This window comes from Antechinus flavipes, chromosome 1 (assembly GCF_016432865.1).
Source record: "Antechinus flavipes isolate AdamAnt ecotype Samford, QLD, Australia chromosome 1, AdamAnt_v2, whole genome shotgun sequence".
Taxonomy (NCBI): Eukaryota; Metazoa; Chordata; class Mammalia; order Dasyuromorphia; family Dasyuridae; genus Antechinus; species Antechinus flavipes.
Window position 1 is genome coordinate 196,978,916 of NC_067398.1, and position 288,358 is coordinate 197,267,273.

A 288,358-nucleotide genomic window follows, 5' to 3' on the forward strand; every position below is an offset into this window, starting at 1 on the left:
AGATAAAGGAAGAAATTTGGAAGCTTCAACTTTATGAATTTTAAAATGTCAGGAGATTTCAAGTATCAGGGTCAATGATGGGTTTTATAACCAATTTACCATCTTTGGACAAAACTGAGGTGAGGACTCATCAGTCCTACAACATCTTAGAAATAAACTTGGAGAATCAATAATATAGAAATTGTGCTAAAAGTGAGTCTTCTAGGGTTTGCAGAATATCCAGGCCTTCTTCAAGATCTCTCTGAGATACTTATAGTATTGATTATCACAACTCTTCAAGAATCAGGCTCCCCAATCAATTTCCCATGAGGAGTTACATCAGTAGGTTTGTACTAATCCCTGCCCCAATCATGCACACATGTAGAAAATTTATATTAATATTTCAAATATCTTTTCTTATTTTGTTAGGTTAATTACTTGAGAATATGCCTTATACCAGGGTGCCTATTATAAATCGATTTGGAATTATTTCAACCTCTTACCATGAAGAACTTTTGAAACAGAGTGCAAAAAACATAACCAAAAACATAATTGAAAAGCCAAAGTAAGTATGAATTTTAAAAACCTTAGTAAATAGAGTCATTAACTTTCCATATGATTAGGTTTTACGAGTTATTGTCCTAATAGGAGTAGTTACACTATTCAAGAAGAGTGGACAAAATATTACTCATTTTCATTGAAAATTCAAAAACTAAAATGATTATAAAATTTTTGCTTGTATATGAAATACTTTATAAACTACATAGCTTTCTCAGTATTAAGGTTCTTCATTGGATACTTCACTTCATCACTGTTTCATGGTAAATAAAAGGTCATGTATGTATAACATTTGAATAAGTAGGCCAGGCTTGCCCATTCTAGACTACATGAGTCTGGAACTTCCCATGGCAGCACATACTTAGACAATTATTATAGGAGATAATTGTAAGATCATAGTTTTAGAAACTGAGATTGAGAGATTTAAACTTGACCAGGATTACATAATTAATAAATGTCTGAGGGAGAATTTTAATCCAGACCTTCCTTTTTCTAAGTCCAAAAACTTGCCTACAATTTATTCACTACTAGCCATGGTAATAAAGGAGTTGACCAGAAATAAAGTTGTTCTAAAAAGGGGGAGCTAGAAAATAGTGACAGTTTCCATATGAATGTGAGACTCAAACAGGAAGAAGTAACTAACTTTTCACTTTAACAAATCAGATGTACCTACTGTGCACTCTCTCTCTCTTACTAAATACAAATCAAGCAGGTGAGGTATAAGGAAGTTAAATAAATCAACAAGTAGTAACTATTGGATAGCATTTGAGCTACCCCTGTTTCCCCAATAATAAGACACTGTCTTATTATTTTTTTGGACAGAAAAACACCAGAGGGCTTATTTTCAGGGGAGGGCTTATTTTAATGAACATTGACAGCAATTTTAATAAACAGGTAAATGTGAACAAAAAAAAGTACCTTTATTCAATAATGATCATGTCATCTTCTTCAACAACATCGTCATAAGTGTCCATACCCTGAATTCTGTCCTGCATGTCTTGCGCCTCTATTTCCTTCAGAAGAAGTGGACCAATCTGTCATGTCCAGCAATATAGCTCTCTTTAAATGCACATGTCTTGTCCAGGTAACCTGCTCGTAGTGCCTTGGTGACACAGCTGTCAGTAATTTTATCCCATGGCTTTTTCACCCAAGTCACGATTTCTTGCAGACAGGGCTTCACAAAGTTTCCACGCTGATTTCTTTCCATTCTATTTTCAATGTAATCATTGACTTCCATGAGCAAATGGGCCTTGAATGGCTTGTTTATTGCAATATCAAGGGTCTGGAGATAGGCAGTCATTCCTGCAGGAATCATTACTTGATCTATTCTTCTCTCTGCAAGGAAGTTCTTCATTTCTTTAGCGCTATGAGTGCTGGCTGAGTTCTTCTTTTATCCTCCCTCATGCCCCCTGAGTTCTTCTTTTATCCTCCCTCATGCCCCCTGAGTTCTTCTTTTATCCTCCATCATGCCCCTTTTATCCTCCATCATGCCCCCTCACTCCCGCTTACATACTGGGTTTCTATGTTGTCCTGCCTCAGCTCTCCTCCGTGGCGCTGCTCTCAATGGCGCCAGCAAGCAAATCACTGGGGAAGAACAGGATGATGCACTCACTTCTGCAGCTCTGATTGGATGCAGCTCGGAGCCGGCATGTGTGTCACCTGGGTTGGGGGGGGGGAGGGGTAACGGTGCATACAGAGGGTACCGTAATGTAGCGTGGAGCACAGGGGATCACCTTCACAACAGTAGCAATCTCAATAGGGCTTATTTTGGGGGGAGGGCTTATTTTAGAGGAATCTTATACAATAAAGGGAGGGCTTATTTTCAGGATAGGTCTTATTATCGGGGAAACACGGTAAGATTTCCATTCTACCATGTTTCTTTTGATGCAGAAATACCACACACAACTAACTTATACCCCACAGAGGTAAAAGATACACCGACGAATATATACATATATCATTTGTGAAAGAGCTGGGAACAAACTAGATGTCTATCAACTGGAGAATGACTAAAAAGTTAGAGTAAATAAATGTAATTGAATATTACTATTTTGTAAGAATCATAAAGAATGCATCACCATAGGAAGATATATTAACTGATACAAAGTGAAGTATTCATACATAAGAAATTTAATAATCTAAATTGAAAGAGCAAGTATAAAAAACTGAAACTGACTGAGATATTCTTATGATTATGAAGAATAATCCCAAAGAGACATGAGATTTTCACTTCCCTCCTTTACAAAGGTGTTGGATTACAAAAGTGAAACACTGAATATATTTTGGTTCACTTTGTTTTAAGATTTATAACTCTGTGACAGAAAATTTGCTTATTATATTAAAGGATAAAGTTGTCACCTCTGGAAATTTTTACACCAATTATTGTTCAAGACCTTGAACATCCCTCCTCCAAATAGTCTTAAATTAGTGGTATTTAAAGAAAATATTTAGATAATTACATTTCCCCTCACAAATTCTCAGATATCTTTTATAATATGAGATTTTTCATCTTCAGTATATTAATATTACTCTATTTGAAGTTTTTCATTTTATAAGTATGCTATACATTTATGTGTTTAATAAGATATTATATACAAATATTTTCCTGTATTTATAAAATATTATATAGACATTTTACATATACTAAGTATACAATATACATACATATATATGTATATATGTATATACATATATGCAACTATATACCTAATATACATCTATTCTGATTATTTTCCAATCTATGTATCCTACCCTACTAACTTCTAATCTCACATTTCCAATTGTCTTTTAAACACCTTCAACTGGATGTTCAATAAATATCTTAAACTCAACATGTCCCAAATTTAACACATCACGTTTCTCCCTAAACCCTCCCAACTTCCTTATTACTCTCCAGAGAATTATCATCTTTCTACATCTTTACAGTCCCTCAGGCTTGCAACCTAGGAGTTATCCTTGATTCCACACCATCTCTGATTTCCACTTTCTGCCCATCTCTTACCCCATCCAATTTATTATCAAGACCAGGTGATTTCACCCTTGCATCTCTCAAATATGCCTCTTCTCTCCTCTGTGCAAGCCTTCATCATCTCATGCCTAAATTATTGCTATAATTTGCTAGCAAATCTGACTGCCTCAAATCTTTCCTCACTCTAATCCACCTTTCTTTTAGTCACTAAAGCTATTTTCATCACTTATATTCAAACTTTACCATTTCTCTATCACTTTATGCAGAAGGCAAAACTAGAACTGAGCTTTAAAGTAAGTTAAAAATTCTAAGATACACCATCAAGGGCTTCTGGAAGATGATAGCAAACTTTGGCTGCTTGAAGTTCATCAGTACCATGTTGGCACTAGTTCCATGATGGCATTCTTACTTGAGTTTTGGATAATGGAAGATATTCTTGCACTTTTCTCAGTCACCAGTAGAGTAAAATTGGTTTGTATGCTTGATCCCATGCTTTTTAGCATGTTTTTATGATGTTGGATGTCTTCAACAAGAATGAAAATGGCATCAAGATAAACTCATGCACTAATAAATTATTTAACTTGAAAAAACTGTAAGCTAACATTGAAATGGAGGGAAGGTTGGTACATTTTTTTTTGTTTGCAGATGATTGTACCCTCAATTCATCCTTTGAGGTTGAGATGCAGTAGAATATGAATCAATTCTCTGCCACTTATGCTAATTTTATGTATTTGAATTTATTTAAGGACTGAATTTATTTAGTCCTTTGTCATTTTTCTTAAATTAGGGGTGATTGAAAATGTTCATCTTTTTTTGCAGTCATTAAAACTACTTTTTTATGATTTTTTTAATCTAATTTTTATGATTTTCATATTTTTAGATTATTGATCTACTTGGGCTTATTTTGGTAATTGAAAAATATTTTTTTCCTAGGAATATGGTATATTTAACAGCTTGAACTTAATTATTTAAAAATCCAAAATGATAGCTATAATCATGTTTTTACTTGTTTAGAAAAGCTTTGTTAATCACAAAAGAATTCATCAAGAAATTCAATGACTCAGAAAATCCAGAAGATAAGAAGCACTTAGAGGACCAGGCTAGAAAAATGCTACTTAGATGCAAGGTAATTTCATGATGTTCATTTGGGTTTCTTCTTCCATTTAGTGAAAGCTTATCTATGACTAAAACCTGGCAGAAAATGATGTAATAGTAACTTGTTTTCATTAAAAATTGTCAGGAATAAAGATCAGAGTTAAATATTATAACAAAATTGTTCCATATCAAATGATTTAGACAAATTTCAAAGAAATGATGACAAGATATAATCAATTAGACACATCAACTCTAAATGTCCAAAGTTAAGCCCTTGATTTTTGTCAGTAGAAATTGGCAGTCAGCCTTTGTCTATAAAAAGCACAAAGGTTATGTACAAAATCTTGTTCAACAAATGAGGATATATTCTTTGGTAATAATAGCTGTTTAGTTCAAAGAAACAATTGGTAAAGAATTCCTTTGTATTTAGGGCATCATGTCTGTTTATCTGAGATTTATTGTTCAGCAGGAAGAGCTATGAATATGAAGGGTTTGAATTTGAATCTTGTCTCTGCCACTTACTACTTATCAAATCTTTCTTCTTTTCTTATCCATAGTTTCTTTAATTTTAAAATATGGACATTGAACTAAAACTTTGGGCTCCTCTCTGCCTCTAAAAACTATGGGCCCATGACATATAAAATGAAGGCAATATTTCATTAACACATCTCTGATAATATAGTGTAACACTTTTGGGAAGAAAATGTACAAAACAACTAGTTTTTATTAGGGGAAAGTAGATTTTCCTTAAACTATCAGGCTACATAAGTGGCAATTCAAAAATATTTCCATTAAGGCAAGGTGATTAATCAAGAACTCATGGGAGATTATGCTCATTAGAGTTCTAAGAGAACTTCCAAATTTTCTTGAAAATGTAGAGTTTTCTTTACACCTTCCTGATCTTAAGACAATAAAGATGTTAATCTAATACCAGGCTTTCTCCTGTCTGGCCATTCTGAAGAAACCTGAGTTACTTGATATAAACATAGCATTTATCGGGAAACTTTTGTTGGTATAGCTTGTACTCAATATGGTATTGGGAAAGGAGCACTGGAAATTTTCACAAATCTAGGTTTAAATCCTGACTTTGCTACTTCTTTTTAGCTATTTCGAATAAGTAAGATGACCTCTTTGGGCTTCAATTTCATTTCTGTAAAATGAAGAAATTTGATAAGATCATCTCATACAGTTCTAAATTTTCTGGTCCTAATTTTTTACACTCAGCCTATGATTTGCTACCCTATTAACTTGTTGGATTCCAACCTGTCTTTTTGACCATAGCATTATGTTTCCTGATGCAATCAGGGCTTATCTTAGGAGTTTTATACCTAAGACCAACTTGTTTTTGCTCTAATCTTCACTAAGATTCCCTGGCATCATCTTCTAATTCACATGAGCAAAAGCAGGTATGCTTTTGCTTCATTTAAATATTTTCATTTCTAATATATAGACTCTTCTGATTATAAAGACTGTATACCCCAGTCGGAAGGTCCTTAAACTTGCCCTGATTGAATTGGTTGAAAATGATGAACACAGAGCAACTAAGTAATGGGTAGGATATTGATGGGTGCTGCAACCACTTTAAGCAAGTTTTATCCCTCCAGTTTGCATTATTAGTTTTGTCCCTTAGACATTTATTGCATAATAATAATGAAAACAATATATTTGTTTTCCAGCTAACTTCATAATGAAAATAATTTTTTTTATTCTTATTTCCTTAGTTTCTGTTATAAAACAGATGCAATTTTTGTCCCTGGGTTATCCTAAAGTTATTCTTAAAATGAACACAAGGTTAATTTTTTTTTAAAGCAATTGCTATCACAAAATATTAGTTCTGGAAGGGATCTCAGAGATCATCCAAACCCTACAATACACAGAAGGGGAAATTATTCGCCCATGGTCACATAGTTGCTTAGTTTTGGCCACGCTGATGTTAGAGAATCAAATATAAAATTTCCACTTGTGTTGAAAATCAAGAAGAAAATGATAATAAGATTAGCAGAAACAGAATTATCAAGGTTGTTTTTCTATTTATCTTTAAGAGAGAACTTTTAGGTCATATCTTATGTTGGTAATTAATTCTCATTCAAAGTGTTCATCCAAAATATTGCATTATGAAAAAGATAAGTACTTTTCTAACATTTAATATAAATAAATGAAAGCAAATACATAATTTACCCTAATGAAATTTCAAAATAAAGCTTAATGACTTCAAAGCATACTTTGGTTACAGTTATTTAACTGATTTATAATCAACTTTGATTAATCATTTTCAACAACAATAACACTGATGTTTTTAAAATATGAAGAATAATTACTTAGATTTTAACACTAATAAAATTGATTGAAAATTCATAAAGATTATAAAGGTAAATATATAGCACATGATCTGCATCTATAATCTTTATATTATCAAAGATTTTCTTCAAAGAAGTAAACTTTTGTTTATATATATGTGATTTTTATTGATAATAAGCACTAACATATCTTTTTTTTTCCTTTTGGGATGAAAATCTCTGAAATTTTTTGTAAATATAACTGTTAGCTACTGTAACATTTTATGATGGACTGACTTTCACCTCAAATAAACTTTTCATATTTCATATTTTACCCTTTTCCCCATAACAGAGAAGATTAGGACTCAGCAGCCTGGGTATGGGTAATCATGTAGATCTTCCTGCTGCATGGATTGAGGCAATTTATTTAGCTCAGTGCAAAGGAGAAATCCAGGAAGGTACTGTACTGTAAGCTCTAATTACATAACCATTTCAAGTCAAAACAAAAATAGAATGGTTGTAGAATAGATTAAATATCCAATGTGCAGAAGTAAATGAACACAGTAAAGTAGTATTTGATAAGTATAAAGCTCAGAGTTTAGGGGAAATGAATTTCCTATTCAATAGAAACAGCTAGAAAAATGCAAAGCTTTCTAGCATAAGTTAGACATAGACCAACAATCCATACCACATAGCATGATAAAATCTAACCGAGTACTTGAGTTAGATAAAAGGTGACATCATAAGTAAATTAGGGGATCATGGAAAACAGTACCTGTCAGATCTATGGGTAATCAAAGAATTTATGACCAACAAGAGTTAGAGAGGAACACAGGAGGCAAAATAATTTATTTTAATTGCATTAAATTAGAAATTTTTTTTCACATGCAAAATAAAAATGCAGCCAAATTTAAAAGGAAAGCAGTAAACTGGGAAAAGTTATAACAGATTTCTCTGATAAAGGTCTTATTTCTTGAATACATAGGAAACTGAACCAAACTTAAAGTAAGAGCATTTCATAAAATAAATAGATTGATAGTCAAATGATATACAAAGTCAGTTTTCAGTAGAAAAGAGCAAATTTATCAATAGTCACATAAAATGCTATAAATCACTAGAAATTAGATATTATATATATTAAAACAACTGTGATGTACCAACTTACACGTATCAGATTAGCTAACATGACAGAAAAGAAAAATGATAAATGCTGAAGGGAACATGGAATAATAGGGACACTGATGAACTGCTAGTGGAGTTCTGAACTGGGCCAGCTATTCTAAGAAGCAATTTGGAACTATGCTAAAATGGGCTACAAACCTATATCATTTAACCCTGTAATGCCACTGTTATGTCTGTGTTCCAAGGAATTCTAATAAGAAGGAAAAGATCTACATGCACAAAAATATTTCTAGCAGCTATCTTTGTATTAGCAAAAAAAGAAAGAAAAAGAAAGAAAGGAAAAAAGAAAAACAGAAAAAGAGAGAAAAGAAAGGAAGGAAGGAAGGGGATGCTCATCAATTTGGGAATGACTATACAAGGTATATTATTATGATGGAATTCCATCATGTAAAAAAAGGTCAAAGGTGATGAATTTAGGGAAAAATTAGGGACTACTTATATGAACTATTACAAAATGAAGTGAACAGAGGCAGGGGATCCTTATATGCAATAGTAGCAGTATAATAATGATGATCAAATAGGAAAAAATTAACTACCATGATCAATACAATAATCTATGACAATTCCAAAGAACTCATGGGGGAAAATGCTTTTCACCTCCAGAAAAAGAACTAATGCACTCTTCAGATTGAAAATATATATATATATATATATATATATATATATATATATATATATATATATATATATATATTTTTTTTTTTTTTTTTTCAGGAGAGGACTCTGGTAAAATGTCAGAGTAGGTTAAAAAAAATTTCAAGCTCTTCAGATTCTTGCTCCACCCCCCAAAGACAAAATGTGCCTCAGGGCAAAAATCCAAGAGTAAAAATATACAAGAGTTGGTACAGAATAGTGGTCCTTTGGGACAATAGAAGAAGATTCAAAGAAAGCTATCAAGCTAGAGGTTTAGCCCTAATAAAGTGTAAACTTCTCTAGGCTACTTCCACTAAAACAGCAAGCGGTGAGCACTAAGGCTAGTTAAGTGGGGAGGCAGACATAGACCCAACCACAGGATTTTCACCTCTTGAACAGTATGAGGAGTTGGACTTCTGAGTTGGAAAAGATTGAAGGAACCTCTGCTAAAGACACCAGGCCAGATTGCCCTGGGTAAGAAGGAACCAGCAGGGACCTAGTGAGCATGGTGGCAGTGAGGTAGAGATGCTGCTGGTGAGCATTTATAGAAGGGCTGAATTATGGATTTCATTTCCAGGCCAGAGAGAAGAACTGAAGGAGGATTTCAGGGCAGAGGCACCATCTTTCATTCCTCAGGGATAGAGATGATTACACTAACAAATTTCTATAATTTAAAAAAAAAAAAGTAGGCAAAAGAGAAAGAACTCAACCAAAGAAAGATACTATGGGAATAAAAACGAACAGAGTTTGTTTTCAGAGAAGGATACTGAAGCAAAAAATGGTCTCTCTTATCCAAAAGAGTAATGTCAAATGGTTACCTGTTTAAAAATAATTCATAGAAGAATTCAAAAAAGTCTTTAAAAGTAAAATGAGACTGAGAAAAAGTTTAAAAATAGGAACAATTCAAGAAAAATAAGATTATAATAAGGAAGGCGTCCAACTAGAAAAGAAAATCCAGAATCTTAAGGAAGTAACTCCTTGAAATTGGAGGATGTCTCATTTTTAAAAAAAACTTTGGCTCAGTTCTCTATTTGAAGATGTTTATCAGAGAAAAAATTTCCTCATTGTTCTGATTTCTTTCTAATTTTGGCAACATTGGTTTTTGTTTGTAATCAAAATTAACCACTTTGTCTCTTGTGCTCTTTTTATCTTTTTCTTTGATCATCAACTCTTTATCTACAAATGTGGAAGGTAGGTAACACTTTCCATAGTTCCCTAATTAGACACTTTATGTGTCTAAATCAAATACACATTTAAATCTTATGTAGTGCAAAATGATGGTATTTGCCTAGATCCTTCCAGAAAGCTTTCTAGTTTTCCTAGCTCTTCTTATTGAATAGTGAGTTCCTGCCATAAAAGCTTGGATTATTTATGTAGATTTATTTTTATATACTTCAACTTTGCTAAAGTTGTTAATTTTTAAAGTAAATTTTGAATTGATTCTCTTGGGTTCTCTAAGAATACCATTATATTACCTATAAAGAATGATAGTTTTATTTCCATACTATGTACATTTATTTCCTCAATTTCTTTTTCTTGTCATTGTTGTAATTAGCATTTCTAGTATAATATTAAATAATAATGGTGATAATGGATATGTTTGCTGCATTTCTAATGGGAAGACTTGTAGTTTATTCTCATTTCAAATAAAGCTTGCTCTTGGTTCTAGTTAGATACTGCTTGTCAGTTTAAGGACAGCTTCATTTAATCCTGGGTTTTCTAGGACAGAAGATTGTATTTTCTCAAAAAAAAAGTTTCTGAATTTATTAATGTGATTATATGATTATGTGGGTTTTGTTATTGCTATGATTAATCATGCTTATAGTTTTTCTATTTTTGAACTAGCTATGTATTCCTGGTATAAATTCTATCTATTTATATCATCTCTGGGATATAGTGTTGTAGTGTTCTTGTGTTTTATTTAAATTTTATTAATGTTGATATTGGAATTTGGTCTCTAGTTTTTTCTCTGTTTTTGTTCTCCCTGGTTTAGGTATCAAAACCATCAAAACTAATCTCTTTTAATTGAGTTTAATTTTGCTCTTATTTTGTCTGAGGTCATGATTGCTACTCCTGTCATTTTATTATTCAGCTAAAACATGATAGTTTCTCTTAATTTTACTCTGTGTATCTTTTTATTTGTTTTTTTTAAATTTTTATTTAATAATTACTTTATATTGACAGAATCCATGCCAGGGTAATTTTTTTACAACATTATCCCTTGCACTCATTTCTGTTCCGATTTTTCCCCTCCCTCCCTCCACCCCCTCCCCTAGATGGCAAGCAGTCCTATATATGTTGGATATGTTGCAGTATATCCTAGATACAATATATGTTTGCAGAACCGAACAGTTCTCTTGTTGCACAGGGAGAATTGGATTCACAAGGTATAAATAACCTGGGAAGAAAAACAAAAATGCAGATAGTTCACATTCGTTTCCCAGTGTTCTTTCTTTGGGTGTAGCTGCTTCTGTCCGTCATTTATCAATTGAAACTCAGTTAAGTCTCTCTGTCAAAGAAATCCACTTCCATCAAAATATGTCCTCATACAATATCGTTGTTGAAGTGTATAATGATCTCCTAGTTCTGCTCATTTCACTTAGCATCAGTTCATGTAAGTCTCGCCAGTCCTCTCTGTATTCATCCTGCTGGTCATTTCTTACAGAACAATAATATTCCATAACATTCATATACCACAATTTACCCAGCCATTCTCCAATTGATGGGCTTCCATTCATTTTCCAGTTTCTAGCCACTACAAATAGGGCTGCTACAAACATTTTGGCACATACAGGTCCCTTTCCCTTCTTTAGTATTTCTTTGGGATATAAGCCCAATAGAAACACTGCTGGGTCAAAGGGTATGCACAATTTGATAACTTTTTGGGCATAATTCCAGATTGCTCTCCAGAATGGTTGGATTCGTTCACAACTCCACCAACAATGCATTAGTGTCCCAGTTTTCCCGCATCCCCTCTAACATTCATCATTTTTTTTCCTGTCATCTTAGACAATCTGACAGGTGTGTAGTGGTATCTCAGAGTTGTCTTAATTTGCATTTCTCTGATCAATAATGATTTGGAACACTCTTTCATATGAGTGGTAATAGTTTCAATTTCGTCCTCTGAAAATTGTCTGTTCATATCCTTTGACCATTTATCAATTGGAGAATGGCTTGATTTCTTATAAATTTGAGTCAGTTCTCTATATATTTTGGAAATGAGGCCTTTATCAGAACCTTTAACTCTGAAGATGTTTTCCCAGTTTGTTGCTTCCCTTCTAATCTTGTTTGCATTAGTTTTGTTTGTACAAAGGCTTTTTAATTTGAAGTAATCAAAATTTTCTATTTTGTGATCAGTAATGGTCTCTAGTTCATCTTTGGTCACAAATTTCTTTCTCCTCCACAAGTCTGAGAGATAAACTATCCTGTGTTTCTCTAATTTATTTATAATCTCGTTCTTTATGCCTAGGTCATGGACCCATTTTGATCTTATCTTGGTATATGGTGTTAAGTGTGGGTCCATGCCTAATTTCTGCCATACTAATTTCCAATTATCCCAGCAGTTTTTATCAAATAATGAATTCTTATCCCAGAAGTTAGGGTCTTTGGGTTTGTCAAACACTAGATTGCTATAGTTGACTATTCTATCTTGTGAACCTAACCTTTTCCACTGATCCACTAATCTATTTCTTAGCCAATACCAAATGGTTTTGGTGAGTGCTGCTTTATAATATAATTTTAGATCAGGTACAGCTAGGCCACCTTCATTTGATTTTTTTTTCATTAATTCCCTTGAGATTCTCGACTTTTTATTGTTCCATATGAATTTTGTTGTTATTTTTTCTAGATCATTAAAATATTTTCTTGGAAGTCTGATTGGTATAGCACTACATAAATAGATTAGTTTAGGGAGTATTGTCATCTTTATTATGTTCGCTCGGCCGATCCAAGAGCACTTAATATTTTTCCAATTATTTAAATCTGACTTTATTTGTGTGGAGACTTTTTTATAATTTTGCTCATATAATTCCTGACTTTCCTTTGGTAGATAGATTCCCAAATATTTTATGGTATCAACAGTTATTCTGAATGGAATTTCTCTTTGTATCTCTTGCTGTTGGGTTTTGTTGGTGATGTATAAAAATGCTGAGGATTTATGGGGATTTATTTTGTAGCCAGCTACTTTGCTAAAATTATGAATTATTTCTAATAGCTTTTGAGTAGAATCTCTGGGGTTCTCTAAATATACCATCATATCATCTGCAAAGAGTGATAGTTTGGTTTCCTCATTGCCTACTCTAATTCCTTTAATATCTTTCTCGACTCTTATTGCAGAGGCTAGTGTTTCTAATACGATATTAAATAATAATGGTGATAGTGGGCAACCTTGCTTCACTCCAGATCTTACTGGGAAAGGTTCCAGTTTTTCCCCATTGCATATGATGCTTACTGATGGTTTTAAATATATGTTCCTGACTATTTTAAGGAAAAGTCCATTTATTCCTATGCTCTCAAGTGTTTTTATTAGGAATGGATGTTGGATTTTATCAAATGCTTTTTCTGCATCTATTGAGATGATCATATGGTTTTTGTTTGGTTGGTTATTGATATAGTCAATTATGCTAATAGTTTTCCTAATATTGAACCAGCCCTGCATTCCTGGTATAAATCCTACTTGGTCATAATGTATTATCTTGGAGATGATTTTCTGTAATCTTTTTGCTAATATTTTATTTAAGATTTTAGCATCAATATTCATTAGGGAGATTGGTTTATAATTTTCTTTCTCTGTTTTCAGCCTATCTGGTTTAGGTATCAGTACCACATCTGTGTCATAAAAGGAGTTTGGTAGGACTCCTTCAATCCCTATTTTTTCAAATAGCTTATTTAGCATTGGAGTTAATTGTTCTTTAAATGTTTGGTAGAATTCAGATGTAAATCTGTCTGGTCCTGGGGATTTTTTCTTAGGGAGTTGATTGATAGTTTGTTCTATTTCTTTTTCTGAGATGGGACTGTTTAGGATATTTACTTCTTCCTCTGTTAGTTTGGGTAAGCTATATTTTTGGAGGCATTTTTCTATTTCATTTAAGTTGTCGAATTTATTGGCATAAAGTTGGGCAATAATCCTAATTATTGCTCTAATTTCCTCTTCGTTAGTGGCAAGTTCTCCCTTTTCATTTTTAAGACTAACAATTTGATTTTCCTCTTTCCTTTTTTAAATCAGATTTACTAAGGGTTTGTCTATTTTGTTGGTTTTTTCATAGAACCAACTCTTAGTTTTATTAATTAATTCAATAGTTTTTTTACTTTCAATTTTATTGATCTCTCCTTTTATTTTTAGAATTTCAAGTTTAGTGTTTGACTGGGGGTTTTTAATTTGTTCCTTTTCTAGCATTTTTAGTTGCAAGCCTAATTCATTGACCTTCTCTTTCTCTGTATCTTTTTATTTCAAGTGTGGTTCTTGTAAACAACTTATTTTTGGCTTTTGGTTATGCTAATCACTTCCATTTTATGGGTGAGTTCATCCCATTTATATTCACAATTAGGATTGCTATTTCCCTCCATTGTACTTTCTTCACCCTAATTTTCTTATCTCTTTGTTCAAATGTTTATCCCTCCTCCTTATTTACTCTTCCTTATATGTCTCTTTTATGTGAAGATTGTTTTTCCCATTTTTCTACTCCTTTCAGTCTTCAAATCTACTTTCATATTTTCTATTTGCTCTATTTCCTCAATCATTTGTTTTTCTAATGAGATATTTCACCATTTTTTCCATTCTTTCATACTTTTGACTTTTATGTTGCTATTGTTGTTTGTTTCTTGATGTCTCATGGAATCATTACCTTCTACTTCCTTATTTCTAATTTTTAAGTAATTATTTTCTTCAGTCAGGTTTTGTACCTCTTTAATCATTTAGCTAATTCTGTTTTTTAAGGCGTTATTGCCTGTAGTATTTTTGCACCCTCTTTACCAAGCTTTTAGTGTCTTTTCATAATTTTCTTAATTGCTGTCATTGTTTTTCCCAACTTTCCCTTTACCCCTGATTTTTTTTTTAAGGTTAAAAATCTCTACATTTAGCTTTCATATGAATTCTTTTAGGGCTTATATTCAATCTGCAGTTTTGTCTGTAGTTGTTTTTATATGATTATATTCTTCTAAGTTTGTGTTTTGAGTTTCTCTAAGTTCACAGTACTTTTTATGATTAGGGCATTACTTTGCTCATTTTCCCAACTCATTTCTTGACTTTGAACTTTATTTTATAGCTGGCTTTTGGTCACCTGGGGGATGGATAGGGTTTGTCACTTTCTCAACTTTCAAACTTTTTTTCCCTGATATTTCACAATTAATTTTGAAAATCTTTAAATTTTTGGCACCTCCAAGATAGTGTCATCTGAAGAAGGTAGTGGTGTTTTTGGTCTTTGCTTTTGGCTTGACCTGGGTTCTCAGATCACAACTTTTTTTTTCCCTAGAAATGCCACTTGGATCTAAAGCTATTACTTCTTTTTGACTGTGATTTTCTCTGCCCTGGAATTGGTAATATGCTATGGAGTTATCAAACAATGGCCAGCCCTGCTCCCAGTATTAGCACAGAGGTCCTTTGAAATCTTTTTTCTAAATAGGTCTTCAACTCCTTTTTTGTCTCTGGATAATCAGAGCTACCAATATTTATGCTGCTGCTGCTATCTGCAGCACAATCCCCAAGATCCACAACTGCCACTAAACTTTGTTCCTAGACAGCCACTTCTCCAGTACCACAGGTTTCTCCTTTTAGCCTCCTAGGTTCTCCTGAAGTAGACAAATATTTTTTTCAAACTTTTGTTGTCTATGCTGCCTTAAAATCCAATCAGATACATTATTTGTAAACTCTTTATAAAGTAGTATTAGGAAAGCTTGGCTAGTATGCTTCATTTACTTTGCCATTTTCAAATATTTTATTTCTTCCAATTGTTCCAAATAATGCAGGGATAACTAAAGTTCTACAAGATACATCACTGTATGGTAATAATCTTTGACTATCCATTGACTTAACTGACCGAAGACCAAATTAAAGTATAAAATAATAAATTTTAAAACAATGCCAAGATTTTATGTGTACTTATTCTTATATTTTTAATATTTCAGAAGCTTTAAATATGCTTTGTACTTCTTTGGATCATGCCTCCTTGCACTGCAGTCATCTGTCAACATTATTTTTCATTGCTGAATCGGTTTTGTATAGAATCTGTTGTGATGCATCCCAGAAATCATATTTATATTCAAGCGAAATAAAACTGATAAAGGTACTTTAAAATTGCCATTTTTCTTAATTTGTTACATATATTCTCATACCACTATTTTAGAACCTAAATAGATTATTATGTTTTATGATAAATTTTCCTTTTATTGTTTAGTTTTCTAATCTTTTTTTAAAATACACACTTTATTGTTTGATATAACATACCCAGAGGCATGAAAGGTAGCATGGTATAGTGGCCAGCTTTGAAGCCAAGAATTGCCCCAAAGAACAATTTATTTAATTTATTTAGCCTTTCAGTGTTCCAGGCACCTCTTTAAGATTATAATTTGCAGAGAGAGCAAATCTATTTTGAAAGAATATGTTTCCTCACCTAAGGGACTTCTTTTCTTTTTTCTTTTTCTTTTTCTTTCTTTTTTTTTTTTTTTTACCAAAGGAAATTCAGTCTCTATCTATATCATCCTACAAAAAGGCAGAATTTTGACTTGAGAGGTGACCTCTGAACAAGGTGACCTATCTCTGTCACATATTGGATGTGTGACCCTGAGAGTTATTTGACCTCTGGAAAACCTGACTGCAAAGAAATCAGTGACCTTTATTGACAGGGCTTCCCATCAACTAATAGAAAAGCTGATGAAATCATAAATCACAAGTCCACTAGTCCTCATTCCTATAATGTATAGTAATTTTTGTTTCATGATTAAAAAATGAATATTTGGATACCCTTAGTTTTTCTACAATTAGGTTTTTGTTACTTTGATATTTAAATCTTAAGTTGATATCTATTTTTATGCAATTAATTCCATTAGTATCAATCTTTTTTTGGGAGGGAGGGGAAAACTTTATAGCTTTGTGTGTTACTCTAATAATCAGGGTATTAGTCACTCATTCTCACAATAAATGAATTTTAAAAATTTGTTTAAAATTTTCTTTTAATTGGCAAAAATCTATTTTTTTCCTTCCCAAACACTTCCTTTCCCTGCATTGAAGATATTCAGTCAAGTCAAAAAAATCCTCTCATTGACCATGTCAAAAATGTGTCTTAATCTGTACTATAACTCCATCACTGATCTTTTGGAGGGATTTAATATATTTCATCATTAGTTCTCTGGAATCATAATTGATCATTGATCTCTTCACACTTCCTAGTTTGACCACCCAAGTTAAAATCTTTCCTTGTTTTAAAGCTTGTGGGAGTCTTTAAAACCAATGTTACTCCATTGTATTCAGTTACTTGTCCAAGTCTCAAGCTCCAAACTCTCCTTCTTTCAAAGACATGCACTCCAGACCGTCTGAGAACTCAGTGATCTGCTTCTGAGTTATCAACAAACCTTGCTCCTAACCTAACTAAACCTACTTCTTACTTCCCTCGGTAGGGAGGCTCATTTCTAAGTATTTGTCTCATTTTGGTTGAAAAACGAAAGTGACTAGACTAGTCCTTACTGATCCTTCCTGCTTGCCTATTTTTATACTTACCCTTCTGGTTCATGGGGACTTTCCCACTGAACTCATTCGATCCGAGCTGACTTGTATAAGACCTTACCTAGTCCCATATTTGGGCACCAAATGTTGTATCCTGCTTTCTAGAGCCCCAAAGTTGGGCGACAAAATGTACCATTGCTTTCTTGAGCCCACCCCTCACCTCCCCACACCGGGGTGATTAAAATATTGAGTCCTGCTTTCTAGAGCGCCTATGCTGGGGGGATTAAAATATACCTTCCTAGTGGAGAAGTGATGAGGCGGGACTCCCAAGGACGGTGGAAAAATGGAGTCCTTTTATTTTAAGGACTTTCCCCTTTATATAATGTAACAACACTATGCATTTGGGACGACAAAAATAACTTGCTATTGTATGTAGTTTGCCACCTGGTATCACTCTTCCACTTGCTATCACTCTCCTTTAATCTCAGCACAGGTTGTCATCACCCCCTGACTTCCCAAGAAAATCGAGAGCCCTTAGGGGAGATGGGGAGCCCAACCAGACATTGTCAGCAGGTTCCCTCTGAGTCTTATACCTTACCCAGAGTTTCCCCACTGACTGTGACCCTCTATAACACATTACATTCATAAATCATAATTTGTTAAAAAATTTCCCATTTGATGTATGTTCCTGGTGATGAGGAATGGTCAGGATTAGTCGGGGTCACTTGAGAAAATAATTTTATGGAGCAAGTCAATTGTCAATCAAGGCAGATTTTATTGTGAACAGTGAGATGGGTTTAGACCTTAAAGGACCACCAGCAAACTAGACAAAGGATCTCCTATTTTCACAAATTTCTGGGCTAGGTCACAGCCTGAGTTGGTTCTTAAACGGGCAGTCAACTACAAGAAACAGGAAAACAAGATGTAATTGCCAGGTGCAGGGCTCTTGGGTTATGCTATATGTTTCAAAGATTAAGGTAGACAAGATCAGTCACACTTACTCTAGTTCTGAAAAACAGCCTTTGTTACTGGACAAAGTCTCCATGTTGCTGAGCAAGTTTTCCAGAGTGTAGGACATAAGTCAATGCCTAAAGTCCATTCCAACATAAATTTCCAGTGCTTTATTGTCACAAAAAAAAGATCTTCTTTAACAGCTGGGGTTTTTTTTTTGTTTGTTTGTTTTGGGAGTTTTACATAGGGGTCCTTTGTGTCTTTTTCTGATCTCTTTAGGATATAGAACTGCTGGCAGTATGGCAGAATTTAGTACCTTTTAGTCATAGTTTCAAGTTGCTTTCCAAAATGGATAAATCAAGTTAAAGCTGTTTGAACCGTGTATCAAAGTCCTTTTTTATCCATAGTCTCTCCAACTTTTGTGATTTTCCTTTTCTCTCAAATTTAGAAACCTGATGAAAGTGAGGCGGAACCTCAGAGAAGGTTTTAATTTGCATTTTTTTTATTATTATTAGTGATCTGGATCCTGATTTTTTTTCTCATATGCTATTAATACCTTAGGTTTCTTTTTGAGAAAACTGCTTTTTCATATAGTTTGGCCATTTATAAGTTTGAGAAAATACCTTGTAATCTAGGAAATGACTTTCATCAGAAAAATTTGTTGAAAATATTTTTCTGGCTGTCAATTTCTCTTCTAATTTTAACTTAATTTTCATCTGTGTAAAATATTTAAATTTTACACAGTCAAAATTGTCTGTTTAATCTTCTGTGTTGATTGCTATGTGTGGTTATGAAGTCTTCCCTTAGCCATAAATGTTACATTTCTGATTTGTTTATGATGACATTCTTTATGTGTGAATAATGTATTCATTTAGACCTTAACTCAGCATATGATATGAGATATTTATTTATACCTCATTTCTGCCAGAAAGCTTCTAATTTTTCCCCCCCACAGGAGGTTTTGTTGAATAGTGCATTCCTATTACAGTAGCTGATATGTTTATTTTTTATCAGATGGCAGGTAACTGCATTTGTTTGCTTCTGTATATTTTGTACCAAATTTGTTCCACTGATCAATTTGTGTATTTTTTAAAAATCAATCTCAATCATTTTGTGAGTGCCATGGAATTCAGACTTGCACTCACTTTTACTAAAGTTGTACTCGATCCTCTACACTGAATATGATTTGGATCTCCTCTGTTTTTCTTTTCCATAGGCTGCTGGTCCAGTGGGAAACTCTTAGGTGTCAGGAAATTAACAGGGGAGCTATGGTGTGAACTATAACTTGAGGATGAAAAGCATATTGTTTTGAAAAAAATAATTTATGAGCAATTTAAAAAAACTAAGCTTAAATTTAAGATTAAGATGAAGGTTAGAGTTAAGGCGTAGAGTTATTGGTTTGCAATATAATTTGCAATCTGGTATTTAGTATCCCTTCCTTCCTACTTCTCACCCCATTGTTTCCTTTGACATCCTTTATCTTCTGTCAAGATGAATTTTCCACTTTTTTGTGCTCTATTTAATATTTTTGTTTTCTCTAGTTACATGTAAAACAGTTTTTTACATTTACATTTACATTTTTAAAACTTTGAGTTTCAGATTTTCTTTCTTCTTTTCCCTCCCTTCACCCTTAGAGAAAGCACATGTGAAATTAAGCAAAAAATTTCCATAAAAGTCATGTTGCAAAAGATTACATCCCTCAATAAAATGCTCAAGAAAAATAAAATTTAAAAAAGTATGCCTTAGTCTGTATTCAGACACATCAGTTCTTTTCAACCTGTACAGATCCATCAGTTCTTTCTCTAGGTATGGGTAGCATTTTTCATCATAAGTCATAAGTTCATCATAAGAGTAATCTTGGATCATTGTATTGCTAAGAATAGCGAAGCCATTTACAGCTGATCATCCCACAATATTGCTTTGTACGTAGTACATTTCACTTGCTTCAGTTCATGATTTACTTTTCAGGTTTTTCTTTTTGAACTGGGAATTTGGCTTTAATATACCTAGGAGTTTTCATCTTGGCGTCTCCTTCAGAAGATCATTAGTGTCTTCTTTCAATTTCTATTTCCCCCTTAGATCTAGAATATTAGGATAGTATTCTTTAATAATTTCTTGAAAGATGATGTCTAGACTCTCTCTCTCTCTCTCTTTTTTTTATCATGACTTTCAGATAGACCAATAAATTTTAAATTATCTTTCTTGGATCTATTTTCCAGGTGAATCATTTTTACAATGAAATATTTCACATTATTTTCTATCTTTTTTTATTCTTTTGGTTTTGTTTTATTGTTTCTTGATTTCTCATAAAGTCATTGGCTTCTATTTGTTCTATTCTAATTGTTCAGGAATTATTTTCTTTCCTGAACTTTTTTACCTTCTTTCCCATTTGGCCAATTTAGCTTTGTAAAGGCATTCTTCCCCTCGCTTTTTTTTCTATTTCCTTTTGCAAGCATTCTCAATTCTTTTTTCCAATTTTTGAGATTTTGACTTTTTTATCCTTTTGCGAGTGTATTTTAGTCTTCCTCATCACTATAGTAGCTTTCTATGGTCAGAATCTTTTTTATATTGTTTGCTTATTTCCCTAGTCTGTTATCTGGGCTCTGTTTCCAGGGTGGAGGGTGCGTTGTCCCAAGCTTCAAGGGTTTTGTTTATATATTGTTTTCAGTCCCTAGAAGAGACCTGATCACAAGCACTTTTTTCTGCCCTGTAACTGTGAGGGTGTCCTTCTCTATTGTAACTGTAAGATTTAGTGTACTAAATTATCAATGCTTTCTCAATTCTAATAAAAAGACCTCCTGTGAGCTGAGACCTCTGGAAGATGATGTCCACTTCCACTCCTGCATAACTGGTTTCCCAAGGCCCTCCTACCTTACTGATATACCTTTCCTGCTGTCCTGCATGTCCCCTCTCACACTTTACTTCTCTTGGTCGAATAGTTTCTTCAACTAATCTTCATGTGACATGATATACAGGCCTCTCATTATCCTGAATACTCTCCACTGAGTATTCTCCAGGTTGTTAATGTTCTTCCTACAATTTGGCTCACAGATTTAACAAAATACTAAAGATATGATTGAAAAAGGCAAATTACAAGACTATCATTTCTCGTCTTTTCTATCTTTTTTTATTTCAATTTAGCTTTGTATTTCATTAGCTTTTTTGCTTACTATTTCATACTTGATTCAGTTTGGATTTTTAATCTACTGAATCCTTACTTGAATTATTGTCTCCCTGATTCTAACAGGTGATATTTTGAATACAAATATATTTTACACTTATTCAATTTTATTTGATATCTTAAATGAAAGTCTTTTTTTAATAGACATCATCTTCTTGTGGATTCTCAGAAACTATGTTGAGAGTGCTCAAGCTTTGTCAAAATCCATCCCTAGACAACTTATTTAATCCTGTTAGCTTTAGTTTCCTCATCTGTAAAATAAGCTAGGAAAGGAAATGACAAATTTCTCTAGTATCTTTACCAAGAAAGCCCTAAATGGTGTCAGAAAAAGTTGTTCTTGACTTAAATGACTCAACAAGTCAAAAAAAAAAACCCATAAAAATATGATGTTTGTATACATGAACATGAATGTATATAGTATTCATTTACTAACATACAGATATATACATAGACAAACACTATATATATATATATATATATATATATATATATATATATAACATATATATATATGTGTGTGTGTGTGTGTACAGATATCTATATGTTTACACACACACACACACGCACACACACACACCCTACATGGAACTATGCACATTTGTGTGTATTTACACACAAATTCATGCATAAAATCTGGAAAAACAAGTATTCTTCACCCATTTTGTTTTTCCTGTTTTGGTAGATAGGGTTAAACTCTTGAGGTTTTGTTTGTTTGTTTTTTGTCCCTTTGGAGGCAATTGGGCTTTAGTGACTTGCCCAGGGCCATATAGCTGATCAGCATCTAAAGCTATATTTGAACTCAATCCTCCAGACTCTAGGGTTGGTTTTCTAACTACTGTGCCACATAGCTGTCTTTTTGAACTTTGAAGGCTTATTGCTATCAACCAGTGTTACCTGTAAATAGAATCATCTGAAAGGATGCTCTTTAAGGAATTTTGTCCTGGATCTTTTCCATGATACTAGCCAATATTTTTTGGCATAAATCTCAGTTTTACTTCTAGAAAGTTATCACATCTTTGAAGGAACATTGTATAATGTTGACATAACATAGGAGAAATCTTGCTTGAGAAGAGCCTTTAAGGTTACATTCTGCTCTGTCAAATAAAATACTTTTGAAAAATAGACAACAACCAGTAAGTTCAATAGGCTCTTTTATTCGCTGCAGCTTTCATATATGGTTTACATGCAATAGTTATTTTCCAAAAACCCTTGAAAAATTCCCTTTATGGGCATGTATATTAATCTTAAAATTTTTCTATTCCTGATAATGTTAATATGTTGATATTCTCTTGAGTTATCTTCTTCATATAGTTGGGAATATAATGGATTAAATAAAATATATTGGATTAAATCAAAATTTAAATAAATTACATTTTAATTAATTTAGTGTAACAGTAAATTCACTTTGTTTCTGTGTGTGTATATTTGTGTGTGCATGCATGTATACTAAAATAAAAACTAATTCATCAAAAATTTCCAGCTGAAGAATTATGAGATCATTTTTAAAATACAATATTATTTGTTGTTTATATATTAGTCAGTTGCAGCAATAATTTATATTGTGTATCCTATGAATCCTGACATTTTTTAAAAATATGCGGAAATGAAGGAGGATTGTATTTTGTATAAAATTTTCCATAATTCAACTTTGATAGTGCATAAAATTGAAAATATATATATATACACATATACGTGTATATTTACAAAGACACACACACTTCAACATAATCTTACTATTTAATTGAATTTACATCTCAAACTTTATGTCCTATTTAAGTCTAGTGTGAACTTAAAAATATTTTTGATTAAAAGTTCTCTCACATGGAACAAAAGAATCATATGGTACACACATTTTCCTTTTTAAAAATTCTTTAAATAATATGTTTACAGGACAGCTAGATGGTCCAGTGGATAGAGTACCAGCCTTGAAGTCAAGAGGACCTGAGTTCAAATCTGCCCTGTGACACTTAATACTTCCTAGCTGTGTGACCCTCAATTGCCTCAAGAACAAACAATAATAAGTTTACATTTTAGCTGATTTAGTGTAACAGTGGATTCACTTTCTCTCTCTCTCTCTCTCTCTCTCTCTCTCTCTCTCTCTCTCTCTCTCTCTCTCTCTCTCTGTTTTCTTTTCTTTGTTTTTTACAGATTGGATTTTTGACCTTTTTACGACTCTTTGTTTATCACCTGTATGGTAATCTGGAAGGCTTTGAACCACACTTACTTAGACTTCAACCATATTTATTTGGTAAAATATTTTCTTTAATTTACTACATTTAAAATGGTTTATATTACATAATGAAAATTCAAAGTTATCTTGATAAACCTCAATTATATTTCTTACATAAGGGAAAATTGTTTATCACAACAAGCATAAGGCATTTTATTGAACTGTTCTTAAATTAAAATCTATGTATAAATGGAACTTTTTGGAAAAAAAATGGAAATGAATGAAAATGAATATTGTATAATAATAATTATTCCTCCAAAGTTTTACCCTAGATAAGGAACAAAAAATAATAATCTCTTTCCCTTTGCAGAAATGGGGGAACTATGGAGAATACTGCATATATATCATACTTTGTTGATATATAAGTTAGCTTTGATGAGCTGCCTTTTTCCTCTCTTTAAAAAAAATTATTACAAGCTTTGCATTGTTCAGTAGGGAAAAAGAGGAGAATTTATTCAGCAATAAATAAGATATGAAAATATAAGATTGTTGGAATACATGGGAGAGTTATTGGAATACATGGGAGCTACCTGACAGTGGCTGTTGGAGGTCCAACCCAGAATGGATCTCCTCTTGTGAGAGAATGATACAAGGAGACTGAGAGGCAGTTGCTGTTCTCTGACCTCTCTGCCTGAGAGGCTGTTGCATTATCTGACCTCCCTCCTCTTCCCTCTGCCTCCAATTTATCTCATTCCCAGTCTGCAACACCTGTGTCAGCAAAGGCTGCCTTGCAACTCCTTCAGATGTCATGATCCACAATTGTGGAGGATCTTGGAGAATTGACCTGCCCCTTAATAAAAAATGTCACAATTTTTTAAAATAATGCATAGTTTATTTTCCAACAAATATCTGAAATACACGTATCCCTTCAAAGAGTCCTAAATATTCATTAAATATTAGTGAATATTAAGAATAGTAGGTCTCCTAAATGTACATAGTTTTGGATGTAAGCAATATTGTTTTGTCATATAATGATGTAGGCATATTTTATATATAATTAGGTAAAGTAATCATCTAGAAAAATTTTACTAGATGGATACTTGAATGAAGGTTATTATTGTAAAGAGAGATGATATAGAAGAATAGATAGAGAGATGCTCTAAGAGCTAGGAAGGCCTTATACAAACTTTGGCATTGTGATTCTGAGAAAATCATTTAATTTCTTAGTGCTCTAGGAAATCCTCTAATGCTCTAAATTGTAGAGAATGTCATAGATTACCTTATATTAGTGAAATCACAGTTCTAACCCCTATCCCTAATATTATAATATTCTTAGGGTTCTCTTTGGGCAACTCAGTTCCTCAAATGGACTCAATGCTAAATATTGAGATAATTCTTTTCTTTTGGTTTGGCTATTGCTGGCTATTTGAAATCAAAGAAAAAACTCTTCTATGTAAATTTTCAATATTTTCTCTGTAATCTCTTCTTTGCCTTATCTATTTTTGTTTATCCCATCACAGAGGTCAGATTTATATCAGTAGAGAGAAGTGGCTAATAAAAATATCTTTCCATTTCTAACTTGTGATCCTATACCCTTTTTATAAAACATGCTCCCTTTATATCTTTAAATTACTTAATCAATTAATAAATATTATTAAGCTCTTGCTACATGGAAGTCATTGTTCTAAGTTCTGGGAGTGCAAAAAGAAGTAAAAAAAAAAAAAATCAGTTCTTGCCTTAAAGAAGCTTACAATATAATGGAGAAGATAACATGTAAATATATATAGTAAGCCAAATACATGAGGGGAAGAAAAATAATTAAAGTTAAAATAATTAAAAGAAGGAAAGCACTGGAATTAAGGCTTCCTGTACAAAGCCAGGGAGTCAGTAGTCAGAGCAAAGGAGGGATAGTGTCCAAGCTTGAGAGATAGCTAAAGAACATTCCCACTGTTGAGAGATGGAGTATCTTGTTCTTGGAAAAGCCTGGATGCCAATGTTACTGGATTAAAAAGTACATGTTGAATTCTGAGGTACCACGACACACCTCTCAAATTGGCTAAAATGATAGGAAAAGATGGTGAATGTTGGAGGGAATGTGGGAAAACTGGGATACTAAAACATTGTTCATGGAGTTGTGAACTGATCCAACCATTCTGGAGAACAATATGGATCCATGCCCAAAGGGTTATCAAACTGTGCATACCCTTTGATCCAGCAGTCTCTCTTTTGGGTCTGTATCCCAAAGAGATCATAAAAAAGAGAAAAGGACCCATATGTACAAAAATATTTGTGGCAGCCCTTTTTGTAGTGCAAGGAACTGGAAACTGAATGGATGCCTATTGGTTGGATCCCAGCTGAATAAGTTACGGGATAGGAATGTTATAGAATATTATTTTTCTATAAGAAACCATCAGAAGGATGATTTCAGAGAGACTTGGAAAGACTTAGATGAACTGATGGTGAGTGAAGTGAATAGAAGCAAGAGAATATTGTACAGAGCAACCAAGATTATATGATGATTAATTCTGATGGACGTGGTTCTTTTCAACAGTGAGGTGATTCAGACCAGTTCCATTGTGATGGAGAGAGCCATTTACATCCAGGGAGAGAACTGTGGTGACTGAGTGTGGATCACAACATAGTGTTTTCACTTTTTATGTTGTTGTTTGCTTGCTTTTTGTTTTCTTTCTCATTTTTCCCTTTTTGATCTGATTTTTCTTATGCAGCATAATAATTGTGAAAATATGTATAGAAGAACTGCACATGTTTACCATACGTTGGATTACTGGCTGTCTAAGGGAGGGGTGGAGGAAAGGGAAAGAGAAAAAAATTGGAACACAAGGTTTTGCAAGGGTGAATGCTGAAAATTATCTATGCATATATTTTGAAAATAAAAAGCTTTTTAAAAAGTACAGGTTGAGTAGGAAGATATAAGAAGACTAGACATATAGAAGGGGGATATGTTATGCAGGGCTTTTAATGCCAAACATAAAATTTTGTATTTATTCCTGGAAAAATTAGCAACTATTGGAATTTATTAAAAAGTAAGGTGACATGTTAATACCTGCACTTTAAGAAAATCACTTTAGTGGCTGAAAATAGCATGGATTGAAGTGTGCAGAGATGTGACAGGCAGGTTCAACATCAGGTTATTGTAGTAATCAAGACATGCACTGTTGAGGTCCTGAACTAGACTGGTAGATGTCTCAAAAGAGAAAGGAAGTATTCGAGGGATGTTGCAAAGGTGAAATCAACAGCTCTTCGGAATAACTTGGAAATAGGGGGACATAGGAGCACAGAATGACTTCTAGGTTGTGAGTCTGAGGGACTGAGAGGATACTGTTTTCCTAAAAGGTAATGAAGAAATTAGGAGTGAATGGAGGGTTTAGAGGGAAAGATAATCAGTTCTCTTTTGGACTTAATGAGTTTAAGATGCCTTTAGATATCTGAACAGGAATTAGAGGTACAGGTTAAAGGTTGTGGGATCATGCAATTTCTCTTAGTAGTGAAAAAGTTAAAATTGCCCAAGAGAATCAAGGTCCTAAGACTGGAGTAAAAATTTCTCAAGCTATTTTTGCACATTGAGAAAGCTTTTCTGTGATATAAGCAGAACTTTGTATAATGTACACTAATTTAGTGGTGTCTATGTTAACAAGGTTATCTCAACCCATGCACACGTTTATTATATATGTAATTTGTAGTATATTTTACATATGTATATTATATATTCCTTTCCTTTCCTTTTCTAAATGTTTTATGTATTATCAATTGGCCACTTTTGTGTGATTGCAATAAAAAGATGTCAACAGCCTAAAGTGGGAAGACATAGGGCAGTGAGAAGAAGGCAGAGGTGAGAGTCAGTAGAGATGCCATAAGGCAGAAGTGGCAGATAGAAGTTAAGTGCAGGTAGAGAGAACTGCCATTGAGTATAGTTAGTGTCTCAAATTATAGACAATGAGTTATAATACAATAAGCTTGTCATCTTCTGCATAGAAGTGGGGAGGAAATGGGGCAGGAAAGGTAGATTTGAAAATCATTACCATAATAATGGTAATTAAACCTATGGGAGATGATGAGATTACCAAGTGAAATAATATAAATGGAGAAAAGAATAGAGCCCAGGACAGAACCTGAGGGCTACTGGGATTGGATGTTATCCAGAAGATGATCCAGCAAAAGAGTCAGAGAAGGAGTGGTTCCATGAGTAGGAAAAGACCAGAAGAGGATGAAAGTGGTGTTCTGAAAACCTAGAGAGGAAACAGTATGGAGGAAAGAGTGATCTATTGTGTCAAAAGCTGCAGAGAGATGAAGGTAAATGAGGTCTGAGAAAGTCAATGGTTTTGGCTACTAAGACATAATTAATAATTTTGGAGAGAGAAGTTTAATAGAATGATTGCACTGGATCATGGATTGTAAGAGTTAAGAAGTATGTTAGAGGAAAGTGAAAGTACCTTCTGTAAAATGATCTTTTTGAAGAATTTAGCTATACAAAAGGCAGAAGAGAAACAGGAAAATAGTTAGCAGAAATGGAAGAATCAAGTTGTTTTTTGTTTTTTGTTTTTTTTTTTCCAGCATAGAAGAGACATGTTCATGCTTGTAGGCAGTAAGAAACGAATCAATTAAGTATGTCTAAAATGTATGTTTCCATTGCTTTCCAAATCTTCTGCTAGCTTTCTCATCATTACTACTGACGATATTGTTTGGTTCATATAAATATATGAAGTTAGAAATTTTGACTCCTTTCTATTAGCTGGTGATGCAAGTATTCCCTTGGGCTTTATTTTCCTCATCTGTAAAAGGAGGGTGTTGGATTAGATGAATTCTAAGAGCTATATATATGACATTATGATCGAGTATTTATTTTTTCCTTACATTTTCCATCTCTATAGCATTTCCTGAATTTCCTTTTCCTTTCTATTCCTACTATCACAGGTTTAGGTCTTAATCAAATTTATTTCTCTTAGAAGGCCAAAGCTAATTATTATTATATTATTATTGAAAGAGAGGAGTATTTAGTGAGTATCTACAAATAAACATGACTTTCTCAAGAACATTTCTTTTAAATACAGGGTTAATTTTTAAACAAAATTTGACAAAATTTCTCATGGACAGTCTTTGTGGGCAAAAGCGAGAAATATGGGTTAACAAACAATTCAGGGGGTTGGATTTAGAACTGAGAGAATGACTAAAACAAAATAATATTCATTAATCAATGAAATCTTGAAAGGATGTTCTATGTGATCCTAGAGACCTTTCCTTGATCAGTGACTGAGATGAAGACATAAGTGACATACTTCTCAAATAGTCAAATGATACAAATTTGGAAAGATATGCTTATCAAATATGCAGATAACACAAATTAAGAAAGATAGCTTACATGTTGGATAACATTCAACAGACTAAAATGATAGAATAAAGGCAGTAAATCAGTCAACATTTATTTAATACCTACTATGTGCCAAGGGTAGTACTAAGTAATAGGTATGAAAGAATGTCAAAAGGCAATCACTGTTTTCAGGGAGCTCACAATCTAACGGGGAAAAGTATGCAAACTACTATGTGCAAGCAAGGTATACATACATACATATGTGTGTATATATTCAAATATATATATGAGAAGTTTAAAATAATAAGCAAAGGGAAGGTACTAGAATTAAATTGCACTAGGAGAGGCTTCTTATAGAAGATGGGATTTTAAGTGGTACCTAAAGGAAGCTAGGTTAAGTCAGCAGGCAAAAATGAAGAAAGAGAGCATTACAGATATTGATGGCATCCAGTAAAAATGCTTGGAGATAGGCTAGAATGTCTTGTTCAAGGAACAGTAAGGAGAACAGTATTTTATTCACTGGATCACACAGTATATAGTTTGGGGATTGGGAATGTAAGCCATAAGAAAACTGGAAAAGTGGGAAAGGGATGTGAATTATGAAAGGTTTTGAAAAGCGAGATGATTTTATATTGATCCTTAAAGTGATAAGGAAACGTAGAGTTTAAATTGGGTTCAGAAAGTCGGCTTCACAAGTACAAAACATGGAAGGCATGGCTAGAATGCAATTTGTCTTTAAAAAATTGTGGAGAGCTTAGTAGATTGCAATATCAATATGAGACAACATTGAAATGACAACCCCCCAAAGCTGTGATTTTAAGCTGTATTGAAGAGGCATAAATTGTTCTTGGAACTAAAAAAATGGTAGTTTTACTATGTTTTGCTCTTATCTGACAGCATTTGGTATTGCATATGCTTAATTGGAAGAGTAATTAAAATTGTTTTCTTTGCAAAACAAGGAACAACAAGTGAAAGTTGAAGAGAGGTAGATTTCAGCTTGATATAAGGAAAAACTTTTGACAATTAAGAGTTATCCAAAAATAGAATTAGCTTGCATTTGGAGGTATCCTCTCATGAAAAGCCTTCAAGCAAAAGCCAAATTATTTTTTGTTGGAGATATGAATTGAATTTTTTTCAGGAAGAGTTGGACAAGATGCCCTCTGAAACTTTTTGTACAGCTGAAATTCTCTTATTTTGTCATTCCATCTTGATGACATCTCTTTCTCTAATCTCTTTTCAATTTATCCTTTCAAAGCAACAAGAATCATTTTAAGTATGATTTTGATCATGTCATATGCCTTTTTGGAATCATATAATTCTATAGTCTTTTAAAAATATTTTTATTGTTTTCCAGTTATATGTAAAACAGCTTGTTTTTATATTTTTCCTAGTAATACATGTACATTAATTTTAATACACATTTATGAATCATGCTGGGAGAGAAAAATCATAACAAAAAGAAAAAAACATGAAGAAAAAAAAAACAGAAGAAAAAGAAAAAAGAAATGAACATAGCATTGTTCTCTCAGTTCTATAGTTCTCTCTGAAGATACAAAAGGCATTTTCTATCCAAAGTATATTGGGATTGGGATTGCCTTGGATCACTGAACTGTTGAAAAGTTTTTCATAGTTGATCACTACACAATCTTGCAATTATTGTGTACAACATATTCCTAGTTCTGCTTATTTCACTCAGCATCAGCATCTGCCTAAATTGGCTTACTTGTTCAGTGCCAAACCAATCAAACTGCCAAAAATTATTTTTAAGAGCTAGAAAAAATAACAAAAAACATCTGAAAGAACAAAAGTTCAAGAATATAAAGGGAATTAATGAAAAATAAAATAGAAAAGATGGTGGCCTAGCAATATCGGACTTAAAATTATATTATAAAACAGTAGTCATCAAAACCATTTGGTATTGCTAAAAAATAGAATGATGAATCAATGAAATAGGTTAGATATACATGACACCTTAATTCAGTGACAATAGGAATCTAATATTTGATAAACCCCCAAACTCCAGCTTTTGGAAGAAAAATTCATTCTTTCACAAAAATTGCCGAGAAAATTGGAAAATAGTATGTCAGAAATTTGGTATAGAATTATATCTTACATCCCATCCCAAAATAAGGTCAAAATGGTTACATGATTTGGGCATAAGCAAATTAGGAGAAAAAAGGATTGTTTCCCTATCAAATCTTTGAAGAAAGGAAAAATTTATGGCCAAAGAAAAACTAGAGAACATTATAAAATACAAAATGGGCAACTTTGATTACATTAAATTAAAAAAGGTTTTGGACAAAACAATACAAACGATTAAAAGGGAAGTACAAAGCTAGGAGATTTTTTTTACAGCCAGTGTAAAGGCCTCATTTCGAAAATATATAAAGAACTGTCAAATTTATAAATATAAGTCATTCCCTAATTGATGAATGGTCAAAGAATATGAACAGACAATTTTCACATGAAGAAATCAAAGCTGTCTATAATTATATGAAAAAAATGTTCTAACTCATTGATTAAAGAAATGCAAATTTAAAAAATTTTGAGGTACCACCCTCACATCTCTCAGATTAACAAAGATGACAGGAAAAAATTATGATAAATGTTGGAGGGGATATGGGAAAAACTAATACACCAATGCATTATTGGTGGAGTTGTGAAATAATCCAACCATTCTGGAGAACAATTTGGAATTATGCCAAAGTGCTAATAAGCTGTATATATGCTTTGAGCCAGCAGTACTATTATTAAGTCTGTATCCCAAGGAAATGAAAAAAGGAGGGGAAAGACCCATATGAAATGTTTGTAGCAGCTCTTTTTGTGGTGGCAAAGAATTGGAAAATGGATAGATGCCCATCAACTGAGGAATGGCTGAATAAGTTATAGTGTGTGTAAGTAATGAATATTGTTGTTCTATATGAAATGATGAACAAAATTAGAAAGGCCTGGAAAGATTTATATGAACTGATGGTAAGTGAAACAATTCTGTAGTCTTTTACATAAAATTAAGACTCATGATTTAGACTATGGCTGTTTCATCTTCCCTTAGGATTCTAGGGATTACCCAGTGCTATTGGATTTTCTAATAATATGGCTTATGATTTTCCCCATGATTATCAATTTATTTTTAATTTTCAGTTAGCTAGGCTTAATTATCCCTTATAAAGTTTGACACATCCTCCTATAAGTACACACACACACCACACACACACACACACACACACACACACACACACACAGCACAGGAGAAAGTAAATTAAAGTTTATAAAATACACATGGAAGATTTGGATTGCTAGAAGTGCTTTGTTTCCCTTCATGGGGACTTTGGTGGGAAGGGATTTCATGAAGTCACCTTTAGGCATGCTCATGGCAAAGAAGTATTTTGTTAAGGTAGATTTTAATCTTCTAAGAAATGTGTACTCTTAGAAAATTATCTGTGGGCATTGAAAAATTAAATGATTTGTCCAGGGTCACATGAATTCAAATTTTCCTAATTCCAAGGCCATTTCTATATTATTCTACACTGCAACTTCCTGAAAGTTAACAGTATTCTAATTGACTTGTTGGAGGCAGCAGGGCTTAAAAGTGTGATGAGTCTGAAGCTTCAATTAGAATGAAAATAATATGTTAAGAGTCTGCATTTAAATGACACCAATTAATGCCAGTATTTTAGAAAGAGTTGGGCCAAAAAACAAAAACAAAACAAAACTAGATTAGGGATGTTAATCATAAAGTAATTTTTCTGTATTGACTATGCAGCTATTATGTATTTATTGTGTTTTTTTGCTTAATTGGTAACCTCCATACATAATTGAGGAATAACTGTATTTAACTGGACACTTAGTCATAATGAACTAGCTGTATTCCTTTTGACTTGCTTACACTGCAATATTATATTGCCCTATAAAGATTCATAAATATTACTTCTAAATTTTAATTGAAAATATTACAGTACTTTCAGATTTTAAATACTTAGGTTAAATATAGTATAATGAGTAAAAGGCAGATATAATTAAATGTAAAATAATGTTTTGAAAATCTTTTTTTCCATACAATAGCACTTTATTTTTGTGAAGACACCTACAGCAAGTATCCCAACATCCTTTCAATTATCAGTTTTATGAAAAAGACCGGTGAAGTCATTTGCTTTCCAGAAATATTTGAAATGAATGAGGATGTAATTTTTCCTGGCATGGTAGGTAATCATCTGATACATCAGACAGCATTATCATTAAGGGACAAGTGTGGGCTGTGGTTTGGCAGGCAGCATAACCTGGTTGATAGCCCAGAATTCTGGTTGTCTGTTGTCATGTCTATTAATATTGGTGCACAGATACAGAGGGAATTCTCAAGAGAGAAATCTTAGGGACAATCAATGAATTCTGACCACAACCTTCCTTTTTGACTACAAGGATATTGTGCTCAAAAGAGCTTTGCACACACGTCATACTTTCCCTAAATAAATTTGGTTAAACCAGTTATTGATACATAGGACCTTCCATTTACTTGGTTGGAGTTATGGTCAAATATAAAGTAATTTCTGAACTCTAGGCCCTAGCAATAAGCCAGTCTATATACCTTTTATCTTACCCTCTGTAGTTAGTATACACACACACACACACACACCACACACACACACACACACAGATCTTGTTTTTACATAATTATTTGCATATTTTCTACTCCATTAAAATGAGTTCATTGAAAACAGGGACTTAATTTGTTGTTTTTTGTTTTGTTTTGTTTCATTTTGCCTTTTTTTTTTTTTTAATCTCTAGTGTACATGCCAGGTACTTAATACATATTTGTTGTAATATTTGTAACATCTTAATAATTTTTTGGGAGGAGGGAGGAGTAATTCATTTATGGCTTAGTCAATTTCTTTTTCTCAGATTAGGTTAAGTTCTCTATTTCTTAGCCTGTTGATATTTTAATTTTCTATTTTTGTAAATGTTCATCCATTTAATTTAGGTGATCAAAGTAATTTCTAATTTATTTTTCATTTTTTTCAGTTGGTATGAATTCAACTTTTTCAGTTTTGATGCTGATTTGATTTTATATTTTCTTTTTAAAATAAAATGAATGGTTTTTACATTTTATTGTTTAAAAAGCAAAATGGCTTCTAGTTTTATAATTCAATTTTTTCAATTTTGTTCATCTTTTTAATTTTTAGGATTTCTTTCTTTGACAAAGAGACTTAACTCAGTTTCAATTGATCAATGATGGACAGAAGCAGTTACACCCAAAGAAAGAACACTGGGAAATGAATGCAAACTGTTTGCATTTTTGTTTTTCTTCCTGGTTATTTCTACCTTCTGAATCCAATTCTCCCTGTGCAACAAGAAAACTGTTCGGTTCTGCACACATATATTGTATCTAGGATATACTGTGACATATTTAACATATATAGGACTGCTTGCCATTTAGGGGAGAGGGTGGAGGGAGAGAGGAGAAAAATCAGAACAGAAGTGAGTGCAAGGGATAATGTTGTAAAAAATTACCCTGGCATGGGTTCTGTCAATAAAATGTTATTATAGAAAAAATAAAAAATAAATTAAAAAAAATTTTTAGGATTTCTATTTTGATGATTGTTTTTTATAAATTTGTTAATTTTTTAGATCTATCTAGTGGCCTACTTAGATTACTTTGTTGATCTGCTTTTCTTTTCTATAATATAACTTTCCCCCAAAAAACTGCTTTGGCTGTATTTCAGAAATTTGATTTGTTGTCTCATTTTAATGGAATTTTAATTTTTAATATAATGGAATTTTAATGGAATTACCTATTGCTTCTTTGATCTGATCTTTGAATCAATGATTCTTTAAGCAATTTAATTTCCCACTTAAATAATTTGGCAGTCCTTTATTTATTGTTGCATTGTATTTGCTAAAAGATGTGCTTAATATTTCTATTTTCCTTCATTTGTTTGTAAGATTTTTTTTTTAAACAGAACAAGGGTTAGCAGATTGTGCCCTAAAGGCCAAATCTGGTCTGCTTTTTATTTGTTAACTTTTTAAATCTTTTGGGCTACACAAAAGCAGATAATGAGTCAATGTTGGCCTGTGGTCCATAGTTTGTGGATCCTTCTCTAGTACATCATTAATTTTTGTAAAATGCTATGCATAGCTAATATATTTAGTCCATTCTATTTATATTCATAATCTTCAGGTTTCCATCATTTCTAAAATTCTATTCACATCCTTAACCTAGTATTTATTTTTTGTTAGATTTGTCTAGGTCTGAAAGGATTGCAATGAGGTTCCCTACCCCCCCACTATTATGCTTTTATTATTCATTTCTCCTGCAACTTATAAACATTTCCTTAAAGTATTTAGATATTAAGCTATTTGATATATAAATGTTAAGTACTGATATTAATTCATTGTCATGGGTATCTTTTCAGTAAATGTAACTTCATTTTCATTTTTTTTTAATCTAGTCTATTGTTGCTGATACTTTGAAATCATTCTTGCTACCCTTGCATTTTTAAATTTCAGCTGAAGCATATTAGATTGTGTTCCAGCTCCTTGTTTTGATTTTGCGGGAATCATTATTTTTCGGGGTGTGATTCTTTTAAACAATGTCTTGTCAGAATCTACTTTCTAATCTATTCTATTATCCTCTTCAATTTTATGTGAATTTATCAAATTCAAATTCACAGTTACGGTTGATGTGTTTTTATCTCTACAGCATATTCTTTTATTCTTTTCCCCATCTTTTTTTTTTGCAAAAGTTCTCTAGATTGATACAGTTTGATTTTATGTTCTGCTTCTTTTTTCTTTTGCCTGGGCAAAACCCAATCTTTCTATCACTTTTAAACCCATTTGCAGTTCACTTCTTGCATTTAGAGTTTGTTCTGCTTATGATCATTTTATTCTACTCTTCTTTTCATTCTTTTTCTCCATTGAATGAAATACATATATATATATGCATATATTTACCTATTTATCTCTATTTTATATGTGTCTATGTATGTATGTATGTATACACACATATGTGTGTACATATATATATATATATATACACACACACACATATATGTGTTTGTTTCTGTCTCTAGTTCATGTGAAAGAGAGATTCAGATTTCACACATTCCCTTGAATGTGTTTTTGGGATACCACTGTCTCCTGGTTCATCTCCTATCTCTATGACTATACTATCTTCTTTGTTGGTTTCTCCTCTAGATCATACTCTCTAATTACAGGTGACTTTTAGGGTCTGTCCTGAGCCCACTTCTCCTATTTCTCTCTACTGTTTCACTTGGTGATCTCATTAGCTCCCATGGATTTAATTATCATCTCTATGCTGGTCGTTCTCACATTTACCTATTCTGTCAATTTATTTCTCCTCCAGTCTGTTGTCTTCAATTATCCTTTCAGATACCTCAAAATTTAAAGTAAGCTTAAGTAAAGTATCATAAACTAAGTATGAAATCTTTAACTAAATATATCAAAAACAGATTTCTTTACTTTTTACCTAAATCATTCTCCTTCTTTCTAACTTTCTTACTATTGTAGAAGGTTAATGCCTTCCTAACAGGCTCTCAGGATCATAACCTAGTTGTTATCCTGGATTCACCCATAATGTAGCCCTTATATTCTCCCCCATGCCCTTCCCCTAACATTGCCACAGCTCTGGTGCAGGCCTTCATTATCACACTTACATAGTTTCAATAGGCCAGTTACAAGTCTTTCCCTACTTTCTAATCCATTCTACTATCCTCTTCAATTTTATGTGAATTTATCAAATTCAAATTCACAGTTATGGTTGATGTGTTTTTACCTTTATGGCATATTCTTTTCCCCATCTTTGTTTCCTGCAGCAGTTCTCTAGATTTGATACAGTTTGATTTTATGTTCTGCTCCTTTTCTCTTTTGCCTGGGCAAAACCCAATCTTTCTATCACTTTTAAACCCATCTGCAATTCACCTCTTGCATTTAGAGTTTGTTCTGCTTATCATCTTATTATCATCAAACTCCAGGGCCTTCTTATTGCTTTTAGAATCAAAGGCAGAAAATTCTGTCTGGTATTCAAAATCCTTCATAAACTAATCATCTACTTTCTCATTCTTCTTATATTTCATACCCCATAATGTATGCTTTTATCTGATGATACAGAACTGACCACTCCATGAACTAAACACTCCATTTCTTGGCTCCAGACATTTTTTTAGGCTGTCTCCCAAACTTGGAATGTTCTCCTTCCTTTGCCTACTGAATTTTCTGGCTTCCCCTCTCCCCACCTTTCTTCCCCTCCCATGTTCTCTCCTTCCTTTTCCATTCCTTTCTGCTACTCTTCTCTTTTCCCCTCCTCTCTTCTCCCCCCTCTCCCTTCCCTTCCTCCTTTCTCTCCCTCTTCCTTTCCCTTTCCCTCTTTCTCTCTCCCTTTCCCTCTCCCTTTGCTCCTCTCTCCCCAATATGTTTACTTATTTATAATGGGCTTTGTTTTTCTTTCTTTCTCAGTAGAAGAGGGGAGAAAGTGGAAGAAAAATTGAAATTAAAAATGAGGTAAAATTGAATTTTAAAAATAAATTCAACTCTTTTTTTATTCCAACTTGAATTTTTTATAGTCCTAAAGTACATGGTTTCCATATCTATACTTGTTTATCACAAAGAAATTATTTTTCAGGTAAATATTTGTATTCACTATAGTCAGTCATTCAAACCCTTTCTTTATTAACACAAAATATTCAAATAAAATCTCATTTTTAATATCGAAAAATGTTAAGGTAGTGATCCATTTCATTTTTCTACTAAATTAATAATTCTAACAGAAAACTTTTGTGTTTAGATATTTTGATATATTAATAGAAACTTTTTTGAATCTATCATTTATGAACCAAACTTTCTGTTTTTTAAAATTGTATTTAATTGTTAACCATTATTTCTTTCATGCAATTATCCCTTAATACTGCTTAAGACACTTTTGAGAAATAAAATATATGTACTCATGGCAGTTTTTAATGATCAGTTTAAAAAATAATTTTTTTAAATCAAAGAAATTGTCAGAATACTTTATTCTTCAGAGAAGTTCAATGATGATTGTTAATATATTATTAAAGATTGTTGATGATTCAGTGGATAGATCACTGGGCCAGAGTCAGGAAGACCTAAAATCAATTTAGTCTCAGACACTCACTACTTATGGGACCCTGAACAAGCCACTCAAAACCTCTTTTTACATTGTTTCTTCAACTGTAAAATGAAGATGATAGAAACATCTACTGTTCAGGATTGTTGTAAGAGTCAAATGAGATAACATTTCCAAAAAGCACTAAGCACAGTGCTTGCAAATAATTATTCCTAAATAAATGTTTATTCATTCTCCTCCACTGTTAAACAATAAACAGAAAATGGTATATAGTCAATCAATCAAAAAGCATTTACTAACCACTTACTGTGTCCCAATCCCTGTGCTAAATGCTGGGATAAAAGAAAAATAGTCCTTGCCTTCAAAGTATTCACATTATAATGAGGGAAACAGCATCTAAATATTCTCAGGTACATACAAGATATATACAGTTCTCAAAGAAATAGTAATAATACATTGTTTTCTTGGTTGAATTACAATGTGCTTAAAATACATTATATAATAGAAACCAACACATTAAAAAAAAACGTGTTTTTTTTTTTTTTCTGTATGAAATAGAAAGTAAATTTGTCAGAGCTGCTGTGGGTGTTGTGTCCTAGTTGTTCCCTGTTTTTTTTTTTTTTTTTTTTCAGTTTGCTTACCTTTATATACTAAGCACAACAGATCCCTCAAAGCAAGCCATTTGTTACATCCTGTAGGTCCTTTTGAGAACATGAGGACTGGTATTTGAGTAGCAAGTTTATGAGATAATGTTGATAGACTACAGATTACTTGACAGTGAAAATTGAATAGAACTAGAAAATAAATGTTGATTTTAAATTTAAAGAATTCTTAAACATTTTCTCTTCGTATGTCTTTAAATCACAGAAAGTTAAATTTAAGCCTTATTCAAAAAGACAGGAAGTGAGTCACCTTCTTTGGCATTGCATTGTTGTTTGGTCTTGTGTACAGAACCAGACAACTCAGTTAAATGACGTACTTGAACATCTCCTCAAACATAAAAAACAGCTTCAGAAAAAATTCTGGTAAGAATTCTCTTTTAAATCTGATAGAACACAGTGCAACTCTTGTGCTAAATTGTCAAACAACCTTTGTATTTAAATATTAACCACACTTTGGCTGGCTATGAAAATAACTTCTAATTTCAATGTGAAAATCAGAGTCCATTTATATTCTTTTAAGATCATTTTCTTTATAAATTGTTTTTAGTTTTTTTTGTTGCAAGAATTGCATGCACATACATTGCAATTTGTCTTAACTAAAATTTGTTATTGATAAGATATTAATTTCCATCATTTTAAATCTTCTTAATTTTGCGTGTAGTAACTGTGAGCTATGAAGTGTCATTCTTTAGGAAAACATAGTTTTAAAAGTGTCTTGTGAAGTATAAAAAAAAAACAAACAAACAAATCTTGAATAGTGAACATTATTTCCTTTCTGGAATATGGTTTTGAAAGCTCACATCAATTTGCATACTCAATAGGAAAAGAAAGCTTTAAATCAAACACAGAAGACCCCCTAAGGTCAACTGAGGAAGAAAAATGAAAATGGAGCAATTGGCTGAAAAATGTCCATAGATGATCACTTGTAAAGCATTTGTGTATAAATGGTAAATAAAAAATAAATATTCTCTTCCTTAAAGAATTTTTTTTTTTTTTTTGGTGCCAGGATGAACAGCAATAATGTATTATTAAAGCAGAATGCAGGCTGCTTCTTAATTGATGTCGTTCCTCTCCACCCCTTCATTATCAGTTGATTCTAAGCCTCTACATCATATTTCACAAGATTTCACACCTCTGATTCCAGACTTTGATGTCACTCAGAAGTAATAGATTTAATGTGCAATTTGAACAGATTTAGATAACACTCCATACCCAACACCCCATTATCTAAGCCATCTCTTGGAATCTGGAGAAGTAACAACAGAACAGATGAATTTTAAATTCTGGGGATTATTTAATTCTACAACAATTCTGAAAGTTTTAAGACAAAATGAGGAATATGAGCAATCTGACAACACAAACTTTCATATTATATTTAAATAGTTTAAGTAATTTATTTATTGAAATGTACTCCTAAAGATACAATAGGAAAATATATAATTATAGTTTAAAAGGAAATGCGTATCCCTATATGTGAGCAGAAATTACATAAAATTACCACATTGAAACTATATTTTACCCATAAAATTTTTTTTCACATTTTAAAAATTTCAAAAAAAGGTTTGAATTTTCATTTTTTATCATCATTGTTTTCTTAGTCAAATCAGTTTGATTCATCAAACATTTATTTAACATTTATTAACTTATGTTAAAGAAAACCTGAATTATTAAATGGAAGAGACTGCAGGAGCCAAAAGGGAAACCTAGAATGATCTAGAGTGTGATTATAATTTCCACAGATTTTAAATGCATTTTAATGCCTAAGAAGGAAAAGTTTGCAAGCTAGAACAATGTCTATTCTGACATATTCAAACTCAAATTGAAAAGAATAGGTTATTTATACAATTTTTAAACAAAAAAAAAAGGGGGGAGAAAAGGCAGGAATTTGGACAGATTCTAGGAGAAAAACCCCAGGAAACAAGAGAATGAGGAATTCCAGGTGTCAGAGTTGAGGCCTGTTGATACACAAATCAGAAGGCATTCTTGGTAATAAGTAGTCCATAGTTCAAGGCCTAATAAGGAAATATCTCCAAAAACAGAAGACATGGAAAATAGTACAAAATAACAGTAAATTTTCAAGTTTATTTCTCAGTGCTGAAGAAATCTAACAGACATATAAAAGGTAAATATATAATTGTTAAAGAAACTATAGGCAAAAGATTTACAATGTTTTCTTGCTAAAGAAAATACATTTTTTCAGTGCAACATGGAATTAACCTTGTAATAGTATACAGAGCTAATGCAAATAAATGTTAAAATGAAGAAATAATAAACATATTTTTACAAACTCCAATAATAAAATATTAACCCAAGAATCATCAAAAAAGAGACAGACAAAATAATTTAATAATAAAATTCTAAATATTGAGTGGGACAAGGAACAAATCAGAAATATTTAATTATAGGAAGGCAAATAATGATGAAAAAAGAAACTAAAATGAGTGGGATGTAGGTAAGTCAGTCCTTATAGGAAAATTTTAGGCCTAAAACCATACATTAACAAATAGAAAATGAGAGAATTTATGAAATAAAAAATACATTTGAAAACTGAGCCATCAAACAAGCAAACCTTGAATAAGCATAAAAATGAAGATATAGAAAATTAGGGGAGAAATAAATAGGAAATCAAAAAGGTTATAGAAGTGATAACCAAAATGAAATGCTATTTCTTTCTACAAATGAATAAGCTGAAATCATAAAAAACACAAAATTATAAAAATCTATTTGACACAGTTATATGTTAACAAAATATAAAATATAGATTTTTTTTATTATTAACTGTTGAATGATTTATGAGTTTCTTATCGTGTCCTAACTGAAATCTCTTGTCCAGATGCTAGAACTCTTTTTTCCCCAAAAGCCCAATAGGCCTTCATCTATAAAAAAAAAAAAAAAAAAAAAAAAACCTTGCTTTTTTCTAAATGTTACTTTGCTACGTTTATCAATAGCTCCATTTGATATGAAATAGGTACCTAGGTTCCATCACCACTAATCTGGTAGCCGAAATACTCTAAGAAATGGGGTTCCTGGACAGTCCTCCCAGAGAGCTAAGCCTCAAGTTGCATGGCTGGTGTATTAGAGAGATCTGGGACATAATGAAGAAAATAACTTGATTTAGCTCGATTCCTACATGAATACCATGAGACTTACAAAGTGGTGTGTAACTTGTAAAGTGTAGAACTAAACAAACAAAAGCTCTTCTCCTTGGGATCAGGACTAATCAAGAAATGTTTTAGATAACTCTGAATGAATATAGCTGTTTTTTGGAGCATCTTAGCTTAAAAACATCATGTTCTCTCCAAACAAGAATAATACATTTTGAGCAGTGGATCCAGTGGGTGGTGCTAAGTCATGTTGGGTGCAAGATTATATGTCCCAGACTAACTTCATGCACCACAGTTCCAGTAACTAAAAAGGGAGGAAGAAAGAAAAAAATTCCCACAAGAAACAACTAGGAAATAACATGAAATTTATTTTTTGGAAATATTCCCACATAAAATAAATTAAACCATCCCATAGGAATCCATGTGGCTCTTGTTGCAGACATTTTTTTAAAAAAGATAATTATGTTTTGGAATGTCATCCTCCATATCTTCAATAAATTTCTAGCAAAATGAATTTTCCAGTACTAGTGTGTGGTCTAAATTTCAGTTTTCTTTTTTTCCTGGGTTCCATATGTTCTTGGGAGAGAGTATATCTCCAATATGGGAGATTGTTTCTATTACTCCTTAATATATCACTTTAGTAAATACTCATTTCTAAAAGCTAACTAAATCTGGCTGGCTAATTGGTCTCAGTATATAATCAATAAATTGTAGTGAGGAGGAATAATTATGAAAGGCTTTGATTATAAAACAAAAGATTTTTTTATTTGATCCTCAAGGCATTAGTGAGCCACCAATGTTTATTGAGAAAGGATGTGACTATTGATCAGAGAAATGAAAATTAAGACAACTCTGAGGTATCATTATACACCTCTCAGATTAGCAAAGATACCATTTCTGCATGCAGAAAGAAGACTATGGGGATTGAATGTGGATTACAACATAACATTTTCACCTTTTTTTGTTGTTGTTGTTTGCTTGCTTTTTTGTTTTCTATCTCATTTTCCCCCTTTTTGATTGATTTTTCTTGTGCAGCATGATAAATGTGGAAATATATACAGAAGAACTGCACATGTTTAATATATATTGGATTACTTGTTATCTAGGGGAGGGGTGGGGGAAAGAGAGGGAGAAACATTTGGAATACAAAGTTTTGCAAGGATGAATGTTGAAAACTATCTTTGCATATATATTGAAAAAGAAAAGCTATTTTAAAAACATTTTTACATATAATTAGAAAAATAAAATACTACTGAAATTAAAAAGAGAGAAAGGACATGACACAGTTGATTTTTCACTTAAGGAAAATAACTTTGATGGATTGACAAACTGATCAAGAGGCTATTGCAATAGTCTAAGTGTGAGTTGATGAGGGCCTGCACCAGAGTGGTGACAGCATTAGAAGAGAGAAAAATTGTGTATTTGAGAGATGTTGCACAGATGAAATCAATAGGCTTATTGGATTTGGAAGATGTGAGAAAGGAATAGAGAATGACACATAAGTTATGAGGCTGAAGGACTGGGAGGATAGTGGTTCCCCCACCAGCAATAGGAAAGTTATGATAATTTGTGGGGAATCACAAATGAGAACCATGAAACAGTAGTATTAGAGACTTCTCCCAATCCCAAATCATTAATGTTTACCCCAGGAACTTTATGGGTTACTGCCAAAATATATGGCAATTTGAAGAATAGCTCCATAGTCTGTTACATTTTGCTTTTACTCATACTATTTTAATTTTTACCTATTTATTTCCTTTAACCCTTGTCATTTTCCTTCCAATTAAGCATTGGATTCTAGCATTGGAGTCAAAATATTACCTCTATCCATCTCCTCCACTTCCATTTTGTGTAACATTGCTTTGCTACAGGTCTTTTTTGGGAAATTTTGTCTTGTTTTATGCTTGTAATTATTTTACTTTCTCCCCAGTCTGTTCAGAACATTTTTCTGATTTGGGGATATTGATTTTTTTTTTGAAAAATGAATATGACGCCCAAGACATTTAAACAAAACAGAAATGTCATACACATGTATCATGAGCATTTATTCAAAAAACAAGAACAAATGAATACTCTGTATAGCAAACATTGACTAACATGCTAAAAAATGGAATCTGTCAAACAGACAAGTAAAGTTTAATTTATTGTTTTTAGAATAAGTTTTCATGATGTCTTGTTTCTTACATAATTATAATCATTCTTTAGTCTTCCTTTATCCCTTCCATATAATCCCATATAACAGTGATCATATTTTTTTAATTAAAAAAAATCAGCAGAACTGATTGATACATTAAAAATTCCCAAAACGTGTAATATGTAATACCTGCTATTTTCACAAAGGGGTACTTTAGGGGTGTCCTCTCATGTCTTTTAGCTTTATTTTTCATAGTTCATGCTTTGTTTTTGTGCTTATCATGCTATTCACCCCTCCAACATTGCCATTTATTGACTTTATATGTATGCAAGTATGTACTTTATTTTCTTTGTGTTCCTTGTGAAGAAAACACTTCTGAAGAAACAGATTTTAATTTCCTTTTAAAAATCACATTTCTATGATCAAAAATTTATGGATTTCATCCCTTTCTTTCTATTTTAATCTGTGCCACACTCTTAGATGTACTGCTTCGTGAAGGAAATAATGTCAGTTGGAAGCAGTGTTGTTTAAAGAGAGTCAATGTGTATCTTATATCATCATTCCTAATACCATGCTACCAGTTGGTATTTTCCCTACCACACTGAGTATTTCCTGTCCTTCAAGATTCATATATCCCCTTTTTGGAAGTTGGATGCTATTTTATGTAACAGATCCTTCTTTATAAGGTAATCTTCTAAAGAGCAAATTCTTCCTTGGCTACCCCCAAAATACATTATTTGGTCCCTGACTTTTGCTGAAAACATACACCTCTTTTCCCACAGGAAAATTCTTTGGTACCATCTTTTCCCAATATATATTTCTCCCAATATAGATCTCCTCTCTAACTCCAGTTTCCCCTTCTTTGCTTCAGTCTTGCATTCCTACAGTCTCCCTCTCTTTTTGAAAGAATATCTTATACTCTTTTTTGAAAGAGTGTCTTATAGCTCTTGCTTTCCCTCTCCTAATTCACCTTTCCACTGTTTTCTCCTTCCACAAAAAATATTGATCCACTTATAGGGCATCAAAGTGCTTAGTCATTAGAGTATTAGTCCAACTTTCTCTTCATCTTGATTCTTGAATTTCCTATTAAATCATTAGTTCTATAGCGCTTCCCCAAGAGTTCTCTTTATAGTTTACTCCAGAGCTGTCTATTATTTTTTTTAAATAGCTTCATACTAAATAGAATTTTAAAAATCTTTTTTTCTATAATTGTGCAAATATATTTTTCATTTACTATTTTGGGATCTTTGCAATTGAATAATCTCCCCCTTTTTTAAATCAATGATATTTCAAGTGGATTTACGGATTTATTTCAAGTTTACAAGAAATGGTATTTGGCGTAAATGAAATAGGATTTAAAAAGCTGTCACATAAATTATTTTGTTTAACAACCAAAGGTTCATAGAAAGGGCTGAGGAGGCTGTGAATTGATAATATCTGGTCAGCACAGCAGACTCCAGAGGCAGCAATGGTTTTATTCACAAGTCTGGCCCCCACCAGTTTGGACCTACTCCAGTTATGGGTCAGTGTTAGGTAGCTCCTCTAATGACTAAATTCAATACTTTTTAAATCCTGCTTCATTTACGCCATCCAACACTTGAATTTGTTTTGCTAATGGTGATTCCTTTACTTTAATGTCTTTCAGTACTCTCAGTGGTAAGTGAGGGCTGTGGTGTGTGTGTATAATTGTTTTCATTGTCTGATTCAGATGAAAGTGAGGTTCATTAGATGCAGTCTCCTCACCTCTTGCTCTCTTACTAATGCTCTTACTCTTATTCTTACTCTTACTAGTCATCTTCTGAAACCCTATAACGCAGCAGTGAGTTTCCTCTTTTTCTTCCTCCCAATTTGTCTTCTCCTAAAACCATTAAAATACAACAAAAACACTCATAAGTCTTCTGCCATTTTAGCCTTTCCCTATAACCCTTAAAGGTATTAGCATTCTAAAAATGTATTTCTTATTCATGTGTTTCATATTCCCTTGTTAACATTTAACCAATTCATCCTTATATATTCTTTCTCAAAGTATAGACCTTTTTTGGATTTTCTTGGTTTCTGGGTTTTTCGTTTAAAATATGTGGTCACTTCTGGACTTATATTTAAGAAATGTTTGGATATCTTCTATTCCACTAAAGTTTAATTTAAAAAAATTCCTAGAGGATCATACTTAGGTTTTTTAAAAGTTTTTTATTTTATCAAATACATGCAAAGATAGTTTTCAACATTCACCTTTGCAAAAAGCTTGTGTTCAAACTTTTTCTCCCTTCCTTCTCCCACCCTCTCCTATAGACAACAAGCATTCCAATATGGATTAAAAGTGCAATTCTTCTAAACATATTTCCATATTCATAATGTTGTACAGGAAAAAATCAGATCAAAGAAAAAAATGAGAAAAAAAAGGCAAACCAACCATATCCCCCCCAAAAAAAGAAGAAAATATTATGCTTTGATCCATATTCAGTCTTTATAGTTCTCTCTCTGGATGCAGATGGCTCTTTCCATCACAAGTCTATTGGAACTGCCTTGAATCAATTTTTTGTCAAGTACATCACAGCTGATCATCACCTATTATTGTGGTGTACAATGTTCTCTTGGGTCTATTCACTTCAGTTAGTATCAGTTCATGTAAGTTTTTCCAGGCTTTTCTAAAATCAGGCTGTGCATCATTTCTTATATAACAATAATATTCTATTACATCCATAACTTATTCAGCCATTCTCCAACTGATAGACATCCATTCAGCTTTCAGTTCCTTGTCACTACAAAAAAGGCTGCCACAAACATTTTTGCACTTATGGGTCCTTTTCTCTTTTTAATGATCTCTTTGGAATACAGACCTAGTAGTTACTGTGTTGGATCAAAGGATATGCACAGCTTGATAGCTCTTTGAGCATAGTTCCAAATTTTTCTGCAGAATGGTTGGATCAGTTCACAATTCCTTCAAAAATTTATTAGTGTCCCAGTTTTCCTACATACCCTCCAATATTTATGATTATCTTTTCCTGTAATCTTAGTCAATCTGAGAGGTTGTCTTAATATGCATTTCTCTAATCTAATCAATAGTGATTTAGAGAATTTTTTCATATGACTAGAAATGCTTTTAATTTCATCATCAGAGAATTGTTCATATCCTTTAACATTTTGTAAATGTAATGTTAATTTGTAATTAGAGAATGACTTGTATTAATAATTTTTTCCCTTTTTTCTTCCTTTCTTTTTCTTTATTCCTTCCTTTCTTCTTTTCTTTCATCTTCCCCTATCCCTTCCCTCCTCCCATTCCTTCCATTTTAAGATCTGAATTTTGTTTTTGTTTTCACTTTTGCCTTACTCTAATTTGGATGTAAAGGTTAACTATTTTTTAGCCTATTTGCAAAGGCTCTTTTTTTTTTCATATAGAAATCTCACACAAACATTAATGGATTGAAAGGAGAATATTTCTTGTAAAAACACTGACGTCATAGGTGATATACAATGATTAATCTTTTTTGTTTCCTATTTTAGTAACATTGCTCTGGGATGGATAACATTTTCAACATTCTGGAACCAAAGGTTTTGATCAGAAGATAGATTCAGAAAATTATGAATTTTTTATATTTGTCTTTGTGACATTCTTAAGCTGTGAGGGAATAAGAGTATTGTAGCAAATAGCTAATGTCAGAGACATATCTTTTATATTTCATAAGGCAATCAAAAATTGTTATATTTCTTTTCTTTAACCTTTATTAAATAAAAGTTCCTATATGCATTTTGTATAATTTATCAAATATTATATATGTGCCAAATGTAGTATTTATAATTTTCTAGGCATGTGTATATCTGCACTTCAATATTCCTACAGGTACATTTTGTACATTAGCATTATATTCAAACTGAAACATATAAAAAAGTATGTGTGTATATTTACATATATTACATAAACATATCTATAGATTTAGATGGGAAAACTGAGGCAACCAGGGCTACTTGACTTGTTCAGGGTTACACAGTTTATATATATTTGAGGGTGGATTTGAATTTACATCTTCCTAACTCTAGGTCTAGTACTTACTCACTGTACCAGCTAGCTGGCTTTGTCACTCTTCAGATTTTATTTTAAACTAACAAAACAAAGAGATTGTTATATATAATTATTTGGATATTTTTAACTCTGTGTTCATTCTTCATTGTGGATACAATAATATGTGATCAATTTTTCATCTTATATAGTTTCTGTAAATTTGTACACTGTAGTTCATAAAATATAAACCCTTTATACTTTCAAGTAGACTTTTAGCTGCTATCAACAAATGCCAAAATGTATCTACTCTATAGGAAACTGGCAAGCAGGAATGTAGTTGCCTTTAGCTATTTATTTATTTTTTATTTTTTAATAGACTGACATTTTATTTTTCATTGAATTTTGTGTTTTCTCTCTTTAATTATTTAGTTTGGAGTCAATCCTTGGTTTCTTTATTCTTGGGGATGCTGCAAAATTAAACATGTCCTGCTTGAAGATTTTCATGAATCTTGGAAAAGAATTTATTTTGAGTTGTATGTCTCCTCAGAAGCAGGTAACAATAGCTAACTTAAATGTTAAAGGAAATTGTGTTTGATGAAATCAAACACACACATATAAAAAATTGGGTAGCTGGAAAGTTTACTTTTGTTATTCATTTAATATTAAATTTCCACTTGATCTCAGCATTTTGAATTAGGATGCAGTTTTTTTTTTTTTTTTTTTTTTATAGAAGACTAGACATTTAATGCATTTTAATCTTTTTAATTCCTCTTTCAACCCACTGGAAACTCTTGAGTCATTAAAGATGGTTTTTTACTACTATAGTGAATATCAGTTGGCTTCAATTAGCCACACGTATATAATTGGCTTTAAGAATTTAAGAATATTTGAGACAGGGATCAAGTTGGTGAATAACATCCCACACTCCCACACTCAGTCGGAGCCACATTCTTACCTGATTCACCCAAATCTTCTCCTATGACTCCAGAAAGCTATTTCATGAGCAGTAGCCATATCCTGTTAAATCATTTTGGCAAACAACCAATGGGCCTCAAATTTATCAGTGAAGACTTTCCCTGATGGAATGGGCAGATGAAAACAATTTGTTCCAACAGCTATGAAGATAACTGACTCATTTATTATGGAGCTCTTAAAGATTCATCAAAGTAGAAAAGTCTTTGGTAGTTGATCATCAATTTGTATACAATGATCTCGCAGTTATGTTCACTTCATTCTGCATAAGTTCATTTGTGTCTTTCCAAATTTTTCTAAAAAAAATCCTGTGGTCATCACAAAAAAAAATGTACAAAAATTTTTGCAAAGATTATTCAACTCATCATCATTTCATGGAATGTGTACACATTTATGGGCAAAACCAAATTCAGTAGATCATAAAGACTTAATGTTATGAGAGAATTCAGAAGGTATTGCATTCAAATAGTAGCCCTGAGTGAACCAAGAATACCAAATGAGAGCTAATTTACCAGCCAGAGCAAGATAAGCATTTTTTTCTGAAGTGGCCACAGTGAAGATGAACACTGAAGCTAGCATAAGTTTTGCAATCAAAACTAAACTAGCCAATAAATTTGTATGACTACCAAAAGGAGTAAAAGATAGGCTCTTGTCAATGTGACTGCCACTTTCAAGAAAGCTCCATTCTCCCTCCATGATGAACTCTGATGAGGTCAAAGAAAATTTTTATAAATACCTAGAGACATTCATCATCAATGCAATGAAAGAAGACAAGCTTGAAATTCTGAGTGATTTTAATGCAAGAGTAAGACTAACAAACATAGAAAAGAATAGAAACATAGAAAGAATGGAGTTGGAAAAAGCAGCATCAAATAGTCACTTACTTCTGAAGACTTATGTATCTCATGACCTTCTCTTTACCAGCACTATTTTCCATTTACCTACATGCAATAAAACTTTAAGGATGGATTCTCACAGCAAACATAGGTGCTATAAACTAGATATATGGTCTGTCACTGAAAGTTGAAGAGACAGCATGTGAGAGTGATGAAGCAGATGTGTGGTACACAGTGATGGATTGATCATAGACATCTATGCTAAATATTCACATACAAACAAAGCAGTAATCCCAAGGCAAGACAACTATCAGGAGATTTAATATCAACAGGTTAGAGTCCTTGTGCAAGTGGGAACAGTTCATTGCTAACTTGGAGGGAAAACTGAAACAATACATAGCTGGAAACAGTGAAGAAAAATGCAGTGGGCAGATTTCAGAGATTTGGTGAATAGAAGTTCATTTGCTTATGTGGGCTATAACAGTTGCAATAATCAAGATAAGTTTGACAAAAATTTTAAGTTTCTAACCAAAAAACAAGGACTCAACAGGTTTTGTCAGTAAGATTGTCATTTGTTTCTGAGAAGACAATGTTTAACTACATCAAAAGCAAAAAGATCTGAGCAAGACCTTGGATACTACCATTTGTAAGGGCTTATTGAAAATTATGCAAAATTTGGTTGCCTGGAAAAGTTCATCAGAATTGTATGTCACTTTATGATGGCATATTTATACAGTTCTGGATACTGGATGTTTTTACACTTTCCCAGTCACCAATACAATGAAGCAGGCCTGTAAACTTGCTCCCCACACTACATAATATTTTTAGCAATGATGTCAGACACCTTCAGTGAGAATGAAAAGAGCATCAAGGTCAGCAACTGCACTGAAGATAAATAATTCAACTTGAAAAAGAAACATCGGATTTCTTTATTCACAAATGTTTGTGCAACCAATGCAGCCTCTGAGAGCAACATGTAATAAAATATAAATTGATTCTTTGATGCTTGTTCTAATTTTGGTCTAAGTCATACCAAGAAAACATTGGGTTTCCATGAGCCAGAACCACATCATCTATATGTGGAACCATTGGTTACAGTAAATGAAAAAAAAAAAAATTAAATGCTGTGGCTAAGTTAATTTAACCATGGCAGTATACTTTCTAGGGACATAACATTGATAATGAGGTTGATACTTGCAGGGTTAGTTCATTGTTTGAGAGACTAAAGAAAAGCATGAGAGAGAAGGAATATTAGCCTGTCTACCAGACTGAAGGTCTACAGAGCCATTGTGCTGACTTCATTGTTGTATGTCTATGAGACCTGAGTAGTGAACCAAAGTCAGGGAGCTGGATCTTTTCAATTTAAATTGTCTTAGGAAGATATGAAGATCACCTGGTAAAATAAAGCCCTGAGGTCCTTTTTTTTTGAGCTAAATTGTCAAGCATTCAAACTCTGCAACAAAGAGTACAACTCCTATGAGCTTGTCTATGTTTGCTTAAAAGACTATTTAAAAGAGAACTCACACAAAACAAAATTCACATAAAGGCCAGAGGAAGTGATATAGGTTTACAATCTCAAGGTGTTACATTGATCCTCTTCAAAAATGGACAACCAACCAACTGTACAAAGTATTGCAGTTAATTTAAAGATAGAATTATAAAATGGTTTTTAATATATATAAATATGTATAAATAAAAGGAATTATTTGCTAAAATCTCAACTCAAATTACAAATAAGATGTCTTGGAATTTTTTGCATATTAGGAAGAAAACAAAGATGATGACCCTTCATGGGAATGGATTATAGCCTATATGTATATAACTGTTCTTGGAGACATCTGTCTGCATGCAAATACATCCAGCTTACGGAAAATTGCTTTCATAGGCTTTTATGAACATGAAAACGCCTCAAAATTTCTAGAACAGAAGAATACAAAGTCAATAGAACCTGTGGGATTGAAGGAAGCAAATTTTTTAGACCTTTTAGCATATTTCTCTTCACAGATATCAGATAACTGTAAGTACAAGCATTTAAATCTTATCAATTAATTCTTTAAAGTGCAAATTTATATGTATTTGTCTGAAAAATGTACATTGACATAGCTAGTTTAGTCTTTTGAAAATAATTGCAGTAGGGAAAGCTAGGTGGTGCAGTGGATAGAGCACCTGCCCTGAAGTCAGGAGGACCTGAGATCAAACACTCATTAGCTGTGTGACTCTGGGCAAGTCACTTAACACCAAATACCTCAGGGAAAAAAAAAAGAATTGCGATATCTGCATCATGTTTTATTATTCTAAAAAGAATTTGGTAGAATTTTCCAAAACTTTTAAAAATAAAAACTTTTTAACAATGAGACTCTTAAAGTTCTTGTAGTGCAAAAGCATCAAGATTTTTTATCATATGTTCTGCATTACTGCACATGCATAACTTATATCAAATTGCTTATCTTCCCAATGAGAGGGCTGGATAGGAAGTAGAGAGACAAAATTTGGAACTCGTTTTTTTAAAAAAAAACAAAAAACATTTTTACATCTAATTGGGAAGAAACTAAGATATTTCATGAATCTAATTCTAATTCCTGGAATCAGGATTGACTCTAGGCAAAATGTGAAGTAAAGAATGCTAATCACCTTTAAACTCCTCCCTTTAAGAGGAGCCTAGATAGCAGAGGCAGCAACATAACCATATTATCCCATCATTCCCTTTCAAGCAATTTTAATACAATGCACCAAATTGAATTTTGTAGTGGAATTGTAAACAAAAGCACAGAAAAAGATGAAGGACAGATAATTTAAGGATTAGTAGAGTGCTTGAAAGCCATGGTCAATAAAATAGCCTTGACACTGTATTTCAAGTAATTTTAAAGAATTACCCCAACACATTAAAACCAAAGGGAAAAAATAGATGTTAAAAAATCCACCAATCTCTTCCTGAAAGAGATCCCAGAACAAAGCTCCCAGGAATGTTATAGCCAAATGCCAAATCAAGGACAAAATATTGAAAGCAGGTAGAAAAAAAAAAAAATCAAATATTGTAGGAAAAAAAATTCAAATATTGTGGCACCCGAGTCAGGATCACACAACATTTAGCACCTTCTTCTTTAAAGGAATAGAAGTCTTAGAATCTTTGGGAAGGTAAAAAAGATAAGATTACAACCAAAAAATGATCTACTCTTTAAAATTGAGTATAATTGTTGGGGGGAGTTGAAGAGAGGAAATGGATATTTCAGGAAATATAAGATTAGAAACTGACATTTAAACACAAAACTCAAAAGAAGTATAAAAAGGCAATAATGAAAGAAAAATCATGAGGGACTGAATAAGATTAAACTATTTGCATTCTCATATGGGAAGATGATACATTAACTCCTAGGAACTTCATTGGTATTAGGATAGTTTGACATAGCCTACATTAATAGAGAGCATAGATGTGAATCAATTATGCTGATATGATCTAAAAATAAAAATAAAAGGGTGACCAAGAGGGATACATTGGTACAAGGTGGAAGGGCATGAAGAGCAAAATGGTGGGAGGTTGTTGGCAGTACTTGAACTTCACTCTTTTCAGCGGGATGGATAGATAGATAGATAGATAGATAGACAGATAGCTATAGCTAAATCTGTGTGAGTGTTTGTATGTGTATATATATATATATAATTCAGCTGAGTAGTGAACTCTTTATCTTACTAAATATGGAAGTAAAGGGGAAAGGGAGATTAACAGAAAAGAAGGAGAAGATGATAAGAGAGTGCTGGCTTAAAGAAGGGAGTGGTCAGAAGCAAAACAAACTTTAGATGAGGAACAAGATAAAAAAGACAGAAAACTATAAATAGAAAAAAATAGGATAAAGGGAAATATATAGGTTTTTTTTTATCGTAGCTGTGAATTTGAATGAGATGAATTATTACCCAAAAAAAGCTGATAACAGAATGAATCAGAAATCAGAATCCAACAATATGTTGTTTACAAGAAAAACACCTGAAACAGAAAGACACACAGAGAATTAAAATAAAGGGCTGAAGCAGAATCTATTTGCTTCAGCTGAAGTAAGAAAGAAGGGAATAGTAATCATGCTTTCAAACAAAGCAGAGCAAAATTAGACCTAATTAAAAAGCCAAAATCAGGGAAACTACATTTTTCTAAACATTATCTTAAACAATGATGTAATATAAATACTAACTATACATGCACCAGATACCTTAGCCTCAACATTCTTAAATGAAATGAGTTTCTAGAAAAAAAAGAAAAGAAAGAGTAAAACTATACTTAGAGAAGACTTTAAATTTCCCCTGTTAAAGTTAGATAAATCTAACCATGAAATAGATAAGAAAGAAGTTAAAGAGATGAATAGAATTTATGAAAAATTAGAAATGATAGAACTTTGGAGAAAACTGAATGAGAACAGAAAGGAGTTTCACTCCTTTCTCAGCTGTACATGACACTTTCACAAAAACTGATTGTCTGTTATGCCACAAAATTCACAAAGAAATGCCAAAAAACAAAAATATTAAATTCACCCTTTTCAGACTACAATGCAATAAAAATTGCAATCATTAAAGGGTCCTGGAAATATAGATACAAAATTAGTTAGAAACTATGTGGGATAAAAGTGATTACTAAAACAATCAGAAGTCCGAATTGAATGTAGGAAAAAGTTTATTTCTTTCTCATGAGAAAGGGTGCATAGCCTCTGATACACAAAGCATGGTTTTAAAGAGACACACACACAATGGCAAAGGGCATTTCCTTTTTTATTCCTTAACTAGTGAGCTCCCCCCAGTTCCCTGGTTCCTTTCCCCATTGGCTGGGGCTTCTAAAGCATAGTTTCTTAAAAAAAAAAAAAAAAAAAAGTTAAGAAAGACTAAGTCTATCAAATGCTTAACAGAGGAGGGTATTTCCCACTCATCCAGTCCCTGCCCCCAAGGAGCTTCCATTCTAGAAAGGGAAAAGCTAAGGGCAAAGAACAAAAGATTATTTTCAAATCGCAGTTCACCACCCCTGATTACAAAACCCAATCTCTACCCCAAGAAGCTTACATTCTTATATTCTTTTGAGCAAGATAACCTCTACTCCTGATAGCCTTTTGATGACCTTGTCACCATGGAGTTTAATTTTCTAATTTGTTTCATTTTTTTCAATTTAATTTTCATACTGTGGAAACAAAATAAATCTATTTCTCAAAAAACTAAATAATATAATCCTAAAAAATGAGAGGGTCAAAGAAAAAATTATTGAAGACAAATGAAACAACATTCCAAAAATTGTAAGAAGCAACCAAAGCATTACTTAGGAGTAATATTATGTCTCTATGTATGTACACCAGTTTAAAAAAAAAAAAAAAGTGCATTTCAATGAATTGGGCATGCAATTTTTAAAAAATAGAAAAAGAACAAATTAAAAACCCTCAAATATGAAAGTAAAAATCCTGGAAATGAAAGAAGAAATAAATTTGAAAGTGTAAAAAAAGTTGAGCTAAAAAAGTAAAACTAGTAGTTGGTTTTATGGAAAAAATAAACAATTAATTAATTCAATTTTTTAAAACAAAATTACCATATAAAAATTAAAAGGATGATTATACCAATGAAGATGAAATTACATCAATTAGTAAAAGCTATTTTACCCAATTATATGTTAATAAAACTGACAATCTAAGTGAAATAAATTCCTCAGATTAACAGAAGAGAAAATATTAATAACCTTGTTTTAGATACCCCCAAAATATTGAATAATCATCAATGAGCTTCTCCAGGACTAGATGTGATGGGGTACAGTTTCTAGGAGAAATGTAACAGTAATCCTGAGGTCCCCTGTCCTTAGAGTACTATTGTTCTAACAATCTGTCTGTCAATGATTCTAGTCTCCTAGCCTTAAGAATATAATAATATAGTTATTTATTTCTTCCCCTAGACTTTAGGGAAGATATAGTAGTAATCCTGAGGTTCTCTACTTTAGAATGCCATTGTACTAACAATCTGTCTGTCACTGATTATAAAGTTTCCTGGATTTAGTAATACTATAGTATAGTCCTACAAGCATTGCTGACTGTCAGATAGAAAATCTGTTGGTCAGTGATAACCAAATTCCCGAGACAATAGTGAATAGCCCATCCTTCAAACCTATCTTAGCAACATGAAGCTCCGTCTAACTTTGTCCTATAAATTTATCTTCTTACTCCTGGTTTTCTGCTAAATCCTTTTGAAACTTAGCCCGCTTCAATTGGCATTACAATTGCGGTGTCTTTCCCCTTCCCTTTCCCCCATGTCACATGGCATCTCCCCAAACTCTATTATGCTTCCCAACCCCCCTTCTATATATATACTATATATATAGTAGAAGAAATTATTTTATCAACTAGGTACCCTCTAAAAACTTTAAACATTTAAACTTTATAGTTTATCAAAAATCAAAAATTTTATGAGAAAACCTCTAAAAAGAAGAGGAAAGCCTTAAAGGAATCAGCCACAATGTAGATCAATTATCATAGGAAAAGAATATAAGCAAAGATCTGGAACATGGGGATGGTGAAGCCCTACATTTTAATTTGAGGTGAAGTCTATATGGAATATAGCAATGGAATAGCCTGTGTGGAAAAGCAATAGTGCACTGGTTATGGGGTAGTTGAGGGTGTGGAGTCAAAGATATCCTTGCTTGCAAGCCATTTCTCTCACTTTGAAATTAAACTTCTGTTTGATTACTGACTCTACTGTCTCCAGCCTGCTCTGGACACATAGAGGTTAGAGGTGGTCTAGTTGACAATATCTTCTTGCTATGTTTCACTTGTAATACTATAAATACTGATGGTTTTTGTAGGCTTATTTTATATACTGCGATTTTGCTAAAGTTACTAATTGTTTCAATTAAAATTTTAGTTTATTTTTTTAGGATTCTCTATGTATACTATCATATTCTCTTCAAAGATTGATAGCTTTGTTTCCTCATTGCCTATGATTATTCATTCAATTTCTTTTGCTATGGCTGGTACAACATTGTACAGTATAATTCTAGTACAGCATTGAATAATAGTATTGATAATAATCTTCTTGCTTCTCCCTGATCTTATAGGAAAAAGTTTTGCTTTACCCTAATTACAAATATTGTTTTCTCCAGTTTTTTTAAAAGATACTAATTATCATTTCAAGAAAACCTCTATTTATTCCTATGCTTTCAAGTGATTTATAGTAGGAATGAATGTTAGATTTTGTCAAAAGTTTTTTCTGCATCTTTTGAGATAATTATGTGACTTTTCACTTTTTTATTGATATGATCTGTTATACTTAAGAGTTTCTCATATTGCACTAATCCCATATATTATCCCACCTGAGAAAGTTTAAATTTACCTGAAATAAAAGTTTTTTTGAGTGATTATGTTTCTATTTTTTATTTTTATTTTTTTATTTTTTTTAAATTTTATTTTATTTAATAATAACTTTGTATTGACAGAATCCATGCCAGGATAATTTTTTTTTTACAACATTATCCCTTGCACTCGCTTATGTTTCATTTTTTCCCCTCCCTCCCTCCCCCCCCCCCCCCCCCCAAGATGGCAAGCAGTCCTATATATGTCAAATATGTTGCAGTATATCCTAGATACAATACATATTTGCAGAACCGAACAGTTCTCCCGCTGCACAGGGAGAATTGGATTCAGAAGGTATAAATAACCCGGGAAGAAAATCAAAAATGCAAATAGTTTGCATTCATTTCCCAGTGTTCCTTCTTTGGGTGTAGCTGTTTCTGTCTATCATTTATCCATTGAAACTCAGTTAAGTCTCTTTGTCATAGAAATCCACTTCCATCAGAATACATCCTCATACAATATCGTTGTCGAAGTGTATAATGATCTCCTGGTTCTGCTCATCTCACTTAGCATCAGTCCATGTAGGTCTCTCCAAGCCTCTCTGTATTCATCCTGCTGGTCATTCCTTACAGAGCAATAATATTCCATAACATTCATATACCACAATTTACCAGCCATTCTCCAATTGATGGGCATCCATTCATTTTCCAGTTTCTAGCCACTACAAACAGGGCTGCTACAAACATTTTGGCACATACAGGTCCCTTTCCCTTTTTTAGTATCTCTTTGGGGTATAAGCCCAATAGAATGTTTCTATTTTTTATAACTTGTTACTGATCAAAGGCATGTTAAATGAAGCTCTCTTTATAGTTACATAAAAAAATTAGTTATTTCATCACTAAACTATAATTACTTAAATCTTGCTACTTGATAAAAAAAAATCTATTGATACTATAATTTGATGTTGTTCTGAGTTTTGTTTTCAGTGCAGTTGTCTCAATTGTCATTAAATCATAAATAATTCACCACCCAAGGTAGTGGTGATCTAAAAACTACTACAGGAGGATTTCTCTACTTGGAAAAATTGAAAAGATCTTGCATTAGCAAAGTTAAAATTCTCTTGACTTAGTTTCCTCATTATGCTATTTTCTTTCTGAAGAGGAAAAATTCTCCATCTGGTTATTTCTGTGTTATAATCCCTTGTGAATAATATAGACTTTTGCTATGTAATTGGCTATTAACTATGGTTTTTAAGTGAATCAAACAGAGCTAAGGGAAAGTATGTCTTTTATGCTTTGTTTCATATTAGGTCATGCCCTTGAAAGGACAGTTTTGATAATGTCATAAACATATCTCTCATTTCTTTTTATGGAAAATTTCATAATCAGAAAAGGTGAACAATGGAAGTGGATACTTTTACAGCCCATTGATGGCATGTTCATATGATATACAGGAATTTGGTAAAGATAGAAAGAGCAAATACTATGTAAAAACTAAAAGTCTCTGAACTTTCAGGTGAATTTGAGGTTCTTAATTTGATTATCTTCTTATAGATCTGTTGTTAATAGGATTAGATCCATAAAGTATTTCACTACATGAACCAAAAAACCAATCTGACTAGATTTTGTCATGTTTTACAAAATTAGACTGTCTTATTAATAGCAAACTACTTAGTAGGATTCCTCAGAGGATGTCTACAAGTGACCTGGCACCTCAAGAAAATGCCTCCACAAAATTGCACAGATGATTGAGGGCTATAAGAAAGTACTTGCCATATATCTGAAGATCATGCATGCTACCAAAAGATTGACACTTCTACAGCTATAGTTAGATTAACTATAGTTAACCAATATAGTTATATTGGTTTTTTATTCACTATATGTAACTTTGCTTGTTTTATTAGTTCTCTCTGAGTTGTTACTTATTCTGTAAGCTGCTTGTCATTTCCTCTTGATTTGAGAGCTTTGTACTGCAAGTTCTCCAGTCATGTTTTGCTCATACTGTTTATGCAGAGGATCATTCTGTTGTCTCCAGCTGACTTTCTTGTCACCATTATAAATTCCCTTTATCCTTGGTGGAAGGGATGTTCCTGGTCACACCTACTCTGCCTTCTAGTATATACTTGTAGAGCAGGTGTGCAGTTTCTGCTACACTTCCCCTTAAGTGGGAGAACCTGAACACATTTTTCACCCATCATATTGTTCATATGTGAGTCTGGACACAGTTAAATAAAATAACAGAATTTTTCAACTATATAGCCATTTAATCATAGATATAGTAGAAGGTCCTTTCTCTTAGGACTGTGGCTTTGCAAAACAGGCTGGTTCCAGATTTTCCTCAGAGAGAAGGAAGGGTTATGTGCTCTTACAGGTCAGGGATACTGTACCTAAGATCTTGAAAACTTTGACTCATGAACTCAATTTGGAAAGCCTGGAACAAGTTCCAGGAAGATAGAAAGGAATTTTGGTCCCTATGGGAATGGTTAACTGCTTAGCTTTGTAGTGTTCTCACAAAGATTGTGTATTGCTTGCATTTACAATACCTCCCTTGGTACAAAGAACTGATTTTTAAATTAAAAGCAGCAAGGAAAAGGGTGATGCAGTTAAGGACAGAAAAACAATATCCTTCCAATTATGAGGCTATACCATGAATATGAGCACCAAATGGGCTGTGTAAAGTCAGCTACTTTTGCAGTCAGAAAAACTCTTTTTTAAACCTTGTTTAGACTGAGTACATTTGTATATAGCCTGTGGGAGATGGTAATCTGGAAATACTCCTCTGTGTGTGTGTGTGTGTGTGTGTGTGTGTGTGTGTGTGTGTGCATTAATCTCATCTCCTATGATAGTGTAATGAGAGAGAAGCTGAGGTAGCACTAATTTATAATTCCACAATCAAAATACATTTGTCTTTATATGGAATTTGTTTACTCCTTTCTATAAAAAGCAGCAATCACAGGCCACTTGCTACTTTGTTGTGCTAATAAACTCTTATGTCTTATTTTCTGAAGTTGCCTTATTGAATAGAACTAGTCCAAAACAGTATTTTCTCTAAATACTTTATTTTTGCCGATGTAAAATGCTAATTATTTGTTTTAATTTTTAAGCTTTCCTTAAAATACCATTATGCTTATATTCAATTTCAGTGTGTCTTTTTTTTTTCTTCTGTATTAGTGTCACCATTGTGTTTTTTTTTTTAATAATTTTTTATTGATAGAACGCATGCCAGGGTAATTTTTTACAGCATTATCCCTTGCATTCATTTCTGTTCCGATTTTTCCCCTCCCTCCCTCCACCACTTCCCCCAGATGGCAAGAGTCCTTTACATGTTGAATGGGTTGCAGTATATCCTAGATGCAATATATGTTGCACAGGGAGAATTGAATTCAGAAGGTATAAATAACCCGGGAGGAAAAACATAAATGCAAGCAGTTTATATTCATTTCCAGTGTTCTTTCTTTGGGTGTAGCTGCTTCTGTCCATCTTTGCTCAATTAAGGCTCTCTTTATCAAAGAGGTCCACTTCCATCAGAATACATCCTCAAACAGTATCATTGTTGAGGTATATAATGATCTTCTGGTTCTGCTCATTTCACTCAGCATCAGTTCATGTAAGTCTCGCCAGTCCTCTCTGTATTCATCCTGCTGGTCGTTCCTTACAGAACAATAATATTCTATAACGTTCATATACCACAATTTACTCAACCATTCTCCAATTGATGGACATCCTTTCATTTTCCAGCTTCTAGCCACTACAAACAGGGCTGCCACAAACATTTTGGCACATACAGGTCCCTTTCCTTTCTTTAGTATCTCTTTGGGGTATAAGCCCAGTAGAAATCAGTGTGTCTTGGTAAAAAAATATTGTATCTTTATTTTTGATACTGTTGATATTGTGGATAAATATTTATTTTTCTCCACATATTTTTACTTCTGCTTTTCTTAATATTTTCTGATTGTTAAAGATCTTATTTGATTTTCTTATTCTTTTCAATGATTTTAAATTGAATTTGAGAATTTTTAGCAGTTTTGATTCTTTTTGATATTTTCATCATTAGGGGAAGATTAAAGAAGTAGGTTCTCTCACAACCTTTCTCTCCTGTTTCAAACATATATTTCAATGTATAACAAAAGCAGAATTATATCGTTTTTAAATTAATTATTTATACTTTTAAAAACTACAGATAATTATTAAAGATTTTGCAAACTCTATAGAAGTTTTGTAGTAAACTTATTTGTTTATTTCCCCCCTCAATTAAATATTTTTTTAAATAGCTAAGATGATACTTACATAGAAATTTCTGGATTTTTAAAAATAGGTTGTCAATTGATCTGGACTGTTTACTATGGCTTAATATACAATCTGGTGAAAATGATCAGAGAACTCTATGGAGATGAGACGCAAGATGGGCTAAGAAATGTACTGTGGAGAACCTTACAAAGAATAAAAAATGATGAGAAGGATATGCGGATCTTGAATGCTTTGGATGTGGCTGAGGTAGGTTGAAAGTCGAATAGGTTAATTGAGCATTTATTTATTAATTTATTACTAACCTATTTGTAATAGGTATTTTTCACATTTGAAGATATGATTTAATATACAATTAATATGACTGTAGAATTAAACATTGAAATTATATCAGTTTTTTTTATAAAAACGAATAACAATTCATATTTATATACTGCTTTACAATCAATGAAATCCTTTCCTCATTGCAAACAATATTATTATCTCCATTTCAAACATAATAAAATGGGCTAATACAGTTTTTGTGATTTGTCTAAGGACATAATGTTAATAAGTTGTGGAACAAAAAGTTGAGTTTGCCTTAACACATTAACATGCCATGGAGACATATTTTATAATGAATTTATTTATTTGAAACTTAAATATGAAAGAGAAAAAGAAAAAAATAGGAAAAAAAAACCTGTCGTGTTCATAGAAGAACATAAGAGAGGATTCAAAATATGATACAATAATTTTCCATTTCAAAAGAGCATATATATTAAGTGCTATACATTATATTCAGAACTGTCCATATTTTCTTTGCCTTCTTGTAGCTTTTCTTTTGCTTTTGGCTGTTCACTTTGTACTTTTTTCCTTTTTTCCTCTTTGCCCCCTCTTTCTTCCTTCCCCCCACATTACCCAAGGCTACAGTTAAGTGCAGAGATAGATAGATAGATAGATAGACACATATACACATATATACAAGCGCTTTTACATATATGTGTATACATACAATATACATACATATGCATGTGCATATACACTCACATTATACCTACTTATATATAGATATCTATAATCATAAACTTATATACTGATATAGATTCATAGACATATGTGTAAGGTTGTACTCTATCCTCCATTTCTCTGAAGGTGGATAACATCCTTCTTGGGTTAAATTCTTTATTTTTCTAAATCCACTAATTCATCATTTTCTACACTACAGAAATATTCTATCCTTTTACTATCTAGTCATTTTAAATGATCTAAAACAAAATTGATTAACATGACTGACATGTATAAATATATTTTAACTTTAACTTTGTACTATCCCTGCTTTTTTTTGCTAATAAATTCTATTCCTGATCATGATTATGATTATGATTATGTTTGTGTATATCTATTATTTCCTGTCCCTGTTGACTTCTCTACTTTACTTCTACTCACTACCTTGCTTGCTATTATTTATCCTACCTCCCCTACAATGATCCCTCTCTTTTTTTTTCTCCCCATGCTTTCCCTCTATCTTTATCACATTCCTATTAAACTACATACCTTATCCAATTTCCATTAATCTACACACCCTTCTATACTTCTTCCTTCATTCCCTCACCTTGTTATTTTTTAATATATTTTAAAAACTTTTATACCCTTCTAGATGTGTGTGTATGTGTGTGTGTGTGTGTGTGTGTGTGTGTGTGTGTGTGTATGTGCATTGTTCTCTCTTTAATCCACTTCTGATATGAGTAGGATTGCAGAACTACCAGCCCTTTTTCACTTCTCCCCCATCTAATTCTTCTATGACAGTTCTTTCTCTTGCACCTCATTCATATAATCTAATTTTCCCTTTTTACCTTTTCCCATACAATTTTGCTTTTTCGAATCTCACCATATTCAGCTCTACCCCAACTTTTCTTTTGAGCTACTTACCTACTAATAAAAATCATATAATTTATATTTCCACATATAAAGCATAAACAGTTTGTTCTTATTAAGTCCCTTGAAATTAGTCTTTAATGTTTACCTGATATTTCTCCTAGACCTTGTATGTCAAGTTTTCTCTTAATTCAGGTCTTTTTGCAATAACATCCTGAGAGTCTGACAATTCATTGAATGTCCATTGTTTTTTTCATTCAGGATTATTCTTAAAGTTGCTGGGCATATTTTTGACCAAAACCCTAATTTTTTTTCTTTACCAAATATATTGTTCCAACATCTGTATTCTTTTAATGTAGACACTGATGGGGTATGTGTGTGATTTTGATGGTGGCTCCACTGTATTACAATACCTTTTTTTTGGTTGTCACTCATAATATTTTCTCATTGACCAGGGGTTTTTGTAATGGGCTGAGGCTTGAGTTGATGCACTGAGATCCCAAGCACATGAGGCCAAATAGTAATTGGACCATACTCTATTAATATATAAGCTTGGAGAAAGAATGGCCCCCGCCTACTCTTTGTGCAAGTCCTGATGTGTTGTATAGGAAATGACGATTCTGGTGGGTGGAGGCAGTGGAGTGAAAAAGGAAAGGGAGGAGAGCTCAGCCCTCACTTGCTCTGCTAGCTGGCTTCCTGTTGCAGCTGCCCATATTGCTATAGCAATCTTTCTTGCCCATATTGCTATCACAATCTTTTTTCACCTCTTCACTTGAATAAAGACTGAAGATTTTTCCCTTAACCTGAGTTCCTGACTCCAGCTGATTTTAAATATGCGATGAGAGATGAGGAAAGTCATGATGTGGAAGGGAAAATTGTATAAATTATATATCTAATTATTTGCCTCCTCAATGAGGAAAGAGAGAGAGAGAGAGAGAGAGAGAGAGAGAGAGAGAGAGAAGAGAGAGAGAGAGAAAGAGAAAGGAGAAGGGAGAGAGAGGGGGGGAGAGAGAGAGAGAGAGAGAGAGAGAGAGAGAGAGAGAGAGAGAGAGTGTATAACTCACAATTTTACAAAATAAATGTTAAAAATAGTTTTTACATGTAAATGGGGGGAAATGTTAAATCATTAAATATAAGGGGGGAGGAGAATTCTGGAAAGATGGTGAGTAGGTCAGAAAATTCTAAGCTCTCCAAATTTCCCCCACAGACAAGATTGTACCTCAAAGCAAATGTAGCAGTAGTAAAAACAAATAAGAATTGGAAAAAAACAGTGATCTTCCTGGGGCAACCAGAGAAGATCTGAAGAAAGATACCAAGTAAAGGTTTGACCCAACTGAAGTATAAACACATTTCAGGCTAGTTTTGCCAAAACAGCAAGCTGTGAGCCCAGGGGTTAGCAGAGCTGAAAAGTAGCCTTGACCCTAGCCACAGGAATTTTCACCTCCCAGATACTGTAGGGAGTCAGGAGTCTGAGTTGGGAAAAAGTGAGGAAACTTCGGCTAATAAGGAATACCAGGCCCAGTTGTATGGGCCTTTACAGACACAACTCTGTGTGAGAAGGAACCAGAACATACCAAGTGAGTATAGAACAAGTGGGGTAGGAATCCTTCTAGTTGCCAGACATTAGGAGAAGGCAGAGTTCTTGGTTTTGGGTCCCATGCCAAAGAGAAGAACTGAAGGAGGATCTGATGCCAGAGACACCATCCCCCCAAAACCCATGATTAGGAGTGACTATTAAATGAGCAGGCAAAGGAGAAAGAACCCAACCATAGAAAGTTACTTTGGGGATAGAGAAGACCAAATTTCATCTTCAGAAGAGGATATAGAAATTAAAAGTGCCTCCTCCCCCAAAGAGAAACATCAAATGGTCACCTGACTCCTCTAAATTTATAGAATTTAAAGACTTTAAAATCAAATGAGAGACATTGAAGAAAAAATTAATAATAAAAAAAAAGTCCATGAAAAATAAGAAGATTATGTAAAGAAAGTCAACTAACTAGATAAGGAGATACCGAATTTTAAGGGGGAAAAATGATTCCTTGATAAGTAGAATTGGGCAAAGGGAAGCCAGAAAAATTGTAAGAAACTAAGAAATAATAAAAGAATAAAGAATTAAAAAAAGAGTAGAATATGAAACATCTCATGAAAAAAGACAGATCTGGAGAACAGATCAAGAAGAGCAAACATAAGAATAAGGAAAACATAAGGACTACATGAAAAGTACGGCCAAAAAGAAAGACTCTTGATATAATAATACAAGAAATAATTAAAGAAAATTGTCCTAAAGTATTTGAACCAGAGGGAAGAGTAGAAATAGAAAAAATCTAGCAATAACCACCTGAAAGAGATCCTACCTAGAAAACCTACTGGAACATCATAGTTATAATCTGAAAACCTGTAATGGGCTGAAGCTTGAGTTGATGCACTGAGGTCCCAAGCACATGAGGCTAGATAGTAATTGGATCATACTCTATTAATATATAAGCTTGGAGAAAGAATAGCCCCCGCCTACTCTTTGTGCAAGTCCTGATGTGTTGTATAGGAAATGACGATTCTGGTGGGTGGAGGCAGTGGAGTGAAAAAGGAAAGGGAGGAGAGCTCAGGCCCCACTTTCTCTGCTAGCTGTTTGTTTCTCTTCTTCTTTTTGCCCCTTGCTCTACCCACTGCTTTTTGCTGAGGCAATTGGGGTTAAGTGACTTGCCCATGGTCATACAACCAGCAATTGTTAAGTGTCTGAGGCTGGATTTGAACTCAGGTCCTCTTGACTTCAAGGCTGGTGCTCTATCCACTGAGCCATCTCCTCCCTCTCCCCCTCCCCCTTCCTCTCCCCCTCCTCCTCCTCATACCCCTCCCCTCCCCCTCCCTTTCCCTCCTCCCCTCCCCTCCCCTCCCCCTTCCCCTTTCCCCCCTCCCCTCCCCCTTCCCCTTTCCCCCCTCCCTCTCCTCCTCCCCTCCCCTCCCCCTTCCCCTCCCCCTCTCCCTTCCCCTCCCCCTCTCCCTCTGTCTCTCCTTCTCCCTCTCTCCCTCTCTCTCTCTCTCTCCTCATTGAGAAGGCAAATAATTAGATATATAATTTATACAATTTTCCCTTCCACATCATGACTTTCCTCATCATGGCTGGGTCAGCATAGGAAATTAAAGGGAGCACTGAATTTGCACAGAGCCAGAGGAGAAAATTAGTTTCCAGGGTTTCTGGCTAAAATACTAGGATCAGACTTGTGGAAGCCAAGATGATGGAGTAATATAATGCTATAACTTTCCCAACCATAAACCATAAAACAACCATAAAATAGTGGCCCCAAATGACTCCTAGAATAGCAGAACCAGCAAAAAGATGGGGTGAAGCAGTTTTTTAGGCCAAGAAACTTAGATGATCTGCAAGAAAGGTCTATCTCACTTGGGCAAAAGAGGAGTACAATCCAGAAAGCATCCCAATAAGCCAGCAGTAATACCCTCTCAGAAAACTAATGGGAGATCCTGAGTCCATGCTGTGGGACATGCAAACACCAACAACAGGATACTCCACATGGCTTAGCATAGTCAAGGGAAATGGAAGATTCCAGCTCCAAGAACCAACAGTGTCAGTGTAGCCTGGGGCAAAGAAACATCCTCCAGGGGCCAGACCTCCACTGGTTTCAGCATAGTCCAGGGCAAACAGCATTTTTCAGAAGCCAGAGCACCACATGCTTCAGGACAGCCCCACTGACCTCAGCAATGCAAGATACCACCAGGACCTCAGCTCAGGACCAAGTAAACTGCCACACCCCTATGGCCTCCAGCAGCACTAATCACCCTATTCCCATCACTCTTAGTGCAGCCCCAGATGCAAAGGTCCTCTATGGGCTTCAGGGTAACATCAATGCAGCACCAAGTAAACAGGCAGGGCCTAAAGCCACTGGCACAAGAAGTTTAAAACAGCATTCCTTCTACCCTGCAAGCAGAGCTTAAATTTGAGAGAGAGCAGAGAGGCCCAAAAAATCTGACCATAGAAAGTTATTATGTGGCCAGGGAAGCTCAAGGCCCAAACTCAGAAGAGGACAACAATGTGAAAATATTTATAGGCAAAATCCCAAAGTAAAAAGGGAAGTGGTCTCAAACCCAGAAAGAACTCATGAAGATCTCAAAAAGGAGCCTAAAAATTATATAATAAAGGCAGAAGAAAAGTTGGGAACAGAATGATGCCAGAGAATTATGAAAAAAGAGTCAACAGCTTGGAAAAAGAAGAGAACTGCTTAAAAAATAAAATTGGCCTGATGGAAAAGGATGTACAAAAATCCCCTGAAGAAAATAACTTCCTAAAAGAAACAATTGCCCAGATGTCAAAGGAAATACAAAAGTTAACTGGGGAAAACCACATCTTAAAAGTTTGAATTGGATTTATAATAATCAAAAAGAGGAACTAGACAGCATCTTTCAAGAAATTATCAAAGAAAACTGACCTAATATTCTGGAATCAGAGAACAAAATAAGCATTGAAGGAAAGAGCTGCCAAAACAAGAACTCTAAGGAACATCAGAGCCAAAATAATAGAATTATAAAATCAAGGAAAAAGCACTGGAAATGGCCAGAAAACAAAAACAAAAACAATTCATATTTGGGAGAGACATCATCAGAATTACACAGGACTTAGCACCACATTAAAGGACTAAGGCCATGGAAAATGATATTCCACAAAGCACAAAATTAGGATTACACAGGATGTAGTAGCTGCAACATCAAAGGGTCAGACATCATGGAACATGATAATACCAGAAGGCAAAGGACCTAGGACTACAATCAAGACCGCTTACCTGGCTAAATTAAGTGTAATACTCCAAGGGAGGGAAAAGATCATTCAATGAAATAAAAGGATTTAAAGCTGTCATAAGGAGAAGATCAAAATTGAATAAAAACTTTGATATCCAATATCAAGATCCAAGAGAAACCTTAAAAAGTTAAAAAAAAAAAAAAAAGGAAAAGAAAAGCAAAAGAAAGCATAAGGGATTCAATGGAGCTGAACTATTTACATACCTATATGGGGAAATGATTTCTTATAATTCTGTATATTTTTTTCCTGAAGCAATTAAGTTTAAGTGACTTGCCTAAGGTCACACAGCTAGAAAGTGTTAAGTATCTGAGTCCAGATTTGAATTCAGGTCCTCCTGACTACAGGGCTGATGATCTATCCACTGCACCACCTAGCTGCCCCAGTATTTATAATTCTTAAAAAAAACGTACCACTACTAATACAGCTAGAAGGAATATACATAGAGAGTATAAGTGTAAGGTGAATTTGAGGAAATAATATTAAAAAACAACTAAAGAATGAGAAAGAGAAGTATACTGGGTGCAGAAGGAAGGGAGAAGTAAAATGGGCTAAATTATTTATATTGAAAGGTTGATAAAGATCTGTTACAATTGAGGGAAAGATGGGACTATAAGCCATGGGCAACATTTGAATCTTGCGCCCATCAGTATTGGCTCAAAGAGTTGAACAGAGACATCTATTTTACTAGTTAGATAAGTGGGAAGAAAGGAGATTAATAAAAAGAAGGGGTAGGGAAAACTGACAGAAGAAAAGGCAAACCAGAGGGAGAGGCAATAGACAGAAACAAAACACTGTTGTGGAAGGAATTGGTGAAAGGAGAGAAGACAAACAGAAGGAAAATAGGATGAAGGGGAAAATACATAGTGATTATAGCTGTGAATGTGAATGGAATGAAATCTCTCATAAAAATGAAATGGATGTGGAGTGGATCCTAAAATATGTTGTTTACAAAAAACACATTTGAAACACAAAGACACATATAAAGTAAAGATAGGGGACTGGAGCAGAACTTCTTATGATTCATCTGAAGTTTAAAAAAAAAAGCAATCCTGATCTCAGACAAAGAAAAAGCAAAAATACATCTAATTAAAAGATAAGAAAGGAAATTACATCTTACTAATAGGTATATAGACAATGAAGTAACATCTATACTAAACATATATGCACCAAATGTTGAAATATTCACATTTTTAAAAGAGAGATTGAGTGAAATACAGGTTTATCACCAAACAAGAGATAGAGGGAATTACAAAATGTAAAATAGATAAATTTTATTATATTAAATTAAAATTGTTTGCACAAACAAAACCAGTGAAATTTAGAGTAGGAGGAAAACAGAAATCTGGGAAACAATATTTATAGCAAGTCTCTAATATAGGCCTAATTTATCAAACATGCAGAGAATTAATTCCAAATTTAAAAGAAAATAAATCACTCCTCAATCGATATATTGTCAAAGGATATAAACAAGCAGTTTTCAGAGGAAGATATCAAAGCTATCTATAGGCATATGAAGAAATACTCTAAATCTCTTTTGATTAGAGAAATGCAAATCACCTCAAATTGGCTATCATCCCTTTCATACCTGTCAGATTGGATAATATGACAAAAAATAAATAAAAAGGAAAATGATAAATGTTGAAAATAAACTAATGCATCCATGTTAGAGCTATGAACAGATCCAATCATTTTAGAGAGCAATTTGGAACTATGCCCAAAAGGCAACCAAACTCTGAATATTCATTGATTCAGCAGTAACTCTTCTTTCTAGGTCTTATCCTAAAGTGTTTATTTAAAAAGGGAAAAGGAACTACATGTGCACGAATATTTTAAAAAGCCTTTTATGTGGCAGCAAAATATTAGAAATTAAGGAGACGCCCATCAATTGGGCAGTGACTGAAAAAACTGTGTTATATGAATGTGGTGGACTACCATTGTACAATGAGAAATGATGAACAAGCAGATTTCAGAAAAACTTGAATGAACTGATGCAAAGTGAAATGAACAGAATCAGCAACACTATGTGATGATTAACTATGAATGACTATGCTCCTCTCAGCAATGCAGTGATCAACATCTAGATAAAGAACTAATAGACCCTGCATACAGATTGTAGCATACTTATTTTACTTACTTTATTCTTTTTAATGTGGTTTTTTTTCCTCCTTTGGATCAGTTTCTTCTTTTACAACTGTGACTAATATGGAAATATGTTGATAGCATATGTATAATCTGTATCAAATTGTCTACCATTTTTAAGAAGAGGGAAAGGGAAGGAGGGAGAAAAATCTGAAATTCAAAATCTTGTAAAAAATGAATGCTAAAAATTGTCTTGACATTTAATTGGAGGAAAATAAGATACTACCAAAAAATTTTTTTAAAGAAATTAAATGAGAATTTTGGGGAAATTTTGCTGAAGCTACAGATAACGTATGAAGACCAGCACAGGACATTAAAAAAGTTTGGAAACTCAGAAATACTATATATATGTATATGATTGTTTAATATCACCCCAAAGTTTACAATACCATATAATCACCTCTAAAAGAAAAAGAAAGATTCAGGCTTGCTTTCTGGTATGAAGAGAGAGTCAAAACATTTTATACAAAGTTTTTTAGATTGTCGGGGCATTGTGCCCCTATCCCCCATGGCATGGAAAGAGTATGTTATACGTTCAGTCATGCAAAACTTATTTCCATATTAAGCATGATGTTTAAAAAAATAAAAGAAACCCCAAAAATATACAAACAAGAAAAGTAAAGTAAACAAAAAGTATACTTTGATCTTATATTCAGACTCCATTGGTTCTTTCTCCTGAGATGGTTAGCATTTTTAATCCTTTGGAATTGTACTGAATCATTGTATTGCTGAGAATAGCTAAGTCATTCACAGTAGATCATCATGCAATATTGTAAAGACAATATTGTCATTTTGCTGTATGCTAGTTTATGAAGTTTCTACAGGTTTTTTGAGAACATCTTGCTTATTGTTTTTATAGTGCAATACTATTCAATATATAAGTTAAGTCATTAATCTTATTATTATATTATTTATAATATTAAATTATCATTATATAATATATTTATATTATTATATAAGTAATATAAAACAACTTCCTTAACCATCCCTCAATTGATGGATATTTCCTCAATTTTAATACTTTACCACTATTAAAAGAGCTGCTATAAATAGTTTTGCACATACAGGATCTTATTATTTTTGTTTTTTACATTGAAATATTTCTAATAAAATAGTTGCATGATTCTCCTATTATTTGTAGTAGAACTCCTACAGGAACAAATGTGACTTTGTTTGCATACAACAAAAGGAAACAAAAATAAAAGCTTAGCCTTATTAATTTTTGTAAATGAAAATTTTGTTGAATGTGTAAGGGAATTCAGCATTTATAAATATGGAAAAGAAAGCATTTGTTTTCAAGAAAGAACAGAACTTTTTGTTGAAGTTTTTAAAAAGAAAGTATAGGTATAAAATTATCTGAGAAGTAAAACATGAGAAAAGAAATCCCAAGCTGAAAGATGAGTTATTTATTATTACATTATTTACTAATGTAAACTGTAACTATTCCTGAAAAAAAAAAAAAACTTCAAAATATTGTAGAATTTGTAGTTTCTTTCAGATTAGGATGAGAGAATGAAAATGATGTAACACCTTGTTATGGGCTGTAAGAACAAGATGGATTTTTTTTTCCATTCAATGCTCCCCTGGAATTTTTGAAACTTGAATAAAATGAGGAGAAAAGAGAGAAAGAAGTAGCTGTTTTCTCATGGCAGCAGCAGAAGAAAAGAGCACTTTTTTTCTTTAAGATTATAAGAGATGACATTCTTCTGAATGGAAACAAGAGGTATATGTAACTGTGTTTTATTAAGGGTTCTTGAGCAGGAGCTATGACAGACAGAATGGTTGGACTCTGACTTACCCTAGCCTTCCATTTGTATTTTTTCTTAAACTTATTCTGTTAAAGAATACATTTGCTAGATTCTATAGTATTTTTTCTGGGTTAAAACCTGTTCTATATTGCTGACATGACATAGAAAATCTATAGCAGAGGGACCTTTACTGGTGCAAGTTTAGTAACTCAACTTCTAGGCCATAAAAGTTTTGTTCTTTTAAGGCATAACAATGAACATTTAATAAGCATCCTTTTATTGCAAGGAGAGAACAGACATGATTGTTAAACAAGCATAGCTTGACAACAATTAAAAACTATAAGCAATATTGTTTACTGAGAACAAACATAATTTCTCTTGAGTAATTAGATCACCAATTATATTTCTTCATGTGGCTTTTTTGATAAGCAGAATATTTAAAGAAAAATTTGGCATTCTTATTTTTGAAAGCATATAGTTATATAAAATTTAGACAGTAAATTCAGTGTTAAGGCTGGCTTTTTCTTCAGGAATAAGAAATAAGTAGGAGACTCAGGGTGCATATCTGCATATCTGTGTGTGTATATATATGTGTGTGTGTGTGTATATATATGTATATGTGTATATATATATACACATATATACATACATACATATATATATATATATATATGTGTATATATATATATATATATATATATATATATATATATATCAGTAGCAAGGATAATTGCAAGTCTGATCAGAGAATATTCCTTCAGTACCAAAGAAACAACTGAGCTTAGCGCCTAGACAACAAGAACAAATAAAATAATTTCAGGATATGTCTCTAATGGTTATCCCACATGAATAAAAGGAATTACCTTTGTTAGGTAAGAGTATTTCAGTGTTTGAATCAATTAGTTAAAATTTATGTGGCTTGCACTTCTTTGGACTAATCAAAACCCTGGGAGAAGTGTTTATGTCCTAAGGAATAAACAGAAGGTGCTAACTCAGAACCAGAATCAGATTCTGATTGCCAGAAATAGAAAGGAAAGATTAGAGTCATAAAGGAAAAGCAATCCTGGCAGCTCTGTGGCAATCATCAACAGAAGAAATTGGATTGAGTTCCTATAACATCTGGTTGCAGAAGTTCTGATTTCACTAGGGCAACTACCTACTTAAAAACTTTCCTATAAAGGAAATCCTGAGGCAAGAACTCCTTTCCTAACTGTAGCCTTTTTATCCACAGTCTTAAATGTAATCATTTTTTTCATAACAAAGTGTTTTTGGTAAATTGGATTTTGTTTTAACCACAAAGAGGCCAGAAATTATCTAAAAAAAAGTAATAATGTAAAGTCAGGCAGAGAGAGATCAATCTGACTATTTATTTTTTAAAAAGTTATTTAAAATTGGAAGGTTTGAAGTGATGGTGATCGAATTCATCACTTTTTTCCCCTCTAAAATAAACTTCCCCAAACAACAGAAAAATAAACCACATGTAACTTAGGAGCCACATTTTCCTATATTCTAAATGAATATATTATAGAAATATGATGTTGCTATATAATAGATACAAAATTAATGCTTTATTCATCAAAATGCAATAAAATTATGTCCATCAAAGGGGATTTGAAGCAAAGATCAAAATGAGTTGAAGAGTAAATAACAATCTTAATGAATGGGTGAGTCAAAGATCAATACAAAAGAACTTTAATTTCATTAAGGATAATGGCAATTATGAGACAATACACCAAAATTTTGGGGATGCAGCTAAAGCAATATTTAATTTAAAAATATATCTGTTTACACTTTTATCAATAAAAGAAGGAACAAATCAATCAATTGGGTATGAAACTTAAAAGTTCAAATTAAAGATAATAATACAGAAAATTAAAGAAAATATTTACAAAATCAAAACAAAAAATTTGAATAAGTTGTTTTTGAAAATTAGAGAAGCCATTATTTAACTTGAATTTTAAAAAGAAGAAAACCAAGTTATCAGTAGGAAAAATGAAAAAAATTGATTTCATAATCAATAAAAATAATATTATTTTACCCAACTATATGCCAATAAATCTGACAATCTAAATAATATGATACATGATAATTATTTATAAAAATATAAGTTGCCCAGATGAACAGAACATGAAATAGAATACTTAAATAGCCCTCTCTTAGAAAAAGATATTTAACAAAATGTAAATGAATTCCCAAAGGGAAGAAAAAACTTTAAAACAGATGGAGCTACAAGTGAATCTCATTAAACATTTAAAGAAAAAGTAATTTTAATACTACATAACTGGTTTAAAAGTAGGGGAATTGGGTCCTTTTAATGTTTTCCTATGGTAGATATATAGTTTTGCTCCCTATATTAGGATGCGTCAAAACAAAAAAAAGAAAGCTATTGACTAATATCCTTAGTAATTCTCAGAGGAAAATTTAAGTAAAATTTTATCAAATAAACTATAGCAACTGCGCTGCACCCAGGATGGATTTATATTAAGATAATATACTAAGATGGCTTCATGTTAGGAAAAACTATTAAAAGAATTGACCCTATAACATTGACAGAACAACAAAAAATATATGATTTCATTAATAGCTGCAGAAAGCTTTTCATAATATCTAGTAATTTTATTAAAAAAACTAGAAAGAATTAATAGTATTTCTCTAAAACCAATAGCTAGCATCATATCTAATGAGTATATTATAGAAGCCTTTCCAATAATATCAAGTGATGCAAAGATGTACTTTATCACTATTATTTTTAATATAGTTCTAGAAATCTAACTATAGTAGTAAGAATAAAAAAGAAATTATGTAAATAAAATAAAAAAGAAAAATTATCACATTTTATAGATGATATAATAGCTTATTAAATATTAATTAATATTAAGATATTAATAGTTTATCATTAAAAAAACAAAAGCTATTTGAAACATCTTCTGCAAATGCACAAGACAAAATAAATCCACCTAAACTATCAGTGTTTTGATATTTTGTCAACAAAATCTAGCAGAAAAAAAATAAGAGAAATTTCATTTAAAATAAGTGTAAAAATTTAAAATATTTGAGAGTTTACCTGCACGGACATACATAGTAATTAAATGTAGATGCAATTAACAGAAAACTCTTTATACAAAGATGATCTAAATAGATAAATATTAATTGTTCATGGATACAATGAGGCAATATAATGAAAATGGCAACTGAGCTCACTTATTTATTATATAAATTATTTACATTTATATATTTATTTATATTTAAATATTAAATATTTAAATGAATATTAACATATATTTATTTGTATTAAATAAATTATTTATTTACCAAAAACAAAAAACCCTCCCAATGAACTACTTTAAATTAGGGAAAATGACAAAATTTATCTGGAAAAACAAAAGTCCAAGAATCTTCTGAGAATTAATGAAAAAAATAAAAATAAAAAAGCATAAAGGTCTAGTTGTAAGATCTCAAATTATACTACTCAGCCATAATCATCCAAAACTTTTTGGTACTGGTTAAAAGTAGATTGATCAGTGAAACAGAATAGGTACAAAATATAGAAAAACAAATGAGCAAATATCCTAGTATTTGCTGACCAAAGATCCCAATTATTAAGTCAAAAATTCATTATTAAAAAAAAATTTGTTGGGAAAACTGAAAAGCAGATCAACATTTCCAACTATATTCTAAAATAAGCTTTAAATTGGCACATGAAAGATGACAATTTAAAAGATCAAATTAAAAGACAATCAAAAAGATTTATGGGTAGGAGAAAAGTTTATGACTTAAACAAGAGATACAGACTATCACAAAAGGTAAAATGGCAATTTTCATTACATAATTTTTTTTATCAAAAAAACCGCTTGGCTAAAATTATAGCATTTTTTCATAATGGTCAAATTTTTAAATTACATAGAAAATCAATTCAAATATGTAAGAATAATAGCCTTTTCAATACAAAAATGGTTAAAGGATATGCAAAGGAAGTTTTCAGAGGAACAAATTCAATATGTCAGTAATCATATTTTACTAGTTTACAAAATGTGCTAAATCACTAATAATTAGAGATATGTACATTAAATCAAATTTGGTCATATTTAGCAAAGTTGAAAAAATAATATTGGTGGGGTTGTGTGAACACAAATATATCAATGCCCTTTTGGTTCAGTGATTTTGGAAAGTGGCTTGGAAATATGTTCCTATAGCTGTGAACTAACAGTACTACCACTAAAGTTATACCTCAAAGATATTAGAGGAAAAGGAAAAGGGAAAGGACTCATCTCTACACTAATATTTAATACCTTTTAGGTTTTTTTACCTTTTTAAATACCCTTTTAGAGACTGGCTGAAAAAGTTGTCATATATAAATGTGATAGAATATTACTGTATTGATATAAATAATGAAAAGAATGGTTTTAAGGAAACCATATGATTTCATAAAAAGTGAAAAGAGCTGAAGCAAGAGAATAGTTATATAATAAAATAACAATATTGTAAGGACTAATTTTAGAAGACTAGTTTGTCTATCTGAATATGATATGATATGTTATTGTTGTTGTTTTTTTGTATTTACAGATGTATTGACTAACATTTATTTTATTGAAAATAATCAAGTTTTATTAAAGCCAATAATTCTAATTATTGGACATCTTTCTTTGTGGCATTGTTTGTTTGATTTCATTGTATATCTTTGCCAGCTTGCTTGTTCTTTTTATTGATATTTTCTTATTTTAGCATGTGAGAATGTTAAGAACACATCTAACAATTGGCTTAATATTTCCATCGAGTCAATACTCATCCCTTTGCATAAAATTAATTATCTTTATACTACAACTTGATTTTTGTTGTTGTTGTTTTTCAGGGGTAGATAATCTCTTTCAGCCAGTGAGATGTTTTAAGTTAGTTCAAAAAATAAAGCAGGAAAAAAAAAAAAAAAAACTAAAATTGTAGCTATTGCAGATCTTCTTTGGGAGTACCCAGGGCTTCTACTTAGTATGAATATGTTTGATATTGTTAGCAGATCATTCTATCACAGAACATAGGGTTGAGTAAAAAGAAATTTAATATATTTCTCCTCTGGCTATATTTATATTTAAGTGACTAAAAAATAGACATTCCTAATATGAAAAGCATAAAGCACAATAACTAAAACTCTTAAGAATTTATAAATTATTAAGTATTTCAGAGATGTTAAGAGCTAAATTTTTCCTTTTAAGTATCTAAACCTTCCTGTATCTACTCTATTTTTCTACCCTAGCTCCATTTCTGAAATGTTCATTCTTTGTATTCATTTTTTAATTTATATGCTAAATATAATATTTTGATGTGCTTTGTGACTCACTTTAAAATATTAAACATATAACTGGATAGAGAAAGCTTTGGTACAGACAAAATAAACCATGGTGCAAACACTATAAGTCACTTCTCTGTGTTTAAAAAAATCAATTAAAATAAAATTTTCTACTTTTCCTTACATACCATGGTTCAAAGATTAAGCCAATTCTGGACTTTTCTCAATTGTATATGTTTGTATTATCATTCATTAATATTAATTTGCCTGTTTGGCAGAGTCTGGCAATGAAAATGATGTAATTACAAAAATTACCCATACACCAAAATTGAAAGCAAATTTACTGACATAGTATTTATTTTCATTCAGCACTGAGAATTGTTTTAGATTCAGAACAAGAACATTCTTTTCATTGAAGCTTTTCATAAATATCAAACCAAGATTTTGGAATAACCATAAACCTTGCTAATTAAGCTATAAAATATCCTTGTTCTAGAAAAATACAGATAAAGAAACATGTTTTCCCTTTCTTTTTAGAGCAACTATATATTATTTTTCCTTTTTTTAATTTAATTTTTTCATAATAACTTTTTATTGACAGAACCCATGCCAGAGTAATTTTTTTTTACATTATCCCTTGCATTCACTTCTGTTCCTATTTTTCCCCTCTCTCTCTCCACCCCTTCCCTTAGCTGGCAAGCAGTCCTATACATGTTAAATATGTCACAATATATCCTTGATACAATATATGTGTGCAGAACCAAACAGCTCTCTTGTTGCATGGGGAGAATTGGATTCAGAAGGTAGAAATAACCTGGGAAGAAAAACAAAAATGCAAACAGTTTGCATTCATTTCCCAGTGTTCTTTCTTTGGGTGTAGCTGCTTCTGTCCATCCTTGATCAATGGAAACTGAGTTAGATCTTCTCTTTGTTGAAGAAATCCACTTCCATCAAAATATGTCCTCATACAATATCGTTGTCGAAGTGTATAATGATCTCCTGGTTCTGCTCATTTCACTTAGCATCAGTTCATGTAAGTCTCTCCAAGCCTCTCTGTATTCATCCTGCTGATCATTTCTTACAGAACAATAATATTCCATAACATCCATATACCACAATTTACCCAGCCATTCTCCAATTGATGGGCATCCATTCAATTTCCAGTTTCTAGCCACTACAAACAGGGCTGCCACAAACATTTTGGCACATACAGGTCCCTTTCCCTTCTTTAGTATCTCTTTGGGGTATAAACCCAGTAGAAACACTGCTGAATCAAAGGGTATGCATAGTTTGATAACTTTTGGGGCATAGTTCCAGAGTGCTCTCCAGAATGATTGGATTCATTCACAACTCCACCAACAATGCATTAGTGTCCCAGTTTTCCTGCATCCCCTCCAACATTCATCATTATTTTTTCCCTGTCATCTTAGCCAATCTGACAGGTGTGTAGTGGTATCTCAGAGTTGAATTAATTTGCATTTCTCTGATCAATAGTGACTTGGAACACTCTTTCATATGAGAGGAAATAGTTTCAATTTCATCATCTGAAAATTGTCTGTTCATATTCTTTGACCATTTATCAATTGGAGAATGGCTTGATTTTTTATAAATTAGAGTCAATTCTCTATATGTTTTGGAAATGAGGACTTTATCAGAACCTTTAACTGTGAAGATGTTTTCCCAGTTTGTTGCTTCCCTTCTAATCTTGTTGAGCAACTATATTTTTGACTATGTATCTGAGCAGTCATGGAAATGCACAAATAGTTAAATGATCCTCTATATATATGTCCTTTGGGGAAAAAATTATTAAAGAATTATCATTCCACAAAATTAGAAATAAATATCACAACCATTTTGAGAAATAGATATATATTTATTAATGTTAAAGGAGAAATTTATTAGTTTGATAAAATATATGTATATATAGTATACACATAAAAATATATTTATATACATATACATTTATGGATATTATATACATGTAAACGTAACTTATACATATACATATATTTTATATTCTTTTGGAGGTTATTGTTTGGTCTCAGCTCATTAGTGCTGTCATCTTGGTAAAAGAACAAAATCTAATCAAAGTTTTCAAATTAACTCAAGATGTAAAATTTGAATCCCAATGGTAATCACTCTACTAGCAGTGCTCCTATCTTCCCACCTATACAGGACTAGTTACATTTTAATAAACTACAATATTCCTAAAGCCCCTTGAGAGTACTCAAAGCCTGAATTCATTGTACCAGTACCCCTATACCTTGGAAAATAGTTATTTTCCAGTTTTGACTCAAAAGTATGCTTTTTCCTTTCTGTTAGCTGAGTCCTAATTTGGGAGATAAAATAACAATAAAAGTGATACAATAGGGACTTCCGGTTAAGATGGCGGAGAGGAGGCTCACAGTTGCATAAGCTCCGCGCTTTCTCTCACTATCCACTTCATTACAAGCCTCTGAATCAATGCTTGACTGAAAAAAACCCACAAATAGTTACCAAGAGAAGCCATCCTTGAGATCCGCCAAGAAAGGTCTGTCTTTACTGGAGGGCTGGGGCGGTTTTAGATCGGGCACAGGCTGAGGGCAGCGGCAGTGAGAGCACGGGAGCAGACTGGAGAGGGGGTGGAGAGTGATCGTAGCCGTTTCTGCGGGGAGAGCTTCGCTACAGGTTTGGATAATTTCCTCCGGCAGCAAGTCAACAGCCCAGCAGAAAAGCTAAAAACACCGGGGCTGAAGAATACAACCGCAAACAGCTGAAGTCTCTCAGGACCTGGCCCCCCCCCTCTTCCCCCCCCTCAGTGACTCAGCACGCTCTGGGATCTCAGAGCGCAGGCGCAGCACAGTCCTGCTAGTGCCTCACTGCTGCCACCTGCAATCTGTAGAGGAAGCTCGATAACACACCCAGCCCCTCCCCCAAAGAAAGACTCCAGTTTTTTTCTGTTTTTCTTTGGTAGTTTATCTCTGATTAATAGACAGAATGAGCAAGAAGCTGAAGAGGACTTTAACCCTTGACAGCTTCTATACAGATAGAGAGCAGACTCTAAATCCTGAGGAGACTAAAAACAGGCAGTCCCCAGGTGATTCCCCAAAGGAGGAGAGCGTCTGTTCCTCAGCACAGATGAACCTCATAGAAGTGATTAAAAAGGCTCTCACAAGGGAGCTAGAAGAAAAATGGGAAAAGAGTCTGGAGAAAGTTAAAGAGAGAGTGGATAAAGAAGTAAAATCCTTGAAAAATAGGATTAGTGAACTGGAAACAGAAAACAGCTCTCTAAAAAACAAAATTGGCGAAATGGAAAAAAATTCCACAGAACAAAAGAACTCAATTGGACAATTAGAGAAAGATTTTAAAAAAGTGAGTGAAGAGAATACTTCACTGAAAATCAGAATTGAACAAGTGGAATTGAATGACTCGAGGAGACAAGAAGAATCAGTCAAGCAAATCCAAAAAAATCAAACAATGGAGAAAAATGTGAAATACCTTCTGGGGAAGACAACAGACCTGGAAAACAGATCCAGGAGAGACAATCTGAGAATCATTGGACTCCCAGAAAAACATGATGAAAAAAAAAGCCTGGACACTGTCTTCCAGGAAATTATCAAAGAGAACTGCCCAGAAGTCATAGGAACAGAGGAAAAAATAAACATTGAAAGGATTCATCGATCACCCACTGAAAGGGATCCTAAAATCAAAACACCAAGGAATATAGTGGCCAAATGCCAGAACCCTCAGGTGAAAGAAAAAATATTGCAAGCGGCTAGAAAAACCCAATTCAAGTATCAAGGAGCCACAATAAGGATCACCCAGGATCTGGCAGCATCCACATTAAAAGATCGAAGGGCCTGGAATATGATATTCCGAAAAGCTAAGGAACTTGGTATGCAACCAAAAATAACTTACCCAGCGAGAATGAGCATCTTTTTCCAGGGAAGAAGATGGACATTCAACGAAGTAAGCGAATTTCATCTATTTCTGATGAAAAAACCAGAACTTAACAAAAAGTTTGATCTACAAATATAGAACTCAAGAGAAATCTAAAAAGGTAAAGATTAATCTTGGGAACTATATTTTGACTATATAGATGTATAAAGAATACATGTATACCTTGTTCTAGAAATTGAGGTGGAAAGGACATTGTACCAGAAAAAGGGTAAAGTGGGGGTAGTACATCTCATGAAGAGGCATAGGAAACCTATTATATCTGAGAGAAAGAATGGAGGGGGATGAATATAGTGGGTATCTTACTGCCTTCAGAATTGGCTTTAAGTGAAAAATCTTAAGACATATTCAATCTATGGTGAAACTTCTCCCATCTCATTGAAAAGTGAGAAGGGAAAAGTGGAAAGGGAAGGAATAAGCTAAGGGGAAGGGAATACGGGAACTGGGAGGGAAAGGGGTAAGATAGGGGGAGGAACTCTAAGGAGGGGGGAGGGATACTAAAAAGGGAGGGCTGTGAGAAGCAAGGGGTGCTCACAAGCTTAATACTTGGAAGGGGGGGAAAGGGGAAAGAAGGGAGGAAAGCATAAACCGGGGTTAACAAGATGGCAAGTAATACAGAATTGGTCATTCTAACCATAAACGTGAACGGGGTAAACTCCCCCATAAAGAGAAAGCGGTTAGCAGAATGGATTAAAAGCCAGAATCCTACAATATGTTGTTTACAGGAAACACACCTGAAGCGGGGAGATACATGCAGGTTAAAGGTAAAAGGTTGGAGCAAAATTTACTATGCTTCAGGTGAAGTCAAAAAAGCAGGGGTAGCCATCCTGATCTCAGATCAAGCTAAAGCAAAAATTGACCTAATTAAAAGAGATAAGGAAGGACACTATATCTTGCTAAAGGGTAGCATGGATAATGAAGCACTATCTATATTAAACATATATGCACCAAGTGGGGTAGCATCTAAATTCTTAAAAGAGAAACTAAGAGAGCTGCAAGAAGAAATAGACAGTAAAACTATAATAGTGGGAGATCTTAACCTTGCACTCTCAGAATTAGATAAATCAAACCAGAAAATAAATAAGAAAGAAGTCAAAGAGGTAAACAGAATACTAGAAAAGCTAGATATGATAGATCTCTGGAGAAAATGTAATGGAGACAGAAAGGAATACACTTTCTTTTCAGCAGTTCATGGAACCTATACAAAAATTGACCATATATTAGGACATAAAAACCTCAAACTCAAATGTAGTAAGGCAGAAATAGTAAATGCATCCTTTTCAGACCACGATGCAATGAAAATTACATTCAACAAAAAAGCAGGGGGAAGTAGACCAAAAAACAATTGGAAACTAAATAATCTCATACTAAAGAATGATTGGGTAAAACAGCAAATCATAGACATAATTAATAACTTCACCCAAGAAAACGATAATAATGAGACATCATACCAAAATGTATGGGATGCAGCCAAAGCGGTAATAAGGGGAAATTTCATATCTCTAGAGGCCTATTTGTATAAAATAGAGAAAGAGAAGGTCAATGAATTGGGTTTGCAATTAAAAATGCTAGAAAAGGAACAAATTAAAAACCCCCAGTCAAACACTAAACTTGAAATTCTAAAAGTAAAAGGTGAGATCAATAAAATTGAAAGTAAAAAAACTATTGAATTGATTAATAAAACTAAGAGTTGGTTCTATGAAAAAACCAACAAAATAGACAAACCCTTAGTAAATCTGATTAAAAAAAGGAAAGAGGAAAATCAAATTGTTAGTCTTAAAAATGAAAAGGGAGAACTCACCACTAACGAAGAGGAAATTAGAGCAATAATTAGGAGTTACTTTGCCCAACTTTATGCCAATAAATTCGACAACTTAAATGAAATAGAAAAATACCTCCAAAAATACAGCTTGCCCAAACTAACAGAGGAAGAAGTAAATATCCTAAACAGTCCCATCTCAGAAAAAGAAATAGAACAAACTATCAATCAACTCCCTAAGAAAAAATCCCCAGGACCAGATGGATTTACATGTGAATTCTACCAAACATTTAAAGAACAATTAACTCCAATGTTATATAAACTATTTGAAAAAATAGGGATTGAAGGAGTCCTACCAAACTCCTTTTATGACACAGATATGGTACTGATACCTAAACCAGGTAGGCTGAAAACAGAGAAAGAAAATTATAGACCAATCTCCCTAATGAATATTGATGCTAAAATCTTAAATAAAATATTAGCAAAAAGATTACAGAAAATTGTCACCAGGACAATACACTATGACCAAGTAGGATTTATACCAGGAATGCAGGGCTGGTTCAATATTAGGAAAACTATTAACATAATTGACTATATCAATAACCAAACAAACAAAAACCACATGATCATCTCAATAGATGCAGAAAAAGCATTTGATAAAATCCAACATCCATTCCTAATAAAAACACTTGAGAGCATAGGAATAAATGGACTTTTCCTTAAAATAGTCAGGAGCATATATTTAAAACCATCAGTAAGCATCATATGCAATGGGGAAAAACTGGAACCTTTCCCAGTAAGATCTGGAGTGAAGCAAGGTTGCCCACTATCACCATTATTATTTAATATCGTATTAGAAACACTAGCCTCGGCAATAAGAGTCGAGAAAGAAATTAAAGGAATTAGAGTAGGCAATGAGGAAACCAAACTATCACTCTTTGCAGATGATATGATGGTATACCTAGAGAACCCCAGAGATTCTACTAAAAAGCTATTGGAAATAATTCATAATTTTAGCAAAGTAGCTGGCTACAAAATAAATCCCCATAAATCCTCAGCATTTTTATACATCACCAACAAAACCCAACAGCAAGAGATACAAAGAGAAATTCCATTCAGAATAACTGTTGATACCATAAAATATTTGAGAATCTATCTACCAAAGGAAAGTCAGGAATTATATGAGCAAAATTATAAAAAAGTCTCCACACAAATAAAGTCAGACTTAAATAATTGGAAAAATATTAAGTGCTCTTGGATCGGCCGAGCGAACATAATAAAGATGACAATACTCCCTAAACTAATCTATTTATTTAGTGCTATACCAATCAGACTTCCAAGAAAATATTTTATTGATCTAGAAAAAATAACAACAAAATTCATATGGAACAATAAAAAGTCGAGAATCTCAAGGGAATTAATGAAAAAAAAATCAAATGAAGGTGGCCTAGCTGTACCTGATCTAAAATTATATTATAAAGCAGCAGTCACCAAAACCATTTGGTATTGGCTAAGAAATAGATTAGTGGATCAGTGGAAAAGGCTAGGCTCACAAGACAGAATAGTCAACTATAGCAATCTAGTGTTTGACAAACCCAAAGCCCCTAACTTCTGGGAAAAGAATTCATTATTTGATAAAAACTGCTGGGATAATTGGAAATTAGTATGGCAGAAATTAGGCATGGACCCACACTTAACACCATATACCAAGATAAGATCAAAATGGGTCTATGACCTAGGCATAAAGAACGAGACTATAAATAAATTAGAGGAACATAGAATAGTTTATCTCTCAGACTTGTGGAGGAGAAAGAAATTTGTGACCAAAGATGAACTAGAGACCATTACTGATCACAGAATAGAAAATTTCGATTACATCAAATTAAAAAGCCTTTGTACAAATAAAACTAATGCAAACAAGATTAGAAGGGAAGCGACAAACTGGGAAAACATTTTCACAGTTAAAGGTTCTGATAAAGGCCTCATTTCCAAAATATATAGAGAACTGACTCAAATTTATAAGAAATCAAGCCATTCTCCAATTGATAAATGGTCAAAGGATATGAACAGACAATTTTCAGAGGATGAGATTGAAACTATTACCACTCATATGAAAGAGTGTTCCAAATCATTATTGATCAGAGAAATGCAAATTAAGACAACTCTGAGATACCACTACACACCTGTCAGATTGGCTAAGATGACAGGAAAAAATAATGATGAATGTTGGAGGGGATGCGGGAAAACTGGGACACTAATGCATTGTTGGTGGAGTTGTGAACGAATCCAACCATTCTGGAGAGCAATCTGGAATTATGCCCAAAAAATTATCAAAATGTGCATATCCTTTGATCCAGCAGTGTTTCTATTGGGCTTATATCCCAAAGAAATACTAAAGAAGGGAAAGGGACCTGTATGTGCCAAAATGTTTGTGGCAGCCCTGTTTGTAGTGGCTAGAAACTGGAAAATGAATGGATGCCCATCAATTGGAGAATGGCTGGGTAAATTGTGGTATATGAATGTTATGGAATATTATTGTTCTGTAAGAAATGACCAGCAGGATGAATACAGAGAGGCTTGGAGAGACCTACATGAACTGATGCTAAGTGAAATGAGCAGAACCAGGAGATCATTATACACTTCGACAACGATATTGTATGAGGACATATTTTGATGGAAGTGGATTTCTTTGACAAAGAGACCTGAGTTTCAATTGATAAATGACGGACAAAAGCAGCTACACCCAAAGAAAGAACACTGGGAAACGAATGTGAACTATCTGCATTTTTGTTTCTCTTCCCGGATTATTTATACCTTCTGAATCCAATTCTCCCTATGCAACAAGAGAACTGTTCGGTTCTGCAAACATATATTGTATCTAGGATATACTGCAACATATCCAACATATAAAGGACTGCTTGCCATCTAGGGGAGGGGGTGGAGGGAGGGAGGGGAAAAAAAAAATCGGAACAGAAATGAGTGTAAATATAATGTAATTATTAAATAAAAAAATTTAAAAAAAAAAAAAAAAAAAGTGATACAATAAAAACATTTCATAGCACTTATTACGTTCCAGGCACTGTGCTAAATGTTTTACCAATATCATCACATTTGAACTTCACAAAATGCTGAGAGGTGGGTGGTGCTATCAAATAGGGATCTATTTTCCTTATGAGGAAACTGAGGCAAAAAGAAGTTAAGTGACTTGCCCAAGATCACACAGTTTGTGTGAAACTGGATTTGAATTTACTCATCCTAATCTGGAGCCCAACCTACTTCATATTGTGCTACATAGCTGTCTCAAGAATATTGAAATCATTATGTATGATTCTTCCCAGACTCCTTAGGAGGTAATTCACTTGAGTCACTTGCATTTATAATCTGTATTTATTCAAATTTGTCATTGTTGTTGCTATAATTAACCTAGCTTGAAAGGAAAACTCTCTGCCCAATTAGAGTAATTATTGCTTACCATCTTTCTTTCATGGTCCTTTATTTCCCTCCTTCATCTTATTACAGGATCAGGAAGTTCTCTGAATAAATATTCCTAAAACTCCTAACGAATGACATCTCTGAATTATGTCTTCACTTACACCTGAATTGGATTTAAGTGCTACATACAGAGTTCTCCAAAATCATCAGCCTCACTCTCTGTCATCCATCTGTTATGCATCTAAATCTCCATTGAACTAGAACAGGAATCAATAAATGTCTGCCAGCTACCTTATTGCCTTTGTAAACTCTAGTAAAAATTCAATTTGAGGAGCTTCTAATGGGTTGAGCGTTAACATAAAAAGGTGATTCAAATAGGATTTATTGGACAACAAAATTTTTAAAAATTATTTTATAAACACAGGTTGAGAGTAACTAATAAATCTCTTTGGTCAGACATCAAAGACACCAAGGTTATAAACACCCTTTGCCCTACCTTTTAGCTCTAACTTGTGGCTCCAAAAAGCTGTAACATGTACAGCAGCTACACCCCAGCTAGACAGATGGACTAAATCAAGCTGAGAGTAACTCACAAGTTTCCCAACAAAAACACCAGGATTAGATACAAAGACATCAAGGACATCTATGGCATCCGGCCCATCACCAGTTCTCTTGATTTCTGTTTTACCTCCTGGTCTCTGAAAGAGAGAATGAGACTGACAACTTTGTGCAACTTCACTTAAATCCAATTCACAAGCAAGTCAAGACATCACCTCTGAAGGCATTGGTCTTTTTGGATAAGGAAGGCTGAACAATAACAATATTTTAAAAAGATAATTAAGCCAGTAGATAAGCAATAATTTGGGCAATTTGCAATTTTTTTACATCCTGGGTCATACTAAAAACCAGTGACTTTTGTAGATGGCAGATATCATATTTCTTCAATTAAGCAAGTAAAGAACCATACAGATTCTTTATAGCAGTATATTTTAAATTAGGAGTGTATGCCCACCCAGGAGTGTGCAAGATATAAATTAGGATATAAGAAAATAAATTTCTATTTATTTTTATCTAAAAAGAGATAGCAATTTCATTTACTCAGTAAACAGATTAGTATCTTTATATATTATATTTTTAAATTTTCTTTTTTTCTTTTTGTTCATAATTATAATTTTTTATTAACAGAACCCATGCCTGGGTAATTTTTTTTTTTTTTACAACATTATCCCTTGCATTCACTTCTGTTCCGACTTTTCCCCTCCCTCCCTCCACTCCTTTCTCCAGATGGCAAGCAGTCGTATACATGTTAAATATGTCACTCACTCTATATATTAAATACAGCATATGAAGTATTGTGGGGGAAATACTTTACTACTTATTGTTAATTATTTTTTTAATGTAACCTGCAGTTAGTGTACTGATCTTCACATCTGAATTCTATATAATGTAAATCTCACAGAAACCTTAAGAGGAAGTCACATCTATGTCTGTTTTTTTTTTTTTTTTTTTTTTTTCTGCCAAATTTCCAAATGAATTTCTTTTAAAACCTTTTTCAAGTTTTGGATTTGTCCTCCACAATTATGGCATCAAAAATGGGATCCTGGGGATCAGTGCCAGTAAATCTACCAGTTTTCTGAAACCATGAAAGCTGAAAAAATCTCTGTGATTTCCAGATTGAACAAGGATAGGACCTGAACAACACAGGATCAAATCATATATAATGAGAACTGGTGAGTTTCCTGGAGTTCAGATCACACATAATCAAGGCTCCAAATTAAGACTGAGGACTATAGCAACCAGACAGTTAAGGAGCTATATTTGGCCTTATTCCAGGATAAAATTGAGGCAGGATTAATTAGTCAGGTCACCCTGATCTACAAATGAGTAATCTCCTTGGCTTGATTACTGGAAGATTACTGGAAGCTTCAAGTGAAGCTAATTGCTCCAATTAGTTAAAATCAGGTTAAAATTAGGCTGGTCATCATTTGACAACTCTTTTCTTTCTACATTTCTTCTCAGCCCTTAGTGTGATACCTGGTTCTGTGGGGACCAGTAGCCACATTAAGATGCTGGTGAACATGACATTATGATCAGTTAAATCTTACTACTTGCCTAGAAGGGACTGGGACTCCACTTTATCAGATATCTGTGTCTTGTCCTAATTAGTTGATTGATCAACTTGATATTAATTAATTCATTTATTTAGGACTAAAGGCAGACTTTTATTGGGGATTCTTCCTCAAAAGTTCTCTTGGAGATTTTTGAACAGAAACAACCAGTTGGCCACAAGTATTGCTGTAAAAAAGAACCAAAAAAGGACCTTAAAAGAGTAATAAAAATTAATGAAGTCAAACAACTAAAATGGGTCACCAAATAATCTCTAATATAAAGATTAGGCACTAATTCTCACTGACCTTTTAATTAGACTATTCAGGGGGAAACTACAAGATTCAAGATAAGGAGGAAAAATTACAAGATGCTTTCTTTTTCTCTGCCTTTACAATATCAGTCAAGTTGAAGATTGTGGAGAATAAAAAAACAGGAAGAAAAGAAAGAAAATCTTTTTCCTGATTTATAGAAAATTACATAAGTGACTAGAATCTAAAATTATAACTGAAACATATTTAGTGTAAATGTTCAAAATTTGGTTTTAAAGTTTTTGTAACTGCTGAAATATCTTAGTGGATTTTTTTTTTTTTGGTGAGATTTACAGCTTCTGTGGATAAGCATAGAGAGATGGCGAAGCTTTTATTCTTCCCATTCTAGAGGGTGATAGATGTATTGCTTTTAAACAATGCGATTTCATCGACTAAAGAATAAGCAGAACTGAAGCTAGTTTGAAATTTTTCAATATAACATAATCATTTATTCACCTTTATTGAAATAGACTATGCAACTTGAGAAGTGAAAATTTAGCCTTTAGATAGTACTACATAAAGAAATATGTATAGGAGAAATTCAATGGAATGTTAGACTAAAATCTGATTGGGAAAAAAAGAAAGATCAAATGAACTAAGAAAAGTGGTGAAGATAAAGTACTGAATCAGAGTGTAACAAAAAAGATGCAGTTTTGAAGTTTGTTGAGAATTAATCAAAGTGTTCTGGAAGGGAAAACAAGCAGAAAAGAGAAGTTATAAGCAATTAAAGATAAGAGCAATTTTAAAGATGGAATCTGTTTGTACTGACAGTGTGAAGAGGATAACATAAAGTAAGGATTAGGAGTGGGGAAAAGGTTTAAGAAGGTTTTTTTTTTCCTTCTTAGTGAGAATAAGAATATGAGAAACTTTTTGGAAAATATGTTAGCACTTGTAGATGATAATTCTATCAGGTTAGAATGTTTACCAAATAGAAACCATAGAAATAATTTTGCAATATGGAATTATTTGAGTATAGCAGACTTAAACCCTGTCCTTAAAGACCATTTGAAGGTTCTAATCTTTAGAGCCTCATGAACTCCAAAAGTGGTAAATAGGAATATGAGACTCCCATCATGAGTCTTTGAAAGTGAACTAAGTGAAATCATGTGAATGCTATAATTTGAAGTGTTAGAGGCTAATGACCCTTAGGAAAACTGAGATTTGTGAATGTTACCATTTGATTATAATCCAGTTTTGATCTGATTGAAGTTTGTACTGAAACTAAATTAAAATATGCTCTCATTTAAAGTGAGATGTTTTTCTATTAAGATAATTCTATTAAATCAAAATTCAATGCAAAATATATTTGATATTTGGTGTTAAGATTATTTTCTAGGAAACTGCATTGATCAGGAAAACCTGAGTTCAAATCCAGATTCAAACACCTAATAATTTTATGAGCCTGAACAAGTCACTTTACCTATTTGTCTCATTTTCTTCATTTGTAAAATGGGGCTAATAATAACACCTACCTCCCAGAGTTGTTGTGAGTATCAAATGAAATAATAATTGTAAAACATTTAGCACAATGCCTGGAAAATAGTGAACTATCTATCTATCTATTATTATTGTTTTTTCTATCTACTATTATTATCATATTATAGAATATATATGTTTGTGTTATGTATTATATTAGAATGCAAATTGATAGATGGACAAAGTGATTTTCTACATAAGAGGATTTCTAAATGAATTCAACTGAATTGATATTTGATGGCAAAGAAATTTTGTGTTATGTTTTTAAATTTCATGATATTGTTTATTTTATTGCAAGGCTTCTAAATTTTCTTTTATTATAATTTTTGAGAAACCATTTTATCTGAAATGCTGTTAATTTGAAAATTGACATCCAAAAGGTGATGCCATTGTATCACTAGAAAATTAACTTCTCTCAAAACTATTAGATTATGAATTGAGCTGCTAAAGAATATGGTCACAATATTTGAAAACCATTAAGTATTTAATAGTGTCTAGTATTTAATTAATGCCATTAAAATATAAATTGAGCTGTTAAAGAATGTAATCACAATGCTTGAAAACTTAAGTATTTAATTGGGTATATTTTGCTTTAATGTGGATAATAACTTATTGCTGGGGGTAAGAGTGGGAGAGTGGAAAGTACTATATATTTGAAAGATTGTCGTTATTTGTGATGTTCCTTGTGACACTGTATTTGGGCAAGGTCATAAGATTATTTCAGCATGCTATGAGATTCTAAATTAATGAAGTAGTTTGATGAGAACCTCTCATAGCTTATAAGTCATAAGAACTTATATGCTTTTCTTTTTTAAGTGATTTTTATTTGATAGTTTATTTGATCATTACTTAAGGAAATAATGAAATTGTAGCTAGAGTAGTATATTGACGTTTCATTTTTGAGATAATTTATTATTAACAGGCCATAGTTTTAAAGATTTTTTTCCTGAGAGATTATTAAGCAAAGCCTAACAGCAAGTAACTAGCATTTTTCTCAGTTTTTCTTTTTTCTTTCTTTTTTTTTTTTAATGAACTCATGTATTCATTGTATGTGTGCAACTCCAGAATGTGGCTTTTATTGATTTCTAATGATTGATTTTGGCTCCAGGATGGATTTAAACTGAAAAAGATAAATAAGAGAAAGCCTTATATTTATTTCTAACTGTTTTAATAACAATATGAGAAAAATAATCATCTAGCTAGGGCTATGATTGGTGGAATTTCCTATTTTGGGTGAAATCTCTTGGGGATGTAATTTGATATTTTTTCTGAGTTTTGATTTCAAGTACAGTTTCTGAACTGTCACTAAATCAATAATCAATCATTCAAAGAAAATAACATGTTCTGCCCAAAGTGAGTGAGGTCTGAGAACTGCTAAAGGCAGTCATCTATGTTTCAGAGATCAAAGAGAATGATACTTGAGGAAAAGATTTTGGAATTAGCAACTAAACTTTAATAACTTTGGACAGAGAGGATTTGGTGGAAATTGGAAGCTGCATTGTTGAGGGGTTAAGAAGAGAATGAGAGGAAAGTAGAAGCATCTATTATAGACAGGGTTATTTTCTATTATAGTTTTGCTACAAAGGACAGAAAGGATATATAGGATAATAGTTATCTGGAATGGATGATGGGTATCGCTAACAATATAAAATGAAGACATGAAACAATGTAAAAGGCTGAATATATATTTAAGTTAAAAAATACTCAGTTTTTGAGTCAGAAATAGCAAAATGAAGCTTACAATTCATTTAAAAGTAGATTATTTTATAATCATAAAAACACATCAGAACATTATGAGACATTTAAAAATAGCTATTCAAGTTATGATGATTTTGTCACACACAATAAAATATGCATTGTAATTTAAAAATCAGTCATGGACATCTCCTAAAGAAAGAAAGAAACTCCCAACAAATTACTACTACTACTACTACTACTACTACTACTACTATTACTATGCCTCCTCCTTCTTTTCCTCCTCCTCCTCTTCCTCTTCCTCTTCTTCTTCTTCCTCCTCTTTTCTTCCTCCTCTTCCTCCTCCTTCTTCTTGTTCTTTCTTTCTTTCTTTTTTTTCTGCTGCTACTTCTGTTTTTTCTTCCTCCTCTTCCTGCTTTTTTCTTCTTCCTCCCATTCCTTTTTCTCCTTCTTTCATCTTCTTTTCTCAGTTTAGATTGGACTTAAATGAAAGTCATGCATTTCATTTTCATTATTTGTTTCTTTTCCAATTGTAAATTTGTTCAGAAGGTTTTTTGAGTTGAAGAATTAAAAATTTAAAAAGGTATATGACAATATGTTGACTTATCCTAATAGACCTGCCATCATAATTGTGTAATCATAGATTTAAACCTTGAAGACACTTTGGTGATTCTCACATTTTGAGAAGTTTATAGCATTTATATTTGTTAAGAGAAAGTCTGGATTTTTGTCTTCTATCCAATTTATCTATCTATCTATATATATGGAGAGAGAGAGAGAGAGAGATTTGGCATGTTGGTCAGCCAAGTAGTACAGTGGTTAAACTGCTGATCCTGGAAAAAGGAGGATCTGAGATCAAATCCCATCTCAGACACAATACTATGTCATAAAGTTTAATTGTAAATTGTTCAATTGTAAAATTGTTAAAATATAAAATTCAAAATGGAAACCCTGGAGAAGGAAAAGGCAAAGTACTCCAGTATCTTTGCAAAGAAAACTCCACTAAGGTCACAAAGAATTAGATACAACTAAAAAAACTACTTAACAATAACAACAAATTTGATATGTGCTATTTTATATTTTTATTTTTATATACATATATTAAGATCAAAACACAAAAATACACACACACACACACACACACACACATATGGACAACGTTTCGTTTATTATAAAAAAAAGAACAGGAAAGCAGTAGGATAGCGTAATGAAGAGCTAGACTTGGAATCATAGAGTTATAGGTGTGAGAATATATTTTGACATGTTAGCTTTGTGACCCTGAATATGTCACTTAATCTCTAAATGTTCACAGGCAATTCTCTAAAATTATAAATTGAAAAATAGCTGCCAATTTGCATTGGTAAACTGCATCTCAGTTACATTGAGCTCCTCTGAACAGCAGTGCAATTATATGTTTATATATTATATATATATGAGTATATGTGTGTATGTCTATATAAAGGAAATATAGGATAGTGTAGTTATCTTTAAAAAAAACATGAACATATGAATTCAGTCCCTGCCTATGATACATACTGGCTGGGTAAATCTTAGACAAGTTAGTGATTAAAAAACCTTAGTCTAAGTCTTTAATTTCAGAGAAAGTGTCAACCTATGTAAATAGAAATAGATTTCTCATCTAGAAATCATCTATACCAGTGTATTCACAATATTTGTCCTATCTTTATCTTCTTTCTCTGAGACTTATATAAACCACATACATATACAGATGCATATATGCACACACACACATACATATATACATTTTGTATATAATATATGTAGATAAGATATGTATAAAATCTTTAAGGTCTCTTCCAATATTATACATATATACACAATATATATGTATATATATGCATATATTCATAATTGCAGGTAGCCAGAATCAAATCATTACAGTTTAAAAGATACATATGTGTACATATATAATCATATATGTGTTATTTATAAGTAACAAAGATCACATGATTTTAGAGTAAAATTGAAAGGGACCTCAAAGTAATTCAAACACCTCATTTCACAGTTGAGGAAAGTGAAGTCCACAGAGATTAAGGTCATAATAAGTGGTAAAGACAAGTTCTCTGACTGAATACAGCTCTCTATCCACTTCCCTGTTCTGCTTCCATTAGCACATATCTGGTATTTTAAAACTCTCTCTCTCCCCTTTTCTCTCTGGATGACAGTTCTTATTAATTTGTGTGATTGTTATATTGGTTCAAATCATTTCACTGATGTCTGTCTCATCTTTTTGTCCTTTTTCAATAGGCTGAACTAAATAGCACTATAAATCCTTTCATTGATTCAGCTGTAAAAGCTCCAGGGAACAACATTTTCTTCCAATATATAGGACGTAAAGTTGCCTATGCACTTTCCAAACTATTTTTATCACCTCTTGGTTCAAGTAGTCTTCTTCTAAAGAGATCTGAAAAGGAGCAAAAGAAGATGAAGTATGAAATACCAAAGGATTTCCAGATGGAGAAGAAAGTTATACGCATATTTATCAGGTACAGCAAAATCTTATTTATCTGTGACAGTTCTGGTCATATGTGCTATACTTTACAGGTATTTAAACAAAATAACCATTCTCTAATTCATCATTTCTATTTTCTTTATAAACTATTATAATGTATTTTTCATACAGTTTTGCTTTCATATAGTTTCCTTTTGGCTTTGTCAAATTCATTATTTTCAAAGTTATAGGCAAAAGTATTCTATAACAAATTATGTTTAATGATTTGAAATCACCTTTGAGATACAAGTAATTTCTTTTTTTTCTAGCATTTATCAGAAAATTTCCTATTGTCTTTTGTTATAAAATATTTTGACAAATCTATACTTTATATCAAATAGAAAGATGAAAAAATAGTAAGTTGATGTGTAGCAATGGCATTGTTAGAAATGTGATCATTGATATGACTTCTACATGAATTAGTAACCTCCTTAGATTTAGTATCATAAGATCTCCTGAGAGAACTTTATAGATAATATTATTACCAAAGGTAGAAATTAAAGAGAAATACCTCATAAGTGAGAATGTTCTCTGACATTTGCCATAGTTTTACAGTTTTTATTCAAAATGGGTGCCACTCTGGTCAATATTTTAACCTTTTAAATTTTTATTTCACATTTATTACTTCATGTAATTATTTAGATCATATTATTGACTGCATATATATTATTAATCACATAATTTTTTATTTTAAAACATAACAATAGTCATAGATTCATTCAAACCAAGCTTTGGCTTATGGAAAAATGTGATAATTACCCTATAGGATATTAATCCCAAAAGTCAAGGGAAAAATTCAAAATACTTCTATCTTCCATTGATCACTATTCCTATAAGTCACACATGAATTTATAAAAATTCTTTTTCCATTGTCAATATGAATAACTTTTTGGAAATTCTATAGGACCTGGAAGTTCACTATGAGAATGAACATGCAAGATATAAATCTTACCTGGATGCTTTATCACTTGTTCTTAAAGTTTTAAGAGCTGATATATATATATATATATAAATAATATGTTTATAGAACCAATAGCTCACATTGAAAGGTACTTAGCCTTAAGTATTCTGCTGTCTTAGATTCAAGTACATTTCAGAGTTCCAGTACTCTACATTTTACTATAATTTTAAGCTTTTATACTTTCAGATACATAAATGCTACATAGTCATTTGAAAATTTCTTTTAATTTATTTAATATTTCTTTAGTTTTGTGAATTTTTAATAATAAAATTTTAATTTATCAGTGTGGGAGCATTCGCTATTATACATTGTATGTGGGGCAGTTTCTGAATAATACTTTTTCAGATTGTTATATCAATAGAAGAGGTCCTCTTGCTTGGCCAACTCAGTCATTTGATTTAACTTCCCTAGAGTTTTTCTTTGGAGTGGGAGTTATATAAAATTATAAAGTATGCATTAACATCTCTTTCTTGGAAGGATCTTAAGATTAATATTACAAATACAGTGTTATTGGATGATGAAATTTTTTGCAAAGTTTGAAAATTGACTAGAGAGTTACATAGACACAGTAGTGATTAGGTTGAATTTTAATAAGAAACATTATTTTAAACTATCAATAATTAGCAATTCAATTTTTGTTATTATAAGTTTGTAGTTTTTATACCCTAGATATTACTAAAACTTAAAATTGCACTAAGATTTTTAGGACAAACTATATTACCTTAAAAAAGCTTTAAAACAAGTATTATAGTAGCCATTTTCCAGGTCTAAAATTCTGTGTAAAACTAAAATCAGGAAAAAGTGATAAAAACAGAATTTTGGGAAACATTTATTTAAGGAATTAGAAAGAAGAAAAAGTTAAGGGACAGAAAGGAAGTATATATTGTTATAGAAGCCAGTTGAAGGAATATCAATGAGGTAAACCATGTTAAATATTTCAAAGAAGTCAAAGAAGATGAAAACAAAGAAAGAAGCTTTTGAATTGGGTTTTTTAGAAACTTCTTGGAAATTATAAATAGGAGTCCCTCAGAAATATAGGAAGAGACCTCAGAGGCCATCTAGTCAAACTCATACTGGACAGAAAATCCTACTATATATATAATCTCCTTAACAAGGGATGAAATATATTTTATTTGAAGATGTTCTAGGAATGGGAAACTATCATTTTTCAGGGCTTACCATTCCTCTTTTGGTTATTTACTAGACAGTCTTTACTGACATCATGTTCAAGTCTTTTTCATACTTTTACCTATTACTCTAAGTTCTATCTCATGAGGTCAAACAAGCCAAACTCTTCTTCAGATGATAGCTCCATTACTCTTGTATAATCTAAACATTCAAAATTCTTTAAACCAATCTTCATTTGGCATTTACTTCAGGCTCTTTTCTACCCTGATTGCTCTTTTTTGTAATGTCTTTATTTTATGTTTTTATATTGACCCTAGAGTGAAGACTAGTTACAAAATGGAGTTGATTTGGTGTGATAAACAAGAGAACCAATTAGATTCTGGCTTATGAACACTAATTCTATATTATGCTGCCACATGCATTAGCCTCCATCTTTTAATTTTTTTTTTTAATTATCCATGTGAAACTAGAAACTTTATATTCCTAAATCGAAAAATGATAGTTGGTAATAGTAAGAGTATGGAGAATGATATCAAAGTTTTAATGAATTTATACATCAACTTACATTTGTTATTGTTTTTTAAAGTATTAAATTGAGCTAAGAGACTTTGAATGGATTAGAAATTGCTAAATTTGGTTGGTAATTGCCCCTTTAATATGGCTACTGGAGATAGTTAAATAATTACTTCACTTCCTACTCTCAAGACTTAAATGTTTGCAAGCAGACTTTTTGTCTCTCTGACAAGTTTTTTCTTTGCCTTTTTTCCTCCCTTTGCTCCTCTCATCTTGGAGCTCCTCTGATCTTGGAGCTGCTCTACTGTCTTCCTTGCTGTTTGTCATCAGTAGCTCTTTCAATTCAACAAAACATTTTCCAAAAACCTATAACAACTACTTTGTCCAGGACATTTTATGAGATCTTGAAGGAAAAAATAAAAATTAGATATGACATCCTCCCAATTTAGAGAATATTCCTCTAATAGAGAATAATGTGAACAAAAAGATATGAAAATGGAAAAGAATGGGATGTAATTAGAGAGCAGAGTTCAGTTTGATGAGCAAGAAGAGGACAAAGGAAAGTAATATAAGATGAATCTTGAAAGCTAAATAAACTACTTTTTTGAGTCGTTGGGAAATTTTAAATTGGCTTCAGTTAAGCACTTGCTTTATTCAGTTAAGCACTTGATGAAAGATTAAATTATCCTTAAAACTTTTTTTAGTTCATTCAATATTATGTAAGAATCTGCATGTTTGATTTCTCTATTATATGAGATACAAATGCTTTATTTCCTGTTACAGAGACTTTTTTATATACTCTATTCCCCATTCTGAGCTTTTCCCAACTTGCCTTAAATTAGATAATCAGTACAGACATCACCTGTATAATAGAGAATTTATTTTCACAGTTCACTGACAAACACATGACTTTATTTTAAGCCTACATTTAAAAAAAAAGAAATCTGATCTTTTTTTTCTTCTGCACACAAAAGCATTTCTGGTCTCATTTCCTCTTCCCAAGAATCTGCCGAATAGGATCATTTACTTAACAGGTTGGAGGGTCCATTGTTCATTTGGATGAGCACTATGATGCTCTAAGCACATAGTGCTCTATGAGCACTAAGATGATACTAGACTAAGAGGATCTCTTCAATAAAAGCAGTCAAGCACCTCTAGAGGGTATCTCTGTAATCTTATCACAATTTCTTTACTGTGAAATACTTACTAATTTTAATATATCATACTTTAGAACTTTGTATTTCTAATCTCAGAATCAATTCATATACACTAGGCAAATCACAAACAAAAAGTGAAGAAAGTACCAAAGATCAGTTTTGACCAACCGGGAGTTTCTGAACAGAAGCCGCATGATTCTGAAATTCCTATAATGACTGGAAACAAGTATTTTCCTCATCTCAGCATGATCTATTAGTCTTAGATGACCTGATGTCTGATAGCATGTCTACTACAAAAAAAGAGAGAGTAATTCTGTCTCTTGACAGAATTGCAGATAGTTTGATGGGGTTAAAATTATTTTAGTTACAGACCTAATAGGTTATTTACAGCTATTAAAGGAAGGCTCTCACCTTTAATTAATTAATAAAGGAACTGCTTACACTGGCATGGTTTAAGAGTTACCATATGTAACATGCACAGAATAGTTAATCATAAGAATGAATAAACATGCACAAATAATTCTTATAGTGTTTGGCATAGAAGGTCATTGTTTCAATTAGTCAGATTTCATTAATCTAATCAGGAGTTAGCAAAGCTGGACAATTCTATCCTGGAAAACGTTTTTTAAGGATTTAAAAATTACTCAGTCTCTATTTAGTCAGTCACTAAAGCATGACTTATTCCCCTTAAGTGTTATGGACCAGAACTCTATACTTGAAACAAGAATTCTTACAAGGTATTAAGTCAGCAGAATTGATAAATACAATGGTTATCTAGTTTAGCATGATGATTAATATTCTTTAGTTCAGTACATGTACTTAGTACTTACTATAGTTTTACAAGATTCATACCTATGATAATGTAATTATAAGAGAGCATATAAGCTGGGAGCCTCAGCCAGAGTCAGAGCCAGAGAGGACAAGTGGACTGGAAGGTGGGAGCTCAAGCTCTCGGAGCCAAGGAGAGACAGATTCATTCCATCATCCCACCTTTGTGGTGGATAGAGGCTGAAGCACAAGCCCTCAAACTCAGAGAGATTCATTCATCCCATCTTACACCACTGTGGTAGCAGAGCTCTCCTCAGCTTCTCCACTGAAACCAAAACACTGGAAGGCCTCGAAAAAAGTTAGCCCGGGTCCCAGGCAAGGAAACTAGACTGTGAAGGAGAAAAAAGGATTTGGACTTTAACACCTAGCTATTCTCGTGGTGATTACTGAACTGAAAGGAAGGCTGCCACAAGACATCCAGAAAACCAAACAAGAACATTACATTTTGGTGTCTGAACGTGGGACTAAGCACCTACTACATCTGTGACCCAGAAATTAGGTTGAGTACAAAAATAGACAAGAAGGAAACTTTGTAAAGGGCTAAAGTAGCATTTCTGCTGAAATGGGACAAATGTTTAGAAAGGAGCCTTTTCCACTTCAAGGAAAATGTGTTGAAAGCATAGTTAAATTCATTAAAAGCCAAGTTTGCTTGTAACTTGGGGGCAAATCATTGAATTTTTGAAAACAGTAGTACACATCTCCTTGGTTCTCAAAGGAAAAAAAAAATTAGATCCAGAGGAGTGGAAATTAGTAGGAGAACAACTAAGGGAATATTAAAATGATAATGGTACTGGTCAATTCCTAAAGAAACTCATTATACATATAACAATACAATTGGATTTAGGAAATTAAATAAGTATTAGGATAAGGAAAAAGAAGAAAGTGCAGAAGGGGGAGGATACTGACAAACTAGGTAAAAAGGATAAAAAAATTAGATAAGAATGGAGTTAAGTACAATTCTGATGAAATTAAGGAGTGTGGTGCTTCACAGTAGGAGCCATTAAGGCATTCCCCAACCTTGACTTACCCCCCCTCAATTAACCCTTCATGGGTGGAGGGAGAAGGAGGAGGGGGAGAGACAATAACACAATCAGCCCCACCTATGAAGGAGCCTATGACAAGATTATAAAAGGCACTGTTTAAGGCTAAAAAAGAAGGACAGGATTTACAAATAAATGCATACTCTATAATTGAAGAATTTGGTTCTTCAGGTTAAACCAGGAGAAGATACACTCCTTTTGATCTGGAAATTATTAAAGATTTTTAAAAAGGGTTGCACTGTTTATGGAGCTACATCTTCTTATGTTAGGATGATCCTAGACAATTTGGCTTATGAAATTTTAACCCCTAGTGATTGGAAATCTGTAGCAAGGACATGTTTAAAATCTGGACAAAACTTCTTGTGGCTTTCAGAGTATTGTCAACTATGTAGAATACAAGCCCAACAAAATAGGCAAACAGGAGTTAATATACAAATCACCTTTGACCAACTAGCAGGTAAAGGTCAGTATACAGACACTTCAGTACAGATTAATTACCCTTTGATAGCATATGAGCAAATTGCTGCTGCTGTTATCAAAGCATGGGGCTTCCTCCCAGGAAAGCAAGATTGAGGGGAAGCCTTCATGTGTTGGAATCCTTACACAGTGTTAAGTCATTAGAATTGATAGAGACAAGACTTATCTAATTTAGCATGCTTCAGTATGATTAATATGATCCTACAAGGAGATGTTATGAGCCAGAACTTGAAACAAGGTACTAAGTAGAATTGAGGAGACAATGGTTAAATCTAGTTTAGCATTGATTTAATCCTACAACAAATAATGGTTTCCCAGTGATATCATGATTGGTGTGTACTCAGTGTACAGGATATAAGCAAGAAGCTCTCAGGGGCAAGGCGCACTCTGGGAGATACAGAAGCCTGCTCTCGGAGGTGGAGACAGATTTATTCTATATTCCACTTTTGTGCTGGCTGGAGACATTTGGAGGGAGCTAGGGGATGAAGCTCAACACTTTGAAGGACATAATAAAGGACTAGATTTTAACTCCTGGCTGCGTTTGAAGTGATTATTACTTTGAACTGAAACTAAGGCTGCCTCCAGAAAACCTTCCCAAGAAACCTGCTCCCAGAGAGAACCATTATATTACACAAAAGAAGAACATTACATTTTGGCACCTGAACATGGGACTGACAGGACCCTGATCTCAGTGGAAAAGCCTCTGATCCTGATCCAGTGGAAAAGTCTCCTCAACACAGAAATTAGGGTGAGTACAACAAAGAAATTTTGTTAAAAGAGTTAAAGTAGGATTTCAGCTAAGATGGGACAGATGTTTAGAAAACAGCCTTCTATTTCTGTTCAAGGAAAATGTTTAGAGAGCATTGTCAAGGTTATGGAAAGCCAAAGTTTGATTATAATTTTGGAGCAGATCACTGAACTTTTAGAAACTGTAAAGTACATATGTCCTTGGTTCTCTACAGAAAAAGAATTAGATCCAAATGAGTGAAAATTAGTAGGAGAGCAACTAGGTGGATACTACAATTCTAATCCAAACTCAATGGAGTAAAAATTAGTAGAAGAGGATCTTTGTCAATTCTGCAATAAAAATGGACCTGACTCAATTTCCAAAGACACACTTAATACATACAATTTAATACAACTGGCTATAAGAAATTATATAAGTATTAGAATAAGGAAAAAGAAGAAAGAACAGGAGGGGGAGGTGCCAACTAAACTAGGTAAAAAGGAGGACGAATCAGATAAGAATAGAGTTAAGTACAATTTTGAGTGTGATACTTCACAGCAGGAGAAATTAGATCATTCCACATCTCATGACCCTCCCTCCTCAATTAACCCTTCATGAGTGGAGGGAGAAGGAGGAGGGGGAGAGGCAGAAACACAATTAGCATCTCCTGTGAAGCAGAATATAACAAGATTAGAAACGGCATTAATTAAGGCAAAAAATGAAGGACAAGATGTATCTGATTTTATAAATGCATATCCTGTGATTGAAGAGTTTGACTCTTCAGGTCAAAAAGGGAGAAGATACACTCCTTTTAATTTGGAAAAAATTAAGGATTTAAAAAAGGGTTGTACTCTTTATGGGGCTACATCATCTTATGTTAAGATGTTACTAGATAATTTGTCTTATGAAATCTTAACCCTGACTGATTGGAAATCCATAGTAAGGACATGTTTAGAATCTGGACAAAACTTGTTTTCAGAGTATCATGAATTATGTAGGATTCAAGCCTAGTGAAATAGGCAAACAGGAGTTAATGTACAAATCACTTTTGACCAACTAGCTGGTGAAAGTCAGTATGGAAAGAATTCAGAACAAATTTATTATCCCATAACAGTGTATGAGCAAATTTCTAAGGTTGCAATAAAAGCTTGGGGTTCTCTCCCCAGACAGAAAGATGGATGTAAAGCCTTCACAAAAATAGAGCAAGGCCCAATGAACCTTTTGTGGATTTTGTGGGATGTTTGCAAACAGCTGTAACAAGAACCATTAGAGATAATGTAGCTACAGAAATAATGACCAGATATCTGGCTAAGGAAAATGCCAATGAGGCATTGCAAAAGAATTATATGGCGATTAGACAAAGATGCTCCTTTAAAGGAGATCATAAGATGCTGTGTCACAGTGGGCACAAATGCTTATTATAACCAAACTATAATGAACATGGGAAGACAGGGTCCCTCTTGGCAAGGGACTTCTAGAGAAACTTGTAGATGCTTTCAGTATGGTAAAGCAGGACATCTGAAAGCTCCATGTCGGCATAGAGACAGAGTGAGAAAACAGGGTGAGAAAAGACCCAAAACCCTATGGTTAAAATGCAATAAGGGCTTCTACTGGGCCTCAGAATGTAGATTGACCCAGGGAATGAGAAGCAGGGCCCAGCTCCAAAATCTCAAACAAAAAACAGGCAGCCGAGTTTATACCCAGAGAGTCTTTAGAACTTCAATACTCTGATATGATCAATCAGCCAAAAAGCAATCAGATGGGAGAAAGGGATTACAACTGAGGAGAATATAGGCTTTTTAACCCAACAGAAGGGTAGTGTCCAGTGCAAGCAACTCCAACATAATTGCCAGGTAATGAGGAAAAGTCCAGAAAGTGGTGAATGGAAGGGACCAGATAGGTTAACTGCTTGGGAGAGAGGGTTTGTTTGTATCTCTACAAATGGATAAGGAATCAGATGGGTGCCAATGAACACTTTGAGCAAGACAGAAAAAGAGGAAAAAACTTTGAAACAAAGATGACCTAAGGAACATCTGACACTGAAAGAGTATGGTTGATAATGACTGTTACAGAAATCATTGGATTCCCTGAGATGAAAAAATTGTTAAGACTGCTGCAGAACTTCAAAACCAGCAGGAATCATTGGATTCCCTGAAACATAAGAAGACTGATACACAACTTCAAAATCTGCAGGAATCATTGGATTTCCTGACACATGATGAGACTATTGCAGGACTTCAAAATTTGCAGGAATCACTGGATTCCCTGACACAAGAAGTGATGGACAATAGATTGGTTTTGAACTCTTTTTAGAACTTATGGACACGTATAATTCCTCATGTTGATTCATGTTGCTTGTTACATCACTACTAGCCTGTGTTACTATGTGCTTATGTAATATCTCCCATGTTGATGGATTTATGTATACCAGTTTCAAGTGAGACCCTTCAGAAATCTGCTAATCTGATTTGATTTCCCATTGCCTTTGGTGTTTTCATCTCCCTTCCTGAGACATCAGGGAGGGTGTGATCACCTCCTTTTTGGAGTTCTCACCAACTTGAGAAGTCAGGAAGAGAGTGAGCACCTTATGTTCTAAAACAAAAGAAAGTGGGAGATGTTATGGGCCAGAACTCTGTACTTGAAACAAAGGATTTTTATAAGTTGTTAAGTCAGTGGAATTGATAAAGACAATGGTATCTAATTTAACATGGTGATTAATACTTCTCTAGTTCAGTACATGTACTTAGTACTTAATATAATTACACAAGATTCACACCTACAATGATGTAACTTTATTTACTATGATAAATATTTTAATTCTTGAATGGAAAAGAAGACAACTCCTTTAAGTAGGTTATGGTGTCAATATCTTCAGGAAAGTGGGGGAGGAGAATGATCTTATCTAGACAAACGTTAAACTTGGCCATCATCCTTGATAAACAATGCTTTTATTTATGTTCCTAAAGGAAAAAGTCTGAAATTCAAGTCTACTTTGTATTTCAAGGTGGAAAAAAAATCTTATTTCCTATTTTTTTTTAATTGAGCTCACAGGAAAGTTTTGATATGCTTCCACATGGGGAAGCAATGGAAATATTTAAGAGAGGGTATCATCTAGATGGAATTCACAAGAATGACATTAGTAGATTTGGCAGTTGATTGAATGGAAAAGAGAAAGAAAATACTAAAATTTTTAAATATAGAAAACTAGATGAATGTTGCTCCTATTGAAATACTGAGATCAGAAAAAGGAGGAGTTTGGGTAAATTGATAATGAGATTGTTTTTTATGTGAAATCACAGTGAGACAGCTGAATATTTATTTAGAAGAAGGGTGAGAGCTAAAAAGATAGATCTGGAAGTTAATATGCAGAAAAGTAGCAAAGGCCAAAGAAATGACAAATATTATTAAAGGAAAATAAAGAGCAAGAAAAGGACTAAGGAGGATGAAGGAGGACCAAGAACACAGATAAACATGGTGTTTCAGGAGCCAAAAGAGCAAAAAAAAGTATCTGAGGGATACATAGGGCAAGTCAACAATGTCAAATATTATAGATAGTTCAAGTAAGATGATAACAGAAGTCATTAGAGATCTCCACTTTCAATGGAGTGCCTGGAATACATTCTCAAATTTCAAGGAATTAAGGGAAAATATTTTTAAGGAAATAGATTCATCCAGTGCAGACAACTTTTTTTTTTAAATCACATTTAACTCTATTATTGAAACTTTAGATTCTTCAATTTAAAAAGAAAAAGTGCCCTTCTAATATTCCCTTAATTTGAGCATTTTCATTATAAACATTTTTAAAATTAGGATTTCCCTTTTGCATTACATGATTTCTTGCTTTTAAAGTAGATTTTAAAATGTCTGTATCACAAGAGGAAAATATTCACATAATATGTATAAATAAACTGCTATCTAGAAGAATAAATATAAAATTAGACTTGTATCTATTTTGAGTTTTGACTACAAGCAAAGCTCAGGAAATCTGTTTCCAAATTATCAGATACCTTCTAGCTTATAAGCAATCAAGATTTCAATTAAGCATTTTAGGTACATAAAGCACCTAGAGTTTTTCTTCTAAAATAAAAAGAAAGAAAGAAACATGAAAGAAGAAATAGTCACATTCAAGAATCCATCTCTTTAACTTCTTATCCAGTGCTTTTGGCATTGGGAAGTCAAGGGAATTATTTTCTTCTAACACCCTTCATACTCTCCTCATTGATATTCAGTCACTTGATAACCATTCATTTCAGTGTTCTGAAGCAGTAACTATAGTCAATTCATTACAGTTTTTAAAGTCTAATTTATGCTACAATGCTATAATAAATTGGCAAATAAAGATGTAATCCAGTCAAATTGAAAAAAAAATAAATTTTTTCTGCAAATATTCCATCAAGATTTTAAAAAAATTAACAAGTCAAAGAAATATAACAAATATTGAGCTATGAAATGGTAAATTTTTGCACATTAAAAAATATTTCACAATAGAAAAACATTTAGAAATTGTCTTTTTTACATCTGATTATTTAGCATGGTTTAGAACAGTGCTTTTTCAATTTTTTTCTATTCATGACCTCTTTTCATCCAGGAAATTTTTACATAACCCTGAATTTATAAGTGTATCAAATAAGTATACAAATCAAACATTTACTGATAATGTCATAGTTTTACAACTCCCACATTCAGTTATTACACCTACATGGGATTGCAACCCACAATTTAAGAAGCTGGGGTCTACAGAACTATTCAGGTCTGAAGAAGGAACTTAGAAAAAATCATAAAAGAAAAATGCTGAAATTGAGAACTATAAATGAGGAAATAATGAAAAAAAAGGAAGAAAGAAATAAAATCAAAGAAAAAATTTAAGGAAGAAATACCTTATTGCTTATTTTTATAAGCAATAAAGAAACCAGGGACCTGTTCCTGGGAGATAAGATCAGTACAAATACGAATATTTTGTATTGCCCTATGATATACATGGTAATAGCTTTACTCTTAGATGATCTGACATTGTACCACATACTTATAATAGAAAGGAGGTGGGGGAAGGAGGAATCTGTCTATATACAGACAGATAATAATAAACTGTTACATTATTCAGACTTTATGTCTCAGGAAAATGATAGGAAGCTAAATATACCCAATGAAATATCAAGAAAACTACTATAAATGTATAATAAAGAATCCTCTCAAAGCCAAGGAGGAAGTAAAACCTTTGCTGGCTCTATTGACATTGAAATATAGCTTTTATGGAAAATTGAAACCAAAAAGTTTCCTTAATTTATCCTTAACTTTCGAATTATTTTTCCTATCTATTTGTAACGCATCCCATTTCAATCCTTCTCTTCCAGAGTCTAGTCACTGGGCCCCAGAAGACTCACCCCATCTTAAATTCCCAATGAAATAAAACCTTTTTATTGTAGAGTTTTTTTTTGTTTTTAATCATCATTCACTGAGATTTCAATTATACTATAGTTGAGGGATTTTGCCATTATCCCCAATATCAGTAGAAATTTCCTGAAAATCCAATTTTGTCTTGATGAGAACCTTTGACCTGCTCACTGAAGTGAGAATTGAAAGATATTACAGTTGTTATAATGTAATTTAGTACATTATTTTTTTAAGGATTAAATATGACAATTGAATATTTGTGGGCATTTCTGGACAAATTAATTCTAATAATATCTATTTAGGTGAATTTCTAATGTAGCTATTCATTTTCTTCTTTTAAATAGATGGAATTTATTTAGTTTGTGTGAAAAATCCATGACACCATCAAGGACTATGTGAACACAATGGAAAACTTTAAGATCCAAAATTAGCCATGGATGATAACAATTTTTCATTTTCTTTTAAGACCAGAAGAAAGTAATTTTAAAAAAATAAATAAATAGGATTGTATCTAGAAGAAACCAATCCATTCTTTTTACAACTGAAGGAGTAAAGTCCAGAAAAGTTACTTGGTTTGCTTAAGATCAAGGAGATAAAGTGAATAGCAGAGCCAGGATATGAAACCAAGATCCCTTATGTCAAGTCCAATACTCTATATATGTCATGCAGTATTATTGACTATAATATGTGAAATTCAGCAAGTATGTCATAGAAATTTCTTTGTTTTTTATATGTATTTTTTGATGCTGAATGTTAAAATGCAAATGTAATTAAATCATCCATTGTTTTTTATTGACAATGAATTTTGATGTAAATTATACTCATTGAAGTGACAGGATGTGAAATGGTGAAAAGGCATGAGAAGTTATTAACTCTTTTCAGTGTGTGAAATTCTGGCTTATGTTCTGTCATGGAAGACCAAGGCATGCTCATATGTGCTGTCATTTACTCTAAATATATAGTGGAATATTCTATCAGTTATATGCCCGGTATCATTTGGTAAATATCTTTATTATGTATAATTCTATTTTCTCAAAAGACTTAATATTTTGTGGATAAGGTTCACAATTTTAAAATTCTTAGTTTGAGTCAAAATTGTATCAATAAACTGAATAGTTTTTATGTATGTAGTTATCTAAGTCACAGGGACAAAATTTTCTTCTCTAACTAGAAAAACTGTGAATTTTATTTGCATGTAAAATAGATGAATAGGATAAGGGTAATCTCCTCATTTGTCCTTCATCATTTATGGTAGACTACTAACTGACTGGATGCATTAATCTTGACATATGTCATTTGAAGTTTCTGTGATTTTAAGAGAACAAAAAGATCATTAACTTTTTGCTATTTTGCTTTATACATAAATTAATTATTACTTCAATGTATAATATGCAATATTCCAGATCTATTACCATATGGCAGATATATTTCATACATTCAAAGACATTATTCCAAAAGCACAAGAAACTTGGGATTCAAATGAAGGTGAAAAAGATGATTCAGATAATAATGATGAAGTTCAGCATGACAAGATAGGAGATTCCACACTTTTTTTGTGATCCCCAAAGGAATATACACAGGTAGTATTCCCAATAGTTATCTCTTTGAAAGAAACAAGATATATTCAAATGTTTGTATAAGAATTAAAGACCTAAATGCTTTTTTCATGATTTTAACATCCAAAAATTAAACTGAATTTTAGTTTCTAAAGTAAAATAACACCATCTCCTTTAATAACGCATCAAAATGTATTAGAAACATGAAATTTCTCTGAGAAGCATTAAATATGAAAGCATTTTTAACATTTATAGTGATCTGAAAGGGATTGTTCTTTTATTTAAAATTACAATTTGGGAATATAAAATAGTTTTCTTTAATTATGAACAGAACAGTAGAAACACAAAAAAAACTTTTACTCATTAAAAACCAAAGCAAACAAACAAAAACAGAATAAAATTGTCCTTAAAGGAAATAACTAAAGGAAAGAAAAATTTGGTAAACTAATCATGAATTACTTTTTAAAATTGTGTTCATGGTTTCATTACAAATTAAATTGAACTGAAGGAAAAATTCAGTGTATGTCAAAATAATACAGGTTCTCTCTGAAAAAAATCAACTTTTAAGAACAAATAAGGTTAAAACCATAGAAGGAATAATTGTGAGTTCTCAAGTAAAGGAAATGATGAATGATAAATATTTTCAAGAAAATTATCTTTTAAAATATTTTAAATTTCAAAATTCAGAAGTTTGGGGTTGAATTATACAAGGTCTGACTTGTATGTAATTATATAAAATTATATTAATTATACAAGGTATAAAATTATCAAAAAGTCATCCATTATCTATTAAAACCTTATAAAGTTATAGGATATAGTATATCATTTAAGATCTCTGTGGAGAATTCACAGTTAGACTTCCTGCTGGAAAAAGATGCTATCATTAGTGAATTTAAGGAATATTTCCCTTATGGAAGTTCCATAATGAATAAAAGAGACATGGACAAATGAAAATAGAGGCATATGATATATAACAAAATGGTCAAAACATGCATATTAGGAAATTAAATGAATATAACTTTAATAAATCCATTAAAATATAAAATCTTGGCTTAGGTAAAAATATTAGTGATTTAAAAATCTGAAGCCAAATTTGAAATAAGCATAAAAATACCATTGTTATCTTATGGTAGGTCACATGAACAGTAATTTGGCAGACTATATTTTTCCAGTTTCCACTAATTTTCAAGAGAAAAGGAATTATATACTTGATATAAAATAATTTTAATTTAATTCACTTGACCAAAAAAGCAAAAGAAATAGCACCAAAGAATCTTAATCACTTATATTTATGGTATGTAGTCAGTACATCTCTATTATTATGTCCTATCTCCCCATCCAGAAGATAACATTTGCCTAATATCTACAAGATTTTAACCTATGGACCAAATTGGAATTTCTTTTACAGAAACCATCAACATAATTCACTACATGTCCATCCCCTGTTGATGACAAGCAGCAAAAAAATACATTCATATGATGAAATGGGGGAAAGTATGCTGCTTTTTTTTTACTGGGCTTCACGAGGTTGATAATCCTCAAAGCTATGGAAACTTCATCTGGAACAAGTTCTTTGCATTTTTGTTCTTTGTTTTTCTATTAAACAGGTGGGATCAGGATTCCCCCCTCCCCCATTCCAACCAAGACAAAATTATTTATTTTTTCTTTTCTTTTCTTTCTTTTTCTTTTTTGTGTAGAGTCAGTTATTTGTTTCTTTCTATCTTACTGGGAGTGAAATACTTAAATAAGGTTTTTCCACCTCCTAGCTTCAACCATTTTTCCTCATTTCATCTTTTTAAATTTCTGAATTTTAATTTTACATAGCCATTTTTGCAATCCTTGTGTACAAAATTTCCCCCCTCTTCTCACTTTGCCTTCATTTGTTGTGGGATTACTCTTTTCCTAGATTTATTTCTTTAATGTCTCATAGTCTCTTATATTTCTTCATTATGGTCAGTATTTTTTTCCATTTTTTAAGTCAAATTTTAGTTTCTAGTTTTGTATTAGGACTTTGTGTTTAGCCCAATCCTTTTAGTACTCTTGGATGGGTGGGATAGGTCTTGTTTCATCTCATACTTTCTATAATTTGGATGTTATTATTGGTTCCCAATTAAAAAGAAGTTGTTGACATTAGGTTTCACCTTGTTCCTCAATCTTTCTCCTTTTTCAGTTTCCTAGTGATTCACTGTGGGCTCTATTTTCAACAAATCTTTTTTTCTTTTTCTTTCATGATCCCAAATTGGGATCTTTTTCCAACTATGCTCTTACTAGGCCAAAGAGGGACACTGGAAATCATATTGATCTCAAGCTTCCAGTGTAATCTAGATCTCTAGCAACGGTACTGTCACGATCACACCCAAGTGTTGAGATAGCCTTGTTTCTTCCTGTGGCTCTAAATTTTCCAAAGAATTACAGCGTTCAGCCCTGATTCCCTGCAAAGTGACTTATGAATCTGAATCATACCCTCTTATATTCGGATAAGCTAATGCCAGAAGTGTGCTTTAAAACACAGGTTACTAGATTTTGCACTGGCTATCCATCTAATATCTAAGAATATTTTCCTGGGATTATTTTACAAATATTTAGGACTAAGTAGAAGGTACTACTATATTTTGTAGTAAATGTAGGAACCAATATTGCTGCAATGAAGCTACTTTCTTCATTTGTAGTCTGTATCAGTATTTTAACATTTATACTTTAGTGTTTGTATGTATGTGTATACATACACATGTGTGTGTGTGTTGTTCTTGTTGATGTTTCATCTATTAATCCATAACCTTAAATGCACATATGCCAATATTTATCTCACCTAGAAAAGAGCTACTTATATTTACTAAATATGTTAGATAAATGTTGGTTGATTGCCTAATAAAGGAAGCAAGAGGGGAAAAAATGCTCCTTTCTCTTAAGATTATTTTGTTGTTGGCTTCACATATTTGAAGGGGAAATTAAACAGATCTAAAAATAGTGGAAAAAGAATAAGAATAATTATTTTCTGGGTATTTAAGACAAATTATTCATATAGACCAAGGAGCCATTAAGTTATTATAAGCCATTTATCGAGACAAGCATATAGGTTAACTCTAAAGCCCCATTGTGTTTAATCTATGCAAAAGGTTTCTTTTATCTAAGAAATCTAAGATTTCTTTATATAATTTGAATAGTGATGAAGAACCTGCATAGGAAAGTAACTATTATATTTTTGGGAAATTTTAATTTGAATGAAGTCAACACAAAATATAAATGTTGAATTCAAGAAACACTAACATACCTAAAATAAAAATAAAATTGATTTTGTATAGCACTATATTGATATAGCAAAGGAGATCAAGGCTTAGAGATAGATCTCCCTGAAGAATTTGCCTAACCTGGACATGACTCTACCATGAAAGGATAAAAGTAAGGGAAATGTTGAGAGACTTCCACCCTAACTAGAAGGTATCTATCTCCAGTTTCATGATCTCATTGGAAAAAGTAAAGAATTATATGTAAAGAATTATAAACTTATTATTCAGTATTCAAGACACCTTTGCTTTTATACCTACCTATTTTCTTTATAATTCATAGCAATCTGTTTTTTCTTCTGACAACTCCATTGAAATTGATTCTTTCAAAGGTAATAAGTAAATTCTTTATCAAATCAGATTAGATTGCTTTATCCAATTCTCATTGTCAAGTTCTTTGCTACATTTGATATTGCTGACTAACTTTTCCTTGAAATTCTCTTCTTTCTTGATTTTTGTTATTCTAATATAGCTTATTCTGCCCCTTTAACTGTTCCTTCTCTTTCCCTTATGGTCTCTTCCTCATCTTCATTATATCTTATTTATAGTTCTAGGAAATAAGGTCCTTTGCAGTCAAATTAAAGATATATGTATACATATATCTTAAAATCTGTAATATTTTAAGCCGGTTGGTATCTTTGATGACAACTACATAACTTTCAGGAAAGGATGAGGTTTTTGCTCTCGCAAGATTCTAAAGAGAACTAACTTATAATTAGAGAAGTCAGTAGTGTTATAGATCAAAAATATTCCACTGCAGTATGTATTACCATTTTGAAAACATTGACTGTGCCACAAGATGGCATCCTAAATCAATCTTCTATAATAATAATAAAAAACAATGTTCATGAGCCTTAATTCATAAAAATACCTTTTAGTTAATAGTCCAATTTTAAAAACATATCAATCATTTAAATGAAATAATCAGGACAGTGTTTCATACATCATTATTATAGTCATTAATATTTTTATAATATCTTAAGGGTTCAAAATTATAACTATTATTCAAAAATTAACATGCTTGTCTAATTTTTGGCATAGAAAAAAATGAATATTGGCATCTAAAGCTAGAAAAATAACAAGGTTCTAATAAAACCCCTGAATTTTCAACAACAATTCTTAAAAATTAACTATTTTAGGCTGAATTTTTGGATTTTAGTACAAAAGTATAGTTTAAACTTGTGTAAGGATCATGTTGTTATTGATCAGAAACAATACAACATGAATATGCAACCATTAGGTATGAAATTTTTTGTTCTATGTCCCAAATGCTCTCTTGTTTAATCTGAACACTGAATAAAGCTATACTATATATTTTTTAAAGCAACAGAGGGCTAGCTGTCTTCAAAAAAAAAAAAAACGACAGAGATCCTGCAGAGTTCTGAAAACAGTTTAAGCATGTTTGACCTTGAATAAGTTAATTAGCCTTTGTATTCTTGTAAAAGGATTAGACCAGGTGATTGGTAAATTCCATTCTAGCTATACAATTAATCTATAAGAATTTTTAATGCCCATTATGTTCTTGACACTGTAATAATTTAAAATCAGGTTATTTTATGCAATTGTGCATAATTTACATTTTATTATCTCAACTACAATATTTACAAATAGTATTGATAAATAGCATAGAGATGAGATGCTGCAGTGTTCAAGATACTATCCATCTCAAGGTGTTCTATCAAGAGAAGACAGTAATGAAATATAAAACCTAGATTTCTGAGTTTTATAAAGCCATCATTTCATGACAAATGTTTTTTATAATTCTAGAACTTGAGGAAATTTTAATAACACCTTGTTCTCAAGATATTCCATTATAAGCTTGGTGTGAGGAAAAGGTTATGTTTTGGTCCAGAGCTGTAGGATACATATTCCTAAGATTCATGATTATGGTTCTCAACTGAAGTACACTCAGATTCAGTTTCATATATTTTCATACCATACATACATATATATACATATCTACATATATACACACATCTATATATTAACAAATACATATGTATATATGTGTTTTTGTACAGATATTTTAAAACCTTACACTAAAACAAATTTCAAATTTAAAGAAACTTTAATTTTTTATTTAATATTTAGTTTTTCCAAATTACATGTAAGAACAATTTTAACATTAACAATTTTAAATTTCATATTTCTAGTTCTTCCTAATCCCTTTTTTCCTTACTGAAAAACAAACAATTTGGTCTAAGTATTTCCATAATAGTCATATTGTGAGGAAAAATACAGACCAAAAAAAAGAAGAAGAAACTAGAAAAATTTTGCTTTGGCTGCATTCAGACTACATCAATTCTTTCTTTAAAGATGGAAAGCATTTTTCATCATGAGTTTCTTGAAGTTTTCTTGGACTATTATATTGCTGAGAATAGCTAAGCAATTCAAAATGTTCTGGTTCTACTCATTTCACTTTGGATCAGATCATATAAGTTCTTCCAGATTTCTCTGAAATCATCCTGCTCATCATTTCTCGTAGTACTGAGTATTCTGTCACAATCATAAACCACAACTTGCTTAGTCACTCCCAAATTGGTGGATATCCACTCAGTTTCAATTCTTTGTCACTACTAAAAAATCTGCTATAAATATTTCCACTCATCCGGATTTAATTCTTTTTCCTTAGAGAACCAAGGAGATGTGTACTGTATAGTTTTTAAAAGATCAATGATCTGCTCCCAAGTTACAATTAAATCTTGATTTTTTTATCAGTCTAAAAAAGCTTTTGACACATTTTCCTTGAAGAGGAAAAGAATGCTGTTTGCATATTGTCTTCAAATTAGATTGTGAATTTCTTGCAGAGACTAGATTTTGCTCCTTTTTTTGTTCTTTTAAAATTCTTTTTTTTTTAATTTTTATTTAATAATTACTTTATATTGACACTCGTTTCTGTTCCGATTTTTTTTCCCTCCCTCCCTCCACCCCCTCCCCTAGCTGGCAAGCAGTCCTTTATATGTTGGATATGTTGCAGTATATCCTAGACACAATATATGTTTGCAGAACCGAACAGTTCTCTTGTTGCATAGGGAGAATCGGATTCAGAAGGTATAAATAACCCGGGAAGAAAAACAAAAATGCAGATAGTTCACATTCGTTTCCCAGTGTTCTTTCTTTGGGTGTAGCTGCTTTTGTCCGTCATTTATCAATTGAAACTCAGGTCTCTTTGTCAAAGAAATCCACTTCCATCAAAATATGTCCTCATACAATATCGTTGTCGAAGTGTATAATGATCTCCTGGTTCTGCTCATTTCACTTAGCATCAGTTCATGTAAGTCTCGCCAGTCCTCTCTGTATTCATCCTGCTGGTCATTTCTTACAGAACAATAATATTCCATAACATTCATATACCACAATTTACCCAGCCATTCTCCAATTGATGGGCATCCATTCATTTTCCAGTTTCTAGCCACTACAAACAGGGCTGCTACAAACATTTTGGCACATACAGGTCCCTTTCCCTTCTTTAGTATTTCTTTGGGATATAAGCCCAATAGAAACACTGCTGGATCAAAGGGTATGCACAATTTGATAATTTTGGGGGCATAATTCCAGATTGCTCTCCAGAATGGTTGGATTCGTTCACAACCCCACCAACAATGCATTAGTGTCCCAGTTTTCCCGCATCCCCTCCAACATTCATCATTATTTTTTCCTGTCATCTTAGCCAATCTGACAGGTGTGTAGTGGTATCTCAGAGTTGTCTTAATTTGCATTTCTCTGATCAATAATGATTTGGAACACTCTTTCATATGAGTGGTAATAGTTTCAATTTCATCCTCTGAAAATTGTCTGTTCATATCCTTTGACCATTTATCAATTGGAGAATGGCTTGATTTCTTATAAATTTGAGTCAGTTCTCTATATATTTTGGAAATGAGGCCTTTATCAGAACCTTTAACTGTGAAAATGTTTTCCCAGTTTGTTGCTTCCCTTCTAATCTTGTTTGCATTAGTTTTGTTTGTACAAAGGCTTTTTAATTTGATGTAATCAAAATTTTCTATTTTGTGATCAGTAATGGCCTCTAGTTCATCTTTGGTCACAAATTTCTTTCTCCTCCACAAGTCTGAGAGATAAACTATTCTATGTTCCTCTAATTTATTTATAATCTCGTTCTTTATTAGATTTTGCTCCTTTCTTGGTATTACCACTTGTATAACACAGTGCCTAACATAATACATATTGACCAACTGACAGTTTGAAGGGATAGAATATTAGAACAACAAAAGCAAAACTAAACTTAGCAGTTAATTGGTGTTATTATAATTAAAAATAGCATTAATAGGAGGGTATCTTGAAGACTGAAAAAACTGTAGTATAGTAAGTATACTATATTATTGTGGCTATAGGCTGCCATGAATGAATTTCTGAACTTTAGTCCATACAATGAGCTTATAATTTGAATAAAGATTTGTCTAATCACAGTTCCATCAGAAAATACCCAGGAAGGAAAATAATTACCTCAACAATGATAGATATGAAATACTATAGCTACATTGATGACAATATTGCATATTTTCGTAAAGTAATCCTCTGAATAAAAACTAAATATTTTCTTGTTTACATTGATGCAAAATAACTTTTGATTGATTGAATCATAAATACATAATAAACATTATAAAGAGTTTTATAAATTGTTTATTTCCTATGTTCTTTATCTTTTTGTTTTTCTTGACTTAGGCATTCAAATCTAGATTCATTTAATAGCCAGTTCAATGGACCATTGTACTTAATTACCATATTCTAGTATCTTCATTAGTCAATTAAACCTCATTTAAATATATTTAATGAATTGTCCAAAGATTTTTAATAATTACTTAGAATAATATCATTTTGGAGTAGAAAAGGTCTTAAAAATCTTTTGGCAAAATGCCCTCATTTCTCAGGTAAGGGAACTATTGCTGACAAAGGTCATAATTAACTAACCCATGTTAGTAGAGAAGAGACTAAAATAAGAAACTCAGTCTCCTGGTGGTGCTTTTTCCACTCTCCCACACTTCCTGATGCATTTAATTAGTAGATATTTAAATACTGCATTTATATGTCATACTCACTTAAAAAGTTCCTCCCTTCAAGGAATGCCAACTATGTTTTATTGAAAGCAAAATGTATATAGATTCCTTAAGTCACAATTTTATTAAATGATTTGTTGAAGATAATACTAGTGGCAGAACCAAGAATAGTACTCAGGTCTCTTTCTAATCTACTTCATTTCATTGTAATTTTTATTTATTAAATTTATTATTTTTATTTTTATTAAATTTATTAAATTTAATTATGAAATTTATTACACAAATATTTTCAAGTACCAAATGTTCAAGACACTGTATTAAAACTTGACATGTAAAGATACAATATAGGCTCTGCTTAATAGATCTACATGAAGTTTAATGGAAAATAATGTTATTATTTCCTTCAAGGTAATACAGTATGATAGTTTAAAAAGTTTGGAGAAAAATAGCATGCCTAAAAAGAAAAAAAAAAAAAAAACAAAACTGGATTTCTAGAAATACTATTAGCAAAGCTCTGTTTTACAAATAAAAATTTGAAATGAAACTAGAAAGGATTACACATTTGTCTTCTAGAAGGATGATATTGGAGAGTCATTTCAGTTGATTCTAAAGTCTAAAATAGGAACAACTGTTTCATAAAATAATCATGTCATTCATTAGCAACAGGAGGATAATAAACAACAGAAGCATACTAATTAGCTATTTAAGATACAACCATATGTAGTAGTTCCTTACTTTAAAGTACGGAACAAAGATATCTCAGATAAACATATGTGATTGCTAGATCTGGAACAGTTATTAGCTAATATTATAATACTGATCAGTTAAGGATTAGAAAAAGGTACTTCTGAATAATTTATCTCCTCTGAAATGGCTTTCTGTTTAATCAATTGTTAACATTTATTTATCTTGCTCAAATAGATATTTGTCAATTTTTTAAATATCAAAGATGATGAATTTCTAAGTAAATCTGCCACCACAAAAAATTCAATAGTGTCAGAGAATATTACTTTTTTTAATAACATTTTTGTTTTTTTCTTCAGTTACATACCAAGAAAAATTTTAGCATTTATTTTTACAAGACTTTTGAGTTCCAAATTTTTCTTCGTCCCCTCTTCTGAAGATGGTAGGCATTTGATATAGTTTATACATGTGCTATCATGTAAAACATATTTATATATTAATCACAATTGTGAGAGAAGAAATAAATCAAAAGAAAAAACAGAAGAAAGAATAAAGTAAGTGAAAAAATTCTTTGATCTTTAATCAGAGTTCCTCAGTTCTTTATTTAGTTTTGGATAGCAATTTTCTTCATGTATCCTTTGTATTTGTCTTAACGATTGTATTGCTGAGAAGAGCTGAGTCAATCATAATTGACCATTACACACTATTGCCGATGCTGTGTACAATGTTTTACTGGTTCTGCTCATTTCATTCAACATAAGTTTGTAAAAATCTTTCCAGGTTATTTCTTATTGCATTCCTATACTAACTTGCTGAGTCATTTTCCAATTGATGGGTATCCCCTAAGTTTCTAGTATTTTATCACCATGAAAAAGACTTCTACATATATTTTTGCACACAGAGATCTTTTACTTTTTTATGGTCTCTTTGAGGTAGATGCATGATATCACTGAATTAAAAGGTATGAACAATTTGATTACCTTTTGGGCATAGTTCCAAATTGCTCTCCAAAATGGTTGGATCAGTTAACAACTAACTCCAGCAACAATGCATTAATATCCTAATTTTTCCATGTCTTCTCCAACATTTATCATTTTTCTTTTTTGTCATATTAGCCAATCAGATAGATTTGAAGTGGTACTTCAGTGTTGTTTTCATTAGCATTTCTCTTATCAAAAATAATTTAGAGCACTTCTTCATATATTTATAGCTATGTTTGATTTCTTCATCTGAAAACTCTCTGTTCATACCTTTTGACCATTTATAAATTGAAATGGCTTGTATTCTTGTAAATTTGCCTCCTCTTTTTATATAAATGAGAAGTGGGGCTTTTATCAGAGGCACTTCTTATAGACTTTCTCAGCTTTTTGCTTTCATTGGTTTTGTTTAAACAAAACATTTTAATTTAATATAATCAAAATTATTTTGCGTTTCTTAATGCTTTTATCTCTTAATGCTTAATGGTCAAAAATATTTTTCCTTTCCCATAGATCTGATAAGTAGACTTTTCCTTGGTCTTCTAATTTGTTTATGATATCTAATAATTTATTTAGTTTCTTTCTTTTTATTTTGTGCTTAGATTTATCAAGTTCTGAGAGGAGAAAGTTAATGTCCCCCATTAATATTGCTGTCTAGTGCTTCCTAAAATTCACTTACCGCTTTTAAGAATTTGTATCTTATCCGCTTGATGCATATGTTTAGTATTAAAATTGTTTCATTGTTTAGGGTACATTTTAACAAGTAGTTTCCTTCCTTATTTCTTTTAATTAAGTTTACTTTTGCTTTTATTTTTTCTGAGATTAGGATTGCTACCCTTGCTTTTTTTTTTTTTTTTTTAACTTTAGATGAAGCAGAATCTATTCAGCTTTAGTCCCTTACCTTTGCTCTGTGGTCATCTCTACTTCAAATGTCTTTATCATAGACAATATATTATAAGATTCTGGTTTTTGATCCATTTTGCTATCTACCTTCATTTTATGAAAAAATTCATCCAATTCACATTCACAGTTATAATTAGTGCCAGAGTATTTCCCTTCCATTCTATTTTTCTACTTGTTTGTCCTCTCACTCTTTCCTTTCTCACCAATGTTTTGCTTCCATCTACATCTTCCCTGTTTTGCCCTCCTTTATGTCAATCATACCCCCTTTATTTAATTTCCTCTTCTCCTTCCTTTTCAGATAAGAGAGATTTGTAAATTCAGCATATTGTGCATATTATTCTCTTTTTGAGCCAAAATTGCTGATAGTAAAAGTTCTAGTGAAGCTCATTGCTCAACTTCACCTTCCCATGTTCTGTTCTACTATATTAGGTCTTTCATGATACATTTAAATGATATTTTAAATGCTAATTCTACTCAAATTGGACTACTTGTTCAATGCCATATCAATCAAACTACCAAAAATTATTTTATAGAACTAGAAAAAATAATAACAAAATTCATGTAGAAGAACAAAAGGTCAAAAATATCAAGGGAATTAATGAAAAAAAAAATACAAAGAATGGTAGCTTAGCAGTACCAAACCTAAAACTATATTATAAAGTAGCACTCATCAAAACCATATGATATTGGCTAAGAAATAGAATGGTAGATTAGTAAATGCATTAGATAAACATGACACAATAATCAAGGTCTATAGTAATCTAGTATTTGATAAATTTTCAAACTCTACCTTCTGGAATAAGAACTCACTATTTGACAAAAATTGCTGGAGAAATTGGAAAATAATGTCAGAAACTTGGCATAAACCTAAATCACAAACCTCATACCAAAATAAGGTCAAAATTGGTGCATGATTTGGGCACAAAGGATGATACTATAAATAAATTAGGAGAGCAAGGGTAATTTACCTATGAGATTTTTGGAGAACGGAGGAATTTGTGATCAAAGAAGAACTAGAGAACATTATAAAAGACAAAATGGACAACTTTGGTTACATTAAATTTAAAAGGTTTCTGTACAAACATAACCAACAGAAACATTTTAATTAAAAGGGAAATACAAAACTAGGGAAAATTTTTTACAGCCAGTGTTTTTGATTAAAGGTCTCATTTTTAAAATAAATAAAGATCTGTGTCCGATTTATAAGAATACAAGTTATTCCCCAACTGATAAATGGTCAAAAAATATGAACAGATAATTTTCAAATGACAAAATTAAAGCCTTCTGTAATCATATGAAAAAATGCTCCAAATCATTATTGATCAGAGAAATGCAAATTAAAACAACTCTGAGGTACCATTTCACATGTGTCAGATTGGCTAAGATGACAGGAAAAGATAATGAAAAATGTTAAAGGGAGGTGGTATAACTGGGACACTGATACATTGTTAGTGGAGTTGTGAAATGACTCAACTATTCTAGAGAGCAATTTGGAACTGTGCCTAAAAAGTTACCCAGCAGTGCCATTACTGGGTCTACATCTCAAGGAAACCATAAAAAAGAGAAAAAGCTTCACATGTGCAAAAATTTTTATAGCAGCCTTTTTTTTTTTTTTTTTTTTGGCTTTGTAGCAAAGAATTAGAAAATGAGGAAATGCCCAACAGATGGGAAATGGCTGAAAAAAGGGGAAATTATGAAAATAATGAAATATTATTCTATAAGAAATGAACAAGCTGTTTTTAGAAAGGCCTGGAAAGATTTACACAAACTGATGCTGAGCAAAACAAGCAGAACCAGGAATAAATTGTATACAGTAATAGCAAGAATGTGCAATGATCAGATTTGAATGATTTGATTCTTCTCAGTAGTTCAGTGGACAGAAAATGCCATCTGCAAACAGAAAAAGAACTAAGGACACTGAATGTAAATCAACACATGCTATGTTCACTTCTGTTTTCTCTGTGTGTGTGTGTGTGTGTGTGTGTGTGTGTGTGTGTGTGTGTGTTTTATCTCTTCCATGGTTTTCCCCTTTTGCTCTGATTTTTCTTTTGCGGTGTGTGATCACCTAAATTTTTTTCTCAGTAAGGATTGGAGCAGGAGTAGCTTTTTAAACTTCTCTGTATTCTTCTAAGTATGAACCAAAATCTTTTTGGTTCCCATGTGATTAGGGTCTTTCTCCTTTGCTTATTTATTTTTATTATTTTTAGTAACTTTTTTATTTTATTTTTTTTATTTTTTTATTTTTTTTGTCTGATAAATAAAATGCTAACTTTTATTTAAATAATGATTATTATATTGCACCTAAATGGATATTTTGAAAGTATTTTAAAATAAATTCTTACAGCTAAATTGTTCTTATTAGAGATAATAAGTATAATAATAGTAATATCCAATATTAGCATAGAAATTTCACATCCTTGAAGGCCATAAAAGTGTTTTGTACCTTTTGAGTACTTAACATAGCATGTTTTACTGATTAGAATTGAACATCAGAAGCTTTCTTTCTCTTTTTGATTGACAGATGACAAATTTCCTTATTACAAATATAAAACTAAAATAAAGAATTCAGCTAATAAACTGTAAGAGGAACTGAGCCATCACAGACTAACTTGTTCACAATCATTCAGATATAAGAGCAATGCATAAAATGTTAAGAATGTCCATATCAGTTTTTTTATATTCTTCATGAAAACATTTCAAAACCAAAAAAGGAATCAAAATCATATGAGAATGAAATGAGGTACTTCCCTACCACTGTATCTGCCATTAGAATTGTACCAAGTATACTTTTTTTTTTAATTTAATAATTTTTTATTGATAGAACGCATGCCAGGGTAATTTTTTTACAGCATTATCCCTTGCATTCATTTCTGTTCCTAGTAACTTTTTTATAGTCAATTATAGGTTCTTCTTAATTGTTTCTTTCTTAGCGGTGTCTCCATGGCTGATCTTAGTCACTGATCTTTGCCCATGGGGCATGATTAGGATTCCAGCCATGCTGTCACTGCCAGCATTTATGCTTCCTCCTCTGCTTTGAAACCAAAGCCAGAGCCTCCACCCACCCCTAGTACTTAGAGCCAGTAGAATTCTCACCACTATACTACTCACTTCTCCTGAAGTAAAGCTCACTTCTCCGCCACATGTGGGACTACATATGGTCAGCACATCTGAGCCTGCCATCTAGTGATATCAGTGGGTCCTTTGGTCTTCCACTACTAATGTCTGATCCTCACAGTGTTTGTGAGATGAAAGTTCCTGAATTTGAAGCTACTCCAGGTGCTCCCAGAGCTTGTTGTTTGTTGATTCAGCAGTTTTCCTGGTGGTGTTTTCACTTCAGGGGGGCCAAATTTCTTCCCTTAGAAGTTGTCTCCTCTAATGTCCATTCAAGTTATCTTAGAACAGCTGCTTTACCCCTACTTTTATTTTTTCTACCATTCAAAGGTCTCTTTGAAACAATATTTTACCTCATTTGTGGGAAAATTTTGGAAAGTCCAACATTTCCTGTCTTTTTTCCCTATTTCCTCAGAATTTTTCTAATTTAAAAAAATTTTAATCTTTTTAGTTAATATTTTGTTTTTCCAAGTTATATGTAAAACCATTTTAATATTTGTTTTTTAAAACTTTGAGTTCCACTTTATGTTCCTTTTTTTCTTCCCAATCCCAGCCCCCACATCTAGAAAGCACATGTAAAGTTAGGCAAAACATAAAAATTTACATAAAAGTCATGTTGCAAAAGAAAACAGATCTTTCCCAGGAGGAAAAAAAAATTCCTCAAGAAAAATAAATTAAAAAAAAAAAAAAAAACAACTTTGATTAAATCTGTAATCAGACACAATCAGTTCTTTTTCTGAGTATGGATATCATTTTTCATCATAAGTCCTTCAGAGTAGTCTTGGATCATTGAATTACTAAGAAGAGAAAAATCATTCAGGGTTAATTATCCTATAATATTGTTATTACTTTTAACATAGTACATTTCACTTTGCATAAGCTTATGAAAGTCTTTCCAGATTTTTCTGAGACCATCTTGCTCCTCCATTTCTTTGATTTTGGGAGGCTTTAGGTTTTTTGTTTTGTTTTGTTTTGTTTTTTTTTGTTTTTGGTTTTGTTTTTGTTTTGTTTTTGTTTTTTTGGTCAGGCAATTGAGGCTAAATGACTTACCCTGAATCAGATAGCTAGGAAGTGTTAAGTGTCTGGGGTCATATTTGAACTCAGGTGCTACTGACTCCAAGGCAGATTCTCTATCCACTGTGCCATCTAGCTGCCCTTATTCATTATTTCTCATAGAACAATAGCTATCCATCATAATCACATATCACAATTTATTTAGCCATTCTCCAATTTATGGGCATCCCCTCAACTTCCAATTCTTTGTCCCAAGAGAAGAGCTGCTATAAATAGTTTCCTTTTCTTTTTAAAACAATCTCTTTTGGGATTCATGCCTAATAGTGGTTTTGTTAGGTCAAAGGGTATCTATGATTTTATATCACCTTGGCTACGAATTGCTCTATAGTATGATTAAATAAGTTCACAATACCATGAACAATCAATGTCTCATTTTTCCCACATTCCTTTCAAGATTTGACATCTCTCTCTTTTGGCCCATCAGCTAATTTGACATATGAGGTAGTAGTTCTGAATTGCCTCAACTTGCATGTTTCCAGTGAGTAGTGTGTTAGATTAGTTTTAATATGGCTGTAGATAGCTTAATTAGTTCATCTGAAAACTCATCATATATTTTGATCATTTATCAACTAGGGAATGGCTCTTATTTTTGTTTTTTATAAATCTGATTCAGTCTCCTATACATTTGAATAATGAGACCTTCATTAGAGAAATGTGCTTCAATTTTTTTTTCAAATTACTACTGCTAACTCCATCCCTCCTCCATTAATTATATTCTTTTTTCTTTTACCCTGTCTCTCCTCAGAAGTGTTTTCCTTCTCCTCCACTATGCCCTTTCTCCTATCACCCGCACCCCCTTCTTGTATCCTTCTCCTCTTCTACTTCCCTGCATGGTAAGATAGATTCCAAGGCCCAATTGAGCATGTATGCTATTTCCTCCTTGAACCAATTCTTATGAGAGTAAGGTCCATTCATACCCCCTACCCTCTTCCTCTTCCCTTCCATTATAAAAGCTTTTTCTTGGCTCTTTTATGGCAAATAATTTACCCTATCCCACTTCTCCCTTTTCCTTTCTCCTAGGACATTCTTTTATCACCCTTTAATTTTATTTATCTTTTGATATTATTTAATATTCAGCTAATAACTGTGCCCTATGTCTATATGAACTTCAGCTGCCCTGGTACTGAGAAAGTTCTAATGAGTTGCAAGTATCATCTTCCCATGTAGGAATGTAAATAGATAAACGTTATTAAGTTCCTTATGTTTTTGCTTTTCTGATTACCACCTTATGTTTCTTCTGAGTTCTGAATTTGAAAGTCAAGTATTCTATTCAATTCTGGTCTCTTCATCATGAATGCTTGAAAGTTCTCTATTTCATTAAAATTCCACCTCTTCCCCTGAAGTATTATACTAAGTTTTGCTGGGTAGGTGATTCTTCTAGTTTCTTTGCTCTTCAGAATATCATTTTTCAAATCCTCAAATAATATAAAAATAATATAAAAGCTGTTAAATCTGTCCACCATAATTGAATTATTTCTTTAAAGATACTTGCAGCATTTTCTCCTTGACCTGAGAGTTCTAGAATTTGCCTATTAATATCCCTGGGAGTTTTCATCTTAGGATTTCTTTCAGGAGGTGATCAGTAGATTCTTTAAATTTCCATTTTACCCTACGGTTCTAAAATATTATGACAATTCTCCTTGATAATGTTTTGAAAAATTATGTCCAGGCTCTTTTTTTGATTGTGGCTTTTTGAGTTATTTCTTCAAGATCAATTTACCAGATTAATTGTTTTTTTCAGTGAGATTTTTCACATTGTTTTCTATTTTTTTTCTATTCTTTTGTTTTGTTTTATTGTTTCTTATTTTACCATGAAATCCATTAGCTTCCATTTGCTCAATTCTTACTTTTAAGGAATTATTTTCCTCAGTGAGCTTTTGTACCTCTTTTTTCCATTTGGCCAATTTTTATTTTTAAGGCATTCTTCTCCTCATCTCCTCATTGTTTTTTTGTGCTTCCTTTTATATCACTCTCATTTCTCTTCCCAATTTTTCTTCTACCTCTATTTTCAAAATCTCTTTTGAGTTCTTCCATGGCCTGACACTAATTTTTATTTTTCTTGGAGGCTTTGGATATAGGACCTTTGATTTTGTTGTTTTCTTCTAAGTATGTGTTTTGATCTTCCTTGGCACCACAGTAATTTTCTATGATCAGAATCTTTTCCAGCTTATTACTTGACTTTTAACTTTTTATTAAAATAGTGCTCTGTTCCCAGGATGGAAGGTACAATGTCCCAAACTTCAAGCATTTTATGTGGCTATTTTCAGAGATTCTTCTGGGATCCTGTAAGTTTTCAATTCTTCCAAGGTGGTATTATCCAAAGAGAAATATATTCCTCTCTTGGTCTGTACTCTGCTCTGTGAATGACCACAAGCACTCTTTTCTGCCATGGAACTGTGAGGAGGGTACCAATCCATTGTGACTGTAAGTTCTAGTGTACTCCTCCTTGTTCTGGCATTGTGAGCCAGGATAGTATCCCAGATCTGAGTATGGGCAAAGCCACAAAGCCTCTGATTTTCAGGGAACAGGGGTGTGCTGGCATGGTCTGCACCAGATTGTGCTATACTCCCACCCTGATACAACAGATCTTTTCTACTGACCTTCTAAGTTATCTTCAGCTGAAAAGTGTTTCAGTCTGTCTTTTTGTGGATTCTGATGATCTAAAAATTTTTTAGAGTTATTTAAAAGTATTTCGAGGGATTTGGGGGGAGAGGTCAGATGAATCCTTGCTTTTACTCCACCATCTTGGCTCCCTTCCTTTACCTTTATTACTTTTTAATTGATGCTAAAATTACAATTTTTCAGAGACTGTAGACTTTCAAGACTCATCATACATTTTATATATGTGTGTGTATATGTTTATGTATATATGCATCTATGTGTATATGTGTGAACACTGACATTCAAAAAGTTACCATTTCAGAATTATGATCATTAAATACTATTTTCCAAAAAGAAAATAATCTGTTATAATACATTCTGAATCTAATTTTTTTCATTTGCTATTCTTGTAATGTCTAAATTATGATCTGGATAATATCAGTGGATGACTCTTAAGTTACCCATTTGTCCATTAAAATATATGACATAGTCTGGATAACAGTCATTTTCATCTGCTTGTTTTTTTGCTGTGTGAACAATTAAGGTAATTTTTTGAGTTATTATAGATTTCATTTTGGAGACTATACAACGATCTAGGTTTGCCTATATTAAAGTAATATTCACAATCTACCTTTGGATTAAAAAAGAAAGAAAATTAAACATGATGAGATTCTATTTACCTGTTCAATACAGGAATAAAAAAATAAGGTAGCATTTTATTTCCTATTGTCTGGAAAACATTTCTCCTATGAGATAGAGGTATGGGGGTTTTCTTTCCAATGCTAATTATCTCAAGAGGATAGAAATAGGCTAGTCTTATGTAATTTTAAATTCATAACTTCTATAGTTTTGTGTGTTGACAACCATAACGTGTAATCACAGAATGTAACTGTCATTTGGAGTTACAAAGATAACACAGAATCTAGCACATAGTAAATACTTAATGAATGTTTAATTTATTGAATAAATAAAGTATAATACTACTTTGTATGTGATTTAAATAACCTACATAGAAGACCCACTTGCAGATATTTTGCTATGCAAAAAAGAAGAGGAAGAACATAGAATTCTTAATTTTTTATTTTCACTTGCAAACAAATAATGTATGTTTGAAATTATTGTATATATTAACCTCTAAGAATTAGAAAGCAAAATATGAGGTGAAACAATCAATAATCTCGATGAGACTGATGAGGTTTAGGTTTTGGAGTTCCCTTTCAGGAACCAAATGATGAGGTCTAGATTTAGGGAACCAAAATGAGATTAGGGTTTCTGGTGATCAGGGACTTAAATGATAATGTCTAGTGGCAGATTTGGGGTTCAGGGAACCAAATGGAGAGGTTTGACTCTCCTACACCCCTTTGGGATTTGGCACATGAGTAGGGAGTTTTGTGGAACCCCCTTCTGTTGGCTCAGAGATTCTCTGTAAAGAAATTTACAAATCCCAAAACCTAGATTGATAAAAGAGACTTATTATAGGGATTGGGAAGTAAGGTTAGAAATCCCGACAGAGAGGAATAAAGTCTTGTTAGGGAAATAGGTGAAGGAGTTAGAAAGAGCAACCCTGGAAAAGAGTATTATTCCAGGGGGCAGAGGTTTCCATGGCATAGAATGGCATAGCCTAGCATGGCATAGACTGGCATGTCAGGACCTCTCTGCAAAGAAATGAATTTTTAATTGGCTCTTTTATAATAGGAGTTTTGGTTACAAGCAAAGGGGGGGGGGGCTTTCAAAAGGGTGGAGTTTCAAGTTGGCTCTTTCTATCTATAAACTGGATTTCAGCTTGAGTTGGAATCTTAGAATTGAATAGGAGATCTTCATTTAAATGGGGTTGTAATTCTTTAGTTTAGGACTGAACCAACCCCACCTAAATAACAGAATGAAGCTGTTTATCTTGTTTCCCTCGGGTGGGATCCCTCACTGAGGCAGAATTGAAGATTTTCCCCTTCAAGGAGTTTTAGAGAGTTTCAAGGTCCCTTCTTCAAGACCATTTTAATGTAATATTGCTTGGTACAAAAACGAGAGAGAAGAACAAAATATGAAGAAAATCAAAAGCCCAATTGTGGAAGCCTTGAATGCCAATATAAGAAGTTTAAGTTTTATTCTAGAAGTTAGTTTATTCTGGAAGTAATTTTTAAGCAAGGTAGTAATGTAAGTAGATCTGTGCATTTTAAGATTACCTTGGAAATAATATGAAGGATGGAATGGAAGAAACAGAGAATGAAATAAAGGAAGCCATTTAGAGCCATCTTACATTGTTTAGATGAGAAAAAAATCACAGCTTGCATTATAGAGGTAGAAAAGACAATAAAAGGGAACATTCACATAGTTCAAAGTAAAGTCAATAGTTTAGTAACTACATATGAGATGTAAGAGAATATCACAAATGATTGAAATTTTGAGCAGATTTTTTTGGGAAAAAAAGGACTAAGCTTAGTTGTTTTTAAGGCAATTAAATAAATAATAGTCAGAGGGAAATATCTAGCACAAATAGGTGAAATCCTGAATCAGAATCAGATTTGAATAGCCCAACTAACCACACCCGGGGGGGGGGGGGGGGGGGGGGGGGGGGAGGGGGGGGGGGGGGGGGGGGGGGGGGGGGGGGGGGGGGGGGAGGGGGGGGGGAGGGGGGGGGGGGGGGGGGGGGGGGGGGACGGGGGGGGGGGGGACAAAAAGAGAAACATTTTGGTTTGCTTCTATTTACATAGTCATAAGTACTTGTGATAACAAATGGTACCTGCTAAATCAGTCATGTTTGAATTCCATGTCAATAAATAAACTTTGCCAGAATTTCACTGATCTTTTTCTTCACAGTTAAATCTTTTTTCATCTATGGACACCAAACAATTTTTATTTTACTATATCTGGGATACAAAAATCACAAAGAAACAAATATGAAAATCAGTACCTCCATTATTTTTCTCTTATTAATCAAAACATTTCCATAATTGCATGTATAATTTAATTAGAGAAAAAATTAATTGTATAAGTTGCATAATAAAAACAGTTCAATGATGTATTCTTTGGCATTTTAAAACTTCTATAAATTTAAAACATTATATTATGATTTTAACATTGAAATATTACCTCAATACCTTATCTTTTATATAGACTTTCAATGTTAATGCCATAAAATAAATCAAATGGACTTCTTTTCCTTTGTATACATTTCTTTTGATATTCAGCATACAGATTCAAAGTATTTCCATGCAGATTTAATGAAGCAGAGTTGAGACCATTATTTAGATAATTCAAGCCAAAAGAAAATGAATTTTTGCCTCAGTTGTATGAATATAAAATAAAAATGGTGTTTATTTTGAAGAAGGGACCCTGAAACTCTCAAACTCCTTGAAGGAGAAAATCTCCTTCAACTCTGTCTCAGTGAGGGACCCCACGAGGGAAACAAGACAAACAGTTTCATTCTGTTATCTAGCAAAAGAATTCCAATCCTATTGAATTAAAGAAACTCATTAAATTCTATTCAAATTCCAGCTCAAGCTGAAACCTAGCCAGTAGATGAGACAACTTGGGGACTCCACGCACTAGCCCTCTTCAGCCTCAAAGCTCCTATTATAAAAGAGTGGTTCCAAACATGCCATGCTATGCCATGCTAGGCCATGCCATGCTATGCCAAGTTGGCCTTTGCCCACTGGAATAATATTCTTTTCTAGTGCCACACTCTCTTTACCCTCGCCTATTTCCCTAACCAGACTTTTATGCCTCTGTCAGGATTTCTAACCTTACTTCCCTCTCCCTATAATAAACCTCTTTTATCAATCTAGATTTTTGGATTTATAAATTCCTTTACAGAGAATCTCTGTGCCGCCAGAAGGGAGTTCCCCAAAACTCTCCCCCTTTGTGCTGAATCTCAAGGGAGTGCAGGGGAGCCAAACCTCTCCATTTGGTTCCCTGAACCCCCAAATCTGACACTAGACCTTATCATTTAACTCTCTGACCACCAGAAACCCTAATTTCATTTTGGTTCCCTAAATCTAGATTTTATCATTTGGTTCCCTAGGAGAGGGAACCACAAAACCTAAAACCTCATCAATTTAACCATTATGTAGATAATTGTGTCAGTTTTCTACTTAACATGCATGTATTGAGACACATTTTGTATGTGTCTAGTATTGATAGAGTGAAAACAGAACTTCCCAAATTAAAGAAAAGAATCAAAAGAGTGCTGGTAAGATGGTGCAGTAGATTAGAAAATTCCAAGCTCTCTTGATTTCCCTTACAAACAAGACAAAAATAGCACCTCAGGACAAATGTAAAGTGAGTAAAAATAAACAAGAAATGGAACAAAACAGTAATGTTCCTGGAATAATTGGAAAAGATTCAAAGAAAGATATAGGATGGAGGTTTGACCTGTGTGAAGCATAAACACCTCCAGAATAGCTCCAGGGAAAAAGCAAGCTGGAGGCTCTGGGACTAGCCCCACTCACAAGAATTTTTGCCTCCCAGACTGTGTGGGGAGCAGGGGAAATATTGAGAGAAAACCTCTGCTGATAAGGGATGCCAGGTTATGACTGGCTGAGATGTGACTTTGGGTGAGAAGGAACTAGCACATGTCCCTGTGAGTGTAGAAGCCATGGGGTAGGGATGCTACTGGCTGTATGAACTTACAGAAAACCCCTAGACCAGAGGGGAAAACTGAAGAAAGACCTAAGATCAAAGGCTCCACCCCCAACATTCCATGACTAGAGGTGAATAGATAATTTTTATCTGTTATAGATAATTTAAAAAAATAAACAGGCAAAGAAGAAAGAATCCAAATTTTGAAAATCATTATAGGAAGAAAGTCAAGAAAGTCAAGAAAGGAAGGAAGGAGAGAGGGAGGGAGGGAAGAAGGGAGGAAGGAAGGAAGGAAGAAAGAAAGACAGAAAGAAAGAAAGAAAGAAAGAAAGAAAAGGGAAGAGAATAAAAAAAGGAAAAGAAGGAAGGGAGGAAGAGAGAGAGGGAGGGAGGAAAAAAAAAGAAAAAATTGAATCTATTTTCTAGTGCAGGTACAAGGTTGTATAGATGGTTATTATTTCAGATTAAATCTAGAAAATTACATTCACCTTTAAATATTTTACTGCAATTTCAGACATCAGATTTGTAGTAAATAAATAGAAGTAAGACATAGTGTAACAACAACAACAAACAAAAATTGGTCTGAAGCTGGTAATGATTCAAATAAGCAAAATCCCAGATATGATGCAGAACCAGCTTTGTTGTGAGTGAATAGGAGAAGGAATAGAAAATACTCATCAATAGTTTCTGATGACTGAAAATATTCTGATGAGTATTATTCAAAATGCAATGATGAATACTTTTCATGAGAACAATGACTATTCTAATCCTCCTATTTTATAGAAACACAAATATGAAGAATATTAAGAATATATTTGAGATACTAATGAAATAGAATGTTGTCACAAGATAATGGTCCCCTGCTGTTTAATGAAATACCAAGCCAAGGACTTCCATTTTCAGAGCAGAAGACATTAATACCATGATAGTGTTTTATTACAGTGATTTTATTACTATTAAGTCAAACAAGCATATAGATCTAATAAATTCATTTAATGAGTATTAGCATGGTAAACAAAGTGGTTTTTTATTATTATAAATGTATTGCTTTTGAGGGGGCAATTTAATGATGAAAATAATATAGGTATTTTAGAAGACAGAACTTTTCATGATAAATTTCTTTAAAAATTTCTGGCTGGCTAAAGATTTTTTTTTCTTTAAATGAATAATAACATTTACCATTATATTATTCATTTATTCAACAAAATCAAAACTTCCATACAGAGAATTGGAAAGGATTATATAAAAAACATGAATTTTATTATATTCACATTTTTCCTATTCACAAATACTTTTTAAAAAGTGAGTTTTTAAAATTTAGCACATACCATTGGATATATAAATAACAATTACATAGTAATTTATTTATTGTTTTATATAATTATATATTATGTATATTAAATTAAAATTCATTACATTATTATATAATAATATTATAGTCATTTGATGAAATTATGATTGACAGAATCAAAAATTCTGAACAATATTCTGGCTAATATTATAAGTACTAATTCTGAACTTAGTATCAGCCAAAACATAACTGAAAATAATTATTTGGACAGAATAGCACAATTACACAAAAGAAGTTTGAATAATTTGGGAAGTTTAGAATGCCTTACAAAAAAATTATTAAGGGAAAATCCCATTTGATTGAATAAATATTATCATATCATGAGATGATATATAATAGAAACATGGAAAGACTAATATTGATTGATTTAGAACAGGGTGAGTTTATACCGTATATACAAGTGTGTATGTGTGTGTGTGTGTGTGTGTGTGTATAACAGGGTGAACAGTTTATATAATAAGCACAATAATATAGAAAAAAAAAACTTTGATTTCAAAATGAAAAAACAAAAAGAAATTATTATTGAAACATTTAAAATATACATAAAACAAATTCAGAATGCAACACAATCAAGTACTATGTTAAATTTAAGATGCACTTTTAATAAAGGAATAATGTGAATATAATAGAATTCGTGTGTATTTGTGTGTATGTGTGTGTGTGTGTGTGTGTGTGTTCCTTAACCAGTCATTGATTGGAAATTTTCATTTTGTTGATATTTGTTCAAGTTTATAACAGTAAAGACAATTATGGAGAAAAAACTTCAGAACTTTAATCATGGCCATTTCTTTTCATAGAGATCATAGATGAGAGATAAATAATAAAATATACATTTTTCAGAAAGAGAATATGTTGATGCTTTTGCTTGAATATTTTACTTATTAATTACAGGGGAGGACTTCTATTTAGGGAAAATATAGAAAGTTCCTGGATAATGATAATGGTGCAAAAAAGAAGAAAGAGTATTTAAAATCACATATGAGAGAAGATAATTCAGAAGAAGTTACAGACAAACCAGGCAATTTTATTATTATTGTGTTATTTTAAATGTTAACTTTAAAACTAAATGCAAGAGAAGTTGCTTTTTCAGATGAAAAGAGAAGGGAAACATTCCTCTCATTGCACGTTGCCTTCCATTTTTTGCTGAGTATAGGATGTCCCCTAAAGGAAAGCAACAAGGTGTCTGACAAAGTGCCTTCCATTTGTGCCATTCGTGACTCAAATGCCTTCTGCTACTATTTCTTATTTCATCCCTATCTCATATGAGGTAACCTTAATACATATGAAAGCTAAGCCTCCCCCTGTTTGAGTGATCCCATTCCAACCCATTTCATTTCCTCCATCCTCCATTCAAGTGCCAAAATTATTTTCCTAAAGTACAGATCCAATCTCTTAAACTGACTTTATTCTGGCTTTCTATTACCTGGCATTCAAAATCCTTCATACCAAAGGCCCCTCCTATTTTTCCTGTCTTTATAACTTACTTCTGCCATTCTTCCAATAGGTTGCTGCTTCTGTCATTTATACCCTGTCACTTAATGATAATATCTCCCTGTCCACTGATTCATTTCCTACCACCTATAAACATTCCCATATGTTAGAATGTCCTGATTCTTAAAAAAAAAAAAAAAAAAAATTCCTTCATACCTTTCAATGTTATTTAGACTTTTTGCACTATTCCCCTCCCCCCTTTTTTTCATCCCACTGCAGATGAAAATATCCAGTGAGACACCAATGAATGAAAGAATTGGATTGAGCGTGAGAAGATCCAAAACTTTGCCCTGATTTGTTATCTTAAGCTACTTTTAGTTTTTGTTCCCTCATCTATAAAATGAGGGAATCAGATTAGATGATCTATATGATTTCTTCTAGCTCCAAGACTCTATAATTTTATAGCTACAATTTACTTTCTTTCCTTTATTTGGCACAGGAAATTTATTTGCTCACTGTATAAATCTCTTTCAGATCTAACCAAAACTTAATGTTTTCTAATTCTATTTCAATACTTATCTTATTCTGTCAGGTGGTAGAATTAAGGTAATCAAATTCCTGATTATCCCTACATAGTTACAATCACACAATTTTTTTCAGGAGAGATAGAAGATTTTTTATATGATATCCCTCTCCATCAGCTTCTTATCTCACCCTCCAAAAAACAATTCTTTTTGTGGTTTGGGGAGAACAGTTATGTCAAGTATTGAGATACTTTTTTTAGTTGTGCTAAGACTGCATCCTTACTGATCTACTCACCTTGAGCATTAGTTCAAAGAGAAGATAGTGAGATGGCCTTGTAAGGACAAAAATAACAAAATATTTCCTAACAACCTGAGCATACTTTCCTATAACTGTATTCAACATTAGTCGGAAAAGTGGGCATTCATAATATATTACTCCAATACAGAAGTATATACATAGGGATATAAGGGGAACATTCTTTGTTTTCTTTTAATTCATGCTGCTCCCTTTTTTCACATTATGTTTCCTGGGCAGCTTGCTTAGTTGGACTTCAAGGGCCTGCAGCTAAATTCAAAGCAAGTATTTATTCTCAACTAACAGAATTCCTCTGGTCTTATGCCTTCACCAGCTGGGCCTTTTTGGTGTGGTGAATAGCTTCACTGCAAGACAACATGGTCAATGTGAATAGAGAGAAAAAAGAAAAAAGAAATCTTCTCTCTTTTGATAATCACGAAACATTTTCCTTTCAATTATTGGATTCTTTTTCCATAAATGGCTTTCTTAATGTGTTATTATTCATAGTTCTTAGAACTACCTTTGGCCTTAACTGAAAGTACGCCACTTTTTTAAAGATCACCAGAAGTATTTCAGATCATTAGGACTTCTGATAATATCAAACATGTTATAATGGAAAGAATGTTGGATTTTGAGATAGGAAGACCTGAATTTGAATTCTGTTTTAGACATAAGTAGTATAATTCTAAGAATGTCAATCCCAATTAATCCTCAGCTTCTTCAATTTCAAAATGAGGAAACTAGATTTATGAACTCTGAATTCCCTTCAAGTCCTACAATGATTTTAGAAAAATCTCACCTCTCATAAATTGGTAGTAAAATGTAGATACTTTGCATTTCAGTAAAAATTTTAACACACTGTTGTCCCTATTACCTTCTGCAATTTCATTAACTGAGATGGAAGGAGAAGATAGGAATAGAAATCATTTGAACATAGGTGCTCTGATCAACTCCTCTCGTTACTTTTACATTAGAAATATATCATTAATAACCTAAGCATTGTTATCTACAAAATTTTATGCTTATTTTTCTTCACATCATGTTACCCACCCCAATAGAAAGGCTAAGAGTTTCTGCTTTCCCTTCTTGAAATATTCCTTTTTTTTGTGAAGTGAGATTAATAAACCAAAAAAGGTAAAGGAAAATTGTTGTTACTATTAAAGTAATTCTTTCATTTCATGAAGACACACACACACAATTCAGTGTTTGTGTGTGTGTGTGTGTGTGTGTGTGTGTGTGTGTGTGAGATGTGGAAAAGAAGGAAAGAAATTGTCCTAGAAATAAAAAGTAAGGTAGAGATTAAGTGCACTATTTAGAACATGCATTTTAAGTATTGTCTACAGTGCTATTATGATATAATAAGTATTTTCCCTGTTTATCTCTTCTAATCAAGTCTATTTTTGTATTGGCTTATCAGAGATCATGATTGCTGCTCTTGCTTTTGAGAATTCATCCGAGACATAATAGATTTTGCTGAAGTATCTTATTTTTAACTCTGTATACATCTTTATATTTCTTATGTATTTCTGATAATATTTTATTGGATTCTGCTCTTTAATCCACTCTCCTATACTATTCAGTATCTAGTATAGCTTGGATAAATCACAATTTCTCTAAGCCTGCCAGAGTTTAAAGTAGATGACACCTATTGCTTCTTTAAGTGCTTCTTTAAGTTCTAAATCTTGTGATCCTAAACCATATAATTCCTTCAGGAATTAAGGACATAAAGAAACTTCAGAATTTTGAAGTAATAGAATATATTGTCCTTTAGAATAAGGATAATTTCATTTTTTGTATTTGTATCCACTAGGTATTTAATAAATATGTATGGCTTCTTTGTAGAATAGTAGACAAATCATGCTGAAATTCATATGGAAAATCATGTTTATACACACACACACACACACACACACACACACACACACACATATATATATACATATATATATATATTAAGTCACAGAGTTAGTATAGTTTTCTTCATAGGAAAGAAAAACTGAAATGAACAATGGCTACTCTAGAGTTTTTGACTATATGTAATCTAAACTTCAAAACTCACTTAAATAAGATTCTTCAGAAATGGAGGAAATTATAAAACGAACTCTCATTACTTTAAAGGTGAACCAATTTAACAATCCAATATAACAAAAGAGAGCAACAGATTATTTAAGAACCCTCCTCCAAGAGACACAATCTGTTGCTTACAAGAAACATCTCAAAAACAAAGATAAAAACAGAATAAAAATAATTGACAATTCATCAGATGAATAAAAAAACCCTCAGGAACTACAGTTATACTATCAGACAATGCAAAAACAAACATTAACAGCATAACTGGAAATAAATAAATGAAATGACGCTGAAAGAGCCATAAACAACAAAGCAATATTAATATTAATTTTATAAATTTCAAATGTTATCATATCTAAGTTCACAATGGAAAAAATTACAAAAAGACATAATAGTGAGAGAGAATAATGTACTTTTTCAGTTTTGGATGAATCTAACAAAAAAGGAAATACAAATTGAACAAATTATTGAAAAAACTCAAGCTAAAACTTTAATAATATCCAAATAGTTCTGCTAAAATAATTCTATATTTCTCAGTACTACCACATGGAATCTTAACAAAAATAAATCCTATGTTCAGACTCAGAGCTATTGAAAATAAATATAAAAAATGTACTACAATTGTGTATATCCTATTATAAAAGTGTTTACATAATTAAATTACTTATATAAGCATATATATGCGATTATAATAGTAAACAACTTATTTGCAGACCACAAAAAAATAATAAACAGACCTAGGAACACAAAGAAAAAAAATGAACCCAAATGGAAACTTAACAATGACATTCTAAATAACAAATAGGTCAAAGAACAAATTTTATAAACAATAATTATATGAAATAACATTTCAAGATTTGAATAACAAAAAATAACAATAAAATGAAATAACACTTCAAAATTTCTGACACACAAATAAAGTTGACCTCTGAGAGAAGAATTATTTCCATAAAAATATAACATTAACAGAATAGAAAAGTTAAGAGGTAGTGAAAAATAATCATTTACAAAATTAAAATGCCAAAAAATAAATCCAAAATAGACACAAAAGGAGGTATTTTACAAAAGTAGAGAAGTAGATGAATTGGAAATCAAAAAGACTATATAACTAATAAAACTAGAAGCTAGTTCTTTGCAACAACTGACAAAATTGAAAAACATTTAACCAATCTGATTAAAAAGAAAAGGAAGTTAAATCAATAAAATAGAAAATGACCATGGTGAAATATCAAAATCAGAAGAAAAAAAGAATTATCAGCATTTACTATTCAGTCATATGCTATCAAAATTGAGAACACAAAAGAAATGAATACTAACAAAAATATAAAATATTTAAATGACTGAAGGTCAAATAGACATATTCAACAATTTAACCTCAGCAAAAGAAGTAGATCTATGGAACTATATAAAAAACACAGTGGATAGAACTCAGGACTTGGAATCAGTAAGAAGAGTTCTAAACTGGCCTTGGACATGTGATTCTAAGGGAGTCAGTTAATTTTGATCTCAGTTTCATATGCAGAATGAGGAGAATGTTAGCTCCTAACCTTCCACAATATTCATTTATAAAGCATTGACCAGTTACTAGCTTATAGTAGGTGCTTAATAAATGAGATTTGGGGTAAGAGGAAGAGATATTCTTTTGGTTCTAATCAATTCAAAATATAACTCTTTCAAAGTTCTAGAGAACAGTTAATATACATACTTCACAAATTATTCTCAAAAGATAAGAAAGAAAACAAAGTATCAGACTCTTTTTTAGACATATACACTTAATCCCAATATCTAAATTAGGGAAGGACTGAACAAAGAACTCTAGGCCATTGCTGTTAATGAATTTTGATTCAATATTTTAAAATAAAATCTTTTGAAACAAACTATAATAAGTAATTTGAGAAAGCATTCATTATCATGAAATTAGATTTATACCAAGGATTCTGTTTCAACTTAAAAATATAACATACATAATGATATTAAAAATAAAAACCTCCAGAGATTTTCTTAGTGGCTGTAGACAAAGTCTTTTACAAAATACAATTATCATTTATAATAAAAGAAATGTAAAAAAAAAAAAAAACTAAACTAAAATATCCCAAACCTGCAAATTTCAGGCATAGAAAAATCTGATTTTAATAAAAAGCATGTCAAGTATCTATCTAAAAGTAAAAGCAAGTATCATATGCAATGAGGCTACATGAGCTTTCTCAGTACATTCAGGTGTAAAGCAAGGATAGATGTATATTTTCCCCTTTTTTATTTGATATATTTTTAGAAATGCTAATAATTCAATAAGAAAAAGACAAAGGAATCAAAGATGTTAAAGATAGGAAAAGAGGAAATTAAAAACTTTCTTTGTTGATGATAATTTTTTTTGGTGGAAAATCAACAACTATACATATATCTAAAGCCAAAAAAAAAAAAAATTCCAAAATAGAGAAAAAATCAAAATCAAGTCAAAATGTATTTATTAAATATTTCCTATGTAGTTAACATGCTAGATACTGAGAATGAAAATACAAAAAGCAAAAAAGATAGATAGCCTTGTCTTCAAGGAGCTTATGTTCTAATGGGAGAAACTGGCATCTGAAGAAAAGAAGAATAAGAAGGATTTGTAGTCTTCTGATTTCCAAAATGTAAATGCTCACACTAAGAGTTTAACTATCAACCCTCCAGTGGCATTAATACACTTCTGACTAAAAGTAATCTCAAACCTTTAACATTTTATTTTTAATAAATAATAATATATTTTAACAAATAATAATAATGAAACAGGAGGGAGAGGTCACTTATAAAGTAAAGAAACTGGCCACTGAACCTAGGACACTATTAACAAATGCATTACTCTTTCCTCTGTATCATGCTGGTACTGATATTATGCTTTTAAGGAACAGAAGAAAAGGATAGAGAAAACAAAATCTATTGATATTTTGCCATCTCACTCTTCCCTTCATAAGCAGAATTGACTAGCCTCTGAAAATTAGCCTGGTAACATTCTTATGATGTCAGGCTACAATTTTCTTAATGTAATTTACTCCTAGTCCAAAGAAAATCCCATCCATTCTAGGGTAGTTTAATCCTACATGAAGCGGGTAATTGTCCTTATATGAGTTTAAAAGATTTTATTTGTAGGCTTCTCTCTTCTCAGCAGATCAATTATGAGGCAAACCTATGTGATTCAAGTTCAGTGAACAAAGATTTGAAGAGAATCCTATCAAACTTTTAGACAGTAGAATTCCAGAAATTGGTTAAATCCATGGTAGTATGGCTAGTTATGATAAATAGTTTGTAAGGTAATTGTGTATTTTTATAGGAATGAAAAAGGAGCAGTATGATTAAGTTCCCAGGGGATACTCAGGCTTCCCTATATAAGTAGAACTTTGTATACAACTTTTGATAACAAGATTTTGTTAATTCAGATTTAATTGTTAAAATCAATTTTGAAGATGTTCAATTGTAAGTTAAATAGGAAGTCTGTAATTAATTAAGACAATGCTCACTATCTTGGATATAAAGTACATCACAAAATATGAAGACAATATTAGAAGTCCTTGAAAGATACGGCTTTATGTTTTGTTTTGTTTTTTCTAAATAATTCTCATGTTTCACTAGATAGCAAGCAGTCTTATACATGTTAAATATGTTATAGTATATCCTAGATAAAATATGTAGAATCAAACAGTTCTCTTGTTGCACAGGAAGAATTGGATTCAGAAGAAAAACAAAAAATACAAACAGTTTACATTCATTTCCCAAAGTTCTTTCTTTGGGTGTAGCTGCTTCTGTCCATCATTGATCAACTAAAACTGAATTAGATCTTCTCTTTGTCGAAGATATTCACTTCCATCAGAATACATTCTCATACAGTATCGTTGTTGAGGTATATAGTGATCTCCTGGTTCTGTCCATTTCATTTAGCATCAGTTCATATAAGTCTTTCCAATCCTCTGTGTATTCATCCTACTGGTCATTTCTTACAGAAAAATATTATTCCATAACATTCATATACCACAATTTACCCAACCATTCCCCAATTGATGGGCATCCATTCATTTTTCAGTTGCTAACCACTACAAACAGGGCCACCACAAACATTTTGGCACATACAGGACCCTGTCCCTTCTTTAGTATTTCTTTGGGATATAAGCCCAGTAATAGCACTGCTGGATCAAAGGGTATGCACAGTTTAATAACTTTTTGGCCATAATTCCAGATTGCTCTCCAGAATGGTTGGATTCATTCACAACTCCACCAACAATACATCAGTGTCCCAGTTTTTCCACATCCCCTCCTACATTTATCATTATTTTTTCCTGTCATCTTAGCCAATCTGACAGGTGTGTAGTGGTATCTCAGAGTTGTCTTAATTTGCTTTTCTCTGATCAATAGTGATTTGGAACACTTTTTTCATACGAGTGAAAATAGTTTCAATTTCATCATCTAAAAATTGTCTGTTCATATTCTTTGACCATTTATCATTTGAAGAATGGTTTGATTTCTTATAAATTAGAATCAATTCTCTATATTTTTTGGAAATGACACCTGTCATTTAACTATAAAAGTGTTTTCCCAGTTTGTTGCTTCCCTTCTAATTTGATTTGCATTAGTTTTGTTTGTACAAAGGCCTTTTAATTTGATGTAATCAATTTTTTCTATTTTGTGATCAATAACGATCTCTAGTTCTTCTTTGGTCGCAAATTCCATCCTCCTCCATAAGTCTGAGAGGTAAACTATTCTATGTTCCTCTAATTTATTTATGATCTCATTCTTTATGCCTAAATCATGGACCCATTTTGATGAGCTTCTTAAAGAAGAAATTTATTGACTAAGCTTAGCCACATAATAACAAAGCAGTAGTCAGGGAACATGTGAACCTACAAATAAGTCAATCTAAATTCAGATGTGATGTCTGACCATAAGACCCAAGTTCCTTTTCTCTGGGATAGGATGTGTAATACATAAATAAAAATAAATAAAATATCAGGCAAATAAAATTAGTGATGCTTCAGTAACTTATTACTCACTGCTTTATCTGCCTGGAATTTTTTGACACAATCCCATGTCTTGCTCCTTATCTGTCCTTCTACGAAGAGAATGTAGGGATAAAGGTAGCAAAGTCAATTGAATTCAGGACTTGGCATTAATTTCAAATACTTATTAGCTAGATGACACTGGGTAAATCATTCAAACTTGGTTTCTTCATTTCTAAAATAAAAAAAAAAGATAATAATGATGATAGTTAATAGCATATACTTTCCAGAACTGATGTTAAGATAAAATGAGATGGTTTTGTAACACAGCTTGCACGTCTTTAAATACTAAAAAAAAGTGTTATTAAAGAAATTCATCATTTCTCTGTATTTCTGTGGTATGAAAAATTTCATTTTGCAGTATCTTACTTAGTCCTGTACTTCTTTAACATTTTGGAACAATGAGTATGTGTGTATGTGTGTGTATAATCTTATAAAACAGCACATTTGAGAAGATGTTGGAATTGATGATTTCAATGCAAACAAAATCCTTTCAATTATAAAAAGAATCAAGAAACAATATCATTCCCTTTTATAATCAAAAACAATTAGCTCTCATGCCTATTTATGACTAAAAATTATTTTTAGAACATCAGATTCTATAACATTTCAAAAAAGATGATGGAGGAAAAAAGCTATAGAAAAGCAATCATAAATCTTAAATGAGGAAAACTTTAAAAAGATAAATAAATCAAGAAAGAAGAAAAATGTCGATTCAATAAAAACAAGCAAAATATGACTAACTGTATAATAGAAACTAGATTTTATTAAGGGGAAAACTAAAAAAAAATACCCTGGGAATATAAAGTTTTTAAAAATCAAATAAATTTGGGGAAAACTAATATAGAAGCCAGGCAGAAAATCAGTAAAAAGAAATTTAGAAAAAATGAATCAAGTGGGTCCCTAGGAAATTAGAAAGTGAATTAAACATTTTTAATTTATGAAGTTAAAGAAAACTTAGAATTGCTACCTCTAAAAGGCACTACAACTCTTGTACTAAAGTGTACTTTATGCTTCAAAATTTCCCAGAACATCCTCATTTCATACATGATTGACAGTAGAAAATTTTTCTAATTTATGTAACAATAATGCACTTTTGAGTTCAGGGGATATGGCCTGTTGGACCCTCTCCCTCTCCATTCAAAGTCCATCTCTTATTTCTGTCCATTCAGGAACTAGGTTCAGTGTCAGGGGAGTTTGACTTCCAAAGAGAATATTTAGTATTTTACCATTGTCTCTGACTTTTTTCATTCACACCTTTAAGACCCAGGGAAAATTCTTTAAAATTTAGGGATCATGTCCCCCAAAAAGGGAAGTAGAAAAGTATTCAATGTATCGTACAAATCACTTATTATCATAGTGCTTTATTTCTTCCATATATAATGCTGCACAAAAGTACATTGATAAAGGATATTAAATAGTATGAGCAAATAATCACTACTGTTATACTTTCCCAGGTAGTTAAGACCTAAATTTTTAAAACAGAGAGAAATTTGTGGGATTGCTCTTCATTGTCAAAACAATTTCCCCCAAGCTCATGGGTGATGCAGTAGATGCAGTCTTGAATCTGAAGTCAAGGAGGGCTGAATTCAAAGCCAGTTTCAGACACTTCATAAGAAGTAATAACTCTGTGATCCTAGACAAATTATGATCTTTGTTTGCCTCATTTTTCTCAGCTGCAAATTGGATATAATAAAAACACCTACCTCACAGGATTATTGTGAGAATAAAATAATATTTGTAAAAGGCTTAGCATAATACCTGGAGTACAGCAAATTATTAACAAATACATATTCCCTTTTCATTCTTCTACTTATGTCTTCTGGTAAACCTGAACATGAACTGAACTCCTTCTCTTTGTTACTAATTGTCCCCTCTGATGAAGAAACCTCCTCTTCTGCCACTCAACTCCAGTGAAATGACCCAGAATCTCTGGACATCTCAAATTCACAAAGTTGTCTCTAAAACTGAATACTTTCTCTTCTGGTTTTGCAATTCAATTCCCTATACTGAAAAGAAAATAAAAACAAAAACAAAAACAAAAACAAAACAGAAGCATCACATAGGAGCTCAAGGCCTAGGATCAGGTTTGCTTACCCCATACATGTCTTTAATTACTATGTATATGCAGTTTACTTTGGATAGGCTCAGGAAAGGGCACCAACCCTGTCTTTATCCCTACAGGAGCTGCTTAAAGATCTCTTCTATGCTTAGGAGAAGAATTTAAGGTGGAATGGCTCCATTTTAAAGGTTCTTTTAGTCAGCAATACTTCCTGATCAATAGTTGAATTATTTCATCATCTCAAAATACCAAGTCTTTCCGTTCTGAGCTCTGTTGTCCAGAGACATTGTTTTAGGAATTATAGTATATGATCTATGGGATAGTCCCTGCAGCCCCAACCTAGAATGTACTGCTCAACTTATTCCTTTGTAAAATGAAGCAGTTAGACTAGACTGTCTTTAAGGTCTCCTTTAACCCCCAAATTATTACATTTTATTGTACAAATTTATCAATGAGAGCATTTATTAAGTATCTATTATGTGCCAGACACTGTGCCAAGCACTTTACAAGTATCATCTCATTTGATTCTCAGAATAATTCTAAGAGGTAGAAGATATTATTATCCCTGTTTTACAGTTGGAGAAACTGAGTTAGACAAAAGTTTAAATGACTTGCCCAGGATTACACATCAAATAAGTATTGGAGACCAAGTCCAAATCTGGTCTTTCTGACTCCAGATCCAGAGCTCTGTGTACTAAGAAGCCACCTTTCAGTGTATAATGTAATAGAAATGCAGAAAAGTTGGGTCATTTTTCCAAGGAGGTACATATTTATCACATCCACACTAGAAGATAGAACTTTGTATGTTGAAAGGAACTGATTTAAAGTCCAATGTATACAATTCTATTTTCTTTGTACAAAATTAGTATATAATATATGCTCTAGATCAATGGTCTCCAAACTGTTTTAATTGTGCACTTACATTATTACAACTTTTTGAGCACATACTCTAAATACACAGAGACATCCATCTAAAATGCATATAATACATGTTTATGCAATGTATCACTACTATAAAAAGTGTATTTTGTTCATTATAAGTATATACAATAAGAATTCTTCAAAAGATAAAACTAAAATAAATGACATTTTTAAAAGATTTATTCTCCTTTTGGTGGTACAAATATTTTTGTTCTCACTAATATTAATACTTTAATTATAGTAAATTTATTTTGCTATTAAACTATATTAATATGCTAATAATGTTTAATATTTTAGTGAGGAATGTGACTCATTACATGTCATTATTCTAAGTTGTATTATTTAAAAATTTGGTCCTAATGATAACACAACTGAAAAAGATAGAACATAGTAATAAAGACAGATAAAAAGCAAAAAAATAATAATAATTAAATGCTTTTACCAGATAACAATCCCTATTTCAATAAATTTATGCATGGATTTTAGATGAAACAGAGTTAATAGATTTTCATTCTCTTTGATGTCAGTTATTTTGTAAACTATTGGAAAGGGCTGCATTTTGTGTTGTAAAGAAATAGTTTGTTTGTACCCACATGAAAAGTTGCTCCACATCACTATTGATCAGAAAAATGCAAATTAAGACAACTCTGAGATACCACTATACACCTCTCAGATTGTCTAAGATGATGATGAATATTGGAAGAGATGTGGGAAAACTGGGACACTGATACATTAATGGTGGAACTGTGAACAGATCCAACCATTCTGGAGAGCAATTTGGAACAAAGATTAAAAAGTTATCAAACTATGCATACCTTGTGATCCAGCAGTGTTTCTACTGGGATTATATCCCAAAGAGATCTTAAAGGAGGGAAAGGCGCCCACGTGAACAGCCCTTTTTGTAGTGGCAAGAAACCGGAAAGTGAGTAGATGCTCATCCATTGGTGATAGGTGAATAAATTATGGTATATGAATGTAATGGAATACTATTGTTCTGTAAGAAATGACCAGCAGGATGATTTCAGAGAGGATTAGAGAAACCTACATGAACTGATGCTAAGTGAAATGAGCAGAACCAGGAGATTATTTATATATGGGAACAAGACTGTACGCTGATCAATTCTGATGGATGTGGCTCTCTTCATCAATGAGATGATTCAGACCAATTCCACTTGTTCAGTGATGAAGAGAGCCACCTACATTCAGAGATAGGATCATAGGAGCTGAGTGTGGGACACAATATAGCATTCTCACTCTTTCTGTTGTTATTTGCTTGCATTATGTTTTCTTTCTCAGTTTTTCTTTTTTTTTCTTCTTGATCTGATTTTTCTTGTGCAACAAGATACTGTATAATATATATGCATATATTGGACCTAACATATATTTCAACATATTTAACATGTATTTGGACTACCTACCAGCTAGGGAAGGAGATGGGGGGCGGGGAAGAAGGGAGAAAGTTAAAACAAAATATTTTTCAAGGGTCAATGTTGGAAAAATTACCCATGCATATGCTTTGTAATTAAAAAAGCTTTAATTAAAAAAAATAAATAGTTCAGTTTATGTCATGTGATCAGTAAGATGAAGTACTAAATATATATTTTTTGATCGTCATAACATCTCAAAACTCTCTAAAATAAGAATTATGCACAACACACAACTTCAAAGCTTTTTGCAGTTTTTTCCATAGATACATCAAGAACCTTATTAGGTAATAATCTGAGTAACAGCAGAGAAGGCTTATCTCCCAGGTGCTCACTCATCATCTCCTCCCCAATCAACTACCACTCATGGCAGAGCTGCACAATGGACCTATATAGAAGCATACGTTCTGAGATCAAATGAACAATTCCTGTGCAGCTTCTACAATCTTTACTGGATCATCACTCTTCCCTGTTCTTACCCAACCATTCTGTGGCACCAAAAAACAGAACTCAACTTTGCCCAATGTCAAACCCAGTAAAGAGGAGGAAGATGAACAGGAGGAGAAAGACAAAAAAATAAAAAAAGGGTAGGAAAGTGGAAATATAAAATAACTGGAGCAACAATGAAAATATTGAAACAGACAACAAAAGGAAATGAGCCAAAGTGCCAATATGTGTGTGTGTATGTGTCTTTGGTGGTGGGTGTGTGGAGAGACTCCATTAGACCTAAAGGAGAAAGGATCATCATCAATTTAAGAAAAATGATAGTGAAAAGTTATTTCTCCAGTATAAGAGACTGAGATAGCTTTGCAATCAAGAGATCCATAATCAGAAGGAAAAGACTTAAATGTGAAATATAAGGAAAATATATGGGAAGATATAAGAGAGGAAAAGGCTAATAATACTAGAAATCTCAGGAAGAAGAAAAATCATACCTTGAAGTTGGCAATGATGTCAAAAAATGGAAATAGTCAATGTTAGAGAGGATGGGAAGTGAAGCAAAAAACATGCATTGTTAATAGAGCTGTTAATCATAAAACCATTTTGGAAATCAATCATCATTAACATCATTAAAGTGATGGTAATATCCATCCTCTATGATCTAGAGATTTAAGTATCAGACATATCTCAAGGAGGACATTACTAAGAAAGCAAGTACCCATATTCACCAAATATTTACAATAACAATTTTGTGGCAGCAAAGAGTAAGAAACAAAGTAGATTATCAGCATTTAAGGATTGATTAAACATATTGTGGTATATGAATGTTACTGTAAGAAATTATTGTTGTGATAAACACAGAGAAGAATGGAAAGAATTCCATGACTTTATACAGAGTGATGTAAGCAGTCAAAAAAGATATATACAGTGACCACTATAATATAAATGGAACTAATAACCATTACAAGACATTCAAAAGTGAATGTAATGACATTACAATAAGCAAGTATGGCTCTAAAAAAGAGATATGAGAAGATATGTCAATTCTACTTTTTTACACATTTGAGAGGTTTGTGTGTGTAGTACATTGCGTATATTTTCAATTTTTTTTTATCCGTTGTTAGTTGTGGGGTTTTTTGTCTCTTCCTCTTTTTTTCTCTTAAAATATTTTTGTAGGATGGTTTTCTGGAAGAGAATTTTGGGAGGTACACTAAAAAAATTCTAATGATATAAAAAATTACAACACCTAAAAATAAATAACTTCAAAACCACTTAAACTCTTTGATGATTTAAAAATAAGTCAGAAATGTCTATTGATAAGTTTTATTAGTGCATAGATAAAATTTTCATGAGAAACACATCATTTTCAACAACAAAAGGTCACTATTGTAAAAGTTTAACTAATCATAGTGGTTTCATAAAATTATTAGCTAATATCTCTGGCAAAATTTATATTTAGGACAAAGTTCATCACTAACAATAGCATAAATAAATTTTTATTTCAAATAACTATGATAACTTTTAAAAACTTTTTACCTCTTTGTCAGTTATGAGTATAACATCATTTTTTAAAAATCTTGTAATGGGACTGACAGAAATCTCATAGTAGAAAAACTGTCAACCCAGACATGTTTTTTTTTTTTGTTTACTTGTATTTAAAATATTATTGCAATTGTTTTTTCCCCTTAATGCTTGAGAGAATTCACTTATAAACCCACATTTTTTCCTCTTAAGTTGTTCACTGATATCTCATTCAATTTTCCCTCTTTTGAGATTGAGTTATTTACTTTATTTTTCTTTATAGATCTAGTAATTTGCATACATTTTTCAAAACAAGCAAAGGGTTTTGTTTTTTGGATTATTCTTAGTTCAAGTCAAATGTAAAAACCACATATATCAGGATTAATCATCAAAAATAAAGACAAAACCTTTAAAGCTACTGGATTGAATAGGAAATTCTCATAAGTACTTTGTACTGATTGTATATAATAAAATGGTTAATATGTAAGTTATAATGAACAGAAATATACTAGTGATAATGCATATGCTTAATCATAGTTTTTGTCTTTTGTTTCTGAAGGGAAAGACCTCCAGAAAAAGAACTAGTCCGTCCATATCCAGATATCATTACTCGTGCAGATATGGCATTGAAAACTCTTATTGATAAGCAGGTAATATTCACTATCTTAAACCAGTAATATATGTTATATATGTTTTATAAAGGTTCCTTGAATAAGAAAATATAATTTTGACCCATGAACCTCTATATGCAGCCCACATAAAGAAAACATTGGAAATTACAAAATCTGACCATGGAGGTACATTGCCAAATTTAATTGCTTTGTTATACCACTGATACATTTTAATATCTTCCTTAATGTATGGGATACTTTGCCTTTTTGTATTTGTAAGATACTACTAGCCTAACATATTTCTTAAATTAGCAATAATTTGTGACAAGAATCTAATTTTTGAGTTTTTTTGATTTTCTCTGATGAATATTTTTGTCAACTAAATATCAGTCCTTAAAAGTTAAAAAGTTACATGGTGACCAACTTTTGACTTTGAGATATGAGAAAGGCTATTAATCATTTTGTTCCCTAGAAGATGTAAATGGACTGGGAAAGCAAAAGACCTAACTATTAGGACAATTCATTTGTCTATTCTGCTATATGTATATGAATTTCTCCAAAATTTACTTTTGTTGTGTTAGGGAGGTTAAAGCAAGAGAAGAGGGAAGAAAATGTTCATTAGCTTTTTTTTTTTTAAAGCAGAGAAATAGTGGTAGCAGTAATAGGTAAGCTTATACTACAACACTTGGAAATTGAGATTTCTAACATGATACTATCAACTGTAGAATTACATCCTTATGATCATCGTTAATATTTTCCTTTATTTTATTTAACTATGTTCATCTTTCTAAACTAAGGAATAAATTATTGCATTTACTGATTAAAAATTAAAGAAATGCTTATCTATATCATTTAGATTTGGGTATACTTTAATCTATAGGATTATTGCCCTAGCAACTTACTATAAGACTGGGCATTAGATAGAGAGTTCCAAATGACCAACTTGAAAAATCAGCATGGGGTATATGGTATAGAGAACATAATATATCTATAGTTGTAACACCTTCAGTATATCAGAAAGCATTTATTAAGTATCTGAGCATTTTGTTGAACCATGGTGATACAAAGAAAACCAAACAAACAACAAAAAAAAACAGCCACAGCTCTCAAGACACAATCTTAACAAGAGACAACTTGCAAAACAACTTTATACAAATAAGATAAATCTAGGAAAAGGCTGAGGTTGTCTTAGAGGCAAGACACAAAAATTAAAGATGAGAGTTTGAAGGAATATAGGGAAACCAGAAGGTTGAGATTAGGAAGAGTTTTAGGTTTGTGAGAAAGTCAGTGAAAATGCTTAGAATCAGAAGTGAAGTATTTTATTCAAAGAAAAGCAAGGAAGCCCGTGACACTGAATTGCTGAATACATGGAAAGCAGCTAGCATATAAAGGGTTACAAAAGCCAAGCAATTAGTTTTAAATTTGATCCTGGAAGTAACAAGTAAGAGGGTGTGACATCAGATTATGTATGAAGAATGTGAGAGAAAATAATTAATTTAGGATAACAATAATAATAATAATAATAATAATTTAGGTTGTGAGATTAAGTAAATGGGAGGATACTCTCAACAGTGATGGGAAAGAAGGACGAAGTAGTGGTTTTGGGGGAACAATGATGTCCAATAATATTGAAAATGTTGACTTTAAGATATCTTTAAGACATTTATTTACATAACATTTGATCTGAAATGTCCAAAAGACAGATTTAGATGCAAATAAATAGATTGTGAAAAGTCAGGGTTAGGCAAAGTCGATCTGAAAATTATTTGCAAAGAGATGAAAATTGAAATCACAGTATATGATGAGATCACCAAGGAAAATAATATAAAGGGAGAAGACAGTCGAAGAAAAAACTTTAGGTGAGGCCACATTAGTAGGCATGACCTAGGTGAAGAACCAGGAAAGGCTATAGTTAAAAATTGGTCAGTGAATTATCTAGTTCAATAAATAAATATTCATAACACATCTGCCCAGTATTAAGCATTGGGAATGCAAAGAAAAATAAAAGCAGTCCCTGCCCTCAAGAGTGCACATTTTAATGGAGGAGACAACCTGCTGACAACTTTACAAATGAGCTCTATACAGGATAAATTTGAAATAATAAATAGAGACATATAGCTAGAATTAAGAGAGATAGGAAAAGCTAAGATTTCAACTGGGACTTAAAGGAAGCCAGGAGGGAAGTTAAGAGGAGAGAAAATATTCAAGGCATGGAGAGTAAACAGTGAAAATGCCCAGAATATGGAGAGAGAGTGTCTTGTTCAAGAAACATCAAGGTGCTAATGTCACTGGATTATAGAATACATGGTAGAATATATGGTATAAAAAGACTGGAAATGTAGAAAAGCATCAAGTTATGAAGGAATTTGAATGTCATACAGAGTATTTTCTATCTCATTTGCAGATCATAAGGAGACACTGTATTTTATGGGGGGATAACATGTCAGACCTACCTAATTTCAGGAAAACTAATTAATTTGATAACTGAGTGAAGGATGGACTGAAGTGGGAGAAATTTATGATATAAATATCAACTAGAAGAGCACTGCAATAGTAACAGCATGAGGTCATGAGGGCCTGCAACAAGGTTGGTAGTAGTATCAGAGGAGATAAGGTGGTGTTTGCAAGAGAAGCTTTGAAAGTAAACTCAAGCACCTATAATGAGAGTCTTGGTAATGGAGGGGGAGGGAATTGTGTCACTTTACATAGGAAAACCAGGACAAGGGAAAGTTTGGGTGGAAAATATAATTAGTTCAATTGTGGATATATTGAGTTTAAAATGTCTAGTGGATATCCATTTAAAGATATCTGAAAGGCAACTGAAGATATGAAACTTGAAGTCAGCAGAGATGAATAAATTGGATAATAATCAGCATAGAGATGGGAGTTGATCAGATCCCCAGGTGAAGTGGGAGAAAAGAACAGAACCTTGTGGAAAACTCATATTTAGAAGGTATGATTTGAATGATGATCCAATAAAGGGGACTGAAAAGGAGTGATCATGAGATAGCAACAAAAGGAATCTGCATGATTTAAGATGAGGAGGAAAGCAAAAGAGGAAGTTGTTGCTAAATGACCTTAATATCGTCAGTAAAATATAATTCAAAGTTCTCAGCTGAGAAGTTGGTTCTATGGAAGTTTTGAAGAGGGATGAAAAGATTTGAAAAATCTTTTTGAATGGAATAATAAATTAATAGGGAGGCATAAAGGCAGTGCTTTGTGAAGCCAGGTAGTATGTTGATGTTTGGGTTTTTTTTTCCTTAGCTTTGTTCAACTACATCACAATTTGCCCAATAATTATAATTGACCAACAGTAGGATTAGCTACCATTTGAGGATTCATGAATTGGATAGGAACATTTAAACCACCTTATTATGATTCCAAAATTCTTCAAGACAGTTTAGCCTTCATGAAATATAATATATAATATCCATGTCAGTTGATCTTTATACTTTTGCAATGTCATACACTTGTCAAAGATAAAAATTACTAACCTCATTTTACTGAAAATCTGTTACAGAGGCAGCTTAAATATTCAGAGGTCAAAAAAGAAGGAAAAAGCAAGTCAAAATCAGGGCCAATATCTTTGGGCCAATTAAAACTCAATGGCTTCCAATACCCACATCTCTTCTCTCTTTTGGAGCATATTCACCATCCACATACAACAACATAATAGCAAGTGATGAGGATCTATCTATTTTGAAAATAATAAAGTCAATTTTTTTTTCCTTTAAAAATCTCCCCCCTCCAGGACCTAAATCACTGGTTTTATCTTTAGTTTCTTTATATGACTAACAGTAATTTGAGAGGATTCATAGCAACTTATTCTGAAAAACATTTTTAAAAAGTCATTTACAATAACCTACATGCTATTTACTTGTTCCTTGTAAGGGAGATAAATGTTTTGTAGGTAGTGTCTTTTTCCCCAAACCAGAACTTTAGGTTTAAGATGAGGAGGAAAGCAAAAGAGGAAGCTGTTGCTAAATGACCTTAATATGGTCAGTAAAATATAATTCATATTTTTCTCCTCACTTTTCCATATATAGGATCCTGAAATTTTTTTTTAAATTTTTATTTAATAATTACTTTATATTGACACTCGTTTCTGTTCCGATTTTTTTTCCCCTCCCTCCCTCCACCCCCTCCCCTAGATGGCAAGCAGTCCTTTATATGTTGGATATGTTGCAGTATATCCTAGATACAATATATGTTTGCAGAACCGAACAGTTAGGATCCTGAAATTTGAAGGGATCTCAAAAATTACCTTGTCTAGTCCATAACTGAATAGAAATCCCCTTTGCAGCATTCCTGATAAGTAGTGTACAGCTTTTACTTGACTTCCTCAGTAGCCCATTTCACTTGTATTCAGATCTAATTGTTAGAAAATATTTCTTTCTAGTGTGTTTGATATCTTCCTTTCTGCAATTTCTATCATTAGTCTTAGCTCTATTTTTATGGCAAGAAAAAGTCTAAATTGTCTTCCACCAGACAGCCATTCAAATAATTGAGGCTATCTACTTTCTTTAGTTTTCTTTTTCTAGGTCAAGCAACTTTACCTTCTTCAAACAATTCCTGTATAGCAAAGTTTTCAATCTCATAATTATCTTGATTGACATATACAAGTTTTATTAAATTTTCCCTAAATATGATACCTAGAGCAAAGAAAAAACTTAGGGAAGAGCATAGCATATCTATTATAATTAACATTTTCTCCATCCTGGACAAAAGGGTATATTTTTGCAACTTAACACTGAATTGAAAGATCTTGGTATAATGGATTCTGCAACAGTCTTGGTGTTCAGAATGTTTGAGTCATGATTGACCTGCTGGCTGTGTGGTTGTGGTCAAGTCACTTGATGAAATCACTGCCCAGACAATTCCCTAAAACTAATTTATCAATGACCTGCATCAGCAGAGGGAAAAACCACATTGAGAATTCCCCATATTGACTCATATCTAGAATAAAATAACAACAATGATAGTAGGAGTAGTAGTAGTAGTGGTAGTAATAGGAAGAGGAAGAGTTGTAATAGGAAAAGGAGGAGGAGGAGGCATGTAATAGATTATTTTAAAAAATATACCTTCTTACACATTTTCTGTCTATGCCTTCTTCCCACTGCATACTTGTACAGGTGATTTTTAAAATCCAAATTAATGATGTTCTATCTATTCCTACTTAATATCAGATTGAAACAAATATTGTACTTTAATGAGGTATTTTGGTGATCCTTATTTTATTGTCCAGGATATTAACTATTCCTCCAAGATTCATATTTTGTCCATATTTGGTAAGCATTCCATCTTCATATAAGTCCTTGACAAATATTTAAACATCAGATAGTCAAGAGAAAACCATTTATTCATTGTGTTAGAAATCAGTCTAACACATTGAACCAGTAAGGACTTAGGATCCCAGCCATTCAAGAATATTTGAATCCAAATAACTATAGTGTTTTTTTTAAAGAATATTGTAAAAGATTTTGCCAAATAGTTCCTGATTCTGCAATGTCAAGACTTGATGAAGATTAAAAGTATCTTTTAAAAGTAAAATTTTAGGATATATTCTCTAGTCATCCTTAAAAAGTAATTTTGATGGCATAAAGAATTAAAAGGGGATGTCTTGTTTTGAAATAAAATTTCTAGACTAGAGTTACATTTATCAGGAAAGGAATTAGTACTTGTGGGTCAGAAGAAAGAGGCAAATGAAAACTCTAAGAGACTGAAATTTGAGAGGTTGAGCAAGATCCTAAGGTACAAAGGGTATGTATGTGGAGGGATAGAGTTGGAGAAGAGGCTGAGGATTTGCAGATTCAGAGCAACTAAACTGCTAACTGTCTTTGGTCTGGGAATAATCCTGATTATTCCACAGCAAGTTTACATGCTGATTTACATGGATCTTCTTCTGGGGTTAGAGCCACACAGCTAATTTTTAGAACTTGTTCTTGATCAATCAGTACATAGCAAGGGCCCATGTTTAGGACTATTCCTCTTCTCCCTGAATCTGTGACTAGGAACTGAGTAGTAGGAGAGAGGAGTTGCTGGGTGGCATTTTCCCTACCCAGTGCTAGTTCAGTGCTAGCCTGGGATTTCTTTCCATCCTGTAATTCCTGCTCTAGTTTTTAATCTCAACCTTCTTTCAGTTCTCTGGGAACTATAATGTTCTCAATTACATATATTCTTAGACATTCCTTGTCCTTAGTGTTCACAGACTTCTGCCTGTATCTCTAAGCCACCCTAGTTGAAAAAAAAAAAAAAAATGACTCACTGTGACTTTTTCCTGGTTTTCCTAGATGTTGTGGAGAAGAGATAATTTGGAATAAGACTGTACTCCTTTTCATAGTGCCATTTTGACTCTGAAATACTATTTCACTATTTTGAAATCTCTCTAAAATCTAAAGCTTAAATTTTTTTTTCTGTGGACAGGATCTGTTATTATCACACTATTGGTTTTGGTTATAAAAACAAAATATTATGAATTCATTAGATATTTAACACCAGTAATTGAAGAAATGCTATAAAGCCAATGTCATTGTCTATATAGATTCTATATAGCTTATATATAGTCTACATACGTATGTGCGTGTGATATAGATATGAGGATGTATACACTCCCATATCCATGTATTTGAAATATATATATGTATGTATTTTAAAGCATGTCATAAAATCTATCAGATTTTCTATCAGCTTCTTTTCAAAGCATGACTTACAAATTGTATCTAAATTTCCTTGATTATTTTGGCCTCAATTTCTTTATATTTCAAACAAAGTTGTTCTTGTCTTTTATCTATAACCTCCTGACACTCTATTTCTCTTTTTCTGTTTCTTTATCATTCTCTCTCCCTCTTTGGTAATTTTTTATACTGCAGAACATAGATTTATTTTATGTGTTGATATGATTGTTCCCAGTATATACTTAAAACTGATTTGATTTTTCCTTGTTATTTAAGAAAAAAACTATTTTACAGTAATTCTTTATCTTGAACATTCCCATGTCCCTTTTAGGAAGATTAGTGGTTAAGTATAATACTTAGCATGTAGTAAATGGCTAATAATATTGATTTGCTGATTGATTAAAAGGGAAGGAGACTCTTTTTTAAAGGAATTTTTATATATTCTGAAAAAGAAATTTGAATAGTATTTTTCCACCATTGGTCTCAAAAGCAGGAGTTCCCAATCAATTACAATTAACCAATCACAAATGAAATCAATGAGAAGAGTGTGGAACTTGAAAGACCTCCCAGAGTAGCAACCCCACTACTTTTTCCACCAGAATATCTAGATCTTGGTTTAGTGTTGTCTTATTTTAGGTTTTTAAGCTGATATTGTTCATCCTTGTTTAACAAGGTTTCTAAACGTCAGAAACTCTTTATTCTACAGTGCTTTGCTTTCAGAGCTTCTTCTTTCCTTTGCCCTTTGGTAACATTCCAGTATCCCAAATACTTTACTAATGTAAATACTACAGGAAGGTGGGGTGGTGAATAATAAGGATAGCAGCAGATAGAAAAAAATAACATTCCATAATTTTAAAAGGTTCTTAGAATTCATTCTTATTCCTTTACCACTTATTGGAAATTTGTCCTTTTCTTTATTTCTCTCTTGTTTCAAATTCTTCTTTTTAGCAATTTATATTTATAGTTATTTAATTCTAATTTCATCATTAATGAAACTGCATAATATCAATTGCCTTTCTGAAATCTATTTCCTTAGCCCTAATGTCATAAAAAACCCTGAGCCAAAGCATAGCCTTCTTACTTCCTTTAGCTTAGTCATATTGTTTTCCATATTCAACCTATTGGTCATATTGAAACATTCTGTTCTGCTCTATCTGTCCACAAATTTTTAGCAAGAAATTAATCTTTCCAATAGGCCCACACTGCCTCTCTTAAGTTTCAAGCTTTAGGATTCCCATTATTCTATATGGAGGCTCAGAAGATGTTTGCCCTCTTATCTTTTCATTTCTAGTTGATCCCCTTAAATAAATTTGCTAAGTAAAATCTTTTGATTAGTTCAGCTCTTAATGGACTAGTAATCTCATCTCCTTGGACTATGTATAATAACCTAAATGTCCCATTATGTCAGATCCTTCACTCGCACCAAATATAAACCTCTTGATTCCACAATTGCTTATCCAACAAATTGTTCTCTTATTCTTAAACTTTGCTTTCAAATGGTTCTGTGCTTAACTATTCACTTTGGTTGAGTTGAGTTGATGGATACATCCAAAGGTTAACTCAGTCAAGAAACATTTTCTAGTATTTAGCTAGAACAATATCAAATCCCTATCTTAGGATCTTAACTTCTTGGACATTCATGGTTTCTTTCCCATTGGGTATCTGACACTAAGGTAGCTGTAAACTGGGGAAAGATTTTCACTCTACTATGTGTCAGTGCTCTAGTGCAATTGTATACTAAGAATGGATCTCACAAATTGCAAGTTGTTACAATAATTACAAAAATGTATTCATGAATACAATGAAATAGCATTGTATTCATATTTCTTCAATTCAGGACTATTTTATCATAGTCAATTTGATATCATTTGTGACTGAAAGTTAGCATGTGCCTTTTTTAATTAATATTTTAGATGGAGGATGACCAAAAAAAAAAAAAAAAAAAAAAACAACAGTTTTACAATCAATTCCTCAGGACTTACCAGGAAACTTCATGCAGACTCTCTAATACAACTTTGATCCAAGTTGAAAAAATACACTTCCCTCTTTAGTGGAGATGAAAGACCACTATAGAATGTTGTGTTTGGGTGTAGACTATGGTAGAATAATCATATATTGTCAGATTTGGATTTTGTGTATGTTGCTTTTATGAAACTTTGTTTTTAGCCTTTTTTTTTTTGCTTCTTTGTTGCAAGAATTGGTTGGGGACCCAGGGAAGGGGAGGAGAGAATATATTTAGAATGAAAGTCATATAACAACAGAAGATAACAATGATCTATTTTTAAGTAAGCTTGGCCCCATGAAAATGTTGGGGACCTAGTACAGACTCTGCACAATAGAATCTGCTGCTGTCCAACACTTATTCCATATCTTTATTCCCAAAGGATTTTTAAGAAGCCATGTTGCTGTCAATAAAATGTATGTAACCAACTCAAGTGATCCCAAATGGCTGTTTTACAGAGTTGTTGAGAAATAAGTACAGGTCTGCTCTGCTCTACAATTTTCTCTTCAACATTACATATTAATGTAATACTAGGTACTATTTTGTTGCTTGATTTGTGTTTTCAACATTTTTCATAAATTCTACAAGGTTCTCCCTCTAGGCAAGTATTGTCACTAAAAAAAAAAAAAAAAAAAAAAAATCACTAAGGCCTGAGCTGCAGAAATATAAGATTGCTACTCCCTACCAAATTGAGCTTCTTCTATTGAATGATTTCTATTATTTGCAAAAAGTAAAAATGAATTCTCTTTCTGAGGATCTAGATGTTTAAACTTACTTTAATTTTTATAATGTAGTGCTGTGTAAAATTCCTGAAGGAAGTAATATAAAGTTTTCAGAAGCAAAAATTGACTAGAATTTTTATTGGAAAATAATGCAGAGGCAGCTAAATGGCATAATGGAGAGAGTACTGGCCCTGGTGTCAGGAGATACCTAAGTTCAAATATGGCCCCAGACATTTACTAGCTGTGTGACCCTGGATGAGTCACTTAATCTTGATTGCCTCCAAAAGAAAGAAAGAAAAAAAGAAATGTACTCATTATCACCTCAAAAATCAATATTTACTATTTAAAAGTGTCAAAAAGTGTCATCTTTTCAAAAATATTAATTTCTATTATTAGAACCTAAGCTCTGGAAATAGGGAAATATTTTTTTTCCAACTGTCACTCTTTGTTAACATAGAAATCCTCAAAGATTAATTCACTTAATGTGAAAGTATGGTTTTCTAACATAGTTCTTGTACTTATATCAATCTGCTAAATAAAACAAATTTTCTGTGTACAATAGTGGGAGAAGGAGCAGATCATCAGACTTCAGGAACAGGAGAAACTTCTGGCACAAAAAAAGAAACAAAAAAGAAAAGAAGATCTAAGGCGTTATCAAGCAATGATGAAAAGAAGAGAAGAAAAAGTACACAAGACAACTAAACCTTATGAACTACCTGGACTGGAATATTCTGAACCAACGACTAGTGATAGAGCATCAACTGATGCAAATAAACAAGGGATATCTACTGCATAAGAAAACTTTATTATGATTGACTTGGAGATGCTTAAAAGTAGTTGTCAATGTTGTGACTCAAACTTCTTAAAAGTAATATTTCAATCTTTGTTAATCAATCAGTTCTTTAGCAATCACATCTGATATAAATTTCCAATTATAATTTTTTCAGAAGCTCAGTTAGCATTTCTCTCAATTGACTATGACTTATTTTTCTTTGGCATATTTTATTTGGATTTAAGTACAAGGGCTTGGTTTTCATGGTGGTATAAAATTACATGTAGAACAATTATAATTTTTAATAAACCACATTTGAATTATCTCTTTAAAACAAAAGGGAGAATATTGGCATTACTCCTGTAATATATAACAGAAGAATAAAATGTCTGTTTTTTCATGTCTGGATTTTGTATATCAAAACAAACACCTTTCTGAACAGCTTGAATTTTTTAAAAATGAGTACATGCAGCTAAGCAAGAATAGATATATTACTGGAAGCTCACTTTAGTCTTTACTATACACAGTATGAGGCTATTAATAGATAATGTCTTTAATTTGTCAGGAGGGACTACAAAAATGGACTGGGATGATCAAAGTACTACCAGGAACTTAAAACAGCTTTTTAGATGTTCTTTCACTCTATCCAATGCATGATTCTCATGGAAAGAACCTAAATTGGGGGTTAAGGGAGATCTCAATTTCTTCTCCAACTATAAAATGTCTCCATGACAACAACCATATTTAAAACTTTCCAGGGAATCTTCAAATAAATGTACAATATGAATTACAGTTTTTATTTTATAAGGTATTGCTTCATGCCATATGGTTGGGGAAAAAAAAGAAATGCATCTTCATTTTGAAGTAAAAAGTTAATAGTTTTCTGGTTGAACCTACTATATTCAATCACAACAATTCCAGACTCTTACATATTAAAAACATATTTCCACATTTAAAATGAATAAACAAAATTTAGAGTTAAAATAAATCAACTAAATATGATTTAATATGTTTATTAGTACTTATTTATTTATTCTTAGTCTAATGTTTAACACACATTCATTAGAATTTTTCTTTATAATCAATCTTTAATCCAAACTGTCCCAGATATGTGGTCTCACTCTGAGTTCCAAGTTAGCTCCCATATTTTGTCAGGGATGCAAAGAGTGTCATCAAGTTTCCTTAGACAATCTCAACACCCATCCTGTACAAAGTTATGATATTTGATAAAGGACTTTTTCTGGGATTTCCTTGGGGGGAAGAGCCAATATAGTAGAGAATAGACACAACTTTCTGTGACCTCCTCTGACCTTCTCTCAAACCAATAGTAGATTGAGCCTCTAAACTGGTTTTTGAAGTGACAGAACCCATAAATATTTGGAGTACAACACATTTCCAGAAGAACTTCAGAATAGATATGTTTCAAATGGGCAGGGGGACAGTCTGTGAGCCCAGATCACAGTATAGGGAGCCTAGGGAAAGGAACAGGAGTGGGAAGCCAGAGTGTTGTGCACTCTGCACTGGGAATCTTCTGCAGGCCTCTTAGGCTACTCGATCTTGGTTGCAAGCAGGTGGTTTGGCAGATTTGCTACAAAAGGCAAATTGTAAACTGAGTCCCTGAAGAACACAGAACATGGCCAGGATTATCCAGCACTGAAAGTCAATCTGCAAAAACTAAACTAAACCAAAGCATCTCTCATTCCTTTGCATTAAGAGCAGACTTTAACCCTTAAAATAGATGAGCAAAAATACCAAAAAGAACTCTCACCATAGACATCTTTTATGGAGAAAGAGAACAGACCTCAAATCCTGAGGTTCCTAAAGACAAATCAACTCCAGATGAAGCCCCAAAGAGAATTATGAGCTTGTCCCCACCCCATTTCATAAGGCTTTCTTTGAAGATTTCAAAAAGTCTTAAAAGAGAGTTAAAAGAAAAATGGGGAAAAATGAAATCTTTGCAAGAGGGTATGGAAAAGGAAAAATGGAAATTTTCTGAAGAAAACTGCTTAAAATAGATTTGATAAAATGGAAAAAGCATATAAATCCCTACAAAATAGATTTGATGAAGTGGGAAAAGCAAATAACTCCTTAAAAATAGATATGAAAAAGATACCAACTCATTGAAAAACAGAATTTGTGAAATGGGGAAAAAATGCAATGAACAAAACAACTCATTTAAAAATTCAATTGGCCAAATACAAAAGGAGCTAAAAAAGATAGCTAAAGAAAATAATATATTAAAAATTAGAATTGAAATAAATGGAAGTGAATGACTCAATAAGACTTCAAGAATTAGTCAAACAAAATCAAAAAAATGAAAAAATGGAAGAAAATATGAAATATTTCCTAGGAAAAACAACTAGATCTGGAAAATTGAGCTAGGAGAGACAATGTAAAGATTATTAGACTTCCTAAAAGCCATGATGGAAAAAAGAACCTAGACATTATCTTACAGGAAATAATAAAGGAAAACTAGCCTGATGTCCTAGAATCAGAAGGTAAAATAGCCATTGAAAGAATTCACCTATCAGCTCCTGAGACTCCAAAATGAAAATGGCAAGGAATAGTATGACAAAATTTCAGAATTATTGGACCAAGGAAAAAATTTTGCAAGCAGCCTGAAAGAAACAATTTAAATACTTAAAAACTACAATCAGGATAACCCAGACCTAGCAGTGTGATGACCGCATATTTAAAATCAGCCGGAGTCAGGAATTCAGGTTAAGGGGAAAATCTTCAATCTTTATTGAAGTGAAGAGGTAAAAAAGGATTGTGATAGCAATATGGGCAAGAAAGATTGCGATAGCAATACGGGCAGCTGCAACAGGAAGCCAGCTAGCAGAGGGAGATCTGAGCTGAAGGGCCATAGCAGTGGCAATGCAAGCAGCTGTGTCAAGATGCCAGCCAGCAGTCTCTCCTTCCACTTCCCTTTCCCCTCCCTTGCCTCCACCCACCAAAAACATCATTTCCTATACAACATATCAGGACTTGCACAGAGAGTGGGAGGGGGCCATTCTTTCTCCAAGCATATATAAATAGAGTATGGTCCAATTACTATTTACCCTCACGTGCTTGGGACCTCAGTGCATCAACTCGAGCCTCAGCCCATTACATAGCAGCTTCCACCTTAAAAGATAGAAGGGCCTGGAATTTGATATTCCAAAAGGCAAAGGAACTTGGATTACAGTCAAGAATAAGCTATGAGCATTATCTTTCAGGAAAGAAGATGGACATTCAATGATACAAGTGAATTTCATCTATTTCTGATGGAAAGACCAGAGCTGAACAAAAGATTTGATTTCTAAACACAGAATTCAAGAGAAAGATAAAAAGGAAAGAACTCTTGAGAATTATATTTCTGTGGGTATATCTAGAGAATCCAGATATAATTTGATTTTATTGTGATAATATGAAAGAAATTAGAGGTGGAAAGGGGATTGTACTAGGAAAAGAAGGAAAATGAGATAAAATAAGGGAAATTACATCTCACAAAGAGGCAAAGAAGACCTATTATAACTGAGGGAAAGAAGGGAGAGGGATGAGTATTGTGTGAATCTTATTCTCATTAGATTTGGCTCAAAGAGAAAATATTAGACATATTTGGTTAGACAGAGAAACTGGTCTCACCTTATCGGAAAACGGAAGGGGAAAGAGGAACAGAAAGAGGAAGGCTAAAAGAAGGGAAAAGAGAAGTAGTAGGGGAAAGGTGTAAGAAATGGGGAGGGGCTCTAAAGAGGGAGGGCTATTTGAGAGAGATGGTAGTCAGAAGCAAAACACTGGGAAGGAGGGAAAGGGAGAAAGGAAAAAGAGAAGCATAACGGGGTAAGTAAGATGGCAGAAAATACAGAAATAGTTATTTTAACTGTAAATATGAATGGGATGAACTCTCCCATAAAATGGAAGTGGATTGCATATTGGAATAAAAGCCAGAACCCTACAATATGTTGTTTACAAGAAACATATTTAAAGCAGAATGATATGCACATAATGAAGATAAAAGTCTGGAACAGAATTCATTATGCTTCAGGGGAAGTTAAAAAAAAAAAAACAGGGGTAGTGATTCTGATCTCAGATCAAGTAAAAGCAAAGAAATAAGGAAGGAAACTATATTTTGCTAAAGGGTACCATAGATAATGAAGATATTAATACTAAACATATATGCACCAAGTGGTATAGCATCCAAATTCCTAGTGGAGAAGGTAAGAGAGATTCAAGAAGAAATAGACAGCAAAACTATAGTTGGAGTTCTCAACTTTGCTCTCTCAGAACTAGATAAATTGAACCACAAAACAAACAAGAAAGAAGTTAAGGAGGTAAACAGAATGTTAGAAAAGTTAGATATGATAGATATTTAGAGAAAATTTAGTGGAGAAAGAAAGGAGTTTACTTTTTTTTCTCTCCAGTTCATGGAATCTATACAAAAATTGAGCATGTATTAGGGCATTAAAACTTCAAAATCAAATGCAGAAAGGCAGAAATAATAGTAAATGCATTTTTTCAGATCATGATGCAATAAAAATCATATGCAATAAAAGGCCAGGAGAAAATAGACCAAAACTTAATTGGAAACTAAGTAATCTAATCCTAAAGAATGAATGGGTAAAAAACAAACCATAGACACAATCAATAATTTTATCCAAGAAAATGATAATAATGAGACAACATATCAAAATTTGTGGGATGCAGCCAAAGCAATTATTAGGTGATATTTTATATTTCTAGATGCTTACTTGCAAAAAATAAAAAAGATCAGTGCTTATAACTAAAAAAGCTAGAAAAAGAACAAGTTTTAAAACCTCAGTAAAATAACAAATATAAACAATGATTGATGCTAGTTCCAATGATCTTGTGATGAAGAGAGTCATCTAGATCCAGAGAGAGGACTGTGGGAACTGAATGTGGATCACAACATAACATTCTCACTCTTTTTAATGTTGTTCACTTGCATTTTTTCTTACTCATTTTCTTTCCTTTTTGATCTGCTTTTTCTTGTGCAACACGAGAATTGTATAAATATTTACACATATTGAACTTAACATATATTTTAACATGTATAGCATATATTGCATTGTTTGCCATTTAGGGAAGAGGATGGGGGGGAAAGAGGGGAAAATCTGAAACACAAGGCTATGCAAGGATCAATGCTGAAAAATTATCTTTGCATATGTTTTGAAAATAAAAAAGCTTTAAATAAATAAAGCTTTGCCAACAATGTAGTAATCTGCTTACTTTCTACAATCCCTCAAACATTGTCAGGGAATATTTTTTGTCATTATTGATAGTTTTCAGCATGTAAGGCAAAACTTCAAGATTGTTTTGATTTCCATTTCTCTTATTAGTGATCTGGAACATTTTTTTCCCTGTGGTTCTATATCATTATTTTGAAGTTCTTCTTTTGAGAAATAGTTGGCCATTAATCTTCTTTATATTTTGTTAATGAATGATTTTAATTTTTTGACTTCCTCCCCTCCAAATATAGTGTTAGCTGCATCTTAGAAGTTTTGGCATGTTGTTTCATCATCATTACTTTTTTTACATAGTTATTGATTATTTCTATGAAGTTTTTCTTTAACCCACTCATTATTTGAAATTTAACTGTAAAATCCCTTTTAGGTCTGCATCTTTTGTTTGGATCCCCTGAGCCAACTTCTATTGTTATTACATTAGCTTCTAAAGAGGATTTTTAAATTATTTCTGCTTTTTTTTTTTTTTTTGCATTTATTTGGAATGTCTCTGTGCTCCAGTATATGATCAGTTTCTATAAATTTTCATATGGTGTGTATATCTACATATATATATATGTGTATATATATATATAGACACATAAATATATTGTGTGTCTATATACATATATATATATATGTATATATACACACATATTCTATTTTGTCCCATTACAATGCATTTCTTAAGCTTTTTTTTTTTTTTTGGCTACATGTTTTTCCTTTTGTTATCTTTCTATTCAGGTTATATAGAATATTGGGGGATATTGAAATATATCACAATCTATGTCTTCTTGAAACTAAGTTAATGATACTTTTATAAATTTAGATTGTGAGTCATTTGGAGAATATAAATTTATCAATAATATTGATTTGTTGTTTATAAATTTATTTCTTATAAAAAAGATTATCTTCCCTTCACCTTTTTTCTTTGTTACCATTTTCCCTAATGAAAGGATTTATTAGTTCATATTTTGCTCCTGTTTCATGCAATTACATAGCTCCATCTCTTCTTTTTTCATCTGTTAGTAGATTTTCTCTTCTTCCCTTCTCCTCTAGCTAATTCTGTTTATTCTTTAAATTTCATTTTTGCTCCCCTTTCCAACAATTAGTTCTGTCTGTTATCTCTTTCTGATTATCACATTCTCTTGTGCCTTTTAGTATAATATTGTTTCCTTGTTTATTTTTAAAATATTTGTTTGTGCTTTATGTGATATCAAGGACATAACCTAGCTTTTTTGGATTCATTTAGTGCATAATTATTTTTTCTATCCATTTGCTCTAAAACCTATTCTTTCAATCTCTGATTCATGAGCCCTATAATTATTTCATTTATCTCTTCTCTATGTTATTCAACTTTCAAGTCATCTATTCTAGGCTTTGTCTTTTAGGTACTTTCTGCCACTGCCTTATAGGGCTTGCTTTATGTATTCCTCTTTTCCATTATGCCTTGCCAAAAAAAGCACACTGCCCTTATGGTAGACTTCCTTCTTTGCTATTTCCCTGATTACAAAACCCATTACTCTATCCCCTATCTTGTTGACTTTTCCCCCCTGTATATACTCCCTTCCAATTCTCCAGGTACTAGTTGCCCCCAGAGAATCCAACTTTTCTCCTGCCAATGTGGGATAAATAGACTTTTCAAGCACCAAATCCCCTTAGGTCTCACCCAAAAAAGTCTTCATCTCTTTTTACTTACCATCTCTAAAGTGAGGATGGGAATGAAGATTGGAAGTGAAGGTCAGGGGAAATAAGAGGTTTATTAACTAGTAGTCCATATTATTTAAAGCATAATGATGTTTTGATATACTCAAATATAAGGATGAAGTTGAGATGGAGGGGAAGACTGAGCCATCTACTTAATTCTTTGGGAAAAAAAATTATAAAAACAGCCCATCAATAGTAACAAGGAACATGTTATGTGATGAATATGTTGATATAGATGTTCCTAAATATTGGAGGCCGAGGAAGGGCCTAGAATTGGTTATGCAGAATTAAGGACTATATTGATGGCTCTTGCCCAATGTCAGGTTGCCTAAAAGAAGGAATAACAAATACTGATGAATATGCCCAGGGATAACCTGATTTCAAGAGGATGCAAAGTTTACCTGATACAAAAATAAAAGGGAAGTGAAATAAAGAGATCTAGGGTAAAGATAGATTGGGGATATATTAGGGATTCTAACAGATATGATGGAAGGAATGATCACATAGGGACAAAAATCACATAATATTAAACTAATAAATGAGAATCTTGGAGGAGGAAGTAAGTTAAAAAAAAAAAAAAAAAAAAAAAAACTTCTTCCCCCTTAATCAATGACATCTCAAAATTAAAGGAATTAAAAGAAAAGGTCATGGAAGTTTGGTATGCATAGAATTGGAGAGGTATCAATTTTTATATTAAGATTTTAAAAGGCGGCACAGGAGATTTGATGATACTGGAGGGCAGAGAGGTCATGTGAAGAATGATATCTCAAATTTAAGTAATATCTTAATTTTTCTGTCTCTATCACATGACAGTTGTCATGATCTTTAAAAGGAACAAGTAGAAAAGCTAGGAGAGTGATAAGAGGATCTGGGTGGGCCATGAAGAATATGACCACATTATCATCTTTTTCTACTACAGTCTTTCTGAAGTATTGGAGCTGGGATTGTAAGATTAGGTTTGGCAGTGGTGGAACCAGACTCTTGTCTTGACTGAATGACAAACGTCTACTTTGGTCCTTTTTCTCATACAGTAATCATAGAAAATGAGTAGTGACATTTGGACACTGTAGGTTACAACTATAAGAGTCTTTGCAATTTAAGAGAAATACTGTAGAGCAGGTATTAGGGCAAGGGCATCTGTTAGAAGCATCTCCTTTGTCTTAACAGTACTGGTGCACTCCTACTTAGGCTATAGATGACTCATTGGGGAAATATTTTCTCAGATAGCAGATGATACAGGAAAGTGTAAAGAAAGCAGAAAACTAGAAATCTACTTTTAAGAGTTTATACTCTAAATATGACTTAATGAAAAATCAAGTATTATCTAAATCAGTAAGTCAATAATAATTTATTAAGTACTAACTACATCTCATGTGCTAAATTGTCTTTGCTCTCAAGGAGTTCAGAAATATGAGGAATGAGAGAAAGCCAGTGAAAATGTGCATGAGATAGTTATGTGGTACAGTGGATAAAGCATCAGCCTTGAAGTCAAGAGAAGCTGAATTCATTCAGCTTAAAACATGTATTAGCTGTGTAACTGGACAAGTCACTTAATCCTGGGGAAGAAAGAGAAGTAGGAGCGGGGTAGAAGATGAGGAGAAGGAAAAAAGGAAGAAGAAGAAGATTATGATGGATGATGATGATATCGCTTCTCTCTCAATCATCCCTTTGTGAACCCTCTAAAGGTAGTTTAATGTATAAACTGATTTACTTTATCTATAGAGTCTGCTTAAATAACTTTGTTTCTTTAGAGACTATATGAGATTAGGATTCTGCTTAACATTTTTAGTCATTTTCACATCCTAATTGTCTTGAATGCACTTAAGGGTGTATGTGTTAATTAACTTTGCAATGTAAGCATCTTGAGAACTAAGTCTTGAGAACTTTAGAATATGCCTGACAGGAGCCCCAGTCATGGATGTAATCTGCCATTTATTGTCTTCCATTCTAATCTTGTAGTACTGAATAAAGCTGGAGAACTATTCTGATTGGATTACTTCATCCATCACTTAAAGAAACCACTCTTTTTATTCCTCCTTAATCAATTCATTTTTTTTCCAAACCTTTTTATTTCTCCTTAAATCTTACATAGCTTTCCTTCTCCTCATTCTCTCATCTGAGAACCTTGGCTTATATTTCACTGAAAAAATTGACCCAGTGCTTTCTCTTCTTCCTTTCTCCTCATCTCATATCACTCATATGCTTTTTGTCACCTGACTTTTAACTAAAAGTTGCAGAAAGAAAAACTCTAAACTCCATACTATAAGAATTAATAATAGGAAATTTTTAAAAAGTTAAATCCCCTTAGGATTGGGATGGAAAGATGTGAAATTAGGATCAGCAGAAATTATAAGTGATTCAATAGGAAAAATAAAGAAAAGAGAAAAAAATATAATATTGATCTTTTGAACATCTTTGAAAAGTGGTGCCATAGACATAAAAAATAAAATCAGGAGGAAGAACAGGCTTTGGGGATTATATAATAATTTTTATAAATTTAAATATTATAAATTATAATAAGCTAAGTTTGGGAGCTTTTGTAGTTCACAAATTAGTGGGATATTTCACTAGATTGGCGATGATAATGACATAGTGCTCAAAAGAAATATCGAGTGTAGAATGTAAATTTAGGACTAACCTTCCTATAAATGATTGTCGAAGTGAGGATGAATGACATTTCCCAAGAGGAAAAATAAAGAAAAGATAACTAAGGATAAATCTTTAGGGAATATTCTCTTAATAAACAATAATAGAAATAAGGAGATGAGGGAGATAGAGAAGTGATTAGAGACAGAGAGTATCTCTGAAGCCAAAGTAAGAGAACTATAAAAATTCTGGCATATGAATTTTTATATATATGATATATAAATATGATTTATAAGATATGAAGACTTTTGAGAATCTTGGTATTTTTAGTTGACAATTAGTTGACTATGGAACTAATGTAAAGCAAGATCAACAAAATTAGGAGAAAAGATTTATGTAAGGACATAACAATGGAAAACAACACTGATTTCCAAAAGTCTAATCAATATACTGACCAATTGTTTATTTTTTGAAAAAGGTGATGATACAGGTGCACAGTAAAGTAAATATTGTTAAGACAATGCTATGCTAAACTAGATTTTGTTTCAATGGACAATTTTGGGCTAGGGAAAAGAGTCCCTGCAAAATAATATTGTTGTAAAAAAGAATATCAATTACACATTTTAAATAAATATTCAAAATAAAGGTGTAGTTAATGATATCAAATACTGTAGAATGTTCAAGTAGGATGACAACATCAGAGTAAACGTCATTGAGTTTGATAATTAGGAAGTCATACTTGCCTTTGAGTGTAGTTTCAATAGAGGTCCTAACATTTTTCTAATTTAGAATTCTGTCTTTTACTGAGGCTTCTTCCCTTGTGCCAGAGTTCATCTACCAGTTTTGAATCATCCCTCCCCAACTTCTCCATCAGGGCTTTACCATCTCCTCCTAAATCCTGATCAGATACCTTGAGATTTTGTCTCTTTCTGCTCCTGCCTGCTGAGACATAGACCTTCTAAGGACACAAGGGACAAATAACTATCTACAAGTAATTTAAGGAAACTTTGAGGAAAGACCTTGAAAATCCTATTCACCTCCTGTGGTGATCTTCTTCCCAAATGTAATCCTGATTGCTTTTCTGTTGGTTAATGACATCAGAGTTCTGAATTTCTAAAGTCTCTCTGTCTGCATCAGAGTGCTCCTCTCCAGTCCAGCTGAACTCTCTTCTGCGACCAGCCAGCCAAGTGGAAAATATATTCTAGTTCAGATGGATCTGAATCAGTCCCTGTTCGGGTGCCAAAATGTGATGAGTTCAAATGTTGAAGTTCTTGTTCTTCTCAAAACACAGCCGGTTTAGCTTAGGGCCCTCCGAATGTCTCCAAATCCAAAGGTTCTGTCCTTCAGCCTCTGCCTCTGCTTTCTTCAGCCTCCAACCAACACAGAGATGGAATGAATCTCTTGTCTCCTTCTCTTGGAGCTCGGCTAACTTTCTGGTGAGTCTTTCAGACCAGCTTGGTCTCAGTGGGGGAAGTGCAGGAGCCCAGCCACCTACCACAGTGGTGTGAGATGAAGATGAATCTGGTTGTCCACTGAACTCTCAACTCGTAGCTTTATCCTCTGAAAACTCTTCTTCTGCCACCAGCCAGCCAAATGGAAAATATTCTGTCTTGCCTTGCCTCGGAGAGAGGGCTTCTGTAATTCCACTGAAATCTCCCAAAGCACTCTGTGTCTGCACCAGAGTTGCTCCTCTCCAATGCAGCTGAACTCTCTTCTGCCACCAGCCAGCCAAGTGGAAAATATTCTAGAATAGCTCTCTCTTCACTGGCCTTATATATGAATCTTCTGAGAGAATGGGATTATGGGTTTTCTCCCATAGTGCTCTCTGGCCCAAAGAGCTTCAAGGGAGGTGTGAACTCACAAAGTTACAAAGTTTACTTTGTGAAGCTGGCATATTTGTGAACTCCAATGAGTAAAGGTGCAAACACAAGCATTGTACTAATTAGTTCTACTTAGTACCTTGTTTCAGGTTCTGCCCAAAACATCTTCTTGTAAGATTAGATCAACTCTAATTAGTTAGCAGTTTGTAAGGATTCCAACAACCTCCCTCCTTCAATAGATCTCTTTATCTACAGAAGGTTTGCATGAAATCACTACTCCCTCCCCTTATACTGACTATATTCTCTATCCTGCCCTATCTCTACTCCCTGGTGAATCAATTCAACTCTATGCTAATTTCTAAACTCTTAATTCCTTGCCTATTTCAGTGACCATGCCTTGCTAAAACTCAGTTTGGGCTTACTCCCATTATCTGCTCTTTTGTTTTGTTATGCTCCTATTCACATATACTGAACAAAACTAGAACAACAACAACAAAAAAAAAAATCTTAGAAACAAGCACTACAAATTTATTCCTGAGTTCTTGCAAGGCAAGGCAAGGCAATCATTTTGCATCTCCCTAATTTAGTCATTTTCTCATTCACCTGACTATGTTCCCCAAGACTCTGTCCTAAATCCCTTTTTTTTTTCTCTCTGTACAATCTCAAGAGATGATTTCATTTGTTCTCATCAGCCCATCTATCATCTCTATGCAGATAACTTACATGTCTATATACCCAGTCCTAAATTATCTCTTAAAGTCTAGAATTAATATTATTAGTTAGATATCTTGATCTAACTAGGGTGAATCCCGTGCATGCTGGACACATAATTTCCAAAATAGAATATACTTTTATTTATTTAATTTTTTTTGCTAAACCATCTCCAATTCCAACTTCTTTATTACTGTTGAAGACACCACCATACTTGGTTACCCAGGTTTGCATCATCATTATTATCTTCAACTCTATACTATCACTTAACCCTACATAGCCAATCAGTTATCAAATCATGGGATTTCTATATTCACATCTCTTTGAATTGTGCTTTTGATTATCATCAATGTCTTGAATTCTCTTCTTACCTTACAATGTTTTTATCTTTCTTTATTGACTAGGTTTAGGGGTGTGAATTACAAGGAGTTATGGTTGGGGAAAGAGAAAGGATTGAAAATAGTTTGGAAAGAATGAAGAATACACTTCTTAAAAGACACTGGATAGAAAAACATTTTTAAATGTGAAAAATGATCTTTCATATTTGAAGGCAAAAAATTAGGCAAAGAGCAAGAGAAACTATAGGTCCTAACACAAAATGGACAAGTGTAACTTCAAAGGTTAACTTCAAATTTTGTGGGAGGAAAGACTATGGCTCTTCATTAAAAAGAAATATTATAAGGAAATGGATATGTGTGTGAAATGCAGTAGGATAGAGTAATAAGAAGGCCTATATATTCATGTGCATCTCCATTAAGTCTCTTCCAACAAATCTAGTTTCCCTCTTATTATTAGAATTGTTTCCCTGTTTTCAGAATATAACTATTGAACATCTTCATTCCTCCAGTACTGACATCTCCTGAGGCATTCTAGTGTGTGGGATCCTATCTATCTTTCTTCTAAACTCTTTGAAATCTGCTTTCCCAAAATCTAGAAAGCATGTTAAAATGTAAATATCCTCTCCTCTATCACAAAATTTATAGTGGAGCAGTCACTATCCCACAAGATTCCTATGAACTGCAACCTAGCAACTTCTTCCTTCCAATTATGTAGAATCAGTTCCAGAATACAATTTTGCTTTGTTTTTCACATTTTAAAGATGAAATAATCACTTTCAAATGTCAAGATCTCATTAGCTGTTCTTATTTTGGTAAAGTGTTTTGAAATGTCTGGATAATTGAAATCTCTCATCACTACTTGTCCTTTGTTCTCAAAGGGACCAAAATGACATTGCTATATTAGAATCAAGTTACAGTGTGTTTCTGTGGCTGATCAGATCAAGATGAGCTCAAAATGCTTTGCCACAGCTCAGACACAAATAGTCCCTATGAACATTTGGGGTAGCTTGTCTAATTTTGCGCATCTCACATTTCCTTTGGGTTAGTTAACTCAATTCTGCTTCACTCACACAGCACAGCACCTTCTCTGACAAGGGCACACCATGCTGGGCTGATCTATGTCAGTGTCTCCCATGTCATACAATCGATTCTAAAGTTCGGAATGTCCTTGTATCACTTTTTCTGACCACTTTGTGAGCACTTATTCTTTGTGAGTTCTCCAAAAATAATATTTTTTGGCAAGCGTACATTTGGCATTTGAACAATGTGGCCAGCAGGAGTTGTGCTCTCTGCAGTCAAGTTGGAATGCTTGGCAGTTTAGTTCAAGAAGGGACTTCAGTATCTGGTACCTGATCCTGTTGGGAGATCTTCAGAATTTTCCTAAGATAATTCAAATGGAAACGATTCAGTTTCCTGACATGGCACTGGTATGCTGTCCAGGTTTCACAAACATACAACAATGAGATCAGTACAACAATTTTGCAAACCTTCAGCTTATAAATTTCTTTGGAGCCTCCCAAACACTGAGCTTAACTCTGGCAATATGTGTGTCAATCTCATTATCCAGGGATGTATGTTGCCATGAAAAATGAACTCATCCACAGCATTCAAAACGTCACCATTTATACTGTAACCAATATGGATGGTATGGTGCTGGCTGATGGAGAATCTGTGTTTACTTGGTGTTGATTGGCAGGCCAAAATTAGCACCAGGAACAGAGAATTGATCCATATTTTGCTGCATCTCTGCTTCAGAGGCTGCATTAAATGCACAATTATCTGCAAGCAAAAAATCATGCACCAACACATTGTCCAATTTAGTTTTGACTTGTAGCTTTTTAAAATTGAAGAATTTACCATCAGTGTGCATGTTGGTCCTCATTGAAGGCATTTGACAACATGAAAACTCCTTCTTATTTATTCTTTCTGTCCTGTGGATATATAATATATTCTAATGACTATACTTTTTTCTTTCCCATCCTCTCAACTTTTATCAAATATCATCTGTCATGCTTCCCTTTTCAAGTTTTTAAATTTCCTAAAATGCATGTACCGTCTTAATGTCATACACTACCCTATTCCATATCCTTTTACCTATCTGATTTTTTAAATAAGTTATCATGAGATTCATTCCACCAAGCTTCAATGATACCCATGAGGTCACAATTGCTTTTTTGTAAAGAACCATTAGTTCTTCTTGCTTGTTACCTACACACTGGGAATATATATGTAGACAAGAACCAGGGATTTCACTATTTGACTTTTTTCCTGGATGTTATCTACTCTTAGTTTGTCAGTGTTCCATATAGTTGTTCCTTCTTTGTGGCTGCTCTTGATGATATGACTTGGAGAATAGAAATAGCAAGTGTTCTCCTTCCATCTTTTTTTTTTTTCCCTTTTAGTTTAAAGCCCTTAATTAAAAGAAAAGTGAGAGAAAACATGCCAAAAAAAAAAAAGGAAACTAGAGTGATGAAGTGTCTTGAATTTACATCATATGACTATTGGTTTTTTTTTTTTAAAAAGCTAGGAATGTTTAGCTGGGCAAAGAGAAAATTCCATACCTGATAACTTATCTTTAAGAATTTGGGGGTTCTGTAAATCAAGAACAAGCATCTATTCAGCACTTCAAAGTTTCAAGAGCTGAGCCAAACACTGCAGCTGTAAGTACTAGCAGCAAGACAATCCTTGCTCTCAAGCAGCTTATATTCTAAAGGAGGTGGGAGAGGAAACAAGGAAGTATTAGATTTGTACTCCTTAACCCCAGAAGGCAGAACTGGAAAGAATGGTTGGAAACAGTACATCACATGAGGAAAAACTTCCTAACAAATAAAGCTACTCTAAAGTAGGTTGCCTTGATAAGTCATGAGTTCTTCTTCATTGGATAACCACTTGTTGGATACATTATGGTAAATTTTTCCTTCGGGTAAGGGTTGGACTAGAGATACTCTGTTAAGGTATCTTGTGGATCTGAAATTTCATGATTCTGTTCAGAGTTATAAGGAATGGGAAAGAAGAAGACTGCCTTCTACTATTATTTTTGCCCCAGGCAAAAATATTTTTACTCTTTAGTCCTCTGCTCACAGTCAGATGATATTTTCCTGGTTTTCATTGCTGACTTTTCTATTTAGTAACATCAGACAGAGGCTTAGTTCATGGATACTAACATACTAAATGGTCTTTATTTAGTCCTTTTCCAAATAGATAGCATTATCTTTTCGAGAGATATCTCTCTAAATTTCTGAGAAAATTATAAAACCATGAACAAAATATTTTTACCCAAAATGTGCTTTTTAAAACTTCCAACTTTTCTGAATCCTCCTATTTTTTCTGAATACACTCCTATTAGGGAGTGAATACTTTCTCCACAGATGAGACTCAGGTAGAGTTGTAATTAAGGGAGCTTTAACAAATTATTAAACTGTTATATTCCATTAATCAGAATTTCAGCTTCCTTACTGCCCTCTTGTAATGCCAGAGAAACTGAGGCAAGACAGTGATTGATTTTTAATATTTTAATTATGGAGAATTTAGACTAGCCAAGCCCAGCCGGTTGCATGGGACTCTTGTCTCAAAGCATTCAGCAGCAAACAACTAATTCAAGAGACTTTTATACCTAAGGGACACAAAGGCAGACACAAAGGATACTGGACAAGCCATACTGGACAAGATGAGAAAGTCAAGGGCAGGAGACAGCAGGTGAGAGGCAATACTCAAAGGAGGGGGAATTATCCCACAGGTATTTGAGATAAGGCACCTAGAGTTTTATGACTCAATGGTATTTCAGGGCCTTCTTTCCATCTTAATTTTGCCATTCTTAAAGAACAAAGGACTGGGGCTATAATAATTTTATTCAAGGCATAATAATTCAGGGAAACTGAGGCATTACACTGCTTTATCTTTGGAAGGGGTTAGGGAATACCATGGCCCTAAAGCTAGCATATCAGCTCTGAAGAAGGATTTTCCACATATTGGCTTTCTATGTATCTAGGGAAAATAAGTGGCAGCAGTGAATCCAAAAGGGAGGGAAGAATATAGGGGAAGTCATTTTCATATTCAATATTCACTTTAATTAAAATGGATACCTATTTAAATTAGCTTTAAAAGATAGGTTTTTGATCAGGAGTATTTATTTACAAAGACTAAAGTCATATATCCCAGCCCCTGTTGTCCTAATTAAAAGTGAAAGCCTGATTTAGCATCCACCTGCTTTCTATATTTGGAATATGGCTGGTTTAAAAGAAAAAAAAAAAGGAGTTACAATTTTCTTATTTCCTTTTTAGCAGAGAGAGCCCAATGAGCCAAAAATCTCCTTTTCTAGAAAACAGAGTAAGGCCTCATGGACAAGACCGGCAACATTCTGAGGGACAATGATGGTTAGAATTTGAATACAATGAAGGATTCTCTTCAGAGTTCATTCAAAAATTATTGAATTCTTTGTCAGGCTATTTTTGGTTATCTTGGGCAAGTCATCTTTCTGGGAGAGGAGAGGCAGAAGAGGAAGACTTTATATGCATTGAAATAAACTTATGGGAGGACATGAGTCACCCAGGATAGACCGAAATGGATATGTTTGCAATCTGTATTTTTGGAGGGAATTTAGATCACAGAAGCATTTAAATAATGAAAAGTCCACATAAAGGGGCAACAGGGTGGTACAGTGGATAAAGCACCAGCCTGAAGTCAGGAGGACCTGAGTTCAAATTTGGTCTTAGATACTTAACACGTCCTAGCTGTGTGACCCTGGGCAAGTCACTTTACCCCAATTGCCTCACAGAAAAGAAAAAGAAAAAAAAAAGAAAAAGAAAAGTCTACATAAATATGTATCACATGATTTGAGAATCCCTTCCTTTGAATCTGGACTTATTAGAATCTACTGATACCAGCAGAAACTTTGTTTTCTTAAACCTCTCACTACAGAGAGAAGGGTTTGAGGCTGTGCATGTCTAAGAGGGCACTTTTTTTTTTTTTCAAAAAATACTAAGCCATCAGAGAATATAAAAGATGAAATGTGAGAAATAATGAGAATCCTGGAAAAAAAATCTAGATAACTGATTAGCTATTGGCATATTGTACTTGCAGAGGAAATACATCAATGGTTTACATTTACTGAAGAAAGGGTGAGATGATAAAATAGAGTGAAGATGATCTCATCTCTGCAGTCATTCTGTATCTGCATGAGGCATTGTATTCTGTGCTCTGGGAGAGCTTACTGAGCCCTATTATGTGTGGAGAGTGCATTCATACTCCCAGGCTGTATTTATTATTCAGTATGATTGAACTACTAGTGTGTCCTTATTCCCTGGCTCTAAATCAAATCCTTTGTGAGAGTTGTTAACTCTTGCTAGTCATTAAGAGTGTCATTCAGTATATCCAAAAGCAAGATATTTCTAAATGAAAACTTGCTTTCCTAAGTGTTTCACTGACATCCAGAGTCTAACTTGCACCCTGGGCAAGTATACCTGAGGCCTTATAATTCTCATTCTCACTCATATATATCTGACTAGTTCTCAGAGGGGTTATTCAAAAACCAGTTGGAAGGAATTTGGAAAACAGACTGTTCATAAAAAGCAGAATGCCCTCCACCAGCAATCCTCCGTGTTTCCCAGGAAGAATCTAACCTCTCTAATGATTTATTCATTGGTGATCATTGGAAAGAATACATTACAAAGAACACCAGACACAAGTCTATATTCCTTCATGACATAGGTAACTTATAGAATCCTCTGAGTATTATTTAACACTTCTGAATTATGTGCTATGGATTCATATAACAGATGACACATAAAGGACCCCACATTATTGAGGATTTCTGAATTTCTCCTACTATCCAATTTGTAGTAGTGATGGGGATGGACCCTGAAACTGTGTCCCCTTTAATCTGTAAAAGAAGGGAAATTTGGGGTCTCCCTTTCCCTGGGAAAAGTATACCTTCCCAGACAAGCATTTCCCAAATTAAGTGGCTTCATTCAATTGGAGATCTTGGTCAAATCATCCTCTATTGAAATTGAGATCTTTTGGGGATGGCTCAGATCCCCGTCAGGGGGTTCCCAGACTCTGGGGAAAAGCCTTCAAACTCCCAATTAAGTGATTTTATTCAATTGGACATCTCTGTCTGATGGTCCTTTATTGATTAGCCCAGACAGCTCCCAGCCCCAGGCCAACATTTGCCCATATAAGCAGGGGTCTGTTAACACACCTTTGTTAAAAAAGCATTCTTCTTAGTGAACAATAAACTTCCCTTTTATGTCACTCAGACTTTTCAGGTTTGTGAATTCTTTCACCTTGGACCTGCACTGACCAGAGAAGATTCCCCACCTCAATTCTTGTACTTCTTCACTGCCATTAGCACCACATCAGTAGTGTTCCATCTAAATAAATAAAAATTAATTTAAAAAATTTCAATTTGTACTTACTCTGAAGTCTTAAATATATTTGGAAAAAAGAGCTAGTAAATAACAAGTAAAAGGATCTTTGATTTAATCTCTCTACTCATTTTAAGAAACCTTTCTATCCATTTTCTTTTTTTTAATTATTTTTATACTTAGAATTGCATCTATTTTTAAAAGTAATTTTATTTTTCCAAGTACATGTAATTTTTTTTTTTGGCTGAGGCAATTAGGGTTAAGCGACTCACCTAGGGTCACATAGCCAGGAAGTATTAAGTATCTGAGGCCAGAGTAGAACTCGGGGCCTCCTGACTTCAGGACCAGTGCTCGATCCACTCCACCAACTAGTTGCCCCCATGTAAATATTTTTTAATATTTATTTTTAAAATTTTGAATTCAAAATTTTTTTCTTTCCTCCCCTTTACTCCCCCTCATTGAAAAGGTAAACAATTTGATGGAAGTCATACATGTTCAGCCATTTAAAATATATTTCCATATTAATCATGTTGCAAAAGAAAAAGATTAAAAAGAAAGACAAAGAAAATTTGAAAATGTATAATTCTATATGCATTGAAACTCCTTCAGTCCTTTCTTGGGAGATAAATATTTTTCAAAATAAGTCCTTTAGAATTTTCTTGGATCATTGTTTTGCTGAGAATACTTAAAAGACATTCACAGATTGTCATCCCACAATATTGCTGTTACTGTGTATTAATATTAATACACAATAATATTAATATAATAAGATTAATATCTCCTGATACTGCTCACTTTACTTTGCAATGCTTCATGTAAATCTTTCCAGGTTTTTCTAAAAGTGTCCTGCTCATCTTTTCTCATAATAAATCATATTTATATGCCACAATTTATTCATTCATTCCTCAATCAATGGGCATTGCCTCAATTCCCAATTCTTTGTCATTACAAAAAGAGCTGCTATTAATGTTTTTGTACATATATGTCCTTTTTATCTTTTTTTTTTTTAAATCTCTTTGGAATACAGACCTAGTAGTGGTATTTCTTGATCAAAGTTTGATTGCCTTCTGAATATAGTTCCAAATAGCTCTCCAGAATACTTGAATCAGTTCATAATCTCACCCACAGTGCTCTTAAGTGTCCCAATTTTCCCATCCCCTCCCCAACATTTTTCATTTTCCTTTTCTGTCACATTAGCTAATCTAACAAGTGTAAAGTGATACCTTACTTTATTTTATTTTATTTTTTTTACTGTGGTTGGAAATCTGTAAAATGTCAGTGTTCCCAAAATGGTCTGATCTAGTGCAACATCAAATCAGTTTTCTTTCTACTTCCAACTTAGCCTGAGGTCTGCAAGTTCCTAATCTCTATTTGTGTCAGAGAAATTGTAGATTGTTAGGGACTCAGTAACTATCAGTCACTTGGAAAGCTCTATTGGTTCAGAAAGACAGAACTGTAGATTTCCCTTTTTTCTGAGATTCCTGCTTTGGGTATTCTTCTGTAGGCTTCAGCCACATTGCTTATGATTGGTTTTTAAACTAATCCTCTTTACCTGCACTGTTAAGATCTGCAACTGCTCCTTAACCTGCATCATCAGTATCCTTCTCAATCAACCCTAGATTTGCAACTCAGAACTAGTGGATGACAATATTGCTAGCTCACCCTTTTTCCAGTAACAGAAAGTTTAGAAACTCTTCTGAGATTTTATTTTAATTACAATAATATATTGGCTCAAAAAAATGTCATTGATAAAACGTTCCCAAAAAATATAAACCCTTCTTTACCAGACTGGTATAGGAGAATGTCCATATTTTATAATAGCATAATTGTGTTAATTTTGCAGATCAAATTTCAAATATGATTTAAACAAATAGCCATAGCAGTTATTTTCATTTCATATATTTGAGATCATATATGAAATCTTTTGGTGCATCAAGAACTGTAAATATGTGTTAGCAAAAATATCTGAATTCTGTATATGTATGTGTATGTGTATGTATGTATGTGTATATTTGATGAGAAGGATAATTTTATGTAATCATTCTGTTTGATAAAGTTAAATGCAAACTTTCTAGAGGTTTCCTAAACTAGCATCAAATGTTTTTTCATGCATTCGGCCACCAAAATGCAAGCCATGCAAAAAAGATAAATTCTTAAATCAAAAATTATAAAAGTGGGGAGCCCTTCATTACTCTGCATGCTACCTTGTTGTCTGAGTTGCAAACTAGAAGACACAGTCTCAAGTCAGATTGTTAGGAGTGTTTTAGCTTATTTTCCATTTGTATGTTCAAAGTGACCTTTCTCATGATTCAATTTAAAGGAAATTATGGAAATGGCTCCAGATATCAAACTTCATTTCATTTAATTTTCTCCTGCTTGAAAATTCACACTAAAAATATTTTCTTTCAGATGCCTTTCCTTGGGGATCAAAGTCCCAATGAGGCATAAGTCCCTCTGAAGTCTGTATTTTTTTAGTAGTAGGGTTTCACAAAGCAAATATCCTCTACAATTCTCCCATTTTATATTAGCCTGACAATAGAAAGAATGAGACATTTCATTTTAGCCTGCATTTAATTCACCCAAAGAGTTAAATATTCTCTCTGTGTGGAGGTAAATATGAAAAAAAAATTCATTGGAATTATAGAGTTGCTTGTCAAGAACATGACACCAAGGAAATCAATATACAATTTGGTTGAAACAGTGATACTTAAACATCTGTATTGGCTTCATTCATAAACATACATGTTTGAAGTTTATGATTTATATCTGTAATATACTCCATGTGGAGCATCAGAGAGGTGGTAGAAATTGTTCTAGAAAAGGACAAATTATAGCCTAACAAACTCATTTGTTCACTTCAGAACTCTTATCTTTAAAGATGGATCTTTAAATTCCTAATCAGAGTCCTCAATATGAAAAAACACAGATGCAATTTAATATTCTTCCTTTACTGTCTAAAGAAAGCAAAAACCAGCCAAATACTAGAGCCTTGAGATATCACATTCCATGTTATTTGAACCCTTCTTTTGTAATTCTTTCCCCTTCTAGTACTATTAATTCCCATGATGATTTCTAGCCTCTTTTACATCAGTAACAAAATAAAAATAAGAATGGTAGTTAATAGAATGGTTTTCTCTTTCAAAAGTATTTCTCTATTTTTCCTTACTTTGAGTAACTAAGGATTCAAGGAGCCAGTCAGTTTTTGAAATCTCCTCTCTTGTCTCCAGCCTCCTAATGGAAAAGGAAAAATACCATTCTTTCTAATACCTGGCCCTTCCCTTCCAGGGAAAAGAAGAAAGACCAGAAAGTCTTCAGCCTCTACTTTGAGAGAAAGGGTATAGCACCATTTCTTTAGCTCTAAATTCTTATTCTCTTGACATACGTAGCTAAAACCCTGAAAAGACTTCATCCCAAAGTCAAATTATTATGAACAATGATCTATTATCTTATACTCCTCCACATATTCAACAATTTAGTGACAATGGCTTTTTTGACATTCCTTAATCAAGACATTCAATTTCTCTAACTTTTGTATTTTTACTGATTGTTCCCCAAGCATGGAATGCTCTACCTCTTCATCTTTGCTTCCTGACCTCTTCATGTTCCAGCTAAAATCTCACCTTTTGCAAGAAACCTTTTCCTATCCCTATCATTTCTAGGGATTTTCCTCTGATGACTATTTATCTGATGACATTGTGTGTGTGTGTGTGTGTGTGTGTGTGTGTGTGTGTGTGTAATTTTACAGGCAGGGACTAAAGATGATTAGAAACTTTGAAATACAAACAACAGTAAGAGGACATTTAGATCTAATAATAAAGTAAGATTAGGGCCAAGTCAACACATTTGAGGCATGTTGGATGGAGGGTATCTCCTAGGAGGTCCAGGAATGCAGACAGATCAGAGTTTTGAGTCTGGGGATATTCAGAATTAATCTTAAACTCAGCCTCTGGCTCAAAAGCATCTTGGGACTGCCAGAATGGGACAAAAATGTGGATTCCATGTTCAGAGCTCAGAGCTTGAGGTGTCCCAGGACAGTTAGTAGACTCAATCCTCCTACCCAGGATAGCAGTTCTGAGGGTGGGCCAGGAAGCCATTCAGAGGATCTAGAATTGTAGAATCAGTCTTGAATACTACTAGCTAGGATAGCAATGCTAGGTTTTCCAGAGCAGATGGCTGGATATATGATTTAAAAAAAAAATAGAACAATTTTTAAGAAGCCTGTGATGCCCAAGACATATAAGTAGAATAACCCCAAAACAACTATAATCAAAACCTCAAAGAAAAACATAACTTGTACACAAAATCAATTAGAATTCCTAGGAAAAATGATTTTCTAAACAGTGAATTAAAATTACATTATTAATGAAATTAGAGTGATAGGAAAAAAACTGGAAAGTTGGAGTATGGAAGATATATAGAGAGTTTACCCAAGGGCAATCAGATAGGGAACAATAGAGGATGATGGGAGCCTGGGAAAGAACTAATGAATGGAGAGCTTGGAGATCATAGTAAGATTGAAGAATAGCATTAAGGATCATAAAACAGACAGAAACATGGCAGGGGAATTCTTGTGGTTGATGGCAAAATCAAGATATTGCCAACTTCTGTGTAGATGAGATAGAGTGGAGGAGAAGTCATGGGAAGCAAATAGATTGTTAATTTGGGAAATTATTGAGGAACTCAGTGCAACCCAGTTGTTATTCTTGACTCCTCACTCTTCCTTCCCCACATATCTAATTTGTTGTCAAGCCTTGTTTCTGTCTTCATAATACCTTTCTTATACATATCCTTCTATCTACTGACATAGCCATGACCCTGATTTAGGCCACCATCTACTCAACCCTGGGTTATTGCAGTAGCTTTATGTCTGGACTTCCTACTTCAAGTCTTATCTCACTCCATTCCACTCTCTCCTAAGCTGTCAAAGTGATCTTCCTCAAACTCAAGTCTCACTGTCATCCCGTTACTCAATAAACTGCTGAGATGCCCTATTATCCCCACCTATACTTTCCATGTTGGCTTTTTAATAAACTTTGACCTATTATCTTTCCTTTTTCTTACATATAAATGCTAATATCTCTCTTACTCTTAAAGAAATTTCCCTCTATCATTTTATTTCTTGAAGCCATAGAGATAAAACTTTCTTCCTGATTGATTAATGCCACAAGAAACTGTAGCATAGTGACATTATTAACTGAGAAGAAAAGTGGCCCAGTGGAAAGAACATTAGGACTTGTATTTGAATACCATCTCTGACTCTCAGTTAAGGGCCTCAGTTTCCTATTCAATCTTATATTAAGCTTTAAGATTAAAAAACAACATCAACACACAAAATAATTAAGGGATACTAATAAGCAAAATTAACACTTTTGTAGATGATGGTAGTTTACTTGAAGAACTCAAAAAAATAACATTGCAGGATATAATATAAATTATGCAAATCATCAGCATTTCTCTAGAATACCAACAAAAAGAGATGGAAAAAGAAATGTCATTGAAAATGATGACAGACTATATAAAACATCTGGAATTTTATCTAGTGAAAAAACATATCAGAATTATATGAATACAATTATAAGACACTCTACATAAATATGAATCTAAATCAATGGAGAGAGATTAATTTCTCATGGTTGGACTCAGGGATATTCTTTTCCGTTTTCTGGAATCGTAATGTTTAACATTGTGCTTTGCATATGGTAGACAAGTAATAAATGCCTGTTGACTTGATAATTTGCTCCATAGAAATATACTTCCCTATCAGATAGTACTTCTTTTTGTTGTGGCATCATTATATGAAATCAAAGCTTTTATTGACTTATAATTTAAATTGTAATGAAGTAAGTTTGTTTGACATGGAGTTGTGATGTGAACTGAGTAGGATATTTGATCTGTTTTGTTCTCAAGGGAATAATTTAGGAAAAAAGTTACTAAGTTATAGAGATAGATTTTTGCTCAATGTGAAGAAAAACTTTCTAATTCTTATAATGGGCCCAAAGTAAAATTTGTTACTTTTGGAATTAAGTTCCCCTGCTTAGATGCTCTCCAAGAGGCTGGGTGCTTATTGAAGATGGTGCAGAAATGATACTTGTTCAAAATGTTACACAATACAGATGTAGTAGAGGAATTTCACACTGCAAATATTGGTTTGATTAAATGACCTCTGAGGTCCTTTCTAACTCTGAAATTCTGTGCAAATAGCTATTTAGCAGAATTCCCTATAATGCTTGTAAACAGAGATGGCATACTCAAATTCCATAGAGCCAGACTGGGAAAATTGTGCTACTTAATGTTATGGTTACTTAATGCATAAATGAATAAAAGCAAAACAATGTTTATTTTATTTCCTTTGGTACTTCCTCTTTCTGAGAGAACCAAGCAAAAAACAGAGGTCTCAGAAAAAGTGCAGGTAAAATAACTTTTCTCACCTCTTAGGAATTTATTTTTTTTTAATTACTAGCATATGGGAGATAAAATAGGAAGCAGAAATTAATGTGCCTAATTGAATAAAAAGGAAAACTTGAAGCCTTATCCAAAGGCCATCCTCAATTCAGATTAGGCTTCTTAAAAAGGCAAGGCAGCCTGGCAAAACAGCAGAGCGAAGTCACGGTAGCCTTGATTCTTTAGTACTATTTTTTAGACTTTACATACCTGGGCAGGAAATCCTTAAGGAAGAGCAAGAACAAGTGAATTGCTATTATGAGTAGTAAGACAATTCTAGAAAATGTAATATACAGTACTATATAAAGAATATTTTATTTTTTTCTGCCTAATCTAAATGACCATCACAACTGATAGGGCAAGAGAAGGTGGTTTACTCAAAGACCTGATTCTTAGAAATAAGAAAAGAAAAACATTGAACAATTTCTTCTAGTTCAGATTCAGAGAGCAAAAGTTTCGTCTGTGGAAAGGAGTCAGAAGGGACCTCATTAGGTAGGATTCAAACATTTTTATTAAAGGATAAGAGTTGAAAGAACAGAGAGCAGGCAACCTCATCAAATCCCAGGGTTAGAAGAAATTTCAGAGGGCTTTCAGTCCAACAAATACCTGAAGTATGAAAATTTCCCATAACATCCCAGATAAATGTTCGCCTAGCCTTTGACTGAAGACCTCCAGGGAAACACAACTTTGTAAAGAAACAGATTCCACTTTTGATTAACTTTAATTGTTAGGAAGTGCAAGAAGACAATATGATGCACTGAACACTGGTGAATCTGGAATCTGGTCTGCTATGTACTCCTGGGATGAATGGGTACATGACTGCACTTGTTTGGGTCTGAGTTTTCTCCCCCTATAAAATAAACCTCTAAAGTACCTTAAATATTCAGGTCTCTAATCCTTCCTAAACAGAGGTTAAATCTGTTTCCTATCATTCCTGGTTTTGTCTTTTGAAACTACACAAATTAGATGAAAATCTAATCATCCTGACAACTCTTTAAAAATTGCTGGTAGCAATTATGTCAGTTCCAAGTTTTATTCTCAGATTAAAACTCCTAAAATCATATGGTTTCCAGTCAATTAACCATTCTTGCCACCTTCTGAATAAAGGTGATCTGAGTTCAAATCCTGTTCAAATCCTTAATACATAAAACATGTATTAGTTGTATGATCCTGTCCAAGTCATTTAACCTATGACCACCTCTGGTTGCAGAATTGTTGATCTGCATTAGTAAAAGAAATTTTCTCACCAGGAGCTTCCTAAATGGGTGAAATCACACTTTCATAACACCCTCCCAAAGAATAATAATGCCTCTTTTAATGACAATGAGCCATTCCAATATATAGGGATGCATTAAGGGAATTCTTAATGAAGAATACCATCCTTTGTTCCCTTCGCCCCTGCAAAGAATTGAACTAAGGTTTATCCCAAAGAAGACAAACTATTTTGTTTTGATTTTTGTTTTTTGGAATAGTCATATGATTATATAATCAGTAATGTACAAGAATGTATACATATAGGTAAGGATTAAGCAGCACCTCTTCATTCCATGTAATTGAAACAAAAAGTCCTAAAACTGAGACTTTTATAACTTATGGCCCAGAAGTATAGAAAAGCAGTCAATTTACATAGATCATTTAATCTTGTGGATTCTAAATAATCATGCTATCATATAACTAATCTAATAATTGACACATAGCTACATCTCTACCAAAAAAAAAAAAAGAAAGAAAAAGACTTTCAGGTACCATCCAAGTACAGCTAAACACATATTACATATTACAGCTTGGGCTTTATTTAACACATACACACACAAATAAATTAAATGCACACATATAGTAGGAGCAACAATTATTTCAATTATCCCATACATATCACCATCAAAAGGTAGTCAAATTGTCTGTGGCAGTTGGTTAAAGAGACAGCCTCAAGCCATTAAAGTAGGTTTCTGGTGAGTGATCTAAATAAAACAAAAAACAACAGCAACAAAACCACCAGAGCAAGACTCATTGGTTCCTCAAACTTGGCACATGCTTCTGACAATTCTGCAACTATGATAAATGTAGCAAAATTGTGCTGAACTGAATCAATGCTTTAGTCTCGTTGAATATATTTTCTATGTTATTGTGAAATAAATCTTTTGTTAAAACTTAAGCTGTGGAGTTCCAGAGGTGAAATCAAGATGGTAAAGTAAAACCAGGAAGATGCTCGAGCTCTTCCAGTTTCCCTTGGAAACCACATGAAACCAAGCCTCTCCATAGAGTCTGGGAATGAAACCATTCCCAGATAAATTAGAAGGACTTCAAGAAAGGTCAGTCTCACTGCGGTGAAAGGAGTATTCAGCCCAGCTCAGACGATATCTGGGAAAGCCAGCGAGAGGGTCTTAATCACAGCAGACCAGCAACTGTGGCCCACTGTCTTGGCTCAGTGGGGCAGCTTCCAGTTCCAGAGCCGAACGTAAATTGCCAGCCCAGGAAACCAGACTGTTGCCTGGTGAGAACAAGTAAGACTGTGAACGAGATATCAAACACAAGGGATTCATGGCAAACTACTAACCTGGGAAACCAGGTTATTTCCTGGAGAGAGCAGGTATGACTATCCTTGCTGTGAGCAAGAAACTAAGGGCCTCTGTACTCAAAGCCAAACCTCAGAGGTGAACAGGAAGCTTGGGACAGTACTCCCTTTGCCCCAAAAGCAGAGTTCAATCATAAAAGAAACAAAAGAAGAAGAAAAAAAGAGAGGGAAAGAAAATGAACAAGAAACAGAAAAGAACTTTAACCACAGAACGCTACTAGGGTGACATGGAAGATCAAAACATCAATTCAGACAAGGACAAAATGTTTACAGAGGAAATCTCAAAGAGTGATATGAACTGGCTTAAGCATTTTAAAGGCAAACAAGAGAGATAGAAGAAAAAGTGAGAAAAAAAAAAGAGAGAGCTATGCAAGAGAGAGTCAACAGTTTGGAAAAGGAAATTAATTCCTTAAAAAAATACAACTGGCCAAATTAAAAAAAAAAAAATACACTGATGAGGAAGTCGATTATTTCAAAAATACAATTGGCCAAATGGAGAAAAAAAAATCCACCCAAGAAAACAACACCTGGAAAAGTAGAATTAAGCAAATAGAAAAACAAAGAAAAGCTAACTGAAGAAAATCACACATTAAAAACTAGAATTGGCCAAAGGGAAGCTAATGACTCTATGAGATATCAAGAATTGGCCAAACAAACTTAAAAAATGAAGAATTGGATAAAAAGGTAAAATAACTCATTGGAAAAATAGTCAACCTGGAAAATAAGTTCAGGAGAGACAATTTAAAAATTACCTGAAGGCCATGATAAAAAAATAAAAATAAAAAAACCTAGAGAACATTCTTCATTCATGTCCAGAAAGTGATCCCAGAAGGAAAACCCCAGAAACATTATTGCAAAACTCTAGGATATAATGTCAAGGAAAAAATACTGCAGGCTGCTGGAAACACACACACACACACACACACACACACACACAAGCAAGTATCAATGAGCAACAATGAGGATTACCCAGGATCCTATAACTTCTACAATAAAGGATCAGAGCACCTGGAATACCATATTCTGCAAGGCAAAGAACCTGGGGTTATAACCAAGAATCAACTACCCAGTAAGACAGAGCATCATCTTTCAGGGGAGGAGATGGATCTTCAATGAAGTAAGAAACTTTTAATCATTTCTATTGAAAAAAAAAAAAAAACAGAACTAAACAGAAAATTAGATCTTCAAACACAGGACTCAAGCTAAGCATAGGGGAAAAAAACTCATGTGAAAAAAATTAAAGCATAGAAATGTAAACAGAGGGAAAAAAATACATATTATTTAAAAGTTAAACTGTTTACATCCCTAAAAGGGAAAATTATACTTGTAACTTTGGAAAACTATATCTTTTATTAGGACTGTTAGATGGGATATATGTGGGCATTAATTGAATCTGATGTGATGATAGCAAATAAAAAGACATTAAGGGATAGGAAAAGTATTGTACTGGGAGAATAGGAAAGAGGAGGTAAAATGGGATAAATTATATTACATGAAGAGACACAAAACACCTATTACAACAGAGAGAAAAAAGGGAGGAGGATGAATATTGTCGGAAGCTTAATTTCATCAGTTTTGGCTCAAAGAGAGAATAACATATACACTCAATTGGATATAGAAATTTATTTTATCATGTAGGAAAGTGGGAGGAGAAAGGGGAAAAAAAAGAAGGGGCCCAATAGAAGAAAAGGCAGGTAAAATTAGCAAAAAAGGGAGGAAGAGTGACAGAAAGGTTAAGGGAGGAGTTAGTCTGAAATAGAACACTAGCAAGGGTGAAAAAAGAAAACAAAAGTATATACAAGGGAGAGAATAAGAAGGAAGGAAATACAGAGCTGATAATCATAACTGTGAATGTGAATGAGATGAACTTTCCCATATAAGAGAAGTGAATAGCAAAGTGGATTAAAAAACCAGAATCCCACAATATCTTGTTTACAAGAAACACTTTTGAAACAGAGAAATACACATATTATTATTCTGTAAAAATATGAACAAGCTGATTTTAGGAAGGCCTGGAAAGATTTACGTGAACTGATGCTGAGCAAAAAAAAAAAAAAAAAAAAAAAAAAGGCAGAAGTAGGAATACATTGTACATAGTAACAGCAAGAATGTGTGATGATCAACTATGAAAAAAGCCATTTGAGAAAAATTAGGCTTAAAACAACACCTGTCACTGTGTTCAACAATATATTCTGCACAGTATATAATTAACATTAAAGAACACATAATTTAAAAAATCAGAAAAGAAATCAGAAAAGAAACACATGTGGTTAAGTGATATATTCTTAACCAGATGAGAGAAAAAGATAATTACAAAAAAATTGAAGAAAATTTTGATTCCTTAAACTGAAAAAAAAAAAAATTGCTACAAATACAATGTATTTAAGATAAGAAGGGACATTACTAAACATGGGGAAATACCTTTGTATCAATTTTCTCTAATAAACATTTAATAGTCAAGATAGATGAAGTTACCCTATATACATATATGTATGTTATATATGTATGTATATGTATATGCGATTAATAGATATTAACTGATAAAGAAGTTGTCAAGAAAGATTCAAAGAACCAGTTCTCCAAAGTCCAATTGCAAGGTAATCAGACCCACATGAAAGAATCCTCCAAATGACTAAAAATAACAAATACAAAACAAACAACTTTGAGTTTCATCAAATTGATGAAGATGACGAAAAAAAAATGGCAATAATCAATACTGCAGTGGTTGTGGAATGACAGACACATAAATTCATTATCAATGGAGCTGTAAAATGGTATAAACATTTGGAATATAATTTGTAAATAGGAAATAGGTAACTAAATTTTTTTATAGAATTTGATGCAAAGATTATTTCTGGGCTTATACACTAAGTATGCCAGTGATATGAAAAAACTCAACATATAAACCAGGATATGTATAGTATTTTTTGTGTATTTTATAGTATTTTGTGATAACAAAAAAAAATGGAAATAAAATAGATCCTACTGATTGAGCAATGGCTAAACAAATTATAAACAAATTACATCATGTAATAATGTATTGCTGTGAAGTAAGAAACAATGTGTGAAATGAATTTAGAGAAGCACTGAAACAAATACATGAACAGATGCACAGCCAGTTAAGCACTCTCTCCATCCCCCCCTCCCATATACACAGTAACTATAACAATGTAAATGAAAAGAATGACAAACACAAAATCAAAAGTAAATGTAACAAAATTACAAAGATAAAACGTGATCCTCAACTTATTGTTTCATGGAGATGAGAGTTCCACAAGTATTGAATATAACACATTTTTTAAATTTTTTAAATGTATTGATCGATTGTACAGACTTTCTTTCTTTTTTTTTTTTTTTTTTTTTGATCTTAATACTTTTTAAAAAAAAATATGGGATAGCTCTCAGGGGAAGAAAAGAGGGAGGGATACCATGGGTAAATGTGATGACATTCATACATACATACATACATACATACATACATATATAATTAAGGCAAATAGAAGTTAAATGACTTACCCAAATTAATATAGCTTGTCATTATCTGAAAGCAAATTTAAGTTCAGATCTATTTAACAATTATGTTATTTGCCACATACTTACCTGGGTTCCAGTACCATCTTTTGACAGATAGATATGACCAGAATTATGGGCAAATCACTTATTTCTCAATGCTTTAACAATTTTCTAAAACTGCCTTTTTCAGAGGAGGTGCTTACCTGCATTGGTAGAGGGAATTTCCTAACCCACAAATTTCCTTTACCAATGAAATCTCAGATCTGGACCCTATTCCTGGACTCCAATGACATTCAGAATTTCAGTTCTGTTTTTCTTGCCTGTAATGTAATCTCTCTTTAATCTCATCTTTTAGAAAACAATTTTTCATTTGAAATTTTACTCAAATGTTACTTCCTACTTGAGGTCTTTTTTTCCTGTCTAATTAGTATCCTCTCTCCTAAAATTGCTATTTTCTTTGTAATCAATTTTTGAGTATAACTCTTATCCTCCTAGCAATATGTAATGACCCTGTAGGCAGGAACTATTTCAGTTTTTTTTTTTCTTTATAGCACCAACAGAATTTAGCACAGTACTTTTTTTTTTTTTTTTTTTTTTTTTCGTGGTGGAGGGGAAGAGGCAGTAAGGTAGAATAAACAATGTTTATTATGAACAATGGGAAGACCAGGGACAAAAGTTTTCTTAAAAATAGAGACACTATCATTTGTATATTTGTTTTAAAATATGTTATAAAGCAGGGTTTGGACTTTGGCAGAGGTTTGCTTTACCTAAATGAAACACTGAGTAATTCTGCCAATCAAAGGAGGCCACTCCAATCTGTATTGATGGGGTTCTAGTGGCAGTCAAAGAGTTGTCCCCTTTTGGTTGGTGCAGGTTCTTTGTGAAAGAATTCATGAACCTGAAATATTAAGTGCCAAAAAAGGAAGTTTATTATTGAATGAGAAATCAGCTTTGCTAAAAGACTGACTTCCTAGTGGCAAAGTCCTATTAGGGAAATGGAGGCTGGCACTGAGAAGAAAATGTCTTCACAGTGGGTGGGGTCCTGACAGCTATGCCAAAGAGGCAAAGCACGCTACTTTGGACATTCTGCAAAGAAATGAGAGAGCAAACCTCCTATTTTATGAGTAGATCTTGGCAGGGAGTAGGGGGTGAGGGAGGGTGGGGACAGTTTGAACTGATCAGACCAGGATCTCCCAATTGAAATTATTTTGAAGGCTTTTTCAGCTGAATTTGAATGAAGATCTGGCTATCAATGAAGGTGATTTGCTTCAGAAATGGCCCAACCTGAGAAGCTCTCTCACAGACTTCACAGAGCCTGGGAGGCCAGGAAACAAAGGGGACAGAATTTCAGAGCGTTAATTTTACACATCAAAAGTAAACACATTTTCACACCCCCCATTATCCCAATAGGGAAATGCAAGAAGCAAGGTACCTCCATGTTAGACAATCTGGGCAGTATATTCTAGCAAAACCCTGTAAAAAAAAAAAGTCTCAAAAGGCCAAATCATTATATTATTTTTATCCCACAGTAACATTTGGTTAGTATTTTGATTCCCCTAATAGTACAGGCTGCAGGAATTAAATATTTTCAGGATGGAGCCAAGATGGAGGAGAGCAGACACAGCTTTCTATGACCTCTGAACTTCCCTCCAATTAACAGCAGACTGAGGCTCTAAACTGGTTTTGGAGTGATAGAACCCATAAATATTTGGAGTACAACACATTTCCAGAAGAAGATACTGTGAAAGAATTTCAGAAAAGGTCTATTTGAATCGGGCAGGGGGAGACATTGCCAAGTCCAGAGCACAGCACAGGGAGTCTGGGGCAGGGAGCCAGGGCATTGCTGCATCTGTGCACTTGGGAGTCTACTGTAAGACTTTTAGGCTACTTTGTCCTGTTTGCAAGCCAGTGGTTGAGCAGATTTGCTGCAAGACACACAAAAGCCAATACAAAAAGCAAATTGTGAGCCTCTGAGGCCCAAAAGAATGCAGGATTTAGTCATGCTTACCCAGGCTTGGAAGTCAGTCAGCAGAAGTGCCCCAGGGCAAACTAAAGCAGCTATCATTCCTTTGCCTTAAGAGCAGACCTCAACTTTAAAAAAAAAAAAGAGCAAAAAAGCAAAAAGAATTTTGAAAATAGATAGCTTTTATGGAGAAAGAGAAGAACAAACCTCAAATCCTAAGGATCATAAAGGCAAGTCAGATCCAGATACAGTGATATGAGTTAGTCCCCATTTCACAAGGGCAGACTGAAAGACTCTCCAAAAAGCTACCCAGCCTCAAGCAAAGAGATAATAAAGGATTTGGATTTTAACCTCTGGCTAGTCTTCTGGTGATTACTGAACCGAAATGAAGGCTGCCTCAAAGACCCCCAAGAAACCAAAGCAGAGAACATTACATTTTGGCGCCCAACATGAGGCCAAGAACCTACATCTATGAAATTAAGGTGAGTACAGGAAGGAAACTTTGTGAAGGGCTAAAATAGTGATTCAGATGAAATGGGACAGATGTTTAGAAAGCAGCCTTCTTTTGCAATTCAAGGAAAATGTGTAGAGAGCATTGTCAGATTTATGAAAAACCAAGATTTGATTGTAACTTGGGAGCAGATCATTGAACTTTTAGAAACAGTACAGTATATATCTCCTTGGTTCTCTAAGGAAAAAGAATTAGATCCAAATGAGTGGAAATTAGTAGGAGAGCAACTATGTGAATATTACAATAATAATGGACCTGACTCAATTTCTAAAGAAACACTTTATACATATTACTTAATGCAATTGGCTTTAGGAAATTATATAAGTTATAGAATAAGGAAAAAGAAGAAAATATAGGAGAGAGAGGATACAGACAAACCAGATGAAAAGGATAAAGAATTAGATAAGAAAGGGGGTAAGTACAATTCTGATGAAATTAAGGAGTGTGGTGCTTCACAGCAGGAGCCATTAGAGCATTCCCTATCCTCTGACCTATTCCCTTCAATTAACCCTTCATGGGTGGAGGAAGAAGGAGAAGTGGGAAGGGCAGTGACATAATCAACACCACCTATGAAGCAGCATATGACAAGATGATAAAAGAAATTAGTTAAGGCTAAAAAAGAAGGACAGGATATATCTGATTTAATAAATGCATACCCTGTGATTGAAGAATTTGATTCTTCAGGTCAACCAGGATAAGATACACTCTTTTGATCTGGAAAAAATTAAGGATTTGAAAAAGAGTTGCACTCTTTATGAGGCTACATCGTCTTATTTTAAGATGGTACTAGAGAATTTGGCTTATGAAATCTTAACTCCTAGTGATTGGAAATCCATAGCAAGGACATGTTTAGAACATGGACAAAACTTGTTGTGGCTTTCGGAGTATAGTGAATTATGCAGGATACAAGCTGAACAAAATAGGCAAACTAGAGTTAATTTACAAATAACCTTTGACCAACTAGCTGGTGAAGGTCAGTATGCAGACAATTCAGCACAGATTAATTACCCTATAGGAGCGTATAAACAAAAATGCTACTGATGCTATAAAAATTTGGGGCTCCTTTCCAGGACAATATGAAAGGGAAGCCTTCATAATAATAGAGCAAGGTCCTAAGGAATCCTTTGCAGATTTTGTGGGACATTTGTAGACAGCTGTCACAAGAACCATTGGAGAAAATGCAGCTACAAGAATTATGATAAGACAACTGGCAAAAGAAAATGCTAATGAGGTTTGCAGAAGAATTATATGGAAAATACCCAAAGATGCTGTGGCACAATGGGCACAAGTGCTTATTATACCCAGACTATGATTAACATAGGAATTCAGGGTCCCTTTTAGAAGGGACTTCCAGAGAAACTCATTGATGCTTTCAATGTGGAAAAATAGGGCATCTGAAAGCCCAATGTAAGCAAAGAGAGTGAGAGGACAGGGTGAGAGAATAATACCCAAAACCCTATGTCCAAAATGCAACCGAGGCTTCCACTGGGCCCCAGAATGTAGATTAACCCAGGGAAATGAGAGGCAGAGCCCAGCTCCAAGAGCTCAATCAAAAAACAGGTGGGGTATGATGGCAGCCAAGAGTCTTCAGATGTTCAGTACCTTAATATCAATTACCAGAGAAGCAATGTGATAGAAGAAAGGGATTACATGATCAATCAGCCAAAAAGCAATCAGATGGCAGAAAGGGATTACAACTGGGGAGAATACAGGCTTTTTAACACAACAGAAGGGCAGTGTCCAGTGAGAGCAGCTCCAATATAATGAGCAGCTCCAATGTAATTGCCAGATTATGAGAAGAGATTTAGAAAGTGGTAAAAAGAAGGAACTAGATAGATTAACTGCTTGGGAGAAAGGGTTTGCTTATATTTTTACAGATGGAGAAGGAATCAGATGAGTGCCAACAAGCACCTGGAGAGAGAAAGAAAAAGAGAGAAACCTCGAAACAAAGGAGAAGACCTAAGAAACATCTGACACTGAAAGAGCATGGCTGATAATGAGACTGTTGTAGAACTTCAAAACCCTCAGGAATCACTGGATTTCCTGAGATAAAAAATTCTTGTTAAGACTGTTACAGAACTTCAGAACCAGCAGGAATCATTAGATTCCCTAAGATGAAAAATTGTTGATAAGACTTTTACAGAACTTCAAAACTAGCAGGAATCATTGGATTACCTAACACATAATAAGAATATTGCAGGACTTCAAAATTTACAGGAATTATTGGATTCCTGGCACATGAAATAATGGACAATAGATTCCTTTTGAACTATTTTTAGGACTTATGGGCATGTATAATTCTTCATATTGATTCATGTTATTTACTAGTCTGTATTACTATGTGCTTATGTAATTTATGCCATGCGCTTTCAGTATCAGATGTTTCTTAGGTCTTCTCCTTTGTTTCGAGGTTTCTCTCTCTACACATTTTCCTTGAATTGGAAAAGAAGGCTGCTTTTTTGAGGAGTCAGGGAAGGTGTGATCACCTCCTTTTTTGGGGTTCTCACCTCCTTGAGAAGTCAGAGAGAGAGTGACCACCTTATATTCTAAAACAACAACAAAAAAAAAAAAAAAGCAGGAGAGATCCTTCCAGAGTTAAGGAAGAAGAGCCCCAGTAAGACATTTTTAGTTGGGGTAATTAAATGGATCAACACATTAAAGGGCCAAGCCAGGAGACTGATGAGACACTTAAATGCCTATTCTGACTATAATCCTCTTCTCCATTTGAAAGTTTGCCTCCATGATATTTCACAAGATTAACACCTATTAAACTATCCATAAGTGATAGCACTGCTTGCATTCCTCAGTGTGTAGACCATGCTGTGGAGGGGAAATAACAGGAAAAAAAAAAAAAAACAAACAAAAAACAGGGAAATGTTAAGGGACAGATCAATTCTCTGAGAGCCTCCATAGCTGTGGATCATAACATATGAAGGAGTTGCAGGGCAGCCTTTGCTGATAGGTGTTGCAGATGAGGAATGAGATAAATTGGAGGCAAAGGGAAGAGGAGGAAAGTCATAAAACACAAGGGCCTCTCAGTCAGAGAGATCAGAGAACAGCAGCTGCCTCTCAGTCTCCTTGTATTATCCTCTCACAAGAGGAGATTCATTCTGGGTTGGATCTTTAGCAGCCACTATCAGGTGGCTCCCATGTATTCCAACAGCTCTCCCATGTATTCTAACAAAGGAATCCAAGTAGATAATGAGAAAGCCCAATAATCATTTGTTGCAGATGATATGATGATATTCTTAGAGAACCCTAGAGAATCAACTAAAAAACTACTAGAAAGGATTCACAACTTTAGCAAAGTTGCAGGATACAAAATAAATACACATAAATCCACTAGCATTTGTATATATTATCAACAAAGTCCATCAGCAAAAGAGACAAAGAGAAATTCATTTAAAATAACTGTGTATAATATAGAATATTTGGGAGTCTACCTGCCAAGGCAAAGTCAGGAACTATATGAGCACAACTACAAAACACTTTCCACACAAATAAAGTCAGATCTAATGAATTGGAAAAATATGAAGTGCTCATGGGTAGAATGAGCTATTATAATAAAAGTAACAATACTATCTAAATTAATCTACTTATTTGGTGCCATACCAATCAAACTCTCAAGAAATTATTTTACAGGTCTAGAAAAAAAGTTTATTTGGAAGAACAAATGGTTAAGAATTTCAAGGGAATTAATGAAAAAAATACAAATGAAGGTAGCCTAGCTATGCCAGATCCAAAACTGTATTACAAAGCATCCATCATCAAAACTATTTGGTACTGGCTAAGAAATAGAGTAGTCAATCAGTGGAATAGGTTAGGTTCACAGGACAAAATAGTCAATGACGATAGTAAACTTGTGTTTGACAAACCCTAAAACCCCAGCGTTGGGGATAAAAACTTACTATTGGACAAAAACTGCTGTAAAAATTGAAAACTAGGATGGCAGAAACTAGGCATTGACCCACACCTAAAACCCTATACCAAGATATGATCAAAATGGATTCATGATTTAGATGTAAAGAGTGGTACTATAAATAAATTAGAAGAATAAAGTATAATTTACTTCTCAGATATGTGGAGAAGGAACAAATTTGTGGCCAAAGAAGAACTGGAATACATTATTGAAGGCAAAAGAGATAATTTTGATTATATAAAGTTTAAAAGTTTTTGTACAAACAAAACCAATGCAGAAAAGATTAGAAGGGCAGCAATAAACTGGGAAAACATGTTTATATCCAAAGGTTTAAATAAAGACTTCATTTCTAAAATGTATAGAGAATGGACTCAAATTTATAAGAATTCAAGCCAGAGTGATACCAAGACAATTCTGAAGAAGTTATGGTGATATTCACTTCAAAAGAAAGAATTCTGAATTATACATATATACACATATATGTGTATACATAGTCTGAATTCAGATCAAAGCATATTTTTAAACTTTATTTTTACTTTTTTTGTATGTGTTTTCTTTCATACCATGATTAGTATGTTTTATATGACTACACATGTATAACCTGTATCAAATTGCTTACTTTCTCAGTGAAGAGAAAGTTAAGAAGCAAAAAGAGAAAATGAAGCACATGAATTTAAAAACTGAACTTTTTTACGTAGTTGGAAAAAAATAAAATGTTTTATTTTTTAAATTCTATGGGCTACAATTAAGACTACAGTTGAAAAAACAGATCAAAGGGAAGATAAAAAATGTGGTTTCATGCTGAAAGATTAAAGAGTATATATGTTTCAAAAGCTTGTGAACTTGATGTCAAATTGGGTGAAACAAACAATTAAAACAAAAGAAGGATATATTGCATATTAAAAGTTTTTAAGGATGCTGAATCAATCCTGTATAAACCAATATTTTCATTCATTCATTTATTTTTTGTTTCAAATGATTCTCATGCTACTACATCTAGTGTGAGCTTAACAGGAGTATATCATGGTTTTCTTGATCTTCCATTCTACTTAATAGCTTTAAAAGGCTAACAAAAAACACAATGCACAGGATTATAGAGGTGAAAAGGATTTGTGCACTATCCAGGAAATGAGAATTCTTGGGGGTCAAGAGTGGTTATATCCAGCATGAAGATGATATGTGTGTTTGTCTATTATTCTGTCTGTATATAAATGAGAGGGCATCTATTCAGTGGGAATGGATTCAAAAGTCTTCCAAATAAGGGCTATTTTTCTTAGGACTCTCTCTTATCCCATGGGAACAACTTATTTGTATGCCTGGAGGGTTTTAGCGTGCAGTAAGTCCAAAGGAAGGATATATTTTCCTAAATATAGGCAGAGAATGAATGAACAGTCTTGATGGAGAAGTACATCCTTTGATGTAGGACATAAAACCCCTGTCAACATACTGTATTACCTTTGAGCTTCCTCAGAATAGAAAAAATAAATGGCAATAGAAAACAAAAGGGGGAGATGAAGTAGAAAGTGAAAGAAATGGAGGTGAGAAAGAAGGAAGATGGGATGAGAGAATGAATAAATATGTGGACTGAATAGAAGATGTTCTTCCAGAACATCACTTAGTATGAGGATTTTACAAAGATGGAAAAAAAATGAATCTTTAAATACCAAGTCTATGAATAGGTGATTTAATTCCTGAGTAGCCTGGAAGGGAAAAGGTGTTTTTTGAAAAGGGGATGGGGGACTTGAGGTACATTAGCACTTCTAAGGAAAAGAGTCTTGCTTATCTATATTCCTCAATCTAAATAGTAAATGGACAGATGTGGGATGTTGTTAAGACTGAATAGGTAGGAGAAAAGAGGATCCTATAAACACACTCTTATATGGGCTAGGCAATAGAGATAGAGTAAGAGAAATAAACTGACAAAAAATAAGACTTTGACAAGCTGGGACAAAATAATTGAATAAGATCATGATAAGTCTGTAGGAGTCTGAAAGGAAATAGCCATCAAATTACTGTAAGCCAAACAATCCATAGGAACCAAGTATTTAAAAAGGTGTTTTGTGATTTTAGGGAAAGGTTCAGATTCGCTCCTACAAAATGATGCTCTCGGACTCAATTAAAGTGAAAGTAAAATTTAATTATACAATACACAGAATAGATCGCTTGCAATAACAACTAATACAGCAAATAACGCATAACAGACAAAAGACAAAGAATAATAAGAATTATGATTAGAATAGCAGAAAAAGAGAATACGTTATATCATATCACCGGTCGAGGGAACTTCAACTCTAATTTACAGCTGGGAGGCCTGTGAGTCTCGATCGGGAAAGTCCTAGGCAGATCGTCATCTCCATAGGTGAGGCTTCAAAGTGGAGAATGCTTTGCCCACTCTTTATAGAAGTCCAAACAAAGAAGGCTTTGGGCCAAATGAAGACCTCATCTAAGACAAGGACGCACCAACTAGGGCTCCAGGTGGTTATAGGGGACCAGTCCTTATCAACAGCAACAGTTCCAAGGAGTGGCGAGTTCCTGGAATCATATAATTGGAGCTAAAACATAGGTAGTACATGCCTGTCTTATAGATTAAAAAGGAAAGAGTTGAAATATATGTTCTTATGGGTCAAGGATGCTCTTGGGGTGAGAGAGCAGTCAAGCCCTCACAGGGGGAGTCATGTCCTACCTCGATTGGGTTCTCATGGTTTACATGGAGATTAGGTCCACATGGGGAAAGTCATGTTCTTACAATGATTTGAAATGAACTTACTACTAATAAGGAGATTTCTTATTCAAAAGGAAAAGGAGAAAATGGATTGCATTATCAGTACAAAATAATTTAATGGAGGAAAAATAAACTCAACCAAAAAGGTCATAAAGATCCTTTGCAATAAAAGACAATATCCCTCTATTGTTCAAGGCTATAGAAGAAAAATGATAACTTAAAATTTAATTCTAATGAATTTTCTTTATGGGGTTAAATATTTAAGATATTAGACAAAGATCCAGATGAAATTGTATTGGTAATGTTTATTAGTCCTAATCTCAAATGATGCCTGTCCCTCCTTTAGCAACGTTTTGAATTTGTTCTTACTGTTTTTGCTCTCCTCCTCTGTTGTCTCCTTGTATCTGTGGAAGAATAGCAGTTCACTTATTTTCTTTTTCATAGAAATGCAGTAGAATGCAAATAATGTGTATATTTAGAATAACTTGGTAAATAATTTATAACTTTACAGTAAATTATTTATTTACTTCAGGCATACTTATTTAAAATATGAATATAAATATTTCATAGACTCTGCTACCAAGTGTAAAATTAAATGGTTCTACCTTGAGTCCTAGAACTACTATATATAGACTGTACACAGTGAAATACCAATAACAATATAGTTCTTGAGTTATTTTATCCTTAAAATTCTTCCAGAAGTTTTATGAAACTTCCCTCCAAAATAAAAAAATCCCCTCTGCTTTCTCTTGCTAGTGAATGTTTGAATTCTTAATCCATATACATTTAATATTTCCTACCATATATTTCACATTGTGATAAGTATGATGGAAGTGTATAAGAGAAATATAAGACATAATACTTATCCTGGAATTTTGCAATCTGGCTGGGTAGACAAGAAGACATACCACTTAAAAATGAAAAAAACAATATAAGATAGTATCTAGTGATTTGGTAAATTACATTTGAAGAATCATCACAATAATATCTAGCATTTATATAATTCTCTAAAGTTGGCAAGTCAGTTTGCACATATAATTTTATTTAATCCTCACAATAAGTATGTCAATAAGTACTATAAGTACTATATTCTCCTACTTTCCAGATGAAGAAACTGAAACTCAGAGAATTTAAGGAACTTATCCATGCTTTTATAATTAGTAATGGCTGGAGTCAGGAATCAAATGTTATAAGTGAAAGGCAAGTTATAGTCTAGTACAAGCCCCCATGATTATTATATAGTTGAAGAAACTGGATGCTAAAAATGTGAGGTGTTTATTTAAAATCACACAACTTAATTAATTAGAAGAATAAGAATTAAATATGATTATTCTGAAACTTTCCATCCTTTCTGTTGCTCCCTAGTCCTCTTTGCCACTATTGTGTAAATCCATGAAAGTTAAATTTCTTAGAATTTGTGCATAAAATAATGAATTGGTTTAAATTAACTTAACTCCTTGATACTGGTATATATATATCCTATATAACTGTACAATGGGTGTATAGTCCTTTGGTATGAAGTCTGAAAAGTCCTTTTCAAGGATTGCTCATCTACCTTTGGTGTTCATCTGACTCACCCAAGTCTCACTTGTGGCTCTAAGAAGGTATAGCATGCACAATAGACACACCTCAGTCAACCACTTCAGCTGATGGGCTAAACCAAGCTCAAAGTAATTAAGATAGGAGGATGTCTATCCAAAGCATGCAAAGACCTCCTCTATGGAATATACACAGGTGAATAATTCATTCCAATGGGCCAGTAAGGCACTGGAAAGAGATGCTGTAGAGTGCTTTAAGGTTGGTTAGATATGAAATACACCAAAGTCATCCACTGCATCCTGAGCCATCCCAAATCCTCTCAATGTTTTTCTTGCCACTAGATTCTGATGACTTTGCAAGAGAGAATGAAGCTGACAACTTCGGGAAACTCTAACTCACTTTAATACAATTTATACATGAATCAAAAGCTATCACCTATACCACAGGTATACAAAGATAGCCCAGACTCTAGGGTTGTCTTCCCACTAGACTGAAGTAGCAGCCAGAGTCAGCAGTCAGCTGGGTTGTCCAAGCAGCCTTTTTAAAGGAGCGCATTACTCACATCCTGGAGTTAGGATGGAAGTAGAAAAGGTGCCCTAAAAATTGTTTGCTTCATCTAAACTAATCCTGGTGTACTTACTACAGTAGGCAGGAATATTACCCTGTGGTTGAAATACACACACACACACACACACACACACACACACACACACACACACATTTAAAAAATTTTGCAAAGATGATTCCACTCACCAATGGTATATGCAATGTGCACATACTTATGGATAATATGAAATCCAGTAGACCTCTAAGAATATCAGCTCATGTTGAAAGGGCACTCAGCAGGGGAAAACTGGAAAATGATATGTCAGAAACTTGGCAAAGACCCACATCTCACATCCTATACCAAAATTAGGTCAAAATGGGTACATGATTTGGGCATAAAGGATGATGCAATAAATAAATTAGGAGAGCAAGGGATAATTTACCTATCAGATCTTTGGAGAAGGGAGGAATTTATGACCAAAGAAGAACTAAATAATATTATGAAAGACAAGATGTACAACTTTAATTAGATTAAATTAAAAAGTTTTTGGACAAACAAAACCAACAAGATTAAAAGAGAAGTATAAAGCTGGAAAAAAGTTTAAAGCCAGTGTTTCTGATAAAGGTCTTATTTCTAAAATATATAAAGAACTCTGTCAGAGTAATAAGAATACAAGTTATTCCCCAATTGATAAATAGTCAAAGAATTTGAACAAATAATTTTCAGATGATGAAATTAAAGTCATTTGTATTTATAAGAAAAAATGCTCTAAATCACTAATAAATAGAGAAATGCAAGTTAAAACATTGAGGTACCATCTCACACCTTTCAAATTGGCTAAGATGACAGGAGAAGATAATGATAAATGTTAGAGGGGATGTGAGTCTAAATCTGGGATTCTAATGCATTGTTGGTGGAACTGTGAAATGATCCAACCATTTTGGAGAGCAATCTGGAACTCTGTCCAAAGGGCTATAAAATTGTGCATTTTGACCCAGTAGTGCCATTACTGGGTCTGTATTCCAAGAAAATCATAAAAGACAGAAATGGACCCACATGTGCAAAAATGTTTATAGTAATTCTTTTTGTAGTAACAAAGAATTGGAAAATGAGTAGATGTCCATCAATTGGGGAATGGCTCAATAAACTGTGGTATATGAAGGTAATGGAAATTATTTTTCTATAAAAAAATGATAAGCTTATTTGGAAAGATGTACAGAAACTGATGGTGTGTGAAACAAGCAGAACCAGGAATACATTATACACAATAACAGCAAAAGAATGTGAGATGATCAACTATGAAAGACTTGATTCTTTTCAGTGGTTTAGTCATTCAAAGAAATCTCAATAAGCTTTAGACAGAAAATACTATCTGCATCCAGAAAAAGAACTTTTGTTCTGATTTTTTTCTCTCCCAACATGATTCATAAAGCAATGTGAATTTAAAAAAATAATTAAATTTGAACTTGGGGGAAAAAAAAAAGAAAGAATACTCAGCAGTATCACATCCAAATAGCAAACCTGTGTGAAACAAGATTGGCAAATGAAAGTCAACTTACAGAAGTTTAGAGGGATACACATTTTTCTGCAGTGGCCATGGTGATGGGCACCACTGTGAAGCTAGCTTAAGTTTTACAATCAAAACCAATCTAGTCAATAAGCTGTTATATCTCTCAGAAGGAGGGAACAGCCTCATGACAATGCAATTGCTACTTGTAGGAAAGCACCACACCACCATCTCAGTATGTATGCTTTCACCATGACAAATTCTGATGAACTGAAAGAAAAAAAATTTATGAAGACCTGGAGACATTCATAATCAGTGCTCCAAAAGTGGATTAATTTATAATTCTGATTTTAATGCCAGAGGACGCACAGACAATCAGACTGACAAAGAGTCCTTGGGAGGAATGGAATCAGAAATAACAGCAGCAGTCATTTATTACTGAAGACTTGTATGTCTCATGACCATCTCATTACCAGTATGATCTTCTATTTACCTAAACACAATAAAACTTAGTGAATCACCCCAATAGCAAAAATTAGCACTTTTTTCCCCTACTTTTGGGGATTGACATAGCAGAATAAGCAGGGAGTTACTGTAAACCTCCCATGTTCTTTTCTAGACAAACATAAAATAACATCCCAAGACAAGTCTTGGAGCAGTTGAACCAGCAAGGAGACATGATGAAATAATCTTTTAGCTCAAGAGACTTGAAATATCAGCCAGAAGGATCACTCTCACTCCAATAAAGCAGAGGAAAAAGAGGAAGACTGCAATCCAAGATAGAAAGTTGACTAGTGAGCCAGCAGCAAGCCCCACCTCAGGAAATCAGCAGAAGATCCTGAGCCCCCAAATGGTGAAGTGTGAAAGAAATCTCTCCTGTAACCTGGCAAAATCAGGGAAACTTGAAGACTCCAGCTCCAGGGAATCACCACATGCTCTGATGTAGCCCTAGTAAAATAGGGAATTAGTGAAGGGGAAACTACAAAGAAAAGTGGCCTAGCAATGCCAAATCTCAAATTATATAATAAAGTAATAATCTAGCTAAGATATAGAGTGGTAGATCATTGAACAGACTTGACATACAAAAGATAGTAGTCAAAGGCAAAAAATGTTTAATAAACAAAAAAGAACCCAGATTTTGGGATAAGAACTCATTATTTGGCAAAGAGTCCTGGGAAAACTGAAAAAACAATAGGACACAAATTAAGTATAGACCAACATCCAACACCATATATCAAAATAAACTCAAAACAGGTGTATGATTTAGACATAAAAATAACTTGATAAGCAAATTAGAAGACAAAGAAATAATCTATCTGTCAGACCTGTGGGAAGGGGAAAAATTCATGATCAAACAAAAGACAGAATTATGGATGCAAAATATTTAAATTTGAAAAAAATGTTAAAATGCTTTTGTACAAACAAATACAATCAAGATTAGAAGAAAAGTCAACATCTGGGAAGCAATCTTTATAGAAACTGCTCTGATAAAGACCTCATTCCTCAAATATATGGATAACTGGGTCAAATTTGTAAGAGTAAAAGACATTCCTCAATTGATAAATTGTCAACAGATATGAACAGGCAGTTTTCAGATGAGAAAATCAAAACACACCACAAGCATATGAAGAAGTACTCTAAATTACTGTTGGTTAGAGAAAAGCAAATGAAAGCAATTCTGAGATACTACTCACATCAACCAGATTGACCCATATAACAAAAAGGGAATGTGACAAATGTTGGAGAGGCTGTGAGAAAATCGAGACACTATTGCACTGTCGGTGGACATGTGAGCTGGTCCAACTATTCTGGAGAACAATTTGAAACTATGTTCAAAGGGCAGCCAAACTGGACATACCCTTTGATCCAACAATACCTCTTCTAGGTCTGTACCCCAAAGATTACAAAAATTGAAAAAGGATTTAAATATGCAAAAATATTTATAGCAGCTCTTTCAAAATATTGAAAATTGAGGGGATATTCATCAATTGAAGAACAAGCTGTGATTTATGAATGGAATGGAATATATGCAATGAAAAATGACGAATAAGTAGATTTCAGAAAAATATGTAAAAACTTGTATGAAGTGATGCAAGGTGAAATAAGCAGAACTAGGAAAACATTGTATACAGTTTAAATACATTGTGTAATGATCAACTGTGTCTGATAACTCAGCAACACAGTGATTCAAAATAAGATCAAAGGACTCATGGAAGAAAATGCTATGTGTGTGTGTGTGTGTGTGTGTGTGTGTGTATGTGTATGTATAAAAACAGATAAAGAATTGATGGACTCAGGATGAAAATTGAATACTTACTTTAATCTGTCTCATGGTTATTTTTTTCTTTTGATCTGTTTCTTCTTCCACAATTGTGACTAATATGGATATATGCTTTATGTGATAGCAGATGTATAAATATATTAAACTGCCTACCATATTTGGAAGAGGGTATGGTAGAAAGAAAGGAATTGGGAAAAAAATTGGAACTCTAACTCTTATAAAAATAAATGCTAAAATTTTTCTTGACATGTAAGTGAGGGGAAAACAAAAACTATTTATGAAAATAGCCACTCCTCCAAAATTGATTCAATTAACTATGTCATTGTAAGGAAAGAAACAGAAAGGATAAAAGAGTGATAAAGGTAATGTGTGGCACTGGATACTGGACCAATCATAGACTTATCCTGTCCAAACTAACCATTCTCACTCAACAAAAGTGGTGACTCCAAGTCAAGAGGACTACTAGAAGACAATGTTGCAGAGAACTTCTCCAGTAACAATTCATTACCAACTTGGAGAGAAAGTTGAGCCAAAACAGTTGGCAACAGTGGAGCAGAAAATGAGTGAGCAGCTTTCAGAGATTTGGTATGCAGAATTACATTTACTTATATGGACCAGAAGATTTCAAACATCAAGATTGGTTTGACCAAAATAAAGGAGAAAATCAGAAGTTGCTAAACAAAAAAGAATTCCATGGGATTTAAGAGTGGAGTGGTTTGTCAGTCTCTAAGAAACCAGTAAGGGTAAATGAAATTTAAAGAGATGCAGGATTCTTGACTCAGTAAGAAGGCAAATAAAATTCAGTTTTACACTGATAGCAATAATCCAAAATGCTTTTATGATGCCTTGAAGATTATATATGGATCAGAGACCTGTGGTACATCTCAACAACTCAGGGTTGATGGATCTTCATTGACAAATGATAAGGACGTGATCTTAGTGAGACAGACTGATGGCTTCCTTAAGATTCTCAATAGACCATCAGTAAACAATGCTGAAACCATTGATTGTATATCTCAGAATGAAGTCAATCACATTGCTGCTAAGCTTCCAGCTGAAGAAGAGATTTTGAATGCTATTTGGCTCCTTGCATGTAGCAAAGCACCTGGTATTAATGCCATTCTAGGTGAGATTAACCAGGCAGAGTCCATTGCTCCTATAAAAACTGACCTGGGAAATAGATCTAGGAGAGACAATCTGAGAATTATTGGACTACCTGGAGACCATGATGAAAAAAAAGAGCCTAGATAAGAAAAAAGCATATTTAACATTAGCATCGTAAACACTTAAGAATATAAAACCTAATTCAGAATATGTTGTCTTCCTTGTCTCCATATGGAAATGCTTTTGGTCAAAAGAATATGTCGCATCAGAATGGCATGTTACATCACACAGTAGTGGGACATTTATAAAAATGAGCAACATTGACTAGAAGATAGTCTTTTTTTGGTCCTTAGTCTGCTATATCTAAATTTTATGAGCAACTTCCTTATTTTTTAGATATAAATTAGCTTAACCTATATAGCATGGCCTTTTGTAGACTTTTCTCTTATTCCAGTATACAACAGACAATAAACACAATGGAAGCTCATATATTCTCATACATATCTTTCATTCAGTTGTGGGATGGCAAAAATATGATCTGTTTTAAATTCTTTCTAATAAAAACATTCCTGTTCACTTTAATATCCTTGTCACATGCTTAATAATTTGTTAATAATTAAAGTTTATTGTAGTTGTTTTTGTAGAAATAGAAAAGTAGATATATGTATTAATTGTTGCTATTGCTCAGGGATATTTTTTATAATTAAACCAAGATTTTTTTATGCCTTTAACATCTCCTTCTCTTTCAAATAACTTGTGAATCAATTCTCCATTATCTTTATAATTGTATCAAGTTGAGTACAGATTTCTTTGTTTATCTACTTTCCCCTTCTTTGTTCTTTTTAGTACTATTTCTACCTCCTCTATAATCACAATGTGATTTTAGAGTACAAGTAGTCAGAACACTGCTTTAATGGTGAAAAAATAACTTATTGTAAATCTTTTTCATTTTTCTTCTTCTTTTTTCCTTTCCATTTTCATTCTTATAAGCCTCAGGATGGCTCTCAATAGGATTATTGGATCATAAATTTAATGCTGGAAGAAGGCCTTGAGACCATTTCATCCAACAGCCTAGTTTTGAAGTTAAAAAAAAAAAAAAAGCTAATGAGGAAAGTGGGGCCCAGAAAGAACAAGTTACTTACCAAAATCACTCAGTTATAAATAAACATCAGAGGAGAGAATTTTTGTCCCTAGTTTCTAGATTTATTTCTCCTTTCCCTACCATGTTGATTTTATTCTCTTTAGTAAAGCTTCCTTTAAACTTTGATCTTCTATTTTATGAGATCATAATATTCATAATTTTCTATCATCCTTCTTTGTTAAATTTTATATATGTGTTTATATTCTCAACAACTTATCTTTGTCAAGTATCTGCTTAAAATGTGGTTTTTAGGCTCTTTTTATTCTCTGTGTTTTAGCAATAGATTTAGAAGGGTTAAGTTTATATATGAAATTATTTTATGCTATGATTAAATAATTTCTTTCCTTCACATATCATTTTGACCATCACTTTTCTGAATAAATCTTCACTGAATTATTTTGATTGCATGCTCTATCTTTTTTCTCATTTTTATTTTCTTTTGGATTTTAAAAAAAAATATATATATATACATATATATATGTATATTAGTGATTTGACTATATATAGATAGCTGATTTCCACAAGGATGATTTCCATAGAATACTAATTGTTTCTTTTCTTTTAAAAATAATTAGTTAATTTTTGTCATGTTATTTGGTATGCAACATGCCAAATACCCATCAATACTTTTCTTTTTAAAAAGTGTACTTATTAATTTAAAACTTAAATACAAACTAGAAAAAATACTGTCATATACATAGCAGAACATAAGAGAATATTCAAAATCTGTAAGAATAAATTTCCATTTCAAGAAAGTATACATAATAATATAATATATTGTATTCAGAACTGTCCATCTTTGCTTTCTTGTAAGTTTTCTTTTATTCTCTGCCATGCACTTTTTATTTTATTTTTTTTCCATTTCCTTCACCCACCTCTCTGTAGCAAGCTACAGCTGAGCAAGAATATATTTATGAATGAATGAAATGTATGTATGTATATACACATATATATGCATATGTATACATACATGCAAGGTATACATACACACATATACATATAGATACAGTTACATAGATACATACATATAAATAGATACTTATAATCATATACATATATATTCATATACATCTTTGTAAGGTACAACATTTATTTGTCTCCTCTTTCTTTGAAGGTAGATAATATTATCCATTTTACCTCTGTCTTTCTTTTTTAAAAAAAATTATTATAGCTTTTTATTTACAAGACATATGCATGGGTAATTTTTCAACACTGATCTTTGCAAATCTTGTGTTCCAACTTTTCTCCCTCCTTCCTCCCACCCCTTCCCTAAATAGCAGGTAGTTGAATGTTAACTATGTTAAAGTATATGTTAAATCCAATATATGTATATTTATACAGTTATCTTGATGTACAAGAAAAATCAGATCTAGAAAGAAAGGGGAAAAAAAACCTAAGAAGGAAAACAAAAATGCAAGCAAACAATGACAGAAAAAGTGAAAATGTACCTTGTATTCCACACTCAGTTCCCATAGTTCTCTCTCTGGGTGTAGCTGGCTCTCTTCATCACTGCACAAGTGGAACTGATTTGGATCCTCTCATTGTTGAAGATGGCCATATCCATCAGATTGATCATCATATAATATTGTTGTTGCCATGTATAATGATCTCCTAATTCTGCTCATACTCAGCATCAGCTCATGTAAGTCTCTCCAGGCCTCTCTGAAATTATCCTGTTAGTCATTTCTCCATCCCAAACTTTCTTTTGACTATCCAATTACTAATGACAATCTTAGATATATGGTTTATATGTCCATGTATAAAACAAGTTGTCTTTATTGAATCCCTTGAAATTAGTCTTTGATATTTACCTTATATTTTTCATTGTATTTTACGTATCAGATTTTCTATTTAGTGCAAAGGGTTTTTGGGTTTTTTTTTTTTTTTACGCAAAATTTTGAAAATCTGGAAATTTGTTGAATATCCATTTGTTGTTGTTGTTGTTGTTGTTCAGGATTATGGTTAATTTCCTGGACATGATATTTTCAGTTACAACCCTAATTCTTTTACTTTTGATATGTGGTATTCTGGAATCTTTTACTGTAACCACTGATAGGTCTTGTATTATTCTAATTGTATCTCCAGTATATTTGAATTGTTCTTTTTGTTGTTGTTTGTAAAATTTTCTTTATGATCTGGACATTTTCAAATTTAGCAATGAACTTTATTGAACTCTCCCAAGAAGACTTTTGGACTTGAGACCAATTCATATTTCTCTTTGAGGCTTTGCAAGTAGACATTTTGACATTGTTGTCTTCTGAAGAACCCAACCATAGAAAGTTACTATGAAAATAGGAAAGACTGGAGTTTATCTTGAGAAGAGAATATTGAAATTAAAAAAAAAAAGCCAGAGATAGAAGAAAAATTGGAAAAAGAACTAAGTTATACATAAGAATAATAAAGAAAGAGTCAACGACTTGGAAAAAAGGCCAAAAAAATCTACTGTTATTAGGCATGATCTGGATAAAGATCCAGCAAAGGATACTAAGAAAAAGTGGTCAGATAAACAGGAGGTGAACCATGTATACCGCCCTCCATCTCTTTATCTCCTCTACAAAGCTGTCTCCCATACCTAGAATGTACTTCTTTCTTATCTCTTTTTCTGAAGCATCCCTGACTTTTTCTAAGACTCAACTTAAATCCTATTATAAATACCACTCTTCTGCTACCAGTGCTTCTGCTTTAAAATTAGCTTCCATTTATTCTACATATACCCTGCTTGTACATAATTATTTACATATTAGCTTCTGAGGGCGAGAACCAAGTTTACACCTTTTTTTTCTTATCCCAAAAGCTTTTCACAGTATTTGGAATATAGTATATGCTTAATAAATGTTTGCTGATTGGCGGCTGTTCATGTAACATGTAGTCTAATCAAATTTCCCCTCTTTTGACTCTTTAAACACAACATTCTATCTTCCATATCCTCACTTTTTCATAAACTGTCTCTAATGCTTGAAATGAGAGAGTTCTCTTTGCCTCTGCCTACATTTTTTCATTCAAAGCTCAGCTCAGTGGTTATTGTCCACTTGAAGCCCTTCCAAATCTCTGACTACTAGTGCTCCCTCTCTCAAATGATCGTGTATTTATTTTGAATATACTCATTTATGCACTTGTTGTTTCTTCTGAGAAAATAAGTTTCCTTAAAGGAAGAGAATGCTTCATTTTTTTCTTTGTATCCTTACCATCTTAAGCAGTGTGAGCATGTTTTAAGTGTCTGTGAACTCTATTTGATTGATTGATTGAACATCATATTTATAATAAAGTATCAACTATAAACATAAAAATTTAATATATTTTAAATCAGGAAATAGATAGTAACTGATAACTCGTCATTCTTGAATCTTGTCTACAATGAGAAACTGACAGAACAAATATCAAATGTAATATGAAGTTAGATTTAAAATGAGAAAAATGAATGGTATAAAAATGAAATAGCACAATCTTGACCTATTCAAACAATTTCATAATTTAAACTGATATCAATTAAAGAAAGAAGTTACAAGATATTTTATGCATAATAATTTCATACCGAAGTACAACTAATCTAAATTGATTGCTATATTAAGGAAAACAAAAGAACCTAAAGAACACTTTAATAGCAAACATATCACTACTGAAAAAGAGGTAATTTGCCTGCCCTAATTTCTCCTAATCTATATCTCAGAGCCCATTAATATCTCCTACTTTTTCTTCCTTTACTTTAATCACTTAAGATGAGATGGCTTTTTCCTTATTGGAATCACTCTTATTTATGCTCTTTTTCTTATTTCTCCCTTCTCCTCTCAATAATCTCCTTTTTCTCTATAAAATTCTATCTTTCTCTTCTGGTGGCTCCTTCCCTGTTGACTATAGGTATGCCACAGTATGCTGAATCTTTTTTTTTTTTTTTGACTCTACCATTCCCTCAAGTTATCAATCTATATATCTCTATCATTTCAAAGCCAAATTCCTAGAAAAATCTGTGTAAATTCTTTGTTTCCACTTATTTTCTTCTCACCCCTGCAATCTATCTTCTGACCTCAATATTCAACTAAAGCTGAAGTCTCTAAAGTCACCAATAGCCTATTGACTAAATTGGAATCTAATGGCCTTTTTTCATTTGGCTTCATTTTTCATTATTTCTCTGTGATCTTCAAGATTGTTTTTCATGACACTGGTCTCTCTTGATTCTTCTACCTAAGTATTCCTTTAAAATATCCTTGTAGCCCACTTCCTATTGTATGGGTATCCATTAAAATCCTATCTTGAGCCCTATATTTTTTTCAGTCTCTTCTCTCAATGATCTTTTTAATGCCATGAATTTGCTTATCACTTCTGTAAGGAGATGATAAATCTGATGTTAGTCTCTCTTCTGAGCTTCAGTTCTTAATTACTAACTATATATATATATATATTGGATATTTTGGTTTTTTTAATTTTTTATTAAAGTTTTTTATTTTCAAAACATATTCATAGATAATTTTCAACATTCATCCTTGCAAAACCCTATGTTCCAAATTTTTCCCTCCCTTTTCCCCACTTTCTCCCCTAAACAGCAAGTATATCCAGTGTGCAATTAAACATGCGCAATTCTTCTATAAATACTTCCACAATTACCATGTTATGATCCACACTCAGTCCCCATAGATCTCTCTCTGTAAATGGCTCTCTTCATCACAAAATCATTGGAATTAATCTGAATCACCTCGCTGTTGAAAAGAACCATGCATATTGGACATTATAAACTTGATTTAGATTTCTGAATGACTTTTTTCCTTCATTGTCACTGCTATGATCCATTTCATTCTTGATGGTACTTACTCCTATATGATTTTTCTATCTATAGGAGTAAATCTTGTTAGAACCAATCCCTGCACCACAGTGGATTAATGTATTTTATTGATTACTGAAACTGCAAATACAATCCTTATCTTATTATACTTCTTTTATAAGTAGAAGAAAAATTCATACTAAGTATAGTTTATTGAAAATATTTTTCATATTTTACATTTTTTCAATTAAAGACATTTCATAATATAGATGCTAACAAAGTTCAATAGTTTTTATTTATCTTTTAATAAGAAATTGAGTGGATTTTGCTTCTCCATTAAAATAATAATGGTTTCTTCCCGAGTCATTCTCAGAATAATTATTTGCACCTTAACTTGACAATTTAACCTGAGAAAACAGCCTTCTACCAAAGTCAATGAGGCTCATCTTGAATTCAAGGCAGAGTTAAGTTGTTCAAAGGACCTATCATGAGTGTACTACAAACTTGCCCATATGTTCAGTCATTTGTACATGACAAATTAGCACTCCTAAATCTTTTAGGCAAATTGTAGAAAAGGACTTTGATAAATAACATGAGAAGTAAAGATTTTGTTCTCTGAGTTGCAAAAAGAGCTCATCTTTAAATTGCATTCTACTTAAGATGCTAGTTGAAATAAATTGTTATTGCCTCCCTTTCACAGAAATGGAGCTGGCAAGACATAAAGATTCTTGGGCTCAAGAGACATGTCAGAGGCAGTCCAGTCATATTCTAGAGCCTTTCATTCCTTGATTTAATCTCATCATTTCAGATTCTAAAGGTAATCCAAGAGCATATTTGTATATTTACTAGATAATAAAATTTCGATATATTTTAATTAATCAGCTAAACTCAGGGATAATTTCAACCCAGGTAATAAACTATTACTTATTTAATAAAGTAAAGAAACTCTTGTCTCAAAAGTAGTTACTTAACTTTATCTTTATATTAAATCTTTTCATTTCCTGTGATTAAATCAACTAAATCAATTCAAGTTGCTGATTGAATAATTTATTAAATATGAAATCAATAATAACTAATACTAATTGTCCTATTGGCATCTTCAGTTCATCATACTCAAAATGGAATTCATTACCTTTCTGCTCTAAGCCTGCTCTTCTTTATAAGTTACTTCTTTATATCAAGGGCATAATTATAATTCTAATGACTCGTTTGCAAGTCATCTTTGGAATCATGCTTGATTTGTCCTTCTTCCTTCTCCTCAACTCTTCATATTCACTCATTTGCCAAGTTTTGTCAATTCTTTTTTCACAACACTTTTATCTCCTCTCTTCTCTCTATCCCCCTCTCTTTGTATTTTTATACATTGGACCTTCTCAATCTCTAAAATAAAATATAAATTCTTTAGCTTGGCAGCTAAAAGTTTTCATGATATGGTTCCCACTTATTTCCCAGCTTGCTGGAAAATATTACTCTCCTTCATTAATTCTCAAGTTCCAACAAATTGCCTACCTAATTTTTTCTCATATTTTACTCTACCATATTTTTGAATGAAAAGCCCCATTGTGCAGAATCTACTCTCTCTTGATCTCTGCTTTATAACCTTTTCTCATTCATCCAGTAGTTTGTGTCCTGACTCAAAATTATTTTGTGCAAAATCTCCTTCCATCTTTAGGCTCTCCCCACCTATATTGAATATCTGAGTTTTGGGTTGTCTAAAGATAAATATAGCATCACAACATTTCACTTAGTATTATTTTGTTGCTTTTAATGATTTCTCTGCAAAGACTAATGCACTGTATACATTTTGCCATATTTCAATATCAGTTGAGTAATTCATCCATCATGGAAAGTTTTAGCAAATTCCAGCAGTATATGGAAGCTCAGTAATGATTTGCATTGAGTAAATCCACACAAATCACACTTTCTATACAATTGAGATATACAGGACTCTCATAAAGAGGTACTCCTGGGTATAGTCCATTTTCTGAGAACTATAGAAAGCTTGATACTTCTGCTCAATGAGGTGAAATGCATAATTATATGGATGAATGGAACCCTGATTACTTCAATAACTTACCTACAAGCAGAATCAGTAATGGGTAGCACTGCTACCTGGTAGATAAATTTGTGTTATATTATTTTTTTCTTACAAGTTATATCCCCCAGTGTAATCAAAGGTCCTTAAGGGCAAGGACTGTTTTGCTTTTGGAATGTCTAGCAATGTGCTAAACAAATTAGAACAATGGCTGAATAAATCTTGATTGCATTGAATTGACTATATTGTGGATAATGATCTGTCTGAAATAGCAGAGTGTGAAAATTGTTGTTCTGTTTTGTAAGTACGTGAACTTAGAAACTTCATGAGGAACTTCAGACACATAACTTCAGTCCGTTTCAAGCCAAATTCACTATCAACAGAGATAAAGACTGTATATGACACATTATTATCTTGAAAGTCTGACCTCCTAACCACAAGCTTTCAAGTCTGTCTCTTCTGTCCTAATTTTCCATAACTATGTGTATGTGAGTTTATTATATAAATGAAGGAGTGAATATCCTGACTTTTTTCATTCACTTTCTGCATAATGTTTACAAGTCCATACCTAAGTACAGGCAAGATAATGACATTTTCCCAAGATAAAAGCAACAAAATTAAATATGAACTCATTTCTCCTGGAAAAACATAACAGCAAAATATTTGTAACACAGAGAATGAAAAAAGATTAGAAAATCAAGCAAGATATCAGGGCTGTTGATTTGTTAAAGTTTATATATCTTACATTTTAATAGTTGTATTATGTTTGCTTATTTTCTTACTTAGATATCTAACTTTTTAATAAAATGTTTTTAAGAGATAAAATGTAAGTTAATAAAGTTATTGGGCAAAAATAAACATACCACATATTTTTAAAGAAAATAAAACTATTAATGATGATATAATCATACTCACAAAGAGCAGTATAGTATAGTGAATGAATAGCCTAATTGCAAGTTAGGAAGACATGGGTTCAAGTCACATAATGACATATGTTGACTATGTGATGGGTTTTTTTAAAATAACTTTTTATTGATAGAACCCATGCCAGGGTAATTTTTTACAGCATAATCCCTTGCACTCACTTCTGTTCCGATTTTTCCCCTCTCTCCCTCCACTCCCTCCCCCAGATGGCAAGCAGTCCTTTACATGTTGAATAGGTTACAGTATATCCTAGATACAATATATGTGTGCAGAACCGAACAGTTTTCTTGTTGCTCAGGGAGAATTGGATTCAGAAGGTATAAATAACCCGGGAAGAAAAACAAAAATGCAAACAGTTTATATTCATTTCCCAGTGTTCTTTCTTTGGGTGTAGCTGCTTCTGTCCATCTTTGATCAATTAAAGCTCTCTTTATCAAAGAGATCCACTTCCATCAGAATACATCCTCAAACAATATCGTTGTTGAGGTATATAATGATCTCCTGGTTCTGCTCGTTTCACTTAGCATCAGTTCATATACGTCTTGCCAGTCCTCTCTGTATTCATCTGACTATATGATGTTGACTCTCTGGGACATCCAGGCAACTTTTTAAGACTCTACGTTGGGGAAGCTAAATGGCATAGTGGATAGAATCTTGGGTCAGGTGAACCTGAGTTCAAATCTGGCCTTAAAATACTTGACACTTATTAGCTATTTGATCCAGGATAAACCACTTAACCCCAATTGCTTCACAAAATTAAAAAAAAGATTCTAAGTTTCAGAGCATTATTAGCATTGTTAGAATTTTGTCCTTGAGCTCTTTATCAGTGAGATCACAGGAGTAGTCCAAACACAAACATGTGTGATGATCAGATGTGGCTGACATTACATTTAATTGATGAAGTATAATATAATTTTTCTTTTTTACACTCTTCTTTATCTTCCATTCTCCCTTAATTTAAAGACTTTTTATCTTACGGCTCTATTCCCTCTCATCTCTTTCCCAGCTTCTAAATTCTGTGATGTAACTTCCTTTATCATTCAAATTTTTTCTCTTCCAGAATGTCTACATCATTCTGGTTCTTTTTTTGAAATTCAAAAGGAGACCCCAAGTGGTTGGAGTCACAGACTGGTGTTGTGAGGTGTCTCAAAAGAATTTGCAGGCTTGAACACATCTCCAAGTCAAGGGACAAAGTTTATTATAATTGTTTTTTGCCAATTGAAGCAGGCTAAGTTCCAAAAGGATTTAACAAAGAACCCAGAGAAAGAAGATAAATTTAGAGGACAAAGTTAGCGAAACCAGAGCTTCATGTTACTTATTTGCTAATTGGATGGCTTACAGGTAGTTTGGAGGGGTGATCTATTCACTATTGCCTCAGGAATAACAGATTAGCAGATTATCTGTCTGACAGTTAGCAATGTTTATAGGACTATCCTAAAGCCAGAAGACTTTTAGAATCATTGACAGATTGTTAGAACAATAGCACTCTTAAGGTCAAGGGTCCTTGGATTACCCCTTTCAAGAGAAGTTGACAGTCTTCATCATGTCCCCATCCTCATTTTGCTATACTAGAGACTCTGGGGAACTTCCCCTTGGATGAGATCTGGTAGTCTCTCTTTGTTGAGTTAAATTACCCATTACCCAATGGGACAGCTTCATTTTATATTGTCTGTTATACATTCTCCTATTTATATTTCCTCTAATTTTTGTTTCCTTATTGACTTGGGATAAATGAGGTTTCTTTGCTATCTGGTATATTTATGTTTACAGGGAAAAGGAGAACTATAATTTGGTGGGAAGTCCAGCCTTGGAATACCTGGATATCCCATTAGTTTCCAATTTATTTTTACTATTACTAAAAAAGGAGAAAGCTTTTCTTTGCTCCTTTTGGTGTATATGTGTAGTAGTGATACTGCTGGTGATGAGGTCCTAAATAATGGTCTTGGGAGGAGCAAGTAGACAGAGAGAAACTAAAGAATTGATCTCTGGGGTATCTAGTGTTGTGGATAGAGCACCAACCCTGAAGTCAGGAGGACCTGAGTTCAAATATGGCTTCAGACACTTAACACTTCCCAGCTGTGTGACCCTGGGCAAGTCACTTAACCCCTATTGTCTCAGCAAAAAAAAAGAACTGATCCCTGAGGCAATCAGGGAGAAGACACTGACAGAGATAAGTTTAACTTCATGGTTCCATGCTTTGGGAAGGTCCAATCAGAAATCTAAATTATGTCAAACCCCAAGACCCATTCTCTGTAGAGCTCCAGAGCAGTCTCACTCTGCCATGCTTCATTACATTTTATCTCTTAAAAATATTTTAGTAAAAGTTAGTAGATATCAACAAAATAATAAGAAAATAAGCAAACAAATCCAAGTCATGTCCCTGAGGTTGATTTTCTATATAAAATCTACATGTGGGTCATCCCATGGCTGTTGCCTTCCTTTGGGTCAGTCTGCCATGGCACTCTGCCTCTTGTTGTCCTTCTCCTTCCCCCTCCCCATACCAGGAGGTATCTCTCCTAACTCCACTATGCTTCCCAAACCCCCTTCTCCTTCTTACAACTAACTAACTCTTTTAGGGGGTTAAATCCCTTGGGATTTAGCCTGCCAGCTAAAGGCTTGTCCCAACCTCATGGTAATTTTGAGTTCTGCGAGGAATTTCTTTATATGCTCTCCAACTCTATTTCATTCTTACCATTTCTGATATCTATAGATCCCTTCATTTTGTCTGTAACTTCTTCCCCAAATAAATCTACCTTTTTGCCAAAGAGAATGGCCATTGTGAATACTTCACATAACCAAACCCCAATTTTTGGTGCCTGCCATCATCTGGTGAATATGTCATCCAAGTCACTAGGGCAAAGAGATATATAAAGTTCAGTGATTTGAGTGACATGGTTCCAAACTGCGCTACAGAATGGCCTGACTGGAGAGGAGAAAAGGGAAACTCTCCTGCCCCGTTGCCCTCTGGTAAAAGCAAAGGAGTCCCATTCCACAAAGCTACTCCCTGCCTCAAAAGTGCCTTGATTGTCTCTGGGGCTGGTTTAACTTTTTAAAGTCACCTGGGGCACAGCCAATCTCCAGACTACCAAAAGCCAGAATCCTTTTCTAATGCAACAGGAAAACTTCTTTACACTTAATTGAAGGATAACAAGACAGACTCATCTTTGTACTTCCTTTTAATGTATTATTGTATTAATACATTTAATTAATGTACTTCACCTTTCCCTTTCTGCTATTTCATCTACTTTATAAAGATTGTGGGATGGGGTGGAGAGGAAGTAGGATCAGGGAACCAACTTCTCACCCATACAACACATAGCTAGGTCTTGATTTGTTCAAGTTATGAATCCTCTGATGTAGTTCATGTATTTGAATTCACTCTATTCAAAGTTATCACTGTTTGAAATATGATAATTAGTTCTAGCCCAATGGAAATGAACAGTTTGAATTTGAATAATGTGAACACTTGGGGGATTCATTATTCATACTTCTCCAAACTTAGCTGTAGATGCTACAGAATGGCTGAGATGACAAAAGATCTAGAGGTCATCAAATCCAGCCCCCTCATTTATAGATGAAAAAATAGAGGATGAGGGGAGAGAAGTGGCTTGCCAAGGTCATTTGTCAAATTAATGATAGACTAAGGACTAGAAATTAGGCTTTCTGACTTCCAGTCTGGTGTTCTTTCTGCCATGCCAGATAGTGTTTGTATTATTTCTAGCCTCTGTCAGTATCAAGATAAAGACCTAGACCACTCTTGCCTACTTTATATTGTTAAATACTGCTTTAACCCTTCATATTACACAATGCTGTGTATTAATTTATTACCAACAAAACAATTTGAGGTTGAAAAGAACTTTGCAAACCTTAAAGTACAATATAAATATTAAATATTATTGTCATTATTATCATCATCATCTTTATAATTATTCAGTAAGAAAACACAGGAATGTTAAAAGAATTGCCTATGTACATTACAAGTCAATGGTTCTTTAAATTTTCTTTTAAACTTTTGAATTGATATTGATTAATCATTTTGATCTATAGTTTTTGATGTGGAACAGGAACTTTAATCAGTCAATTCTGCCTCTATTGTCAAAACTTTAACCCACTCAACCATTGTTATAGACTTAGGGCAACTCCTAAGATTGTCTTGATTAGTATATCTAAGACAAACTCAATCATATAACTAGTTGTGTAGCAGCTAGGAGCTCATGTAAGTTTATTCTCAACTTGGTCCCTTCCTGACCCTTTCCTAACTCCTCCATAATTCCTCTCCAATTCCCTAGAACCTACCTTTACTTCCCTCTCCCTCTTCCTTCTGACTTTAAAAGTCCACAGCTCTCAAAGTTTCCTGCTTAAACATATATGGTTTACCCTTGCTTAATCATATTTGATTTAGCCCATGAGTCATTTCACATTAATAAATGGCTTCTTTTGTGACTGTGATAAATTCTCATGAGTTCTTTACAATGTGAACTGCTCTCCCATCACCTCATACCTGGGTATTTTATTTATCTGACAAAATATGTTGGGGTTTACCAACTGGATTTTTTTCCCTTAAGGACCATGCTTTAAATCCAATGACTAGAACAGCAGCAGCAGATTATAATTCTAATTGGTTTCAATCTTCTTCAACATATTTGGAAATAAGACTATGAGTCATTTATTCAATACTGTTTACCACCAAATATTGTACCCTTAAATCCTAAGTGTGTCATGAAATTCATGACTACATGCAAGTGCTAAAGTGTATTGATCAGAGATTCTTAATTCAGGAATTTTTAATCATTTTTGAATCATGAATGAACCCATTTGTCAGCCAATAAAGTTTATGGGATAATTCTCAGAATAATATTTTAAATGCATATAATTAAATATATATGATTGCAAAGGAAACCAATTATATTGAAATATAGTTGTCAAAATATTTTAAAATTGGAGTATGGTAATAGGTTTCTTTATTGATGCATTAAATTACAAAATAATTCATATAAACTATGTGAGGCAATGTTTAAATTTTATTTTTTAAAGCTGCTTTTTTCTCAGCTTAAATAAGAATATGAAAATGATGTGGTTTATGATGTGGGGTTTGGCATTAAATGATGTAATTCAAGCACCAAAATGATGTAGGTAATGTAGACACCAAATTATGGTAGTCAACTAAAGTGGCCATTCTCTTAGACAAAAAATAGATTTATTTAGGGAAGACGTTATAGACAAAATAAAGTCATCAGGAAAGGTAAATATGAAATAGAGTTGGGAAAACATAGAAAGGAGTTTTAATAATTTATGATGGAAAAGGCAAGTTCCCTAGTGAAACTTGCTATTTACAAGGACAAAGGAAACATCCCATGAGGTTGGGAGCATTCTCTTGGTCCTAAAAGGAATATAGCACCTCAAAAAAGTTAAGGAGAAAATGTGGGGTTGAAAAACATAGTGGAATTAGGGGAGATACAACACAGCATGGGGAAAGGAGAAAAGGAAATATACCTTGAGGCAGAGTGCCATGATAGACTGACCCAAAGGAAGGCAGCAGTCATGGGATGGCCCATAAGTAGACTTTATAGGGAAAAATTTTAACTCAGGGACATGACTGGGATTTCTGACAGGGCATGGCAAGGTGAGACTACTCAAGATCTCTACAGAGGGTAGGTCTCAGGGGTTTGACATAACTTGGATTTCAGACTGGACAACCTCCCTAGAGGGTGAAACCATGGAGCTATACTAATCTCCATCAGAACTTTTGCTTACCTCAGGTTTTAATTTTTATCAATTCCTCTGCTAACCAACCTTGAACATTGAAGACCTCATCAAAACTATGGGTTAGCTTTTAATAAGGCAACATGAGTTGGATATCTAATTGATTTCAACTCTTTGTTTTGTTCTTTCCAAATATTGAAAATGTTGGTTTTCAAAGATATATTGTTGCAAATGTAATTAAAGATTCCACAGGCTCATTTTACAAGTTTGGCTTTTTTCTTTTTAAAGAACAGCAGAATTCTCCAAGTCTTAAGTTAAAAATCAATTTTTTTAACCTAAGATCAATGAGCTTTCCTTTGCTTAGTTCAACATTTTCAATAATTTTTCTCAGAAAGAAAAGGATTGCAAATTCATGATTCAACTTTGATGACATCAAGATAGAAATAACTTGTGAAAGATTTCCAAAATGTTTCCAGGTATTTCAAATTTCTCTTTTCAAAGAAATTGGCAGATAATTTTGTAAATTATCTCTACACTTTCTGGAGCATTTCAAAATTTCCAAGCATGTCAGCTACTACTCTATTCTTCCACATCAGCAGCTTAGCTAAGAAAGCTTGCAATTTTTTCAGTAGTATTCATAATGGTGGCTTCAGAATCTTAAATTGGAATTTTTATATCAGTCCTAAATTCAAAATGGCAATAGGTAAACCAACAAATGGATAAAAACTTCGCTTTCAAAATGTTACAGAAGTGAATTTTTTTTCTTTCAGAAAACTGTGAAATTTTTGCCCTTAGTTGAAACAAAATACTTTAAAACTGGACTTCTTGAAAGCCAGAAAACGTCTTTGTGAAAGAGAAGTGTTTTGCCTTTTGCTCCCATTTCTTGACAAGATCTTTTAAAAATGTAATAATTGATAAATCTGCTTTTGATAAGGTTGATGATTTAGATAGTTGTGAATAAAATTTCTTTCTAGGATGCTGGAGGAATTGTTCCCAGGTCATGGTTTTACAAAAAAAAAAAAAAAAAAAAAAAAAAAAGTTGGATAGCAATGAAATAAGGAGTTTCCTTTTTTCACTAACATATCAGAACCAGATGTATTATCTAACAATGACTTCCATTTTTGCATAGGGCATGAAATATCTCTTTCCAATTAAATGGTTTGTTTGCTTTTGTTTTACTAAAAACAATTTTTATTACCATTTCTAAAATATATACAAAGTTTACAAAGGAAAATCACAAAATAGGAAATCAACGTATATATTAAAAAATTACAAACAAAAGAAGAGAATTCATTATATTAAGACATGTCTGGTGTTTTACCCATTTGCATAGTGAAGGAACATGGCCAGATTGGCATTATCTTGATGGTTTGTTTCAATTTTTTTTTTAATATCATTTGTTGGAGGTAGAGCCAGGATGGAGAAGTAAAGGCGAGGACTTGCTGGAGCTGTCCCTCAAACTCATCCAAATATCTTTAAGTCTAATCCTTCAGGGAAAAAGGTAGAATTTCAGTGAAAGAGAGAACTTTCAAGCATTCATGATGAAAAGACCAAAGATGAGTACAAGTCTCAGGAGAAGCATAAGGAGATAATCAGCAAAGAGATATCATAAGGAACTTAATAAAGTTAATTGGTTTACATTTCTACATGAAAGGATGATGCTTGTAACTCATAACAACTTTCCCAATATTAGAGTAGTTAGGAGTATACATTGGCAGAGGGCACAGTTGTGAATTGAATATGAAGGGATAATATCTAAAAATAATAATAAAATTAAGGAGTGAGAAAAGAATGCACTGGGAGAAAGGGAAATAAAGAAGTGGAATGGTGTAAATTATCTGCCAGAAAAAGGCAAGAAAAAGCTTTTACATTGGAGGGAAAAGGGAGACTGAGTGAACCTTATTCTCATAAGAATTGATTCAAAGAAGAAAATACACAATCAATATGACTATAGAAATCTATCTTAACCTGCAGGAATGTAAGACAGGAAGGCAATGTGAAAAGTGAGGAGCATGATGGAAGAGAGCATGTTAGGGAATGGAGTGGTCAGAAGCAAAATATAGGTACAATAATTCCAAAGTAGTGAGGAGCATAACTAATATTTTAAAGTATCTCCAAAAATTGTTTCATCATATATTAAAAATGTCATTTTTACTGTTGTCAAAATCACAAACATTGTTAATATTACTTCCCTCAATTCAGAATTTAGGCAGCTAAGCAGTTCAGTGGATATGGACTTTGTGTCAAGAAGATCTAAGTTCAAGACCTACCTCAGATAAATATTACCTGTGTGACCTTGGAAAAGCCATTACACTCCCATTAGCCTCAGTTTCCTCATCTGTAAAATAAGAATAATAGCAATACCTGTCTCCCAGGCTTATTGTGAAGCTCAAATGAAATAACATATATAGCACTTTCCAAACTTAGACACTCTAAATATACTAATCTTAATTCCAAGATTGGTTAAAATAAAGATATATAAACATAAATATATACATACATACACATATTTACATATAAATGTGTTTTTTCCTTGTCCAAGTTCATGGGCCTTAGATTAAAAATACTTGCTCTCATTAGAAAAAACCTATGGAAATGAGACCTCCTTCTTTCCACAAACTTATGCCAAGGACATGTATTGGATAAAATATGTAATAGTCTCTGGTGGTACTTAAAAATGCGGAAAAACAATTTTCCCCAAGTGGCAAGCTGGCCAGACTGTTAAATAAAATACTTTTGCTTTTACATTAGACTCTATGCATTGGGAATTGGATACAAACTAGAGCCATTGCTCTCTAAGGAAGACTGGCCATTCCAGTAATCAGAAACTTCTGCCATGTTGCAAAATAATGGCATCATACATCATCACAAAAAGGAAGGCACTGGTATTAATGTTACAAATATATCACAAATAGAAACATGCACAAATAAGTCCTTTGCATTCTTAGACTTTGTTCTTTATAGTTACTTGCTTTGTCCTGTTCTGCTTTCTCTGCTTTTTATGCTTCTAATTGTCTTAATATTCCTCTTAAAAATTTTTATTTCCCCCCAATTGTAAATGCAAATTTCAAGAAAAATGAAGAAGGAAATATCTCTGTATTATATACATGTTTACAAAACTAGTAGGGTCTATTTCCATAAAATCATCTCCCCTACACCTCCCCTGCAATCACCCAGAGGCCATAAACTCAGAGGGAGATTAGCCATTCACCTTCTGAAAATAGGAGAAAACTACTTCATATCTACATCGTCCAGACATGGCAGGAAATAATTAGGGACCAAACAACAACAACAAAAATTCCCAGTGCTTTGGTGTTTGTTTTTTGCCCCAAAGAAAATTAAACGAATAGAACTACAAGACATCTTTTTGAATAATATTACAAAAAGACCAGTGCTCGGTTTTCCTGACAAGAAGCAACTGAATGGTGATAAGCAACCTTTCCTATCTCTCTTCTCCATTAGAAGAGCAATAAAGTTCTTTGTAATAAAGCTTTTTCTCTACTACTAGACCTCTATGTTATTCAGTGAAAACAATAAATTAAAGATTGCACCACTGAATTACTGCTTATTTCCAACCTCTACAAGACAAGAAGATTTATTCAATGAATCCAATCACTCTCCACTGTTATCTTTACTGAATGTAATGTCTGCACAAAAAGATATGTTTCTCTTAGATCTTCTTTCTGCTAAAAAGCTTATAGAAGATCCAAAAGCTAAACTCAAATACAGTATCATCTAAAAATGATTCTATTGCTAATTTAAAACCATCTGACTACAAGATAATCAAATTTTAACAAAAAAAATCACAATGTGGAACCAAATTAATCTATTACAATGGTAGAAGAAATAAATAACATGAAATTGGATTCTATTTTGAATAAGATATGGTCTATAATGGAAAATAATGGTGGTGATGGTGGGATGGTAATCAAAACGTGGCTTTGCCTTTAGTGGATTTTTTTGTGTGTTTTGATAGATTAAAAAGTTAAACAAAATGAGATTCATTTGTTATTAAAAAATAAAATCCTTTACTGAGATTAAAATAATAAATTCTCATAGGAACTGAATCATACTATACTATCAGATTTCAAACTAAATTCCCAATCAAGTTGCTGATCTAGTCCCTCATTAATCTACAGGAACTTGGAAATTCCTAGAAGTCAAATCTGACCTAAGTATACAGCTAACACGGGTTCTTGTTGCACAATGATGCTGAGACATTAGAAGTAGGAAGGATCATAGTGAGCTCACCACTACTAGAAAAGAATGTTGTCTCAACCAAAAAAAAAAAAAGAAATCAGTAGATAAAGTATCATTTTCCCAATATCCTTTTATAGTGTTTTTTTTGACTAATTAACTCTGGTGCTCTCTCCTCAATTTGTAATGATAACAATGACCTCCATCATAGCTTTTTTCTCCTTATCAATTTGCTTTTCCTGTGGACCCTGGTTTGTCCTTAGCATAACACTTTGCTTACTCTCTTACAGAGACCATGCTTTTTTTTCCTTAAAAAAAAAAAAAAACTTTATTTAGTTATTTAAAATGTAAATAGAAAATAGCAGAAGATTAGAAATTTAAAATATGAAGCAAAATATTACAACTTCAAGAGATTCTATATAATAAATATTATATTTTGTTCAGAGCTGTCAATTTTTGCTTTTTTGGTAGGCTTTCTTTTCTTTTTTGCTGTGCACTTCTTATTTTCTTCTTTCCCCCTTTCTATCTCTCCTCCCACAAGAATAAATTATGATATATATCTATCTATGGATGTAAATATATGCACATAAATATATACAGATAGATATAGATTTAGATACTATAATTTTACATTTATGTACACATATTCATTACACATCTATGTAAATCTATACTATGCTTGTCTTCTGTTTCTCTAAAGTTGAATAACATCTTTCATAAGTCTAAGTCTTTCCATATTTTTCTAAATTCACCAATTCATCATTTTCTACATCACAATATTCCAATCTTATTCTGTCTAGTTACTTTACATAGTCTAAAATAATATTAATATAATTGACATATAGTGTAATTTTCCTATTTTTTTCTCTTTTGATTAAATCTATTTTAGCTTCTACTTTGAGATCAATGATTACTATTCCTTATTCTTTTTACCTAATAAGTTATATTCCTAATCTTTATTTTATGATTGTGTATAACTCTTAATTAATATTCCTCCTGATTCCTTTGTTTTACTTCTAAGCTACCTTGCATTCCTGTTACTTAATCCACCTCTCTCCAGTGACCCTTCCCTTATTCTTGCCTTCCACTTTCCTCATGTTTTCTTGTTTCCATCTGAATTTAGAAGACTATTATAGTCTTCCAAGTAAATGTGTATTGTTCCCTCTTTTTCCCATTTCCATCAATCTACATACCCCGACTTGTCCTATTCCCTCAGTAAACTGGGAAAATTTTTTTACATTCAAGGGTTATGGTAAAATCCTCATTTCTAAAATATATAGAAAATTGACTCAAATTTATAAGAATATAAGCCATTTGATAAATGGTCAAATGATATGAACAGACAATTTTCAGATGGATATTAAGACCATTTTGAGTCATATGAAAAAATGCTCTGAATCACTCACTATTGATCAGAGAAATGTAAATTAAGATAACTCTGAGGTACCACAATACATTTCTCAGATTGGCTAGGATGACAAGAAAATACAATGATGAATGTTGGAGGGAATGTGGAAAAACTGGGACACTGGTACATTGTTGGTGGAATTGTGAACTGATCCAACCATTATAGACCGCAATATGGAAATATACCCAAAGGACTATCAAACTATGCATACCCTTGATCCAGCAGTGTCTCTACTGAGCCTGTATTGCAAAGAGATCATAAAAAAGGGGAAAAGACCTACATGTGCAAAAATGTTGGTAGCAATCCTTTTCTCGTGGCAAGAAACTGGAAACTGAGTGGATGCCCATCAGTTGGAAAATGACTGAATAAGTTATGGTATATGAATGTTATGGAATATTATTGTTGCATAGGAAATGATCAGCAGGATGATTTTAGGGAGGTCTGGAGAGACTTACATGAACTGATCCTAAGTAAAGTAAATAGAATCAAGAGAACATTGTTCACAACAACAAGAAAAATATGTGATGATCAACTCTGACAGACACGGCTCTTACTAGTGAGGTGATTCAGGTCAGTTCCAAAGGTCTTGTGATGGAGAGAGCCATCTGCACCCAAAGAAAGGACCCTGGAGACTGAGTGTGGATCACAACATTGTATTTTTACTTTTTTGTTATCGTTCGCTTATATTTTGTTTTCTTTCTCATTTTTTTCCTTTTTGATTTGATCTTTCTTGTGCAGCATGATAATTGTGGAAATATGTATAGAAAAATTGCACATGTTTAACATTATTTGATTGCTTGCTATCTAAAGGAGGAGGTAATGGGAAGGGAAGGGGAAAACTTTTGGAACACAAGGTTTTACAAAGGTGAATGTTAAAAATTATACATGCATGTGTTTTGAAAATGAAGTTTTATATAAAAAAAAAAAAATCCCTCCCCTATCTTCCCCCTCTCCCTATTTCCTTACTTTTTTATTTTTTTCTGAATTTAGAAAACTTTTATGCCCTTGTAAATACATTGTGTATTGTTCCCTCTTTAACCTATTTCCAATGATAGTGGGGTTCTACCAGTCCTTCCTCCCCTTTCTAATTTATCTGTTTCAGTTCTTTCTCTCACACTTCATTTGTATAAGATTTTTACCTTTTCCTACATGGTTTTGCCTTTTAGAGTTACATCACACTCACCTTCAATCTTTCTTTCAAACTGTGCAATTACTAAGACAATACATTTTCATGTATAAAAAGTAAATAGTTTGTCCTTGTTGAGTTCCTTGTATTGTCTTTGATTTTTATTTTACATTTCTCTTGGTTCTCATGTGTCAGATTTTCTTTTAAGTTTAGGTCTTTTTACAGCAAAATCTTGAAAGTCTATCAATTCATTGAAAGTCTACTTTTTTTCATTTAGGATTATGCTTAACTTTTCTGGGTATGACTTTTTTTTTTTACCATAACCCCAATTATTTTATCCTTTCTGAGCCCTGTGGTCTTTTAATGTAACTACTGCTAAATCTTATGTGACTAATTGTATCTCCACCATGTTTGAATTGTTTGTTTTTGTTTTTCTTAGTGTTCTTAATATTTTTCTCTTTGGGCTAGGGGTTTCAGAATTTGGCTATGTATAATATTCTTGTGGATTTTCCTCATAGGATCTCTTTCAGAGAGTGATCAATGGATTTTTTTTTTCTATTTCTATTTTGCTCTTTTGTTCTAATACATCAGGACAACTTTCTTTAATTATTTCTTATATTATTGTATCAAATTTTTTTTTTTGAGCATAGCTTTCAGGTAATCCTATAATTCTTATCTTTTCTCAATCTTTTCTCCAGATCAGTTGTTTTACTTATGGAATGTTTTACATTCTTTTTTATATTTTCATTCTTTATACAGTGATACCTTAGCACTCATCTGTTTCAAAACTGAATTTGATATTTGATAAATTTTGATAAGAACAAAATGCTTTGGCACTTGACACTTGCTCAGAACTAACAGTATTTGGTTGTTTTCTTGACCAAGAAGCGGGGATGTGAGTTGGCTAGGAACACTGCCCAGCTCCTACCAGTGGATCTACTATTGCCCTTAGCCATGGGCAGCTCTTCAGTAAGTACATGAGATTGTCAAACTGGAAACGATGATACAGAGGTTGTGTTCTTTGGCGGACAGTTCCTACAGGATGATGTGGCTGTACTGACTCCTGAAACAGTAGTATTGGAAGGGACATGGAGCAACCAGTAAGCTCAGCAGGAGAAGAAGCAGCAGGAACAAGACAAGCAATGATGGCACAAGCATCAATGGCTGGAGCCAAGGTACAGGATGGCAGTAGAGAACCCAGGACTCTTGACAACCCATGAAGTGGCCAGGGCTGTGGAGAGCAAGGGACCATAACTTCCACCTTCACATCCATGTCTCCTCTCCCCTCCAAAGGAAGTTTAAAGTGTAAAGAGAGCATAATTGTTGTGGTTCCTCTCAAAAAGTGAGTTGGATCAAGAAGGAAGGAGCCCTGCTGGGCTGGTTTGGATGAGCTGGTTTGTTTTCCTACAGCTGGAAGCCCCACTTGTCCCTTTGGGTAATTGGGTAGGGAAGGACAGTTATGCTGTGGATTGTATACTTACTCCTTATGGGAAAAATGTATTCACCACTAGTTATTTTTGCCAATCATCATGTCTGCTGGAACCAATTAACAATGAGTACTAAGTTACCACTGTATTTGTTTTATTATTTCTTGGTCTCATAACTTGAATGGCTTTCTCTTGTCCAATTCTAATTTTTAAGGAGTCATTTTCTTCCTTAAGATTCTGGCTCTCATTTTCCAGTTAGTTCACTTTCTTTTCATAATCTTCTTGTTTTTGTTGGACTGGTCTTACTTTTTAAAAAAAAATTCTCTAATCTCTCTGATAAGGGGAGTCCCAAAACTCTCTCACTCTCTATCTTGGACTTTGAGGGGAAAGCATGGGAAACTCCCTCAGAGAAGCTCTCCCCTGAGAGAATGGCCCCAGGGAATAAAGATAAAGTGATTTCATTCTGTTTATCTGGGTGGGATTAGTTGAATCCAGGACCACTCCTACTCAGTCCAAGCTGGAAATAAAGATTTCTATCCAACTCGAACAAGTTGGAGATTAGTCCTGGGACACTCGTTCAAATGGAAAATTTCTATTCAACTCTGAAAATCTCTGATTCCAACTCAACCTGCCCCCAGCCTCCAACCAAAGTTTCGATTCTAAAAAGAGGCAACTTGAGGCTCATTCCTTGCAGAGGACCTAATCATGCCAAGCATCCTCTCTCTCTCCTTGGCATAGCTGCTCCTCTCTGCCCCCTGAAAACACTTCTATTTTCAGCATTTTTCCCTCTTTATCTCTCTCACCTATTTCCCTAACAAGACCCTATTTACCTCTCTGTTGGGATTTCTCTGCTAGATCTTTACTTCTCTATCAGGACCCTGCCATTAAGGAAGTCAGCCTGCAAAAACTGACCTCTCAGTTCTAACAATAAACTTCTTTTGCCAGTTTAACTTTTCAGGTTTGAAAATTCATTTACAAAGGACCTGCGCCAACCAGAAGGGGGTTCCCACAACTCCCTGCCTTGTTTTGAACCTCGTCAATTTTGGCTCCCTGACCAGGAATCAAGGGGAGCTGAACCTCATCATCTCATTTGATTTTTAAAGGTTTTTTTTTTTTTTTTTTAAGTTCTTCTATGAATTTATTTTGGGCAGTTAACCACTTGATATTATTAGGACAAATTTGTTGTTGTTGTTGTTGTTGTTGTTGTTTGAGTATTCTCTTCTGAAGACAAACCCTGGTCTTCTGTTTCCATAATAACTTTCTATATTTTGGTTCTTTCTTCTTTGATCATTGTTTTAGATCACCTCTAGTCTTGGGGTGTGGAGGATGGGGCCACAGGCTTCAGGTCCTCCTTCAGTTATGCTCTCTGACCTGGAATTGAAATCAAGAACTTCACTGTCTTGCCAGTGCCTACAGCCAGCAGGCTTCCTACCTTACTGATTCTGTACACTCCTGGGCAGTCATGTGCTGGTTCCTTCTTGACCAGGGACACTTTTGACAGAAAAGTGGGGCCTGGAGTTTTTTTTATCAGCAAAGGTTCCCTCAATCTTTCCATGCAGACTTGTCTGGGAGGTGAAAATTCCTGTGGCTGGGGCTAAGGCAACATCCCCCAACCCAATTAGTCCCAGACCTCACTTCTTATTGTTTCAGTGGAGCTACTGTGGAGGTGATTACACTTCACATGAGCCAAACCACTCTCCTGAGATTTTTCTTCTTATTTTCTCCAATTGTCCTGAAAGATCACTCACTCTTCTACTCCAGCTCTTTTTTTTAACCACTCTACTTTTGCTCTGAAATGCTAAATTATCTTATTTCTGGAAAAATCCTATTCTACCATCTTTCCAAAATCCTTTCCTGCTTTTTTTTTTTTTTTCCTTCTTAGAGGATTCTGTGCCTCAGGACTATTTGTGATCTTTGAAACTTCATGAAAAACGAGAAATATAAACAGAATTTGTTAAATGTCACTAGTCACCAAGATTTGCTAGTATCATCCTCACAAAAAAGGATCATATATGAGAGTTTTATGAAGATAAATTCCAAAACATTGGAAAATTGGGTTTTCCAAGACTCTTTAGGTCAATTTTCTCCCCTGAGGTCTCTTCATAGAGAATAAAACCTGAGAGCTGACATAAGACATTTAAATTAAGTTAAAAAAAATGAACAATGTGTTGTTTGAAACCTGAAATCCCTATTCCATAAGAGTCTAAAGCAAAGGGAATCTCTTTCCTTTTCTCTTCCTGAAAGTTCTTAAGACCAAATAAAATTTAAAAACCATCCATTTTCTTTCCAATGGAAACTCTTTAGTAATAAAATGAAAAGGCTTCAGCTATCCTCCGTGGCAACAGCTCCCATGGTTACCTAATTTAATGATGTTGTAAAGCTCTAGTGGTTGCACACTCCACAGATAATACATTAAAGTGTGGTTCAGGCTGAGAAATAACCTGACATCAAAGCCTCTTAAGGAAAGAACATTCATTAACCATGAAATCAGGAAATGGTTTTATCCTTTAAAAAAAATGAAAACTCAAAATGTTAAAGTCAATGGAAGTCCTATAGAAAGTCCAGAGAAGACTGTTATCTTTCATCATTCTGACTTAGTGTGAAAGGGATGAACATTCATCACATTATGTCAAATTAACCCACATTATGCTGTATGTGTTCCTCTTAATGCACATTCATGAGTTCTAAGCTGTCAAGTCCCCTGAGGACAAATAAGAATGCCAGGACCTGCTAATGATGCAACTTTAAATCCTGCCAGGGATGAAATAGCTAATGCTCCAAATATTCCTCTAAAAAGGAAATTTGCTATTTAAATAATTGAGAGTGTTTGAAGGAAAAGTAAAAAAAAAAAAAAAAAAAACCCTAAACCACAGAACAGTAGCAATGTATTTGTTATTCCTTTTACAAGTTGAGAAAATTCCAAGTACTCTTTGAGTGCAAAACTTTATATTTCATTCCTATTTGTGCTCCTGGCTCATTAGAATATTCAGGAGTTACTCAAATATTATGAAGGGTCTTCCTTTCCCACTAATCAAATAGTATAATGCATGATTCCATCACAGTTCCCAGCTCACTTTTTGCTTGGCAATCTGTTAGGTTTAGCATATCACTAGTGCTCTCAGTGACAGGAAGAAATGTTATGACAAAGTCATGTTTTGGCTCAAGTAGGGGGTGTAGATGGTAGGAAAATTCTGCCAATTCTTTTCCTCCTCTTCACATTCTCTCCACATTGATCTGTATTTTTTGAATATGTAATATGGTTTCCATTAAAATCCTACTCCACTGTGTCATAGAGAGACTCTAGATTCACAGTCTATACCAATAAAGGTTCTATCAGATGGAAAGGCATATAGTCTTGGCAATATACCACATGTAGTGTTCTGTAGCTGAGCTAAATTTGGAGAATATCATGGCCAATTTGGATGCAAAATAATGCATTTTCAATTTAATGCAACCTCAAAGATCAAGTTTAGAGAGGTTGAGATCTGTTTCAGTGGAAATAGTATTCACATCAATAAAATCATTGAAGTATATATATTGGCACTTGTATTAAATTGCTTATAAGCAATCTTTAATACTTTCATGTATTTTTTTAATCCCCAAAATAATGCAGAACTCTTTGGGAAAGATTGTTTAGTCTCTCATTTTTCACCTATCCTCCTCATTCTCATAATGTCTAGTAGATTGCTGGACTTAATAATGAATGCTAAACAAACATTGTGTATTGACAAGAAAAGTCAGTGGCAGCTTCTAATACCATTGATCTTAGCCAATCTCAGTTTTCCTAAATATTCTTTTATCCCTGTAAAATGAATGAAGCAATAAATAAATAAAAAAACTCATGACTCTTGGGGAGCTTCCTATTTTGTTGGAAAAACAAAACATGTATGCTTGAAGAGATAACTTACAAGGTAACATTGATGAGGTGAATGAATGAATGAGATCCCTTCTGCTCAGAAATACAGATTCAGAAGTGAAAGAATTCGCTAACCCAAAGGCTGTGGCAAAAAGAGATTTTATTTTGTACTAAGAGGCTTTCCCTTTAACGGGCCTATTTCTTAATGAAAAAATATTTGCAAAGAATGACTGGCAAAGATCGACTTTAAGAGCAAATCTGGGGCAGTTTTGAATTGACAATCAGACTAGTATTTCTCAATTGAATGAAAATTTAGAATTTCCTGTATGAGAATGTGACTTCCCAAAAGATCAATGGGAGTTGATTTGCCCTTGGACAATGTTGCTTTTCTCATCCTGAGAAGATGGGCCCCCTCTCTAGATAACTTGGAGCCTGGGAATAACCGCTCTCACTGCTTTGCAGATCAAAGGGGACAACTTTATTTTACACAATTTTTCACTCGCTTCAATATGATGTAGTAAGTTCAAAAAAAAGTACAAATAGATTGTGATACTTCTGAGGTATCTTCTATAGGCAGCTAGGTGGATGGTTCAGTGGAAAGCTTAAATGGCTTAAGGAAAGACTTGAATTCATATCCTCCCTCAAATACTGTGTGCAAATTACTTAATTTCTGACTTCTTCTGTTCCTCCTCTGTAAAAGAAGAGGATTAACTTGATGGCTTCTAAGATCCCTTCCAGCTTTAAATGATTTAATTAATAGTATGCTGCCATATTATTGCATTCATAGAGATATAGTTGATATTTACAATTTACAGAGTACATTGTATACATCATCACATTTGTAATGCAAAACAACCTGATGAGATTGTTTACATAAAATTATTCTAATTTTATACATGATAAAACCCAAGATTGTAGAAATGAAATGGCCTGCATATGTAGAAATCAAGATTTCAACCCTGATCTTTTAGGTCTAAATTAGTTCTTGTTCCTGTATTATCACTGATTTTTCTACAGCAGGCCTTCTTAAACTTTTTCCACTTGGGACCTCTTTTCACCTAAGAAATTTTTACATAACAAATCTGGGTCAAGATGTTTCTGGCAGTGTTTATACATGTACAGAGCAACGTGTACATGTTGTGTGTTCAGAACCAAGATAGCAGTGAAGCACAATGTACCATGGGCAGATTATTTCTGCTTTTAATTTTTAATTAAATTTTGGTCGTTGCATCAGTAACTTTTTATTTGCCAAATTTTTTGCAATATCCATATTCTTATGGGGTCATGACCCACAGTTTAAGAAGCTTTGCTCTACACAATTCCCTATCTGATGCTATCTCCCCTTTTCTTGCTCACTTTTTGGAAATAATTATCATGATCCTTTCTTTTCTCTCAACTCCTTACACCAAAGACTCCAGTAAAAGGGGAGACAGATTTTCAACAGTTATGCCACAGTTCTCTTTAACTGTCCTGACTCAGTTTCCCTGTACGAGTTTCCCTTATCTCAGTCTCCCTAACTATTCCCCTAAACTGTAAATCCTCTTCTGGTCCATTAAGACTTATTACTCTAAGTTATAAAGTGTTAGCACAAGCAATTTAAACGAGAGAGTAGACCTCCTGACTCTTTTCTGTCCTCAAGAATTTACAATATCCCTCTAAAATATTTCAAGATATTTCACTGACATCTTTATCTCTGTGTATTCAGACATCCTGTTTCTGGGGGTTTTTTTGGGTTTATGGCTTCCCCCATCCTGACAGAGGCTTTCCCCACACTTTCCCTCTTCTTTGTCTCTAAAAGGTACTTAAAGGTTTGAGATTCTCCCATTCACCACTGGATAATTTAAGAGGAGAGTCCTGTCCAGTCAATCTTACTCTCCCATTAATAAAATATTAAAAACTCTCTAATCTCTCTACTGCCTCAGTTTCTTCGGCATTACACAACTTCTTCCAGACTCTGCTATTTCTGAAATTAGTATACCAAGTCTTTAAGTTCTGTAAGAGATTTTATTGTTTTAAACTAGAAGGAAACTATAGTCTAAGATTTGCATAGAAAAAAAAGTTATTAAGGTATAAATAAAACTTAAAATTTAGAACAGTAGGTAGCTATAATCCTAAATGAAAAATGTAAATGGAACTAGGACTTGATCTTCTTCAGCTTCTCCTATTCCCTAACTATGTTCCCTCCTCTTTAACCTTGGAATCACTGCAACTCAAATCCTTAATGGAATGTGATGCTGGCCAAACTTCTCAAGCTTGAATAAGATGATATTTGGAAAAGTGTTTTTGATTAACAATCTTAGGTTAAATGATTGGATTTAGATCTGCTAAATTGTGTGCCATTGAGCAAATCACTTAAATCTCTAGACCTTCGTTTTCCTTATTTGTAAAATGAGAGGGTCAGAGTCAATAATTCATATAAAATCTCTTCCAAGTCTAAATTCTATGAGTTCATTTTGGTAAGGCTGTTAGTAACATCATCCCTTTCTAGAATCAAGAGAGGGAATACTATTTAATAATACTGTATTTGGAGCTTGGCTCCAAAGCCATGGTCTTAATACTATTTTGCACTGACTTGCTCATTCTCCCCCTTGCTTCTTAAAAGATACATCCTCACCTTGATCTATGTTTTTCTTTCAAGGATTTGTTTTACTTAAGCAATTTAAGTAGCTGCTTGCTAAAATTGCTTATACCCGTGTGAAATATATTACTTCTCTATTTTCTTCTAGACTACAACTTTGTCTCTTGTCCTACAATTCATCAATTTTTTAATATTTTTACTGTATGGAAGATGCTTCCTCAACCAATTAAACTATCAATAAACATTTAATAAATGCTGACTGCATAGGCAAGCTTGGTATAAGGTGATGGAGAGACAAAGACTAAATTGAGAAATTCCTTGACCTCAGAGAGTTTATATTCCACTGAGAAAATCAATTTGTACACAGACAAGTACATACAACAAGGTAAATTGGGTGAGAATGGGGAACATTAACAATGAAAAAATCAAGAAACATCTCTTGCAGGAGGTGACATTTAAGCTGATCTTGTTGAGGTCTAGCTTTGGGGTACCTAAATGAAATTAGGGTTAAGGTCTAGTGGCAGGTTTGGGGTACAGATTCGGCGCAAGGGGGTCTAGTAGCGGCACGAGTTCCCAATAAAAGCATTTATTGGCCTGGAGAGCTAGATTGATAAAAGAGGCTTATTATTAGATGAAGATAGAGAGAAGGAGGGCACTGAACAAAGGGTCCAGTGGACAGAGGGTCCTCACATGGTAGTCATGTTTGGAATCTCTGCAAAGAGGGGTTCCCAGCGTGGCCTTTTTATAATAGGAGACTTAGCTCAAGGGGCTTTCGGGTGTAGCCCCAAAGTTGGCTCAGATCCGGGTGGGGCTGGGAACAGGTCAGATCTTTTATTGGAATTCAAAGGGACCTGGATTTGTGAGTTAAAGGGCCATTTACATTATTAACTAGGAGAGGGTGGAAATCTAGAAAGAAATCTTTCCCGCATCAATCTTTTAAAAAATATAGATGTTCAAATATAGCAGAAGTAAGGAAGGAGAATCAGAGGTGAGAGAGAATATCTGAGACATAGGGGATAATCCACAAAAGAACAGAGGAGGAAGGTGGATCATCATATACAGGAACAGAAAATGGATCAGATGTTGACTATAAAGTTTATTCACCTAGAAGGAGTACTATGTAAGCAGTATAAAAAGGTAGGCTTGATCTATTTTCCTTGAGTTATAAAGATACACACAAAATAAAACTCAGAGAATGGGGAAAAATTATGCATCAAGTCAATACAAAAAAATCAAGAATTGCAATTATTCTGTCTGATAAGGTGAAAACATTTTCAAAAATAAAAGGGATATGGAAAGATTCCTCTAAAATGTAAGATTTTAGTTGGAACTTAAAGGCAGCTAGGAAAGTTAGTATTTGGAACTGATGAGGAAGAACATTCCAAGCATGGGGGATAGCGCGAAAGAATGCCCAGAGTCAACATATGGAGTATCTTGTTGATGGAACAGCCAGCAGTCAGTTCTTCTCACAGTAATTATTTCCTATTTACCTGTCTATAGCTTGCTTTGTGCATATTTGTTCATATATTATCTCCCCCATTATATTTCAAATTCTTTGGTGGCATTAAATTTCTTTTCAGTATTTTTTTGTATTGCCAATATTTACCACAGTGTCTGTCACATAGTAGATCCTTTATAAATAACAAAACTGATAACACATTAATGGGTTTATTAAGTCATCTTCTAAATTCAACTAATATACATGTTTTTAGCATCATATGAAACTTTTTCCAAAAACTGACAATATGTTAGAGTATATAGCAGAAATATAGCAAACAAATGTAAACAGGAAGAAATAGTCTACATCTTCATTGACCAAAATGCAATTTTTAAAAAGCCATTGGTTCTAGGAGCACAAACAAAAGAAACAGACCCAAATGGAGATTTAGTAATGAAATTCCAAATAACAAATAGGTCAAAGAACAAATTATAGAAACAATTAATAACTTTGTAAAAGAAAACTATAATGATGAGAAAACATTTTAAAAATTACTAAAATGCAGCTAAAGTCATCCTCAAGGGCAAAACTATTTCTTCACAAATATACATTAACAAAATTGAATAAAGGATTAATGAACTGAATATATCTTTGGAAAATTAGAAAGCCACAAAAAAGAAACATCTAAAATAAGTATAAAAGAGGGGATATTAAAAAGTATAGGAAAAATAAAATAAGAACAAAACCAATAGAAATGATCAATAAAACTAAAATTTGATTCTTTGCAGCCACCAAAAAAAAAAAATTGATAAACTCATAACTGACCTGATTTTTTTCTTTTCTTTTTTTTTTTTTTAAATAATTTTTTATTGATAGAACGCATGTCAGGGTAATTTTTTACAGCATTATCCCTTGCATTCATTTCTGTTCCGATTTTCCCCCTCCCTCCCTCCACCCCTTCCCCCAGATGGCAAGAGATCCTTTACATGTTGAATGGGTTGCAGTATATCCTAGATACAATATATGTGTGCAGAACCAAATAGTTTTCTTGTTGCACAGGGAGTGACCTGATTTTTTTTCAATAGAGAACAGGAAATTCAATCAACAAATTAAAAAACTGAGTAAGGATTAAATACAAAAAATCAAGAAGATGTGAGAAAAATAACAAAAGCATATTATGTGGAATTATATGCTAACAAAACTGAGAAGACCAAAGAACAAGAGGAATATCTTTAAAAATATAAAATACCCAAACTATCAGAAGATCAGATAGAGATCTTAACCTAATCTTAGGAAAGGAAATAGATTAGATATAAAGAAGGTATAAAGAAAACTAAAGTGGAATAGAGGTAGAAAGGCAGGGTGATCTAGCCTTGATATATTCACAGGAGAATACCATCAAACTTTTAAATAATAATTAGTAGTCATACTTCAAAAATCATTCACATCAAGAAAGAAAGCACCCTTCCATAATCTTTTCTTTTTTTGAGAACAAATATAATCATCTTAATACACAAAACATGGAAAGATAAAACACAAAAAGAATAATATATGCCAATATCATTCATGAAAATTGATTTAAAGTTTTTAAGTAAAATTCTATCAAAAAAGTACATCAATTTTCCAAAAGAATCATTCATTATTACCAAATGAAATGAAGGGAATACAAAGATAATCCACAATAGGAAAAGAAACAACATAATTAACCATATTAAAACCCAAATCATCCAAAAACTATATAATCAACTCAATAGATTCAGGTAAAAGTCTTTAAGAAATGTACCTTACATTAAAAAAAAATTGGCATAGAAATAGTCTTTTTTATATTACAAAAAGCATCTATCTAAAACCTAAAGCAAGCATTATGTGCAATGAGGGTGCATTAGAACATTTTAAGATAAATATATGATTACAGCAAGAATGTCTAGTTTCCATAATATTATTTGATATATTTTGGGAAAAAATTAGCAACAACAGTAAAACAAGAGAAGAAATTAAAGACTTAAAAACAGGTAAAGAAGAGATAAAATTATTCCTATTTGATGATGATACATTTTACTTGGAAAATTCAAGAGAATCAATAAAGGTACTAATTGAGACAATTGATAAGCTTCAGCAAACATATAATCTACAATAAACTTTCTAAAATTTAACAAAATTTCTGTCATAAAAACAAATGATAGGAAGGAAACTCTAATTCCAAATAAAATCTGAGAATCTACTTACCAAAGCACGCAAAAGAATTGTCAAGATTTCATTGGCCATTGTTAGTACTTAATAAATGTTCCTTGACTAACTCATTAACAGAAAAAGAGCCATTCTCCAATGGATTAGTGATTAAATAATATGAAATTTTCAAAAGAACAAATGCAAACGATCAAAGACATAGGAAAAAGACCCCCAAATGAAAAGAACTCTGAAGTTTCTTACTCATCTCTTTCATACTGACAAGGATAACAAAAGATAAAAAGGGAAACTATTGGAAAGGCTTGAAGAGAATAGTAATACTAAGGTATTATACATAAAGCTATATTTCTCCAACCATTTCAGAAAATAATTTAGAACTAAAGTCCATAATATTTGGAAGTGTATATTCCATTTTACCCAACCCTATTATTCATTTAATCCTGGTTAAAGTGAAAGGAGTCGGATGTATTAAAAATGTTATAATACTTTTTTATTGTTACCAAAAAATGGGGGAGTAAAAGTGAGTACCCATTAATAGAAGATTATCACAATAACCTTGTGATGTAGGTATTAAAAAATAACAAATTTCCATTTTTAGTATACTGAAGAGCTAGGACCTAAAGAAGTGAAAGGATATATCCATGATTCTATGGTCAGTAAGTAGGAGTGATGAAGACTTAGACCCAAATTCCTAGTTCAGTGTATCTCAATCTATAATGTACTACCCTCAGCACTGATAAGAAACTGAATTTGTTTATTATACACACACATGTGCACATACACACACACACACACACACTTTTAAAAAGCTTTCTTATATTTAAATTTATCACAGTAAATTCAGTATAACATAGAATTAGAAGTTACTTGTTATTTCTTGCTTAATTGGTGATGGTTGAACTACATGTAACTAGCATCACTTGATTTCAGAAAGGTTTGGAGAGACTTACATGAACTGATGCTAAGTGAAGTGAGTAGAATCAAAAGGACATTGTACCCAGCAACAAGATTATGTGATGATCAACTGTGATGGACATGGCTCTTTTCATCAATGAGGAGATTCAGGTCAATTCCAATAGACTGCCATTTGCATCCAGAGGGAAGACTATGGAGACTGAATGTGGTCATTTGCTTGCTTGTTTGTTTGTTTTTTTTTTTTCTTTTTCATTTTTTTTCATTTTGATCTGATTTTTCTTGTGCAGCATGATAAATCTGGAAATATGTTTAGAAGAATTGTATGTTTGACCTATATTGGATTACTTGCTGTCTAAGGGAGAAGGGGTGGGGAAAAGGGAGAAAAATTTGGAACACAAAGTTTTGCAAGGGTAAATGTTGAAAACTATCTTTGCTTATATTTTGAAAATAAAAAGCTATCATTAAAAAAAAATGTAAAGAAAGAAAAATAACTAGAATCACTGTAGAGGCTATTCTTCCGACAAGAATTTTTTGACTTCTTCATTTTCTTAACTCAAAAATTCTTTTGGTCTCCCATGCTTTCCCAAGCAAATGGATAGAAGCAAAACCAAGCCTATGGAGTAAGATCATTGTCTTTATTATGTGGCAAGCAACAAACCTATGCCTGCTACTACCATAATCCTATAAAATAGATAGCATAAATAAAATTATTTCATTTACATATGAAGAAACTGAAACTTGGAGATTGTTAAGTAATTTGTCCATTTCCTTTTCCAGTTCATTTTAATGATGGGGAACTGAAGCAAATGGGGTTAAGAGACTTGCCCAGAGTCACACAGTTAGCAACTGTCTGAGCAGGATTGGAACTCAGAAAGATGAGTCTATCTGATTCAAGGTCCTGCCCTATATGCAACACCTTGCTGACCCATACTCTCCTACTTTTGGGACAACTACTCTTTGCTACCATCTGTGTATATATAGATTCTAATAACCTTCTTTACATCAAGGAGAAGGGAGAGAATATGGCTAAAGTTATTTTCTTCTGCATTGTCTAAAGCTGCACTCAGCCAGGACATGTAAAAAATTTGTCAGAGGTCTTCAGACTATAGCAAAATCATTTCTTTTGACCAATTCTATTTTTCCCACAGTTTCTGGCCTCAGGGACTTCTGATTTGAAGTTAGAGAATTCCTCCTGTCAAATTTCTATCAGTCTCAAACCATTTTAAGAACTCTGTAAAATGAGCTGGAGAAGGAAATAGAAGATCACTTCAGTATTTTTTCCAAGAAAACTCAAAATGGTATCATTAAGAGTTGGACACACTGAAATGACTGAATAACAAGAACAGTCCAGTCCAAAATTCAACCATGTAGGAAAAACCTTAAGAGCCTATATCTCTGTTTTTCCAATGAGGATTTAAAATGAAGTTTACATTCTGAAGGCCACACAGCAAAGTAATGGTAGATCCAGAAGTATCCTAGGTATCTTAATTCATATTTCCTAGCTATTTCAATTATGCAATCTTGTCTCTCCCATAAAAGTTTTCACTTTATGGATTCCATTTATGCCAACTGTTAGTTCTGGCAGACCTTAGAGAAAGTAGAAAGAAAACTTAAGTGAAATGTCTGTATATTTATTTAACTTATATGCAAAGTACATCATGTGAAATGCCAGGCTGAATGAATCAAAACCCAGAGTTAAGGTTGCCGGCAGAAATATCAACAATCTCAGATATGCAGATGATACAATTCTTAACAGCAGAAAGTGAAGAGGAGTTAAGAAGCCTCTTGATGAGGGTGAAAGAGAAGTGTGTAAAAACTGGCTTAGTTTAACATAAAAAACTAAAGATCTTGGCAACTGGTCCCATCACTTCCTAGCAAATAGAAGAAAAAATTGATTCAGTGTCAAATTTTATATTCTTGGGCTCAAAGATCACTGCAAATAGTAACTGCAGCCATGAAATTAAAAGACACTGGCTCCTTGGAAGGAAAGTTATGGCAAATCTGGAGAGCATATAAAAAAGCAGAGACATTACCTTGCAAACAAAGGTCTGTGGTCAATGCTAAGGTTTTCCCAGTTGAAAGTATGACTGTGAGAGTTGGATTATTAGGAAATGAGTGCTACAGAATGAACATATTCTAATTGTAATACTAGGGAATATTTTTTTGAGTTCCTTGAACAGCAAAGAGATAAAATCAGTTAATACTTAAAGAAATTAATTCAAGTTCTTCTGTAGAAGATCTAATACTGAAGTTGAAGCTTAAATACTTTCACTACATAAGTGAAAGCCATTGAAAAAGACCCTAATCTGGATAAGTTTAATAGATAATGTTATAAAAACAATGAACATGAGCTTGGACACCCTATGACAGATAGTGAAGGGTAGTAGAGTCTGGTGTGCTATACTTGAGGGGATCACAAGGGCTGAGTGATTGAACAACAATAATAGCAATGATATTTTGGCACAAATTAAATTAGGGAGAAAAAGGTAAAAATAACAGAATTGAATAAGGATGTGATCAGAAGTTGAAAGAACTTATTAGCATAGGTTTTGACTCAATCTTTCCTTTCCATTTTGGTAAATAGGCCTTTCAATTCTATGTATTTATCTCACCTTTTTATATATTGGTTAATCTTGTAAGAACAGAAATGAAGTTTGCTTTTCATTCTCTTCTACACATTGATTCTGAGAAAATATGGCAGGCAATGCTCCAAAAAACAAACTGCATCTACACACATCTACTCTCCACCTAATTCTCACCTTTGTTTGCTCTATAGATATGCCTTTCTCCATTCCTAGGCATTCAGATATCAAAAACTCCTTAGCATAGCTTTATCTTTTAATGACAATTAAAGTTTATTTCAACTAAATAAGCTAACATTTTTGGCACTATGAAGATAGAAACCATAAGTTTTAGAACTGAAAGGAAACAGAGATGATCTGGTCTCACTTGTAGATTTTACAGTTGAGGAAACTGAGGTTCAGAAAAGTTAAGTTGCAGGTCATACAAATAGTAAGTGTCAAAGGTAGGTTATGAACTCAGGCCTTCTGACGTTAGAGTCGGTCTTATTTCTTATTATAAAGTATAGATAAGGGATACATAATTGAAACTAGGTATGTTAGACTTCCACGCTCTCTATTTTTAGGTACATAAAAACAGTACATTTCCTGTACAATCCATTCACTCACTTAAAGAACACAGTCATATAGAAGATTAACAAATATTTGTTGTTTAAATTATTCAATTTGATGTTTTCTTTGTATCTAAACATATCAGTATTAACTCAATCTGACCGTTTTAAGAGAAAAAGCATGATCAACTTGGCAACACAAACATCTTTCCCACATTAAATTCTTGTAGCTCAGTTCACATTGAATATGCAGTATGTTCATAAGCCTTCTTTTTTTCCTGGCAAGCAGATGGTCCAGCTGGTGACATCATGTAGAGAAGATTCCTAGAAAAATCACATCTACATAGTACAAAGATATCTCAAACCATTCTTTTTTATCTTTTTTTGTATCTTAGCTGACAACCGATATGACCTGTGACTCAGGGGATTATATTAAGCATATTCTCCTCAAAAATTCTCCTCCAAGTTCACTTGGAGCTCAAATTCATTGAAGGAACAAAGAATCAGGTTCAAAGGTTTAAAGAATCATATTAGGTATTCTCTCTGGTTCATTATTCCCACACTAAGTGGTATGTCATAAATGTTTAATAACTGGATCTCTAGATAGGGAATGGGGAAGAAAGATATGGAGATACACACTTTTAAACTTATTCTTCATTAATGGGGGTGATAAGAGTCCAGACCGCTTTTTTTTTTTAAAGAGAAAGCATTATAACTTATCTCACTCATCACATTCCCTTGACAAAGATCTAAAACATATACCAGACTAAATTCTAATTGGAAAATCCAAAGAAAATTCACAATGAGTCATTTTTCCAAGCCAAGGAGATTTAGGAGGAAAGACAGAGAAACCTATAGATACTAGCAACATGAGATGGGAGTCACCTGTATACTAGCACAGTATACAACACAAGTCCATCTAGCAGCTCCATCACTGTCCAGATTCAGGCTACAGGTCCAGGGCAGAAAAGGTACAGTAAGCCCAGAGAAGCAGTCTTTAGTGGAGTCCTAGGTACATCCAGAACAAGCAATAAATTCCAGAAACAAACAATAGTCTGTGGCTCCAATCCAGAGCAGGAATTATTTTTAATCTCCAATCCTGGCTAAAACCTGCCATGGAATAACAAAGATAGCAGTCCCAGATTAGAAAAGTGGGCAGTTCAATTTCTCTGAACCTGTAGAGCCTCCCAGTGGCTTATCCTAGCAGTGACTACTGACCAACCAAATCCAAATCTGGGCAAAGAACCTGGAGAATTCAAATTAGGACGAAAGTAGTAGACCTGGTCCCAGGTTATAGCAATTGATAGCACTGAAAGCTTGCAAGTTCCTAACCTGAGGTGTGAAAGTAGCAAAAACAGGCCCATAAAGGCCTGAGTTATAAAATGAGAGATTTTTTAAAAAGAAATGATTTAAAACCAATTAAAAATGATTGTAAAATGAGTGCTCCTGTCTCTCAATATTATCATATAGACTTCTGAATATTCAATTGAATCTGAAGGATAGTCGGTACTTTGTTCTACCTTTTCCAGTGTTGTTCTTAATTACCTTCAAGATCAAAAGAAAAAATTAAAAAAGAAATTTCATCTGAGAAAATCATGTTACTTGCCCCTTTGTTATTGTTTGAAAATCAATTATATAAATGTAATGTTCTCTGGTTCGGTTTTCTTGGGGTCTCTGTGCAGCCTTCTTTTCAGTTCAGTAATCACCACAAGAGTGTTAAAGTCCAAATCCTTTATTATCTCTTTCAAAGTCTTGTCTCCTTTCCTGCCTCCAGTCCTCTGTCTTCTCTGGTCTCTGTAAGCTTATTCTCTGTGGCTCTCAGTCCCTGCGGATATGTTCCACACAGAGTATAAACCAATCATTATATCACTAGGAAACCATTATTTGTTGTAGGATTAAATCAATTATACTGAACCATGCTAAACTAGATAACTATTGTCTTTATCAATTCCACTGACTTAACACCTTGTTTCAAGTTCAGAGTTCTGGCCCATAACACATAAATATGTATAAATAATGTTTATATTTATACATATGCATTTATGTATATGTGTATATGATTTTTATGTATTTGTGTGTATTTCTATACACACATATTTAGTTAGCTCTTATAGAAAACATTCTGATCTTGTTGCTGATCTCAAAGTGTAGCTTACTACTCCATTAAAAATTAAACTTGCAACTTAATCACATTACAATTTTATCCTGTTCCCACTTTGAGAATATTAGCTATGAGAGTTCATAGCCTTCCATTTAACTGCTTCATTACTCTAGAATTTCAAAATTTGTTGTCAGCAAAGTAGATTTTTATGATCTTGCTCAAAGACAATGTCCCGAAGAAATATGCAGTACTTTCCCCAAACAGTAAATTTCCCAAACTGTACTTTTCCAACAGTAAATTGTTATTTTTATCAATTATAAAGCAAAATATACACAAATAAATATTTAATGGTTTTTAAAATGGCCATATTTTTAATAGTTCAATTCATAATCTAACATCAGGTAAGCTAAAAGAGAAATTAATTTTCTAGGGCTACAATTACACCACTCTCTAGATATCATTCCAATTCATAACATTTCTTATATAACAATTTCCCCAAAATCACATTACAACAAAATTAAAACTCTAGCAATAACATAAATGATATTTTGATTTTTAAAATATGAAACAAAATGTATTCTTGTAAAATTACATCACTTGCATATATTTCTGAATCATCTTGTGTGGAAAATTCTTTTGTGCTAATGCTAATGACATTAAAAAACCATCAATAGAATAATTCTGAAGCAATTTCACTTTTCATTCTTATTCATGCTATGTCTACATATCACCTCAATAACCAATATTAAATATATTGTCCTTAAGGTCTAATATACCTATAGAAGGTCAAATATCATGATTATCCTAAAAAAAAAACATATCTCTCTTTAATTAGACTACATTAATTCAATTCAAATCTGGATTTATAATAACAAATGTTATCATTCAAAAAATCCTAATTTTCCTTAGGGCCATTACCTGTAAGTACTTCAAATTATGTACAATAAGTTCCAGTTAGTTTATTTTTTTAAATTTATAATGGCATTGAAATCTTCCTCTTTTGAGACCCATGAGGCACTCCAAAAACATAGAAATTATAATATAAAGATATATCCTTCATGTGAAGGTTGGTACATATCCTTCTAATGGTCCTTCAAGGGTAAAATGTTGGTATGTTATATACAATTCCATGCTGCAAAATTATTTCTATAATCTCCATTTTAAACAAGTAACATCTTAAATTGTTAACAAGGCATTTCTCTAACCAGCATTCACAAATTTCCAGATATAGGAAATTTCTCATATCCTTCATATTTCAGCAAAAAACAAACAAACAAACAAAAAAAAAAAAACCTCCTCAAGCTTTCTTCCAAAATTCTAAACCTCTAATTCAAACTACCCTAAGGAAACAGGGAGAGGAAGAAGGGGAGAGAGAGAGAGAGAGAAGAATGGGAGAGAGAGGGAGGAAAAAGAGGGGAGAGAGAGAGGGATGAAGAAGAGGGGAGAAGAAAAGGAAGAGAGGGAAAAAAGAGAAAGAGGAAGAGGGGAAGGGAGAGGGGGAGAGAGAATTCCTATCCTGAAAGATGTTAGGTTTTGGGGGGGAAACAATGCAAATGAAGAATATTAGATGTCCCCAAATTTGAAAAATTTTTTAATTCAGAATTCCTTCAGTATAATTCTTTTATTTGGCAGTTAAATAATAAGGTATCTGTAGGACAAACACTGTTGTAATAAACTAAATGAATATTCTTACTCTGATTGGAGAAGAGTATATTAGATTAGAAGTATTAAAAAAAAGGAGTAAATTCTGGTAATAAAGTAATTAAGCATCACCCATTATATTAATAACATTAAATTCAAAACTTTGTATAATGCAAACAAAAGAAATTATCAAGGAAAATTGTCCTGATAGTCTAGTACCAGAAGATAAAACAGAAATTAAAATAATTTAGCCATCACCTCCTGAAAGAAATGCCCAAATAAAAACTCCCAGGAATATTACAGTCAAATTCCTTAGCTTCTAGGTCAAGGAGAAAACATTGCAAGGAGCCAGAAAGAAATCATTCAAATATCCTGGAGCCACAAATCCCTCCCCCTGTCCAAAAAGGACATTCAATGAACTCATATCTTAAGAGTTTTATCTCAACCAAACTCAACCAAAACTTTAACATTTTAACATAAAAATTAACAACCAAAACATTTAACATCCAAGAGCCAACATCAAGGACTACTTTTAAGGGATTCAATAATGACAATTGTTTATGTTTTATATGTGGAAAAAATCATATGACTGATATTGAGACCATAACATCATTTAAATTTAGAGCTAGAAGAGGTCCCAGAAGCCATTAAATACAACTTCCTTAATTTACAAATGTGGAAACAAGTGTGGTGAGGAATGGTCACTTTCTCGTGGTCACACACAACTGGAGAGTGTCCAGAGTGGCAATTGACCCTATGTTTTCTTGTCCATCCATCCTCATTACTCCATGGTGTTTTCTCTTGGAAAATCAAAGAAAGTATGCAAGGACAGAACAAAGAAGTCTGATCCAGTGCAGTGGTGAGTTTTTTCCCTAGAAAGTTAGACCAGAGCACAAAGGATTTGACTTATCTATTTACTTAGACATGTACACCCTTAATATTGTATGGCCCTTTAAAAAAAAAAAGTCTATGTAGAAAATAGAAAAAAAAAAAAAAAAAGGCCCTTGAGCACTGTGTGTGCAGCTTTTCATCTCTCTGAAAGGCTATATAATGAAGAGAGATTTATCCACTTTAAATTGCAATATGTGCATAAAATGAACCCTTCTTGCTGTTTGTAAGACTTACTTTTTATTTGTACCTTGTAAAGCCAGCAGGAGCATGACCACTCACAGTTTGTCCTTATACCTTCAGCCCCGGGGTGGAGAGGAGGGCAAAATTGTAAGTGAAATATGTTGTCTATTGTGTAACCTAATGAGACACAAGGAAAAGCTTCCCTATGTCAAATGCTGTTCTTGCATCCTCCTGAGTTCTGTCTACAGATTACAGTAGGGCAGAGAAGACTGTCCAATGAGCTTGTTACTCTGCTTTGGTTTCAGGTATGACTTGTCTTTCTGTGTCCTGAAGGAAATATATAAAGGCTTAGTTTCCACAAGGCCTTGATTCTCAAGCTTTTCAGCTAAATTTACCTCCTCCAAAAATCTATATATGCATAAATCCATTGAAAAGTGGCAACCCATTTCCACCACACATGAACCAATCTCTGAAAACAGTCTTATCTAGAGACTTTCTAATTCTTGATTTTAAAGGGAAATGAGCATTTCCAACAGTCATCCCTCTCTGGAGATGCACAAAAGAATCTTTGAAACTAGGAAAAAGGCTGAGGAAGATGAGCAAAATTTTCCAGTGGCATTAGGTTTATATGAGGATGCTAGACAGCTGACTAGCAGACCACTGAAGTACAGAAGCCCTGCAGTGTGATCACAACCCTGCCTCTTTTAGGGTAGTTGGTGAAAATCTGCATAATCAAATAGTAGATTCATCTGCAGCCAGTGGCTATAATGAAAATGACAGATTGGGTGATTGCCTTGTATTTTTATTAGCCACACACCTAATTGAAGTGTCCTGTAAGAAATAGGAACTGCAAGAATTGATCCACTCAAATCCTAAATGTGTTAAAGATTATGTTCATGTAAATCTGTGGGGAAGATGGTGAATACAGATGATGTTATATATTCTTTAAGGCAGCATTAATAAATTAAATAGTTTGCAACAGGAGCAAAAATATTCTTGGTATATAGGGACACTGGAAAGAATTATAAAAATAATGAAGAAGCTGCTATCCACATTGTGCTGCACGGGGACTTATAAATTCACACAAAGGGAATTTATTGAGAATAAACTTTCTAAGACAGCTTTAAAAAATAATTTTTAAGTCAGTTTAACAGAGGGGAGAACTAGAAAAAGTTTTGGCTGGCTCCCCAAGCTCTGTAAATCTCACATCACATAAAGTCCAAACAAAGTTACAAACTGATTAGCCTACACATAAGCAATTTCTCAAAAAAAAAAAAAAAAGGCTATTTCTATAAGTTGATTAAGATATACATCAGTAGGTAAGTATAAACATTCAATAAAATTTGGTCAAAGGCAAAACACAAGCTATTTACCTAACCAAAACACAAGCTTTGAATAGGATAGTAAGCATTCCTCTCAATATTCTTTGACTCCACTGAAGGATCCCGGTGGTCAGTATTACCTGTATACATATTGGGTTAAACAAATCTAGCCCACAAGGCTAGATTCAGACAACATTAATAAATAATAAAGTATTTTCCCCACACTAGGTAGTCCATTGGATAGAAAACACTGTGCCTGGAATCAAGAAGTTCAAATCCAGTTTCAGATATTTAATAAATGTGCAATATTGAGAAATTAATTCCCTTTATTTCTATTTGCCTCAGTTTTCCCAACTGTATAATGAGAATAATTAATAATAGCACTTTCTTCCCAAAGAATAAATGAAATTATATATACAAAGCATTTAATACAGTGTTTAGGCACTATATAAATAATGCTGTAGCAAATGAAAGATTAAATAATTGAGGAAAAAAAGGTTTATCTTCCAAGCATATAAAATTATTATGCAATAAATAGCAATTGCCCAACAACCTGGGACCTGACCACATAAGCTTAGGCCTAGACCCTGAAAACAGGGAGAGAAAGACTTTTATACATTAAAAACAATGAAATAATGCCAGTTAATGAAAAGGAAACAATGAACCAGGATACAATTTTAGGAAATCTGATTTCTAATTGATAGAAAGATTAGGGGGTTGCAGCTAGGTGGTGCAGTGGATAGAGCACCAATACTAGAGTCAGGAGGATCTGAGTTCAAATCTGACTTTAAACACTTGACATTTACCAGTTATATGACCCTGGGCATTTTAACCTCAATTACTTCACATGCACAAATAAATAGTTCATATGATTTTGCTTCTGAGCATTAAAAAAAAAAAGAAAAAAGAAAGATTAGGGATTTTCTAAGTTGGGAGTACACTTCCCCCACTTGTCTATATTCCTATCAAAGGAACATGGAATTCATCAGCATATGATCAGTTTTTAGATAAGCTATATGGATTGACTGATATATCCAACTGTAAGAAAACTTCTTGTATCAATCTTAGGATATGACTGAGTTCCTAGATTTTTAGTGAAGGATCTCTAAATAGCAGCTAGAAATGATCCAGCTTTTCAGTCACATAGGGGTAGGTTCAAACAACATAGAGAGGTTTTCATGCAATTTTCACAACTGAATAAAGTTTTCTCACAAACAAATGTTGGCCTAGTCCCATAATTGAATAGAAAGGGAATTGAGTCACAAGATGGAGTCAGTGTTGTTCATTCTATTACCACATTAGTCACTTGTTCTAATTCCTTCAATTGCTTTCTTTTTTTCTGTGTTCAAATGTTATAAACAGTATTCTAATATTTTTCTGTCTTATATATTAATTAGGTTTTGTGACTTGTAATGTTATTCTGGGAGATCTGTAATCTTTAAAATATCTCTCTGCATGGTCTTTGAGTTTTTTTATTTGTATGAAAACAGTTTTCTGTCAATGTTACTGAATCTTACTTCTCTTCTAGATTGTCCCTCACTTCTCTGTATCTGCATTTCAAATCAGTTGTTCTTTTGTTTGTTTGTTTGTTTGTTTTAAGTAGTTGCTATTCTGGATTCTAGTTTTCTATTCAACCGATTATTTCTGCTGTGATGGTCATAAATTCTGCTCTCATCCTTATTTCTCTTTTAAATTATTCATGAATACCATGATATGGTTTTGTGTTCTTTTGGAAATCTACAAGGTCTTCTGTCTACATTTACTTTACAATATTTGTTCATAGATTCCTGAATTCTTTTACTAGATCTGAAAGTTTCATGTCCTTTTGTTTTAAATCTCTTCCCTATTAGTTTACCTGTTATAAGAATTTTTTTCTCCTTCCTGAGACCTTATATAATTTTATTTTTTTCTTCTCTACTTTCTCCTATTGCTCCCTTCCAGACTCCCTTTTCTCTAATGAAGGCTTCTCTGGACCTGGATCTAAAAGTCTCAGTATCCCATAATCATCCGAGTATAGATCTCTACTCCAAGTGACTTCTGAGGGGATAGAATAGGCCCTGGTTAAGTGTTTTATTCTTTTCCTCAAGTTCAGGAGAGTGCCACAGAGATATCCACCTTCTATTCTGTTTCTTTTGTTTCTCAATTCTCTGACCGGAGAAAAAGAGCATTGCGGGAGCTGAACTGTATTACAAACTTGTACAGATGTACTGCTTGGTTTTCATTCTTTGTGCTTTCTGGTCCAATTCTGTTCTAACACAAAATGCTGCCATTGTGCTATGGTGTATAGTTAGAAAGAGGGTGAGGGTACAATCTTGCTTCCATGTGGAAGGCTCCAAAGGAAGGCTGCTCTTTGAGCGCTTGCTCATTAGAGTTAGGGAATATTGATCTTCTCTGATGTTAATTCATTTGATTTTGATTTTTTTTTTTTTGCTTACTTTGGCTTCTTGGGTTCTTCAACTATTGGAGAAACATCAGAAATTGCTTTATCTTTGGTAAATAACTTCCATATTGGAGACGTATAAGAGGTAATGAAGATAGGATAAATTGTCTAATCTTTAATCTTTTTAGTCACATGATCTTATAGCAATTCCTATGATCTTGTAGTCCTTATGGCTAATTTATGTTTTTTCTTCTGAAATTTTGCTTATTTTTTTCAGCAAGATTTATTCTTTTACTTAAGCTACTCTTTTCTTCAGATTTATATCTTTGGATACTCTTAATGTATTCTCTTAATAATGAAGAATTATTCTTCATTCTGACTATTACTTTTCTTCTATTTATATTTTTAATATTAGTTCTTGGACTGTTATGTTATTGTGTAACTTTGTAACAGCATTAGGTCTTTATCTCTTCTTACATTCTTGTGTGGGTAGACCTCCTTTGGTTCTCTGGTTTCTATAGCCGTAATTTCACTCTTCCTACAATAGTAACCTTCATTCTTGAACCTCCCTCTTCCATATCTAAATTCCATCTCAATCTCCTGATAGTTTGTGATTTGTCTTTCTTTAGTCCCCAATGATTAATATTTGCACTGGGTTGCAACCCTCTTGAAGAATCCTCATTCCAAACACTCTTTGACTTTGGGTCCATTGGCAAGAGCTCATATTACTTTCTCTGACCCAGTCCCTCAGTCTCATGAACTGTTAAGAGGAGCTATCTTTCCTACTACTATCTCTCTCTCAGCCTCCATAAGTTTCTAATAGGGTTTTGTTTAATTTTTGTTTTTGTTCTTGTTTTGTATAGTTCTGATCTACATGGGGAAGCTTATGTTTTTCTTTAGGTTTTATTTTTTTCTCAGTGTTCTATTTGGGGTCTTTTTTCAGATATTTTCTAGGCTATGATGGGAGAACAGGATTTTTCTACAACCATTGGCATCTCTATCTTAACAATGTTTCGCTTTTAACAAATGATAAACCACTAAAATTTAATGTTGCATGAGGTAGCAGTCACAATCTATCTTTTATGCAATTAATTTCAGAGCTTGTATTTTGTGAGAGACTTGACTACAAGTTTGTTGAAGTTTTTAAAATAAGTTGAAACAAAATTTATCAACTGAAAGGAGGAAAAACACTAGGTTTGGACTCAGAGTATCTGAGTTCAAATCCCAAATTGCTCTCCACCACCAGATATTAGTTTTCTTCTATTCAAAACAAAGGGGCTCAACTATATGATACATAATGTCCCTTCTACATCCAAATTCTCTGATATTTATGGATAGCATTTTCAATTCTTAATCATCAATCTCCATTCTATGCATCAAATAGACCTGATATTATTCTGTATTTAACAGACAGATTTTTTTTTTACCCAGTAAGTGCTGAGGAAACACTGATAAAATTTTATGTATCCAACTCTTCTCTTTCAATAATTCTTATCAGTAATTTACTTGTGACAGGTGATTTGCAACTTTTCACATTACAACTTATTTTGATATTACTTACCTTGTTAAAGGAGGCATCCTAAGTCCCTGACTGACTCAGCAACAACACACTTACAAATAGTCTCTTGGGAGATAAGTGGTTATTTCTGCTGTCAGCTAATTTTATCCATTTCCTTCTTCATGGAATTAAAGCTCACTGTATTTTGTGAGTCTCAGTTTCAAATTTCAGAAGGTGACATTTTACAATATTCTTCTGGAGAGAACATTATATAGATTCTGCAGCTATATACACACATATATACACACATTGATAATAATGATAATTCACTTATATATAATATTTGATGATTTACAAAGTGCTTTCTCAGGATCTATTCCATGAGGCAGAAAATGCAAATATTCTTGTTCCCATTTTACAAATGAGGAAATTTAGACTCAAAGAATTAATAAAATCACATATTTAGAGTTTAAAAGCAACATTAATTTTATTTAGCTCAGCAATCTAATTTTACAGAAAAGGAAAGTGAGCACCAGAGAAGATGTGATTTACTCATTGACATACAGATAGTAAATAGCATAGGACAAGTTCAAATATATCTTCTGGAACAAATTCTAGCACTCTCACTTCTAACTTGCCCATACTTTTCCAAGCCATGAAGTTGAGAAATGTATCATGTATTAAGAATTCACTCAGGAAATCTCAATTGTGCTGAAAAATCTTGTGTGGAAAATAGATAATGTTGAAGATCTGAAGAAAAGCAAATTTCATATTGTTGGAATGGAGTTGGGCTTTATATGATGTCCTATCTGATGGGCCAAAAGCCCTATATTTTGGATGAGCCCCTCACATAAAACGTCAGCAAATATATTAAGAGCCAAGAAAAAATTATATAAGATAAAGATGATATAAAATAAGAAGAGATTATGAGAAAACTTGGAGAAAAGGAGAAGAAAATGAAAGCTAAGATTAGATTGGCTTGAAGAAAGCCTGTATCTGCTCTTAAAGCCATGACATTTTACTAGAAATGTTTCAGCTCTAGACAGAAGCAGCCTACAGGAGTAAATATTAAGGAAAGAGACTTAAAGAATGAAAAGAACAGTAAAAACAGCACAAAACCAAATCATATAAATTATTAATAATTATGTGAAAGTCAATGATAATAATAAGACAATAAACCTAAATTTCTGGAATTAAAATAGTCCTCAGAAAATGCATATGTATATAGCATGCAGGAGCAGCTAGATGGTGCAGTAGATGGAGTGCCAGCCCTGAAGTCATGTGCCCTGGACAAGTCACTTAATCCCAATTGTCTCACAAACAAACAAAAAACAAACAAACAAAAATAGATGGCAGAACTTCAAAAAAATTATTTTAAGTAATCAAAGAAAAAACTATGCAAAACAGAAGACCCACATTATTAAAGGGAGTTTCCTATACTGGGAGTTTCCTATGTCACAGAAATTATAGGGCCAATACATATCCTCAATATTTTGGATTTCAAATCTTTAGCAGAGAAACTTGCTATAAAGATTTGTTTTCAGGGGCAGAGCCAAGATGAAGGAGAGTAAGGCAGGATTTTGTCTGAGCTCTTCCTGGCTTCCTCCATATCAACAGCACATCAACCCTCTGAATGAGTTTTGGAGTGACAGAACTTATAAATATTTGGAATGTAACAAATATCCAGCAGAAGACATTTTGGAAGAACTTCAAGAAAGGTCTCTCTCAATTGGGCATGGGTGGGGAGAGAAGAGGAAGGCACAGCACAATGCAGTGCAGGGAACCCAGGGCAGGGAGGCTTCTGCATGCTGGGGGAATCTAGTGGAAGACTCTTAGCCAAAATACAGCAACATTTGCTACTCTCTTCTTGTACTAGTGGTGAGACCTCCAATGCAATAACAGAAGGCAAATAGTGAGCCTTGAAGCCCAGCATAACAAACAGGACTTGGCCACTTTCACCCAGGAGAAGGAAGTCGGCAGCCTCAATCCAGGGTAGCTTGAAATTGCTGTTGCCTATAGACAAAGTTTGGGACAATTTCCCTCTTTCCTTAACAGCCAACCTCAATCTTTAAAAATGAGGAAAAAAGCAAAAAGAGCTCTAACAATAGATAGTTTTTATGGAGACAGGGAAGAATAGACCTTAAATTCTAGAACACTAGAAGTAAAATGTTTTCAGATGAAGCTTCAAAGGGTCATTTGAGATGGTCTCCAAATAACAAGACTCTCTTAGAAGAATTCAAAAAGGATCTTAAAAGAGAGTTAGAAGAAAAATGGGAAATGAAATGAGATCTTTGCAAGAGAGTTTGGAAAAGGAAAAACAGAAATTATCTGAAGAAAACCACTTCTTAAAAAATAGTTTTGATGACATGGAAAAAAGAATACAACTCCTTGAAGAACAGAATTTCTGAAATGGAAAAAAAAATCCAATGAACCAAACAGCTCATTTAAAAGTTTAATTGGCCAAAGGCAAAAGGAAATTAAAAAAGCTAACTGAAGAAAATAATTCACTAAAAATTAGAATTGAAAAAAATGAAAGTGAATGACTCAATGAGACATCAAGAATCAGTCACACAAAACAAAAAGAAAAAAGAAAACAGAAAATAGAATGTAAAATATCTCATTGGAAACATTTGTTTTCTCAGTTAATGACTTTTCTTCTATTTTTTGTGTCTGTATGTGAAAGAGCTTTTAAAATTTGATATAATCAAAATTTCCCATTTTATCTCCTGTGACTTAATCCTACATTTCGTCAAAAACTCTAATAATCAAAGTTGCAAATGTTATCTTCTGGATCACTTAATTCATTTATGTAACCTATTATTTGAAGGTCATGTGACCACTTTGAGTTTACTGCTATATGTGGTATGAGATGTTAATTAAATCTATTTTATATCACACTAGTCATTTTTTTTATCAGATTTTGTCGAATAATTAGCTTTTTTCTTAGTAGTTGAGGGAAGTATGATTTGGGGTTTATAAAATAATACCCTACTATTATCATTTGTTTCTATGTCTTGCGCCACTAAAATATCCTATGATCAATTTTCCCTTATTAAAACTGTATTAAGGTATTTGAGGAATTATTGCTTCATAGTAGAATTTAATTCTCCTTTTTTTCTCATTTTGTTTAATTATTTCCCTTATATTTTTCTCTTCCGTTACTATTTTTTAAGTCTATCTAGTAATCACTTCATAATTGGTTTGGAATGACATTAACAAAGCAAATTAATTTAGGAAATATGTAATTTTTATGATATTGGCACAACCTAATCATAAATAATATTTCTCTAATTATTTAGGCTTAATCATATTTCTGTAAATAATTTTTACTTCTATTAACATGATTCCTATGTGTGGATATATGAATTCCCACGTAGTTTATCATTTCTGTAGTAATTTTGAATAGAATTTCTTTTTCTATCTCTTCCTGCTGTTTCCCCCTCACCTCACCCCCAAAAATACAGGAATCTAGATAATTTTGTGGGATCTTGTTATGTCCTGATATTTAGCTAATGTTGCTAATCATTTTAGTTGAATTTAAGTCAAATCTCTAGAGTTATCTAAACAAAGAACTAAATTATATTATCTTCCTAAAAAGGTGATTTAATTTAATCTTTGCCTATTTTTATTTTCTCAATTTCTTTTCCTTGATTTAATGCTATTGCAAGTCTTTCATCAATAGTTGTGGCAATAATGTATACTTTTGCTTCTGATTGTTTTATTTGTATCTAATTCTGACCTTTAGTTTTAGATAGACACAATCATAATAATGAATGGCATATTTGTTTCTATAATTTTTAATAAAAAAGTCTGAGTTTGGAATTCTCTTCCTCCTTTTTATTCTTTCTTCACCCACTGAGAAGGCAAATAATATGATATGAATTATACCTGTGAAATTATGCAAAACATATATTCATATTAACCAAATCACACACACACAAAGAAAAATAAAAAAGTGAAAAAATTTATTTCAGTCTACACCATTTCTCTGTCCAGAAGTAGATAACATTTTTCATCATGAGCCTTTTGGAACTGTTTTTGAGCATTATATTAATCAGAGTCATTAAACTTTTTACAACTAACCATTGTTACAATGTTGTTGTTACTGTGTAGAATGTTCTGTTCACTTTACTTTGCATCTTCCCAGGTTTTTTTTCCCTAAAACCATCATGCACATCATTTCTCATAGCACAATAGCACAATGATACAACTTGTCCAGTCATTCTCCAGTTGATGAACATCCCCTCAATTTTCACTTCTTTGTCACCACAAGAAGAGCTTCTATAAATATTTTTGTATTTACAGGTGTTTTTTTTTCCCTTTTTCTTTGATCTCTTTAGGATACAAACTTAATAATAACATTGTTGGACCAAAGGCCTAGCATAATTTGATGGCCCTTTGTTTTTAGTTTCAAACTGTTTTGAGAATCATTATTCAGTTTACAATTTCATTACCAATGCATTAGTGTCTCAATTTTTCCATATCCCTGGAATTTTTATTTTCTTTTTCTATCATGTTAATTCAGTCTGGTAAAGTGTCTATCATGTTAACCAAACTGATAAAATGTTTTAATTTATATTTTTCTAATCTCTGATTTAGAGCATTTTTATATGACTAACTAAAGATAGCTTTGATTAAGTCATCTGAAAATTGCCTGTCCATATCCTTTGACCATTTTTTCAAAAGCAAATTGCTTTTGTTATGTTTTTCCTGGCAACCTTAATTCCAGCTTCTAATCCATCCAACCTCACAATTTGCATGACATAAGCTACATATAAGTTAAATATATAAGGTGACAATATATACTTTGTCATCCTCCTTTACCAATCTTAAACTAATCAGTTGTTCCATATTCAGTTCTGTTTCTTCTTGGCCTGTATACAGTTTTCCAATAGATAAGTACCAAGATCTGCTACCCTCATCTTGTTGTGATTCATATATTCAAAGGCTTTAGTATAGTTAACAAAGCAGAAGCAGATTGCTTTCTCCATAATCTAGTGATTGGCAGCAATTTATTTCCACCAATTTGATTGGATTTCCTATAAAATTGAGAACAGAGACCTTTATCAGAGAAATTTGCTATAATTTTTCCCCCAGTTTTACTGCTTTACTTCAGATATTGGTTGCATAGGGATTTTTTGGTACAAAACCTGTTTAATTTCATGTAATCAAAATTTTCTTTCCTATGATCCTCTCCTCTTATTTGGTCATTACTATTTAATTAACTTATTAATAGTTAATTAATCAATACTTTCCTTAGTTCTAATAGGTACACCATTCCATGCTCTCCTAATCTGCTTATGATATTGTGTTTTATGTTTATGTTTAAGAAACATGCCTAGTTTGTCCTTATCTTAGTATGAAATGTTAGTCTATGCCTAGTTTTTGCCAATCTGATTCCAGCTTTCCCAGCAATTTTTGTCAAATACTAAGTTGTTGCCCCAAAAGATTGAATTTTGGGGTTTATCAGACACCGGATTACTATGATCACTTACCGCTGTGTACTGTGTACTTAATTCAATCCACCACTTTGTTTCTTAACCAATACAAATTATTTTCTCAATTACTGTTTGGTGATATAGTGTGAAATATGCCTTCAATCACAATGATGATTCCATATAAATTAATTTACTTATTCAGGACCATACTGCTCAGACTACCAAAGAATTATTTATAGACCTTGAAAAAAGTAGTGACAAAATTCATCTGGAAGGACAAAAGGTCAAGAATATTAAGGTAATCAATGAAAAAAAAATGTTAAAGGGTGTTCAACCATTCATTTTCTCTGACTCTGTGACCACATGAACCATAGCTCACCATGACCTTCTAACCCCCATTATTATTCAAAATGTGTCCAAATTCATGTTCATTGTTTCCATGATACAGTCTCATTTTCTGCTCTACCTTTTCCTTTTTCCTTTTAATTTTTCCCAACATTGGGGTCTTTTCTAATGAGTCCTATCTTTTTATTATGTGGCCAAAATATTTAAGCTTTAATTTCAGTATTTGACTTTCTAGTAAATAGCCTGAAGTATTTTAAGAATGGACTGATTTGATCTCCTTACTTTCTAGAAGACTTTCAAAAGTTGTGTTTTTTTTGCAGCACCATTCAAAAATATTGATTCTGCATCCCTCTGCTTTCTTTCTTTATAGTCCAACTTTCAGAGTCATACTTTGCTAATGATAAAATCATAATCTTGATTATATAGGCCTTTGTTGGCAAGGTAATATCTCTGCTTTTTAGTAGGCTGTCCAGATATGCAATAGCTTACCTTCCAAGGAGCAAATGTCTTTTAATTTCATGGCTGCATTCACCATCTGTTGTGATCTTTAAGGCCAAGAATATAAAATCTGACACACCTTCCATTTCTTCTCCCTCCACTTGCCAGAAAGTGATGGGACCAGTTGCCAAGATCTTAGTTTTTGTTTTGCTTTTGTTTTATGTTAACTTTCAAATGAGCTTTACACCTTCTTCTTTTGCTCCCATCAGGAGGCTTCTTGATTCTTCACTTTCTGCCATAAGAGTGGTATATTCTGCATATCTGATATTGTTGATTCTTCTCCTGGCAACCTTAATTCCAGCTTTTAATCCATCCAACTTCGCAATTTGCATGACATAAGCTACATATAAGTTAAATACATAAGATGACAATATATACTTTGTCGTCCTCCTTTCTCAATCTTAAACTAATCAGTTGTTCCATATTCAGTTCTGTTTCTTCTTGGCCTGTATATAGTTTTCCAATAGACAAGTACCAAGATCTGCTACTCTCATCTTGTTGTGATCCACATATTCAAAGGCTTTGGTATAGTTAACAAAGCAGAAGCAGATTGCTTTCTCCATAATCTAGTGATTGTCAGCAATTTGGTCTCTAATTCCCTTGCCCCTTGGAAAGCCAGTCTGCTCTTCTGGTAGTTTTCAGTTCACATATTTCTGAAGCCGGCTTGGAGAATGTTAAGAATAACTTTGCCAGCATGTGAAATTATTGGAGTAGTGGATGGATGACACACTCTATGAAAGAATTCAAACTAGGTAATTTCTAATTCAAGCAAAGGCACTTATTAGGGATTTAAGGGGACAGAAATGATGCAACCTGATAGCTGTTCTCCTTAAGAGAGGAAGCAATGTTCCCCTTTCTGTCCCCATTCAGTTTTCTCCAGAGGTCTATCATACCTAACTTTTGGAATTCTATTTACCTCCTTACCTTCTTTCTTGTCTATTTTGTCATTCCATTTATCTAGATCTGATAGACCAAGGTTGAGATCTAGTATAGTTTTGATGTCTAGGTCTTCTTGCAGCTCTCTTAACTTCTCCTCTAGGAATTTGGAAGTTACACCACTTGGTGCATATATGTTTAGAATTGATATTACTTCATTATCTATGGTATCTTTTAGTAGGATGTAATCTCCTTCCTAATCTCTTTTAATTAGATCAATTTTTGCTTTTGCTTGATGTGAGTTCAGGTTTGCTACCCCTGCTTTTTTTGCTTCAACTGAAGCATAATAGATTCTGCTCCAGTCTTTTACTTTTACTCTGTATGTATTGCTCTGCTTTAAATGTGTTTCTTGTAAACAACAAATTGTAGGATTCTGGCTTTTAATCTAGTCTGCTATCCTTCCATTTTAAGGGAGAGTTCATCACATTCACATTCACAGTTAAAATTACTAACTGTATTTCCTGCCATCTTGTTTTCCCCCAGTTAGACTTTTCTCTTTCCTTTCCCCCTTTTCCTCCTCTTCAGCATTTTGCTTCTGACCAACCCCTTCTTTTTTATAGACCCTCCCCCTTTCTTATACCTTTCTCCTTCTACTTCTGTTCTTCCTTCTATTATTGTGCCCCTTTCCTTTCCCCTTCCCCCTCCTACTTCCCTATAAGATCAGACAAGCTTCTCTATGAAGCTAAATTTGTCTGATATTCTCTCTTTGAGCCAAATCTGATGAGAGTAAGATTCACACAATGCTCATTCCCCTCCTTTCTTTCCCTCAATTGTAATAGGTCTTTTTTGCCTCATCATGAGATGTAATTTACCCCATTTTGATTCCATTTTCCTCTTCTTCCAGTAGAACCACCTTTCCTCTTCTAATTTCTTTTTTATATCATCATAATAAAATCAAATTATACCTGCACTCTCTAAGTATACCCATAACAGAGATATAAATCTCAAGAGTTAAACCCCATGTAGGGATATAAGCTTTTTAACTTTGAAAAAGAAGTTATTTTTTCTTTCCTTTTTACCTTTTTGTGCTTCTCTTGAATTTTGTATTTGAAGATCAGATTTTCTATTCAACTCTGATCTTTTCAACAGTACTAAATGAAATTCTTCTGTTTTAATGAATGTCCATCTTTTCCACTGAAAGATATTGCTCAGTTTTGCTGAATAGTTGATTCTTGGATGCAATTCAAGTTGCTTTGCCTTTCAGTACATCAGATTCCATGCCCTTTGATCTTTTAAAGTGGAAGCTGCTAGGTTTCTGAGTAATTCTGATTATGGTTCCTTGATATTTGAATTGTTTCCCTCTGGCTACTTGCTAAATTTTCTCTTTTATTTGATAATCTTGAAATTTAGCTATGATGTTCCTTGGACTTACATTTTGGGGTCTCTTTCAGGAGGTAGTCAGTGAATTCTTTCAGTGTTTATTTTACCCTGTGGTTCTAGGACATCAGGGCAATTTTCCTTGATTTCCTGAAAGATGATGTCTAGGCTTTTTTTTTTTTTCATCATGGCTTTCAGAAAGTCCAATAATTCTTAGATTGTCTCTCCTAGCTCTATTTCCAGATCACTTGTTTTTTCAATGAGGTATTTTACATTTTCTTCTATTTTTTCATGTTTTTTGGTTTTGTTTGATTGATTCTTGAAGTCTCATTGAGTCATTCACTTCCATTTGTTCAATTCCAGTTCTGAATGATTTATTTTCTTCAGTTAGTTTTTTTTTTTATCTCTTTTGCATTTGCCTAATTGGACTTTTTAATGAGGTATTTTGTTCATTTTTTTTTTTTGCATTTTACAAATTCTGTTTTTCAACAAATTGGTTTCCTTTTCATATCTATTTTATAAGGAGTTATATGCTTTTTTTCCCCATTTCATCAAATCATTTTTTAAAAGTTTTCTTTAGATAATTTCTGTTCTTCCTTTTGCAAAGTTCTTATTTCCTTTCCCCATTTTTCTTTTAACTCTTTTTAAGGAACTTTTCTGAATTCTTCCAAGAGAGTCTTGTAAGAAGGGGATTAACTCATATCACCCTTTAGGACTTCATCTAGAGATGATTTACCTTTAAGATCCTCAGAATTTGATGTCTGTTCTCTTTTCCATAAAAAGTTATCTATGGTCAAAATTATTTTTGCTTTCCCCCCTCCTTTTTTTTTAGAGGTTGAGGTCTGCTCTTAGGGCAAAAAAGAGATTGTCCCAAGCTTTCTCTGTAGATTACAGCAGCTTTAGGTTGTCTTGGAGCCGGAGCTGATAACTAACTTCTGGTGCTGGGTAGGTGTGATATGGAGTTTTTCTGGGCTTCAGAGACTCACTAATTGCCTTTTTGTATTTGCATTGCATGTTTCACAGCTAATCTGCTGATCCACTGGCTTGTCACCAGGATAGAGTTGCCAATGCAGCTGTTTTACCTGAGGGCCTCCCAGTAGATTTCCCAATGCAATGTCCTTGCTTCTTGAACTGTGTCTGCACTCAGCCGCCTCTCCCCCTGCCCAATTGAAACAGACCTTTTCTGACATTCTTCCAAAGCATCTTCTTCTGGAAATTTGTTAAACTCCAAATATTTATGGGTTCTGTCCCTCCAAAATCAATTCAGAGGCTTGAACTGATGTTGATCTAAGGGACATCTGGAGGAGTTCAGATAAAGACGTGTCTACTCTCTGCCATCTTGGTTCCTCTACCAATGCAATGTTTTCCTCTAAGGAAAGCAACAATCTGGCAGAATAAGATGCTGGTTTATATGGAGAAGAAAAAAAAGGGAGAATTGGGCAGAATAGAAAAATTAGATGATCTCAGAGGAGAGTTTGCAAATCTTTGGACAATCTCAAATAAGTTATGCATGGGAAAAGTCACTGTGGTTGGATTAAGACATGCGTGGAAAAGAATAAAAATCCATTTTGTTCTAATAAGGTATTCTGTCATACATTATTGTGGTTGTTTGTCCTTCCTTCTCTAAGAGAACTATGACATCAGGGAGGTGATGCTATGGCATGCAAGTGAATTGGATTTGTGAGGGAAGATTGTGCAAGGTTACCTAGTGCACTTTCCCCACCAGAGCATCTAGGTGCAGTGGCCAGATATAGATCAGGATAACTAAAGATGGCCCTAGATGTAGTGGGAGACCTTGGACTTTTCAAGCTAAGGTCTCCTGTAGGTCTTAGTTTGACTCAGTGATTAAGGCTAGGTAACAATTACGGCAAAGAATCTCCTCTTTTACCTAGTCCAAAAAATCTAAATAAATGAATGAATCTGGGAGGGGGAGATCCTCAGAGTTTCTGATTAAAGCAGAAACAATTGCTATTTACATTCAATATGAGTCAATCAGGAGATAAACAATGACCAAATGGGACTTGGCTTAGGACCTATTTATTGGTGGCCAATTAGAATCAGATTGGTTTTACTTTAACACCTGGTTCTTTTTTTTTTTTTTTTTTTTTTTTTAGGTCATATCATTTTGAAAAGTCTTAGTATATAGTCTTGATAATAAGCATTCCATAATCAAGTATAGCTAAGGGTATCTATTGATAAAACCTAAGCCAGAGTAATTTTTTACAGCATTATCCCTTGCACTCACTTCTGTTCCGATTTTCCCCCTCCCCCAGATGACAAGCAGTCCTTTACATGTTAAATAGGTTACAGTGTATCCTAGATACAATATATGTGTGCAGAACCGAACAGTTTTCTTGTTGCACAGGGAGAATTGGATTCAGAAGGTATAAATAATCCAGGAAGAAAAATAAAAATGCAAGCACTTTATATTCATTTCCCAGTGTTCTTTCTTTGGGTGTAGCTGCTTCTGTCCATCCTTGATCACTTGAAACTGAATTAGCTCCCTTTATCGAAGAGATCCACTTCCTTCAGAATACATCCTCAAACAGTATCATTGTTGAGGTATATAATGATCTCCTGGTTCTGCTCATTTCACTTAGCATCAGTTCATGTAAGTCTTGTAAGTCCTCTCTGTATTCATCCTGCTGGTCATTCCTTACAGAACAATAATATTCCATATTGTTCATATACCACAATTTATTCAACCAAACACCTGGTTCTTAAGAAAGAAATCTTGCCAGTAAACCCCAAGGTATTTTGAGTAGGTTCAGAGGTGCAAAAGAGAAAAAAAAATGCTGTTAAGAGCATCTGTAGGTAAGGGTCTGATTCTGTCATTCATGGGGAAAGGTAAAAGATCCTTTTTTGTTGTAATAAGGTCCCAGAAATAAAGCAAATTATCAAGGCAGCCACTAAGATTCCATCAAAATGAGAGCAATTCTTTACTAATTTGAACATTCCTTGGCATTTTCCCTCTTTAGGACTGGGATAGAAATTGGTTTTTTCCAATGCATTGTTCACTGTGGAGTTTTTCAAATTTGCTGGCATATTGAGTACAGCATTTTAACAGCATCATCTTTTAGGATTTTAAATAGCTCAGCTGGAATTCCTTCACCTTCACTAGCCATATTGTTAGCAATGCATTCTAAAACGCACTTAATTTTATTCTCCAGGATGGCTGGCTCTAGATCAGTATGCCATAGTTATCAGTGATATTAAGATCTTTGTTGTATAGTTCTACTGTATAATTTTGCCTCTTCTTAACCTCTTCTATTTCTGTCAAATGTCTATCATTTTTGTCTTTTAACATGCCCATTTTTGCACAAAATTTTCCGTTGATATCTCTATTTTTTTTTTTTGCAGAGATCTTGTCTTTGCCATTCTCTTGTTTTCTTCTATTTCTTTGCACTGCTCATTTAAGAAAATCTTATCTCTCCTTACTGTTCTTCAGAATTCTGCATTCAGGGTATATTTTTCCAGCTCCCCTGTCATTTTCACTTTGCTTGTTTCTTCAGATATTTGTAAAGCCTCATTAGACAGCCATTTTTGCTTTCTTATCTTTCTTTTTCTTTGATTTTTCTGTTTTTTTTCCTTTTTTTTTTCTGACTCCTGTACAATATTGCAAACTTTTGTCCATAGTTCTTCAGGTATTCTAGCTATCATATCTAATCCCTTAAATCTTTATCACCTCAACTTTTTGGTCTGATTCCCCCCCCCCTTCTTTTCTCAATTTAAATATGAATTTTGCAATAAGAAACTAATGATCTGAGGCACAATCAGCTTCAAGTATTTATTTCAACTGACTAAATAGAGCTTCTTAACCTTTGACTGCCAAGAATATAATCAGTCCAATTTCTATATTAACCATCTAGTGATGTCCATGTATAGAGATCCGTTTTGGGTTGTTGAAAAAGTGTCATTTTTTGTTGTTTGTTTCTTTATGACTAGCAACCTATCTTGACAAACTATGTTAGTCTCTGCCCTGCTTCATTTTATTCTTCAAGGCCAAACTTGTCTGTTATTCCAATTTTTTTTTATTTCCTACTTTAGCATTCCAATCTCATATGATGAATATAACATCTTGTAGAAGTGTTATTTCCAGGTAGATGTAGATGTATTTTTAGATAGATCTAAAAAATGTTGTATGGCTTCATAAAGTCCTTAAGTTCAGTTTTTTTTGGCATTAATGGTTGGGACATAGACTTGTGGTATTGTGATGGAGAATGTTTTGCCTTGGATTTGAACAAATATCATTCGATCATTTTTGAGATTATTTTCCAGTACTGTTTTATTCACTATTATTGATTTTTTTAATTGATTTATTGATTTATTGATTTTTATTGATTCTAAGGGCTAATCATTTCTTGGGATTCTTGCCCACAGTAGTATATATAATGGTCACCTGAATAAAATTCATCCATTCCTATTCATTTAAGTTCACTGACACCCAAAATGCAGGTATTTTCATCTTTCCATCTCCTATTTGACCACATCCAACTTATCTTGGTTCCTAGATCTTACAATCCATGTTCCTATGAAATACTAACCTTTTCACTGACAAACTTTTCTTTCATTACCAGATACATCTGCAGCTGAACTTACTTTCAGATTTTGGCAGTCACTTCATCAGACTAGAGTTACGTATAGTTGTCCTTCACTCATATTGGATGCCTTACAACCTGAGAGACTCATTTTCCAGTGTCATATCTTTTGTCATTTCAGGACTGTTCATGCAGCTTTCTTGGCAAACATACTGGGGTGGTTTGCTATTTCCTTCTCCAGTAGATTACCATACCTCCACTATGACGTGTTTGTTCTGGATAACACTGAATGGCATAGTTTATATTGTCATTGAGTTACATAAGCCCCTGTGCCACAATAAAGCAGTGGTCCAGGAGAAATTTGATTTCATTTACCCATGAGCAATGAATATTTCTCTAAAATATTAGAGAATGGAATTTTTCTTTCTATTTCTTCATGTTTGAATTTTGTTGGTAATATATAGAAATGATGCTTATTTTTTGTCCATTCAAGATAGTATTATTTGGGGAGAAGTGTGGTCACTATTCTTTTGTAATCAAAAATAATATTAGTCCTCAGGGCCTTTGTTTCTTTGACCCACAAGTGATATTCCTCTGGCTTCTTGCTCTCTTGGGACATTAAGTACTCTTCTTTGCCTTGAAATTGTGACCCAGAAGTGGGTATACATGATGGAATTGTCAAACATTGCCTGGTCCTATGCCCAGTGCTAGAACTGGAACCCCCTAGGGTAGGGTCTTTCTAACCAGTTGCCCACTCTCCTTATCATCTCTGGTCTGAGAGCTTCCATACCTGCTGCTGTTACTACCACATTTGTTGCTGCTTCCAGGATCACTGGTATTATTATATGTGGCCTTTGGGTCAGCTTCTACCTCAGTGTTGTCTGCAGACCTCTTCTGACCTGCTAACTTGTTTTGGACTAGGAAAAATATCTCACCTTGATCTTTTGTTAGCTTTGCTATTCCAGAATTTATTTGAAGAATTATTTTAAAACTGTTTGAAAGGGCATGTTGGGAGAGCTCAGCTGCTTTCTCTAATCTATTACTTAGACTCTACCCCCCAGAATTCCCAAAAGTGTAATTCAACTAAAAACTCCTTATACTGGAAGCCCTTTCTCCTTTTATAGAGACCATAGAAAGCATTCTTCTTTGGTACAGGGAATTATGTTCCCTAAAACTTCTTTCTCCCTTAGGATAAAATATCTTTATCATCTATATTTGTGTTTGCCCTTATTGTACTTTTCTGCTTTGGACATGATAATTATATCCATCTCTCTTTATTTCTCTAAGAATATGATCATTAAGGAATGGAAAGAAGATCTTTTCTGGACAGTATAGACAAAAGAGTTTTCCCTCACAAAGCCTTTAAAGGTTGGAATCTTTCATAGGTCTACAACTGGATAACTCACTATTTTTATATATAGGTCCAAGACCTGGTGAGTAAAGAGAAAGCAAAAGAGGTTGGGAAAAAATAATTGTATAACCTTAGAATTTGTGAGATATAATGAGGATAAGCACCATGGTCATGTTTTATCATAGCACAAAGGTGACTCTACATTCTCAAAAGCTGTGGAAGTACAGTGTCTGACAGATTTTACCAATATGAAAAAGCTTCAGATAATATTCCTGCTATGAAATAGTGTATCTGAGGCCCATGGATCAGCCTGGATAATTAGGCACATCAAGATAAGTTACCACCAGATGATAAATTCTTTTACTATGATGACCCATTAAACAAATAAAAATGTAAAATAACTCTTTGTCCTATGTAGTAGTTCTCTTCCTTAGGCTTTGATGAAGTAACAGAAAAGAAGGTAATGAGTACTAATAATCACAGAACTCTTGAATGATACACTAATGTTAATTTAACAGCTCTATGGGATCTTTCTTCAATGACTAGTGATCTGCTGTGGAATAAGTAAAACACATCTATACAGATGTAATTCTTATAAATAAAACTATAAGAAACAATAAAATTAAAACTGAAATGAATTTAGACATAGGTTCTTTCTCATCCATAAGTTTTAATTCATGCTTACTTTCTTATTGAGAAAAATAACAGAATTTAAAGGTTTTTTCTAGTGTTTGAAAGAAAAAAAGAGAGAAAATTTAATTTGGAATTAGGTCATGTTGCCTTGGACATCTTGCATTTCTGGTATAAATCACCATGGAAATAGTTGCCTTTTATGTGACAACATTGCTGCAGAGGCTGAAGAGACAAACTCTAAAGATAAAACTGACAAGATCCTTCAAACTTGATCAATATATAATTTGATACTTATATGTCTATCTGTCTGTTTGTCTTTCCTATCATTAAGTGGGGAGGAGAACCACTCATAAAAGGAAGATAAAAAGTGAGGAGAGAAGAAAAAATTTCATAGTAAGGAGCAGGGCCTGGAGAGAAATGGAGGAATGAACAAGGGTAGTTTCATTCAATGAAGAGTCCAGAAGGAGCTTGGCAATCAAAGAAGGTGAATACTGGGGAAAAGTGGACTTCCAAGGTGAGATTTCTGTGGCACAGTGAAAAGAGAAGTCCAAGTAATTAATAAATAACTTATTAATTAGACTATCTAATAATCAATAAATTCATGGTAAGTGGTTTCTGTCAATAAACAAGATACTAAGAAGACTGAAATGCTTTAAATCATTTGTGTGTCTTCTAATAAAAAACTACTCTGACAAGTGAAACTCGACCTTGATTAGTGAACATGTAATGAGAAGGTGGGCTAAATGTCTACAGCTACTCCTGCTGAGAACAGCCTTGATCACTAGGCTCTGCAGCTTTAAAGCATCTGAACAAGGGATACCATTTCCATCTGGATCTCTCTGGCTAGTTTTTTTTTTCCTTCATAAACTTCCTAAACATTAATTGAGGAGATCAAGAAAAGATGTTCCTTCTCCCAGGATGAGGGTTCACCCAGGCTGGATTATTTTTACACTTTAAACAAAAATTAAGTTTCCCAGATGGATAGAATCCTGTATAATCTAGTTAAAAAGAATATGCCTTGGACGCTACAAGATTCTTCTAAAACTCCCTAACCTTTTTAGGAGTTGTTTTTTTAGGAGAAATTGGTGGAAAAGAATGGATCAAAACTGATAATTAGTTATAATATTAATATCTCTCAAGGTCAATATTTCCATACTTCCTACCATATACTCTTCAACCAGAATTGTTCCACAATTCTCCTCTCAGCTCCCAGGATTCTTTTTGGCTGTCCCCCATGGCTGGAATGTTTTCTCTACTTGTTCCAACTACTGACCAACTTGGCTTCCTTTAAGTGCCAACTGAAATCTTACCTTCTATAGGAAGCCTCCCCAATCCCCTTCTTTGCTTTCTAAATTTAAATTATTTTCAATTTATTCTGCATATGGCTTGCTTTTATATATTTGCATATTTGCTTTATATTTGTTTGCAAATTAGAATGTAAGATCTTTGAGGATATGAAGTATCTTTTTCCTCTTTTTGTATCCCCAGTATCTAATACTGTGCCTGACACATAATAGGCACTTAAATGTTTATTGATTGTTCATTTAAAGCTAATTCTGTTTTCTTTTTGAAATAAGTGCTTTTGTGATCTCTGTAAGATCTTCCATTTTGGGCATTTTATATTATTGAAGGAATTTCTCTATTTTATGTTCCAATTTTGTGAATATAGAACTTTATATAAAATGTTTTGATTATTGTTTTTATTTCTTCTGATTTTATTATGGAAGGGAATTCCATTGATGAATTCTTCTGGGAATGCATGAATTCTATGATGGCTTTGTACTAAAAGGCTGTCAGTAAGGATTTGGTATTTGAATACATTTCTTATCCTACCTTGGGACAAAAGGAATAGAAACTTCTGGGGGCAACTGACTCTAATAGTAGTGATAAGCCATGAAATGAGGGAGATTTTTAGAAAAATGAGTACAAAGGTCATTGGTAAAAAGCATATTAAGAATATATATGGGGAGGGGGTGGTAAAGTTTTGCCATGGGATGATGTCTTCTCTGTCTTTGGCAAGAATTGACATTGTTCCGGGAATGAGACACAATGGAAAAGTAGCAGCTATAGGGAAAGATCCATAAAGAAGTGGTAGAAACTATTTAGAGTCGAGTGCTCAGAAAGGATGCTTCAGAAGTTCTGAATTCAAGAGGAATATAGAGAATAAAAATGAATTAGATAAGTTTAGGAGTCATGGACCAGAGAAGGAGGGTATAGAATGGACAGGAAAGAAGGATAGAAAATAAAGTGAGAGAAATATTTTCTGGAAAGAGAGACAAAAATGAAATTTAAAAAACTAATGAAAAAATTCATTGAAAGAAAGGAGAAAAGGGGAATCTACTTGACTGAGAAGGAAAAAAGAGAGAAGAAATTATATAACCATATGAAAGCAGATCTTATGCATCACATTATAAATTCTGAAGAGCTTGCTGATAAGATCTCTGTAAATTTCTGAAGTTTGGAGCTTGGATTTCCATGGCATTGGAAATAAGGAAGGTGTACTGGGTGTGAAGTTGTGTATTATAACAAATCTATGGTTTTGTTTAGTAGGCATTCGGGATCCCAAGGTAGGCATTAGTTCATTTTGCCTTATTTTGAGTTCCTAGTGATGTAGAACAAAGGTTTCAAACATGCATTCCCAAGTACTTATTGAAACAGACTAAAATGTAATTAGAAAACATTTAATAAAATAATTAAAAGTTCAACAAAATATTTTAAAAACTAAGCTAATATGCTTCTCATAGGGATCAATCCTTTTTCCAGGATTAGTGGCCCCTGTTTCTACTTGAGTTTTATAACACTGTCTTAGATTGTGAAAACAGCTAACATTATTTTGTTATAGGTGGATAATTTATGCTTTGAAAAGCTTTAAGGTATCATGAGAGTCAGAAAAATATCTAGACTGTCATCTTTCTTGGTCATGTGACCCAGAAGTTCTAATTGCAAGATTTAAATATTCTAACAATTTTTTCCCTTCCTTCTCTAAATTCTAGTTGATCTTGTGGCCAAGCTTTCTTTTTCTTTGAGCCTGTGCTTATAGACATTTTGAAGTTATTCCTTATAATAGGTCTATATCTTCAGAGTCTTCTTTTCTTCATCATCAGCCTCTTTTTTGTTTACTTATTCTCTAATCCTTATATTCTACTTGTGGACTTTGTGTTAGGGACAGACCCTGTATCTTACATAGTTCTGTTCTGTATTATCTGGGGTTATCTCACTACTTTCTTGGGGTAAGGAGTGTAGTTTTTTGTTTTTGTTTTTTTCAAAAATCTCAGTGACAAGTTAGAATAGGAAACTGCAAGCTTTTAGTATCCCCTAAAGTCATCTGATCTAAAGTAAGTATGGTGACTGCTTTTTTTGACATGAGATTTATATGCTCTAGAGTTCCATTTGCAGCCAGAAAGGCAAGTTCAGGGTTGCTTCCAGTAAACAGCTGCTGATCTCAGGCTCTGTAAAATAGCTAAAGAATTCTACAAGTTTAAAGCAACAGATGAATGAGCTAACATCTGATCAAAAGTGCCTTCTCTGGTCACTTATCCCTGAGTAAATTTGAGCTCTCACTTCTAAGTCAGAGCCCCAAATCATTCTGTGTATCATAAGTCTGTGCCTGGGAACTGGAATTTCTGATTCAGTTCTAGAATAAGTACAACAGAGCTTTTGACCTACTCCTTGACTGCCCAAGAGAGTTGAATCTAGGAACTTTCTCTAGAGTCAGTGAAACAGTTCTGACTTCAGAGGACCAGCAGAGACCAACTCTGTTCCACAGCTTCTTTCCTGATCATTAACTATCTATGGATTTAATTTTTGATCTTAGGCCAAAAATGACCCCCTGTGGTTTCTCCTTGGATACCTGTACCACAAATTGGTGGGTTGCTTTTCCTAAAATCTTACTTGCTTTTTCCATTGATGCTATTTGACTACAATTCATGAAATACCACAATTTCCAAAGATTTGAAGTTGAGTCTTCTAAGGCACAGTGAAAAAATTCATGGTGGGCATAATAATACCAGTGAAGAATTAAACGAGAGAAATTACATATAGAATGTCATCAAAAAGATATATGAACAGAAAAGAAGGGCTGATCATATGGTCAGAACAAATGACAATTGATGAACATCTTATTTGTTATTTTTGGATCAGTGTAATATTAAGCTTTGTAGGGGAAAATCCTCCAGAATAATGGATGGGATCCCCTATAAAGGACTTATAGGATGTAAACAAGAACCATTCAGGATGAAAATGTACAAATTATTGGAAGTAATAGCCACAACTATTGACATTCTTAAAGTTTGAAAAGATTAACTTGGAATGAAATATAAAAGATGAGAATTTCTCAATTTCAGAGAAAAAAATCTTCAAGAATAGAAAATCATTTTAATATGAAAATGTCATTAATGATTTCTGCAAAGAACCATAGAATGTTACAGTAGGAAGTAACTTTGGAATATATTTAACCAAATCTTACCATTTTAAAGATGAAGAAAGATACAAATGGATTAATAAAGTGTCATATATAAGCTTACACTAATAATCAGTTGGTGGAAGAATTGGAATGCAGTCATTCTACTATACTGTTCTGCCTTCAAAACCTTCAAAATCAAGTAGTAAAGGATAAAGGATAATATAATAAAGATGACTTTAGATAGAACCAATTGACGCAAAAATTTAGAAATGTATCATTTTTCTTTCTCACAGATATTGGAGTCACCACTCTGTTCAACACAGATAGACAATACTTTGGACTACTTAAAAAGAGAATTTTAGATATCTTTACACAATTAAATATCTGCCTTATGAAATAGTTAACTTCCTTCATTAGCAAAGAAATGATGAAACATGAGATTTGTCCAAAAGAACCTTCCTTCAACATAACTAGTTTCAAATCTGAAATATAAGCTGAATTTTAAAAAGGTTTTTAAAGTCCCCTCAGAAGTACATTGAAAATCAATCTCACCAAAGGACTAAAAATATCTCAGCTTTGAACTTTGTGTTTTTTATTTTTATTGACTTGGAAGCATGTTCATTGATCTAGCAAGAGCAATTTGCCCTTCAAGCAACAAGAGAGGTTTAATCAAGAGTTAGGAGAAGGGCATTTTAGGGATTAATAGCATCATTTCTTAAAAGAAAACTAAAGAGAAGAGCAAATGTATAGACTCCTTGAAAAGATATAGCAAGATGTTCTCAGAAAGAGAGAGAGAATCCCATCAGCCAATAAGCCCTTATTTCATACTAAAGGACCCTAGGCCATTTTCAGGTATGAGATAAGTAATAACATTTTATTTGAGAGCTTTCATGGAAAGATGCATCATATCAACTCATGATACTAACAAGCAATGTGAAATAAAAATAGAATTAGCAGCAGGTGCTTAGCAGCATAAAATAACAGATTTGAATAAAACAACATCTTATCAAAGTTTATATCCTTCTACAATATTTTGAACAAGGATGTGTCTAAGTTCTAGTTAAATAACTGTTGTATTGAAAACTTTCTTCCTTGGTGATTCTCTTTAAATAGTTCACTCACAATTTATGCCTCTAATCTTATTCTGTCTTTTGGGATCTGGAGTCACAACTTTCTACTACATATCTCTATTTGCCACTAGCTCCCATTGGCTCCTCAAGTTCAACTCCCAAATTTAAAAAACTTTCCTCCTAAGCCTGTCCTTCTTCCTGAATTCCTCATCTCTATCAAAATGACACCATTATCCTAGTTATTCATGCTTAGAAACTCATTTATTTTTGCCTCCTCTTTTTTTTTAATCACACCACATATTCAATTAGTCATCTAGCCCTTTAAATTATATCTTTACAATATCTCTAGAATCTACTATTCATTACTAGTCTCCAACCACCACCCCTAGTTGACATCACAATTATCTTTCACCTGAAATATAGTAATCAACTTTTAAAAGTTTATTAGTCTACTGTCATATGAATTTTCCTAATGCATAACTCTGTTTACTTCACTCCACTATCCCTTCTCCAATACTTGAAAAGCTTGACTTCTCAAAATTTTCGCTTAGACTATTTCTCCTTATCCAGACTTTTCATGTACCCTATTCTTCCATTAATTAGATAATTTATTGCTTCTTAAATATAGCCTATGTCTCCACATATCTTTACTCACATTAATTGCTATATCATTCTCTCCCCATTGATTTCTACTTATTGACATTCTATCCAATCCATTATTTAAGACACACCTGAATCCTACCAACTACACGAATTTCTTGATTCTCATCAACCCACCTCCCCCCCAGCTTAGATATTTCCTTCATATAATCTGAGAATACTTTGTACTCTTATGAATTTGTCATATCTGATTTGTTTTATATTTTTCTGTATATGTGAATTCTCCTTCTATCAGATTAAGAGCTCTTTGACAGCAGAAACCATATTTTATTAGCTTTTTAAAGCACCTCAGTCTCCCACATAGTGCAGTAGATATGGCACTTACTTAATAAATGCATGCAGAAAGAATGAATAAATGAATGAACAATGCCCCATGTCACAAGATAGGGTACATTCTATTTTTTTTGACAATTCAAACTATGGGAAAGTTATTTTTTATGTAGAGTAAAGATATGCTTCACTGTAACTTCCAGCTATTAGACTTCCCCCACTTCTTCTTGGAATAAAATCTGACAATGTTCTTATTAGTTTAAAGAAAGTCTTAAATTATAAGAACCAGACTTTAGGAAATGATTCAGTAGTTCATATGAATAACTAAAATTCAATCAGAAAACCAGTCCGAATTTCATGCTGTTCTTTCTTTTTCTTTTCTTTTCATTTTTTTTGGACTTCCCATGCATCATTAATTATTTTTGTTCCTCTTTTGGAGTGGGATACAATGAGACCCAACAGGAAGACAATCATTAAAGATGTAGAAAAGACATAACAGACTAAGAACTATATGTGAGCATATGAGAATGGCCTGCTCTCTATAGATTAAGTGCAAAATAAGTAGTATCTCGAAGTGAAATGTTTTGAAAAGGCTAATTAGGAGTTTTATTTTTTTTGCTGAAAATTGATTGATAGGGCAAGATCATATCATCTTACTGTTTCCTTGTATTTATTGAATATAAAACTAAGCATATTCATTTTTATGTGATAAACCTTTAATTTATTTATCATAACCATAAAGAATGTTGGTCATTATTAAAGAAAAAAGCATATTCATTTTTTTAAAAATTATTCTTTTTGAGTGGAGCCAAGATGGAGAATAAAGGCAGGGATTCAGTTGAGCTTTCCTCCAAAACCTCCAAATATCTTTAAATAATGACTCTAAACAAATTCTAGAGCAGCACAACCCACAAAAAGATGGAATGAAACAGTTTTCCAGTCCAAAACAACTTAGAAAGTTAGCAGGAAAGAGCTATTGCAACAAGGTAAGAGAAGAATATGGGCCATCAAAGGCCCCATGAGCACAGACTAATACCCAACAAAGAGGAGCAGTCCTTGAATATCCAAATCAGGGACAAAAAAGGTGATTTCCAGGTCTCGCAGTTCACTGATGGTGAAGAGATCTGACAATGGGAAAAAGAGATTTCCAAGGTTCCTATTGCCAAAACCAAGGGCAGGACTCTGTTGTATTGCCAATATTTGAATTTGGGTCATAGTCCTGAATCTTAATATAAGATTTAGTAGCTTCTACACTAAAAGATGAGAGAGTTTGGAAAATAATACTCTAGAGGGCAAAAGAACTAGGATTACAAGCAAGAATCACTTACCTAGAAAAACTGAATATAATCTTTCATTGAGGGGAAAAATGAATATTCAGTGAAATAAAGGACTTTCAAACGTTCCTGATGAAAAGATGAGAGCTGAATAGAAAAAAAGTGACTTTCAAATTCAAGAGGCAGAAAAAACAAAACAAAAAAAAATCAACAAAAAGAGAGATTATAAGGGATTTAATAAGGTTAAACTATTTATATTCCCACATGAGAAAATGATATTTATAACTCCTAAAAACTTTTTCATTATTAGAACAGTTAGAAAGAATGAACATAGAGCAGAGATGTGAATTGAATTAGATCATATGATTATCTAAAAAATAAAAGTAAGGGATGAGAAAGAAGAATGCACTGGGAGAAAGGGAAAGGGAGAGGTAGAATGGGATAAATTATCTTACATTAAAAAGGCCTGAAAGAGATTTTACAGTGAAGAAGGAAATTCAGAAAGTAGGCAGGGGAGCATTTGAACCTTACTCTCATCAAAATTGGTTCCAAAAGGATATAATATTCACACTCAGTTGTGTGTAGAAATCTCTTAACATACAGGAAAGTAGGAAGCAAAAGGGATAAGAAAAGGGGGAGGAGTAGTGCTGATAGAAGGGAGAGCAGTTTGGGAAAGGTAAAAATAAAACACTTTTGAAAATGGACAGAGTAAAAGGAAAGAGTAGGATAAATAAGGGAAATGGGATGGAGGGAAATACATAGTTTATAATCTTTATAATGAAAAAAATTACAATGAGTTTCTTTGACAAAAACTTAATTTCTCAAATATATCGAAAGCTGAGTCAAATTTTTAGAAATAAGAGTCATTCCTCAAATAATAAATGTTCAGTTAATTTGAATAAGCTCTTTTCAGACAAAGTGATCAAAGCTGTTTATAGTTGTATGAAAAAAAAATGCTCTAAATTACTATTGATGAGAGCAATGCAAATTTAATCCTCTCTGAGCTACCACTGCATATCTGTCAAAATGGCTAATATGACAGAAAAAGAAAATAACAAGTGCTGGTAGGGATAAAATTAAAACACTAATGTGCTATTGGTGAAGTTGTATACTGATTCAACCTCTGGAGAACAATATGTTAACTATGCTTAAAGGGCTATAAAACTGTGCATACACTTTGACCAGGCAATATCACTACTAGGTCTATATTCCAAAGACATTTAAAAAAAGAAAAAGAACATATATACTTGCTCTTTTAGTGGTGGCAAGGAATTGGATATTGAGGTGATTTTCATCAACAGGAATAATTGCACAAGTTGTTATATATGATTGTGATGGGATACTATTGTGTTTTAAGAAATCATGAGCAAGATGCTCTCAGAAAACCTGGAAAATTTACTGATCTGATGCAAAATGAAATAAACAGAACCAAGAGAACATTGAACACAGTAACAGCAATATTGTATTGTGATCTACTATGAATAACAGCCATTCTTAGCAATACAATGATGAAAGACAATTTCATAGCATTTATGATGAAAGATGCTGTCCATCTCCTGATAAAGAATTAGTAGCCTGAATGCATATCAAAAATACTGTTGTTGTTGTTTTTTTTTTTACTTTACTTTCCTTGGTGTGTGTGTGTGTGTGTGTGTGTGTGTGTGTGTGTGTGTGTTCCTTTCACAGAATGACTTACATGGAAATGTGTTTTGCATAACTATACATATAAAATGTATGTCAAAATGCTTGCCTTCTCAATGAGGTCAGGAAGGGGAAAGAAGGAGAGACTTTGGAACTCAAAATCCAAAAAAAAAATTAAAATTGTTTTTATATGTAATTGGAAAAATAAAGTACAAAATAAGATTTTTAAAAATTTCTTGTTTTCCATTTTAAAAGAAAGAAGCAAATAAATTTTCTTTTGAAAGACACATTCAAATGTAAGCAGAAAGTATCAATTACATTTCACAGATGATTAAAACTGCTAACAGTTTTTTTCTCATTACCAGAAGAAATCAAATGAAGCCCTTTTGCCTCTAGGGTTTTAAACATTATTATAATTCATCTTAATAATGAACTCAAAATTAACTGAAAGAAGATAAAATGAGGGGAAAACCCTTTCACCATCAATAAACAGTTTATTCAATGAATAATGGAGAAAATAATGCCTTTGGGATACCTTTAAATAGACTGGCAAAATTATAAACATATAGGTAATCTCTAGAGTGTGGTGGCTACCAAAATCAAGTATATGAATATCTGAACATATACATGCAGAAATCAACACTTAACCCTCACTGCCTCAGCCCATTTATCAGAACCACATCTCTTCCTATGTGAAGAAAGAAAGAAAGGAAGGAAGGAAGAAAGAAAAAAAGGAAGGAAAGAACGGAAGGAAAGATGAAGTAAAATAATTTTTCAATTTGAGATAACTTAGATCATCTCCAGGAAAGGTTTGTCTCACTTAGGTAAAAGAGAAGGAAGGAAAGAAGGAAGGAAGGAAGGAAAAAGAGAAAAAGAGAGAGGGAATTTAAAAAAAGAAAGAACAACAGGGTACCCTGCTTTTTCATCTCTGCCCCAGCCTATCCACTCTTTGTCCTATAGGAACAAATACCATAGAAACTCCTGAACCTTTTCCCATCCATAATTTTCTTTACAGTTCTTTATCTCCCTTAACTTCTTCTGATTGGACATTAATTCCATCCCTTATTTATGCCCCTGTAGGAGGAAACCCATAGTGCCAGTCCACTCTAATCCTTAACTCTTTTTTTTCTGTTTCAATAACTTGTGTACCAGACTCCATGAGTCCTCTTCCATACCCCAAATCTCTTATACACAATTTCAAGAGGCACATAGTCATTCACATCTCTTGGATGAGAAGGGAGTCATCAAAAACAATAATTATCATTTGATGGAGGAATATCAGGACCTAACAACCTCCCTATCCTTAATCAAAACACCTGTCCAACTCACTGGATGTTATCATCTGTGTGCCCTAATTATCCCTGAACCTTGCCATCGGACCTGTAGCTGTGCCTATGAAACCAGTAGAGACTTCTATCATTGGTACTTCTAAACCTTCATATGTATTGTCTCTCCCCAATTTAAATGTATATTCCTTGAGATCAGGGGTATTTTTATGATCTTATTTGTATCACTAGAATTTAGACAGTGTTTGATGCATAATACATAATAAGAAATGCTTTTAAAAATTATTCACTTATAACTTCTTGATCTTCCTTCTTTTAGTGTCATGAATTTTAAAGATCCAGTAGATATATGATGGGAATTTAGGTCTAGGTAGCATATGTAAAACATGAATTTAAAAGAAATGGCATGAAATTTATTATAAAAGTATGTACATGGACTTCTAGGTCATATAGTCAATAATAGGGAAGACTAAAAAGCTTCTCTGATAATCACAACCTCTAAAATCATTCTAAAATAAAATAATTATGGCTATTTCTACAGTCTTGGACCCAGCTTCTTGGACCACAGCTTCTATGTACATCATAACCCCATATGGGGTCTTATAACTGAATTTGGGGATCATGAAATTAGGATTTATTATCAGTAAATGTTTGTTTTGTACAACTATTTTATATATCTATGTACTCAAGCTCACATAAAAATTCCTCAGGCAAAAAGGGGCTGCAAGTAGAAAAAGTTCAAAAAGTCCTGATCTAGGATACCAAAAACTCAATTGAGGTAAAAGTTTAGTGAGCTAATAAAATATTTCCTATCCACAAAACTGTGACAAGAGGCCTACATAGTTGACTTACCTGCTAGCAATAGAACTCTACATCACCATCCATTTTCCCTCTACCAACTTAATGCTGCTGAGATTCATATGGCAAAAATTAGTCAGGTCTTCCTAAGGCGAACTACATTAACAAAGAATGCTGCTATACAGTGGATCTAGAGACTGAGGAATATAGGAAACCGGAGGAGGATAAATGTGAAGTTCTGTGGCATGCCATTGAGCCAGAGAAAAGATGCTCAGCAACCAGCTAGTGTTAGTGATGTACCTCCAGAAATCAAATCAGGCAGAAGCCAAGGTTGGTGAACTGTTCATTGCCTGGTATAGAAGGAAGCTGACTGTTTGAGAACCAGTTCCCCAAGGAAACTTCCCTGGGGGTCTCAAGGATGGTGGACTAGAATATATTAGAGTGCAAAGTAACTTGAAAGTGAGCATTAATGGAAAATGAATTAAAAATAAAAGAGTGAAATTATCATGTGAAGACTGAGCATAAGGATATAAACAAACTGGGAAGCTATTAATAAGAAAAAGACTAAGGGCTTCAAGATCAGATAGGTAAGTTTAAAAGCACAACATTAATTATGAATAAATATTGTAAGGCAAAGGAAAACAAACCAACATCTGATGAGACAGAGGAATTTGTAAAGAGCATGAAACCAAGAAAAAAGAATCATGAAAACAAAATTTAGAGCCTGTGCAGCAAAAATAATTGGCAAAAAAGGAAAAACTTGAATCCATGAGTTCTCTCAAAAAACAACAACAATAAAGAAGTAATAACTGATTAGGAATGAAAATACATAGGAAAACAGACCCAAGATTGTAGAGAAAAACAAAAAAGTTGCCTGATCTTTCCACAGTTTCTCTCATAAACAACATTAAATCAAATATCTAAACTGATTTGGAGTTGACAGAATCTACAAAAAAATGGAATAAAACAATTTTTCAATTTAAGATAACTTAGATCATCTCCAGGAAAGGTTTGTCTCATTTAAGTAAAAGAGAAGCACAAACCAGAGAAGATGGTATCCTAACAAGCAAGAGGGAGTTTTTTACTACAGTGCAGATTAGCAACTAAGGCCATTCGGTCCTGACTCAGTAGGCCAGTGATGTAACAGGCCATCTGTAAGGACCAGCCCAAGTAGAGAAGGCAAAGGGCCAGCCCTGGAACTCCAGTGCAACATGAATAAATAGGCTTGGCCATCCCAGAACAGTAAACAAACCACCAGCACCTGAGGCTTCAGAGCAGAAAGTCTGTGACTAGGCCTTTAGTCTCCAACACAGAAGACTGAGACAGTGCCCCTTGTGCCTGAAAAGCAGAATTCAACTCACATAATAGGCTAAAAATGAGGGGAAAAAAACAGAAAAGAACTCTTACCACAGAAATCTACTATGGTGACAGAAAAGATAAAAATGCAAACTCTAAAGAGAACAACAATATCAAATTTGCTCACATGCAAAGCCTCAAAGGGTAATATGATTTGGTCTCAAGGCCAAAAAGCTATCTTGGAAGAGATCAAAAAAAGTATTTTAAAAACCAAATAAGAGAGGTAGAAGAAAAGGAATTGGGAAAAGAAATTAGAGATATGCAAGAAAGAGAAAAGGAAGGAAAAAAATTGACTGGAAAAAAATTTTTCTTAAAAATGTACAATTGCTCAAATGGGGGAAAAATCCACTAAAGAAAACAATTCTTTTAAAAGTAGATTTGGCCCAATGGAAAAGGAGGTACAAAAGCTAACTGAAGAAAATAATTCCTTAAGAATTAGAATTAGGGGGTCAGCTAGGTGGCTCAATGGATAGAGCACCAGCCTTGAAGTCAGGAGGGCCTGAGTTCAAATCTGATCTCAGACACTTAACACTTCCTTGCTGTGTGATGCTGGGCAAGTCACTTAACCCCAATTGCCTCTGCAAAAAAAAAAAAAAAATTAGAATTAGGCAAGTGAAAGCTTGAAACAATTCAGATATCAAAGAGCCACAATCAGTATTACACAGGACTTAGCAGCATCTACATCAAAAAATCAGAGGGCTTGGAATATGATACTCTGCAAGGCAAGGAAGCTTGGATTACGACAAAGAATCAACTATACAGCAAAATTGAGCATAATTTTTCAACTAAAAATAGACATTTATTGCAATAGGGGACTTTCAATCACTTTTGATGAAAAGATCAGGCAGAATGGAAAATTTGATTTTTAAATACAAGACTTAAGAAAAACATAAAAATGTAAATAGGAAAAAATAAATTTTATTCAATAAAGTTGAACTTTTTACATTCATACATGGGAAGACAATACTTGTAACTCTTGAGAATCACATCACTATTAGGACAATTAGAAGGAATATATATATATATATATATATATATATATGTAGACAGAGAATATGGGTATATATTTGATATGATGCTATAAATAAATTAAGGAGTGGGGGGAAAGGATTATAATGGGTAAAGAAGAAAGGATAAGGCAGAATAGGACCAATAACATCATATAAAGAAGCACAAAAAAAACATGCTATAGTAAAGGGGAAGAAGCCGGGATTGAGCAGTTTGAACCTAACTCTCATCAGATTTGGCTCAAAGAGGGAAAGCTATATATTCAGTATAGAGATTTATCTTATCTTATAGGGAAGTAGAAGGGAAAAAGAAAAGGGGAAAGAAAAGAGTAGTGGCTGAAAAAAGGGATGTCAAAAGTTGAAGGGAAAGGGAATAAAAAAGAGGAGGACCAATGGAAGGGAAAGCAGATTAAGGGAGGCTGTGGTGAGAAGCAAAACACTGATGAGGACTAACAGAGTGAAAAGAGAGAGAGAAGTAGGAACTGGGGTACAAATAGGATGGAGAGTTGGGAATGTGAATGGGATGAATTCTCCCATAAAAGGGAAATGGATAACAAAGTGGATTAAAATAAAAATTCTACAATATATTGTTTACAAGAAACACATTTGAAACCAAAAAGGCTAGAGTAGAATCTATTTTGCTTCAGCTAAAGTAAGAAAAGAAAAAAAAGACAGGGGCAACAATCCTGACCTGGGATAAAACAAAAGCAAAAATAAGTCTAAATTAAAGTGTCATAGACAATAAAATAATATGAATACTAAACATGTATGTACCAACCAGTATAGCCCCCAGATAAGTGGAGAAGTTAAATGAGTTACAGGAAGAAATAGACAACAAAACTATACTACTGGAGGAATTCAACCTCTTCCTCTCAGCACCAGATAAATCTAATCAAAAAAATAAACAAGGAAGAAGTTAAAGAGATGTATGGAATTTTAGAAAAGTTAGATATAATCAATCCCTAGAGAAAGCTGAATGAGGATAGAAAGGAATGAACCTTTTCTTAGTTACACATAGCAACTACATTAAAATTGGCCATATATTAAAGCAAAAAAACCCCTCATAATCAAATACAGAGATATTAAATTTTCCTTTTCAGATGATGATGCAATAAAAATTATATGTAATAAAGGACCATGGAAAGATAAAGTAAAACTAATTGGAAATAAATTAATCTAATCCTAAAGAATGAGTAGATCAGACAAATTTCCCTAATGAATATAATGAATGCAAAAAATTTTAAATAAAATATTTATTAGCAAAAATATTATAGCAATTTCTCACCAGGATAATACATTATAATTATGTGAGATTTATACAAGAAATGCAAGGTGAGTTTAATATTAGGAAAACTATCAGCACAATTGACTATATCAACATGTCTTCATGGTTTTTATTTGTTTTTTTCTTTCTCATGGTTTTCCCCTATTGTTCTGATTTTTCTTTCACATCATTTCTTTCACATCACATTCACATTCACATCACACATTTGCATTTCACATCATTCATTCACATCATTCACATCATTTCTTTCACATCTTTCACAACTAATGTGGAAATATATTTAACATGACTTTACATGTAGAGTCTATATCAGATTGCTTGCCCTCTTGCAGAGGACAAGAGAAGGGAAGAGAAAGAAATTCAAAATATCAAGAAAAAAAGCATGTTGAAAACTTAAAATTAATTCATTAATTTTGAAGATTGATTAACTCCTTATGAAAATAAGAAAATTCTAAGTTTATCTTAATACAGAATTTGTCTTTTAGGTAGAACTGCATTAGAATTACTTCAGACTTTAGTTATTGATCTCTCCCACTACACAAATATTGAAGTTCAACGTGATCAAAGTTTGACTAGGTAATTTGGTTGTTTGGATGAATATAGCTGTGAGTGCTAATGGTCAGGTGGTAAAATGGAGGCACTATTATATCATGAAAGGAACTCTGTTTATTTTATTCAGCGTCAATTCATGCAAGTCTTTCTAGACTTTTCTAATATCAGCCTGCTCATCATGTCTTATATTAATATTCCATTATATTCATATACACAAATTATTCAACCATTTCCTAACTGATGGGCATCCACTCAATTTCCAATTCTTTGCTACCACAAAAAGAGCTGATTCAAAAATTTTGCACCTGTGGTTCCTTTTGCCTCTTTTATGATCTCTTTGGCTTACAGAGCCAGTAGTGAGACTGCTGGATCAAAGGGCTATGCATAATTTCATAGCTCTTTGGGCATATTTCCAAATAGCTCTACAGAATAGCTCAATCAGTTCAAAACTTCACAATTTTGCAATTTATTAGTATCTTAATTTTCCCACATTCCTGCCAATATTTACCATTATCTTCTTTCTGTCATCTTAGCCAATCTGATAGGTGAGAGGTGGTACTTCAGAATTTTTCTAATTTGCATTTCTCTAATCAAAAGTGATTTAGAGTATTTTTACATGATTATAGATTGCTTTAATTTCTTCATCTGCAAATTGTCTTTGGAACTCAAAATCTTACACAAATGAATGTTGAAAACTATTTTTACATGTAATGGAAAAAAATGATGTTATGTTGAAAAATATGAAAGAAAATTTAAAAATAAAAAGAATAAAAATACATGAAAATTAAGGATTACCTGAAAGAGAAGCAAAGAGTATAAAAAGAAATGAAAAAGCTTTGCTATATATGAGCAAAATGTATTGACTTCAAAGATAAAATGCCCATAATTATATAATTTAAGTGACTCAGAGGAACATGACAAGTCAAAATATCTAGACACTATAATTCAAGAAACAATATGAGAAAAAACTCACAAACTTCCAATCACACAAAACAAAGTATTAATTGAAATAATACATTGAGCACCTCCAGTTAAAACCCAGGCATAAAACTCCAAGAGATATAGCAATTAAATTTAACAATTCTATTGATAACACATTCTGCAAATAACCAGAAAAAAGACCTTCAAATATAAAAAAAAGGAAAATCAAGTTGCACAAAACTAATATGTACTTTGAAACAAAGAGTCCTGAACTAATTCAATATGAAACCCAAGATGATATGTTTAAAAATTGGTGAAATAAAGATAGTCAACTTTAAAAAAAGAGCTTTTTGAAATTTTACTGGAAAGAAAATGAAACCTGAAGAAATTATTTCCTTCATAAACAGCCAAAATTACAGCAATACAAGAGCAGACAACAATACAATGACCGAAAACAACAATGGAGAGACATTTGCCTTGGTCATTGTATTTTTGCCTTTTTTAAAGGAAGGAAGGAATAATATAGAGCAGAAAATATGTTGTAGCTTAATCAAGTCAAAGGTTAATAATACAAGCTTTCTCATTGTTTCTTTAGACAGTCTACAGTAAAAAAAAAAAAAAAAAAGACTTGGAATAAAAAAGGGCAAGTGGGAAAGAGGGAAAAATTGCCATTGGTGGAAAGGAGTATCACATTGTTCCTATGGGAAAAGACATATATTCTATAAAAGGACATTAGGATCTTACAATGAGTATCATCTTCAGAGATCTACTTTTAGAAGCCTGACTTCCAGGAATCCAAATGTTACACAACAAAATTGCTTGAAAAAATTTGAGAACCATCTGGGGGATGGTAAAATACAAATTTTGTATATTTCACTTTTGCTTCATTTTACCTGTAAGGCAAAGAGGAGAAGACATATATCTTTGTGCTCTGTTAAATTATAAAGACCAGCTTTGAGATGTAAGATGAGATCAAGTGGAATGAATATAAGCAGTCCTCAAATATAATAAATTAAGAATAAAGTTGTCTACCCAGCACTTCTAACAGAACTCACTTAGTTTCAAAGAATTGCTAACCACTGTAAACAACATCTAACAGTATTTGGAAGATCCAAAAACACATGACGAAAACATAGACCAAAGATATGAAATGGAATAATTACTTTAATGATGCAGAAAATGAAGCAGAGGCTCACCAGAATGCTTCTAAAGGAGAATAATTGAAAAAGTCCTGAGGACATAGATGGGGATATAGAGACCACAACAGAACAGCATACAATGGATTACTTGCTATATAGGGGAGATGGAAGGGGAAAGCAGGGAGAAAAACTTGGACCAAGATTGTTGAAAACTATCTTTGTATGTATTCTGAAAATTAAAAACTATAATTAAAAAATTAAAATTAAAAAAAAATTAATTAGGAAAAAAAAAAAAACTGAGATGAGTGCAGAAAGGATTCTGGGAAGATGATGAAATAGGACAGAAACTACCAGGCTCTCCAAGTTTCTCCTACAAACAAAATGAAATATCACCTCAAAGTGACCTTCAAGTGGCAGAAATAATTAAATTGTAGTAAAGCAGTTTTCCCTAATTTCAAAGCAATTTGAAAAAACCTTAGAGTGGACAAAGTATAACTTCTCCAGGCAGTTTCTGTTAAATAAACAAATAAGAAGCCCTGAAATTATTTGGGTCTGGTCCCAGCCTCTGCTTCAGGAACTTTCACCCTATAGAAAATGTAGGAGTCTGATGGCTGAGCAGGGGAAGATTGAAAGACTTTCCACTATCACAAGATTCCAGGACACACCTGGTGAGTTCAGTAGCAGAGGTAGAGACCCTGCTGGCTGTTGGCCTTTATAGGAGAGCTGAGTCACTGATATCAGTTCCACAGCAGAGGGATGAGCTAAAGTTTGCAGCCACTGGAGACTGAAGGGAGCAAAAGCAATCATTTTGACAGTGTGGCTGAGAGTTCTGGCTTTGATTTAAGAATGGAAAGGAGTGCCTGAGGTTGGACTCCCTAGGGCTCAGAGAACAGTAAGAAAAAGCTGAAACCTGAGGCATCCTTCCCCACGCCTTAGGACTAAAACCTGACTATAATAATAATAATCTTCTGCTGCTAATAATAAGAAAAAGAAGAAAGCAAAGGAGAAAGAACCCAACCACCTATAGTTACTATGGAGATAAAGAAGGTCTGGATCATAGTCAGAAGATAGTAAAGTTTTCAAAAAGTCACTCTTATTTTAAAGAAAAATATCAAATGGTCAGAAATCCAGAAAGTGTTCTTTCTTATAAGAGTTTAAGAGGATTATAAAAATCAGATAAGAGAAATTCAAGAAAAATGAGGGGGAAAATAAGAGCAATCTAAGAAAATTATGAAAAGAAAGTCAATCAACTGGAAAAAGAGATCCAAAAGCTTTTTTTTGGAGACAACAGGGGTTAAGTGATTTGACCAGGATAACACAACTCATAAGTACCCAAGCCTGAATTTGACTCCAGGGCCAGTGCTCCATCCTCTGTACCACCTAGCTTTTCTGAAAATATAAAAACTTAAAGAACAAAATAACTTCTTAAAACTATAACTGGGCAAGAGGAAAATATGATATTTTAAGACACTAAGGAGTAATAAAACAAAATTTAAAGAATAAAAAAAATAGAAGAGAATGTGAAATATCTTCTTTGAAAAACAACTGACTTAGAAAATAGATTGAAGAAAAACAGTACAAGAATTGTTGGACTACCTGAAAGTTGTGATTTTTAAAAAGAGCCTAGATATAATATTACAAGAAATTATTTAGGAAAATTTCCCTACAGTTTCTCTAATAATATTATAAAATAGAAATAGAAAAAAATACATTATCACCTGAAAAAGATGCCAAGATGAAAATTCACAGAAACATGCTAGATAAGTTTCAAATCCCCAGGCTAAGGAGAAAATACTATAAGCAACAAGGGAAAAAAAAAAAATTTAAATACTTTGGAACTACAGTCAAAATTTAGTAATTTCTACATGAACACACCAAGGGACATAGAACAATACACTTCAAAGAGCAAATGAACTGGGTTTGCAACCTAGGATTATTCAGCCAAATTGAATAGAATCCTGAATGAAAAAAAAATTTAACATTTAAAGAATTAAAAAACTTTCAGGTGACACAATGATCAAAACTCAATGAAAAAATGTGACAAAAGAGATCCAAGGAGAAAAATAAGGTAAACATTAAAGACCAATTATAAAGGACTCACTGTTAAATTCTTAAGTGAGAAAATATTATCTGTATTCTTTAAGAATGTTATCATTACTTGAATAGTTTGAAAGAGAATATATAGATAGAAGCTCTAGAGTTAAGTATAGTGGGAGGATTCTAAAAAAAAAATGAAATTAAGTGGGAAAAGGTAAAATAGAGTAAATATCTCATACAAATGAGGCATGGATGGAATAACTATTGTAGTAGAAATAGGTGGAGTGATATACTGGTAGTACTGAAACCTTATTCTTTCCAGAATTGGTTAAAGAGGGAATAACATACATTTAGAAGGTTATAAGAGTTTTCTAAATATATAAAAAAAAAAATAGAAGGGTGAGGAGAGAATAAGCAAAGGACTTGGTGAAAGGTATGTAGAACACAAAATAGGAACAGAGAGAATAAGGGAGGGATTCTAAAAAAGGGTACTGATTAGAGAACTAGTGGTCAGAAGTAAATCAGTCATGTTATTAGGGATAGGGTTTTTTTAAAAAAGAGGGTAAGAAGGAAAAAGGATGGAAGTCATAATTATAACTATTAACATGAATGGGATGAACTCACACCAAAAGCAGTATCCTGAGAAATTTTCGTATTTCTAAGTATTTATATTAATAAAATAGAAAAAGAGCAAACTAATGAATTGTTTTGAGTTTCAAATTCTTTCACTTCCTTCTTCCTTATCATTCCTCCGCCCTGAAATGGTAAATGATTAAATATAGGTTTGCATGCTCAATTAGGTAAAACGTGTCCATATTAGTCATTTTGAACAAGGAGACTCAAATAAAAGAAAAAAATGAAAGAAAGTGAAATATAGCATGCTAATGGCAATACAACGATCCAAAACAACTCTGAAGGACTTGTGATAAAAAATGGTATCCATCTCCAAAGATAGAACTAATCATATCTGAATATAGATTGAACCATACTTATTTTTAACTTTATTTTTCTTGAGGGTTTGGGGGATATTTTGGTGGGGAGAATTTATGTTTTCTTTCACAACATGACTTTTATGGAAATGTTTTATATAACTTCACATCTGCTTTCTCCATGAGGGGGGTGTGATGAGAAAGGAGAAAGGGGGAGAAGTTGGAACTCAAAGTTTTAAAAACAAATATTAGAAATTGTT

The 288,358-nt window shown here is 33.1% G+C and overlaps 1 protein-coding gene across 1 annotated transcript; it reads left to right on the plus strand.

The window, feature by feature from the left end:
* The first annotated feature begins 422 nt into the window (after positions 1–422).
* TMEM232 (transmembrane protein 232) lies at positions 423–158,401 on the plus strand. The gene is made up of 14 exons (XM_051994752.1): positions 423–544; positions 4,520–4,631; positions 7,229–7,334; positions 15,814–15,971; positions 23,628–23,727; positions 33,038–33,174; positions 37,445–37,486; positions 38,937–39,094; positions 48,396–48,519; positions 51,539–51,791; positions 61,387–61,565; positions 94,126–94,364; positions 147,998–148,088; positions 158,010–158,401. Exons 1-14 carry the CDS (start codon positions 426–428, stop codon positions 158,241–158,243), a joined length of 2,052 nt encoding a protein of 683 aa, XP_051850712.1. The 5' UTR covers positions 423–425; the 3' UTR covers positions 158,244–158,401.
* Positions 158,402–288,358: the final 129,957 nt, after the last annotated feature.

Coding starts and splice junctions, on each gene's coding strand:
- TMEM232 (XM_051994752.1), top strand. CDS start 426: ATGCCTTATACCAGGGTGCCTATTATAAATCGATTTGGAATTATTTCA. Junction 545..4,519: donor AACATAATTGAAAAGCCAAA/GTAAGTATGAAT, acceptor TTACTTGTTTAG/AAAAGCTTTGTTAATCACAA. Junction 39,095..48,395: donor CAGCTTCAGAAAAAATTCTG/GTAAGAATTCTC, acceptor TTAATTATTTAG/TTTGGAGTCAATCCTTGGTT.